Source organism: Panthera onca, chromosome E1 (genome assembly GCF_046562875.1).
Source record: "Panthera onca isolate mPanOnc1 chromosome E1, mPanOnc1 haplotype 2, whole genome shotgun sequence".
Classification (NCBI taxonomy): Eukaryota; Metazoa; Chordata; class Mammalia; order Carnivora; family Felidae; genus Panthera; species Panthera onca.
Genome location: NC_138352.1, coordinates 9,275,702 through 9,554,483, shown reverse-complemented (window position 1 = coordinate 9,554,483; position 278,782 = coordinate 9,275,702). Strand labels below are relative to the sequence as shown.

Here is a 278,782-nt window from a genome sequence, read left to right as displayed (position 1 = left end):
GTGACTGCCAGCCCGGGAGAAGGAACATATATGGAGTGAGTGAAAATCTAAACCCCTGTCTTCCTGTTCCCACCCCCCGCTGGCTAATGGAGCATCTGGTTTCCAGAACCCACTGTTGGGGGGTGAGGTTGAGAGCTGCCTCCTCCTGCCTGTGGGGGGAAGGGAGCCTGGGCCCTCTTGGGACAGCTGTGGTCGAGGAGTTAATACTAACCTGGATCTGCTTTGGGGTCCTCTGTGCCTTTGGGGGCACCAAAGAATGACACCTACCTACCTACCTGGCTGAGACCTTCCTCTGTCCTTCGCTAAGCTGCTTAGGGTAAAGCTGGCACCTCCACCAGCTCAAAGAGGGCCTATTCTGCATTCTCCACAGCAAGGGACCCCAGTCACCGTGACACAGGGCAGGTCCCACTGCGGTGAAGCTGAGGGCGGTGTATACAACTCCGGAAAAAGGGCATCAGGAGCCCCGCTTGGTTCCCTGAGCCTGATGCATCAGAGGGAGAAGCCAGCCTTCTCCATCCATACCCCACTCCACCCTGCGCTGGCCACATGGCCTCTGCACCTGCCCGCTCAGGCTGGGCTCCATGACCCCAGCAGGGTCACAGAGCCCCTGGGACCCCACTCACCGGGCCTTTGTGCATCAGGGCCATCTCGGTGGGCTGGTACACACTGGTCAGCAGCTGCCCATTGTACCCGCTGTATGGGGACACCGGTCTCTTAGCTGCGAAGAAACACAGGAGCCGTTTGGAGGCTGGACTCTCAGGCAGGGCTCCCCAAGGGGAGCACACAGAGGGAAGAGGGGGGTCTCACCTGCCCAGGGATAACATCAAACCCAGGGAGGAAGCCTGGCCGGGGTTGGCCAGCTTGGAGGTAAGGCTGCAGGTGTGGGGGCCCCTCAAGAGCCCAGCATGCCTCTGTCGGGAATCAAGGCAAACAGGATGTTGCCTGCCTTCCCCTCAGGCCTCCCTGCCGTGTGAGGACCACCCCCTCCCCCCACTTCAGCAAAGAAAACTGCTCCTGTCAGCAACCTCCACATCCCCATCCGCCCTGCAGGGCCAGAGGCCAAGAGGGGCACATGGGCCTTCGTTCGGCCGCCTTCCAAGATGGCCAGGCTCCAGCGCTGGCCTCTATCACTGCAGGCCAGCTGCTAGACACTAGGGTAGGCACAGCAGAGACCCCACAGCCTGAGACTCCTCACGTCGTCACAAAGCAGAACTGGATGCTGACCCTCCAGGACCCCACGGCCCAGAGCCCCACCAGGAGGACTGAGTGTACCTCCCGTCCTGTGGCACGCTGGCAAGTTTCCAGAATGATTTTCAGTTCCAGGAATACCTCCCCAGGCCTTGGCCCAGCTGGCATCCCGATCTGTTCTCCCCTGCTGGGGTTCCCAGGGTGTCGGAGGAAAGCTGCTGACCAACCCCTGGGGCCCGAGAGCAGGCTGTGCCTCAAGGAGAGGCGGGCGGCTGTCTGTCTCCTGCAGACTGATGGCCCGCGGCTCTGAGGGACCACAACTATACAGGGCTGGCTTCCTAAGTGCTGGGTCGGCTCCATTGATTTTTCCATTTAGAAAAAAAAAAAAGAAAGAAAAAGAAAAACCCTCACAGCCCCAGAAGTGTTCGCCTTGAGAGGACAAAGGCTGAGTACTGCTGGGGCTTCTGGGCCAGGCAGCAGAGGTGGGCAGGGAAGGTCCTGCCCAAGTGTGCACACAAGCCCCGCCCCCCCCCCCCCCCCCCCCCCCCGCCTCACCAATTCCCCCCTGCCCCATCCCCCTCCCCCGCAAAGCGCTCAATCGGTCCTGCTCTGGTATGTGCACCTGTGCCCAGGGCCACCCCAGTGGGCAGATCAAAGGTCAAGTGCCAGGCAGGACAAGGATCACTCCTTTCCCCCAGATCGAGATTATGGGCGTCTCAGTTTGTAAAGAGGCAGGGAGTTCTAATTCTAGAGCTTTTCCTGCCTCTGGCTCGCACCTCTAGCAGAGACCCCAGAGCTGGTGACTGACAGTCAGGCATTAAAGCCTTAAGCCCCCAAACATCTTAATCAGCCCAGTCTGGGCTTGGGGATCAGGGCTCTGTACCTCCAGTTCCTGGTCATGTCGGGTGAAGGGGCTGTAGCCAGCTGGCTAAGAAATCACGCGAGACCGCACGCCACAGGACACATCAGGAAAGGCGCGGCTCGTGGCACGCAGTAGGTGCTCAGTAACGGCTAGACTAACAAATGCCAGAGAAATACTCTTCCCTTGGGAAACTGGGAACTCAACTGGCCAAGGGTCCCAGAGAATCATCCCCCACCCCACCCCCACTGCCTGCTTCTCCAGCTACTCCCAGAGGGGGCTTGGCACAGGCTGCAGAAACCTCACCCACCCCTGCCTCTTCCAATTCCAGAACCCCCTCAGCCCGACCCCTCCAAGGCTGTATGGCTGGCCGGCACCCCTAGTGCTGGGCTCCAACAGGACAGCCCCATCCCATTAACAAAGAGCCGTGACAGGAGCTTGGGGACAAGCCAGCTGGATAGTGGGTGCTGCTTAGACTGGTATGTGGCACAGAGTTTTTAATAAAATGAACAGAATCTTGGGGTGCCTGGGTGGCTCAAGCAGTTAAGCGTCCGACTCCTGATTTCGGCGCAGGTCATGATCTCACGATTTGTGAGTTCCAGCCCCGCGTCTGGCTCGATGATGTCAGCTTGGAGTCTGCTTGGGTTTCTCTCTCGTTCTCTCTCGGCCCCTCCCCTGCTGGATCTCTCTCTCTCTCTCTCTCAAAATAAATAAACATTAAAAAAAAAAAAGAAGAGGGGCATCTGGGTGGCTCAGTCAGCTGAGCATCCAACTTCAGCTCAGGTCATGATCTCATGGTCCATGAGTTCGAGACCCGCATCAGGCTCTGTGTTGACAGCTCAGAGCCTGGAGGTTGCTTCAGATTCTGTGTCTCCCTCTGTCTCTGCCCCTCCCCTGCTCACACTCTGTCTCTCTCTCCCTCTCTCAAAAATAAAGATTAAAAAAAAAAAAAGAAGAAAATCTTAGCTGGGAAGACTTTTAACAGAAACCAAGACTATGAATGTATACCTAAGAGAAAAACAAGTCCTGGGAGGGTACTAACAATAGTAAAATAATGGCAATACACACAGCTAATAGCTAATACTTCTAGAGTACTTTCCTAGTGCCGAGCACATGCATGAATTTACTCCTCGCAAGAATCCTATTTAACAGGAACCATTATCAGCCCCATTTTGCAAGAGGGGAAACTGAGGCCTGCGGAGGTACACGATCAGTGGTTATCGTTCTAAAGACGGAACAGGAAAGAATGGAGTAGAACTGGGAAGACAGCTGGGTGGTGGAGGGGAGTTTTATCCGTGGTGTTTGAAATTTTAGAGTGAAAATACATTCATGAAAAAAAGTACAGGAAAAAAAAAACTTTTCAAATCTGGAATTCAGGGAGTTTCAGGCAGGAAATTACAGATAAACCCAAGAAACTTCCATTCTGCCCAGGAAAACAGCCCCGTGTCCTGCCACAAGCAGTGCAGAAGGAAAGACGGGCAGGTGGGGAGGGGATTCCTCCACTTACCTGAGGCCGGCTCGTCCATGGAAAAGGCCTTGTTCTCCACAAACATGCTCTGGCCTTTCTGCTCCTTCAGGATGGTCTCGTAGCCTACGCCCCGGGTCGGGTACATGTCCCCCTGGTAGCTTTGCTCTGGGCTGGCCTTGGTCACCTGGGAGACTTCAGGGATGATGTAGAAGAGGACAAAGGCCCAGGCATTGGCGGCAAGAGCAATGGCCAGCGTGGGATCGTCCCAGGTGGGACTGTTGTGCTGCTTGTTGCCGTAAGTGTACATGACAATCCACACCACCCAGATGGCGATGGAGGTAGCCGTGGTGAGCAGCACGAAAACCCCGTGCTTGCGCCAGCGCTTGAAGCGGCCACACAGGGCTGGCCAGGCCCCCGTGAAGGCGCACAGCAGCAACAGCATGACGTAGATGAGCGCCATGACAAAGTCCATGTTGGCGATGGCACACGGGGAGGCCGTGGTCCAGGCAGCGCTGCTGTTGCCCGGAGGGCCGCCCTCGCCACCGCCCCGGACCAGCGTGATAATCAGCCACTCGGTATTGATGATGACCTCCACGAGGGTCAGCAGCACGGCCACGGTGAAGATCACCCAGCCCCGGGGCCCATGGTTCTTCCGGGCCAGGAAGTTGAGGGCAAAGACGTGAGCCACCAGGCAGGAGAAGCAGACGGCGAACAGAACTCCAAAGAGGAACCGGCGAGAGGCACAGGTGGAGAAGTCCGGCTTCACCACGCAGGCAAAGACGAGGCAGAAGAGGCCCAGGGTCCCCAGCAGAAAGAATACCTGGGTCCCCAGGAGGCTCCGCTTCTTGGTGTCCTGCACAAAGGGGAGGCTGGCCACAAGGATGATGGTGAGGACAAAAGTGGTAACAACGCCCGCCCCAGCCACTGCCTCCAAGACAATGCCCCAAGCCCCAGAGCGGTCACACAGGTTGTAGTAGAGGGGGTTGAGGTCCGGGCTGCAGCCGGGTGGCACATGATTCTGGGCCTGGGCCCCTGAGCATAGGAAGAGGGGCAGCCCCAGGCATGTCAGCAAGGCTTTAGGGATGGCCATCCTGGCTCCCAGGCCAGGCTCCAGCTGGGTCCCTAGAGATAGAGCAAGAAAAGGTAAAATCAGTCCTCCAAGCCCGGCCAGATTCGGACGCACGGGTCTCTTGCTTTCCCCTCTCCTGAACCAGGGCAGCCAGTGCAAGCTGATGACGAGACTGTCCCCTGAGCTTCAGAATCCTTCTTGACACAGAACTCCTGGGAGGCCTATCGACTGACCAGAGAGGCAAGTGAGATGAAGCCCATTTGTCATCTCTGTCCCTTGTCATGGAAAAGGAGAAAAGTGTCACTGAATTTTCAGGTTCCCTGTTCCCTTAGCCTATCCAGCATCCGAATATTCCCTGAGCTCTGGTAGCTGGTGTGAGGGTTTGTGAGCAAGTCAAAACCAAGCATACCACCCATTTAGCACTTTGTCTCTGCCCTGAGACTCCCAGAGTTCAACAGGCCCGATGCCGTGCCCCTCAACTCTGCCCCTGTGACGCCCACGTCCATGGCCAATCTGCCACGTACTCATTCACGCAACGCGTACTTAACGAGCACCCGTGACAGGGTGCAGCCTGCGGCCAGAAAAGATGAAGAAGACAGTTCCCTTGGATTCCTCCCTGTCACCTCCCTTTTCTGCCCTTCATCTGCCCACTTTTCAGGCCAGCTCTCCTCTTCCGAATCCAAACTTCTTTGTCTAGCTCAATTGCTGGAGTCAAGGATAAAATAAACGAATTTCTCAGCTAGGGACTTAATGACTTCATGCAAAAATCCTCCTATGAGGCATTAACATTTTAAAAGCAAGAACCAGACAAGGGCAATGCAAGAACTCATCTGTCATGGAAGACTTTAAGGCGCAGTGGCTAGAAGGCAAAAAAGAGATCTTTCATCCATACCAGGAAGGTAACTGATCACTCTACGTACTCCGCATCGGACCAGTCCCAACAGCGGCTCTACCAAGTGCTAAGCAGCAAAGAAAATGAAACCCCCGCTCTCAAGAACAGCTGGATGTTCCCTGTGTGAAGTGGAGGTCAAGAACGTGTCAGGTTCTTGAGAAATGAAACATCCAATCAGTGAGCTGTCCAAAGAGAGACTTTACATTTACCTGGAGAACAGAGAATCTAAATGTTCTAAAGAGCCAAGTTCAAGGGCCTGGGTGGCTCGGTCAGTTAAGCCTCTGACTCTTGATTTCAGCTCGGGTCATGATCTCAAGGTCCGTGGGATCGAGCCCCGCATCAGACTCCACACTGACACCGCTGAGCCTGCTTGGGATTCTCTCTCTCCCTCTCTCTCTCAAAATAAATAAACTTAAAAAAAAAAAAAAAAAAAGCCAAGTTCAAAAATACTATGAAACGTAGGTACTGCACATCATATCACCTGTTATGTTCAAGTAACTAGTTGTAACCCTGCCTCTTCCTCTCTCACTTCTGGGGTCCTATAGAACCCTCCAGAAAGACAGCAACCAAGCTTTCCTGGGCTGATAATGACCGCTAGTGGCTCGTGGGGGAATGGCATGATCCACCCACTTCCTTTCTTCCTCCTTTGGGGGTGGTGATACCTACCCCCATATGTTTTCACCATCCCTGGTTAACCTGATCTCTCATTTATTTATTTATTTATTTATTTATTTATTTATTTTGAGAGAGAGCGAGCAGGTGAGCGAGCAAGCAGTGAAGGGTCAGAGAGAGCGGGAGAGAGAATATCCAAGCCGGCTGTGCACTGTCAGCAGAGTCCGACGTGGGGTTCGATCCCACAAACCATGAGACCATGACCCGAGCCAAAACCAACAGTCAGATGCTTAACCAACTGAGCACCCAGGTGCCCCCCCCCCACCCCGTTACCCAATTTCTAACAGGTGAACAAAAGTCCTGTATCCCAGTCAGTAGAAACGTCGTCTCTCCATAATTGAGAAGTGGAAGAGTATTGTTACTGGATCAGGGAAAATAGAAACTCATGGATAAAGTGAAATTGACATAAGAAAAGCGCATCAATTTTCAAAGTCCTTTAATACATATCCTACAAGCCCCTTGAAAATACCGTCGATATCTCGACCTTCTGAGCTACTTCATTTTTCAGTTAAGCTTGCTATTTCCTTCCCCCAGATACGACCTATCGTTAACTCTTCATAAACTAACATCTTTACTGCGTTCCTAAAAAACTGCATGGTCACAGAGCTCAGTTTCTCTTAACTTGTAGTGCAAAAGCACCGTGCCTTCCCCTGCATCGACATTTAAATAAGCTTTTGTAGGAGACTTTGTGTAATCGTAAATCAATAACGCATAAACCATATTTACAAGTGCCGGAAAGAAAGAGCAGAGGATTCATGGGTAAGGAGGAACATTGAACCACTCCAGGGGATATAATTTGCAGATTACATGCTATGGGTTCCTAAGCATTTAACCCCATCTTGGGCGTTTGGGGCTCACAGCAAAGCAGCCAGAACTTGTGGTCAAGTTGGAGATGTGGAAGTGAGCCCTGAGAAAAGCCACTCCGATTTGGCCCCCAGGTATTTGCACATCTTCAAGCACTTCTCCCCCCTCCACCACCTTGCGCTGGGTCCCCATTTAGAACAGGTGATTATTCTAAATCAGAAAATATTTACTGTGCATCTGAGGGGGGAGGGGCCAGGGGAGGGAAGGGGAACAAAGCCCAAGCTCTGGAAACTACATAGAAGAACAAATACAGTCCCTGACTTGATGGTTTTTAAAATCCAGTATGAGAGATAAGGTATGAGAAAATATGAGCCATAATAAGGTATGAGAAAATAAGTGCCCCACAACAGAATTTGCCTCTGGGGAGAAAAAGGTGCCACAAGACACAGAGGAGGAAGCCTTGCGCTGAAGGGTCAGAAAAGACAGAATGGAGAAGATCTTTCAACAGTGTTTTATTCAGTATTTAATCAACTTCAAGTATGAACTGAGTTTGTAAAGGGAGACTGCAGGTGGCTAGCAACAGACTAGAAATGCTACAGGGAAGGAGTTTGGGGCATTTTTCTGAAGGCAATGAGGAGCCACGAAAGGTTGGTTTTTTGCACCAAGGCGGCATAACCAGGGCTGTGCTTTACAATTTCAACCTGGCAAAAAGCACAGGCAATCGATTTGTTGAGGACACGTTCACCCCTGTTGAAAGATCAAGGCCAAAGGTAACAAGCCATAATGGACAGGTCTGGGAGATCGTTTCCAAAATAACATCTAAGGACTGGGTGGAGGTGAGGGGAAAGGATACCAATTCGCTACAAGTTCATATCTGATAACAGCCATATCATTATAAAAAAAACCCCAAGCCCGGTCCCATTTAGCTCTGCAACCCCTCTGTCACTTATTCTTCTGGGTCCATCTTGCTTTGGAGTACATGCCTTTACCCTGATGGCATCCAGCAGCCTCCTAGCTGCTCAGCACTGCCAGTGTGGGAACTTCCAAAGAAGGAAACAGGAACTTGTGGGACCAAACTGCCCAGGTGCCCTGAAACTTACCAGCCCCAGATGAAACAAACCATTCCCACCCTGATACAATCCATTTCTCTGATTCCCCTGGAAATTCAAGGGTGAGGGTAGACATAGGAATACAGCAACTCAGGCCTAGGGCAGCGATCCCTGGAAGCCAGCAGATTTAGAGCAGGAAGCTCAAAAGAGTTCAGCACTGGTCCTTTGACCTCCAGGAGTGCAGATTCAGCCAGTCAACCCATGCCATCTTTTAGATGGTGGAGAAGGGGGAAGGACTTTTTAGAAATGGGCCCAGCTCTGCCTAGAGACTCTCCCTCCACCAGGTCCCTAAGCCCTGCACTTCCCGGCTGTCTTCTGAGCCTTGATGGTTAAAATTCTGTGTGTACGTCTCCCCTATGAGGCTGGAAGGTTTGGGAGGGCACTGGACAAGACCTGTTTATCTTAGCATCCTTGCAACACCTGGCGCTGTGCCTTGAACACAGGAGGCATTTAAAAAACATTCGCTGAACAGACTCGGTGCCCATTTCTCCCCTGCCTTCTTCATTCTGGAGTCACATCTCCTTGCTTCAAGATTCTCAGTGGAACCAAGGACGGGAGGGGGAGGGAGACTTCTTTCTGCCCCATGAATTTCTCCTACACCACCGCTGCGGCATAGCCCAGTCTCAGATTATTTTCTGGACAAAGGGGCCCTTTTGCTTCACCTCCCTGGAATCAGTCATACAAATATTTTTAATCACCTCTGAAATCGGCCTTTCCCCAGCTGCGCTACTCAGCAGCCCCCAGCTCTGGTCTGAGTCAGCCCAATCCAGTTCCAGAATCCCCTTCCTCCCTCTTTCCCTCTCCAGGGGGAAGCAGAGAGGCCTCCAAGGCACCGGTGGGTTCAGAGGCCCAGCTGGCCCTGACTGGCTTGATCAGAGGCGGTCAGGCCCTCTCACCTTTCTGGAACAACCCCTTCCTCACCCCCTACCATTCACATCAGAATCTGAGAACACCTAGGGCCTGGGAGACCATCCTGAAGAGGGCACCATGGGCTTCTCACTGCCCCTGTCTGAATCTCTTAGGCTCAAGGATACAGAGTAAGATAAAGACACACAGCCAGTGGTTACATTTAAGGATGCCATGACCTTTGATAGCCCCCTCAAAGGCACCTAAGCTCACCCAGGGATACTACAGAACATCCTCCTACCTCCCCCTCCCCATCTGCCAGCACTGAGAAGACCAGCAGGAGAAACACTAGGACCTACCTACAGTGCTCCCACCTCCTTCCCTTCTCCCCACTCCCCTCCCCCCCTTTCTGGAGTCCGGTACTTAGGTACCTAGGCCATATCATCTTACTCAGGTCCAGGGGTCTCCAGGTTGGGGAGGGAGGGGCTTCTGGGAATCTCATCCTTGACTCCACATCAAGTGGGCCTTTGGGCCAAAATTTCCTGAATATTATGAAACGTGGAAGTGTTCAATCCAAGGGTCTGCTCTGGAATGCCACTCTGGAATGTGCCCTACTTCCCAACATTCCCCCCCACCCCACCCCAAACATAGAAAGACACAAGGTGGGGACCTCCAGAAGCACAAAACCCTATTGTGACACATTCTGGTCCCTGTGCTTTAGGATCAAGATCGCGACCTTTGAGATGACTGGCTTCTCCGAGGTGTATAACTGCTGGCGGGTGGATGGAGGGGCGCTACCCAACGCCCCTGCGTCCGCAAAAGGCCCTGGAAAAGCCATGGGGGTGGGGAGTGGAGCAGGGATCTAGAAGCCAAGCTGCCAGAAGTAGAGGCTCTTTGATGGTCTGATTGCAAACTTCCTACAGGAAGATTCGGAGAATTTCCCTCCCCGCTTCCTGGGGTCTACACCGGCGCTCCCCCGGCCTTCGGAACAGAATGAGCAGGGACCCAGCCTCTCTCACCGATTCCCTCCGGCCACAGAAGCCTGCCCTCCCCATCCACGGGCACCGGAGAGGGCGCCGGCCCATAAGTCACTGCTGACGGTGGACTCACGCAGAGAGGCGGCCGGAGTGGAGGGGGCACCGATTGTGGGGTTCGGGACAGCGCCGGGCTTCCCCCCACCCCCGTCCCCCAGCCGGCTCCGGTTTGGAAAGTTTCTGCGACCCAGCGGAGTTGGCGCTGTCCTCCGCCCTCGGGCTTCTGCCCGCACCCACCGCCAGCCAGCCCGACCCAGGCGGCGGAGGGGAGGGCGGAGCGGGAAGGCAGGAGTCCTTACCTGGGACGCACCGCCCGCCCGACTCTGCCACCTCCGGCGCCAAGCCGGGCGCGGGCGGGGGGAGAGGGACTCGGCGTGGGGCGCGGAGCCAGGCGCAGTCCTGGCCTGGGGTGGCGGGGCCCGGGCGGGGGGCTCGGGGCTCGGGGCGCAGGGCCTGCCTCTCCCCGGGACCTGGGCTGAGCTGGCCGCGCTCGGTCTCTCCTTCTAGTGCTGGCCTCTCCCCGCACTCGGCTCCTTTCTCCGGGCGAGGGTGGGCTGGCGCCGGCATCACCGTGACATCACCTCCATTCAAGCGCTTATCGGGCGGCCGCAGCGCTCCAGGTATGTGCAATCCGTTTGCACAGCAACAAAGCCCGTCCGGCCCTCCCCCAGCCGACTCACCTCCAGGCTCCGGCGAGGCGCACTTTCCGGCCGAGGAGGGAGCACCGAGTTTCTGGCGGAGCTGGAGTGAGTGTTGTTGCTGTTTACTGCCACGCCCCCGCCCGCGGGCGCGCGCACTCACGCGCGCTCACTTTCCGGGCTCGCCTCTCCCTCCGGAAAGCGGTTTGGGGGCAGCCCAGCACACCTCGCAGGCGGGCTCTCCCGCCCCGCATGTCCCAGCGCGCACACACGGACAGGAGCGGGGGCCACCTCGGTGCGTCTCACCTAGCCTCCGTCACCTTCGTCCTGGCTCGCCCGAGAGGCACACGCGCCGGGCACAGCGCGCTGCTCACGGCTGGAGCGAGGCGCACACTCAGACACAAAGTCCGTCTTTGTCACGCCTTCTGCGCCCCCTCCCCTCCCCGAGCTTGAACACGTGGACACACCACACACCCACTGTCCGCCTCCTCCACGCGCGGCCCTTCCCCGGCCCCGGGGTCACCAAAGGTGCGTGGGAGGGCCAACCGCAAGCGTCCCTGCTGCGTGGGCCGGGCCCAGGTCCACTCGGGACAGTGAGCAAACGTCGCCCTGGGCCCGACTCCCCTGCGCCTGGATTTCCTGCGATCGCCCCAGACTCAGTCCAACTCTGAGCGCGCGCTCCCCTCCCCGCGTCCCCGTTCCCTGTTCCGACTTGTCCTAATTAGCCTTCACGGTCGTGTTCCCCGAGGTACAGTGTTTAACCCGGCCCCCGCGGTCCCTGAGCTCCGGGACGCATCGGCCCTGACTCCGAGTCCACCCCTCGGGACTTTTCCACGAGTTCAAATACCCTCCGCCCCTCTCCGCGCCCCACCCCCCACTCCCTGCCTCGGGGTGGATCGGCGGGTTGCCACCCTTTCCCCTCCGGCCCCAGGAATCAGCAGAAAGGGAACTACAGAAATGGGGAAGCGAAGCCAGTCTGGGACGTCCCTGGCCCAGTAAACAAGAGGAGATTTTCCGGCCGCCTTCCCCTGGGGCTGCGGGCTCCGCGGGCGCCCAGAGGGGCCTAGTTAGCCGGCACGGAAGGCCCGGAGGGGCCGCGGCGCACCGGGAAGGGAGAGGTTGTTGGGCCTGGCTAGGGCCCAGGGGACGCGGAGGGAGGGCAGGGCGCCGGGTCTCCGGGGTGCTGTTCTCGTGACGCCGAGTTGCCTGGGGGATCGCCAGCAGCGCGCGGTCGGAGCCAGCCGGTGGCGGGGCGGGCGGCGGGGTGTGTTTGCACAGCCTGGAGCGCCCGGGAGGAGGGGTAGCGGGGGGAGGGGAGGCAGCGGGTGTCCGGCGGTGGCCAGGTGGGGGGGGGGGGGGGGGTGGGAGGGCGCGGGGAAAGGTGAGGGGGTACCTCCGGGGCTGTTTGGGTGCCTCAATCTACGACCAGCAGGAGTCAAACTCCATGAATCACCGGGAGCTGCCCGAGCGATAAACCTCAGGCCTGCCCCTCCCCTCGCGCACCGGCTTTTCCGACTCCAGGAGGGAATGTTTGCTTAGCGGCCGGGGCTGGCGGTGGGGCCCTGGTTTTCTAGAACCTGCCTCCGTCCCTGTGCCTTGCCCTCGCTTGCAGGTCTGGGGAGTGTGGTGATCACTGAATTGTTTCCGTTCCTTTTAAATATTAAGAGGAAGAGCGCGTTCGGCTGCAAAGTTGTACCCTACTCCGTGTCTCCCTCCCGTGACTCCACCCCTGCCCCACGTCTCCCCGACCCTCCAGTGTCTGAGGGCGAGCCCAGAGTGACCCAGCAAGTTCTTCTGGCCTCTGACCAGTAGCTTTCATTAACAGGACAGCTAATGCCCAAATCAGTTTGCTGGGAGGGTTGCTCATTAGCATATGTGAAAAGCCAATTCTGAGCGCGAGTCGGGGGGCGGGGTTGGGGAAATGGGCTGGAAGCCGGTGAGCTGTGGATCCAACCCAACATCTCAGTTTGCTTTCAAGCTTCTGGAACTCCTTCCGGGACAGAGGCCTCTCCCAAGAGGCAAGTCTACCCCCACCTCATTCCCTGCCCAGGCAGGGGTAAGGTTGGGGTATGGGGTGCCTGGCCACCCGATGGGAGTTTGGGAAGAGGCCTGCCAGCCTTGAGCAGTGGATAGCCGTGGAAATGTAGCGCAGTTTTCTGAAAGCGGTTTGCTGGGTCCCTTTTCACCCCATCTCACTCTGGAACAGGATCTGCCTTCAAAACAAGGCAAGGCCCTTGGGGCAGATGACCTGGCCCTTTCAGCCTCTAGGATCCCTGGGGCCCCCAGCTTGAGTCCCTTGAGCAGGGCCTAGCTGGATGTGGGGTGGCTAGATGGGAGGTCAAGATCTTGATTACCGCCCCCACCGCCGTCACTGCCCACCCCGTGAGTCACGTGGTCGGGGGTGGGTGCTTCCGGACAGGACCAGCCAGCATTGGCTAGAAGGGAAGTTTTGCTTTCCAAGACTCCAGGTACAGGGTCCCCTGCACCCCACCCCCCATATGCCCTTCACCCAGTTTAATGACCCACAGGCATCTAAGCCTTTATGAACTCCCGGTTTTCACCAAAAAATAACACTTTGGGAAGCCATCCCTGGTGGATACTGCCCGCCCGCTGTTCAAAGAGATCCGGGATTGATGGATTGTGGGGGAGTGTCTAGCTCCCCGCCTCCCCTAATACAGTGCTTGAGTTCGTGCTGGGCCATCAGAACAACTTTTATCCATGGCTGCAATTGTCTGAGGGACTGACAAGGCCTGGGAGTCAGAAGCAGCTTTGCCACCTGCCAGCTGTGTGACCTGGGCAAGTCACCATATCTCTCTGGCACCCTGCCTGCACTTTCCTCTCCATGGGCATGATAACCCCTCCCCCACATCTCTCTGTAACATCCAGATGAAGCCCAATCTAGAATGTTCCTCGCACAGCCTGCCTCTCACAGGTGTCCAGAGGTCAGCTTCTCCTTTCCTGATGCACCCCCTCTGAACCTTAGTCCTGTCAGCTAAAAGGGCCCAAACTCTTCTAGAACCTGCATCTCTGACCTTTCAATTCTGTTTTACGGTTATCAGAATAACCTTATGCTCTGGGCCTTCACCTCTGCTTTTCCTTCTTCCTCCAACATCCTGTCCTTCCTGTGACCAAAATTTTTACAAAATCAACTCTGCCTCAAAGCTCAGCTCCAGGCTCCCTCTGTGAAGCTTTCCTCACCTTCCCCAGAAAGAACCCTGGGCCTTGCCCCTTTACGCACAGCCCATCATGCATCGTTGATGTATCATGACCCTAGTGTACCTTCATCAAGCTTGTTAACCGTTGTCCGCCCCCCCCCTCCACTAGACTGTGCCTTTCACAAGAGGGAGGCATGTCTCACTCATCTGGGGTCCCCAGTGTCTGGCCCAGAGTCTGTCACGTGGTGGTGGCTCCATTGTTTCAAGGTCAGGACAGTAGCAGCAAGAGTTGAGATGCAGCCCCTGGAGGGTGGTTCCCTGCAGACCTTCCCCTCACAGCAGGGGCCTTGCAAACAGTGTGCACCTTCCCTGCCCAGAGCTGGAGGCCTTGGGAAGCAGGCAAGCCCCAGTGCCTTCTGGAAAAGTCCGTCTCCCCGCAACCCCCACCCCGGGGCCAGCAATGCCCTACATTCCATGTCCTGGCTTGGGGCACCAGGTGGCCAGGGGAGGCTAGAGGTCAGCTGTGCTTCCTAGAGAGACCCGCTTGCATGGGTAGCATGAGTCCTGGATGCAGCTTCAGCTGGCGGAATCACTCTCAGCAGTCATTTCCTCCTCCCCGTCCCTGGGGGTTGAGTGCCCTTGGTCTTGTGGCCTGGCCCCAGTGAAGCGAGAACAGTTTCTCATTGAGCTGGGGGTGGGGCTCTTGGATCCCTGACAGGTAGGTACCTGGAATCTTGTGCCAGGCGGCTGGGTGCCCCACAACTGGCTGATAAACAGATTGTGCGTTTGACTTCTCCTTGCTCCCAGGCTCCATATTAACTGGTTACTGCCCAGGCTACTCTGTCTGGCTAAGTCTCCTTTTCTCTTAGGCTAATAGGAATGGTGCTTGAAATAGTAGGTGCCCCCTGGGTTTTTTTGTTTGTTTGTTTGTTTGTTTGTTTGTTTGTTTTTAAGGACCCAGGTACCAAGGTAGCACCTTAAGAAATAGGAAGCCAGGGTCCTGGGAGCAGGCAAGTTAAACACTAATTCACCGCAACTGGCTGCCCATGGATGATCCCTCTGGAATTGTACCCGGAAGTGGGCTTTGGGCAGAGCCTGCTGGAATGTCACCTGACGCCAGGCCCATCCACATTGGCCACAAATCTGCTTCTGCCAACCGCCAACCCCCCCTCCCCCGCCCCCGCCCTGCTGCCTCTGGCCATGGCTCAGTGGCCACTAACCAACTCCCAGTGGAGAAGAGATCTGGATTTTCTGAGTGCCCAGGTCTGGACAGTAGCTGTCAACAGGCAGTAACTCTAGGAACCAGGGTCAAAGCAGAAGGCCCAAGGATTCAGGCCCCTCGGCCCACCAATCCCTTCCGAAACCAAAAAAGAAATGTATACGCAGTGCCCCATCTAGCTCCCTGTTACCTTCAGGAAGGGTCTCCCGCCCCCCACATCTGAGAACATTTCAGGGACAGGATATCCTTCACCTAGTAGCAGCTAAATGGCCCCAAACTGGTGACCTCACTTGCAGCCTTCCTACCACTCCCCAACACTTCCAGTCACCCTGCAAACCCCTGTCCTTTGGGGGACATTCCCTGCCTTCATCCTGGCACTCTGCTGACACCCTCCCTGGTTCCCACTGCCTTGAAGTGAAAGACTAAACTTGCTCGCTCGGCATTCAAGGCCTCTGCAATCTGCACTCAACCCAGACGCCAGCCTCATCCCCTTCCTTTCCCCTATAGGAAATGGCCACTCTGGCCCGAGAGTTCAGCTCCCAAGTCTGGTCAGCTCCGGACTTGCCTTCCTGTGGCTTTACTCAGGCTGCCCCCCATTCTCTGTCCGGGTTGCCCCCTCTGGGTCTCTCTGAACCAGTCCCCGTTCAAAGTCCTGTGCTCCTCGCAGAATGTTTTGCTGGTGACCCCACCCCATGGATCCCCTAGAGCTCCCCATCTAACTTGAATTTGCTAATCTGGCATTGCTTTGCGTTGTTCATTATATCTTCTGCATAAACATCTTGCCTCTCTAACCCCCGATAGGCTTGGTGGGGAATGGCTTCTGATTTCATTCAAAGCTCCAGGATAGTGCTTTATACACACAATTCAAAAAGGCAGTAAATATCAGCAGAATATTGGATTGACTGGCCAGCAACTCAGTGAGGCTGCCTTCTTGAAGAGAGAGGTCAGGCTCAGGGTTTAGCCTTGGCCTTGCAGCTGTTGTGAACCATGTACTCAGATCCCTGCCTCCCTCTGGGCCAGAAATCCAGGCCAGGAAGTTCAGAGAAAAGCTAGGTGGTCTGATATCGCAGTACTCATAATGGCTTGCTCCTGTAGAACACTTTTAAGTGTCTTCTCTATATATTTGATCCTTACAGCTTGATGAGTTCAATAGAGCCGATATCATTACCTCCATTTTACAGATTTAAAGACTGAGGCCAAGCCCTGGATTAAAACCCATTTGTTGGAATGCCACTGGATTGCCTGTCTCCAGGCCATGCTGCAGAGAGCCTTTGTCACCTCTCATACGGCTCTTTCCTCTTCTGCCTTAGTAATGAACGCATCTTACAGGTAGAAGCTCTTTGAAGGAAAGATGGGTGTCTGACCCATCTCTGTTCCCTTGGTGCCTTGCCCATAGTAGGGCTTCAATAAATCTTTGGGAGGGAATGAATAGGTGAAGGATCTGGACAGGCCTGCACAGGAGAAGGACACTGGCCACAGAGCACCTGGCATCGAGTGCACAGCCAGCCTCTTCTCAGCTACCCTTTCTTCTCGGGACAGTCCCTTCGCTTCAGAAGCCAGCCTCATGGCAATGCTGTGCTGAGCAGTTGCCTGGCCTATGGCAGGGCCACGTGTCTCCCTCTCGAGGCCTTTCTTCCTTCTCCAACCCTGTTCTCCGGGTGGCTGCTGGCCCCTACAGTCACTCACATCCCCTCTGCACACAGGGCAGCCTGCCTTCGGAGCCACTCAGCCCTTCACCAGCCCCCGCCAGCCACCAACACAATTCATTCAATGGCATTCAAAAGACCCAGTCGCAGCCCACAAACCCCCGCCGATCCCCCCCCCACCCGCCTGGGATTTGAGGGCACCCTGACTCTCGAACTCAGCCAGGACCCGGAGGTGAGGGAGAAGGCCAGGGTGCCACGGGAGAGTCACACACGCCACACTCACCACGGATGGCGGGCGCTCCAGCCAAGCTGGCTTCTGGGCAGCGTCCAGTCCCCGCTGATCCCCCCGGCGCTGCTGGGGCCTTGACTCTGTCTCCCTTGCCGGAAGCCCCGCTGCGGTGCGGCCGGAGGCTGCCGGGAACCCAGCCCGGCTATTCTGGGAGTGTGATGGGGCTCCGGGCCGCCTGGCAGCAGCTGAAATTTCAGCCCCTTTGGTTTCCACACTGTTCTTCTCCTCCCCTCTGATGATAAGGCAGAGTTCGGTCATTATGCCAAGTTCAGAACCACTGATGATGCATTTGAGGGTCTTAATAGCAGCTGTGGTTGTGCTAAAGTGGGACCTGGCCGTAAACCGCCGTACTCCAGCCCGCTGATGCAACGGCCTGCGTTTTCGCTATCAGTCATCCAGACCGTGGCCCTGCTTGTTCACTTTTACAATCGGCCTCATACCCACCCTGCCGCATTAACCCCTGCTCGGGCTTTCGGACACAGTCCCTCCCGATGAAAGCCAGTCGTGGAATCCCTCCGAGAGCCTGTTTCCTTCCTTTTTTCTTTTCTTTTAAAATCAACACTGCAGGATTTGATTCTGCAATGTAAGCAATAAAGTATGAAGTGTGAGTTTGGGTGACATAAGGTTAGAGTCATAATCAAACCCAGTTACAACAAAGTTAAGCCCCCTGTGATTAACCTGTGTCTCGATAGCCCCTGTAGAAGCCCCCGGAGATGATGGGGCCGGCTTTATTATCCTCGTGTGGAAACTGGAGGCCAGGATAGGAACACAGCCCACCCAAGGTCACGTGGTGAGGGACAGAAGGCTTATGTGTGGCATTTGACCTCCTGTCATGAAACTGTACTTTTAGAACTAGAAAGAGCCGCAGAGTTGTCCAGAGAGCACAGAACTTGCTCACCTGTGACATGGGGTGGTCATCCCTGCCCCGTGGGATTGCTGTAAAGATTATGCTAAACCACACATCCGAGAGAGCCCTTGGCTGGAATGCCCATGATTTGGGACGTTCTGGCCCCAGGCTCATCTCCCTCCACTCCCTGATCGCGTAGGGAGAGAGCATCTTACAAAAACAGTGGTGAGGCTGGTTCTTAGACTTTCTCCAACCTTGTGTTGCACTGTTCGTTTAAAAAGCAGATTTCTGTGGGAATGCAAGCTGGTGCAGCCACTCTGGAAAACAGTATGGAGGTTCCTCAAAAAACTAAAAATAGAACTACCCTACGACCCAGCAACTGCACTACTAGGCGTTTATCCAAGGGATACAGGTGTGCTGTTTCGAAGGGACACATGCACCCCCATGTTTATAGCAGCACTATCAGCAATAGCCAAAGTATGGAAAGAGCTCAAATGTCCATCGATGGATGAACGGATAAAGATGTGGTATATATATACAATGGAGTATTACTCGGCAATCAGAAAGAACGAAATCTTGCCTTTGCAACTATGTGGATGGGACCAGAGGGTATTATGCTAAGCAAAATTAGTCAGAGAAAGACAAATATATGACTTCGCTCATATGAGGACTTTAAGATACAAAACAAATGAACATAAGGGAAGGGAAACAAAAATAATATAAAAACAGGGAGGGGGACAAAACAGAAGAGACTCATAAATATGGAGAACAAACTGAGGGTTATGGGAGGGGTTGTGGGAAGGGGGAGGGGCTAAATGGGTAAGGGACACTAGGGAATCTACTCCTGAAATCATTGTTGCACGATATGCCAACTAATTTGAATGTAAATTTTAAAAAATTAAAATTCAAAAAACATAAAAAAATTAACAAACTTATTAAAAGCAGATTTCTGGGTCCCACTCTGGATATCGAACCTAAGTCTCTAAGCCAAGAAGCCTAAGAGTGGTTGTCCAAGGTGCACACCCCCCAAGTGCACGCTGACCTTAAGAACCAGTGAGGCAAGGTTAAACCAAGAATTGTTCAAGTCAGCTATGAGGAAAGGAAGGTGAAATACAGGCAAAACACAGAAGGCCTGCATGCTCCATGAAGGATCGGGTTCACTGCTGCTGGGGAATGAGGGACTTAGGAGGATGAACTTGGAAGGGGCGGGGGGGGGGGGGGGGGTGATAGGGAAGCACAGATCAGATCCCCAGGGGAAGTGTTCCAGGAAACAAGCACCTTGTGGTTTTCTCTATTCCTCCCCACACCCACCCTTGGCCCTTCCTGTGTTAAAGGCATGATTAAGGGTCAGGAAGTTACTATGGCTGGCGGGGGGGGGGGGGGGGGGGGGGGCGGGGCCTGGGTGGCTCAGTCGATTAAGCATCCGACTCTTGGTTTTGGCTCAGGTCATGATCTTGGGGTTCTTGGGTTTGAGCTGCACTGACAGCATGGAACCTGCTTGGGATTTCTCTCTCCCTCTCTCTGCCCCTCTCCCTCACTCTCTCTCTCTCTCTCTTAATAAATAATAAATAAATAATAAATAAACTTGAAATAAATAATAAATAAACTTAAAAAAAAAAAAGGAAGTTACTATGAGGCTTTGCCTCCTTTGTGTTGCCCTCCTGCCCTTTCCCCTAATATTTTCCAGCCCTGCCTGAAGTCATTCCAATTAGGGTGACGTTCCTCAGTGTTTAAGGCTCATTCCGATTCTCTTTTAACTAGTACTCCAGACGATGGTTGTGCTAATAAAGTTTAAAAGCCACCAAAATACAAATCTATCTTTTTTTTTAGTTTATTTATTTTTGAGAGAAAGAGAGAGACAGAGTGCGAGCAGGGAAGGGGCGGAGAGAGAGGGAGACACAGAATCCAAAGCAGGCTCCAGGCTCTGAGCTGTCAGCACAGAGCCCAACGCGGGGCTCCAACTCATGAACTGCGAGATTGTGGCCTGAGCCGAAGTCGGACACTTAACCAACGGAGCCACCCAGGCGCCCCGCCGATGAGATTCTTAACACGGGCAATTTTTAAAAGGGCACTTTTGGTCCCTGTTAGGACCATCCAACATGCACAGAACGAATGGTGGTCAAGGGATTTAACCGACTGAGCCATCCAGGCGCCCCAAAATGCAAATCTATCTTGAATACAAGCACACATTCACCGGAGGGAAATGTGACGAGAAGGACTGGGGGCCGAGAGGGCATGTGGTCACACAACAGTCTGGTTAAGTGGACGCAACCCTGGGAACTGGGTCTCGATGGAGAGACAGGCAGCGAGAGTGCAGGGCATGGGGTTCCCAGTGGGGGCAGCACTACAGTGAGGAGCTCCTCAGGTCGCTGGACTCTTGTCTGTTGGAAAGTGAGGATCCCGGAGGCGGGAAGGGGGCTCAGTGTGAGCCAGCCCCCACAACAAGCCCTCACAAACCCTTTTTCTGGAGCTGACCCCTCGTAGGTTTCCTCTTCCTGGAGGTCAATGGCAGCGATCATTGAGTCATTTTCTGTTGGTGTCTGGCCTTGCCCCTTCTCACCCGACCTTCTCTTTCTAGAAATGGTCAGGCTCCAGAGAAAAAGCAAATCAGCTGAAGAGCCTTTGGCTGCTCCCATGGGGCATTTGGGGTCACGATGAAGTAGGGGAGGGAAGAACGATTTTCCCTCTATCCTTCTAGGTCCTCTGCCAGGAACTCTGTGACAAAAGACACATTAATAAGAGGGAAACAAACATGTATACATGGGAAATGAGTAACTCCAAGAGGTGGCCTAGAATTCAGGCCTTAAATACTATCTTCAGCTAAAGGCCAAAGAAAGAAAGGCGTTGGGGGAGGCCAGTGGTGGGGAGGTGACCAGGAAAAGTCAAGTAAATAGGAGTTGACGTTTGTTATGCAGATTGTGCAGGTGTCTCTCCCGAGATAAGATTCCCAGGAATTTACAGTCTAGTCTTTCTCTTCCCGGTACAGAGAGGGCGACACCCTTACACATGGAGATTTCCTTTATAAATGTAAATTTTCCCTTACAAAAGGGTGACTCTGACAGTTTCCAGAGCTTCTCCAGGCGTCTGCTGTTTCTCAAAATTATCAGCTCAACATAATCCTTATGCCATAGAGGCGTATTTTGAGGCGGCCCGCTCTGCCACTCTTCAGTGACAGTTTGGGAAGAACCACACCCAGTAAGCTTCTCTGATGTTTTCCAAAGAGCTACACACCTGGCCGGTCATTAGCCACATGCACACCTGGAGGTTCTTTGCATCCAGTTTCCATAGGTGATCTTGCCCTTTCAAAGGTACATTTCAAGTGCCGCTGGCTTTTTCATATTTCTGCCCCTTCTCCCCGTTGCCTCATTTGCCATTCATGGTGTCCTGCTGTCATATGTGGGGTGGGAGCCACAGACGTAGAGAAAAAAGAGGAGTGAGTACTTGTTCTATGGAAGCTGGTGGCTTCTGAGCCTTCGCTGTCCAAGGTCACTTTGATCAGCTCGAATGAAAGCAGCCTGCGTGGTGGACATTGATTCCCGACAGCTTTGTCTTTCTAATACCTTATTGCATTTCAAAAAGAGTTGTCCTGCCTTCCAGGCCATGTCCGAACCCGGGCTGAAAGCAGTGACTCATTCACTGTCCTGGGACCTGCTCTGGCAATGAAGAGTGGTCCAGAAAAGGCCCCTCAAAGGGTGCCCGCCTGCCGCTACCTGGTGTCTCATGCCCTTCCAGCACTCCTCCTTCAGGGACTGAGGGGTTCTCCCAGGGCCAATGCCAGAGCCACAGTCTGACCTGACTGGCTGCCCTCCACCCCCAGCACAACGTGTGTGGCCAGCTGGGGACAGTGCTTCATGGCGGCAATGGTCTGCTGCAGGGGAGGGGGTTGGAGACCTCATAGACTCACCCAGGGTACACATTCAGTCACCCAGTTAAACCATGAGCGCTGTGCGAGGAGTCAAGAGACTGGGTTCAGACTCAACCTAACTTCTGGGTACCTGGCTGTGTAGCTATGGAGACATCTGTCCACCTGTCTCGGGCTGCTTCTCACCCATATGATAACAACAATGTTTACTCTGTGCCAGGGACTGTTATAAGTTATGTTATTAAGTCTTTTGAGCCTCCAACAGTCTCTAATACAGATTACAGTGATGCTACCTGCTTGTAAATGAGGAAGCTCAGAGAGACTGATGTAGTCTGTTCAAGGCCAAGAGCTAGTAAACGATAGTTGACTCCAGAATGTGGCCTCTTAATTCCGACGCATACTGCCACCATTGGGATAGGAAAAAATGTATCGGCTATCCAGTGCTGTGTAACAAATTCCCACGCAGGAATCAAGAAGCCGATGGCGGTGTCTGGCTCAGAGTCTCTCATGAGGCTGCCACCAAAGGGTTGACGGGGCTGCACTCATCAGGAGGCTGGACCGGGCTGGAGGATCCACTTCCATGATGGCGCCCTCACACATTGCTGGTTGTTGGCTGGACGTCTCAGTTCCTCTCCACGTAGACCTCTCTCCACCGGCTGTTTGAGTGGCTTCAGGACATGGTTGTAGGCTTTGCCCAGTGCGGTTACTCTAAAAGAAGGCAAAGCAGAAACTGAACTTAGCCATGGAAGGCACACACGGTCGTTTCCACAGTATCCTATTGGTTACACAGGTTTGCCCTCTTCCGCGTGGAAGAGAAATACACAAAGAAATACATACAAAGTTGGTGGGGCCAGTGGAGCCATCTTGGAGGTTGGCTATCACAGATAGTGGCAGAGAGCAGCTAACAGGGTGGTCGGGAGAATCAAGTCAGAGAATAGATGTAAGCATGCTGTAGGAGTTTGCTAAGGCTATTGTACCACAGACTGGGTGTCTTTAAACAAGAGAAATATATCCTCTCACCGGTCTGGAGGCCAGGGGCCCCAAATCAAGATATCCGCTGGGCCACATTCCCTTTGAAGACTCCAGGGAAGAATCTTTCTTTGTCTTTTCCAGCTCCTGGTGGCAATCTTGGGCTTAGAGTTTCCTCACTCCAATCTCTGTTTTGTTGTCACACGGTCTCTCCCAACATGTCTTTTTTCTTTCTTTCTTTCTTTCTTTCTTTCTTTCTTTCTTTCTTTCTTTTTTGAGAGAGAGCATGTGCGCGGGCTGGGCAGGGGCAGGGAGAGAGGGGGACAGAGGATCTGAAGCAGGCTCTGTGCTGATGGCAGAGAGCCTGATGCGGGGCTCGAACTCACAAACTGTGAGACCATGACTTGAACGAAGTTGGATGCTTAACTGACTGAGCCACCCAGGCACCCTCCCAGTGTGTGTCTTTACATGGCCTCCTTATAAGGAGAGTAGTCATACTGGACTTAGGGCCCACCCTACTCCAGTAGGACCTTATCTTAACGTGATTACATCTGCAAAGACCCTAATTCCAAAGAAGGTCACATTCGCAGGTATGGGAATTGGGACATCAACACCTCTTCAGGCAGGTGAGGGGGTGCGATCCGTCACACAACATGCCCTGTGCCATGTGTCTTACCGTCAGTCCATATTGTCTGCAATCGCAGCAGAAATGGTGATAATGGGAGCTGATGTTCGACCGGCTCTCCTGCTGGAGGCCATTGTCATCGTGATGGCAGCCTTTAGGTCACTTTGAAAGTCCTGGTGTCCTGGCCACTTTCCCAAGCCCAGGCTGCTGTCTCTCACTGGAACTTCCTCATACTTCCCAGTGGATTCTGGATTCTAGCCACCGTATTTGTCTCTATCAGATTCTCTCTTGCACACGTCATGCCCCCGAGGCTGATTCTGTCCCACACCTTTTTCACCTGACTGCCCCAAACATCTGCCCGGCCCACGTCTCCCTCTCTGTTCCTGAAGCCACTGTTGCTCTAACGGCTGTTTCTTGGTGGAGTCCTGGGACCCTGCCAAGAAACACCATTCAGCCCCCTTGTTCCTGGCACCCACTGGCTCCTTGGCCAAGCCAGGCACCCGGCGATGTGTGTCAGGAAAATGGCAGCTAGGAAGTGGTTTCGAGTCCCAGCTCTGCCTCCCGTGAGCTAGGTGACCTCCAGCAAGTCTCTCCTCCTCTTCCCACCACAGCCTCTGAATTTGCCAGGTGCATTCCAGTGAATCCTTACTGGATATTCCCAGCGTGCCAGGCACGGGGTACAAAGGCAACTGAATCACGGTCCCTGCCCCCAAGCATTTATAATTGAATCAGCAAGAATAATGCCAACCAGTCACTGAGATACAGCTTGATAGGAGTTACAGAAGTACACGAGGTGCCATGGGAACAAAGACAAGGGAGGAAGGACTCCAGGCCAGCTAGGAACCGGGGTGGGAGGGCATCCAGGAGAGAAGGAGCAGAGATAGGATTTAAGCTCAGTGCCCGGCTGAGCTGGATGGTCACAAAGGCAAAAGTCACAACAGCAGCTCTCACACCCAGTTTGGCCCAGAGAAATGTTGTTTTAGCCACCGGATGTTTTAAATTTGAATTGATTACTACAATTTAAAAATCAGATTTTAGGGGCGCCCCTGTGGCTCAGTCGGTTAAGTATCTGACTTTGGTTCAGGTCACGATTTCCACAGTTTGTGAGTTCAAGTCCTGCATCAGGCTCTGCGCTGACAGTGCATAGCCTGCTTGGGATTCTCTCTCTTTCTCTCCCTCTCTCTTCCCCTCCACCCCCCAACATAAAATAAAAAAACTTAAAAAAAATTTTTTCAATCAGATTTTACATGAAAATCTGGATTTCCAGCTTCTCTTAGAAAACTGGAAGACGGGGGCGCCTGGGTGGCTCAGTCGGTTAAGCGTCCTGCTTCGGCTCAGGTCATGATCTCATGGTTGCTGAGTTCAAGCCTCGCGTCAGGCTCTGTGCTGACAGCTGGGAGCCTGGAGCCTGCTTCTGAATCTGTGACTCCCCCTCTCTCTGCCCTTCCCCCCACTCACGCTCTGTCTCTGTCTCTCAATAAATACATAAATATTAGAAGGAAAAAAAAGAAAACTGGAAGATGTGGCAGCTCAGGGTCCCCGTTCCTCCACAGCGATCATCAGCAAGAGCACTCATTTGCCCCACTCCCCACCAGCCCCTCTTGCCCCTCACACTCAGCCTCCTTCCCTCGCTGATGCTGCCTGCCTGACCCTTGCCAGCCCTGAAGTTTGTAGTCCCTTTTACAAGACCCGAGGCCGCTGCGGTGTCCCTGCCTTTGTAAAGCATCGCATGCCAACTGGTGATTTAGTCCCAAAGCCACACAAGATTTTGAGGGAAAGCTTTGTGGGCACGCACTGCCAAAAAGTTGAAATCTGAGGATTGTAGGGAGGTAACCCGAACTCTAGGATCAAAAACTTGAGACCCCCGACAAGACATTCCTGCTTCGGTTTGTCTTATGGGAGCCTGCCTTTTCTTTCTTTCTTTCTTTCTTTCTTTCTTTCTTTCTTTCTTCCTTTCTTTCTTTCTTTCTTTCTTTCTTCCTTTCAGTGTTTATTTATTTACAATTTTTTCAATGTTTATTTATCTTTAAGAGACAGAGAGACAGAGCACAAGCAGGGGAGGGGCAGAGAGAGAGAGGGAAACACAGAGTCTGAATCAGGCTCCAGACTCTGAGCTGTCAGCACAGACCCTGAGGTGGGCCTCGAACTCACGAATCGTGAGATCATGACCTGAGCTGAGCTGAAGTCGGACGCTTAACCAGCTGAGTATCCGGATGCCTCTGTCCTACAAAAAGGCAGACCTTTCTGTAAAGAGCTGGGGTGGAGACAGCATGCCTGACGGCGGGGGGCTCCTTCACTTCCTGCCTCCACCCTCCTGCCATCTGCTCTGAGCCTCCCCCGAGCTGGGGCCCACGGGTGGGCATGGTGCATCATCTGAGGAGCCCTGATCAGAAAATTCCTGTTCTTCTTGTCCCCCTCCCCCCGCCCCAGGGAGCACTTCTGTCATCAGTTTTGCACCTGATTCAGGAGCCATCAAAAACAAGGTCAGGAGAGCAGCACATTCTGCACAGAATCTGTGGTCCCATCAGTCCCCTAGGGCTGCCTAACCCCGCAGATGTCTATAGATGACAGGAATGAACACTCACAGCTCAGGAGGCTGGAAGTCCCAAATCAACATGTCAGCAGGGCCACACTCCCTCTGAAGCCTCAAAGGGGACGATCCTTCCCTAACTCTTCCAGCTTCTGGTGGCTCCGGCGTCCCTTGGCTTGTGGCCACATCACTCGAGCCTCTGCCTCTGACTTCTTTCCTGTCTCTTATAAGGACGCTCACCATTGGATGTAGGGCTCACCTTAATCCAAGATGGTCCCATCTCAAGATCTTTATCTTCATTATACCCACAAGCCCTTATCCCAAATAGGGTCATATTCTGAGGGTTTTTTAGGACAAAGAGGGGAGACCAGCCCCCCAACCAACTCTGCTATTGCCGTCCGACAAATAACCCCGACATTTAGTGACTTCAAACAGCAACCACCATTTTCTTCTGTCTTGGTTTCTTTGGGTCAGGAATTCAGGAAGGGCTTGGTTGTGCTGTTCTGGCTTGAATAGCGACGGTGCTGGAACAGTGTGGAGCTGAGGCAGCCGGTGGGGGGTGGGGGTGGGGGGGCAAGCAGGCATCTTTCTCCCTGTGGCCTCAAGGCCTCCCCGTGTGGCCTCCTTATGTGGGCTGGTTTTGCCTTCCTCACAGCATGGCAGCCGTGGGGAGGTCTGACTGCTTCGTGGAGACTGAGGCAGAGAGCTCGCGTTTTGTGATCCAGCTTCCAACATCACCGAGGGTCACATCCACTGCGCTCGTCCCTGGAGGCAGTCACAAAAGCCCCCCCTAGGTTCACACCAGCTCTCCCTTTACAGATGCAGAGCCCTGGCTCTGTCACTCATATTTGTGTGATCTTATGTAGCTTCGTGTTCTAGAACAAAAGGAATAAGGCCTGCCTGCTACTTTCATGGGTGAAACGAGACTCAACGTGCTGGACTGCTTGCTAAGATACTTAAAGTTCTTCACATAAAAGGCATCGGGTGTCTCTTTGAGTTCCTCAGACTGATGCTTCGCAGATATTCATTGATTTTAGTTTTTATTTTTTTAATTTTTTATTTGTTTTACTAACTACTTATTTTTGAGAGAGAGAGAGACAGAGCATGAGTTGGGGAGGGGCAGAGAGAGAGGGAGACACGGAATCCCAAGAGCCCGACGCAGGGCTCGAACTCACAGACCACGAGATCGTGACCTGAGCCCAAGTTGGACGCTCAACCGACTGAGCCACCCAGGTGCCCCATATTCGTTGATTTTGATGTAAAATTTTCCTCCCAATCCCAGCAAGAGCAGCACCACCAAGGAGCACGGAGACTGTGGGGTCAAATCATCAAGGAGGGACTGCGGGCTTGGGAGTGGGGAGGTGCTTGTGCCAAAGGTCACCCACGAATAAGCCTGGGGACGGGGATGAGGGGACGGATCTTTCCGAGTACACCTATCATTAAGGGCTCTGTCAATGAGCCACCTCTAAATTTAGTGGCTTAAAACAATTTATTTTTATCTCTCATGGTTTTGTGGGTCAACAGGGTTCAACTGGCCGGTTCCCCGCTGGTGGTGGAGGTCGTCTCTAAGTCTCTTCTAGTCTCTCAGGCAGCAGCTGGGGCTGTGGTTGTGTGAAGGCCCCACCCGGCTGACAGTCCCAGATGGCAGCTCGGCAGGGCTCCCCTGTGGGGCCTCTCTCGCCAGCCGTAGGGCCCAGGCTTCTCAAGTGGCAATTCGTGATCCCAAGGGCTGGTGGCAATGCCAGGCCTGTCAAGGGCTGGGTGAGGTCTGGCTCAGCGTCTCTTCTGCCATATTCTGACGGTCAAGAGCGTGGCAAAGCAGCCCAGATACGAGGGAAGGGGGGAGGGGGGGGCGCGGCAGCTCCTGAGCTGCCCAGTTTAGATGGGCTGTGGTTGTGACAGCACAGAGGGCCCAGCTTTGACTGGAGTGCAGGGACAGGAAAAGCCCCTCCACTGAAAAGCCACTAGGCGGCCTTCGTCCCCTCTCCTGGTCTCCCAGGTGCTGCTGGTTTGCTCTGGGCAACAGGAATGTGGACCAGGCCCTGGGCACCAAGGTCAGGGCTGTGATATAGAGGCCTATACGTGGCCAGCATCCAGCCTGGCCTCCCTCCCACATCCTGACACAGCTCTGACCAAGCAGGTGGATGGCTTCAGAGGGGCGGTTTCGGATGGTCCGGTGGACAGCTGGGCGGGCCCAGGCCTCGACGTGGGGGCGGGAGGGCCACTGGAAGTGGTACAGGGAGCCGACCAGAGGGTCCTCTCATTGCCTCGGCTCTAGCTCTTTAACAGAGACCTTGTCACCAGCGCTGTCTCAGGCACCGAGGACATGGAGCCTTGCCCTCCGCCAGCCTAGCCTCTCCTGCTTATTCTCTGACCTCGCCCCTCTCCCTGGCTCGGGCAGCTGCTCCTCTCAAACTCCCCCTTAAAGCCAGCACACTCCCTGGCTTTCCAAACCAAGCGCTGCCCACCAGCTTCCCCCTTCCCGCATCCTCTCCCTGCCTCTTGTCCCGTCCTACTAGCGTCCCTGGGGACTCTGGGTGGCACCAGTGTGACTGGGAGCCATCCGCAAAAGTTCGCCTGTGGCGTGTTAATTTCCCAAGACTGCGGCAACCGATCACCACGCACTCGGGGGCTTCAAAGAACAGAAAATGATTCTCTCCCAGCTCAGGAGGCCAGAAGTCCAAGATCGAGGTGTCGGCAGGGTTGAGTTCTTCTGAGGGAGAACCCATTGCATGCCTGTCCCAGCCTCTGCTGGTTGCGGGCAACTCTTGCTTGAGGACGCATCACTCCTATCTCTGCCTCTGTCTTCAAGTGGCCTCCCACCGAAGTCCCCATGTCTCCTTTTTCAGTCCTTATAAGGACTCTGCCATTCGATTCCATGCAGTATGATCTCATCTCAATCCTGACCTTAATTATATCTGTAAAGACCCTATTTCCAAATAAGATCACGTTCGGAGGTTGAGGCGAACGTGAATTTTGGAGAGATACCAGCTAAGTCGGGACACGGCCACATGGCATGTTCACCCAGCAACCCCCAAAGAACCTTCCCACCAGGACACTTGGTTCTGCTGGGCAAGGAGGGCAGGTGCAGGAGAGACAGGCCTCCGGCTGAGATGGTGACTCAGGGGCCAAAGCCCCCCCCCCCCCTTCCTCTAGAAAGTGAAAACGGCGATTATCCCAACCGAATCCGAGGAGATTCCTGAGTCCACCCTTCTCTTCTTGGATGTGTGCTTTCACGTTTTCCTTGTGGCTGTGGCTAAATCTGTGCGCCTTGGGCAAGGCATTGCTCCTGAGTTTCAGTTGCCTGTCCTCTAACAGGGTCATAGGAGCCTCCTCAAAGGGTCGTCTTGAGTATTAAGTAAGGTTTCACTTAGCGGTTCCTAGCACAAGCCTGACCCATGGAAGGTGCCAGTGAGTCCGCCAGCAGCCGAAGCAGCAGGTCCGGCCCTGCCCTTACACGTTAAGTGTTGTGTTCAGTGCTTTACCCGTGTTATCTGAGCTAAACCTCAGGGGCTCCAGGAACCAGGTACTATTTTTATCGCCATTTTATAAAACAAGGAAACTAAAGTTTAGAGAGATTAAGTAACTTGCCCAAGGTCATTCGTGAGTAAGTGGCAGCAGCTCTGAGCCGGAACCCTGTTTTTCCCACTGTAGCCTGACCCTGAGCCCCAGGCGAGGTGGACATATCTGGCTCCTGGGCCCTGCTCCCTCCCCCTTCCCTCCTCCTCCCACAGCTGCCCCTCCCTAGGCTTCCAGCAAGTTCTCTAGACTCACATACCCCTGGAAACACATCACTCCTTGTTCATCTCTGCATCATACCTACCTCGGTGATTTATGGAGCCACAACTATGCTCACTGGGGAGATATCTGTTCATGTTTAACTTAAAAATTGGGCAAAGGTGGGGCGCCCGGGGTGGGGAGTGCTCAGTCGGTTGAATGTCTGACTTCAGCTCAGGTCATGATCTCATGGTTTGTGGATCAGAGCCCAGAGCCCCGCGTCGGGCTCTGTGCTGACAGCTCAGAGCCTGGAGCCTGCTTTGGATTCTGTGTCTCCCTCTCTCTCTCTCTGCCCCTCCCCAGCTCACACTCTGTCTCGCTCCTCTCTCAAAAATAAATAAATGTAATTAAAAAAAATTGGGCAAAGGTGAAGTCATTTACAGGGGATGGGGGTGGAAGTCCGATCAGCAAACATCTGCTTCCCCCCTGCTCACCCCCCCACCCCCCAGCTCCGCCAAATTCCTCCTGTTCTTTTCAGTGGTGGACAGCCAGGCTCCGGGAACCTTGGCTACCCCGATGCAGGTTTAGAGAGTTTAGGAAAGACAGCTAACCCTAAAGGCTGCTCAGACCTGCCCTGGTAAGGGTCTGGTGAATTACAGCTGGGGTCGGCAAATGGCAAACACTCCACAGGCCAGATCTGGCCCGCCGTCTGTTTTTATGAATAAAGTTTTATTGAAGCACAAGTCACGCCCATTTGGTGACATATTTGTGGTCTGCTTTCAACCTACCCTGGCGGAGCTGAGTGGTTGTGATGGAGACCCTGGCCACGAAGTAGAAGACGTGGCCATCTGGCCTTTTGCAGAAGACTCCCAGGCCCTGAATGAGGGAGGTCTTCGGGCCGCTCTCTGTATGAGGTGGTTTCTGTCTGGGCTTCTATTTGGGCTCTTGGAGGAGAGAAGAGATTCTTCTTCTGAGTAAGAGACAGCCCGTTGGAGGAGATGTGTTGGTGTCTCTCCCAACTTGACAGGTGGGGCTTGTTCAGGACAAGAGCGGGGCTGGGGTCTGAGGTAGGGCTGACTCAGGGCCTAGGTCGTTCCTCACCCCCACCCTGAGTCCACCATTGGCCACTGAGCAGCTACAGCCTCAAGCAGAGAACCATTGGTCCCTCGTGTCCCAGGCAGAGGGGGCTGAGAGCCTCTGTAACTTGAGCTCAGCTGTTAAAGTGACCTGGTTTATGCAGCTAGCTGGAGCGACTTGGGCTCCAGGCCATTCCTTCCTCTCTTCCCCTCCCACCACAGTGGCGGTCTCCTTATGTGGTCCCTTTTCCCTGAATATCCTAGGTTCCCCATGGATTATGCACCCCCCACCCCCCCGGCCCCCAGCCACCTTCCCAGACCTGGGAGGGGCTGTGAGCCAGGGAGGGCTTCTCCTGGGTGGGTTCTAAGCACATGGGGAAGTCAGCACCCACACCCACAGGCGAGGAGCTCCAAACATAAATAAACAAGTACAAATGCACACGGCCCCATTCCTCCTCGCTGTCCGGTGAAGGTGTGCCAGGCCCTGGCTGTGCCCTTGGCCACCGAATACAGTTGGCCCAGGCCGGCCTCCGCCTGCTGAGCCACCAGCATGCCCAGCTCCACAAGCTGGCTCTTTAGGAAGACAGTGGCGGCCCCCGGCCCCCCATTCGGGTGGGCTGCTGCCCCAGCGATTGATTTTCTTTTAATGTGCTCTGTGCTGACTCCATTCTGTCCTGCAGCATCCCACTCTCTGGCACCACGGCTCTTGCCTGCAGCCTGGTCTGGCCAGATACCCAGGGAGGAACATATGTCTTGTATCTGGGGTTCAGAGGAAGGAGGGAGGGGCCGACTCACAGCCACTGTGGAGCCACGCCCTCTCTTTCTGCCACCTGCCCTGGAACCCAGATCCCCATCCTGTCTGATCTCAAGGACACCCCCAGATGGAGAGATGCATTATTATGTTAGTGCATTTAATCACTGTGAACATCCACAAACTTTTCTTTTTATCACAAGAGGAATTCATACTTTCAAAAATTTTGAAACAAGACCAGAGTTGTTTAAACACGAAAGACACCCTGATGCCCGCCCCCCTTCTCCACTTAACCCCATTCCATTCCCTAGAGGAGCCAGTTTGGGCAGTAGCTTTCCAGATATTTTCTGTGCTTGCTCATTTGTGTCTGGAAATCATTCCATGAGATGGGCAGGTCAGATAGCGAAGTTGCCAGTTAACAGGCGGCAAAGTGGGGCCGGAGGAAGTCAAATTCTCAGCTGAGGGTCTAGCTGCAAGGCTAGAGACCCTGGGAGCGGAGGGGCAGAAGGACAGTGAGGTCTCCAGTCCCAGGAGAGAGGCCAGTGGGGAGAAGGCATTCCAACTCCTGGCGCTGGTCAGATCCGTGCAACCAGGGACCCCCCTTCCACCTTCTTCATTGCTCTTAGTTTGGTATTGAGTCACCTCGCCCGTTCTAGAATCCAGAGATTTGGGAGGCAGGGAGTGTATCCAGACCCAACAATCACAGAACGAGACAAGATGAATTCCCACTCCACTTGAGAAGAAATGATGTGTGTGCGCGTTCTGGCAAGTTCTCTGACCCTTTAAAAAAACAGGCTTCAAATGGATAAGTGATATCTTGCAGGCTAAGTCAGACCGTTTTGCTGTCAGAGTGAACACGAGTTGGCCTTGGGAGCTAGTGGAGAGCATTCATTTGCCTGTGAATCTTTTTACAAACCCTTACCAACTCCATAGTTAGTAAAAGAAAGCAAATTTGAGTTTGTCATATTCCTCAGGCAAAATACAATCTGTTCTCCCAGGAAGCAAATGAATGGCTGTTTTTGAGTTTCCTATAAAATCAGCATTTCTTCCTCCCTTAGAAGTGACACAAAGTCTGATCTGAGGGTGAAAGTTGTAGCTAGGACAAAGGAAGTTGGGACATCATCAAAAGTCTGTACCAGGGTGTAATAAGAAATACATTTGGTCTTTGTCCTCTGTTCTAGGCACAGCGCTCCTAATGTACCCTTGCAGTTTCCCAGGTGAGAGGAGGGGCTTTAGATCACGCCTGAGTTCGTGTGAAAGAGGGGACTTACTGTGGGGTCCCTACATAGCCTCTGGGTGAGGCTGGATGTGAGTCATTAGCAGGTTACAGCTTCTGGCCCCTTCCACCAATGGCGATGGCGGCTGAAGACCGAGCTCTACAAAAACTCTTGAAATCAAGATCTGATGAGCCTCTGGGCTGGTGCCAGGAGGACAGTGCAAAAGGCTTGAACAGACACTTCACTTCAGAGGACATACAGATGGTGAATAAGCACATGAAAAGATGTTCCGCGTCATTAGCCATTAGGGCAGCGTAAATTAAAAGCATAACAAGATGCCTCTATACATCTAGTATATTGGCTGACATTTTAAAAATTGATATATCAAGCATGGGTGGAGACGTGATGTACCTGAAACTCTCATTCATTGTCGGTGGGAATGCGGAATGGGGAAGTCGCTAGGGAAAATTCAAAAAGACAACCTCCAGGAACACGTCGGTGGTTGCCAGGCAAGGGCCGGGAGTGGGGAGAGGGTCCCACTCCCCAAGGGGAAGCTGGAAAGGGTGTGTGTGTGTGGGGCGGGGGGGTTGTCGGGACAGGGGGGACTGTCCTGCCCTGATTGAGGTGGGCAGCTACACAAATCTAAATGCCACAAAACCAAAAACAGATAAAAGTCGGCTTTATTCTAGGTTAAATAATTTCTTTTTAAAAATATTTTATTTATTTTTGGGGCGCCTGGGTGGCTCAGTCGGTTAAGCGGCCGACTTCAGCTCAGGTCACGATCTCACGGTCCGTGAGTACGAGCCCCGCGTCGGGCTCTGGGCTGATGGCTCAGAGCCCGGAACCTGCTTCCGATTCTGTGTCTCCCTCTCTCTCTGCCCCTCCCCCGTTCATGCTCTGTCTCTCTCTGTCTCAAAAATAAATAAAACGTTAAAAAAATTTTTTTTAATTTATTTTTTGAGAGAGCACAAGCAGGGGAGGGGCAGAGAGAGAGGGGGACAGAGGCTCCGTAGCGGGTTCTGCAGGGACAGCAGGGAGCCTGGATGCGGGGCATGAACCGAGAGATTGTGACCTGAGCTGAAGTCGGGCTTTCAACTGACTGAGCCACCCAGGCGCCCCTATTCTAGGTTGATTTAAAAAATAAAGTAGGAGCAGGGAAGGGGAGACTGAATTAAGAGGGAAATGGTTCTTCTTGTCAATGTTTTCTTCCTTTGAAGGACGGTATCAGTCTTCTACCCACGTGAGGACACCCCCAGATGCACCCGCACCGGCTGCGGGCCAGGGGGAAGGCTTCGCCACAACAGCACCGCGCTGCGTGCCTGGCTCATGGACGTCGCGGTGAAGTCCTCACTCCAGGGTTCTGTCCGCCCAGAAGAAAGCGCAGGTTTTCCTTCACCCAAAATCCATTTTCCCCTACCCCGTCCTCCACGGGGCTGCTGCCTCCGCATCTGTCCGGAGAGGGCACCCCTTTTTGTGTGCAGAGCTATCTTCCATGGGATGTACACTTGCACTTGCTTGGACCCCCTTTAACGTGGCAAAAACGGCACCTCAGGCTGTGAAACTGCAAACTTGGCGGAAAGGCCCAGAGACCCGGGGGCCGTCGGTCGGTTTCAACCCCCAGAAGCCGGTGTCTTAGCAAACAGCCCAGCCGCAAGGTGGAAAGTGCCTGGTTCCTGGAAGGTCTCTGTGGAGTAGAGAGGCACTGACAGAGGAGACTACCCCCTTCAGACCATTAGATGAGAGAGAGAAACTTTTGTTTTGTTTTTAAAAAAATGGTGGTGGTGGGGCGCCCGGGTGGCTTAGTCAAGCATCCGACTTCAGTTCAGGTCATGATCTTATGGTGTGTGGGTTCGAGCCCCGCGTCGGGCTCTGTGCTGACAGCTCGGAGCCTGGAGCCTGCTTCGGATCCTGTGTCTCCTTCTCTCTCTGCCCCTCCCCCACTCATGCTCTGTCTTGCTCTCTCTCAAAAATAAATAAATATAAAAAAAATGTTTTTAAAGATCGTGGTATGGAGGTGCTATCTAGCTAAAGGCTGTGGGTCAAACCTGTTTAGTGGAGAAAGGGAGAGGAAAAATTGGCCTCTAGTTGCCTTCTTCCTTCCTATTCGCCTTTTTCTGGTTGATTATAATTTCCAAAGAAGACAGGTCTGGGATGTTTAAGTGGGAGTGGAGGGCGGAGGGGAGAAGGGGCAGACAGCCACGTGTGGCCTCCTTTCTCTGCTAGGGAGGCTGTCCGGGTCTCCGTGCATCCCTGAGGGCTGCTGAGAGCTGGGCAGAAGCAAGGAGGGCAGGATAGAGTGGGGATAGAAGGAGGGAGAGAGAACAGAACACAAGAAGGAGGGCCTGGAGGCCCACAGTGCAGGACCAACACTACAGTGAATGCAAAATGCTTTTCCTTTTGTTTTGTGCAAGATTCCTGAGAAGTAGACGGCTCCCAGTGGGGCCATCTCAGAGGGCAACTCCGGGCCGCGGGAAGCCTAGCCTGTTCCTACTTCCAGGCTACTGTTCTCTTGGCACTCAGCCCATTTAATCCTCACGACAACCCTCTGAAGTGGATGGCATTCTTGTTCCTGCTTCACAGATGAAGTGACCGAGTGTCGGCCCAATAAGCCACTTCCCCTACGTCACCCAGGCGGGATGCGGCAGACCCAGAATTCGAGGCTGGCCTCTGACATCACAGCTGGAGCCTGAACCAGTAAGCACGGCGGCCTGGCTCATGTTCTAGGTGGAGATGTTCTAGGTAGGGGCGCCTGGGTGGCTCAGTCGGTTAAGCGTCCGACTTCAGCTCAGGTCACGGTCTCGGGGTTCGTGAGTTGAGCCCCACCTCTGTGCTGTCAGTACAGAGCCTGGATCCTCAGTCTCCCTCTCTCTCTGCCTCTCTTTCAAAAATAAACATTTAAAAGAATATCACAGCAGTGACCTGAGTCCCCAGTACTCTCCGGCCACAGGGTGAGGCAGGAAAAGGCTTATGAGGGGGAGGCAGAAAACCTGGATGCAAGTCCGGGCTCAACCACTTGCTGTGTGACTTCTGAGAAATCACTTCACCTCTCTGGGCCTCCATTTCTTCATCAGAAAGAAAGGGACTGTCCTGAGGACTGAGTGCGCAGCATGAATGAAGCAGTCTGTAAAAAGTAACCCTCCACGTGACCGTGAGATGGGATGATAGCTCTCGTCCACCTCCTCCCTCTGTTCTGGAACTTGCTGGCCTCCCGAGTTCTGGGAGCATTCCATTCCATTCCATTCCATTCCATTCCATTCCATTCCAGAGTGGGGCCCACAGAGTGGCAACTGTATTTTCTTTTCCAATAGGTAATATAGTCACAGTTCAAACATTTAAACTTACAGAAAGGTAGATGATGAAAATGTTCACTCCCATGTAACTGATGAAAGCAATTTCTTAGGTACCCATCCAGAGATGTTCTTTAGCACCTACAACCGGACAAGCATATGCATTGTTTTTCTATCCTTTTTTTTTTTTTTTTTTTTTTTTTAGTTTGCTTATTTATTCTGAGAGAGATAGGAGGATGTGCATGGAGGGGCAGAGAGAGAGGGAGAGAGAATCCCAAGCAGGCTCTGCAAGATCAGCACAGAGCCCAGTGCGGGGCTTGAACTCACGAACCATGAGATCATGACCTGAGCCAAAACCAAGAGTCGGATGCTCAACCCACTGAGCCACCCAGGCGCCCCTGCACTGTTTTTCTTTTACGCTTTTTACCAAATGGTAGCATGCCAAGTCATTTGTTCATTCATTCATTCATTCGTTCATTCATTCATTCATTCATTCATTCGTAATTGATCATTGAAACCAGCCATCTGTAGTCTCTTCAGCTCCTGCCTTGCTTTTCTTTAGTTTTCCCACTTTACACCGTAACTGGGACATGTCTCCGGATCCGGACATCAGTGGTTCTAATTCTTTGTTCTGGCTGCTGCATCCTGTCACCTGGGCATACCGTAAGTGTGGAGTCCGTCCCCTGAGGACAGCACCCCGGATCCCTCGTCATTCCCGTAAACCACGCCTCTAGGTCATTTCACAAATGCACGTGCACAACTGGGCGTTACTTTTCTAGAAATGGAATTGCTGGGTCGCAGAATCTGTGCATTCGGCAGGTATTGCCAAATCGCCCTCCATGGAGGTTGTGTGGGTTTATGATATTGCTGGCAAAGCACGAGAACATCCTTCTCCACCTTTGCCAGTTCGGGCCATTGTCAAACCTTTGATCTTTGCCAATCTGCTCAGTGGAAAATGGGGCCTGAGTGTCACTTTCATTTGACTCTTGCATTCTAAGTGAGGTTGAGCATCTTTTTAGTGCCTAGCCGTGGACTAGGTCCTTTCCGCCTTGCCTGCTAGCCCCCCTGCAAGATCCAGGACCAGGTTTGTGTTTCTGTCCCCCAGCTTCTTGCTGAGTCACTCAAGAAGGAAAGGGCAGCAGTCTCGGGTTATTTCTGCTCCGGGAGCCATCCGAGCTGCCAGTCCTGGGAAGACCTTGGTCTCTGGCATTCTCTGTGGGCATCTGGCACCCGTGCACACCGGATCATTGCACCTGTCAAATCCGGGCTCCCTGGTCCTCCTGGGAGAGATGGGGTGCACAGGTGGGGGTCAGGGCAGACAAGTTTACAAACTAGGCATGGAAAGATCTCAGCTAGATTTGGAGAGGGGACATTTGGAAGGAACACATGAGCAAAGTCCTAAGCTGCAAGTGACAGAGTGAGAGGGTCCCGGTCAGGCATAGGGGAGGGAGGATTTTGTTGTTGGGAAAGGCTCTCTGGGCAGGGTGTGCGGTGAGCCATGGTGAAGGAGTTGGGAAAGTTGGGGAAAGATTCTCAGCAGAAACCTCCAAAGGCATCTTGCATGAGATGCACGCACCCCAGGGCTGCTCTGTTCACCAGTTCGGGGCTGGTGCTAATCCCGGCCTGGAGTTGGAAGTAGAGGTACCCCTTGTTGCACGTGGAGGGTTCAGACGACTAGCGAGGGGCGCGGGGAGGCCGGGTACCCTCGCCGGCCCTCTCTGAGAGGTGGCTCAGCGTCCGTGGGGCAGCCCAGGTCACATCGCTGTAATTTAACCTCACTGCCGCCCTATGCATCTGGTAGCTTCTTGCTCCCGGACAGAAGATGCCAGGAGGAGCCAGTGGCTAGATTCCTGGGCCCTGGGGAGTCTGCCGCCGTGATTTCCAGACTCAAACAAAATGCAAATTTGCACTGGAGATTGCTGAGGCAGAGTCATCCTGGAGCCCTTCGAAGCACAGGGCTGCTGTGTAAGTTTATGACCTCCGGGGCATCTGACCCCACAGGAGAGCTGGGCCGTGGCATCTGTGACCTATAGTGGAGCCCGGGGCCTGTCCTAGGCTGCACCACCACCCACAGTCCGGCCTGTCTTCTCTGCTGGAGCGTTCTTCAGCGATGGACCCAGGGAGGGGCCCCCTTGTATCTTGGACCTCATTGCTGGTCCATTCCACCACCCCCCCCCCCCCCCACAAGATGCTGCTCTGTGCCGGAGGGAACATCACCGGACAGTGGGCAAGAGGAGGCTGCCTTCCTGCAGCGAGCTTCTCAGTTGTGGCCACATCACAAAGCAGAGTTTTCAAGAACTATTGCTACAGATACTCTCCTCCCCTCCCCCGGCCCCTCCCCAGCCTCCCTGGGGGAAACGTACAAAAGTTGAGGCTGTCCCCGAGGGCACCAAGAAATGCTTAATTGCTTTCTGAGAGAATTGTCACCTCCTTCTGGTTTCCTCCCCTCTCCAGTACCCCGCTCTTCCCCAATCACCAGAGGCTCTTGCTTAGAGAATTAAGGCTGTGTGCTCCCTGGCCGCGTCCCAAAGTAACCAGCAGCCGTGCGCCAAATAGCAAGCAGCTCGCTTCTCCAAATATATTGCTGCACCACCTTTGCTGAAAAATAAGAAGCCTATGTTTTGGGGAATAGATGTGCATTTTTTCTGGGAGCCAGGCCCTCACTGGCAGCAGACGGATGGCAGCCCAGGCCAGCTGAGTCAGCCAGACTTTGGCGTAAGCAGACGGTGAGTATCAAGGCGGGAACGGGAGCCAGCCAAGGAAAGCAAAATACAGAGAGATAGTTGGAGGCTCTCACCCCAGGTTAGTCAGCACCTTGTGCAACTTGATTCGGGTGAAGGGCCAAGCGGAGGGATGTATGTGCTTTGTAAAGTGTGGGCTGGAAAGCTGTAACGGACCCCCCAACTATATAGCAATCATTCATGTTTTATATAATGGTTTAAATTATATATAATGGCATAATGACTCAAATACCTTGGAAATCTATTTCTTAGTCATGTAACACCCCAAGGCAGGTATTCTTGATGGGCCAATGGCTTTCCTCCACATGGTGATTCAGGGACCCAAGCTCTTTCCATCTGGGTCCCCTGCCATTCCCCAGGGTCTAGATCCAGCTGGCAGAGGAGGGAGGGGAGTATGGGGGGTGGGGTGGGCACACCTGCTTCTTCTGGCCTTGGCTTAGAAGCCGCTGACTTCTCTTCTGCTCACATTCTATTGGTGGGGATGAGTCACATGACCATACCTGGTTGCCAGGGCAGCTGGGAAATGTAGTTTCTGCTCCTTAATGACAAAAGCTATGAAAGCAGAGCAGGGATTTTGATGATGGCTCACTGACCATCTATCTGCCACAGGATGAAATCAAGGCAGTTAGGTCATGTGACTGGGGAGAGAGCAGTTCATTCTGAGTTTGAAGGAACTATCTGGAAGGATAATCTGAGTCTTAAACTAGGGAGTCTGGCTTAGATAATTTGCCAGAAGGGACTTCACCTCACTGTTGCCAAGGACCGCAAGATCCAGCAGCATCAGAACTGGACGGAAATATAGGAGAGAGTTAGCAGAGAAGCGAACTTCTAAGAGACCTGGATAATTAGGCCTAAGACGGGGTGTGTGCTTTTCACCTGCAGTGGGTCTATCTATAAACAGTTTGTGTCCAAACTTTCTGGCCCGCAGAGTGGAGCTGGGGCCTCTGGCAGAGGCTCTGTGGACAAAGATTTGGGTGCCTCGGTGTGGAGGAGGTGCACAGCCAGAGTGCAGGATGGGGTTTTGGGAAAAAATCTGAATGCTGCCTTTTCCTTCTCACCTGGGCTCAACATATACAACCTGTGCAGACACCTGCTCTCCATTGCACAGTAACAAATGACCACAAAACTTACAGGCGTAGCAACATCCACTTATTAGCTCATAATTTTGTAGGTCGGAAGTCTGGGGTGGGCTTGACTGGGTCTCCGCTTAGGGTCTCAAAGCCAAAATCAGGTGTTGGCCAGGCTGAGCTGTTACTGGGGAATAATCTGCTCCCAGGGTCCTTTAGTTTGTGGGTGGAACCAGTTCCCTGGGGTTGCAGCACAAAGAGCCCCACTTTCTTGCTGGCTGTTGGGTGGGGGTCTTTCTCAGTTCCTAGAGGCTGCTCTCCAGTCTTTTCCATGCACAGCCCCCATCTTCAAAGCCGGTGATGGCGCATCAAATCCTTCCCATGCTCGGAAATCTGACTTTCCTTTTGCCACCAGAGAAAATCTGCTTTTAAAGGTCTCATGTGATGAAGTCAGGCCCACCCACATACCTGTCCTGTTTGAAGGTCAGCTGGTGAGTCACCTTAACTCCGCTTCGAATCCCTTTTGCCACATAATGTAATATAACCACAGGAGTGAAACCCAGGGAAGGAGGTCGTGGGGACATCTTAGAATTCTGACCTCCATGGGACCTGAGGCTTTGCATCCGAGACCTAGAGCGGGGTCCTTTGGAGCTAAAGAGACTTTTGTTTTCTGGTCAAAAAGCTGCCCCGCTTGGTCCACCCAGCCTCGGCAGGTGGCAGGTTGACTTACAGGTGCAGGTCTGAGAACAGAGAGGAATGCCCCCCTCTGCCGCCCCTGCAAGTTCCTTTTTCTCAAAGACTTATGGAGACTGGGCCGCCCCTGAGGAGCAGCTCAACACTACACAGAGCACTCTGCACCCGAGAGAAAGGAAGCTGGGGCTGCCATCAGGGTGCTTGCTAATGGCCCTGACTTGCTTCCCAACACCCCTGCCCCTCCGCCCCCCCGCACTCAGGTCTCACGCCCTGAAGAGAGCCCCACAGTTCTCCAGCCCTCCTCACACCCCCTCTCAGAGAAGGGCAGGCCTGGGCACAGTGACTTCAGGACTTGGCAGCTCCCCTGGCATTTCCTGGCCCACTTCCTGGCCACCCAGATGGTGCCCAGCCTGGAGAGGCAGCTCCCGGTTTGTTCCCCACAGATGGTCTGCCATGAGGGAGGGCAGGGGTGAGAGGAGTGGGGAGGTCCTGCCCCCTGGGCCTCTTGCTGCTGCCTCTCAACCCAGCCCCACCCCCTCACTTCCCAGCCCCGCCTCTGGTCCCTCTGATGGCTCCCAGCTTCCCCAAGGGTCTGCCCTTAACACACTCCCAGCACTTTCTGTAACACGTGTCTACATCCTTCTGATGCCTTTTCCTGGGAGCAAAGACAGGTGGGGAGCCTCCTCTCCCCACCCCAACCTGGGGCCTGCTGCCTTCCAGCTATTCAGGAATGGAGGCACCTGCAGCAGAAACCACTGAAAATGTTTTCTTAGCTGAAGGCCCGTCTCCTGGGGCCGTGGAGCAGAAGAGCCCTTTGTGTGGCCCCCTGCTTCCCGCCAGGAACTGGAATCTCCACCCCACCTGACTAGACCCTGGTCTCCCTTCTTGTTGGCAAGTTCTGGGGCCTGGAGGACTTGAAGAAGGCGTCTCTTTTGGTCACCTTAACCCAAAGTTCCATGGAAAACCATCTGCCGGGACTTGCAGCCTTTCCCTTTCCCTGGAACCCCATGTAAGGCAGCAGGAGGCCTGGCAGGGTTCTCTGCAGGCAACAAGGGGTGTGGGGGGTAAAGGGCCCTGGGAGCCCTCTCGATTCCACGGGGCCGAGCAGACTGTGCAGCCTGCTGGACACATCCGCTCCACAAGGGTGCCGAGTGGTGTGCGGGGATGTGATGTCTGCCCTGCTCGGAACTTCAAAGCTGTAGGGAAAGTATCCTCTCGGCCAGATGGTTATCATTCCTGCAGCCAGTGTGCATTCACGGAAGCATGGAGAGTACTGTCCGTACACGTTGCTGAGGAGCTGCTGGGAGCCCCGCAGTCAACCTGACCGGACCAACCGCTTGGCTGGGGCGGGGGGCGGGGCGGGGAGAAGATGGGGTGCGAGGCTGGAAGTCAAGACCCGGAGGGCTGGCTGGTTGAGGAGTCAGGACGTCATCGTGGGGCACTGGGAAGCCACCGGAGAGCTTTGCGCAGGGACAGGGTCGGGACTGCATAGAGAGGGAGGGGTCCGCCTATGGGGAAGGAGGGGACAAGGATGCGGGTCAAGGGACCCGCCTTGGGCCAAGTGCCTCCTTTCCAGAAGCACCAACAATCTACAACTGAGTCCGCCACGAAAACGATGTCAAATCTGATCTGGCACCAAGCAGCTCTGCCAAAGGAGACTTTTGTCTTCAAGCCCCGTCTCCGCACTTTCTCCTCTGGTCGCCTCGGGTCCCCTGTGGCTTCTGCACCGGATGCTGCTCCCTTTTCTCCAGGACACCATCCCCTCTGCATCCTCAAAACCCTGCTTGTTTCCTGCCTCTCCTCCTTCTGCCCAGCCCACCTGACGTTTGCCTCTTCCCTCAGCTTTTCAGGGACCAAGCCCTGCACCAGACGGCCTTCTGGAAGAAAGGAGAGAGGCGGCAAAGTCTAGACGCAGAGCCCCTGGAATGTCCACAGGCCGCATGGAGCGTCCCTGCCCACTGCCCTCTCCTGCAGTGAGCCCCTCCAGAGTCAGAAGGGCCGTGGCTGGTGGCAGCAAGGGACCAGTCCCCTCCCTTTTCCCCCGGGCTCGGCCTCCCCACGCAAATCTTGTGTGACATGAACAGGTGGACTGACTCCATGGTCCCCAGGCTCTGGGACTCAGAAGGTCACTGTCAAGTTGTGAGCATACCCCTCCCGTGTGTGTGTGTGTGTGTGTGTGTGTGTGTGCGCGCGCGCGCGTGCGCGCGGGCAGATATCAGGAAGCAGAACCAAACCCTTGGAAAAATCAACAGCCACACCTGTTGTTCACCCAGAATCTCTCCTTCCTAGGTGTGGCCCATCCCACCTTGAGGTCAGAGAGGACCTGAGGCCGGAGGGGGTGGGGCCACGACCGGCAGGAAGTCCGCGTTCAGGAGTGATTTCTTCTGCCTCTTTCCACAGAACCAAGGAGCCACCTAGACCCACCTGACCAGCACAGCCCAGGGGAGTCGGCCTTAATCCTGGCCTCTCTCGGGCTCAAAAGAATCTCGAGATCACAATAGGTAGGGTTAGATTACTTGGGCAGGCAACTCACTTCACAGATGTAGAAACTGGGGTTTGCAGAGGCCCCAGGGCTCTGGGGCCAGAACAGGATACACACTGGCAGCCAGGTCCCCTGACCCCTAGGTCGCCTGGCCTCCCAGGATGTCTGACCCCCACTCTCCAGGTCACCTGACCTCTCAGGCTGCAGCCCTTCCCCTGCAGTGAGGTTCTCCCTACATGGAAAATCCCTTCTAGTGTGTAACATAAAATAATTGTGGGGCGTCCCAGTTGGGGGTGGGGCACGGGCCCTGAAAGAATCCCCCCCAAGGCAGAACAAAAGACATAGGAGTTTATCGAATACACTGCAAGGGAGCGGCGGGCAGGACAGAGGAGAGACTGTCTGCCACAAGGCAGTAGTGAGGGGCTACAGTTATGGGGCGGAGGGAGGAAGGATGGGGACACGTGGAATCTTCCCTTTTTTGGTAACCTTAGGAACTGCGACTGGCTGTCAGCCCATCGGTCGGTTAGGGCCAATGACTTAACTAGCCTGTTAACGTCAGCTCCGTGGTGGATGTGAACCCTTTTACCTCGCTTAAGTTTCCAATGCTCGAGCCTAAAAGTGGCCTCTGCAATAGTCAAGGAGTCACTCTTGAGGACAGGGACGGGGATCAAGGGGTCACCTTAGAATGCTGCCATCCGCAGGGCCTGAGGCTCCCATCCGCCCCCACCTGGCCTCACCGCCAGGCCAGCTCCCGGGAGGAAGTAGCCCTCCTCCACCATCGGCCGCCCCTGTCAATCCATGAGATGTTCCAGAATCCCCAGTACATTGATTAGAACGGTGGCAGAGCGGGGGCGGGGAGGGGGGTGGTGGACAGAGCCGCAGGCAGACCACTCTCGCCTCCCAGGGGCAACTGGCACGAACCCAGGAGTTTCAGGCTGTGGTTTCAGCTCTCATCCCAGGAGTTCGCAGAGGCCTGCAGGATGCCAGAGGGGAGACAGCCCGGAACGAGCCCGTTCTTAGTGTAGGTGCCTCCCAGCCAGGACATGCCACTGTCTTTTTGCATTTCTTTCTTTTTTTCAATGTTTATTTATTTTTGAGAGATAGAGAGCATCCGTGTCTCCTTCTCTCTGCCCCTTGCCTGTTCATGCTCTGTCTCTCTCTGTCTCTCAAAAATGAATAAACGTTAAAAAAAAAATTTTTTTTTTAATGAAAACAAGAAGACCGGAAGGAAGAGGTTGTGCACAAAACCTGCGGGTTCTTGTCCAACTTCTGAGACCTACTGTATCTGTGACTAAGCCGTCACCTAACCTTTCCGATTTCTGGTTTGCTTGCCTGAAAAACTGGGATGGTACTCACAGGCTGTTGGTGACAGACTGACTATACAGATGGACAATGGCCAGACCATCCATAAAAATAGAACTGTGTGACCCACAATCTGCAGCAAGCAGCTCCAGAATCCAATCGTGACTTGCAAGAACCGGCCCAGGAAGCCAGCCTGTTAGCCGTGAGTCAGGCGTGCAGGAAATCAGACCACTATCTCTAGGGACTGATCCCAGAAGCCAAACAATCACCCCATATCAATCGCCCCCAAATGGCCTGGGTGTGATGGATGGGTGACAGCTTCCCGAATTCTTGTCGGGAAAAACCAAATCTGCACCTAATCCCTCAACCACACAAGATGCTCTGTACCTAGTGAAGCCCCTGCAGGTTCCCTGGACGCTGACCACCCATCAAGGCACATCTGGGGTCTTCTATTTATTCCACTATGAGCTTTCCCATCTCCTGTCCCCCTTGAGTTCCTGTCAAACATGGGCGATGGTGGCTGACTTCTTGTAGCAAGCTCTGAAGCGATAGCCTTTGCTTGTTCCCCTGTGGGGTGGCTTTCATTTACTCCCATACTGGGGTCAAAGAAGTTAGAGGAGGGGCGCCTGGGTGGCTCGGTCGGTTAAACATCCATCCGACAGGGCATGATCTCACGGTTCCTGAGTTCGAACCCTGCATTGGGCTCTGTACCTGCATGGGATTTTCTCTCTCTCCCCCCCCACCTCTCCTCTTAAAATAAACACTTAAAAAGAAGAAGAAGAAGAAGAAGAAGAAGAAGAAGAAGAAGAAGAAGAAGTAGTTAGGGGATATGGGAGTTGGTTAATTGCCCAGAACTCTAGAAGTGCAAGGTGGAAAGATTCTAGGTAGAAAGGTTTCCGGCTAGGACCAGAGGAGGTATTCGGAGAAGGGTAATGGTGCGAGCCTCTTGACCTCAGCCATCTGAACCTGCTCCAGGCCATTGATCTGAGCTCTGAGGTGGGCAGTATTTGGGGCAGCCTCCTCTAGGCCTGTTCTCCTCACGTGCAGCCACGTAAGCACCATAAGGACGGTCCCCAGTGCAAAAAGAGGAAGCAAGAAATAAGAGGGGTGAGGCCCGGCTACCAAGGGCCACCAGGGTACGTGGCTTTCTGTGCCCATCCCCCAGCTATCCCTTCCCTTCAGAGTACCTCTGGGGACGTTTCAGCGTCTGAGTGCCTGCACCCAGGCTAAGCCCCCACAGGCACAGCATGATCAGTAGGGCAGGGAGAGCTGAAGACCCCAGTTCATGCGGTGGTGGATACGCGCCTGTGATGGAGGGATTACGTCAGGGATTATGACAGGGGATTATGTCATAACACAGGAGGAACGGGTCCTTTTCTCTCTCTGTGTACAGCTCCTTCCACAACCTTCTCTCTCCCCAGCAGTGCTCCAGGGGCCACAGAGCGGGTGAGCCTTCCCCCGTCTCTGTCCCCAGGTCTCCTCCAAACTCAGCAGGCCCCGCAGGAGCGTCTCTCTCTTCCCCTCCATCCTGGCCTCTCACCCTCTCTCATCTAGATTATGTCGCTGGCCTAAAGGGCCTCCAGCTTCCTGAGTCAATCCACTCTCCGTAGGCCCCCCCCCCCCCCACCAGACAGATCTTCCTACAGCACAGTCCTAACAAGCCCCTTCAGAAGCTCAGCCGGCCATACAGAGAGGCCTTTCCAACTTTACACCCAACTACTCACTGTTTTCACCTGACTCCGGGAGCTAGACAAAGGAGCATGTGCCTCATGTGTGCTTGGATGTGTAGACTGCCCCTCACACCTGCCTTCTGGATCTGGGCTCGGGGCCCCCTCCAGCATCTCCCGAAGCCTTGCCCAGTGGTTCGAGGTACAGAACCCAGTGATAAACAGGCCCGATCCGAGCTCTGCCTCCCCCACTGACTAGTTGTGTGTTCTTTGGGCAAACTGCTTGACCTCTTTGACCCTCAGTGTGCCCATCTATAAAATGGACATCATAATTCCTGCCTCGTAGTGTTACCATGAGGATTCTACAAGACGGTGCCTGCGAAACACTAAGCCTGGAGCCTGGAATGTGGGAAATGCTCAGAAGATGCTACGTGTTGTACAAGGTGCTGCAAGTAATACCCTGAGGTTGGAAATGACTTTCCCAAGGTCATGCAGGCCACTGGTGTCAGAGAAGGGCCAGCTGTCTTCATTGTTTGTAGAGAGGGCACTCTGGGGAAGGAATTTGGGTTAGTTGCCTCCATGTGAGTTTGTGGCACCGAAAATTCTAGAAAGGTGGTGCCCCCTGGTCAGGAGAACCAAGACAGACAAAAACCAGTAACGACTGGCATGTCTTGGTGGCAGACAATCCCTGGATCTTTCTGGAAGGGCCTGTCGCTCGCTCTGGCGAACCGAGAGCCCATCCCTCTGCCGGGTGGGGAAGGGCCAGCGGCAGGTGCAGGTGCCCCAGGCGAGTGTCAGTGGTCAGTTCTAGGACAAGTTGGGGGCCCTCTGGGATCTGGCTGAGTGGCTCCATTCATGGGGGAAGATGACAGGGTTACCCTCTGTCATCTTGGGTGACAGATGATCCTGGGGCTGGGACCCTGAGATCTGCCAAATTCCCCATGGGTCCCAGGAAGGTGCAGACACCCCACTGGGAAACTAACAAATGAACCAACAAAACATGGTCCCCATGACCAATCATCCCAGAGGTCCAGAGATTTGGAAGACCAGATCCCCTTGGTGCACACGCGGAGTCTGGATACTTGGGAATCAGCATCCCTATCCCCGCCCCCCCCCAACCGTATTCCCTCCTTGACTTCACTCTCCCTCTGGGTGGGGAGCCCTTGGAGGCACTCTTCTGCCCCAGCCCCGGCCTCATGAAGTCTGCGGGTCTGCCGAATGCAGCGCCAGCACGGTGCTCATGGCCATCTTGCCACCTGCAGTCAGCCGGGTGGGCGCTCGGACCAGCAGGGACACCTTGGCACAGATACACAGTTCCTGCATCCCCAGGCCCCAGGGCCACTTCAGCAGGTTGTCGAAGGAGCCCTCCCAGCAGCCCTGCCCATCGATCCCAGCCTTGTTCCCCAACAATCCTCCCACGTCCCTGGGAGACTGGGTGACTCTGTCCTCCCACAGAAAAAGAGCAACGCCCTCCCCACCGGGGCCTCGAACGCCCTCCATGAGACCACAGCCTCCCATTCCAAACCAACTCACACATCCCTGCCCCCTTCAACTAGAGGACCCTCTCCCCTTCCACTCTCCCATCCCCACAGCACCCACTCACCCACCCCCAGCCTCCGAGAGGTGCTGAGGGAATCAGGGGCTGCAGTTCCCCCGGGGCATCTTGGCATTCCTAGCCCTGCCTGCTAAATATACATCTAGGCAAGTCCCGGAAGGAAACACCACAGACCAGTTAACTCTTTCACCTCCAGCAGCCACGAGAGGGCAGAGATGGGGTGGTGCCCAAGGAGCCTCTGCCCAGCTTAGCTGGAGGGCAGGAGAACGTCCCCTCACAGCAGCCAGAGGGATGGGATCTTAGAGCCAGGCTCCAGGGGGACCTATAGGAAGGAGACCACCCGTGCCTTCACCGCCCCCTCATGCTCCTGCCCAGAAGGTGATAAAGGAGGGCGGGGATGGGGGGTTCCTTTGCTCAAATCTCATGGTGGCTTGGGGCTAAGTCAGGCCCTAACCCACTCAGCTCTCCTTTTACAGAGAAGATGAGGGAGTGCATGGCAGGAAGCCCACCTTCTCCCCGGCACAGGGGCTAGGGGGTCCCCCTTCCAGGCTACTTGAACAGAGAGGTGTGAAGGCCTGGGAGTGGCCCCAGACAGGAGGCAGTGGGAGTCCCGTGGAAGGCTGGCCCTGGATCAGCCTCCACCTTCCCTTCTTCCCTAAATGGTGGGCAAACACCCCAGCATGGCACCCTCAGCCTAGGTCTGCCTTTCCACCTGCCCCCGAGCCTCACCAGGCCGTCCTAGCTAGGAATGGGGGGCTGCAGGCTGGCGAGCTCAGTGGGGTGGGGACTAAGGTGGGCCGGCCATAGACTCTCCCTTCTGCTTTGTGGCCAGAGGAGGAGCTCTGGAGCAGCTCTAGGGAAGGTTCCAGCCATGGATGGAACCACCCCGGGTCCCACCTCTGCTCATGACTCATGGCGGGGTTTGGCAGTCTCCCTCCCTCCTCACCTCCCCGGCCCCTTTCCCTCCATCCTTGTCATGTGGGGCCACTGCCAAGGCTCAAACTCCCTTGGATGTCCAAGTGGCTGCCACCAGCCAGGACCCACTGGCCAGGGGGTGGGTCCAGGTGGAACTGGACTAGGGTGGGGTGGGTGGGACCCCAGGGGCACTGATCAAGGCCCTGGGGCTCTGAACTCAGGCAAACTCTCCCTGCCCCACCCCCCTCCCCCCAGCGGAGAAGGCAGTTCTGCTGAATCTGAGGCCAGCGGGAGGGGCTGGCTGGACCCTGCCATGGAGGGTGGAGGGAGGAGGCCAATGAAAGGGCCCTTCACACAGTGCCACGCACAGGAAGCCATCCCAGCCTCCAGAATGATCTGAGAAAACTACAGTGACCCGTGGGCTGCCTGGACTAACCAACCCCAGCGTGGCAGCTGGCGTGGCTTCAGGGTGGAAGAGAGTGACAAGAGGAACAGCTGGTCCCTCCCACCCCACCACTCCTTGCTGGCTCTGGGCCCCAAGGCAGGCGCGCTTTCCTTGCAGTATCTTGGCTCTTCCTCTAAATCTGATTTCAAGCCCTGCCTGAGGGTTTCCATCCAGCCGGTCCTGCAGCGCCCCCTGCTGTCTGAGTCCGTAGCGACAGGCAAATGTTCCTCCCCGGAACTCTAGCTTCACCATTGACAACGGAGGCAGGCATGGGGAAAGCCCCCACCCCCAAGACTCCCGTGTCCCAGACCATCCCTTGTTCCTGCCGGCACGTCTACAACCTGGCCGACCAAAGGGCTCAAGGCTTAATTCAGTAAGTCTTGCTCTCTGGGGGGGCCCCTCCCCAGCCTGGTTGCGGAAAACAACAGGTCCTCCAAGAAGCCTCTCTCCTTGTTCCCAATCCCCACCCCGGGAGGACGGGGACAGCCGTGCTCCCCATTTACCCAACCAGCGGGTCTCCTTTTTTGGATGGAAAGGCAAAGGGGAAAGGGCAGTGGAACCCTTCAAGGGGAAAGCTCCAGGGTGCCGGAAATGAATCCGCAGAGGCAGCGCAGGGGCTGGGGGAGCGAGCGTGCCCGGGGAGTCCCGGGTGCTGACACCCACGTGGGAGAACCCGGCGAGCGAGTGCAGGTAGCAGGGAATGGTGGGCTATGCTGGAAAGCTGTGCAAGCATCTGAGCCCTGGAGACAGGACAGGAAGCTCTGTTGGCCACAGAAGCAACAACGGGGACCCAGGAAACCTGGGCCACAGCACATGTGCTCTCCTGCCTGAGAACCAGGGAAAAGGGTGGGGGGCAGCGTCTCAATCAAGAGTAGGAATCTAAGGAGAGCTTTTCTGAACTAAAAGGTACTCTCAGGGGCGCCTGGGTGGCTCAGTCGGTTGGGCGGCCGACTTTGGCTCAGGTCATGATCTCACGGTTTGTGGGTTCAAGCCCCGCGTCGGGCTCTGGGCTGACGGCTCGGAGCCTGGAACCCGCTTTGGATTCTGTGTCTCCCTCTCTCTCTGCCCCTCCCCTGCTCACGCTGTGTCTCTTTCTCTCAAAAATAAATAAACATTAAAAAATGTGTGGAATTGAAACAATCTACAGCTGACTCCGGGAGACGAAGGTATTTCTGCGGATGGGTTGGCGAAGAAGAGAAAGGGGGGCACCTCGCCACTGCTAGGAGCCGGTGAGAGTTGATAATCAAGATGCACAAAGGAAGCTGCGTAACAATACTTCCATTTACATTTCGGCGAAGGGCTCTTGGTTTTGTTAAAGGTTACAAACGTGGTTAAAAGGGACTGTTGTCTAATACATCTTATTCGGAAAATATGACAGTGGGTCCCAAATCCGGTAAGTCCAGGACCAAGAAGTTATGTGATGCAAAGCATCCCCGACGCTGCCCTTCTCCTAATCTGCTGCACCCGGGAGGAGCAGGAACAGGACCAGGAATCCGCAGCCGCTCTCGTTACCAGCCGAGGGCCCTGAGCCACATCCTTTAACCTCCCCGTGCTCCCGCTTCCTCAGTCTGTTAAGACGGTTACCACTCAGGGGCCATTCGGAAAAACTGATGTTGCCCCCCTCCCCGTGGGTACACCTGGGGTCGTGTGAGTATTAACACCCTGGGGGGGGGCGCCTGGGTGGCTCAGTCGGTTCAGCGTCCAACTTCGGCTCAGGTCATAATCTCACAGTCCGCACCCAGGAGGCGCTTGCGGGGGAGCCCTCGGTGCCCTATGCGCACCCAGGGGCAGCCCGGGCCGTGCTGTGCCAGCAGTGGTGGAGCTTGTGGGTCCCCACTCATCTCTCTGAAGGACCACTCATCTCTTGTGGGACCAGAGGTGTCAGAATTCAGAGGGACCAGAGGGACCAGAATTCAGAACTTTTCAGAACAGAGAAAGATCATGCGTGGCCTGTCCTCTGCGTTGGGTGTAACCACACCCCCAGAGAGTCTGCAGGGAACCCCGGCATCAACACCCCATCACCCTGCGTCAGGTCAGGTCAGGTCAGGTTTTGCCACCAAATGTGTCTGGGGCGCCTGGGGGGCTCGGCTGGTGGAGCGTCCAACTTCGGCTCAGGTCATGATCTCGCGGTTCGTGAGTTCGAGCCCCACGTTGGGCTCTGTGTTGACAGCTCAGAGCCTGGAGCCTGCTTCAGATTCTGTGACTCCCTCTCTCTCTGCCCCTGCCCCGTGTGTGCTCTCTCTCTCAAAAGTAGATAAATAAACTTAAAAAAATAGAATTACGGATAAAGTTTAGAATTAGGGATAAAAGCTGAAGAGCCTGCCTTTTTCCCCTTTGGGTGTGGCTGAGAGTCCCCTCCTGGACACTTGTTCTGGGGAGAAGAGGAAAGAGGGAAAGTTGAGCATTTATTCTGCACTGATGGCATGCATTTCTGGCTCTTTCGCCTCGGCCACGCCACTAAGGGGTTGAGTGCAGGCGGGCCCCAGCCTGGACCTCCCATTCGGGGGAAAGGTCAGCTCAGCCAGACTGACTAGAAAGCAGAAAGCAGCCGCTAATGTGTTTACCCAAAGCCTGGAGCAGGTGGGAGGTGCATCTGCTAATCTCTCCCAGCTGCCTTTCCCAGAGCCCAGGAGAGGCTGGGAGGGGCGGGCAGAGCCCCAGGGACCCAATCCGCTGGGCCATCTCCTCCCTCCCCATAATGGAGAAAGAGGCCTTCCTCCGAGTGGAATGGGTTAGATCCTCCCTTCCCATCCTCCTGCCCCTGGGCTGAGAGGGCACTTCCTTTCTCATCACCAACAATGAAAACCCTAGGCTATTCTGGGCCCCTGAACCTATTCTGGCTCCAGGGCAGGGAGTTAAGTGGAATCCAACCAGGATGCTTGAAACTCAAGGGGTTCTGTCGCCCCAGGGCTGGGACATCTAATCTGCTTTAAGATCATCCCCTTTCCCAAGCAAAACGTTTGGTTCCCCCAGCCAGAATATGCTGGAATCCTGCAGATAACTTCCTTCCACCCTGGCCACTGGAAGCCAGAGAAGTGATTGACTCGGGGAGGGAGATATAGGCTCTGGGGGAGAGGGGTGGGGGTGGTGGTGGCTGGAAACCATTCATACCTGTCTGTCCATCCGTCCGTCCATCCATCCATCCATCCATCCATCCATCCATCTTGCCTTTCATTCACTCATCCAATCAATGTCAATCTAGCCTTCATAACGTGCCAGGTGAAATGTCCCTTACAAAGGAATGCCAAGGCAGCTGACACTATCAGCCTGTGCCTGGCAGAGCCCTCTCCTTGTCCCAAGAAGTGGGAGTTGCTGGTGAAGCTAATGGGAAAGCTGGAAAAATTGTACCCCCTGCACCCGGGGAGCTGCCCTCACAGGAAGGAGCCTTTCCCCGACCCCTAGTTGCAAAGTAGGGTGTCACAGTTTTGTGCACACACCACAAAGGCAGCAGTATATCTGGCCCTGAGCCACACCCGAGCACCCTGGCTGGGCCCCTTCTCTACAATTCTGCCCCTTTGGGAATTCCCGGGGGCTTTAGCACAGGTTCCACCACCATGCCCTCTGGCTGTGACCCCAGGATGCAGGGCAGGTGGGCATCATGGATGACCTCTCGGATGGTGGCCCGGAAAGTCTTGCTGACAAAGCAGTAGAGGCTGAAGTTGACTGCTGTGTTGAGCATGGCCGCCATGTTGGCCACATCCAAGGCCAGGTGGACCCTCCAGTCCCGGTGGACAGGGGCCACATACAGGTGGTAGAGCATGACAAAGATCCGGGGTGCCCAAAGGAGGGTGAAGAGCGTGGTGACGCCCAGGAGGATAGCTGTACCCTTGCCCACCCGGGGCCGCAGCCCACTCTGGCTCCTCCTCCGCAGCCGGCAGATGATGGCCGAGTTGGTGACCAGGAAAACGCCACAAGGGATGAAGTAGACGATGAGACAGTGAGCCCACTTGAGGGCCTCATCCATCATGCTGGGGGGGTCCGCGTCCCTCCACACATCCAGCCACCAGTAGAAGGGGATGCCGGTCAGCAGGGCAGCACCGAGGACAGCGACAATGGCTTGGCGGGTCCGGCCTGGGGATGAGGTGGCCCGGTGGTGCAGGGGATGGCACAGGGCGCTGTACCGGTCGACCGTGAGCAGGACAGCAATCCAGACAGAGGCATGGTTGGCAGCAAACTCCAGGATGTTGGCCGTGCGCACCACAGCCCGGGGCACCTCCCGGGCCAGCACAGCGCCCTGCAGGAGGAAACCCACGAACACGATGACCACCTGGGTGACGATATCCGAGACTGTGAGCGCCAGAAGGTAGTAGTAGGAGGGCTTCCTGGTCCTGGCGGCCAGCCGGGCCAAGGCCACTGTGGTCAGGAGGTTGACTGATGGCGACAGAGGTCACAGGGGGCAGAGGACAGAGGTGTTAGAAGGGCTACTAAGACCATGTTTCCAAGGTGTTATTATCTCCCTCTCCACCTGCCTGCTTGCCCAGACTTCCTTTTTCCTCTTTCCGGGTCCTTCTTAAAACTCACTTTAGGGCACCTGGGTGGCTCAGTCGGTTAAGTGTCTGACTCTTGATCTTGGCTCGGGTCATGATCTCATGGTTCATGAGTTTGAGCCCCACATCGGGCTGTGTGCTGACAGCAGAGTCTGCCTGGGATTCTCTCTCTCTCTCCCTCTCTCTTTCTGTCCCTCCTGTGCTTGTGCTCTAGGTCTCTCTCAAAATACATAAACTAAAAACAAAACAAAGTAAAACCTCACTTTATCAGAGAGGCTAACCAGATCAGTCCTGCCCTATCCATCCATACACCACGGCCCATTGACTTCACCCCAGGGCAAGGCCTCTGCCTTCCACACGGGCAGGGGTGGGTAATTCCCCAAGGTGGAGACCTCCTGTTCTTTCTTACATCCACTTCCCTACCTGCCCCCCGCTTTGCTGCTCTCAGAAGCGGTGGAAGGCACGGGAAGCTTTTGACTGAGTTGAGGGCAGTCCTACATGAACTTAGTCATCCTACAGCAGTGCCCACTCCTGGGTACAGAAAAGACTGTCCCTTCTGGTGAAACCTTGGCTTTAGCCATTAAGCACCCCAAATCCTGGCCCTTCATTTTTTAGTCCCCACTGTGCTTTGCTCCCCAACGAGCCAAATCACCATATAGAGTCAAAGGGTATCCTGAGAGTCCATGATCCTGGGTCTCAGGGGTCCACACAGAGGTTGGGTACTCATCGAAGGAGGAGCCCCATTTCTGCCCACCCCCAACTTCCAGACCCCAGCTTCCCACTCACCAGGCAGCCCCAGGCCCAGCAGGATGCTGTAGTAGATGACAGGGATGACACCAGCCACACATGGGGACCTCTCCGGGATTTCTGGCCAATGGCCTTCCAACTCCTGGCTTGGCCCACTGCCATTGGCTGGGGGCCCCAGGGTGGCTTGAGGCTGGCCAGCTAGGGAGGGTGGAAGGATGAAGTTAGAGCCTTAGATTTCTCTCTGCAGCCTGACCCCGACCCTGAGATCTTTATTCACCCCTACTCTGTGCAGACGCCCCCAGCTAGGCCCAGCCAAATGGCAATCCCAATTGCCAGGCCCATCCCACCCCACCCCTTGGTGGCCTGGCTCCCCCATTAGAGGGAAGAAGTCCTCTATGGCGTTTCTTGCTCCCATGGATGCTGTTTCTCGATTGCATGTCTCAAGGTGCATTTTCTGCCTGGAAGGCAGGGCCCAGGAACAGGCTGTGCGGCACAGAAGGGTGGGGGTGGGGCACCTTTTGAAAATACACGTTCCAGGGCCTTGCTCCTGGGGGTCTGAGCCAGGGGGTCGGGAGTGGGGCTCAGGCAGCTATAATTCTAGTGAGCACCCTGGGTGATTCTCATTGACGGTGACTCAACAGCCACACCCCTCCCACCACCAAGGAGTGACATTACTGGAAGGAGCAGCCCCCATCATAGGCTGGCACTATTGGAGCTGGGGCGGCCCTAGTTTCCAGATAGGGAAACTGAGTCCAGAGGAGTAAGGTGACCACATAGTCTGGTCCTTGCTCCCCTCAGCCCACACTGTAGGTCTTTAGGTTTCATGGTCCAGCTTTTGATTTCCTATGGAGGCACCCCTCCAGTGGTTCCCCCCCCCCACAACCCCCGCCTCCCCTCCCACTACCCCTCCCCTGCAGCTAAACCTAGTTTCCCCGCCTACCACACTCAGCGCGTTTTGGATCAGCTTCAAGCTTCTAGATTCCTCACCTGTTCTTCACCTGCCGGCCACTGTCCTCTCCCTTCCTGGCCTGTTCTGGATACTTTACCTGCCTCTCGCCCCTCAAGCGTCATGCTCCTGGGTCCTGAGTCCTATGTCACCTCCTGGATTTTGGCGGGGGGATCCCCGCAGCTTCCGGCATCACCAGCTTTCCAAGGGGTGGTTTGTCCCACGATTCTTCCTGCGGCACTGAGACCTAGCTGGTCAATACAGAGAGGTCGGTGGTGGGAGGAGGGAGGAGGAGGAAGGAAAGGGTGGGGCTGAGGCTCTGGGGGCGGGGGGAGGGAATGAGTCTATACAGTGGATGCCTCTGAGAGCAAACTGGGAACCCCCAGGGTTCAGGCAGGGAAGGGGTCAGGCTGGGAGGGAGGCCTTGAGGAGGGGGCTGGATTGGGGCTCTAGATAGGCTGCCTCATGGTCCATGGCACTCTGGGGCCGGGGGAGGGGGGCGGTGAGGATTTCAGGGCAGAAGGAAGGATTCCATCTTCAGGGCTGGGGGGACCGCTACAGGGCAGGAAGGGGTGAGGCCACCATGGGCAGGGCCCAGATCTAGAAAGGGGCCTTATGGGCCCCGTTTGAAGGGGTCAGTCCAGCAGCGACAGCAGGCAGTGGGACCAGGAAGAGGCTGTCTGGGGGCCACTGGCCTGGAAGGATGGCAGGAAGCCGTGTGCAGTGATGACAGTGGCCACTCAGGGAAACCCAGACCCAGTGGCCCCCACAAGCTGTTGTTTTTCCAGCCTCGGTGAAACAGATCATCCCGCCCCACCCCCGCCCCAGGAATATCAGTCACTGGCAAACAAACACCAGCAGGTGCAGCGAGCGCTCTGGAGAGGCTGGAATCTGTGCCCACGGGCTCCCCCCCGCCACCCCCTTCGGGTAGTGACCAGTGCAGCCCCGGGTGGGCACCAGGGACAAACGTGTGCATTGACAGAGAGGAGAGCTGAGGCCAAGCCTGGAATCACTTCCCCTGCCCGCCTCTGGGAATGCAGCGGTGCTGGCTTCTGGGCTTCCTAAGTTAGCTCCCACATCTGGGGCTGAGAGGCCACCTGGACCCTTGTCCCCACTTCTACCTTCACATCCACTCTGGGCTATCACAGGGGACTTGCTGCCCCCTGGTGGCCGTGTCCTGACCCTGCAGGCCTCCAGAGAGTCCACTGGCTTCCGCCAGGATCTCTGGGGGGCAAAGCAGGACCAGAGCATGTGCCGCCCACTCAGGTCCCGAGGCCTTGTCCCAGCCCCTAGCTCCAGAGAATGCCAGAAGCACAGATAGTTCCCTAAGCCACCACCTCCCTGCCCCACGAGGCTATGGGTGAACAAGGAGCTGCTTACAGTCAAGTTGAAAAGACCAAAGACCAACATGTGTGAGGGCCTTTCATTTATTTTTTTTAATGTTTGTTTATTTTTGAGAAAGAGACAGAGCGCAAGTAGGGGAGGAGCAGAGAGAGAGAGAGGGAGATACAGAATCCAGAGCAGGCTCCAGGCTCTGAGCTGTCAGCACGGAGCCTGAAGCGGGGCTCGAACTCACGAACCGCGAGACCATGACCTGAGCTGAAGTCGGCCGCTCAACTGACTGAGCCCCCCCCACCGGGCGCCCCTGAGCACTTACTCTTGTTCCTACACTTTTCACCCTCATGGCAGCCCCACAGGCTAACTCTGGTGACCTCTGTTTGACACAAGAGGGGCCCGAGGCTCAGAGAAGTTAGGCAACTAGGCTAGGACCACAGAGCCACAAGGTGGCCGGTGGAATTTGAACTCAGGTTTGTTCCTCCCCCAGAGCTGTTCACCTGTCACTCCCTCACCGAGAAGAAATGGCGCTGGGGCAGCAAGAGGCCACTGTGAGCTCAGACTTTGTGGAGAGGGGGATGTGGTTCAGACAGAGCACTCAGACAGGGAAGGGCATTGCAGTTCAGGGGAACGGCAAGGTAGCACGTGCTGGGGGCAGGAAAACAATCTGCCACCATGACGGGAGCGCCTGGCTTCCGGGAAGCTTTCAGGAGCTTTAGGGAAAGATTCCTTCTTGTTTATTATTAGTGTGCCCCTCTGAGTACACGGTGGGGGTGGGGGTGGTTCTGGAACCTATACTCATGATCCCCTGCTCCCCAGTCTAAGTGTTTAAAGGCATCCTGGCTCCGGAAGGGAGATGTTATAGATGGAAAGGAGTCTGCCCTGTAGGTAGAGTTGGGTCTGGGGGCTCATCGCTCCGGGGTTGGGTATTACCCCCATCCAGTGTCTGATCACCCACTCTGCAGATTCAGAAAAATCATCCTGCCCCAAGCTTGCAAGAATTTTCAGTTGCTTTTACAGCCCTAGAGATTCCTTACCCAACAGGTATCATTTCTGTCTGAAACAGCTTCCCAGAAAAGACATCATAGGGTCATGGGAGGAAAAATCAAGCAGAAAAGTGGCATTGGCATCCTGGCTGACCGTGAGATCTCAGACAAGTCACTTAGGTTATAAACACTTTTTGTCTCAGGCAGGAAGTAGCACTTGTCTGGGAATTGTTGTAGCCCGTGAGCTCATCAGACTTGCTCTCAAGACATTAAGGAGTTTCCAGATTCACAGAAACCCCGTGGAAAGAAAGTGGAGTGTCTCAGATCCTCTCTCTCGATGGCTGTGTAGGGCAAATGCTCTCCTTTCTCTCTCCTGCTCCCAGATCTCACACGCTACGCACATGCGTGCATGTGTATGCACACACACCACACATACACACGCATGCACACGGCCCAGCAAGTGTCAGACTAAGAAACTGAGGACAGAGAATGGCTGTTTCTGGAAAGTCAGCTCCTTCCTTCCTTCCTTCCTTCCTTCCTTCCTTCCTTCCTTTCTTTCTTTCCTTCTTCCTTCCTTCCTTTAAAAATTTTTAAATGTTTATTTATTTTCTGAGAGAGACAGAGACAGAGTGTGAGCGGGAGGGAGGGGCAGAGAGAGAGGGAGACACAGAATCCCAAGCAGGCCCCAGGCTCCGAGCTGTCAGCACAGAACCTGACGTTGGGGCTTGAACCCATGAACTATGCAATCATGACCTGAGCTGAACTCAGACGCTTAATTGACTGAGCCACCCAGGTGCCCCTGGAAAGCCAGTTCTAAATCATTCAAGGAGGTTTAGGGGCAATGAAGTCAGTAATTGTAGGAGGTGGGGCCTCTCAGAGGTGGGGGCGGGTCGGAGGTGACTTTTCTGAGTGTTCTTGGTAATCTGGGGCCTCGCGATCCCTGTACCCTTGAAATGGCATCCGTCTAACTCTGGGAGATAAATCTTAGCTTGGGGGTGTGCGTGACAATCACCCAGCATGCTTAGAAAATACAGGTGTCCTGGCTTCTAAGTAGAGCATGGGAGATTCCCATGAACATGGGCTATGCTTCCAGAAAGACAGATGCAGCCTGGGTGAGTCTGGAGTTAAGAAACGTGTTTATGGAAAGCTGGTTTTCTGAGTAGTGGGTTCTCTTGCCCTCATCTCCTTATCGCCAATAACATTCCTGCCGAAAAGCATTGCCCGTGGAAGCAGGGATGCTCTCAGAGGCCCCGAACCCCATCACACTGAGGATCTGTCTTGCTGGGCCGGGCCGGGGAGGTGGTACAGTCCATGGGAAGGGCAGGCAGGCAGCCAAGGGTTGGTGGATCTGGATGAGGGGAGCCAGGCGTGAAGGTCAGGGCAGCCGGGAGGGGTTTCCGCTGGGCTGGATGGTTCCATCTCTGCCAACCCGGATGAGGCAGGTGCCAGACCCAATTCTTGCTCTCTCTGCGGCGCTGGAGAGGGGGTGGGGCTGTAGGAGTCTCTGTGCTGTGCCAGCCGGGAGCAGAAATCAATGCACGGAGCTGGTGCCTGGGATCCAGACCGCGAGCGAGGGCAGGCTCCACCCCCAGTCAAGGACTCAGCCTTGGGGGAAACTGAGCTGGATCTATTTGGAGCCCCCCCACTTCAGCTCATCAACCCTGAAGGAGTCCCTCCCCGGAAGAGCTGGGCCGGGCCCCACCCCGTTCCCGGAAAGGTGAGGCCTCCACAGGACACACGGACACACCCAAAGCCCTTGAGTTCTAGGCCCCACCCTCCGCTCCCTGTTCCTTTGGATTTAGAAGAGCACTCCTGTGCACCAACCCACCCAGCTCTCTGCCTCAGTTTCTCCTACACACTTGTCTGCCGTGTGTCTCCTTGGAACTCTGGGAAGGGAAAAATTACATTTGGAAGTTAGACAGAAGCAGGTAAAAGAAGCCTTCCAAGAGATGAGCCTAGAGACCGAGGCACTCAGGAAAGGTGAATTAAAGGAAGTGACAGGGCAGACAGGTGGCCACCTCAGCATCTCCAGTCCCTATGCTCAGCTTTGTGCCAGTTGGGCCGGGGGTGGGCTGTCTGCTGAGGGCCAGCCCTGCTCTGGACAGAGGGCCTCCCGTGCAGTGGTGCCCAGCCCAGGGTGCTTCTGCTGTGCCCAGCCCTGCCACCTTAGCTCACCTTGATCCTGGAGGATGATGGTCCCAGTCCCCAGGGGGCCTCTTGAAAGGCCCATCACCCTTCCCAGAGCATGCAGGGAACAGGCTTCGACAAGGAACACGAAAGTGATACGAGTTACCCCACAGGCCCCTATTCGAGACCCTTGCTCTCCTCCCTGAAGACCTAGCCCACCCCAAAATGGAAGAGGGGGAGGGATGGGGGCCCAAGCAGCTCTTCCCTCTTCTCTTCCGGGGCCTTCTTTGCAGCCCGCTCACCATGGCACTTTAGCCAAGATGCTGCCAAGCGCATTCTGGGCCAGGACGGAGACTGTGCCTGGGGATTGGGGGAGGGGACTGGGACCCTCTGGGCCAGCAGCTGCCAGAGGTCCTGGAGCCCCTTGCCTGCCCTTTGGAGAGCCTAAAACCTCCCAGGAGAGAAAGGACCAGCTCCGCTGGGTGGTAGAAGATGTGGGGGAGGGTGCCGGATCTGTCCCCCTCGGGGGCCCGCAGGCAGCACAATAGCCCCAGGCCGCCGCTCTCTGGCTTAAGTGGTTGCCTGGGCAACAGCTGGGGCCAGTTTCCACCAATCCGAAGCAGAGGCTGGGTGGGGGGAGGGAAGCTGGCCCGGAAGGGGGGTGCCATCCCCTTGTGCTGAATCCTATATAAGGAGGAGGGATGTGAGCACAGTGGTCTGGGCTTCGAGGTCCCTCCAGCGAGCTCAGGGGCGGGGCACAAAGATGCTTCGGCTGGGCTATACCAAGCCCGGGTCCTGGGCCAGCTTCTGGGCCATCCTGACCTTGGTGGGTCTGGCCACTCGAGCAGGTGAGTGGGCAGTGGGTGGGGTGAGGGTGGAGGGCAGGGAAGAGAGGCAGGACTGCTGGGCCCTAGCGGCACGAGGCCGGGAGGGGGCGGTGTCCAGCAGGCCAGGGCGATTTGATCACCGCAGACTCCGTGGAGGAGGCCGGCCTCAGAGGGAAAAATGGCAGGGCGGGCAGGCAGGGGTCTTAACGGCCAAGAAGACCTTTCCACCATCCGTTTTCCCCCAGACAAGTGGGCCCAGGCAGCGGCCGAGTGTAATGCCATCAGCATTCGGGGCCTTCATAGTGACAGCTTGGGGAGGTGGGGTTGGGAAATTAACAGCCCACCCACCTCTCACCCTCCCCTTCTCCCTCTGTTCCCCTTTCTCTGACACACAGATGCTCTGCTGTCGTGTGAGCCTTCTCTGCCATAGTCCGCATGGGCCATGGACCTGTGTGTGTGTGTGTGTGTGTGTGTGTGTGTGTGTTGGGGCAGGTGCTCATCTGCTGCTCTCAGGCACCCACCTTGTCTCCCTCTGAGTCTCCTCACACTGTTCTCTGCTTGGGGAAGCTGCTGGCTGCATTTTCTATCACTGGGTTTTCTGTAACTGAGTGCATGTCCCCATCTGACCCTCACGGCATCCCCAGAAACATGGCAGAAGGGCTGGATGGGACCGTGAGAGTCCCTTTCCAGCTGCAGCTCAACCTCTGTATTTTCTCTGGTCCCCCACAAGCCACCTCCTGCAAGTGGACTTCAGTCTCAGAGGTCAGCACCCAAGAGGGTAGCTTGGCCTGGAAAGAGCTTTTCCTCCTGCCCACAGCCTCCTCCCATGCTGCCCCTCCTGCTCAGTGCTCTGCCCACACCCCCCCCCCCCCACCCAACCCTCCCTCTGTTCCCAGCACCCTGAGCCCATCCTTCTCAAGGGCCTTTGCAGGGCTGGCTCCTTCTTGTCACTTCCTCAGGGAGCCATCCCTGATTTCTGCACCTCAAGTAGCCTTACCCTGACTCCTGTCACTTCTCTCATGTATCAAGAGTCCCAGACTACAGTGCTTATTTGTGTACGGAATGCCTGTCTAATCATCTGGTTTGTGCTTTTATCAGGAGGTGAGAGGGGTGGGGACCCAGTGGTTCCTCAACCCTTGCCTGGGGGTCTGGCATCCTGGAGATCAGTTCTGAGCATTTTTGTCCCCCACTGGTTCATGATCTCTCCCCGCGGGGAATCAACCACCCCCCTTGCAAGAGCATCATCTCAGGGTCTGCTCAGGGTCAGGTTCACAATCTTCCTCACCTAGGATGTGCCTGTGTGTGCATACACGCGTCCACAAGCTCCGTGGGCACAAACGGGCAGGCGCACGGCCTCCCCAGGCCTGCCTGCCCTCTGCCCACACCCAAGCACACACGTCTCCAGCTGGTCCCTCTGCGTCCCTAGATCGCACCCCGGGGCCCAGGTGCCTTCTCAGCCGCGCCGTGTTCCTTCCCGCTGCAGCTCAGAGAGCCGATGTTGGCGGGGAATCCACGGGCACCTCCATCAACCACTCCCAGCTGCTGCTCCAACGCCTGCAAGAGCTTCTGCGGCAGGGCAATGCCAGCGATGTGGTCCTGCGGGTGCAGGCTGCGGGCACCGACGAGGTCCGGGTCTTCCACGCCCACCGCTTGCTGCTGGGCTTGCACAGTGAGCTGTTCCGGGAGCTGCTGAGTAACCAGAGTGAGGCGGTGCTTCAGGAGCCCCGGGACTGTGCTGCCGTCTTTGACAAGTTCATCAGGTGCGGAAGGGTTAGGGGGGAGACTTCACCCCTTTCCAAGGCCCTGGCTTCTCGGCCCCTTAGCGGACACGATGTCCACCCGTCCCCCGGAGGTCATGGGGATGACAGTGCAGCCACCCCATGCATCCCTTCTCCCTCTGCCCTCTTGCAAAATGCAGCGTGACCCCCCCTGCCCTTGGCTGCAAGCTCTGTGCGTTTTGATGTCAATTACCAATGCTGGCAGAGCTGTTTCCAAACCTGGCCTTGGGAACTTTTAAAAACTGCAGATTCCCGGACCCGGCTCTGGATCACCGGCTTCAGGTCTGGGGTTGGGCCCAGCTATCATTTTTGTTTGTTTGTTTTAGAGCCTCCATGTGGTTTTTGTGTCTGGTCAGGGTTTGAAGTTCAGGGCCAGGGAGAGTAAGCCAGCTCTCTCTCCTATCTCCTGCTCCCTTCCGGTGCACTGCACAAGGGCGCCATTCACACTAGAGTCAGAGAAAGTAACCCCGTTTTAATAGTTTAGACAAGACGGCTGCAGAATTCCAGGAAATAGGAAGAGGGGTAACACAGAAGGGCAAAAGCCCCCCCCCCCCCGACCCGCCCCCAATCCCATACAGCGCCTCTGCGGACCTCTGATTGGCTAGAATTCAGTCACATGGCCACGCCCGCTGGAAGGGAGGCTGAGGAACCATCTTTTATTCCCAGAGGCAAACATGTGAGACTAAAATGCAGCGGAAAGAAGAGACAGCTGTGGGCAGTTGTCACCACAGCCCCGCAGAGCGCGTGCCAGTGGGGACCTGGCAGAAAGGGTGGCCAGGGGGATGGGAGCAGACAGCGACAGGGAGTGAGTGAGCCAGCCGGAAGACAGGAAAGATGCAGTGAGAAAGAGGAGCTTGCAAGCAAAGGGGGAGGGTAGAGGGAATTAACCCTTGTTGACGGCCTTCCCTGCAACCAGCGCCCCCCTACCCCCCGCGCCTTGTTCCTTCTCCCCACAGCTGTCACAGCGGCCCTGTTACCTGCTTTCCCAGCTGATCAGCATAAGGTTCAGGGAAGTTGAATGATTTGCCCACTTGCTAGTAGGATATGGATCTGCACCCGGCTTGTAAACCCCACAAGGGCAGGAGCCTCGTCTGTCTTGCGGCCTAGAGCGGGGGGCACCTGATAGATGCTCAGTAACGACATGCTGTTTCCATGTCCCCAGAGAAGCGTAAAGAAGAGGGGTGAAGCAGGATGGGCGAGGAGGGTCCTTGAGAGGAAGACAGGAAGCCTCAGGGTCCACTGCTCGCTTGCACCTTGCCCACACCCAGGGCCGGGTCCCCTGCGCGCGTGGGGCAGAGCCGGCCCTGCCCTGCCCGTGCCGCATCTCTACGCCTCTCCCGCAGGTACCTCTACTGCGGCGAGCTGACCGTGCTGCTGGCCCAGGCCATCCCCCTGCACAGGCTGGCCACCAAGTACGGCGTGGCGTCCCTGCAGCGCGGCGTGGCCGACTACATGCGCGCGCACCTGGCGGGCGGCGCGGGCCCGGCGGTGGGCTGGTACCACTACGCGGTGAGCACCGGGGACGAGGCCCTGCGCCAAAGCTGCCTGCAGTTCCTGGCCTGGAACCTGTCGGCCGTGGCGGGGAGCGCAGAGTGGGGCGCCGTGAGCCCCGAGCTGCTGGGGCAGCTCCTGCCACGCTCGGACCTGGTGCTGCAGGACGAGCTGGAGCTGTTCCACGCGCTGGAGACGTGGCTGGGCCGCGCCCGGCCGCCCCCCGCCGTGGCCGAGCGCGCGCTGCGAGCCATCCGCTACCCCATGATCCCGCCCGCGCAACTGTTCCAGCTGCAGGCGCGCTCGGCCGCCCTGGCGCGCCACGGCGACGCGGTGGCCGACCTCCTGCTGCAGGCCTACCAGTTCCACGCCGCCTCGCCGCTGCACTTCGCCAAGTTCTTCGACGTCAACGGCAGCGCCTTCCTGCCCCGCAACTACCTCGCGCCCGCCTGGGGCGCCCCGTGGGTCATCAACAACCCGGCCCGCGACGACCGCAGCACCAGCTTCCAGACGCAGCTGGGCCCGAGCGGCCACGACGCCGGCCGCCGGGTCACGTGGAACGTGCTCTTCTCGCCACGCTGGCTGCCGGTCAGCCTGCGGCCCGTCTACGCGGACGCCGCGGGCACCGCGCTGCCGGCCGCGCGTCCAGAGGACGGCCGGCCGCGCCTGGTGGTCACGCCGGCCAGCAGCGGCGGTGACGCGGCGGGTGTGAGCTTCCAGAAGACCGTGCTGGTGGGGGCGCGCCAGCACGGCCGCCTGCTGGTGCGCCACGCCTACAGTTTCCACCAGAGCAGCGAGGAGGCCGGTGACTTCTTGGCGCACGCAGACCTGCAGCGGCGCAACTCCGAGTACCTGGTGGAGAACGCTCTGCACCTGCACCTCATCGTCAAGCCGGTCTACCACACCCTCATCCGGACCCCCAAGTAGCCAAGCGGGCCGGGGGGTGGGGGGGGGTTGGGGGGACGCCTCTGGAGCGGGAAATAGAGGCCTGGCGTTGATGGCCTTCGGCATGTGGGAGGCGTGCCACGAATGGAGGTGCCTCCATTGGTCCCCTGGGCGGCCAGGTGCTGGTGGCCTTGGAGCTGGGGTGGCGTCCAGGGGAGGGGTGGTAGACCAGATGCTTGGTTTCAGGAGCTGATTTCACAGCTGCCTCGAAGGCAGTGCTCTTGGTTGAATAAACCAATGCTCAGCGAGCCGAGGGGATGATTGAAGTACCCAGCCCCCCGGGTAAAAACAGCCCAAGGATGGTCCCACAGGTGCAGGGTTCCCCCACCTTTCATTAGGTTTTCTCGAAGGTCCCCACCCCCACACGGAACAGGGCAGGTAAGGGCAACCAAATGGGCCAGCCTGGGAAATCTGGGGGCCTCCGGGACCCCTTGCTGGACTTTTTTTCAAGAGACTTAGCTGGGCAATTTCTGAGCCCTGACTTCCAGACGGTGCCCCCCTCCCCTCAATTTAGCTAATTAGGCTTTGTATGGTCCTGTCCACCAAAAGACTCTGATCTTTCATGGGACCGACCCTGAGCAGGTGTGAAGGCTGGTGGGAGGGGGCATGAATGGACCTTGCTAGCCCCACCCTTCCTGGGGAGGGTCTAGAGAAAAACTCCTTTCTCCCAGGTATTTGTAGGTTGATGCAGTGGAACCGGCCAGGTGGAGATGGGTGTTGGGGAGGGAGGGAGGAAGGGAGTCGGATTGCCTCTTTATCAGTCACGAGCACCCCACATTCTAGACAAGGTCTAGATTCCAAAATAACCATCATGACCCAAATGGGATTTTATTATTATACTGCCAAGTAACAAAACCAGATATCCTCCTCTGCCCCAACCATAGTATGTGAAGTGACTGAAGTGACCTCCCCAACCATCCAGGATGGCCTTGCCCCAGACTTGAGCCCAGGGGCCCTGTCCCACTAACAGCTCCCTTCACCTCACCACCCTTCCACATCCAAGGCCGAGTCTGGCCGCACGTTTCTACAGGGTTTTGGCAACGGGGTTCTATTCAGGGCAGGGAGGCCAGGAAGTCCTGTCATCCTGGCCATGCTTCCTGGGCTCACCTCCCTTCCCCAGTGGCACCGAAAGCATGGAGGTGTTGGGCAGGCACCCTCATGATTCCTGGGCCTCAGGAGCCCCAGCCTTCTGAGATCCTGAGCTCCTGTTCGCAGGTCACCCCCATCCGCCCAGCCTCCACCTCCTATTTTCTGCTACACCCCATCCAGCCTTGGGGGCAGGAGGGCAGGTTCCAGTCCCCTCAGGTATGCCGGAAGCGTACGTCTTTGCCATGGGTGCTTGCGCCATGAGGCAGGCGGGGCCCACGGGCAGCCCGTCGGGAAATACCAGCTGGGTTGGAGGGAACAGCGAGGGGTGAGGAGTCCCCAGGGCCTGCAACAGAGAAAGGGCCGGGAGCAGGGGGTTAGGAATTCCTCCCACCCCCTCTCTGGTCATCCAGCGGCCTTGAACTCCTCAGGGGCACAAGCCCAAGAGACCAGTCCCATAGACGTTCTGTGAGAGCCCGGTTTCCAACCGTGGACAGCCATAGGTACAGGGAAATCAACACGCCTCCTTCCTGGGCTGGCCAAGGCTCCCTTTCCCCATTCCGTCCCTCGCTGGTACTGACCCGTGCTCTGGCTTGGAGGGAGTTTGACCTTGGCCAAAGGCAGCGTGACCTTTCCCAGATGCCGAATACCAGGTGCTGGGTGTCCACACACGGGCACCCTGTGGTCCGAGATGCTCTCTGTGGGACGGGGCCCCAGGAGGTGTGTCTTGGGGCGGGAGAGCTGCGGTGGTTGGAGAACAGTGAGGTGAGTCGGGGCCGTATGGTGTATGCCCCCATGCCAGCCCGGGGGACAGAGGCATGGAGGGTGGCGCAGGGCTGGAGGTGCCTGGGGCCTCTGGAGGAGTCCAGGCTCTCATCTACAATGAAGGGGCGCAGACACCCCATGCCCTGTCTTTTGCCTCACCCCTTGCCCCGTGACCTCAAAGGACCGGGACCTCCGTTTCCTCTTCTTGGCCTCCAGGGACTCCTCCCGTCTCTTGCTCGGGCTTTTCTTTTGGCCACGCATCCAGGGCCCGGGGCCGTCGCCGACAGGCCCGACTGCCTGGGATGGGGCCTCGCCTGTGCTGCTAGACAGGTTGTCCTCACTGGCAGCGTGCTGCAGCGTGGGGCTGGGTGGCCGCTTGCAGGCCAGAGGGCCCCGGGGCTGCGAATCGGCCTCACTCAGCGAGGGCAGAGACAGGCTGCTGCACTCCATCGCAGGTGCCAGCAGGTGGCGCCCCTCGGCGCCCAAAGCCCGCGAGCGCCGCCTGGCCGCCTTCACTGAGATGCACTTGGTGCCCGTCAGGATCTCCTTCTTCTCTGCAGCGGGAAAGGAGCACCCAACCTGGGGTCAGGATCACATATTCCTCCCCCTCCCTCACCTCCAACGCCCCTCCTCTGCCGAGACAGGAAATGAGTAGAGCCGGAAGGCCAGCTCTCCCACTTGCTTGCTGTTTAAGAAACCGGGGGGGGGGGGGGGGGGGGGGGGGGCAAGTTTCCAAGCCTTACTTTCATCTGTAAAGTGGGGATGGTGACATTAACCCCATAGGGTCGTTGTGAGGATTAACTGAGAAGATGGGCTTAGCCTGCAGCCAGAGGGTAGGGATTCCATCTATATTTGCTATTATAGTTATTATCGCGGGAGGGGGCCGGGGGGGGGGGGGGGGGGGGACATGATCCTAAGTGCCATGTACTCCCCGTTCTAACTTCTGATTGTGCTGTCAGCTCTCTGTGTGTCCTTGAGCCGGTGGATAATCATCTCTGGGCATTGGTGCCTCTCTTTACAGAATGGGTAGCACCAAAGTTTCAATGGTGCCAGGCTCAGGCTGGCAGGGGGCACACCTTTGTAGGACAAGGGGATCTCTGATAGGTTCTCACTGCTGTCGGGGGAAGAGTTGATCCGGCTGCTCAGGCTGACCGGGCCATCCTCAGGGGGCACCTGCAGGTGAAGTGATTGAGAAGAGAAAGGCATTAAGATGCCCCACTCAGCAGAGACAGTGCGGCCTCGGTGGGGGGCGGGGGGGGGGCAGTGATGGCCATTTTGGAAAGGCTCCATCCCAACCACTGGCGGTCTACCCTGTGCTCCCGCCCCCCAGCAGAGGATCCCGGGGCCAGTGGTGCTCAGTGCTCACCTCCTGGGTCACCAGGCCGCCGATCTGGATGGGGGGTGGGGTGGGCACAGAGGAGCTCTTCACGTGCCAGGCCCGGGGACTGGCTTTGAACACGCGGTTGGCTTCACTGAGGTTGGCAGAGGCGGATGAGTGGCTCTTGGCCAGGCTGGTCCCATTGAGGTCCCACCCCCAACCCGAGGGGAGAGAGAACCCAGGAGTTCGGGCTCCAGATGGGTGCCTCCCCCTCCCTTTCGTTCCTGCTCCTTCTCCCCCAATTAGCTCTAGTCTGGGTTGGCATCCCTGGGCTACGGCTCAGCAGGTGGTGGCTCAGGCTGGCAGGACGCTCTGGACGTGGTCTCTGGCCTCACCTCTCCGTGCTGAGGGGCGGGAGGATGCTGTTCTGCGGGCGCTGGACCTCAGAGCTCAGCGTCTTCACACTCTCCGGGTCAGACTCCGGAGTCAGCGCGGTTCCTGCTGGGGCAATTCTGGGCAAGGAGCTGTCCTGGGGAGGGAAGGTGGAGGCGGGGGAGGGCAGTCGGAAGACTTGGTCCTGGACCAGGTGACAGCACAGGGTGACAAGGGCACACAAGGTGACCAAGAGTTTGGGGAGAGCAGTGGGTTCGTGTTCTGGCTCACGAGGGATAAACGGTGGTCTTCTGGTCACTTCCAGGGGCACTACCTGATGGCCTGGTCTCTTGGGAGGGCGTCTGGGGCCACTTGTGATACCTCAGATAGCCAGCCCTGACCCTCACACCCTGGGTAGGGACAAGTGCTAGAGAAGAATGCCCCGGGACGGGGGCCTGACTCAGGCTGGGCAAGGCTGGGGTTGGGGTAAGAAGGAAGGGGAGTGAACTCCCTGGGGTCCCCGCCAGCCTGGTCCCATTGGCACCCCAGCTACCTGCGGGCACTGCCTTGGGCACTGCCTTGGGCACGAGCCCCTCCGCCAGCACCTGTGCTCGCGCGCATGCGCAGGCCTGCCCACGCGCCCACCTGCAGGGCCCGAGAGGCCACCCGGTCCATGATGGTGGCCCGCTCCAGGCTGCCCTCCTCCAGCTCCCGCAGGTACACTTCATATAGGTCCTCCAGGCGTTGCGGGACGGCCAGGTTGTAGTCTGCCGGGGGGAGGAGCGGGGCTCAGCGCGTGCCCTCGGGCCCTCCGCGCGTCCGGGGCGTGGGGGGTGGGGGTGGGGACCTGGGTGGCTCGGGCGCGCGGAGCCTACCGTCGATGATCTGCCGCTGGCCTTGGATGATCTCGTCGCAGAGGCTGCGGTGCTGCTCCAGGCGGCGCACGGCCTCGCGGCGGTGGCGGAGCGCGCCGTCCCGGAGCAGCGCGTGCGACTGCATCTCCGTGTTCTCCACCTCCAGCTCGTGCACGCGGCACAGCAGGCTGAGCACCTCGCGCTGCTCCTCGGAGCCGATGCGCCGCGGCAGCGTCTCCTCCAGGCGCCGGCCCCGCGCCCGCAGCTCGCGGCAGCGCTGCTCCAGCGCCAGCTAGGGGCGGGGGGAGGGGGGGGGTTGGCGCCAGGCGGCCGGGCCCGCGAGCCGCCGCTGCCCCCACGCTGAGCCCGTCGGCGCCCCTCCAAACCCCGAGCTCCCCCCTGGGCCGAAGCTCCATTCTGAGGCCAACCCTCGAAGCCGCGTCTTGGGCCTGGCGACCAGGGGCTGGTCCTAAATGGCCCCTCCGCGCCCACGTCCTTGCCACCCTGACCGCGGCCTGCGCCTGGGGCCAGCCCCATGGATATCTGCCCCAACCCCGGCCCGTCCGATGCCCTCGGGGCTCATGGCACCGTGAAGCCCCTGGTTAGGGTGTGCGCCAGAACAGAAGGAAAAGATCTGTTATCTGGAAAACCCTAATCAAAACGGGACGACCACTTCTTGAGTCTCGGGTATGCGAAAGGCATTGATTGCGTCTTTCCAATAACCCCACTAAGACTGCAGCGTGACTACTCCCCTTTTACAGAGGAGTAAGTGAGGCACAAAAAAGGAATTCAGCGCGGTCACAGAGGGGCAAGAGCTCCCCGGTCTCCCTCTTCCCCCACCCCCTGCCCCGCCCCCTCTCCCTCTTCCCCCACCCCCCTGCCCCGCCCCCAGCCCCAGACACCTTCTGCTTCCGCAGCTTCTTCTGCTCGCCCACCAGGGCAGCAATGCTCTCCCGGGCCGAGGCCACTTCCGGGGGCTCCAGGGTGTCTGGCTGGTCGTCGCCCGTGTCTGAGTCCTTCTCGCTGTCGTCCTTGGTGTAGGATTCCTTCCGCTGCTCCTCCCGCCATTTGAGCGCCCTGCGTGACTTCTCGTGCTCCCAGCTGCCGCAGCCGCCACCCCCGGAAACGGGGGAGTCAGACCACGGGAGGGCGTGGGGGGACAGCCCGCAGCCGCAGCCCCCTCTGTCCCAGGCCCCGGCGGGGACCTGGACGGCGCCCGGGCAGGCGGTGCTCACCCGGCAATGGTGAGCAGGTGGCGGGAGGTGTCGATCTGGACCTCCATGGCGTGGTTCTCCAGCTCCAGCAGCTGCCTCCGAACGTCCATCTGCTCCTGGAAGGCGCTGATGAGCTGCTCCCGCAACTGTCCCATCTCGGCCTGCTCGCCCTGCTCACTGTGAAGTTGGACCTCGGCTGCCCAGAGGATGGGATGGGGGGGGGGGGGGGGTGCAGAGGAAGTGAGCGGAGGAGGCAGGGTCAGGTGGGGAAGTCTGGGCCTGGGTCGCCACCCCCCCCCCCATCCCTTTCTTCCCAAACCATTTCCTGTCCCACCACCTCCTCCCAAAACACCTCCTAGATGGCTGCCTCCTCCCTCACCCCACCCCCACATCGAGGCTTCAGGCTGTGACCCAAAGGTGATTCTCAGCTCCTCTGTGTGAACCGGGCTTCCGCTCGTCCTTCCAGAACCTTCATGTCAACTATAAAAAGGTGCCCCTTAGACACTTTACTGCCATCTGTTGGACAGCCATCAGAGCCAACACACAAATCTACAGAGGATGGTGCTCCGTCCCGTGATGCTGGGCGCCGCCTCACAGACCTACGCTGTAGCCCCAGAGTGGTGCCCCCCGCAGCTAAATGCTCACACATCTGTCACTTGTGTGATCTCACCCAGTCTTAATTACTGTCAAGTCTCTGAAACGGAGATGAGGATTCCACCTGACAGTTGCAGGACGGAAGGCTCAGAGCAGTTGAGTGAGTAGCCCAAGGCGCCCAGCCAGAAAATGCCCGAGTCTGAATTTGAACCCAGCACCGCCTGACCCCCGCCCCCTCCCCTCCCCGAGGGCTGCCTGAGCTGGGCTCCCAGCACACACCTTGGATGTGGCGGATGTCACCCCGCTCCGGCCGGCCCCGGGCCTGGCCCCGCCCACCCTGCTCATCGATCTTGCACTTGAGCCTCTGGATCTCGCCCCGCAGGTCCGCGATGATGCTGGTGTACTGGGCGATGTGGTAGGAGACGTTGAGCAGATTCTGTTTCACCTGCAGAAAGCGCGGAACAGGGCAGAGCGGGTACAGTCACCCCAGACACTGGGGCCTGCCTGCAGGGTCTTCCTTTCTCTTCTTTCCCTAGTCTTCCTGGATGATGATAATGGCCCCAACCTTGCTTCCAGCCCCCCAACCTATCCCACCCCCTGCCTCTGCCAGACCCATGCTCCTAAAATGCTGCTTCTGCTCATTCACCTTCACTGGCTCCCTACTGCTCCAGAGAAATGCTCTGGCTCCTTCACTGGGGCCCTCCGCTATCTCGATTTTTTTTTTTTAAAGCACTGTTCCATGAATGTTCTGCTCTGGTTGAGGAACCGTCCTACTGTCCCCACCACTACCACAGACACCGTTTCCTTCCTGCCCTTGACACCTCTCCTCTTACTGCTGCTGGCCCTTCTGGACTGTCCTCCTCATCCTTCAGAGTCCCACTCTCAGTCCCCAAAGTGCCCCACCCAGTTCTGCCAGCTCACCCCCACCTCCCTGTTCCCTAGTGGCCTCAGCAGGTACTGTTGTCTTAGTAATATTCTGAATTATCAGTGAGCTTTTTCAAGGACATGCCTCCTCCTCCCATTAAGTTCCTTGAGGATTGGAATAAAACCGAAAGCCCCTGGACAGTAGCTGACAAAGTGCGGGGTCGGGGGAGCGTTCGCTAAGTTCTAGCTCTCAGGCGGTGAACATTCCCACCCTTCCGCCCACGCGGGTAGAGAGAGACTTCCAGGACGCCTGGGGGGGGCTCAGTCGGTTGAGCGTCTGACTCTTGATTTCGGCTCAGGTCATGATCTCGTGGTTCATGATTTCGAGCCCTGAATCAGGCTCTGCGCTGACAGCTCAGAGTCTCAGGTTCTCTTTCCCTCTCTCTCTGCCCCTCCCCCCACTCGCGCTCTCTCAAAATAAGTAAAGTTTATACATGTTAAAAAAAGACACTTCCTATAGCAGGTGGTGGGGATTCTAATGCATTTGCCTGAGGGTGACTCCGAAACCAGGCAGGGCCACTTCTAGTCTCAGTGCCCAGCTGGGGAGTCACTTAACTTCCTTCAGCCTCATTTCCCTAAACCACGAGATGGGAGCATAGTAAATCTGGCCTCACTTGAGCAACAAATGAGGTGACGTGTGAAAGCTGCCTCTGCTGGCCTGTTAGGTTACGGGCTTTGAAAATGTAAACGTCTGAACGGGCATCTGAAGACGAAAATGGAGATGGAAGGGGATAGGGGCAGGGGGCACATGACCTTGAACAAGGAGAAGGGGGCCCTCGGGAGCGGTGCGCTTTCCAGCAGGCACGCAGGTGTTGAGGGTGTGGGGAAGGGCGTGGGGTGACATTGGACTAGGGAAGGAGGCCAGTGCCACGGTGGCTGGTGCCAGAGAATGGGGTGGGGTGGCAGGAATCCCTCCAGGCAGGGCCCTCACCCTGGTCTTGATGTTCTTGGCCCGGCCAGCGTAGGTCAGGGTGTTCCGGGACTCCTCAAAGGCGCTGCTCGCGGGACTGATGTGGGCGATCATCACAGTGCGGCTGTTCCCGCCCAGGGAATCCTGGATGGCAGGGAGGGCGGGCTGCTGTCAGCCGGGGAGCACCTCCCTGGGACCCTGCTCCCGCCGGGCTGTCCACGATGCCCTCCACGAGGTGTGCTCTCCTTCGCTCTGTCACATGCACACTCACAGATGCTCGCACTCACCCACAGGTGCTATGTTGGGCCTCACATGGTCTCCCCTGGGTCCAGATGTTTCCCGCCCCCCTGCTGTCTCTCCTCCCCACTTCCAGATTCTTCTCCACATTCCCATTTGCAGATTTCAAGTATCTGATCCAGGTCAGGGCCTCCCGGCTTTCCCTTTCCCTCCCCTCATGAGGAAAGGCAGCGAGAAGTGCCCCCCCCTTCCCATCACCTCTGGCCTTTCAAGGGGCCCCCCGGCCCCCCATTTCTGACTGCTGATGGCACTGTTGTTTCAGCTGGAGTGCGAGACGGGGGATGGGGACCCCTGTATGAAGGCTGAATGTGGCCTGTGGCCACCCCCTCCCTTGCTCTGTGTGAACAGCCCTGGGGAGGGGCGGGGGGAGCAGGGAGAAAGCTGAGGCTCAATTGTGTCACCATCCCCACCTCCCGGTGGCCTGTGGGCACAGTAATGGGGGCGGGCTGACATGGGGCTTGGCTAACGCCGCCGCAGTTGCGATATTAGGCCACAGACTCTGTCTGGGTCCTCCTTCCAGCCTGTATTATCCTGGGCCCTTCGGAAGGTTACTTAACCCCTCTGTGCCTCAGTTTCCTCATCTGCAAATGGAAATAGTATTTCCCCAATGACGAGGTTGCTTCAAGAAGAAAGAAGCCAGTGGAATGAAGCACCGAACACGGCCCAGCCAGGGGTGGGCCCCCAAATAGCAGACACCTGAACCCCCCAACCCAGGCAGCTCTTGGCTCCCTCAGGCCTGCAGCCCCGTGCGGGGGCGGGGGGGGTGTCCAGTGCATGGCTTTTCCCTCCCCGTTGCCCACTCTTTGGTTAGGGTCACCAGGGAAAATACACGACAGACACCTGGTTAAATCTGAATTTCAGATAAACGATGAACGATTTTTTTTTTTTAGTACAAGTATATCCCAAACGCTGCATGGGATGTACTTCTTTCTACTAACACAAATTTCATCGTTTGTCTGAAATTCCAGTGTCGCTGGGCGTCTTGTATTTTTAGTTGCTGAATCGGGCAGCCCTGCTCTGGGGGCCCAGTGCCCAGGCCGGGCCGCAGCTGGTACCTTCAGGAGCCGCGTGAGCTTGCTGTCGCGGTAGTTGATGTACTTGTTACTGTTCTTGTCGCTCAGCGCGTTGATGCAGTTGCCCAGGGCCAGCAGGGAGCGGTTGATGTGGGCCCCCTCCTTCATGCGCTGCCCACGGTTCTGTGTCTGGGGTGGGGGGCGGTGAGCAAGTGGGCAGAACCGGGGCCCTTGTAGGGCAGGGGGAGGGGCTTCACCTGCGCCCTGGGTGGTCTTGGGCCACAAGCCCCTCCCCCCCACCCCCACCAGGGGCCTGGAATGTGGCGGTGCCCCAGAGCCTGGTCTCTTCAGGGTTCAAGAAGGTGAGAGAACAGGAAGGCCTCAGGGGAGAGTGACAGACTGGAGGCTTCAGGGGAGGGCCGAGAGCCTGGCTCTTTGTCCTCCCCCAAAGACTGGCCCCATGTCACCAAGGAAGACGTGGAGGGAGGCTGACAGCTGGCAAGACCACAGGCACGTGGCTCTAGAGGGCGCCCTGGGCTTCGGGAGTGGGGTGGGGGTGGGGGTAGGAGGAGGTGTGTGTGTGTGTGGGGGGGTCATCCCCCTCCTGTCCCTGGGCCTGCAGGGACACTGTCAATGTTGAAGAAGCCCTGCTCAAAGCTGCCCGGCCCCCCAAAGCTGGCGCACCTCCTCTCCCTGGCTGCTCCCCTCCCCTGGGTCCCTCCAGGAAGCCCTCAGGCCTTCCTGGCAGAGAGGGGTGTGTTTCTTGAACCGCCACCCCCCCCCCCCCCCCCCCGCCCGTTTCAACCCAATTCCACAAGTTCAAACATGAAACCCTCTGAATTCTCCCCGGCCCGATATCCTGTCCCTTGCATCTGCTAGCAGTGACATCACCTGGCCTCATCACTTGGGTGACCGTGAAACCTCCCGGTTTGCCTGAAGGAGGGGGGCCTGGCCTACCTACTGGGTACTGGGTGCTGTCGGGCTGAGGCCACAGTGCCAGGCTGGCAGGGTGAGGATGGGTGTTCTGAGAAAGGGTAATGGACCCTCCTCTCTCCCCAGCATGGTCGGCAGGGCCCCCTGAGTCCGGGGATGTGTGTCTCCCCTGCCCCAGCTCCTTATGTGGACTCGCTCGTTCCCAGCGCCCCTCCTCCTGGGCAGCTGGTCTCCTTGCCTGGGGAAACCCTCCTCATCCCAGGATCTTTCCCACAAATAGCCAGGATACCCCACCCCCACCCCTTCCCCTCATGCACCTCTGTGACATTCCTCAGTCCCTTACGGAGGGGGAGCCCTCATGCCTACCCTCCCTAGATGGCTTCCCCAACCTGATCTCCTGGGAAGCCAGGAGCTCAGCATCCCTGCCCTCCCCCCAGGTCCCCCCAAACATTCTCCCCAGTCCTGGGGGAGCTGACCTCACCTGGGAGGCACGCTCAGAGCCAGCCAGGTCAATCATGAACAGGCGGCCCTGCCGCACCTCCTGCAGGACATTTTTGACCCGGCTGCGCTGGCGCACGGCCACCTGGAGCACGGCATGGGAGCGGGAGGACGTCTGGTTGGCCGCCGTGGGCTCCTGGGTCCTCTGCCGGTTCCCCTTCATCAGCAGCTGCATGATCTGCGTGGAGAGGTGGGAAGGACGCCACTCCTGGGGATCTGGGAAGGACGTCCTTCCTCTTAGAGGTTGCAAAGGGGCCCAGGGTGGGGATGCGAAGGGGCCCAGGGCGGGTGGGCGGGCTGGGAGGCTGCTTATCTGGTTAGTCCCCAGGGGCAGCGCAGCCAGGAAAGGCATGAAGTCAGGGGCAAGCGCCCCCTGCTTGCGCAGTCATACAGGATTCTCTGCGTCTGTCCTGACCCTGGCCCCAGCTGAGCCGGTGGAGCCCTGGCTGCAGTCCCCCGTCCCCTCCTGCCCACATGGGTGAATGTCCCTCTCCACTGCCCCAAGGGTTGCACGAGACTCGCCTCTTTGGCATTGATGGTGGAGACCTCAGTGATTCCAGCCACCTGGATCACCCCTTTGGAGTCCTCCCTCAGCTCTAGGTACCCCAGGGCGGGGTTCAGCAGGTCCCGGATCATCTCATTGTAGATCTGATGTGTGTGTTTGGGGGGGAGAGGGGTGTTAATGGAGACCAATGGCAGGTGGTCCAGGCAAGGACCAGGTTCCCCATCCCTCCTGAGCAAGAAAGGGAGAGGAGCTCGCACATTCTTAGCCCCAGCCTGGGAGCCCCAGGCTCCTTTCAGGGAAACTGGTTAAGGAGAAAGACCCCTGGGGCGCCTGGGTGGCTCAGTCAGTTGAGCATCTGACTCCTGATTTCGGCTCAGTTCATGATCTCCCGGCTCTGAGTTGGAGCCCCGCATCAGGCTCTGCACTGAGTGTGGAGCCTGCTTGGGATTCTCTCTTTCTCTCTCTCTCCCTCTCTGCCCCTCCCCTGCTTATGCTCACTCTCTCTCTCTCAAAATAAATAAATATATATTTTTTTTAATAAAGGAGAAAGACCCCTTCCTTTCTATGGGGTGGGGATAAGGGAACTTCAGCGTCCACAGGGAAACATCCGGCTGCCAGAACCTCGGATAGAGAAACCCTCAGAAACAAGTGGGATCCCCTGTGCAGGTGGGCTGGGCACCGGGCAGAAGATGGGGACCTGACCGATGGCCAGCCCTGCCTGTTGCTAGGCAACCCTTATGCTACTTCTCCCTGCAACCTCCCCTCCCCCCCCAAGTGCATCTTGCTGGCTGAGTCAACACCATGCCCCTGGAGCAGTGGCTGGGAGCAACCACTGCCCTTCCTGAGCTGTCACCCAGGAGATTATCAGCTCCTGGAGGGAGCCAGGGTGGCCCGGAGCCAGGTGGAGTGCAGCCCACTGGCTCTTCTGGCCTCTGCACGCTCCCACCACTGCTGTCCCATCGGTGCCTGGCAGTCGCACTCCCGCGGGGTGGGCACGGGAGGGGCCGTGGCCAGGTAACCCGGGCCAGTGGGCTCAAGCCTGTCCAGGTACTCGGGTCTTACCTGTACCCACGCACACAGGGTTCCTGGAGGTGGCCTGGCAGGGCAGATACCGCTTTAAGGCAGGGGCCCTTGCTGATGGCGAGGTGCTGAGGTGTGGCATCGTCTGGGAGGGTGGCTGAGGTCTTTGCTCAGGGACAAGGCTACTTCGGATTGTGGCAAAAGGGGCAGGGCTTGGCTTTAAAGCTCTAGGATCCTGAGTTTGACTCCCTGCTCCCTCACTTACCGTGTGATGTTGGCCTGGTTGTGTAACCTCTCTGAACCTCGGGGTTTTGGCAAAATGGGGCCAACGGAATGCGTGTGGCTGCCCTACGGGCCTCTCGCTGAAGCTGGGGTCAGGGGAGGGCTCACCTCCAGGTAGGACATGGACACCTCATATTCCATGTCATTGCTGGTCTCCTCAATGGCACGGAAGAGGTCATTGAGGGTCCGAACGTAGATGCCAGGCTCACGGTCCGTGCCCAGCATAGTGTAGGTTTTCCCACAGCCTGGGGCAGAACAAGGTGGTGGTTAAGCTGGTTGGGGGCCGGAAGCACGGCTCAGCCGGACCAGGGCTCTCCCTGCCACACCTGAGTCTGTCCCCAAGGCCGGACCCCGCAAATGGCCAGGGAGGTGGGGGGGGGGGGGGCGAGGAGGATGGCATTCTCGGCGGGGGATGGGGCCTCTGCGGCCAGAGGGCCCTGCGGGCATTTGGATCAAGCCACATCCTTGACTCCTGCTTCAGCTGAGGCCAGGGGGTCAGAAGGGGCATACGGTCCTGTCCCAGGGTCTCGCCTCACCTGTGGGGCCATAAGCAAAGACAGTGGCGTTGTAGCCTGAGATGACGCCTTCGATGAGGCTCTTGGTGGTGGCCTGATACACCATCTCCTGCAGGGAAGAGGAGATTGTCAGGGGCCTGGTGTACAGGCAGGACAGAGCACACACACCCACAGGCATGTCCTGGCCCGGGGCAGGAGCAGGTTCTGTTTCTGGGGCTCTCAGCCTGAGAAGTAGGGGCGGGGAGTGGGGGGTGGGTGTCTCTGCTTTCACCAGCCTGAAACAGAGCTCGGGACACCTGAGACACCTGCCCCCACTGCTGGCTCCTGGCCCCCCGCCCCAAGGACGCATTACATCTGCTCCTGGGAGCATCCCCCAGATGGACAAGAAGAGGGGTATCTGGGAGGGTGTCGGCTTCCTCGAGACTCTCCTCCCGGCGCCAGATGGGCTCCAAGCACCTTCCTCCAGCTCCTGGGGGCGGGGCCAGCCTGGGGGTGTGCCGTGTGGGTGCCTGCAGAGGGTGGCGTCCGTGCACTGACTCAGGTCTGTCTATGCGTTGAGGCTGGGCACAAGCCACGAAGGCGCACACACATTTGCACGCACGGGGACGCGGTACCATGGAGGCCAGGGAGCAAGTGGTGGAGGGAGGGCTGAGGGTCCACGGCCGGGTTGCCTGAGGGCTCCCTCCCGGGTGGGGCAAAGGTTGGAGAGGGGCTCCTGCATGTCCCTAGGCTCAGGCCCTCCCTCACCTGGGTGGCGGTGAAGTCAAAGGCCACGTCAAACAGGTAGGACTTCTCCCGGGAACGGTGTGCTCGAAGGATATCATCGGGGTCCTCCATTGGGTCCATGAGAACCACCATCTGCAAAGGTCCCCGAGGGGGCTCTGGCAGTCACCCGGGAGCCCCAGGCCCACACCAGTGGCAACACTGACCTCAGCTCTCCTGGCCCAGCACACGGGCTGAGCAGTGGGAGGGGTCCTGCTGGAGGTCTTGGAGCTGCGCAGCCCCAGGCTCCTGAGCCCCAGGCTCAGCCCCTCGGGTGTCCGATCTGGGCCCTGGGCTCTGGATGCCCAAAGGGGAAGCCTCCCTAACAACTGACAATGTGTCAAAGGAGCTGATGGCGTCATGGTGCCCCAAGCCAGCCAGGCCCCAGACCTGGGTGCCCCAGGCCCCTCTACCAGAGAAGTAGGACCAGTAACAATGGCTTGCATTTGCTGTACATTTATTCTGGGTCAGGACCTACTTTATACCCTTTAGGTGCAGGGACTTGCTTAAATCCCCACTCCAAGGCCAGGCGGTAAGGCCCATAATTATTCCCACTCTACAGATGAGGAAACCGAGGCCCAGAGGAGTAACTTGTCCAAGCTCAGCTACCAGAAGCAGGAGGGGGAACCCTGGACTCAAAACCCGGGATCTGGGTTCAAAGCCTGCAGCCCCTTCGCTGCCTCTGCGTGGTACCTGAGACCCTGCCTGCCTCACCCCTCTGCGCCCTGCCCCCAGCCAGTGGGGAGACCCAGGGGTGGAGCACAGGGCCGCTGGCTGCTGGGTGACAGGGGTGAGGGAAGTGGGCTAGGCTTGGGGACTGCGCACTTGTGTCAGAGAGGGGGGTGTGGGGTGACTTATCAGTGGTGCCTGCAGCCTTGACCCTGAGCTGGAGGTGGATGGAGGGACCCAGGGTTGGAGGCGAGGACGAAGGTCCAGGTTGGCCATTCCGGGCTCCCTCCCTGCAGGGTAGGGGCATCTGTGCTCTGTGTGTGGGGGAAGGTGGGGTGGCTGGGGGATACACAAGGGACCTCACCAGGTTCTTCCTCTGCTCCAAGGGTGATCAAGGGGCCCATTTTCCAGAACAATCTCCAAGCCCACTCCGCACCCAGCTCCACTCTGCCCCTCCCTCGGCCCAAGTGTCCTGGGTGTGCTAAGCCTGGTCCCGGACTCTGAGGACAGGTGCAGAGGAAGAAAACTGGGTCTTGGCCAGAGGCTCTTGGCCTAGGGTAGGAGCGGGAAGAGACAGTTCCCAGACTCACAGAAATGCCAGAAGACATTCAAAGATGCGTGGGAGGGCTGGAGTCGGGGGTGGATTTAGGACGAGGCAGGGCAAGGTCTGGATGCCCATCCTACGTCTTGTTAGCAGCATGGCCTTGTGTGAACACTTTAACCCGCCTGGGCCTCGGTCACCTCCTCCACCAGATGGGACAGGTATATCACCCGCCTGCAGGACTGTGAAGAGCCCAGGCGATATGTGTGTGGCGGGTATGGGCACAGCACCAGACATAGACTAAGTGCTCAAGGGTCTTCATTCAAGGGGATGTGAGGAGGGACAGCGTGGGTGACGCAGGTAATGGGCCACCCCACCCTCACCATGGAGGGGGCCACCAGGGTGCCACCGACTCTGCGCCTGCCTGAGTCCCCCCAGGAGCGGAGCCTCCAGATCAGGTCCCTGTCCCCCGCCCCGGCCGCTCCATCGAGGTGCCCCCTGCAAGGCGACTCTGTGTCGGGGAGCGCCTCGGCTTGGGAGGGGCATCCAGGGGAAAACGAGTCTCAGCTGCGCTCCAGGGCCGGACTGTGGTTATAGCCAGCATGACGGTCCCACGGCAACTTTTACTTGCAGGGGGAGGGCAGGTGGTAATGAGGGACGGCGTGGGCGCCTTTACACCCAGCCCCTCCTCCCGGTACGTAGTAACAGCGGCTCACCTCCACTGAGCCCTCTCCCATGAATTCGTAATTATTGTTCCCAGATGGGGACATTGAGGCCCAAAGTCGCGTAGCTAAGGAACGGTGGGGCCCTGGTGGTCTGTGCTCCTGGGCACCTTTGTGAACCTGCTCTGACACACGCCATCTGCTCGTCCGGGGGCCGTGCCGGGTGGGATGTGGCAGTGGGAGGGCTTCTCCCCACCAGTGAGGCCCCAGCACCCCCACTGCGCACATCAGCCCTACCTAACCAGACTCTGGAGATGAGATGCTCACCGAGGAGGTAAACTGAGGCCTAACACAGGACAAGGCACTGAGGAGGACTGGCTGTCCTAGGACCATCCCAGGTTGTACAGTGACTGCATTCCCTTCCTGGGTCAGCAGGAGAGCCAGGGCCACCGCCAGCCCTGAAAAGGGCTGGAGAACAGACAAGGTGGGGGGTGGGGGGCGGGGAGGGGGGAGGGCGGTCACTCTGAGGGACAAAGGGAGCTGAGGGCAAGGCAGCAGGAGCACGCCCTGGAGCCCAGCCCAGCTCAGCTCCATGGATTTGGGAGATCCACAGTGGGTCCCTCTGGGTGCACCCCCTTTGAACACCAGGATTTAGGAGGCCCAGTCCTGGGAAGGCCACAGCCTGGGACTCCTGCCACACTCCTGTCAGCACTTAGGTGTATGATGCTTCACCGCCTGGACCCCTGCGGTAGGTACACACCTGTGCTCACTGCGTGCAGACTGGCCTAAGACCCTTGGGGTCCCAGCAGGGCCCTCTCCTGGGAGTCTCACGGAAGAGAGAGAACAGGGAAGATAGCGCAGGTCCCCCGGAGGAGGCCGGGCTGCAGGAGTCTCACCCGGAAGTCTCATCCAACCAGGTAATTTCAGGTAAGCCAGTGGGGGGTGGGGGGCAGGGACAGAGGCTGGAACAGCTCCAGACAGGCTGGGCGGGGGCTTAGTGCGGGGTAGGAATGGGGTCGCTGACTTGGCCCCCTCATAGCTTGCCAAAGCCGAGGTGGGCACAGCAAGCTGAGTGCGGGGTGCCTGGGCCTGCGCTGTTACTGGGGTGCCCACCTGTCCCCAGCCACCCCCTCGGGGCTTCGGCCCGAATGCCCTATCAGCCTCCTCCAGGATCCAGTTCCTGTGTGAGGCCCTAAAGCCAGCAGCATGAGCCCTGATCAAGTTGCAGATCCAAATGAAGATAAAGCTGCCTCTGAGCCCCCTGGCACGGGTCCCAGGGGGATGCGACAGGAACCTGAAGGAGGTCTCCCCCCTCGGGCGCCAGCCCTCCTGCTGATGCGGGCAGGGCCGGCTGCCTGAGGGGCGCCTCCCCCCCCCCCCCGCCCCCGCAGTGGGCTGCACGCACCGAGGCTCATCGCCCACCCATCACCTTCAAACAATCTCCGGGCACCACAAGTTCACGGCACCCTGGACATTTGGTTCCTTTGATATCCAGGCTCCTGAATCAGTACATTGTCAGCACAGCTGCCGTGACCCCTCTTAAAGAGGCCTTTGTCTGGGTCTCCATCTGCCCGGGCCCCGGCCCACGCCCCACGCTCCCGAGCATCGCCCCCTATCCCTCTCCACTCTGGCACACAATGGAGCCCTTGTGCCCCTCGGCCAGGTGAGCTGAGCCATGGGGAGGGCTGGGGACGGGCCCTCGTGACTGCCGCCCCAGAGAGCAGCACGGGGAGTGCAGGTCAAGGGAAGCTTCTATGTACCAGGCAGTAAACTGGGGAGAGAGAAAGTGACATGTGGTTTCCCCATGTCTGACTTTACAGGAGGCAGTCGGAGGGAGCACAAGGAGGGGCACTGATCCAGCCTTACCACTACCGGAAGGCTTCCTGGAAGAGGTGGTACCACAATCGAGTTTTAAAGGACGAGCAGGCGGGGCGCCTGAGTGGCTCAGTCTGTTAAGCGTCAGGCTCTCGGTTTTAGCTCAGGTCATGATTTCCTGGTTCGTGAGTTCCAGCCCCAAGTTGGGCTCTGCGCTGACAGGGCGGAGCCTGCTTGGGATTCTCTCTCTCTGCCCCTCCCCCGTTCACTCTCTCTGTCTCTCTCAAAATAAATCAATAAACTTAAAAAAAAGAGAGAAGGGACGAGTAGGAGTTGGCAGAGAGATGGGAGGTGAGGCGAACATTCTAGAGAAAAGCGTGAACAAGGCTATGTGGGGTGAGAGGCGAGCTGTGGGTAGTGGTTCTCAGCTCAAAAGTCCTGGGGGTGGGGGGTTCTTGTGAGAACTGCAGGGTTGGGAAGAGAGCTCAAGAATTTCCCTCCTGTCTTCACCTCCTGGAATCTCCAGAGCACAGGCCCGAGATGGCCACAAGGCGAGCCATCTGGCCCCCTCCGTGAGCACATGCTGTCTGTCCCCGGCTGTGAGAGGCCCCTGTGCGGCCTCCAACGTGCCCCCTAAATGTCATCCTGGTCGGCATCCAGCATCCGCCCAAGGAATGTTTGCTGAATAAAGCTGCCTTTCCGAGGACCCCCGTGTGTTCCAGGCTCAGTGCCGAGCGCCTTGCACACATTTTCTCAGACACTCCCGTGATCCTTTTGTTGTAACAAGGAATCAGATAGGTGAGGTGCCAAAGCTGCACCTGACAAGGACAGAGCTGGTTTGACGGAGAGCTGCTGGGTCCCAGAATCCAGGGACCCAACCACCAGGCCGCCTAGCGCTGCCTCCCCAGGGAATGGGCCGGCCAGAAGCAGCCTGGCTGAGCGAATGCCCGCCTCGTACGGGTTGAACTGTGTCCTCCCCAAATTCAAATGCTGAAGTCCTAACTCCCCCGAGACTCCGATTGTGGCTTTATTTGGAAATAGGCTCATTGCAGATGTCATTGGTTCAGATGAGGTCCCTCTGGAGTAGGGTGGGCCCGTGTCCTGAAAAGGGGAGGTTTGGACACAGACACACATGGAAACAGATGACGTGAAGAGACACAGGGACAAGACGGCCATCTGCAAGCCGGGGAGAGAGGCCTGGACGGATCCCTCCCTCGGGGCCTCAGAAGGAGTCAACCCCTTGGACTTCTGGCCTCCAGGGCTGTGGAAAGATCCATTTCTGTGGTTAAATTCTCCCGGTCTGGGGAACTTCATTACAGCAGCCTTGCGAACCATAGACCAGCCAACCGGGCTCACCTGGTGCAGGCGGGGGGGTGGAGGGGGTGGGGGGGGGTGGTGCAGGTTTCTGGAACCCACTTGGGACCTCGGCCAACCCCTCCCGCGGCCCCAAAGTGGCGGGCTTGGCACGGGCACTCCCCTTCATAATCCCCGGGTCATAAATGTTCACACCTACGGCACGCTGGGCACCTGCCTCTGGGAGGCGTCAACGGGGACATTGATCATACAGTGCACATGGGGGCCTCCCAATGCTGGGGGGAGGCAGGAGGCCAAGCCAGGAGTGGGGGAAGTGGCCTGGGGGAAGTTCCCCCACTAACTCATCAGAGGCCCCCACTGCCTCCCTCCCAGACCTGCTCTTAAGTCAGTGCAGATTTTGACCTTTCCATTGTCCCAGACTGTGAGCCCAGAAACCCAAGATCCATGGGGATGTAGGGGGCCTCAGGCTGGGCGGAGCGTTGTCTAATCTGTAAACTATGTCCCATGAAGAACCAGGCTCCTCCCCAGCATCTCCTAGGTGAGAAATACCTCGAACAAAGCATAACAGAAATTCCTCCTGCTACAAACCACTAAGCTGCTCAGATCAGCTTTGCAGTTTTATTTTTTATTTTATTACTATTATTATTTTTTTTGAGAGAGAGAGAGAAGTGGGGCTTACCCGAAGTGGGGCTCAAGTTTACTTAATGCGGGACTCGAACTCACGAACCCTGAAATCATGTCCTGAGCCGAAGTCAGATGCTTAACCGACTGAGCCCCCCAGGCGCCCAGCTTTGCAGCTTTAACTGGCTCCTTTCTGGCCTTTAAATGGCGCACCCCAGACCAGAGCTCCCCAGTCTCGGCACTATTGACACTCTCGGCTGGATCGCGATGACAGGAACTGTCCTGTGCCCTGCAGGCTGCTTAGCAGTATCACTGGCCATTAGATGCCAGTAACATGATCTTTTCCCGGTTGTGACATTGCCAGATTGTCCCCTGGAGGGCAAAATCGCCCCCAGTTGAAAACCTCTGACCTAGACCATTCCTTCTCAAGCCTCCAAGGCTGGCAATGAAGATCTCCAAGGGAAGGGGTGCCACAAATCGGGTTTAGGGGCGACCCTGCTGTGTGACGTTGAGGAAGCTACATCACCTCTCTGGGCCTCAAGTTCCTCCTAGTTGGAAGTCGGGGAGGGCCAACAGGGCCATCGCCTTGAAAGAGGAAACCATACCAATAACTGCCAGCCTCTTCGGGAAGGCCCAGGAGAGAAGCAGAATCTGGGAAGGCCCCCAGATCCTGGCGTGCAGCCCCTTTATTCTCGGGGCACAAACAACGCAGAGCAAAACAGAAGCCTGATGCCAGGCGGGTATCACCCCTGTCAGGCTGTTTCTGGATTTGTGTTTGCTTTTCCTTTAAGAAGGAGGATTTGTTGCTGGTCATATTTCTAGTAGTAAATGTACCATCTTGTGAGGGCCCAAGAAGGGAGACTTTGCTCCCAAGAAGGGTGTCCCCTTCAGGCTAGACAGAAAAGACCGGAAAGGAGCCTGCGGAGCTCAGAAATCCACCAAGGCTCAGCTGGCTGCTTAGGCCAGGCCGCCACCTGCCTACGGGCCTCTGGGGGCCCTGAGGGCAAGGATGAAGGGAACCATGACCCACAGGGCGCAGATAGGGCTGCACCTCTCACGGGTCTGCGAACACCCTCAGCAGAGTCCCTCAGGGGCCGTGCGGGAGGTGGACTCCCAGGCACGCCCCCGGTTCGCTGAAGCAGCCTCTCTGGGGAAATGGGGCCCACGTCTCTGCCTTTTGAACTAGCACACCTGCCTGGCACCCACACGGCCGCTAAGTGTGGGCACCCTTACGTGAGGGCAGCCTTGTCCCCATTCGCCAAGAGGTGGGAAACAACCCAAACGCCCATCAACTGATGAGGGGCCAACAAAACGTGCCGCATCTATCCCATGGACGAGGACTCGGCCACAGAAACGAAGGAGGTGCCGACGCCTGCTGCCGTGGGGACCACCCTTGAAAACACGATGCTCAGCGACAGAAGCCAGACGCGAAGGACCACAGAGTACAAGATTCCATGTATACGAAATGTCCAGAACAGGCGGATCCATAGAGACGGAAAGTAGATTGCTGGTTGGCTGGGGCAGGGAGGGGGTGGAAAGATGGGCGGGGAGATGGCTTGGCACGGGGTGGGGTGGGGGGGTTGGGGAACCCTCAGACCCCCTCCCAGTCACCCCCCACCAGGCTCAGCTCTTTGGGGCAACGGGGCCGAGAAGCATCTGGAAGGTGTGTGTGTAGGGAAGTGGGCGGAAGGCCAGCTGCCCCCACAGCACTCGGTGGCCCTTGGCACCTGTCACCCTGTACTTTCTCCTGCACAGCAGCTGTGTGTGTGGCCGGGGCTCTCCCTTACTCCATCTCCTACAAGAATCTCAACAGCTCTGAGGCGGGGTGGGGCAGGTTCTTAATTCCCTGTCTTCTGATGAGGACCGAGGCCCCCGCCAGGACCTGAGGGCCCCGGGCGTGGCCCCTCAGATGGGACCCCAGGAGCACCGGGGTGACATGGGGCTTGGAGCAGATAAAGGCTAATTATGGGATTACACATATTGTCAGGTGACTTAAATCCTGTAGGTAAACAGCCTGGAAGTGCTGGGAGGAGGGTCAGCGGGCTTCGGGCTTGGTTGGGGGTGGGGAGTGGGAGGGAGGAGGTGGAGCTTCTGCCCCTCCACCCCCCCCCCCGCCCCCTGCAGCCTCTCAGCCTGCACCTGCTCTCCGTCTGTGTTCATCCATAGCATCCCCGAGGGGTCTGGTGTCAGGGTCCAGTCCCACCCCCATGCTGCTAGGAGACCAAGCTCCTCCAAAAAGCCTTCCAGGAACACATATGTGGGGAGGTGACCATCTGGGGACCCCTGGGCTGAGACTCTGTCTGGCACCGGAGGAAGGGATGCAGGAAGTGGGCCAGGTGTCACCTCTAGGCTGGAAACCATCCTGCATTTCAGCCCTTACACAGACTGACATGTGTTAAACCCCTACTGTGTGCCAGGCGCTGGGGAAGCCCCGTGCGTCCATCAGCCCACAAAATCCTTCAGAGAAGGTGTTATGATTTGGGTCCTGGATTAAAAAGGGGGCCTTAAGACCACAAGCCTGCCAGGGTACCCAGACCGTCCCCTTTACAAATCTACACCCTCAGCCTAGCTTCCCCAGAATCCGGGCACACGGCCTCTGATCCCCAAGGACACTTTGCCTGTGGGAGGGTCCCCTTTGCAGATTCTTGTTGCTACAACTTCCCACGTCTCCAGGAGGACAATGCCTAGCTCTAAGGGAGGCTGTCCTCGGACCCCTCACAGTGGCCCAAGCCCATGGGTGACGGAGTTCTCGGACCACCTCTCCCAACTCAGGACCTCCCTGCCGCACGGCCTCCCTGCTGAGGCTCAGGAGGCTGGGCCCTCAACAGTGACCTCTGGGCTCCCCACCCCCAAGCCTGTGACCGCACCGGCAGGGGAAAAGCCGCCCACCCGACACAGAGAAAAGGCAGAGCCCGGAACCCCAGGCCAGAGGAAGCTGAGCTGGGGAGCCCTTCTGTGGGGCCAGGCCACACAGGTCATGACGGCCACAAGCAGGGGAGCGACGGAAAGCAGTGGGTACAGGGAGACTCTGCATCCCAACTACACATCTGCTTTCGAGGAGGCAGGACACTGGGAGGCCGCCTGGACCCGCATGCATCTTTGCTCCCCACCATGGTGGCCTGGGGGCGCTCCCAAAGTCACCCCACTGGCCCGCCAGGCTTCAGAACTCAGGAGGAATGGACAGCGCTAAACCCACCCGCTGGCCCATCAATGAAGCCACTGGAGCTGCGTCCCCAAGCCTCCCTCGGGGCCTGGCAGACAGACCGTGGGGGTCACTGGACAGGGACAAAGGTCTGGAGATGGGAGACAGGTCAGAGTAGGAGGCAAGGGAAGAGGGCTGTCCGTTTTGTCTCTTGGACCCCGTGGCTTCACCTCCTACTTGCGAGGGCCTTCTCTGTCAGCGGAGGGATGGCTGGGTTTTAGGATGTCGCCGGCCTGCCGATTGCTGTGGCTACACCCAAACCGCAGGCCAGGCGAGCCACCTTTGAACCCAGTGCGGGTAGAAGGAACTCGAGGCCAGAGGCCCAGCGCTCTCCCTGCAGGACCCAGTGTCTATGTGGACAGCCCCGAGCCCACGCCACTCAGACGACCCTCCCTACATCTGTAAGCTGACAAAGGGGCAGCCCTGTTAGGATGGCCCAGGCCCAGAACCTTCTCAGAGACGCGGTTTGGCCAGATCGGGCCGGACCCTCCCTCTCCACTTGCAGGGACAGAAAGGAGCCAGTGTTTGCCGTGTGTGGGCACACAATGGGCTGTTCCCTAGACCAGAGCCTTTCCATCAGCAACAGTTAATATCTGTCAGCCTCCACTCCGGCCAGGAGCCAGGAGCGGCAGAGAAAGAGAGCCATCATTGTCCCAGCCCCGAGGACCTGATATTCTTGGGGACAAGTTGGACAAACAGGGAGTGGCCCCTGCCTGGAAGGAGGCTTCTGGCTCATCAGGATGGCCCCTCTCACTCGGCCGGTCTGATAGCTCTGGGGAATTGTCAGTCGCTGATCGATGATGTTAGCTTACAGCTATTAAGCCCCTACTGTGTGCCCCTACCAGGCACCTGGGAAGCACTGAGCGTACTTGAACCCACAACGACCCTCTAGAGAGGACATCATGGTTGCTGCCCCCCACTTACAGATGAGACAACTGAGGCTTCTAGAAGCAACCTGCCTGAGGCCACACAGTCGGCAAACGGCAGAGCCTACTCAGCATGACTGTTGGGTGTATTCATCCTACTCCCGCGGGGCCTCCCCAGACGGATGGGGTCCTTCCAGTCACCCCTTGCTGTGCCCATCAGAGCTGAAGGAAGAGGCTGGAGCGGGTGCCTGTCCCCAGGGGAGCCCAGAGGCCCTACGGTCTGCCTCCAGCTCACTTCTCATGGCCCTCGGGCTTCCCGAGCCCTCCCCTGCCTCCCCAAACAGACATCCTAGGCCATGGTCTAAGAGAGTGTGGTCTGGCCCCTGCCACATCCTCTGCCTCACCTCACACCTCTCAGCCCTCTCTCTCCTGCTTGAGCCACACGGGCTTCTCCTGCTACCCAAGGGCATCACAATCCCTCCCACCACAGGGCCTTTGCACAGGCAAGGCCCTCTGATTGAAATGTCTCCCTTCATGCACAACCTAAGTCCCCTTCTCCACCTCAAGCACCGTCTCCTACAGGAGCCCTCCCCGACCCCTGTGCTGGGTCAAGTCCCCCTCACAGCACTATGCATTTCCTTGAAGCCCCTGTTGGGGTTAATTCTTTGATTTTGTCTCCCTGTACCAGACTGCAAAGTAAAGGAGCGAGGGCAAGGTTTCCAGCTCTGAGCACTGCCCCCATGTGTTGTGGGTACATGATAAATATTTACTGCCTCCTGTGCAGACGACGTGGGGCCTGCCCCGCTCACCTCATCACAATAACATGAGGACCAGGAGAACAAGCAGGCATCCAAGGACTTAGCAAAACATGAACCAGAGGTAGGCTTTAGCCCTAGACCATGTAAACATGTGCTCTGTGGGTGGCAGGCATGTCGAGGTGGGGAAGTCACGTCATGGGCACATGGAAAAGTGTGTGAAAATTTTATGGCCGGACTGAGGAGTTCAGGGCCCATCCAGGCTAGGGAAGCTTTCAGCTGCATTTGGGTCAATCTGAAAAGGCTTCTTGGAAGAAGAACCCTGGTTTGCTTGACGATGTCATCCAGGAACAACTGAGAGTTCAGTGGATGGGGGAAGGATGATGCCTCAAGCCACGCGGACCCTTCCTCCCCCGCCTCCCCTCCGGTGAGCAGGTACCTGTCCCGCCAGGTATCAGCAGACCCCTGCCCTGCCCTGCCCTGCCCTGCAGCTCCTGGCCACAGCCCCGGGTACCTGCTCATCCACTTTATGGGCGATGAGGGTGGCTCCTTCCTCCAGCTCTGCCACGCTGATGGGCCGGACCCGGAGCGCCACCTAGGAGGGAAGGCCAGACCCCTGAGATTAGATGGAGGGAGCTGGCTGGACAGACAGAAAGATGAGAGGACCCCAGGATTCCCCTGGGCGAGCCCCCTGGGTTCTCCTCTGTGTAGGCATCCCAGGCCTCCTTGGTCTTAAGGAAAACTCGGGGGTTCAAGGCCACCACCTGCGAGGAGGGGAGAAGGACCACAGCATGCAGGTTGCATCTGAGTCTGCGAATTTCCCCGGGGAGCCCGGGGCCTCAGGGAGAGCCCCAGGGGAGACAGCAGTCTGCTTCTCCAGCCTGCATCAGTCCCACGCCCAAATTAGGCACCTGCAGCTCCCCAAGGCTTTGAACTTGGAGCCTCGGCACTGGAGCAGCCCGTCTGTGCGTCTGTGAATGATGCACCGCAGCTAAAGGCGCGGGGCTGGCTGGTGGGCAGGTTGGGGCTGGGCCCAGGGAACTTCACCGTGACATCCCGACAACCGAGGCCACATTCCCACTGAGCACAGCGCCGTGAGAGTGAGAGAGCACAGGGCACCGAGAGAGCACAGCCAGGGAGAGACGATGGGTCTTCATCCTGTGCATGGGTCTCCCCCAAAGTACAAGGGGGTGCATTTCTTCTGACCAAGGGGAAATGCCTGCTGAATGCGTACATATTGCTAATAAGACCCTCCGAGGGACCTCTGCTGTCTGTCAGATCATCTCTACCGGCCCCCTCAGCCTCTGTGGGGAGGGGGGAAGCAGGAGGCTCTCCATTGCTGCCCTGGGGGCACGTCACCCGTGTGGGCCAAGGCAGCCATTTTCAAAGAGACACATTCTAAACCGCCAGAGAGAATATTCCAGAGCCTGGGGCTTTCTTGGGGCTGGGGTCCAGCTCCTCTTTGGAGCCACAAGCTCACTCTGCAGAGGCGTGGTGTCTGGGGGTGACATTATCCTCCGGTTCCATAACCACCCACCTGCTGGCGACGAAAGTCTCCCTTCCCAGGCCTCAGAAGTTAGGGGATGGGGAGAGAGGTGGGAGGGGCGGTGGCCTTGGGGTCACTGAGCCTCCCCCTCATCGTGTCAACACGGCATCGTTGATAACCAGGGGTCTGTCTTCAGTCCCTACCTGACCCCTAGATGCCTGCTCTTCATCTGCCCCAGACCCCAGGGCTCAGGGAAGAGGGCTGGCTGCTTCCCGCACTTCTAGGAAATACTGGACGGTATCTGTGTGGCAAGCCAGTGACCAGCCACTCTCAACCCCGTGCCAGCTCCTCGGGTATGTGGGGGCTCTTTGTCTACCTGTGACTCCCAATCCCTTTAAACTCCCAAACCCACGAGGCTAGGGGACAGCTCTGGTTCCCGAGGAAACCCCCACTTTCCCTTCTCTGGGCAGCTGGATTCAAGACCTGACTTTTCTAGATCAGAGAGCAGTGTTGCCCCAGAGACATAGGCACAAGCTTTGGGGATGGGGTGGGTCCCCTGGCAGGACGGTGTAAAGGGAGAGTGGGGTTGAAGCCAGGCTGACTTTTCAGGCCCCGGCGGGATGGCCACGGTGCCTTCCTTCTGCCGTCCAGGACTTGGGGAAAGTTGCCCTGGACAGTCCCATCCCTTGTCCTCAGTGTCCTCTTAGTGGTGGTGAGGGTACAGGTGGTGACGCCGAGTCAGGGTCTGGGTGTCGGGGGCGAGGAGGAGGAGGGCGTCGGGGTCTCACCATGAGTTGCTGGTCCTTGGAGTCCCTGCTGTCCTTCATGCTTGCGGCGGGTGGAGGGGCTCAGGCCGCGACAGCGGGCATGGCCGAGCCGCACCCCCACCGCCGCCGGGTCCCTCGCAGGCTCCCTGCGCCGCTGCCGCTGCCTGACAACCCGAAACCAACAACGCGCCCGCGGCCAAGGGCGCTGACCGGGAGGCGGGGCAAGGGGAGGGCCTCTGCGCCCCCGCCCCTTCCGCGCTGCTGGCGAGAGCTGGCCGCCTCCGCCGGGGAGGCGCCCGAGCCTGCGCCGCTTTCCGCGGGGACTGCCCGCCCGTGCGTCCCTCCAGCCCCTGCAGGGCGGCCCTGCGTCCTCCCGGCGCCGCCGCGTCCGTTTGGTAGCCCCTCGGCTCCTCCTGCGGCCCGCGGCTCGCGCTCAGGGCCCCTCTCCCGCCGCCTCCAGGGGGCGCCCGGCGGGCTCCCGCTGGCAGCCGCGCACATCCGTGGCCTGCCTGCCTCTGCCGCCGGTGTCTGTCTGGGCGTCTCGGGGCGGCGGCTGGCTGCCTGGTGTTTCCAAGGGCACAGCGTGCGTCGTGGCTGCGGCTGGGGTCTCTGGCGCCTTGTCCTCACCCGCTGTCCAAAGGCAGAGGGGGTGCAGAGTTGTCTCTCCGCCCGGGCTGCCCGCCCAAGTGGTGCAGGGGAGCACCTGTATACGACTCGGGATGTTTCACATTAGAGCCCGCCTCCGTGTACCCCACTAGCAACCAAGGCCTTGGGGGCAAACCAGAATCCAGGTCAAGACAGTCGCGTCTGTGTGCCCCTCTGACTCCCGGCCCGCGGAAAGAGCTGCAATGCTGGCCAAGAAAGCGTAAGGGGGACGCTGCTGTCTCCACTGTTGGTGAACAATTTACACGCCGGGAGGAGCACCGCCAATAGACTCCTGGCCTCGGGAGGCCCTAGGCAAACAGGGCTCTGGTCCCAGGTCTGCATCCAACTTGCTGAACCACCTGGAGCCAGTGTTTCCCGTCCGGGCTCTGGGCCTTACTCTCCTGATGGTGATGGTGGAGCGCCCGCCTCCGGGTCCTGGTGGTCCATCTTCCCTGTCTCCTTCCCTGTCTCCTCCCCCTAGTGAAGCAGAGGCGGGCGGCCCACCCCCTGCAAGGACAGGGGTGAGGGAAGCACACTGGGGATCTCTTCCCATGGAAGGAGCTGGGTGAGGAAGAGCCGCTCATACCCCCGGGGCTGTCCCAGACAGCCTGGCGCACATCCAGGGGCAGAGCATGATGCCAGCCTGTGCCCTGGGACTGGCTTCCCCGGCTGCCCCCGAGGGGCTTGTGCCAGGTGTAGTTATTAATAAACAGCGGCAGGAAGCCACCCGTGGCCTTGGATTCGCTACAGAGACAAACGGAGTGAAGCCTCGTGGAAACCAAACACTCCTGCGGGGGGGCAGGGGGGAGGCTCCCAAGGTTTAGTTCTGTTCGGTCCAGGCTGCCTCCCCGAGGCTTTTGCGCACCAAGGCTGGCTGGTTTGCAAATGAGAATCAGGTTAAGTTTGAAGGTGCGTTAAGTTTCCCATAGAAAACACCCTCCCAGCTTGTGTATCAGACGCTGAATCTGATCTATTGGGATCAGCCACAGGAGACCCCCCTTCCCCCGCCCCGGTCGTTTGTCTTATAGCTGGTTTTCTTTTTCTTTTCTGTTCCTCCACGTGCATAAATCCCAGCCAGGATGGCCCATGGGGCTCAAGATAAGAGAAGCTTCTGAGCAGGAGGCCTTAGAAACTCATCCCAAAGTCGTCTCTGTTCTCAAACTGAGGCCTCTGCTCACCTTCCGTGTTCCTGTCAAGGACACTGCTAAGCCATCATTCACTCCCCCTTCCCCCTCATCCTCTCTGTTCAAACCCTGGGGCTTTGACCTCTGCAAGTGTCTCTCCTCTTCGCCCGCAGCCCTGGCTCCAGCTTTTACGTCTTCTCACCTGGGCGACACATGGCCTCTCGCTGTGCCCGCTGCCCACGGTTCCCCCCCCCCACCCCCCGCTTTCAGGGGGTGCAGCTCTAACGCATAAGCAAATGCAGGTTCCTCTCTCTCCACACCTCCTCCCGCCTCCTGCCCGGCTTCATCTCCCAGGTCCCCGACACGGACTCGGGTGCCTACCTACGCTGGCTGCTTGTTTGCTCCCAAAGGCACGCTGGTGCTGGGTCCTACTCTCAGGCCTTGGCACACTCAGGTCCCTCTGCCCGCTGCACCCTTCCCAGCTTCGGCCAAATTTCCCTTCCTCCTGCGTATCAGATCCCTCCTCTCCTCTATAAAACTCTGACGTGTGCCCTTAAAGACCCATCAGAGTAAGCTCCAGGAGGGCAGGGACCAGGCATCCGGTGAGCGCTCAATTCACACCCTGCACACATTAGTACCGCCCCAGAAATTGATCGCACCCTCCGCCCCCCCCCCCCCCCCCCACTGCCCACAGGCTGGGACCTCACCATGTCCCATCTGGATGGCCACAGCAGCCTGTCTGGCCTCTCTGCCTTCCAATCCACCTCCGCCGTGAAAAGCCAGGTCAGCATCGTTACCCCACTTGAGATCCTGCCATGGCTCCCCACTGTCTTCCACACAGAGCGCACCCCTGAGCCCGGAGTCCCAGCCTTCCCTGCCTCATCTTTGGCCCGTCCCCTCATCTCACCCCTGCTCTGGCCGTGCTCCACCACGGGCAGCATTCTGGATGGGCCGCCCCCTTCGGTTGTCCCTGGCTTCGTTCCGGCCTGCCTGTCCTGGGGGTCTATCCTCCGCTTGTCTGGCTAGCACACACAGATAGATAGATGGCTTCTTCAAAACTCATCTTACGTGTCCTTTCCCCCTTTTCTGGCTTTTCTGAGCTCTTGAGATCTTCATTCACATACTTGGAGCTTCCAGCGCGCAAAACCTCCCTTTTAAAAAGCCCCGCTGCTGGGGCGCCTGGCTGGCTCAGTCGGTTAAGCGTCCGACTTCGGCTCAGGTCATGACCTCGCGGTTCGTGGGTTCGAGCCCCGCGTCGGGCTCTGTGCTGACAGCTCAGAGCCTGGAGCCTGCCTCGGATTCTGTGTCTCCCTCTCTCTCTCAAAAATAAACACTAAAAAATTTAAAAAATAAATAGAATAAAAAGGCCACTGCTGCTCTCCTGAGTGTTGATGTCATCAGTGACCATTGTTTCCATGATTTCCATGCTAATTTCTATCAGAGATAGGTGACATTCTCCACCTCTCTCCAAACCCGTCTGCAGTTGGAATCCACTGGTTTCCATAGGCCCCGAGCGCTTTCTGAAGCCCTGTGACACTCTAGGGCCCGTGGGACCGAAGTCTGCCCCTGCTTGTGAGGGGATGTGGCTACTTACAGCTTGGGGGGGGGGGGGCGGTGCGTGGAAATGAATGAGCCACTAGGAAACAGGACATCCACAGAGGATTTTCCTCTTCAGAAGCCCTTCCCGCTAGGACCCCTCTCCGAGCCCCCTGTACTTCCCGTAAGATGTCACTTTGTGCAACTGTCATTCTGTGTGCATTTGTCAGCTCTTGTCTCTCCCATTAGCGTGCAAGCTCCAGGAACGCAGAGTCCGTGTCCGGCTTGCACGCTGCTCCGTGGTCAGTGGCTGGCACGGGGCTGAGCTCAGGGCAAGTGCCTGAGCTGAGTGCACACTTCAGAGCCCAGCCCGCTCCGCCTTCCCGGAAGCACCATAAAACACGGCCTCTGTCCACTGTTCCGTTTCCATCCCGCAGGCCCTTAGCACTCAGAGGTGCTGGCTCCTGGGTCTCTGGCTCCCAGAGCTAAAGGGGTGGTGGTCTGGCCCTGGGGCCTCTAACAAAGGGCCAGGGGGCCGACAGCACCCCACAGTAGTCAGAAGAGAATGTGGGACAGTGACCCCCCTAGGCTGTTGTAGCCACAGGCTGAAGTTTCATCAGCAAGTGGCCAATGAAGTGATCAGTCAAGTCAGCTGGACAGAACAGAACCGGGGGAACGACACTCTCCTGCAGGTGTGCACTGACAGGGGGGACCTGTCCTGTGGTCCCCGGGGTCCAGCCACTGCTTCCGCCACTTTCGGACCCTGCTCAGATGTATTCCCGCACCCAGGCCCCGCTATCCACATTTCACATTCCGCGCCCACGGCGGGGTCGGTTTCTGCAGCAGCTTCTGGTTTTCCAGTGATGCTTCGTGGTTTTGTTTTGCTCCACTTGGAAGAGACTGAACAACAGAGGAGGCTGGTTTACGAGGAGGTGAAGGTCATGGCTGAAAGGCCGGGCAGTGCTGGGCATCACATCCACGGGACTCTCGCTGCCCTTTGCCCACAGCGATGTCGGGAGCCCTCCTCCCCTCTGCCACGCCCACTCCCCATCCCTGCCTGGGGGCGCTCTCTGTACCCACAGCAGGTCCCAGCAGGACCTTTGCAAGCCCACGTCAAAGGCCCAAATCCTACTAGAGCAAAAGAATGTTCTCCCTTGGAGCGGATGGTCCTAGCCATTCATCAAGAGGTCCGTCGGTGTGCCCGGGGTTGATGCAACAGGGAGCTGTGACTTTCTCCTGGGGCATTTCATTTGTATAGGTTTTTTTTTTTTCTCAAACTCGGCACTATTGACATTTGGGCCGGACCGCTCTTTGTCGTGAGGCCTGTCCTGTGCACTGTAGGATGTTGGGAAGCATGCCTGGCGTCTACCCTCTGGATGCCAGGAGCGCCCCCAACCACTCACGTCAATCCAAAATGTGCCCAGACATTGCCCAATGTCTCATTGGGGGCAAAATCTCCCCCAGCTGAAACCACTGCTCTACGGGCAGCTCCGGGGCTCCCCGTGTCCTCACACAGAGAGGCACCTATCACAGGACTGTACAGAACGAGGCATGTGATGTGTGGGCACCCTCTGCTCAGAGGCCAGTGCTGGGCAAGGAGCAGAATCATGGCCGGCTCACCCCACTTCCTGGGACTCAGGCATCCCTCCCTCTCTCTCCGTCTCATGTGGCACATCAGTGACTTGGGGATCGAGGATGGGGACAGCACTCCCTCTGGGGCTCTTGTGCAGGTCAAGCACCAATAAATACGTCCCTCGATGATTATTTTATCAAAGTCTAGCCACAGTGGTAACTTCATGTTTTTCCTTTAGTCACAAAGGATAGCTGGCCCCTCCCCAATAAGATTCTTTTCCTTTCTTTTTTCTTAATTTTCTTTTTTTTTTTTTTTTTGAGAGAGAGAGACAGAGCACAAATCAGGGGAGGACAGAGAGAGAGAGAGAGAGAGAGAGAGAGAGAGAGAGAGACACAGAATCCGAAGCAGGCTCCAGGCTCTGAGCGGTCAGCACAGAGCCCAACGTGGGGCTCGAACCCACAAACCATGAGATCATGCCCTGAGCCGAAGTCGGACGCCTAACCGACTGAGCCACCCAGGCGCCCTCCCCGCCCCGGTAAGATTCTTAACGCAGGCAATTTTTAAAAGGGGACTTTGGGTCCCTGTTAAGACCATCCAACACGCACAGAAGGAACGGTGGTCGAGGGACTTCACAGGTGCCCTCCTGCCTACAGACGTTTCCGGCAATGGTCCCTAAAGGTTCCAGAGCACTGCCTTTCCTGGAGCCCCCAGTGGGTCCTGCAAGTGCCTGGCTTACCATCGATGGCTGTGCAGGGTGGGGACTGAGCCGTCCGGATTCCTGTCCCTGCTCTGCCCTGTGCTAGCTCTGTGACCCGGGCAAGTCCCCACGCTTGCCCCGGAATCAGACTGTTCCTCTGCAGAGTAAGGGTCGTCAGAGTGCAGACCCTTCTAGGGATTTTATAAAAAGAATTGGACGAGGTTAACACGGAAAGCGCTGGGCACAGGGTATTCAATAAGCACTGTTATAGCACCATTATCGTTAATTTAATCTAAGAATTAAGCCAGTAGAACGTTCACAGGCGTACAGGAAGGAGCAAACTCATTCGTCCATCTGCCCTCAGAGTTGGGGGGGGGGGCGGTGCTCAGAGACATTTTAGAAGTGGACAGACCGCCTTTCCGAGCTGTGTGTGGAGGGGAGGGTCAGGAAGGGAGGAGAAGCCCCTCTCCCCGCCCACAGGTCTTTCTGAGGCTGAGGCCAGCCCGTCGGAGGCTCTGTAAGCTTTGAGGGAAAATAATTGCCGGGAAAAACCCCGGGGAAGCAGAACCCACGGGAAGAGGCAGGGCCAGGCTGAAAGGCAGTGTGGAGCCCCTCGGGGTGTGCTTGGGCGGCTGAGAGGACGGGTACCCAGCTCGGGCACGAGCCCTGCCCCTTCCTTCCTTCCAAGAGGTCCCCTGGGACTGGGCTCAGTGAGTAGTGGGGGCCAGCACTTGGTGGGGCGTCGGGTCGGGTCAGGACCCCTCTGCTCCCCCAGCCCTCCCTCCCTCCCTCCTGAGCTCAGCACCCACGTGCAAAGCCAGGGCGGTGCCAGGGGATGGGAGACGGAGGTGCGGCGCGAGAGGGGCCGCGGGCAAGGCTGGCCTGCCCCTTCTAGGTCGGAGCCTGGGCACCGTCGCCTTCTTCCTCACCAAGGTCCTCTCCTTCCACCTCTTCATCTGCCTCCAGACCCGGCTGTTTCTGCCAAAGAAAGACAGTGCAGAACCGCTTGTGGGGCCAGGCCCACCCTGCACCCTGGGAAGTTGATCCCCTGAGGCCCAAACCAGCCAACTGGTGGAGGCCCAGGAGACTGTGCTCCTGGCTCTGTGGCCTTGAGGGCCTAGTGGGTGCTCAGAGCGAGCCAGCGAGCGTGGATGGCGGGCACGGCCTCGGGCATCTCGCAGGCTGGGGTCCAAGTCCTGCTTTGGTCGCTTTGCTGCCTGGGTGACCTCGGGCTAACGCTCCTCCTGAGTCTCCTTGGTCCCCTCGCCTGTGAAGTGGACACGATTCCTCTCAGGGCTGTGGCCCAGGTTAGAGATACAGGTGTAAGGGCTCAGCACTGCTTTCTCAGCTCTGACCCCAGAGGTTCTGGCCAACTGCAGAAAACTAAGGCTAAGCGGGTTGTTCTGTGCACCTTACTCCCTTCTGAGGCCCAGCTTCTCCGCCTGGAGTGTTCAAGCAGCGGGAAGGAGTGCTTTTCGGGACTTGCAGCCCCAGGCCGGGTGTCTGTCAGGCGCACTGCGCTGTGGGAGGTGGCTACTACCAGCACTGCCTTCTGGAGGGCAAGGGTGGGGGGGGGGTTGGGAAGCTGGGACTCCAGTCCCGTCTCTGCCATAAGTGGAGGGAGGTCTCTGCCCCACCTTGCCACACCGACGATAGTGTGAGAACAAGGCCCCTCCTATCCAGGTGCTTCCAAATGCAACACGAGGGGCAAATGTCACAGCCTGTGGCCGGCTCCAGTGGGGGGAGGCAGAGGGGGAAGAGGTCTTGGGATGGAACCAGTCACCCCGTCCGCGTGCTCGCCCATCTTCCGCCAGCCTATCTGCGAGGTTGGCACCCAGGAGGCCAGCGGGCCTGGCTTTGTGGGCAGGTGCCCTGCACTTACGTTTTCATTCCGCCCCAGCCCACACCCTTGAATCGTGTTGACGCCCTTGCTCCCAGGGTAGGTCCCGGCTCGCACTCCCCTGCTGTGGTGTTCTTCGCCACCCTTGGCCTCTCATCTGGAGGCCCCTGAAGGCCATGACCCACGCCAACAATGCCTTCTTCTTCCTCTATCCCTGGGTACAGAAGAGGGCCCGGAAGGTGACCGGGAACCCCCTTTATAGCTCAACCTCCTTCTTTTCCAGATGCAAATGAAGGAGCCATGAAGTGAAGCGACCGACCGGCCCAGGCGATACCCCTAGAAAGTGCTCTAGAGCCAGAGAGCACGGATGGGTGAGTTCCGCACAAATCATGGGGTCAGCAGCTGGCCTCTGTGCCTCGGACCTCCCAGCCCACCGCCCCCTCCCAGGGCCTCGGGGCTCACTCTGAGCTGCCAGCTCACGCAGCCCCGGGTCTTTGTGGCAGTGGCCACGCGTGTGTCCCGGTGCCAGCCGTGTTGGCGGAGAGGAGGGCCACAAGAAGCGTGGAGCCGGGCTCCTGCCCTCAAGCAGCCTACAGTCCACGTGGAGACTCAGGATTTCTCAGGAGCAAGGGAGTAATTGCTCCCATTGGCCAGATGGACAGGTTAAGGTCCACCTGCTGAGGCCACTTGCCCAAGGTCACCCAGGAGGGCAGCGAGCAGGCAGAACCCAGGCGCCAGGGCTCCCACCCGGGCCACCCGAGCCCCCGTTCGGGACCCTACAGGCTTTGTCTTCTTCATGGCTTCCGTCTCTTTCTTCTTCAGCTCCGAGTAGATGATGTTGAAGAACTCATCCTCGGCCTTGGTGACCAGCTCCTCCAGGTGGAAGGTAGGCTCCTCCTCTCTCAGGGAGTCATCCCTGCCCTCCACCTTGCCTTTCTCCTTCAGCCGCATCTCCCGGTGCCTCGCCTCCAGAATCTTCTCCCGCCGGGTCTCCCGCTCAAATATCTGGGGTACACGGGGACAGGGAGGCCCGTGGGGAGAGGGTGGCAGCCGGTGGCCGGCTCCCAGCACGGGGCCGGGTTTACCTCTCTTGCTTCACTCACAGCACAAGGCAGGGGTCTGTTCTCAGCGCCAACGGCAAGAAAGGAGGGCTGGACATCGAGATCGGGAGGCAGGAGCAGAGCCACCATGTCACCCAGTCCTGAGAGGTCCCCAGAACGGAGAAGACGTGGAACAGAACAGCCACACAGCCGTGCACCGTGGGGCCCTGGGTCAGGGGAGCACCCGCTCGGTGGTGGGCCCACAACCTTGGGCAGAGCCGGGGGGCTCGCCCAGGGCCTCGGCACCGGGGGGTTCAGTGCCACGGTGTGCCCACAGTGCTGGGGGGGGGGGGGGCGTCATGATGGCTCTCAGCCTCCCAGCTCCCTTAGCCTCCTGCCCCAGGGTGGCCACCTTCCCTCTGTCTTCTCTTCTGGCATCTGCTAAGCCTTCATCTGCCACAAATGTGACCTCTGGGACCAAACAAACTGACCTAGTCAAACTGCTTGGGCAGCGGGAAAGCCGAAGCCTGCGGAGGTGACAGGACTTGCCCAGGGCGGCTTGGCTCCCGAGTGGCGAAGCCAGGGCCGAGTCAGACACTCCTGATGCCACTTACGAGCTCATTTCAGGACCCCACGTCACCTCCCCAAAGGCCCATGCGTTTCTCTCTCTCTGCCTGGCCTGCTCTGCCACGGGGCCGGGGTCAGCGCCGGGCACTTACCAAAGAAGCCGTGTTCTTCTCGTTCTTCTGGAGGGTGCACAGCCCATTCGAGACCTCCAGCAGCGTGGTCGTCCCCAGCTGGGAGCCGCAGGCGATGAAGCATCCGTTGTCCTGCACCCGGAGGCAGAAGAGGGCCTCGTCGCACACCTGTCGGAGGGGCCAGGCAGATGCGGTTGGGTTGGAGAGAGGAGCCAAGCAGCTTGTCTTGAGTCCCCGGCCCCTGGGGAGAGGGGCGCTTGGCCCGGCTCCGTGTTCGAATACCCTCGGGGACTCCCCTGACTCACAAGACGAAGTTCAGAAGTTCACCCTCTGAGATCGGCGTCAAGACCCTTTGCCCCACTCCGGCCTCACCTTCCACCACACCTGACCCCACCCACCACGCCTCACCCCTTCAGTCCAGCCCACGTCCATCCTGCAGCTTCCCAAATGCCACGCCCTTCCATGGCCCACACTAGCGGGGCTCGGGTGTAGCTATGCCGATGTGACCTGAGCTTAGGCTGGAAGGGTCAGCTGCCAGGAGCCCATGCCGGGGCTGCCGAAGGAATAGGTCTGGTGGGAGGAGAGGCCAGGCTTTCCGCTTTTCTTTTCTTTCTAAGTTTCCCCCAGGTAATTCTGCTGGGCCACCAGGACCCAAGGGCCTGGATGCATGGGGAGTGGGATACACGTGACCTTGAGGCTGAGGGCAGGGTCACACTGCTTGAACACGAAGTCCCAGATGTCCAGGGTCCCGTCCATTCTGGTGGTGAAGAAAACCGCTGGCCTCACTGGGCTCCAGGCGCCATCGGTGAGGTAAGCCATGTGGTACCTGTGGGGAGCCGGGTGCCAGAGGTCAAGGCCCACTGTGGTCGGGAGGCACAGAGAGGCTGCTGAGCCGCCGCTCTGCTCATCCAGGCCCCCTGGGCTCTAGGGTCTCGTCGCTGGGCAGGAAGTTCTTCCTTGTGTCTGACTTCTAGCCATGCCAGCCTCGCCCACCAGCCGTGGGCAGTATGCACTTTATTAAAAAAAAAAAAACCAACTTTAATGTTTATTTACTTTTGAAAGAGAGTGAGAGGGGGGAGGGGGAGTGAGACACAGAATCGGAAGCAGGCCCCAGGCTGTCAGCACACAGCCCGACACGGGGCTTGAACTCACGAACCACAAGGTCATGACCTGAGCTGGAGTCGGATGCTCAACCGACTGAGCCACCCAGGCGCCCTGATAGTATGTACTTTAAAGGCTCTGGTCCTTCCCAGGGGCTGAGCCACTAGAGTTTCTCTACAGCTAACTCCAGGGGACAGGCACATGTTGCTGGATCTGGGCCCAGTCTCCCAGCAATCGGACTCACCGAAAGGAGTCAGAGGAAGAATATGCCCAGAGAAGTTCCTAATATCGATATTAGAAGAACGTTATACTTTCTACTCGGTGGGGGATCTAGATTTTCGAAGACTTCTGTGGTAAGGAATGAAATTGGACCCTTATCTTATACCATATACGAAAGTCAACTTGAAATGGATGAAAGACTTAAACATAAGACCCGAAACATAAAATTCCTGGAAATTTTATGGGAAAAGCTCCCTGACCTTGGTTTTGGTGGCCATTTTGTAGACGTAATGCCAGAAACACAAGTGAAAAAGCAAAAATGAGTAAGTGGGGTACATTGACATCAAAAGCTTCTGCACAGCAAAGTCAAAAACTGAAAAAGCAAAAAAAATAAAAAAAAGAAGATAAAAGAAAAAGCAACCCATGGGATGGGAGAAAATACTTGCAAATCATATGTGTGATGAAGGGTTAATATCCAAAATATACAAAGTATATAAGGAATTCATTCCAAAAAACTCAATAGTGAGAAAACAAATAACCTGATTAAAAAATGGGTGATCGACTCCCTCTCTTTCTCTGTCCCTCCCTGGTTCACACTGTCTCTTTCTCAAAAATAAAGAAAGATTAAAAAATTTTTAAAGGGGCGCCTGGGTGGCTCAGTCGGTTAAGTGACCGACTTCAGCTCAGGTCATGATCTCACAGTTCGTGAGTTCGAGCACCGCGTCGGGCTCTGTGCTGACAGCTCAGAACCTGGAGCCTGCTTTGGATTCTGTGTCTCCCTCTGTCTCTGCCCCTCTCCTGTTCATGCTCTGTCGCTCTCTGTCTCAAAAATAAATAAAAAACATTAAAAAAATTAAAAAAAAATTTTTTTTTTTTAAATCTGTGCTGACAGTTCAGAGCCCGGAGCCTGTTTTGGATTCTGTGTCTCCTTCTCTCTCTCTCTGACCCTCCCTGGTTCACACTGTCACTCTCTCAAAAATAAATAGGCATTAAAATTTTTTCTAAAAATGGGCAATAGACTTGAACAGGTGTTTCTCCAAAGAAAACCTACCAATGACTAACAGGTACATGAAAAAGTGCTCAACATCACTCATCGTCAGGGAAACGCAAATCAAGAACCCAAGGAGATAGCTCCTTACACCTGTTAGAGTGGCTATTCTTTTTTTTATGTTTATTTTATTTTTGAGAGAGAGAAAGAGAGTGCAAGAGGGGGTAAAGAAGACAGAGGGAGACAGAGAATCTGAAGCAGGCTCTGACAGCAGAGAGCCAGACACGGGGCTTGAACTCACGAACCATTGAGATCATGACCCGAGCCAAAGTAGGAGGCTCAACCAACTGAGCCACCCAGGTGCCCCTAGAACGGCTATTCTTAAAAAGACAAAAGATAATAAATGTTGGCGAGAATGTGGAGAAAAGCGAGCCATTGTGCACTGTTGGTGGGATTGTAAGCTGGTGCAGCCACTGTGGGAAACAGTAAGGAGGATCCTCAAAGAATTAAAACTAGAAAAAACTACCATCTGGTCCAGTCATGCCATTTCTGGGTCTTTATCCAGAGGAACTAAAACCAGAATCTCAAAGAGGTATCTGCACCCTCATGCGCACTGCAGCGTTATTGACGACAGCCAAGATATGGAAACAACCTAAACGTCCGTCAGCAGATGAGCAAATAAAGCAAATGGGGTATATATTCAATGAAATATTATTCAGCCTTTAAAAAGGAAATCCTTTCATTTGCAACAACGTGGATGGACCAGGAGGACATTCTGCTAAGCGAAGTAAGCCAGACACAGAAAGCCTGCATGATCTCACGTATATGCAGAATCTAAAAAAAAAGTCAAACTCACAGCAGCAGAGACTGGAACAGTGGTTGCCAGGGGCTGGGGCGGGGGCAAGGGGGGGAAACGGGAAGGTGATGGTCGAAGGGTACAAACTTTCATTTATGCAACATAGGTCAGTTCTGGAGATCTAGCATGCAACATAGTGCCTCTAGCTAACGATACTAGACCAAATTGTAAAATTTGCTAAGAGAGTAGATCTCAAGTGAAGTGACCCCTGCCCCCCCCCCCCACCACAAGAATAATTACAATCAAGGAGGTAGGAGAGAGGTGATGGACATGTTTATGGCTTTGATGGTGGTGATGGTTTCACAGGTGTAACTTAGCCCCAAACTCACAGAGCTGTAGGCATTAAGGATGTACAGCCTTTTCTGGGTCAATGACACCTCAACAAAAGGGTTAAATATGTATGTGTGTGCATATATATATATATATATATATATATATATTTTTTTTTTTTTTTAATAAATCTTCCCGGGAGATCTTGATGCAACCAGATTGGGGAGCCACTAGAATAGAACATGCTCATTAGGGTCCACAGTGACACCAGCACTGCAGAGTCTGTGACAGCGTGAGCTAGAAAGGAACCCCAGATTGACACACAGGAAGGCTGAGAGGGTACCAGTCCCCCCACCTGATGCCTCTGCTCCGGTCTCTTAGCTCTGCCTGCCTTGCAGCATCTCTGTGCATATGGCACTCCCTGGCTCACCCAGGGGCAGTGAGACCACCCTGAGGGGCTCAATCTCATGGCCCCCCCTTGGCCTCTCCTCTGGGCAGACTGGGAAAGCCCACAAGCTTCTTTGATCCAACTACAGCGCTCACAGCTGTGTCCCTCTCTGCTCCTATGTGCCCAGCCTTGCATGAGGGGAGACCCACCAAGCTGCCCTGATGAGGTGCCCAGATTCTCAGTCCAAGCTTCCTGGGTTCAAACCCCACCTCAACTCCTTACCAGCCGGGAGAACAGAAGCAAGTGGCTTTGCCTCCCCATGGCTCTGTCCCCTAACACACACAATGAGGGACAAGAGGAGTAATGCTACCTACTTGTAGGGTGGGCTTGAGGGTCATGAAAACACCCAAGGCTGTTATTATGACTAACACAGGCTGTTTGAAGCACATCCCTTTATGAAGTGGCTGAATTAGGCTCAGGTGTGCATGGAGGGGTGTTCTGGGTGGACACGTAGAGGCTCAGGGCACTCCTGGGCTGGCTCCCTCTGTCCCTCCCACCCTCCTACATTCCCCTCCAGCCCCAACCTCCCTCTTACTTGGTCCACATGATGGACGACTCCCGGCTGTCTTCTGACCAGATGCGGGCGGTCCAGTCGCCAACAGTCAGGAAGTTCTTAGGGTAGAATGGATTTCTCTGGAGGGCATAGATGGGGCCGTGGTGGCCTGAGAAGGTGCACACGATCTTCTCAGCTGACGTTTTGGCCTTGCGGTTGCAGGAGATGACAATGCCCTGCTCGGTGCCCACCATGAACTTGGTTGGCTGTGGAAGGGGTGACACAGGAGTGAAAGGTTCCATGAAACGTCAACTCAGGGTTTATTGCCATGGTTAGCAGCCTTCTGGAGTCAGATTGGATGCGTCTAAAGGTACTGGAAGGGACCTTCGTGTAAGCTTATGCTCAGGCTGTTGCCCAGCCCCTCCTAAGGAGCTGGCCTTGCCCTTCCTGACTTCATCAGACCCCATCCTCTGTTAGAACCTGCTCAAGGGCGCCATGTTTAATGAAGCCCTCTCGACTCCTCCAGACCTTGGAGAAACTCATCAGCAGCTACGTGATACACACCTCTTCAGGTAGTATCATTGTGTCCACTAGGCATTTTGCCATAAAGATCCCGAATGTCTGTTTATGGAAAACGTGAATGATTGAATGAATAATGTAAAACAGGAGTCTAAAAACTCCCCTCCCCCAGCCTTCAGTTACTTCCTGAGAAACTGGGCTATACTGCATACCCATATTCATCCCACCTTTATTCACAGCAGCTAAGAGGTAAAAAGCAACTTGAGTGTCCCAACCCAAGTGACATGGATGGATTGACAAAATGTGGTCTATACCTACAGTGGAATAAAAAGGAAGGAGATTCACGTCTTTAAAAAGGAAGAACATTCGGACACACACAACAATGTGGGTGAACCTTGAGAACATGATGCTCAATGAAATAAACCAGTCACGGAAGGATGAATACCAGAAGAGTAGAGATGGAAAGTAGAGGGGCCGGGAGAGGAGAAATGGAATGTGAAGAGACACAGCTCGAAAGGCCCAGAAAAGCGAGCAATGACGTAAAACGCAAGGCTCCTGCAAGCCAGTGATGGAGAGAAGTACCCAGATCCAGATGGCCTGCCATGTCTCCACCCTTGGACTTCTTGGTGGGGTTGGAATGGTGAGCCTGGACCTTGAGTCAGAGCCCTGGGTTTGAGCCCCAGTTGCACCGTGTCCTAGAGCGTATGACTTACCACACTAAGGCTCATTTGTTTGTCTGGAAAGGAGGGACAATAACATTATGGTACAAGATGGTCGTGGGCGATTACGCAAGCTCATCACTGGAGGGAGTTACAAGTGTCCAGCACACAGAGTGTGCTCAGTGACAGGCATGGGAGAGCTGGGGGACTACTGGTGGTATTGTCATTACATCAGGCACTTGCTCTAGAAGTCCCTGATTTCAGGACAGAATGCTTTTCTGCATCCTCCCCACACTGACTCTCATGCCCAGGGTTGGGGGTCAGTTAAATTGTCTTCCACCTGACTTCCCCAGCATTCCTTCCCCAGCCTTGGGTGAGGGCTCCCAGGGCAGGGGTGAGGCCAGAGCATCTCCAGCTCCCAAGAGCCTGGGAATGATGTCACATGACCTGAAAACAAACAAGAGATGATCCCAAGGGGGAGCCAGACCTGGGCTTCGGTGACACATAAGCCAGGAACAAGCCCAAGCCAAGAGTCATCTGGGAAAGTTGTTTTCTTGCTTTGGTGGGAATCCTCATTTGCTGCTTCTAGAAGCTTCCATCCTTTGACACTTTCATGTTACTGCTCAACTTTGATCTTTCTTTACCATTCCTTCCCATTGCTAGATGCTCTAATTGTGCCTGTGCTCTGGTTTTCCAAGGAGCCTCCTCTGACCTCATTTCCCTCTCCAATACCTCTTCCTTCCCCTCAGACTGTGAAGCGACCCACACTAGGCAGGGGCAGGGCCTGGGCTCTCCATGTTGGTCCTGGGCGGGGCTCTTCCTACAGAATGGGGCCCTTCTGGAATCCTGTCCTCTGCCTTCTGTTCAGCACAGCTGCTACCCAAGCAGTGACTTTGTGTGAATGAGGATTGGCTTCCTTCCTCGAGAAGCTCTGCTGCCCCCTGCTGGAAAGTTCCTGGAAAGACCACACACAAGCCCGACGACCACAGGAGGGAGGGCGCTCCATGCCGCTGTTGGGTGCACGTGGTAGACGCTGGCTCCACCCGGCTCTGGCTGCCCCAGCATTGGAAGTCGGGGAAGGGAGAGCCGGGAACACTCACCAAAGTAGACTCGAACTCCAGGGAGATAGCCCCCAAGGCATTCTCCAACTGCTCCTTTCTGGCAATGTCCAGGATCACCACCTCGGTGGGCTCGCTCATCTTTCGGATATCCCACCACATGACCTAATGGGAGGGCGGGGCAACTTTGAGACCGGAAGTCCCTTGATTCTCCTAGCTTTTGCCTTCCCTACCTTCCTGGGGCCAATCACTGGGGCCAAAGGGGTGTGTGTTAGAGATGACCAGCGATCCTTAGGACAAACACACTTGGAGAACCATTGCTCTGGCCCCACAGTCCCAAACCTGGCCGCTCATCAGGGTCATGGGCAAGCTTCATAAAATCCAGATGCTGGGGCCTCACCCCAGACCTACTGCCTCAAAATTGCCAGACGTGGGCTCTGGAATCTGAAATCTTTTTTTTTTTTTTTTTAATTTATTTATTTTGAAAGAGGGAGAGAGTGGGGGAGTGGGGGAGGGGCACAGAGAGAGGGAGAGAGAATCTCAAGCAGGTTCTGCATTGTCATAGTGGAGTCAGATGCAGGGGCTCGACCCCATGAACCGTGAGATCGTGACCTGAGCCGAAATTAAGAGTCAGATGCTTAACAGACAGCCACCCAGGTGCCCCCTGGAATCTGAATTCTTAAAGCCTCCCACAATATGGTAATATATAGAAACATTATAAATGCCCATATGCTTTGATCAAGAAGTCCCACTGTACATTGGAGATGTATCTTCACATGTGTGCAAAAACTTAGATACAAACACACTCTGCTACACAATCATGACATTAAAATCCACTGAAATAAATTTTGGCATACCTAATGCAGTTCCTAACAGGCACGAGGCAGTGCTTTGTGAAATATGACATCACCTTCAAGATACACTAAATGAAAAACGTCAAGTGCAGACCAATGCACGAGGTGTACAGAAAGAGTGAGGAAGACAGATGTATTTGCTCCTGTCTCCAGCGGCGGTCCCTGAAGGCGGCCGTGAGAAACAGATGAAGGTGGGTGCCTACAGGGAGGGGGGCCGGGAGGTTTGTGGGCAGAGGTGGGAGGAAGGTGTTTCCCCGTCTGCCCTTTTTGCCTTCTGGACTTTGTTCCATGTGCATGTATTACCTACTCTCTAATTTAAAAATAAAATGCAAAAGGAAACGCTCCCCCAGGGGCTTCTGGAGGGGACCTGGGGAAGTATCACTGCTCCCCACACTGTGGCCGGCTGGCTACCTGCCCGTCTGTGGATGCTGAGAAGCACTCAGTGCCCGTCTTCGACTGTAGCCAGATGCTGCCATACACGGGGTCTCGATGGCTGAACTCAACAGTGGACAGCTCCGCCACCAGGCTGCCCTTCCGGGTGTCCCAACAGGCTGTCAGGGAGGAGAGTGAGGGCAAGGTGAACGGAAGCCCAGGCTTCTTCCTCCACGCAGGAAGCAGGGGATGGAGGGATGCTGCTTCTCTTGGTTTCGCAGGTATGTAGTTTTTTTTTTGTTTTTTGTTTTTTTCAGAAGGAGGGCTCGGTCCTAACCTGCCTGAGTTTCCTCCCAACCCCTGAAGTTCCCACACAATCTCTATGGAAAGACTCCCAGAGTGCAAGCTTCACTCATTCCATTGAGTTCCTACCATGTGTTGAGCACCACACTACCTCGGGAAGCCACTGGAAATAAGACCATCCCTGTCCCTGAGAGGCAGGAAGGGGGACCTGCTGTGATTTTCCTGGTGGGGAACACGTGGGGGTGGTCAGGGAGAGCTTCTTGGAAGAAGTGAGAAGGATCACAGACTGAGGAGGAGCCTGGGATGGCAGTTGGGGGGGGGGCGGCCAGAAAGAAGAGTGCCTCCACCCCCAAAGAAATGTTCCTGAAAGTAAAAAGTAAAAGGTAAAAACACTGCAGCAAATCTCTTCTGCTACATAAACTCCCTTTTACCCTCTGCACTTTGGCTGCCCTGGATGGGAACGCAGATCACAGACCCTTTATTCAGATCCGTTACAAGGACTTCACCTCTTCTGCTTTACCAAGAAAGCCTTGAAGCTTCTCTCGTTTTTGTCCTGACAGATTTTTTTATTTGGGGGCGGGGAGAGAGAGAGAGAGAGAGCAGGTGAGGAGCAGACAGAGATGGGGAGAAAGAATCCCAAGCAGGCTCTGCCCTGTCAGTGCAGAGCCCGATGCAGGGCTCAAACTCACAACTGTGAGATCATGACCTGAGCCAAAATCAAGAGTTGGATGCTTAACCAACTGAGCGACCCAGGCGCCCCGGAGAAGCTAGTTTTGTAAGAGAGCAGCAAAATAACTCAATCCATAAGTTTTGATTTATGGACTCCAAGTCCGAGACCTTTGCCCCTGGACAGGACTGGCCCAGACATGAGCTTTCTTGGCCAAGTTTGCTCGGCTAGGGACAGAGCAGCGCTTGGGGGTGGGCCCCCTGGCAGCCCCTCTCGAAGGTGGCACAGCCCCGGAGCCCCGGCTGCTCTGAGCTGGCACGAAGAACCCTGAAAGGGGTTATGAATAATGAGCGAGGCAAGCCTCCTGAATAAATCATGGCACAGTGGCTCGGCTCCAGTCTTCTAGAGCCCTGGCACCCAGGTAATTTGGCAGGGAGATGTGTGGGAGCCCATGTCTATTCCCAGGGGGGAGGTGGCAGGTCTGAGAGGGGGGTCAGAGGCCTCAGAAGAGTGTCTAAGAAGTTTCCCAGCCATCCAGCTCCTACTCTGGGAGGAAAGGGTAAATAAAACATGTGAGGGTAAGATGGGAAGGGGCTCTTTTCATGCCCAAGGTCAAGTCAGGCCTGGGATGAAGTTAGGCTGAGTGTCCACTGCTTGGGGGCCAATGTGGCAGGCAGGCAGGCAGACAGGGCCCATGGGGGCAGTTTCCTTCCAAGCTCCCTAGGGATCCAAATCCCAGTTTTCTAGGTATTCCATCAGCAAAATCAGCCGAGCAAGGACCTCTGAAAATCTTCTCCATAAAAGCAATGAGAAAACGGGCAACAAAGTGAGTCAACTTTTTCAGGACAACTTAGTCAAAGGCTTGCAGCCATCCAGAGAATGCTTGTTCAGGAGAACCAGCTGAACATCGGTAAGGACACTGAGTTTTGTGGCTTTTTAACTTGCCCTAGTTAAGACCCCATACTCTCTGAGTCCACGGTAGCCTTGAAAAATAACATCTGCCTTCCTGGTGAAAACCGGCTGCCTCACAGCAGCAGGAGGGGTAATCCGGCTGAAGTTCATTCACAGTCTTCCAACCAAAGATCGGTGACTATATGAACTGTCCGGTGGGTCCCTGGATGACCATGTCCCTCCCCACCCCCTGCAAGTTATCTGTATTTAACCTGACTTAGAGCTTGCTCCGTGGGAAAAAAAGAGGCAACTGTTGAAAATAATAATTATAAGCAATTGATTAACTTTGCAGTTTCCTGAAGTGGTAGCTAACAGCAAACTATCCAAAAGGCTTAAAAAGGCAAGCCCGGAGGGGAACCTGGGTGGCTGGTTGGTTGAGCGTCTGACTCTTAGCTTCAGCTCAGGTCATGATCTCACGGTTCGTGGGTTTGAGCCCTGTGTCAAGCTCCGTACTGGCAATGTGGAGCCTGCTTGGGATTCTCCCTCTCTCTCTGCCCCTCCCCTGTACTCACTCTCTCTCTTTCAAAATAAATAAGTAAACTAAAAAAAAAAAAAAAAAAAAAAAGGACAGGCTTGGAGAACAAGGTGTCCATTGGGATGTCCACTGGGGCTTTGAAAAGCTCCACCATTTGCCTGGAGATCTGGAAGGCCACATGCCCGGGTAGGGCTGTGTGAATGCCCAGAGCTGTGCACTCGCTCAGGAAAGAACTGAGGAGGCCCTAAGCTGTTGCCTCTGCTGACCCTGAGGCTTTGTGCAGAGGTGCAGGTGGGGCCAGCAGCTGCCCCGCGGAGTGTCGCAGCCATGCTCAAACAAGCACACAGAGGCTCTCGGCAAACACTGGTTGCCTGCAGGTGCTTGAGGAAATCTCTGTCCCACCATTAAGCTAACCAAGCAGAGAGCATGGCAGGCACACATGATAGAATGCAGACGTCACAGAATTAGATCAGACAATTCACTGAAGAAACAAACAGCAGCAAATAGCAACGAACACAAAGCTTACAGTGGTACAAGTACCTGATTTCCAAAACTGTCACTTTATATTGTGTAAAGAGAGAAATTTTCAACAAAAAAGTTACAAGATATATAACAAAATGAGAAAGTGTGGCCTATACACAGGAAAAAAGGCAATAAATGGAGACTGTCCCCAAGGGAGCCCAGCTGTTGGACTTACTAGACAAAGACTTTAAATCATTGTGTTTTTTTTTTTTTAAATTCTTTTCTTATTACATCAGGATCTCTTTATTTTTTAAAAATTTTTTTAATGTTTATTTTTGAGAGAGACAAAGACAGAGCATGAGTGGGGGAGGGGCAGAGAGAGAGGGAGACACAGAATTGGAAGCAGGCTCCAGGCTCTGAACTGTCAGCACAGAGCCCGATGCGGGGCTTGAAATCACAAACTGCGAGATCATGACCTAAGCCGAAGTCGGACCCTTAAACGACTGAGCCACCCAGGTGTCCCTTGACCTGTAGTTTTCTTAAAACTTGTTATTCTGAACTGGTCTTAGACTTACTTGAACTATTACAATTGGAGACACTGCTGAGCTATCAGCAAAGCCTGACTACCCAGATGTCTGGAGTTCATCCTCTGTGGGAAGTCCCCACCTCACTCTGTGCTCCCTGGGAAGCCTGGCCAGGTACTTGGGCCCTGGCAGACAGCAGCGGGGGGCTGGGCTTGCTCCCGGTTAAGCACCTGGGTCCCTCCTTACCCAGCTGCCCATTGTAGCAGCCTCCCAGAAGCACGTGGGAATCTTTGGGGTTGTACTCCAAGGTGACAAGAGGTGACGATGGCTTCAGGACGATTTCAGGCTTGTTGGGATTTTCTATAAAACAAACAAACAAATTGATCTCGCCAAGTCTGGAAAGAAAAGAACGGAGTCAAACAGTTTAACCCTTCCTGAGATGGGCGATGGTAGGGGGATGTCTGGAAGTCCCTCCTGTGTTTCTCCAGGCTGCAACCTCTAGGTCCTGGGGGCCAGAATCTGGCACTCTTGGCCCTAGGGGCTCTTTTAGTGGTTTTATTTTTGGTAATCAGCAGCGTGTGTGTGTGCGTGTGCACGCACACACATTTTGGAGATTCGGTAGGAAACCGGGTTTTGACCCCAAGGTTTTTCCATAAATCCAACTCTCCCTGACTTCTCCAAACCAATTTCTTTGTCTGTATAGTGGGGCTAATGAAGGAGTCCACCCCCCCTTGCCCCCCAGGGCTGTTCAAAAGCATAATGTGCTCAGTTCTGAGCTTGGCACTCACACCTACTAATAACAGCTAACGTTTATTTTCACAATGGCCACAGTGACGGGATGTCCTACAGTGTATCGTCCACCATCGCTGGCCACCTGACAAGGCTCGTGCCCTTAGAGTGAGTGCTTCTGTCAACAACGGTCCCTGCTCCCATTGCCCCTACTGGCCATGAATTAAGGACCAATGCCAGGAAAGTGGGACAGAGGTGAGTCTCCTTCTCAGTCCGCTGGGGACTCTATCTGAGTCTGTGGAGTCTAGGACTGGGATTCCATGGGGTTTGGTCTTGAATGCCCTGATCAAGGATCTGGAAATGAAGGGAGTTTCCTGCTTCTGATATGGCTCTGGTTTGGCTGCTCCTGAACCCAGACAAGGAAGGGATGGGCAGCTTCCTGGGGTCCCTGGTCCCTCCCTAGAAGGGACCTGACCTGTGAGAGTCCCCTGCCTGTGGCTTCTACCTTCCACTCTTGTGCTTTGCTGGCCTCTGCCCTGCCCCCTCAGTTTTCCTGGACCCCCGGACCCTTCCACTTCTCACCCAGGTCCCAGATGTACGATTCATGGCTCATGCCCTCAGGCGCACGTTGAAAATTCAAGCAAGAATATGCCACTGCCAACTTTCTGTTGCCATCAGGGTGCCAGGAGAGGTGCGTGGCTGACCGCTTGATTACCTGGGGATCCCTTTACAGGAGAGGGCAGAACACTGGCATGGAAGGCTCCCCACACCTCTTATTTACTCAGTTATATCTCTAAAAAATTCAAACGTATTTAAGCAATCGCATTCACTCGGAGAAATTGATTTTTAAGAACAAAGTTTAGAAGAGCCCTTAATCCAAACCTGGATCTCACCACCCATAAATAGAAGGTAATAATAAAAACTAAACCAGTGGGAACAAAATATCAAATTCCAGTCTGTTATTTCCACTTGCTGAAAGTTTTGAGCCTGAGGCCTGATTTCCCATTGCTATTACAACGAAAGGGGAAGAGGAGAATCCAGCAATCCTCCTCCTTGGTATTTGCCCAAAAGAGTTGAAAACTTTTGTCTAACAAAACATTTCAGGTGAATGTTTCCAGCAGCTTTGTTCATAGCTGCCCAGACTTGGAACCAACCAAGACATCTTTCAGGAGGTGGATGGATAGATAAGCTGTGGTCCATCCAGACACGGGAATATTATTCAGCATTAAAAAGAAACAAGCTATCAAGCCATGAAAAGACACAGTGGAAACATAATGCACGTCACTAAGTGAAGGCGACCAGTCGGTAAAAGGCCACATACTGTATGATTCCAACTATGTGACTTTCTGGAAAAGGCAAAACCATGGAGACAGTAAAAAGATCAAGCGTTAGCCAAGGGCTTGGGGGAAGGGAGGGATGACTAAAAGGAACGTGGGATTTTAGGGCAGTGAAACTATTCTATATGATACAAAACCCACTGAGTGGGGCGCCTGAGTGGCTCAGTCGGTTAAACATTCGACTTTGGCTCAGGTCATGATCTCACGGTTCGTGGGTTCAAGCCCCGCGTCGGCTCTGGGTTGACAGCACGGAGCCTGCTTCAGATTCTATGTCTCCCTCTCTCTCTCTGTCCCTCCCCGGCTGTGCTCTGTTTCTCTCTCTGTCTCAAAAATAAACAAATATTGAAAAAATTTAAAAAACACCCCACAGAGTATGCAACACAAAGAGTGAGCCCTAATGGAAACAATGGACTTTGGGGTGCCACAGGTTGACTGTTGTGTCCCCCAGATTCATATGTTGAAACCTAATGTCCAATGTGATGGTGTTAGGGGGGTGGCTGTGGGAAGTGATTAGTCCTCAATAAAGGGGCTCCAGAGAGCCCTCTCACCCCTTCCGCCATGTGAGTTCCGGCAGTGAAAAAATGGCCGCCTATAAACCAGGAAGTTGGTCTTCACCAGACACAGAACCCAACCACCTTGATCTGGGACTTCCAGCCTCCAGAACTGTGAGGAGTAAGCTTCTGTTGATTATAAACTACCCAAGTTATGGTACTAAGTACCAGAATGCTGGTTCCTGACGATGACAAAGGCCCCACCCTGGGGCAGGGTTTTGTTGATGGTCAGGAAGGCTGTGTGGGCTCGGGGCGGAGGGGGCGTGTGGGAACTCTCGTACTTTCTGATCAGTTTCGCTGTGGGCCTGAAACTGCTCTGAAACATCAACTCTTCAAAAAAAGAGGGGAGGAAGGAGAATGAGCAAGAAGTAAAAAAGAATTAAGCACTTAATGGCCCAAACTGAGACTTTGCCCACGAAGTAATCAGAAGGGATGAAGGAAAGTGGAAAGCAAGATACCCTTCTTGCCCTGTGATTTCTCCACTTCACTCCTCCCCAGGAGCACGGTTAGAAGGCTGGGATCCAGGAGACCTTAGTTCCATCCCTGGTTGGGTCACCCCTTCCCCCTCCCGTGTGCCCTGGGCACCCGCCCCTCCCTGAAGTCAGTCCCCTCATCTGTCAAACATACAGGTTGAATGGGATAATTTCTTTTTTCTTTTTTAAGTGTTTTTTTATTTATTTTGAGAGAGAACATGCACACACGCAGGGGAGGGGCAGAGAGAGGGGGAGAGAGAATCCCAAGTAGGCTCCAGGCTCAGCACAGAGCCCAACGTTGGGCCAGATCTCACCACCATCAGATCATGACCTGAGCTGAAATCAAGAGTCAGACCCTTAACCAACCGAGCCACCCAGGCACCCCTGTGAGACGATTTCTAATCTATCATCCTGCTAAGGTATCCACATGTGAGGTCAGACCCCAGTAGGGCTGGGGCAGCAGGGAGGACAGCCCTCACCCCTCCCCCCTGGCCCCTCTCCCAGAAGTGCTTGCTCCTACTCTGCACACCACAACTCAGCCCTGGATCACAAAAGGGTCCTTCCTAGTTGTGCTGGGACTGGGTCAAGTACTTCCCAGGACCCTCAGTGAGCCATGGTAGCAAAAGGAATCCCCCCCGAGTTGGCATTTGAGACTAGTCCCTTCCAAAATCACAGGTATATAAACGTATTTTAAACAAAAAAAAATAGTGCTATGCTACACGCTGTTCTGCATCTTGCTTGTTTTGCTTCACAAAGTAAATCTTGGAAACACTCCCCAGCAGGCTGCCTCCTTCATCCTGACATGTGGGTGCTATCCCCCGGGTAGGCGTGCCAGAATTGCTCGAAGCACTCCCCTACCAATGGGCTTAGCTTGGTTCCAGCCTCTGGCTAGAGTGCCTTCTGCTGCAGTGAGCGTCCACACACACGGTGACTTCACACACGTGTATCTGTGGGATCAAGTCCTGTTGTCAAGCTTCTGTCCTTGGAGGTCATCACCAGGTACACTCCCACGAGTGTGGGATGAGGGTCCTGTGGGCCCACAGTGCTGCTGGGTCACTGATGGTCCATACTTTGGACTCATTGTGCCCTGCGTGACTCAACCCGGCTTGCACACGGCTTTGCAAATTCGCTTAGTCTTTCCCTGGACTCTGTCCTCTCTTTCCATCAACCAGACCTGCCCCCAGGGTGGGGACCAGTTGGTTGCTGGGTGCTCTGTTGCTCTGCTCCCTACAAAGCTCAGAGCACAGAGGGCATTGCACCCACGGCATGGAGTGATCGGCAAAGAGTGACCTTGGGAAGCACCCAGCCACAGGGGTGGCAGAGAGCATCCCGACACCTGCCTAGCTAGGGAGGTACCTTAAAACATTGATGGTTTTAGCTGAAGGGGCCTCATCTGTCACCTCCACCGCATCCTCGTCATCAAAATACTCCTGGTAGATGTCAATGGCATTATTCTGCTTGATGCAGTGCTCCATGATCTGAGGAGAAAACATGAGGAGTTCTTAGCAGGAAAGAGAGGTACCTGCAGCCTGACCAGGCTGAGATGGCAAGAAATATCTAACGGTCTTTCCCAGCCTTCCAGCCCGTTGCATTTTCAGTGGGGGCAGCATTGCTTCCAAGGGAAAATTCGTCTTGGAGGGTGAAATATTACTTTTCATGCATAAAGCACAGATATACATACAGTACATAAAGAAATATGCCGATGGGATTAAAATTTCATGGGGGAGGCAATTAGGAAAAACATGAAAAGACTCGTTGGGGGACAACAATGAAAAAAAGGTGAAGAAACACGCCTCCAGTCGCACAGAACTGGTAATCGCTCCATATACAGCACCAATCTTCTGCTTCCGCCACCCAGAAGGCCCTCTCCATTTTTCCAAATGTCCACCAAGGAAAAACCTCAAGCTCAGGTGTCTCCTCTTCCAGGAAGCCTTCCCTGATCCCTTCAGCGGGAAATTGGATCTCCCTCTTTACGGAGCAAAATGGCAAGAGTCATCCCTCATAGCATGTCTTTCTACGTTACACGGTGATATCTCTGTATTTGTCTCTGACCTCCAATGGATTATGATAAACTCTTTGGGGCAGGATGCATGTGAATTTTATTTTTTGCCATCTCTCCTGTGCCTGGCAGAGACTACAGGCTCAGTCCAAATGTGCCGAATGAATGAATGATCCCTGCCGGCACGCAGCTCCTCGGTGGGGTTCTTTGGAGTCCTTCTTGCTCAAGGGGAGCACCTGTCAGACTCCTCCTCAAGCCTGTTCAGCCCTGGTACCTTCCCATCTTCCCCTTTGGTCTGTTGTGGACTGGTCTGCCTGCTCCCAGACAGAAGGTTCCTTAAGGTACCTAGTGATGTTCGTCCGCATAGTGGCAGGAGCGGAGCCCGGGGCCAGGCAGGTGGGGCACCGCAGTGATGGAAGCCTTACCGAGCCAAGCTGCGTGATGGTGTTGATGTAGTTCTCGTCCTTCTCCACCTTCTTCCGGAACCGGATCGTCTGCTCCAGCTCCAGGGGGTTCACATCCTTGGGCCAGCCCCCCTCCACGTGGTTAATCCCCCGGGTCTCCATCTCAAACCGCTCTGTGTTGACCTACACAAAGCCCCAGGTGAGAAGATATCTGCCTGCCCCGGGTGTAAACATTAGGCCATGTCCGCAAACCAGGATCCTGGGGCTGCCTGCCTGTGGGCCCTGAGCACACAGGGAGGGATCATAATAAATGTTAAAAAAAATTTAAAAAAATAAAATAAAAGATTGTGGTAAAAGACATACAATATAAAACCTCCCATTTTAACCATTTAAAATTTTTTTAATGTTTATTTTTTTTTTGAGACAAAGAGAGACAGAGCATGAGCAGAGGAGGGGCAGAGAGAGAGGGAGACACAGAATCCGAAACAGGCTCCAGGCTCTGAGCTGTCAGCACAGAGCCTGACGTGGGGCTTGAACTCACGAGCTGTGAGATCATGACCTGAGCCGAAGTCGGATGCTTAACTGACTGAGCCACCCAGGTGCCCCCCCCCCCATTTTAACCATTTAAAAATGTACGATTCTGTGGCATGAAGGACAATTCATATTGTTAGGCGACCACCAACACTGTCTAGTTCCAGAACGTTTTCATCACCCTAAGTGGAGCCCCCAAAGCCATTAAACAGTCACCCCCCTCCTCTTTTCCTTTCTAAGCCAGCGCTCACAAAAGGTCTAAGTCGTCCCAGGATGGAGATGTGTCAAGAGACCCCAGCACGTGTGGCCTTCGCGGTGGCCATCCTGTTGAGTCAGCCACGCTGTGGACAAAATCGCCCCGGTCCCCGTGACAGCAATTAGCCCTGGGAGAGCAAGAGACTCAGTGTGTTTGAACCGTGCGTTATTGGAACCTCCCACAACGTGTTTTGGCCGAATCAAGTGTGATTTTCACCCGGATGATCTGGGACATGACTAAGTGGGTTCTTCTCTCCTGCAAACTAGTTTTGTCTCCGCAGTGCCTGGCATAGTCCAAGGCGGATCGCGGGCTCTAGACAGGCAGGGAGCTCCGACTGCAGTGTGACGCCCAGTTCTCTCATCACATCATCAGCCCCTCTGACCAGAACTTTCCATGGCACCCTTTCCTTTCCACCAGTTGGGCAGGCGCCTGCCGATCTGAATCCTTGCCCCCTCAGGATACCTCTCCCAGCTGTACCACATGCCTAAGACGACTTAGAGGTGAGACCAGAGCCCATGGGAGAGAGAACATCTTGATTCCCATTCACCTGGCCCAGGGAGTGGCTGGTGCTGGGTCTTTTCCCGCCCCAGGCACCGTGGTGGGTCGTGGGGGCGTTTCTGTCCTCATACTTCCAGCATCCGCCCTGGGCCATTCTAACTGGCTTCCAGTCACCCAGATGGAGCCACCCAGTCCCACTGACCACCCTGGCTGGTCATCCTGCCAGACCCCACCTTCGCTGGCCCAGGCCCCGGGGCCAGGGACCCACCTCGTGTTCTGACATGCTGGTGGAGCACTGGATGCCCGTGTCCACGGGGTTCCGCTCCACGAACTGCTCTGCCAGCTCAGGGTTGGGCGGGATGTTGATGTTCAGCTCGGCCTGGCGGTCGGAGAAGTTGCATTGCTTCCCGAACTCGCTTCGCTTCTTGACATACACGTACACGATCTCCATGGTCCCGGCTGCTGCAGGGGCAGAGGAAGGGTGTGAGGGAAGGGGCCCCACCTGGCTGCTTCCCTGTCCCCCCGGGCCTCACCGGGGGCGGCTTCCAGGTTCCTAGTCTGGTTGGGGGGGAAGGGTCCTAGGAGATTTGTTCAGAAGCTGCGTCTGCACTTCTAAAAAATCATTTATTGGGGCGCTCGGGTGGCTCATTCAGTTGAGCATCCAACTCTTGATTTGAGCTCAGGTCATGATCTCACAGTTTCATGAGTTCAAGCCCCGCATTGGGCTCCGTGCCGACAGTGCGGAGACTGCTTAGGATTTTCTCTCTCTCCTTTTCTCTCTGCCCCTACTGGGTGCACTCTCTCTCTAAATAAATAAACTTAAAAAATCATTTACGGAAGGGCGCCTGGGTGGCACAGTCGGTTAAGCATCCGACTCTTGATCTCTGCCCAGGTCATGATCTCACGGTTCATGAGTTCAAGCCCCGCATGGGGCCGTGTGCTGATGGTATGGAGGCTGCTTGGGATCCTGTCTCTCCTCTCTGACCCGCCTTGCTTGTGCTCTCTCTCTCTCTCATAATACACAAATAAACTTAAATAATAAAAGATCATTTATTGAGTACTGAGTACCTGCTAAGCATTACCGTGTTCAGTTCTTGCAACTGCCCTTTGAGGTAGACAATAAAATCACCATTCTACCTTTCAGGAATCTCATACTTAGTGATACCCTGGGTGTCTTGCCCAGGACCACGTACGTAGCTAGTAAGCGGTTCAGCTGCTCTGCCTGACTCCAAAGCTCTTACTCACCAAATGATGCAGTTTTTACCAAGCTAACATGTTTACTGGGAGGCAGGGAGAAACACTGATGGTGATTATGTTGAACTAAATCTCCGGCCACGCCCTGGATCTGACCCTACAGCACACAGATAGGAGAGCCCCAGGCCTCTCTGGAAACTCTCCCACCCAACCACCCGATTGTCCAAAAGGCCACCCACCCCTTCCCAGAGTTCTAGGTTACTGGGTGCTACCCTTCACCGCTCCTTCACCGCTCGAAGGGGGGCCCTTCCGGAGACTCCCCTCTACATCACTCTGACCGCGATGGGGCTGGGAGTCTGCCTGAGAAGGGGAGAGACTGCCAGACCACTTCCTCCACAGGCAGAACAGTGGGCCTTTGAAAGACTGGTTGGGCAGGGCACAGTGTGGAACTGGAAAGCAGACTGGGCTGGGCATTGACTTCAAGTTCTGGCCCTGCCACTTGCCAGCTGCTTGACCATGGCTAGGCCACTCTCTCTGCCCCTCTCTGGCTTGTGCTCCCTCTCTCTCAAAATAAATAAACTTAAGAAAAAACTAATTACATAGACTTCTCTTTAAAAATTTTTTTTTGATGTTTATTTGTGTGTGTGTGTGTGTGTGTGTGAGAGAGAGAGAGAGAGAGAGAGAGAGAGAAAGACAGAGTGAGAGAGCCAGGGAGGGGCAGAGAGAGAGAGGGAGACTGAATCCGAACCAGGCTCCAGGCTCTGAGCTGTCAGCACAGGGCCCGACGTGGGGCTCAAACCCACGAACCGCGAGATCATGACCTGAGCTAAATTCAGATGCTTAACCGACTGAGCCACCCAGGCGCCCTGAATTACATAGACTTTTCTAGGAATGCATAGGTTTTTTGAATGCCAGACTTCATGCTTTACATTTGTTCTCATAGTTTCCCTTACTTCACCTACTCATTTGGCAAACATTCACTCAAAGCTGAATAATCAAGAAAGCGTGGTACTGGCATCAGAATAGACATATGTATTGACTGAATGGCATTGAGAGTTTAGAAATAGACTTTGATACTTATGGCCAACTGACTTTTGAAAAAGGCACTAAGGCACCTTATCAGAGAAATGACGGTCTCTTCAACAAATGGTGCTGGGCCAACTGGATGTTCCCATGCGAAAGAATGACCGTGGACCCCCTACCTCACGCCACACACACAAATTAACGCAAAATGGATCTCAGGCACCAGCGTAAGAGCGAAAACTAAGGAGAGAAACGTAGAGGGAAATCTCCGTGACGCTGGTTCTTTAGACGTGGCATCAGATTCTTTAGACATGGCATCAGAAGTATGGTCCATAAAAGCAAAAACAATGATAAATTGGACTTCTTCTGAATTAAAAGCTCTGCACCTCAAAAGATAATATCAAGAAAATGAAAAGACAAGCCACAGACTTGGAGAAAATATCGGCATATTGGGTCTGATAAAGGACTTGCATCCAGGATACACAGAGACTTGTGGGGTCCCGGGAGCCGTGGACTTCAGATTGGAGGTTCCCTCACTGCATGCTCCCCACAACCCCCCCCCAAACTCACAATTCTCATTCTACATATGAAGAAACCGATACCTGGAGAGTTCAAACACCTTGTCAAAGGTGGTGGGTCTTAAGTTGAGGCAGAGTGGGGGCCCAGACACGTCTGGCTCTACGGCAGAGTGATTCTTAGCCTTGGCTACACAGAAACTCCCACAAGGCTTTACAAAATCACAACCCTCAGGTTAAACTGCAGACAAACGAAATCAGAATCTCTCGGCAGTAGGTGTTAAACTCCCGGGTGAATCCTAGCGTACAGCCAGGGTTGAGGAGCACCGATTTAAAGTGAGGGTTCTTAATTTCTCAGCCAGCATGCCCCAAACCTGGGATGTTCATTCAAACTATGGAGGTTCCCAGGCCCCTCTTGCAAATGTGGACTGTATGTCTGGGGCGGGGCCTGGCAATTTGTGCTTTTCACAATCTGGGTGAATATTACGACCAGACGTGTGTCTAAGCTGCCTCCTCTTACCTCCAAGGCTGCAAGGTGCCAGACCAGTGGGCCCTGGCTACTGGCACCTGAGATGCAAGGCCAAGAGCTATTGTGATAGCCCAGAAGCACTTGCCTGGAGTGGCCTTGGGCCTTGGAGCCGCTGGGGTAGGAGTGAGGGAGTGAGGGTTATCCTAGGTCCCTTTGCATCCACGTATGATGTTCCTCGAAGGCAGCGTCATCCCAGCCTGCTTCCAGCCCCAGAACAGCTCAACCTGAGTCAGACTCACAGGAAACAGGATCTCCCGCTCTTTCTCCTGGTCTGGAGACTCTCTTGTAACCCGGGAAAGGTAGAGGCCATGGCTCGGACAGCAGAGGATGGGAACAGAAACACAAGTGGCAGAAGTTGCCCCAGTGTGTCCATTCTACACGGGCAAGGGTAGGGCCTTGTGAAGACGACGGTCAGTTCTCGCCTTCACCAGCACCCTGCGGAGGGGCCACAGCGCTACTCCTGGGCCCCCACAGTGACGATGGGCTGCCTGTCTCTCCCTCTGGTAAAAGACACTTGCTGCAAAAGCCAGTTCTCTGGGGACACAAGGAGGCTTAAGAACGTGAGGAAACTCCAGGGGCGCAAAAATAGCCTCTTTAGCCCAGATCATATGTGAAACAGCTTCGCTTTCCTCCTTGGTGCCTCCCAAGGCCAAGCCAGGGGCGAGAACAGAGGCATTGTTTTCTATCTGGTGGCAGACAGAGGGGACATTTAAAGGCTGGCCCGGTGACGGGACGACAGCTCATTCAGGGACCCAGAGTGAGCTCTTTCTCCCAAGCCGGCAGGGCCCGAAGATGAATAGCGAGGTCAGAGCAGGGGTCTCAGGAGGTCTCTCCCCGCCCTGGTGAGACAGAGGCCGCTGGCTGCAGAGCTGTCTGCCTGTAGGGGGGGGGATGGCAGGGGGGGCTTCCAAGGGAGGTAGGGGCAGTACTGCGGCTCTTTGGGAGTTTGGGGAGGGGCGTCCCCCACCCGTGGGAACCTAGAGACCCAGGGGCAAGCGGGACTCTGCAGCGAGTCTCAAACATAAGAACACGTCTGGCTGGGGACGTGCTGGCGTGAACATCAGAACTGCAACCGTCTCCCGCGTGCCAGGACGGTCAGACTGGGACCTCCAGCAGTTACAAAAACTCCTCTCGCGTAATGATAAGGCGCACCGTGATTCCTGGAAAGAACTTCCCTCGACTTAAGAGAAAGTGTGTTTTCCAAGCTTGGGTGGGGCTGAGGGAGCCGCGGGGCGGAGGGGCTCCGTTTGGGAGCTTAGTGTAGAGGCAAGAGGAAGGTGGCTGGCCTTCCCTCCGCGCTGGACTCCACGCGATATAGACGCGAGAACATTTTCCCCTTCCTTGTGGTCCCTGGGGCAGCCCTTAGTCTTTGTGCCTGGGACTGATGGCCTCTATGTGGCCTCTATGTGGCCTCTATGTGGCCTCTATGTGCCCCTGGCTGGGCAGAGGAACACAGGTGGAGAGATTCCTTCCCTCTTTCTTATGTCCTTGTGCACCTTCTGGAATACGGGGTCCTTCAAATGAGACAGACCTCGCTAGGAATCCACCCCGCCCTCCCTCACCAGGGCATCCCACCAGGGCAATGCTAGGCACACTGGGGTCCACCTGGGGTGAGCTCCAGGTGGAGGGGGAGGACAGGCAGAGGTGGGAGGAGGTCCCCAGAACCGAAGGGTGCTGTGTTGGTGGTAACCTGCTCTCCCCACTACAACACTGCCTCCTTGAGGGCAGACTGTGGTCTTTTCATCCACCGTCATCCCCAGTGCCTGGTGCAAGAAGGAGCCCAACACTCCCACTGTGAGCATGCTGAGGGCCAGCAGGGTCCCAGGGCTCTCTCCTAGAACTCTCTCTCCCCTCCTCTTCCTTTTCTGATTGGAAAAACAAAGCAGAGCTAGGGGTGAGAGGGGGAATCACAGGGTCTGAACGCCCGAGAATGCACTTCTGTGGTTCAAGAGAGTGTGATCAACTTCGAACGCGTTGCAGGAAGGTGAAACTAAGCGTGTGACCTTGAACGTGGTATCCCAGTGGGCATAAGGAGCGCCTGGGTGGCCCAGTCCTTTAAAAGCCTCCGACTCTTGATTTCGGCTCAGGTCGTGATCTCACGGTTTGTGGACTCGAACCCTGCATCCAGCTCTGTGCTGACAGCACGGGGCCTGCTTGGGATTCTGTCTCCCTCTCTCTCTCTGCCCCTCCCCTGCTCGTTTTCTCTCTCTCAAAATAAAAATAAACTAAAAAAAAAAAAAAAAATGCCCCCCTCAGGTTGAGGAGTAAATAAAATCATGCATTTTTGGGGGACCTGCTGCCTAGTCTGTGCTCAGTAATTTTGAAGTCCCTTCCCTCCTTTCTTATGAGAAAGCCCACCTCCCTCCAGTTCAGCCCAGACTCTACTTTCCTGCCAGCCAGCTGTGAACCCTTTAGAGGTCTCCCTCCCTCCAAGAGACCAGGGGATCAGGGCCAGACCGACTGGGAGCAGGGGGTGTAGGAGGCAAGGTGACCAGAACCTGCGTGGTCCGGTGAGTCGCGAGGACTGAGGGCAGCCGGGACGAATGGGCGCGGACACCTGGCCCCCCACCCTCCGGCAGAGCTGTCCCAGGAGGCTGCCCCCACGGAGAGTTTCTGGCACTGTCGCTGATTATTACCCTCGGGGGCTCCCTGCTTCACTCTCCTCTCCTCCTCAGCCTCGGCCTCCTCCCGGCCCGCGCCCTTACCCTCGTCCTCTCGCTCGCGTCGCCGCCTGGCCGCAAGGAAAGCACCTGAGCCCCCGCCACCGGGCTTCTCCAACTGCTCCGAGGCACGGCGTTTACCCGTTGCCTAGCAACCCCCCGGCTGGGCCTGGACGTGGGGGCGGAGGGCTCCCCAGAGCACGTGACTGCCCATCCCGCTGCGTCGGAAGCACTCCCTCTTGTGGAAGTCTCCAGAGTCGGGAGAAAAATTAACCAAGCCAATCAAACACTGGCAAGAGTAGACATTTGTGTCATCTCTGCGAAGGTGCTTACCCAAGTCTACAAAAAACGCACCGGGCAAGATCCCGAGACGATGCAAACTATTGTAGACAGCGCCTCGGAAGTCATGCGCCCTGGATGGTGATGCCGGGCTCTGCTACTTATTTCCCTGTCGCCTGGCAGGTGGTCCTCCTGTCCCTTCCGTCGGGTCCCTCAACCACTCACTGGGAATTAAAACCCCCCAGTCGCCCCTGTGCTACCCTATCCCGGGCACCTCGTGCAATAACCAAACCCCGGAAAGTGGGGCGGGGTGTTTCCACAGCTTAGCTGCTGGTTGTAAACAGGCAGTAAGTGTTCACGGAATGCATGAATGAATACGATGAAGTTTCTCCTGGGGTTAAGGCAATGAAGCAAGATAATGTAAACAGGGAGCGGGGTATGGGTGGGTGGGGGGGGCTAGCTCACGTGGGTTTGAATCCCAGCTGGGCCATTTACTGATCGTATGACCTTGGGAGAGTTACTTTCTAAGACTCAACCTTCTTTAAAAAAAAATTTTTTTATGTTTGTTTATTTTTGAAAGAGAGAGAGAGAGGGTGCACGAGCGGGGGAGGGGGGGGGACAGGGGAGGTAACAGCAGACAGCCCGTGTGGGGGTCAAACTCAAGAACTGTGAGATTGTGACCTGAGCTGAAGTTGGACGCTCAACCAACTGAGCCACCCAGGCGCCCCGAGACTCAACGTGGGGCGGACAGTGACAGAATTAGGAGACACAACTGAGACAGCACAGCAGGGTGCCCATGGCTGTGCTGATGGCAGTCAGCCCCCCAACACAGGTCAGCTCTGGACTTCCCATCTCCGGGAATCAGGCTAACCAAGTTTAGGGATGGGTGCTGGAGATCTGGACAGGGGTAGACAGGGGATGTGTCAGCCCCCAAAGTGGGATTTGGGGTTGGAACTGGTCTTGACAAACGGTGATAAGTCGCAGGGGAAGGCGTGGGCAGAGCATTCCAGATTGGGGGGAGGGCATGGTGTATGCAAGGGAGGGGCATTTGTGATGGAAGAAAGACACTTGGGGGAGGTTGCCGCATCATCGTGGCAGGAGTTGACAGTCCCTGTAGGGGAGAAAATCAGAAAGGAATTTGCAAGGGCCAGCTGGGGCCAGTTTGTGGGGTGTCCTGAGAGGAAGGCTGAGGCATCTGGACAGCTCCCCGTGGGTTTTTGGAGCTGTCAGATTACAGGAAGAAAGCAAATGTCCCCGACTCTGGCTCCCCAACTTCTCCATAGTGTGTCTTCGCCACTAGTCACCTGCCTTTAACTGGGCAGGTGCAACAGAATTCCCAGCACGATGGCACTTTGCCCAAACATACTAACAAGCCCCACAGTGACGGCTGCCACCAACCCCCCCTCCCCTCCCCCCGGCCCTTGCTCCCACCAGCGTCTCTAAGCAAAGGGTTTCCTCGGGGTGGGCGCTCTGAGGGTGTTGTTGGCGGCTGGGTGCAGGAGCGTCTGAAAGCCCCACCGAACTGGCTTTGTGTGCTCGGAGGCAAATGAGACCCAGACAAAGCGTCCAGAAGAAACAGATCGGCTCCACAATGGAGCACTGGCTGGTTGGGGCTGGAAACATAGGCATCCTCCTCCCCCTCCCCCCCCCACCCCCAGCCCTGGAAAGAGGAGACCCTCTGTGCGCACATTATTCCCTGGGTGGGGAAGTGGGAGCAGCGTGCCTGCAGCCACCTTTCTCTTGGGATCGCAGTGATTTATTACAGGTTCCCTCCCCCCATCCTTCCCTGCACCCAGAAGGCCTCCAGTGCTTCCAACAGCCTTGGGCACCTCTGTTCTCTGGCAGAACAGCCGTCACCCCTTGGCAGGTCTGTCTCAGCCGCGCCGGCCGGGAAAGCCAGCATGAGGTCGTATCATTAGGAGTTTGCACAGGGATCCCGTTAAAAACAATTTTCAATTCTCTCTGATCTCTGCCCAATCACAGGGCAAGGGACTACTGGAATCCTTGGCTGAAGGCACCCCCCCCCCCGCCCCGTGTCTCCTTCCTCCAGGCCGGTCCGCGATCCATTGCACTGCCGTCTACCCCCACCTGTTCTTTTTCCGATTTTTTTCTATCATGGTAAAATACGCAGAACACAAAATGTATCACCTTAACCATATTTAAGAGTGCAGTTCAGCAGCATTAAGTGCACTTACAACGCTGGGCCACCGACCATCTCCAGAACTTTTTCATCTTGTATAACTGCAACTCTGTAGCCATGAAACCCTAACTCCCCATTTCCCCCTCCCCCACCTCCTGCCACTCAACAGTCCTACCTTCCGTCCCTATGATTGTGACTACTCTCAGCACCTCATAGAAGTGGAATCACACGTTGTCTTTTTGTGATTGGCTTATTTCATTCAGCATAATGTCTTCAAGGTTCAGCCAGGTTGTAGCCGGTGTCAGAATTCTCTTCCTTTTGGGGTGCTTGGGTGGCTCAGTCAGTTAGGCATCTGACTTTGGCTCAGGTCATGATCTTGGTTTGAGATCGAACCCCGCATCGGGCTGACAGTGCACAGCCTGCTTGGAATTCTCTCTTTCTCTCTCTCTGCCTCTCCCTCACTCGTGCTCTCTCTCAAAATAAATACATAAACTTAAAAAAAAAAAAAGAATTTTCGGGGTGCCTGGGCGGCTCAGTCGGTAAGCATCCGACTTCAACTCAGGTCATGATCTCAGGTTCGGGAGTTCGAGCCCCGCGTCGGGCTCTGTGCTGACAGCTCAGAGCCTGGAGCCTGCTTCGGATTCTATGTCTCCCTCTCTCTCTCTCTCTGCTCCTCCCTCGCTCACACTCTGTCTCTCTCTCAAAAATAAATAAACATTGGGGCGCCTGGGTGGCTCAGGCGGTTAAGCGTCTGACTTCGGCTCAGGTCATGATCTCACAGTCCATGAGTTCGAGCCCCGCGTCGGGCTCTGTGCTGACAGCTCAGAGCCTGGAGCCTGTTTCGGATTCTGTGTCTCCCTCTCTCTCTGCCCCTCCCCTATTCATGCTCTGTCTCTCTCTGTCTCAAAAATAAATAAACGTTAAAAAAAAAAAAATTAAAAAAAAAAATAAATAAAATAAATAAATAAACATTAAAAAAAATTTTTTTAGGGGCGCCTGGGTGGCTCAGTCGGTTGAGCGTCCGACTTCGGCTCAGGTCATGATCTCGCGGTCCGTGAGTTCAAGCCCCGCGTCGGGCTCTGTGCTGACAGCTCAGAGCCTGGAGCCTGTTTCAGATTCTGTGTCTCCCTCTCTCTGACCCTCCCCTGTTCATGCTCTGTCTCTCTCTGTCTCAAAAATAAATAAACATTAAAAAAATTTTTTTAAAGAATTTTCTTCCTTTTTAAAGACTGAATAATATTCCACTGCATGTATACATTGCATTTTGTTTATATCCACAGATGGACACTAGGATTGGTTCCGTTTTTTACTACTCTGAATAATGGTGTTGTGAACGTGGATACACAAAAGTGTGCTTTGGGGTGCCTGACTGGCTCAGTCGGTGGAGCTTGTGACGCTTGGTCTCGGGGTTGTGAGTTTGAGCCCCACGTGAGGTGTAGAGATTACTTAAAAATAAAATCTTAATGCCCCTCTCCTGCTCGTGCTCTGTCTCTCAAAGATAAATAAATATTAAAAAATAAAATAAAATCTTAAAAAGAAACGGTGCTTTCAAATCTTTGGGAAGGAGAATTGCTGGATTCTATGGCAATTTTATCTGCTTGATAGAATTTATTAATTTTTTCAAGAGCCACCATACTGCTTTCTACAACAGCTGTGCCATTTTGCATTCCCATTGATAGAGCACAAGGGTTCCGGTTTCGCCACGTCCTTTCCAACAGTTATTCTTTCCTGTCTCTTGATAGTCGCCATCTTAATGGATGGGAGGCAGGACTTTACCATAGCTTTGCTTTGCATTTCCCCAGCGATTAGTGATGGGGAACATGTTTTCATGTGCTTCTTGGCTGTTTGTGTGTCTTCTTTGGAGAAATGTCTACACAAGTCCTTTGTCCAGTTTTGAATCAGGTTTTATTTTGTTATTGTAGGAGCTCTTTATATATTCTGGATATTAATCCCTTATCAGGTACACTATTTGCAAATATTTTCCCCCATTTTATGGGTTGTCTTTTTGCTCTGTTGATAGTGTCTTCTGATGCCTCCAATTAAAACTTTTTCATGAATTAGGGGCACCTGGGTGGCTCAGTCGCTTAAATGTCTGACTTCAGCTCAGGTCATGATGTTACGGTTTGTGACTTCAACCCCCCATCCGGGTCTGTGCTGACAGCTCAGAGCCTGGAGCCTGCTTCAGGTTCTGTGTCTCCCTCTTCTCTCTGCCCCTCCCCTGCTTGCACTCTCTCTCTCAAAAATAAATGAACATTACAAAAAAAATTAAATTTTTTTTTTTCATGAATCCAACTTGTCTATTTTTTCTTTCATTGTCTGTGCCTTTAGGGTCATGCTTCAGAAATCACTGCCAAATCTGACGTTGTGAAGTTTTTACCTTATGCTTTCTTCTAAGAATTTTATAGCTTTAGGTCTTATTTTGAGGTCTTTGATCCATTTTTAGCTAATTTTTGCTGTATTTGCTTTTTGGCTAAGAGACCAACCTAATTCTTTTCCACGTAGATATCCAGTTTTTTCTTTTTAAGTTTATTTATTTTGAAAGAGAGAGAGAGAACAGAGGAAGGGACAGAGAGAGAGAGAGAGAGAGAGAGAGAGAGAGAATCCCAAATAGGCTGTGTGCCCTCAGTGCACAGAGCCCAATGTGGGGCTTGATCTGGTAAACTGTGAGATCATGACCTGAGCCGAAATCAAGAGTTGGTTGCTCAACCAACTGAACGACCCAGGTGACCTGGATATCCAGTTTTCCCAGCACCTTTTGTTGAAGATTGTCCTTTGCCCCACTGAATTACCTTGACCTTGACCTTATTGAAAATCATTTGACCATACATGTGAGAGTTTATTTCTGGACTCTGTTTTTACTCTGTTGGTCTCTATGTCTGACATCATGCTAGCATTATTCTCTTTTAATTATTGTGGTTTTGCAGTAAGTTTTGAAATCAGAAGTGTGAGTCCTTCAGCTGTGTTCTTCTTTTTCAAGATCTTTTGCCTATTTGGGGCTTGAGGAGATTCCATATGGATTTTTAGGATGGGTTTTTCTATTTCTGCAAAAAAAAAAAATGTCATTTTTCAATAGGGGTTTTGTTGAGTCTGTAGATCACTTTGGGTAGTATTGACGTCTCAACAATATTGTTTTCCAATCTGTGAACATGGCATGTCTTTCCATTTATTTATTTCTTTAATTTTTTTTGGCAATGTTTTATTGATTTCATTATACAAGACTTTCATTTCTTTGGCTAATTCTTAAGGGCTTTTGGGGGGGATACTATTGTAAACATAATTATTTTTTAAATTTCCTTTTCAGATTGTCCACTGTCAGTTTTGACTTACAGAAAAGTTGTAAAGATGGTACAAAGAGTTCCCATACACCCCTGCTATGGTTGGAATGGTTATGTCCTCCCTGAATCTATATGTTGACGTCCTAATGCTCAGTGTGATGGTATTCAGAGGTGAGGCCTCTGGGAAGTGATTAGTCATGAGGAAGGTGGAACTGTTGTAAATGGGATTCCTGCCCTTATAAAAGAGACCCCACGGAACTCCCTAGCCCTTTCTACATGTGAGAACAGAGAAGAGGCACCACCTATGAGTCAGGAAGCCTTGTCTATTTGTAAACTCTATGAAGTCAAGGCCACAATTGCCTTAGAGACTTCTGTAGTCCCAGGATTTAGAGAAGGTGATGTGCTTAGGCCAGGGGCGAGCAACCTGCAAACTACTTTAAGAGAGAGTAAATATTTTAAGCTGCAGGTTAAGGAGAAAAATCAAAGACATTTCGTAGATACTTATACGACAAGAGAAAAACATCCCCATTGTTGGTTAGCGAAATTCAAAATATTATGCTGAGTATACTTTTTTTGGTAGGACAGGACTGTTGATGAGAACGAAATTCTCTGGAGGGGGGAACAACACCTTGCTTCACTGAGACTCAGGATTAGTATTCTCTACTGTCAAAATCAGTTCCAAGTATTTGATTTTTAAAAAAACCATTAAAAAATACAAAAACTGCGCTCACAGGCCATACATGGCAACAGGTCAGACTAAGCTCACGGGAGGTAGTTTGCTGGCTCCTGTGATAAGCAATCCAATGCATTTTTGAAGGAGGGAAATTGAAATTTGAAAGGGAGAAGAAAGGAAAGTAAATTCTCCTGACCTGGGTACATCTGTGAGGGGGCACACGAGGCCTCTTGAATGCTGACAGCTCCACCAACACTGTAGAGCCCAGAGGCAGTGATATTGCCCCCAGTTCTTTGAAACACGAGACCCCGAAACGTTAGAGGGGGTGAAAGCACGGCACAGCACAGTTCAAGGCTCCTGGAGAGGAGTCAGCTTTGGAGAAAGGACCACCCGGTCGCCGCTCCACACGGGGGAGTTGGCCCTGAACGACAGACTCAAACGCACACCTGTTCCCAGCAGAGGCTCCCCTTACAGAGGGCCGGATGTTCATTACTTCCTGTCGGGGAGCAGGTTCCTGGGTCTGGGGTCAGTGCTGTTCAGAGGTGTTTAGAAACGCCAAAGGCTGCGCTGGTGGGCCAGGCAGGCAGAACACGGGCGTGCTGGGCACCGAGGCCCTCTCACCCCACCCCTTTCCCTTGGTGAGAGATTGGTGCAGGCCAAGGCAGGAATGCGGGGGTGAGCGGGTGACACACGTGGGGACCCAAACCACCTTCAGCTGTGCATCCCCACGTGACCTCCTTCCCACTTCACGCAGGGCCTGCCTGCAGCGCGGGTCTCTCTGCAGCTCCCAGAGACGACGAAAGCCCCCAAAGTGAATCTCATCTGAGCATTGAACTGCAGTTACCTTTAAAGAAAAAATCAGATGGGGGGCGGGGGCGCCTGGGTGGCTCAGTCGGTTGAGCGTCTGACTCTTGATTTCAGCTCAGGTCAGGATCTCAAGGTCTGTGGGATCGAGCCCCGCATTGGGCTCTGCGCGGGCAGCACAGAGGCTACTTGGGATCCTCTGTCTCCCCCTTTCTCTGCCCCTCCCGAGCTCGCTCTTGTGTGCTTCTCTCTCTCTCAAAACTAAAGAAACATTTAAAAGAAATCAGATTGGTTTCTCCACTGCTTCAAGCCTTTTCCCCGGTGCTCTTGGTTTCCTGAGACGAGGGAGAAAGGTGACTCTACACGGGGTGGGGGAAACATTCCTATTTGAGAAACGCCCTAGTCCTGATGCTCAGTTTTGAGGGACGCAGAGTTCTGAGTCTGGCATGTTCTGTGGTACACAGCCCTCTGTATCACACCTCAAGTGCGCCCAAAGGATGCATAATCTACTCCCTTCAGGAAGTTCCTTGCAAGGCAGTCACTTCTGGGAGCCTAGCTGCTGAACACAAGAGTCAACAGCGGCACAGGGCCACGGGCAGAGAGCTGGAGCCTGCCCTATGAAGGGTACAGAGCATCTCGGTGCCCCAGCCCAGAGGGATCGTGAAGTTTAACTAACAATTCACATAACTATCTGGGACAGTCCTCAGTATACTGCAGGTGCTCAATAAATGCCACTACTTATTACTAGCAACATTAAGAGCACTGACCTTCAGGGGGAACTTGGGAGAAAGACTGGGGCGGGGGAAACAAGGCCTGTCCTTGGTCCTGAAGAGTAGCCGGAGGCCACACGAGAGGTCCTGTGACATTCCTTCAATAGTCCTGTCTTGGGGCGCCTGGGTGGCTCAGCCGGTTGAGTGTCCGACCTCGGCTCAGGTCATGATCTCACAGTTCGCGAGTTCGAGCCCCGCGTCGGGCCCTGTGCTGACAGCTCAGAGCCTGGAGCCTGCTTCGCATTCTGCGTCTCCCTCTCTCTCTGCCCCTCCCCCACTCATGCTCTGTCTCTCAAAAATAAACATTAAAAACAAGTTAAAAAATAACGTTCAAGAAAAAAATCATCCCGTCTTTCAATCCTTGCACCGAAGTCACTGAAATCTGCCGAGAAGCCCTCCCCACCAAAACCCAGCTGGAAGGGAGCGCTCGGTGCCCGTCACTCCCGCAGCGGAGGCAGTTAGACGGAGTGCACGCTTTAGTACAAGTGGTTTATTTCTCCCCAGGTGAGGGCGCACATGTACCAAGCAGAAGTGCGCCCACCTGGCTCCTTCGGGAACCACCCGAAGGATTCTAGTTTAGTTTACATGCATTAAAAACAACTCTACAGTTGCCAACCACAAAATGTTAAGAAGCAACATCCTGACACCGCGGAGTTCCTATCTGCGTGCGACGTGGCCCCACACAGATATATTTACGGTACACGGGATGTCGAGGTTAACGCAGGTAAGACAGGAGTCCTGGATGCCCCGTGGCTCTGTTCTGTCCTGGGGCCGGGGCTGGGCGTGGACAGCCACGGTGCTGAGTGTTTTGATGGCAAAGTGGCTCTCCCCAAAAGGAAATGGAGCCCTGGTTCTAAGCCACGCCTCCCCACGCCCCTGGCTTCGGGTGGGCAAGGCTGTGGGGGTTCCATGTCTCGCACTCTGAGTTGACAGGAGATTAGAAGCACCAGAGACCCTAACCCTGGATCCTCAGCAGGCAGGACGGTGGGTCATTATTTCCTCCTGGCCAACGAGCTCCTTCTCAGCGAGCAGGTACATCCCAGGACAACGGGATGGGTCCGGGGTTGGGGGGATTAAAGAGGCCTGTCTCAGGTCAAGACACAGTCGTCTCGTTTTGCTAAAACCTTTTACCGCAAACTTGCTCAAAGACAAAAGGGAGGGGCAAATTCACATGGGCATTCCCCGGAACAGGGGACTCTGGTCAGCTGTCCCTCTTTGCTTCCTTCCTGTTTTAAAGGGCCTCCTCTCCGACTGGGATGAACCCACATCCCCATTGAGCAGCAGCTTGGGACAGCGTGTCTCACTGATCTTGTACTTTGTTTCAAAACCCTCCCTCCCTGCAGATGCTTAAAGACCTGGCCGATGCCAGACAAATCTGCAGCCGGGGGTAAGGAGTGAGCCCCAAGTCTACTGTAAAAACTGGATGTGCTGTGAGTTTCAATTCTTTGGATAATCAAAGTATTCAAAACACTGGGAGGAAAAAAAAGTTAAAGTCGCTTTCAAAGTGTCTGTTAATACCTGAGACTGTCCCTACCTGCGGCGAACGAACTCACAGCATTGATTCTGGAATGGAAGAGAGGCGGGGAAGGGTGCAAAGGATGAGCAGAGAGTGGCTGCTGTTACCCACACTGCCCCCGGCTCTCACCTACCAGGAGCCTACGAGGGACGAAGCTGTGGTCCCCCAGCCCTGGGACCACCCACCACACAGCCTCTCCAACACCTTCCCTCTGTGGTCCAGGGAGAGTCCGTCTGGTGGCTCCGGGGCACTGATTTGGACAGTGTCTCGTCTCATCAGGGACATCACCTCCCTTAAAGGCATCTCCTGATCAGCTCTTCCGCTTTTATCCCCGGGAAAATGCCGCCCATCAGTGGGCAGCCGAGAGGAGAGAGGGACTCAGGGAGGGTGGTCACCCGGGCTTCCGGCCATGTTAGCAAGAGGCACGGTCCTGGCAATGAGAACCATACAGCTCTCAGGTGGTGACGCCCGACCCTCCTTACTGCCGCTCCCCAACTGGCGAGGGTAGGATGTGGGGGTGAGCAGAACGAGGCTCCCCGCTTCGGTGTGGCTAAGCACCTGCGGGCGTTTCCGGTGTGGACAGGAGGGCAGAGGGGGGAGAGGCTGGCCCGAGTCACGGGTCTTCTGTCCGCCTGGGCCTTTGGTCAGGAATCTCAGCCAAGCCCGGGCTGACTCTCCCTGCTTCTCTGCAGCCCCAGGAGCCTGCCAATCCCGTGGTCCTGCGTCCAGTCTCCAGACGCCTTTGGTTTCTATTGAAGAAATGCGTGCGTTGGCATTAATTAAAAACCAAAACAGATCAAGGAGGCAGGAACCTCTGCGGAACGCGTGTTAGGCTGGAAACTCATTCCCGTAGTGCCTCAGGTGCTCATCCGCCACGGACAGGTAGGTGGCCCTCATGCTGGGAGAATACTGTGGGAGAGAGGGGGAGGGGACGAGTCAGAACAGGGTCACCTGTTACAGTGAAATCAGACCGTACTAGCAAAGGGGCCGGGGCTTCTCAGGGAGCGGGGGCCGGGCCAGTCTTTATCACAGGCATCGTGGGGACTGGACCAGAGTGGCTTGGGCAGGCTTCACTGCTAGCCATGCTTCCGGTCCCGGGGCCATCAGGACGTCTGGCTTCCAGCATGAGATGTGAGATGCACACACAGACCAGCCACCCTCCCTCTGCTATGGCTGCCACGTCCACTCCAGGCCACACCACCGCCACTGGGGACAGCGTCGGGGTGCACCAAGGCACTGGGGAACCTGCCTCCTGACTAGCTGAGGGCACAGGCCCAGAGACTGAGAGACCCAGGTTCAAATCCCAGTTATGCATTTTACTCATCCCGTGACCTTGGCTGAGGCTTTCCAACCTCTGCGAGCCTCAGTTTCCACATCTGCAATCAGGGATCTAGGAGCACCAGGCGGTAACCGTGCAAGAACGAGATGCTACGAAACAGGCAAGACACCTCACACAGCGCATCTCACACACTTGGCCCAACGTTACAAACACCTGGGAGCCTAACAGTTCCTGATGCTCGGGCCACGCCCACCAGTTTTGTTTTGTTTTGTTTTTGAGGTAAAACCCACATAACAAAATTAACCACCTTCAAGTGCCACCAGCACTTTTTTTTAAAGTTTATTTAGTGTTGAGAGAGAGAGAGAGAGAGAGAAAGAGTGAGAGAGACCACAAGTGGGGGAGGAGCAGAAAGAGAGAGGGAGACACAGAATCGGAGGCAGGCTCCAGGCTCTGAGCTGTCAGCACGGAGCCCGACGCGGGGCTCAAACCTACAGACTGTGAGATCACGACCTGAGCCGAAGTCGGACGCTTAACCCACTGAGTCACCCAGGGGCCCCGCCATCAGCATGTTTTCAAAAAGCTCTTCCAAAGGCAGCCAAGTCGGAGAAGCACTGACCTAACCCTAACACAAAGTGTGCTCAACGGACGTCCGTTGGCGACTGCTCGGGGAGCACAGGCCTCCAGCTGGGGGGGGCGGCGGGGATGGGTGCTGGGGCTCTTTAACCCAGCGGTTCTTAACCATTTCGCAACGTCTAAGACATTTCTGGTCATCACACCTGGGGGGTAGGGAGAGTGGGCAGAGGCCAGGGATGCAGGTAAACATCCTACAGCGCCCAGGACAGCCGCCCCCCCACAGAAGGACCCAGCCCGTCAGTAGAGTGGGGGAGGAAGCCTGCTTCAGACTGTGGGGGCTTCTCCAACCTGCAGCCCCAGCTTTCCCTGGGAACCCATTAGAAACGCAGATTTCCCGAATCAGAAACGGGCTGGGCCCAGGATCAGGGCGCCTGGGTGGCTCAGGAGGTTAGGTGTCTGACTTTGGCTTGGGTCATGATCTCACGGTTCCTGAGTTCGAACCCTGTGTCGGGTTCTCTGCTGTCGGCGCAGAGCCTGCTTTGGATCCTCTGTCCCCCTCTCTCTTCCCCGCTCCCCTGCTCTCTCTCTCTCAAAAATAAACACTAAAAACAAAAACAAAACAAAAAACAGGCTGGGCCCAGGACCCTGTGTTGCAACATGTCCCCCGGGAGATTCTGATGCACACTCGAGTCTGAGCATCTCCCCCTCGAAGCACTGTTTCCCGAACTTCCTTGATGATAAGGATCACCTGGCTGCTCGATGCACTTAGAACTTCCCAGGTGCCTTCCCTGGACAGTCTGCGTCAGTGAGTCTGGACTGAAGTCCTGGGATCGGTATTTGTCACAATTGCCTGGATCATTTGTGTCCGTCAAATCTAGGACATGGTGCCTGAGAGGGAAGCAGGGATTCCCGGAAGGTGGAGCCTGGGGAAAGGCACATTTCCAGCCAACGGAACAGGCTGTACCTTCGGCCTGTCTTGCTTGCTATCACCCCGGGCAGTGAAATCCCCATCTGTCCCAGAGCTGGAGCTGGCAGAGGGAGGGGTGCATCTATACGTCAAACTCGCCATTAGCCGAGTGCTGATGAATATTTAGAGCAGGCACAGGGGGAGGGCAGGGAGTGGCAGGTGCGAGGTCTATGGGGGTGCACGTCCACACACGCTGGGGGTTCCTAGGTCGGCAGCATCTGTAGATGCCTCCTCGTGCCTCTTGCCACTTGCACGGCAGGAGGTGGGGGTCGAGCTGGGTGGGCTGGGTAGCCAACTCGGCCAAAGCTCCAAGAGGCCCTAAGCAGGTCTTAATTCTAGGAAGGAAGGTGAATTCTGTCCTTGAGCCTTGCAAATAAAGTCAGCCCTTGATTATCTCTGCTAATGGCAGGGAGAGTGGCCCGGATCTTTCAAAACAGAAGGTAATCCCCAAATCATTTTTATTTGGCATCACAGCGCACGGACTAATTCCTCATTCCCAGCAGCAGATCGCCCCTAATTATGTTTCGCTGAGATTACAATTAAGATCAATCTGCATTCCTGGGTCTACAGCAGCTGGTAGGAGGAAAAGGAACCCAGGAGGCTTCTGGGTAGAGAAAGCCAGGTTGAGATTTAAATGGTGCCTACTCTGAATGCTGGCTTCCACTAGCCCGCGGTCCCTCCCTGAGGACCCCAGCGAGAGCAAGGCCTGCGTCTAGGGCTGTGTGTAAAAGGACGGCAGGTGAGGTGCTCTGGGCAAAAATAGCAAGGTGGGGCCGGGCGGGGCGGGGTTTGTCAATGTCCCAAAAGTGGACATTTGGGGCCGGATCATTCTCTGTTGGGCTGAGCAGCATCCCTGGCCTTTGCCCACTAGGTGGCGGTAGCACCTGCTCCCCTCCCCCACCACCCCCAAGTTGTGACAACCCCAAATGCCTCCTGACAGGCCAGATGTCCCCTGGGGGCAGAACTGCCCCAGGGTGAGCCGCTCAAAGCTATGGTTCAAGTGCCACCTGCTGCACAGGACTCCCTCGGATCCCACACAGCAGCAGGGACAGGTCCCACCTCCAGGTCCCAAAGCACTTATTACAAGAGCCGCGTTTTTGAGCCCTTCCCGCTGCAGATTATGCACTTCCTGAAGACCCGGCTGGGTCCCCACCTCTCCCCCACTGCCCCCCCCCCCCCCCCGAACAGCACTGTGGTTTCCCCCGCAAGCACCACCTGTGTTTGGGGCTGACTCGCTGGATATGCGTGTGTGTGAGCACCAGGGCCCGGGCGTGTGTCATTGGCCCCGTGTCCTTGGGTCCCCAGCAGCAGCCGCTCTAGTTTACCGGCTGGATGGCCCCTTCCAAACCCCCTGAATTAAAATGCCTTGTCCAGGGGCGCCTGGGTGGCTCCGTCAGTTGAGCATCCGACCTCGGCTCGGGTCATGATCTCACGGTTTGTGAGTTCGAGCCCCGGGTCGGGCTCTCTGCTGTCAGCGCGGAGCCTGCTTGGGGGATCGTCTGTCCCCCACTCTGTCTGCCCCTCCTCCGCCTTGCACACGCTTTCTCTCTCTCTCTCTCTCAAAAATTAAACATTAAAATAAGTAAATGCCCTCTCCAGCCAAGTGGAGGCAAGGGGCACTTTAACGGACACCGGGCTCAAGAACTGTGCTGCAACCCCACCCATCACAGACTTCCGGCCTTGCTTTCCACTCGCCACCCCGCCCCCCCATCTCTTACAGATGCCGCAGCTTGTGGAGAAGGTGGCGGCGGGAGGGAGCGGGCGGGACGGTGGAGAGTAGGGGTGGAGTGAGCGGTGCCCTCTTAGAGCATCTACGCACCACACAGACACGCGTTTACAGTGACTGAGTCCTCCAAAGCCCGCCACCACCGTGGGGTGTGTGCTATTATGCCCATTCTACGGGTGGGGAAACTGAGGCACATAGAGGCGAAGTGCCTGTCTAAGGTCACAGAGGTCAGAAGCAGTGAGCTGGTGTGAACCCGGGCATCTGGCACAGGAGTCTGTGTCCTTGGATTCCACGGTCTACTGGCTCTACTCGAAGCGATCTATCTGTCTCAGCCAGGATTCCTGCGGCCCCCACACTTCTCTGGGAGAGGACAGAGCCTTTTCTTTCCAACATGCACCCCCTCGCGCCACAGGCTCCTTTCCCGATGCTGAGTCTCGGTCCCCTGGCTGGAAGCGGGCGTGGGCCAGAGGCACAGGCCCCACTCAGGTACCAGCTGAGCGGGGTTAAGGAAGGCTGGTGTCCCAGACATGGCACCGCGGGGCTCCATCCCGCAGCCCACGGTGAAAGGCTAAACACCATCGGAGAGCAAAACAATTTCCTTGGAGCAGAAAGGGACGCTCTCTCTTACTTACATTATTTCGTTCAGCAAACTTATCACTGCAAATTATTTCTCTGTCCCTTTGAGATGCATATAAACCTTTTTAAGGGCTAAACCAGGCTCTTGCCAGCTTTGCAATCCAGGAATGTTTTCTTAAGAGCCCGACGCGGGGCTCGAACTCACAAAAACCAGGCTCTTGCCAGCTTTGCAATCCAGGAATGTTTTCTTAAGGGCCTGGGAGCCACCTCTTTGGAAGGTAACCATCAAGGACTGCCCCCATCTCCGTGGCAATGAGCGACGCTGAGGGCCACCCTAACTGGCATCCATTCGGGATGGACTAGTGTGACAGAGGCGCTGTGCGGTCCTCTTGCCTGGGGACAAGCGTGCACGGGGGTGAGGCTGTCTGGCTACATGGGGGTGAGCTTTCCGTCTTTGCAATGTCTTTAGCAGATTGCCAGCGATGTGCTTGGCAGTCCGGGTTTAATGCTTACTTAGTAACAAAACTGTTTCACTTTTTCTACCTTCGGGGAGGGGATTCACCAGGTTGAGGGGAGGTCTTATCTGTCATCACTTCCCCAACAAGGGCCTAGCTCTGACTTTGCCCGGGAGCCCAGGTTACCGTGGGAGGAGGGGAGCCTCTTCCGATGAGCGGAACGTTCTCGTAGCGTGGGTTACCGCCGAAGAGCATGGCCTGGTTCCTGCGGGCAGAGAGGACAGCTCAGGACGGGGAGGCGTGGGGGTGGGGGTGGGGGCGCTCGGATTTCTCCATGAGGGGCCCACGGGTGCGCATGTGCAAGCACGGGGTGGAAATGGACCTGGGGGAACTGTGGGCAGGAATATAAGGGAAAGAGCCCTCAGAGAGGCCCAGGGGAGAAGCCGCGGGTGGGGCACCAGGGGCCAGGAGCAGCGTGGCCCAGAGAAAGGCAGCTTCTGGGCCCTGCGATCTGCCCTGAGGGCAAGGCTTGGCATCTACAGGGATGCACATGTACTGGGGTGGCTAGATGGCCCCCGGGGGCCTTCCCACCAGGCACCCTCTGGCTGCAGCCGGGAGACCACGGCTGGCCTTGGATGCCTTCCTCCCAACCCGGTTCTCTGGTACCCAAATGTGCTCCAGATCTAGCTCCCCTAGGGCTGGGGCGGGGGGAGGGGTGGCGGTGCTGCCCCAGCCGCGATGTGTCGAGACATGTACAGGGGGAGGCCCGGGGAGCCCTGCCGTACATGTATTCCGAGACTGGGGCGTTGGAGATGGTCTGCGCTGGGGGCTGCAGGCTGGTCTGGCTGCCCAGGCCGCTGCTGTAGCTGCAGAAGCTTCGAAGCTGCCCCCGAGGGGGGTTGTGAGCGGCGATGCGTCGGGCCTGGGGGTTGAAAGGGTCGTCACCGTCGATGTCATCATAGTCTCTGTCCCTAGAACGACATACAGGACACGGCCGGCCGTGAGGGCCTGGACTCGGAGGCAGCGGTGTCCCGGCCGGCTTCCCAGGCTTTGCTCCCAGGACCCTCTCTCGCCACACGCGTGTGTCTCCCTCAGGTTCCTGAAACACATGGTCTTCAGGCCTGCCTCACATAGATCACTCCGCCTGTTCCCAGCTTCACATCCACCTCCTCCAGGCAGCCCGCCATGCTGACCCCGTCACACTGACCCTCCCTGCCCTGCTTCCTTTTGTCCGATCTGCCCACAGGCACTGAAACACCTCATCTCTATCTGCTTCGTGAAAATGTAGGTGCCCCACTACCGGGGCTATAATCTACCCTTCTGGGTATTTTGGAAGCGCCCCTCCAGCATCCAGAGCCCTCATGATCTCGCGTCACAAAGCCCTTCAGAGGAAGAGAGGACGAGGAAGGGGCGCCAGGTGGGGGTATGACACTGTCACCATGCTCTCGGCTCCGCTCCTGCCCCGGGCCCTTGGAACCTCCTTTTGGGGGTCTGTCTGGACTCTCAGGGAAGCTTCTGCAGAAATCCAGCCAGCCTGTTGGGGCTGAGTGCCTGGAGCCCCTGCGGCCATCGTTCGGCCCAGGTTATCGGCTCTGGGCGCAGTCACAGAGCAGAGCCTCCTGTGTGCTCCCCCAGGAAGCCCCCTGGCAGCCCACCTGGTGGTAAAGTGCTTCCAGGCCCGCGGCCCCGCGCAGATCATGGTGGAAAAGGCCAGGGCGGCCAGGAGGGAGAAGAGGCCGAGGTACAGCAAGCCCTCGATGCCGTCGTAGCAGATGCCAGCAAGGGCGTCCAGGTAGTCCTGGAGGAGGAGGAGGGACACGTTGCTGGAAGGCGGGTGAGGGCACGCCTGGGGTCTGAGCTCACTTCTGGTGGCCCCTCTCCCCAAGCCTCGGCCGGGGATCGTCTCTATCCCGAGCGCTTTTTGTACAGCCATTAAGGGTCCACACTCTGGAGCCCGACAGAAGGGCTTTTGGGGTTCACTCCATAAGCGTCTGCTGACCGCCTACTGTGTGCTAGGCACGCGAGGGTCGGGGTCGGCTCCGAGCAAGACAGACACGGCTGCAGGGTGGGAGAGCCAGAAGACAGGAGACATTTATGCTAAGACCAGCATGGCCAGAAGGAGTGGATTGTGCCTTGAGCAGATGGGGGAAGGGGGCACGGGTGACATGTTCGGGAAAGAGGAAAAAGGGCCAGAAGGAGACGGGATGGGGGGGGGGGGGCGCCAGTTCCCACTAGGCCTTGCAGGCAAGTGAGGAGTTTGCTTTTTATCAGTAGGTGACGAGATGCGAGAGAAGGGATGCGACCCAACTGGCTTTTACAAAGACCACTGTGGTTGCTGTGTGTGAAAGGTCACAGAAGGTCAGGGGGCGAGAAAAGGCTGGAGACCAGTTAGGAGGCCAGGGCCGTCACCCAGGGGAGCAGGGCGGTGCTTGGGTCGTGGCAGAAGCGGGGAGGGAGAGAGAAGTGGACGGGTGCAAACGCATACTTGAGAGTCTAGATGCCAGGATTTGCTGAGGGATTGGATGTGGGTGGTGCAGAGGGAGAGAGGGTACGTGCCAACGTCCAAACCCAAGCCCTTGACCTAATAGCCTGGAACCTTCAGTGAGCCACTTTACAAATACACACGCATATAGGGGCGCCTGGGGGGTCAGTCGGTTAAGCGTCTGACTTCGGCTCAGGTCATGATCTCACAGTTCGTGGGTTCCGGTCCCATGTCGCGCTCTGTGCTGACGGCTCGGAGCCTGGAGCCCGCTTCGGATTCTGTGTCTCCCTCTCTCTCTGCGCCTCCCTGCTTGCACTCTGCACTCTGTCCCTCTGGCTCTCTCAAAAGTACATAAACATTTAAAAAAAAGATATCCATATATAAATATCTGTCCGCACATGCAGTTTCCTTTTCTACAAAACTGCCCACGAAATAACACGTATTTGACAATATTTTTTTTTTTTTTTTTTTTGAGACAGAGAGAGACAGAGCATGAACGGGGGAGGGTCAGAGAGAGGGAGACACAGAATCCGAAACAGGCTCCAGGCTCTGAGCCGTCAGCACAGAGCCCGACGCGGGGCTCGAACTCACGGACCGCGAGATCGTGACCTGAGCCGAAGTCGGCCGCTTAACCGACTGAGCCACCCAGGCGCCCCCGTATTTGACAATATTAACTGTGACAACTGAATGGCTTATGGGTACAGACTGTACGGAACAAGGGTGCGCAGAATCAACGGCTCACTACATGGAGCTGTGATCGTTATAGGACTCTCCGTGCTAAATCCATATGGAATGTGAGAAGTGTCCACACACCCTGGCTTAGTGCTTGGGGGGAGGGGAGCTCACCCCTCCCCCCCCCGCCCCAGAGTGTTCCCTGCATTCGGGGCTGTGTGATATGCCAAGTTCTTGGAGAGGCAACCCTGGAAATGAGCAAGGAATGTTCACTTGCAGCCGGGGAGATGGACGGTTGACCAGATGGCCGGGGAGTCTGGCTGATGGAGAGAGGCTGCTCCCTGGGAGAACATGGCTGGCGGGGGTGCCCCCGTCCTGCTTGCCACCCAGGCCCACCCGCCCCCGCCCCCGGCACCTTGTGCAGCCCTCGGCAATCCAGCATGGCTGTCAGCTGGTGAAGGCCGGACTCCGACGAGTTCAACAGGAGCTGGATTCCGAGCAGGTCTTTCTGAAGCAGGAAGAGGCAAACACACGGACAGGCAGAGAGACAGAGAATGAGCGGTGGGGGAGGGCTTGTGGATAAAACCTCAGAGAGCAGCGGCATGTGCAAAGAGGCCTTTAGAGCCAGAGGGAGGAGGGGGACTAGACCCCTGGGGAGGGGAGCGCTCTCCACAGCCTGGCTCTGCAAAGCCATGGGGTCCAGGAGGGGTGAGGTAGAGCGGGGCGGAAGGGAGAAGGGTTCTTGGGGTCCAGCTGGGGCTCCCCCTGTTCCGGCACGGATCCCAGGGGAGGCAGCCGCCTTACCTCCGCCGTGGGGAAGAGGGGCACGGCAAACTGTAGCAGACCGGCCACCTGGATCTGCATGGTGGTGAGCGAGCGCTGGAAGATGGTCAGTGCCTGGCCAGGAGAGACCGCAGCCCTGCCGTGAGACTCCCCTTCCCAGGCGCTGTTCCCCGGCAGTCCTGCCCCCTGGCGTCCCTGATTCCGGCCCTTCCCCTCATCCCTCAGGTTTCGCGGGAGCAGCACGGTCCCCTGGCTTCCTGCTACTCAACGTGTGGTCCTCGGATAAGCGGCATCGGCCTCGCAATGAAGCCAAAAGCACACAGCCACCTACACCTTACTGGTCGGTGTTGGGGCTTGGGGTCAAGGGGGGGCGGTAGGCAGGGCGAGGACGGGGCAGGGTGGGCATACCTGCTGGAAGGGGCTGCTTACGCTCTGACTGCAATATAGGTAGTAACGGGTCACCTCTGCAAGGCAAAGGCGTCGGCATCAGGCAGGAGCTCACAGGTGACCGGACCGTCATCCATCCTCAGTGGCCAAGCCAATCCCCAAACTCCCAAAGGAGGGCGCTTCTATGAAATGGCCCAGAGGTCCAGCTGGACCTGAGGTTGGGGGGTGGGGAAGGGTAGGGGACTACAGGGCCGAAAGGTACGGTTCGCCGTAGGCCTGGTCTGAGTATTTAGAGCCTCTCTTGACAACACAGGGCCCGAGGGGGGGGTTACCTGTGCGGATGTGGTCCTCTGTGATGTTCAGGATGAAGGTGTCGGGAGCTGAGCAGAAGTCACTGGTGCCCTGAGCCAGAGAGAGACGGGAGGGTGGAGGAAAGTCACGACACCGGGGTCCCGGCTGGAGTCAGGCACCCTCGGCCCCAGCCGCTCGGACCCCTCTGCTCAGTCCCGGGTGGAAAGCAACAGGCAGGAGCCAACTTCCCTGGGCCTGAATCCTGGCTCTGCCCCTTCCTAGCTCGGTAAGTCTGGACAAGGGACTTATTCTTTCTGTGTCTCAGCTGCCTCGTCAATAACACGGAGAGAAAAGCGCTATCCACCTTAAGAATTAATCTATGTAAAACACCCCGGGTGTTTAATGACCCTGGCTTGGTCATTAAGCATCTGACTTTGGCCCGGGTCACGACGTCCCAGTTCATGAGTTCGAGCCCCGCTTCGGGTGAGCCCCACTTCTCTCTCCCTCCCTCTTGCTCTCTCTGCCCCTCATCCACTTGCACCCTCTCTCTCAAAAAATTAAAATCGATCGGGGCGCCTGGGTGGCTCAGTCGGTTGAGTGTCCGACTTCAGCTCAGGTCACGATCTCACGGTCCGTGAGTTCGAGCCCCGCGTCGGGGTCTGGGCTGATGGCCCAGAGCCTGGAGCCTGCTTCCGATTCTGTGTCTCCCTCTCTTTCTGCTCCTCCCCCGTTCATGCTCTGTCTCTTTCTGTCTCAAAAATAAATAAACGTTAAAAAAAAAATTTTTAATAAAATAAAAAAAAAAAAAATTAAAATCGATCAATCAATCCAACACCCAGAAAAGTGACTGGCGGACAGCCAGCACTTGGCATTGTTACTGCTCTTTATTTCTCAGTGCCTGGGATGGACCCGAGGGGTCCGTGAACCTGCAAGACGTGTGATGGGGAGTTCCTGCACCACGGCCATTGCTGACCTCTGTTGTAGTTTTGTCTTGCTGTTACTAAGCCCCACATGCTTTTGGGGTGTCAATCTATGAAGCGTCCCCCGCACTCTCTTCCTAAAGGATTCTGTTGGCATCGGATCCATCTCTGAGCCTTTGGGTGCGGGTTCTGCTCAGGATAAGATGTGAAGGGGGGGGACGGAGAGTTAGACTACGGGGCTCCAGGCTCTGCCACTGACGAACCCGATGGCCTGGGCCCCCCAGCATGGCCCGGAGAGGTGACCGCTAAGGGCCCACGGACTGTATGGGGCAGGCCGGGGGCCCTGGGAGAGGGAGCAGCCAGGATGGCATCCTCTGAGCCAGGCCTTTCCCAGGTCCAGCCTGGGGGTACGGTGGAGCATTGGGTAAAGGAGGCCTCAGAGTAAGCTCTGGTCCTCCAACCTGTTCCTAGGGGCTCCCCTGCTCCAGCGGACCCATCCCCACAGCCCCCGCACTGCTGGTGCCCTGCCCTCCTTCAGGAGCAGCTCCAAGCTGGGGCTTCGTTCATTCATTCACAGAGTCGATAACTACTTATAAAGCACCTATCAGATGCCCTGTGCTGTTAACACTAGGCATGAGTATAGTGGCCAACTGCATCGTGGTATTTACAGGCTTTGGGTAGGGTTGGGGAATAAGATGCCCCTTTACATTTTTTTTTCTTAATGTTTATTCATTTTTGAGAGAGACAGAGCGCAAGCAGGGGAAAGAGAGAGAGACGGAGACACGGGATCGGAAGCAGGCTCCAGACTCTGAGCTGTCAGCAGAGAGCCCGATGCCGGGCTCGAACCCACGAACCGTAAGATCATGACGTGAGCCGAAGTCAGACGTTCAACTGACTAAGCCCCCTAGGCGCCCCTAGATGCCCCTTTAGATATGGAGCTTCCACAGGGACACATCTGTACATGCCCACGTGCTCATGTGCCCACACAGCCACGTGCTCAGGACCCTGGGAGAATTACTCTATATGCAGATCACTAATACGTATCAATCAGACTGATTTGTTACTACCCATCAGAGCCACAACACCAGCAGGCCAGGGGGCACCCCTACCCGGTCACTGGAGTGGCAAAGAGGGAGGAGCCAGACCTGAGTGGGGGATGGGAGGCCTTGGGAAAGATAGAGTGAGGTTGCCATCTTGGCCTGGGTCACCTCTGCCCCGTGCAAAAATATGGGATCCAAAGGGGGACAGGAGGCCCCCTCCCAGCCCACTCAGGCCTGCCTGCTCTTCAGACCCGAGTGAGGATTCAACTTTCCTGTCCAAGGAGACAAAGGCCCACACGTGCGTTATTCACACAGTGGGGATGGGGTGGGGGGAGGCAGGGGGCACTGGGCACGGGTGGGGACTGAGCACCAGAGAAGCCCAGTGTCCAGCCCCGTTGAGGCAGCTCTGGAGAGCACAGGTGACGGTCTGAAGGAGTCCCCCGGTGCCCCTCGCCTGATGACACAAATGCACAGCAAAGCAACGGCGGCTACTGCTTACTGAACATTTCCTGTATGCCCCCCCCCCCGCCCCGGGGGTTAACCAGCCCTTCTCCTCCTCTGGATCAAGTGCTATCCCTTCTCCCCATTCCACACTCGAGGAAGCTGAGGTCTGGGGAGCTTCAGTAACTTTCCCAGGGGTCCTGTTGGGAAGGGGTGAGGGGGGGCCGGCCTCCCCCGGGGTGGCGGGATTTGCAGGGAGTGTTCTGCTCAGCTGCCCACTGGCGTCACCCAAAGCCCAGAGCTCAGTTCCCCCAAATTCTACTCTGAGCAGGTTCTCGGGGGGTGGGGGTGGGGGTGGGCAGAGCTCCTTCCTGAGGGAGGTCCTCTCTCGGGGACAGGGAAGGGACGGGGAGGGAGGAGCTCGGCGGGGTCTGTCCTCGGCCCCACTGGCTCAGAGAAAGGCGGCTTCCCGGGGCAGGGCAGCGGGACCACACAAAGGCTCCCACAACAGCCTGCCTCCCGCGCATCACCCTGCTTCCCATTACCATGCAGCAGGGCCCACAGCCCGCTCAAAGGCGCATTCAGCTCCCTCACAGCACTCCCTCACACAGGCCTGACTCAACAATTGGGGAAATGGCCTTTCTCGCCAGAACTGGCAGCCCAGGGCGCCCAGCTGGGGGATTAAACCGCCTCTGGTCTCCCCGAACACTGAAGCCCAGTGCCAGGGAGAAGCCCCCGCTGGGAGGGAGCTGTCCCCCAAAGGGCAGCTCATGGCGGCAAGATGGAAGCTTCCGCTGCTTCCAGAAGGCAGAGGCTGCCCAAGGGGCAGGATGGGCCCCCGGAAAGCCTGCCTTCTGCAGTCTCCCTGTGCTTACAGTTGTCCCTGGAGGAGAGGCTGTCGGCCAGGCAGCTGTGCATGTGGCTCGGGCCAACAGCCACTCCCCTGGACTATGTACCCGCTCAGCTCCTGAGGACATCAGAATGCTCTGGAGCAGGACCTGGGCCCTCCTATCCTGCCCTTGCCTGCATCTGGAGGGGACCCGGCCCTCGGGACATAGGCTCCCATCTGCTTTTTCTCTCTCATGCCCAAAGTGGACACTGCATGGTGGGGGCAGGGAACAAAACAGGAGACACGCACCTCCTCTCCCTTCCGGACAAGCTCTGCCAGAAGTTGCTATGAGCTAAGCAGCACCAGGGGCCATTCATACTGTGGGCATCACGGCGGCGAAATGCCCAAAGCCAGAACGACTAGCCGGCCCCCAAGTCCCTGGGCAAGGCGTGAGTTTGGGGAGAGGGCTTCCAGAAGGTGCCCTTGACCATTCTTTTATCCCCAGGTAGCTAGGGCAGTACAGACGCACGTCAGGGTCTTAGTTTGTGGCCCCTGAATCAGGCAGGGATTCCCAGAAATCCCCCCGTCAATCCTGCCTGCCCCCCCAACTCTCACGCTTACACACACACACACACACACACACACACACACACACACACAGCAATGCACCTCCATGGCATCCGTTCACACGAGGTCACAGTGATCTGCCTACAAGTCTTTCTTCTGCAGGCTGAGACCATGTCAAGAGCAAACATCATGTCCTCCTGGTCTCTGCATCCCTGGGCACCTGGCACGAGATGCCACAGAGCCAGAAAGTCGGTGAATGAATGATTCATGTGCACAGCTTAAATTGAGCGTTAGGTGTTTAAAGACCAAACATACCTACATAGGAAGCTTCCCCTACCTTGTGTGTTTCTTTTTAGACATTTTCAGGCACCACATCCAGAAACATACACCATTGTGTTTTAGGCTGTGTGTGCGAGTTCAAGGCAACGGGCCGGAAGGCAAGCTAAATGCCACATTCCACATTCCCGATGCCCAGGGAAGCTGGCCAAGCAGTGTGCTTCTGAGGCCGGAGGCTTCTCCAGCCTGAGGTTGAGATCCTGCCCATCCCCACCAGACCCGGTTAGTTCTTCACACCCAGAGAGGTCGCCTGGCCATCCCAGCTTGGCCTTACTAGCAGTGGCTGGGATGCTGGAGTGGGCCAGTGGGGCGGGAAAGGGATCAGGCATCTTATCTTGGTTCTGCCCCTAAATACCTCATGACCTTGCGTGAGCCTCTTCCTTTCTCTGGGCCTCCGTCCCCCCGGGAAGGGCAAGGGGGCCGGTGAGGACGATCCAAGCTCACTCAGTTCAGGGATTCTAGGTCAGGGACAGAGACCAGAAGCTGGCCCTGCCCTGGGGGCTCTGGGCACGACACATCGACATGCCACCAGACAGACAGTCCTGGTCGGACCACCCACCTCCCCCCAACCCCAAACTCACCACTGCTGCAGCTGTGTCGGCTGCCAAGGACGTCCAGCTGAGGAGCAGAGCCAGCACCCCGCAGCACAGCATCCTGGGAGAGGCACAGGCACAGGCTGGCAGGCGGGAACACTGAGGGCTGTCACCCCACCAACCTCCAGTGCCCTTCCTCCTCACCACCATCCTGTCGGCCCTGAAACTCTTGCAGTGGCCTCTAATACCAGCCTGCTGACTGCTGGGAGAGAGGCATGGAGGCCGGAGCCCTGGGCCGAACAGGGGACCCCTAAGCCCCCCCGACCCCCGACAAATTGCCCCTGGCCAGCAGCAGAGTACGAGCCGTGAGGACACAAGCTACGAGGAGGTGTTGGTTAGAGACGGCAGAGGCTCTAAGGCTTGGGCCACATTCCTTCAGCTGTTCAGCAGACAGACCCAGGGACGGAGGGGGCCCAGGGAGGAAAGCCCAGTCCTCACTCCGTGTCCAGATGGTAAGTCAGTGGCTGCTGTCTCCCTCGACTGGGGGCTGAGGAGGGGTCGGAAGGTGGCTTCAGGTTCTTGCCCCCCACCACACCCTCCGAGGCCGGCCAGGCCCCCATCTCTCTCAGACGGTGGCACCGTCACCCCCGATGCTTGCCCGGCTCTCTGGCCCACAGACGGGGATACTCACGAGGCCAAGAGACCCCTGGAGCGCCTGGCCAGTCCCAGGCAGGCGACGAGGCAGATGAGCAGGTCCAAGATGAAGAGGAGGAGGTAGGAAAGCCATCTGGGTGGACAGGTTGGGACGGTCAGGGGGAGGTACCACCCCACCAGGGTCACCCCACCTGGTGCCTAATGGAGAAGCCTGCACGGCAACCCTGAGGCCCCCCCTGACAAATTGCCTCGGGCCAGCAGCAGAGCACGAGGCTGTGCCCCCTACCCTGGATAGGAAGCACCAGTGTGTGCAGAAGATGGGCTCTTCAGGGGCTCCCGGGGCTGCACCCCACAATTCTCCCTGGACAAAGGGGCCACCCTCCCCCGCCCAGGCCGAGGGTCTAAACCAGCACTGACCGCTAGAACTTTCTGCAGTGATGGACACGTTCAATCTCTGCACTGCCCACTGTATCTGCCCCTGCCCACGCGTGCCTCCGGGGAACTCGAGATATGGTTTGGGCAGCGGAGGAGACTCATTTCTAACCTTAGCTGCTTTTGATTAAATTATATCCCAGCGAGAGGCCCCTCGCTGGACAAGGCAGGTCGCCATGGTCTCCCTGCAGCCCCCCAGCAGGCACATCTTTGGACCCCGGTTCCTGCTGCTTCGAGAACTCTCACCAGTGTCAGATCACAGCTAACATTTATGTACACAGATCTAAGAAAGCCGCTAAGATGCCGCTTCTGTGATGAGGGCTCAGCCTGGCTTCCCATCGTCCCGGCGGCCTGGGATGCACCACTTAGCACAGTTAGGTTCATGTAAGCAATATTTGTGCCATACCCTGGGTTTAGTGCCAGGGGTGCCTGAGGCAGGGGGCTCATTTCTAGACCGCCAGGGAGCTTAGCAGGGGGCAAGGGAGCCCCAGGCTGGGTCATCTCAGGGCACCCCTCACTCCTCAGGCCTTTTGCTCCCACCCAGGGCTGCACTGATGGGGACACGCAGTCACACACTATTTGGGAGACCCTGACAAGCTGCCTCCCTCCTTTAAGACTCAGTTTCCAAACCTTTACTGCTGGAACCTTCGTCTCTCAGGGCTGGATGAAAAATTAAATGCTCACTAGGGGCGCCTGGGGGGCTCAGTCGGTTGAGCGTCCAACTTTGGCTCAGGTCATGATCTCACGGTTCGTGGGTTCAAGCCCCGCCTCGGGCTCTGTGCTGATGGCTCAGAGCCTGGAGCCTGTTTCAGATTCTGTGTCTCCCTCTCTCTCTGCCCCTCCCCTGCTCACACTGTCTCTCTCTCTCTCTCAAAAATAAATAAAACATTAAAAAAAATTTAAATGCTCACTAAATGCAAAGGTTAATAAGGCATGTCATCGAGGGATTTCAAAGTCCCCACTTTCCTGCTTCTCCAAAGCATGGGCTGAGGAATCCAGAGCGTCTAAAGTCCAAAGGCACTGATCCAATCCTAAGCAGAGCCCCCTAGTTCCTTTCGCTTCCAAACAGGATCCCAAGGGGGTCCTTACAACCGAGCGCCAGCCTCACCTAGCAGCTGAGGGACAGACAGGAGGGGCTTCTCCAAGCCCCCGCAGCGGGAACGCTTTTGATCATGATTATTTCTCTCGATGCAACAGGCAGATAAACTCATGGACCCCCTCCTCTCCAGCAATGATTTGCTGCTTCACCAGCACCGTCAGGAGGCTGAGAACCCGTGTGAAGCGTAGGTGGGAAGTGGCTTCCAGAGGGAGGAGAGAGCATGTTGAGGCCACCAGGCAGCCAAGGGCGCTTCTTCCCGCCTCTGGGAGTGGAGGCTGAGTGCCGAGAAAGGGGGCTAAGCAAGACCCCTGACTCTCTGCACAGAGACGTACAGCAGCCTCGGGTCTCCCAGGACTGGAGCTGGGGTTTTGGAGCAAGTGCAGGGCCCTCCCTCCACCGATGAGCCAGTTTCCTGAGAGTCAGGACAGGAAGGAATCTCAGGAACGTCACATGTGAGGACCCCATTCTGCAGATTGGAAAGCAGACAGAGGCCCGCGGGAGGAGAGCCTGGCCCAGGAATTCTGGACTCTCCACATCTGTGAGTCTCCCCGCAAGAGACATGGCCAGGCACCTCTCAACATCCTGGTTTCATGTTTCAGTCCTAAAGGTTTCTTATTACCTCTCTCCCTGCTCTGCACATCAGCGGAAATCAGGTTAGGATTGCTTCTGTCACCCTCCATGATCGTGTTTCAATGTGTTTTCTCTGTATCCGCACCTCGTGTTGTAAGGAATTCCTGGAAATAGCTCTGTGGGGCGGATGTGTTTTCCCAGAGGGGCCCAGCGGTGATCCGGGATGTGTTTCTAACCAAGAACTTGGCTCTGGAAGGAGCTACCCAGGCCTTTACTCCCAGAGCTCTCCCGGACCCGGCCTCCGCCGATGCCTTGGTCACACCCCTTATAAGCCTCTCGAAGAGGCTTGGCTTTTTATGGTCTCCAATACTTGGCCAGGCCGTGGCTACAAGTGCTAAAAAATATTTGCTTAGCTGGATGGCTGTGCTTTAGAACCATCTGGAAAGAGAAGATGGGGAGTCTGTTCAGAGGAGAAAGCTGGTTAGGTCGAGGAATACATCCTCTGTTCCAGGGAAGTTGAGGCAAGGGAAGAAATGGGCAAAGAGCAGGTGAAGGAAGGGAAAGAACACGATGGTTTCCAGGAGCCATGCACAGGTGCTAACCTTGGACTAGGCCTTTTCCACCTCAGCCTGAGCAAGGGGGCTGGGGATCGGGGGTCAGAGGGGACCCTTCGGTCACCCACACTGAAACAGGTGATAAGCTTCATCATGATCTTTCCTCCCTTTTTAATGAAATCGTCTTAAAAAGAAGCCCCTTTCGATACGTAAACTCTGACTTATTTCATCTTTGTCGTTACCGAATGCCCACACGAGGCCCTTGGTTGTACAAGGTCCTGTTCCATATCCACTCACAGAGAATGGCAGGGTCAAAGTGGACACCGGCTTTCCACCTGCCCCCGAGCCCCCCTGACCAAGGTTCCAAACGTTCGGACAATGAATGGCCCTCAGGTCACGGGACTAATCGGATGCCACTGTTTTAGGTCACGGGTCACAGCCAAGTCCTTAAGAGTCGGGAAGTTTCTGTGGCTTGGGAGAATGGCAGTTTTGGATGTGAGGAAAAACAAAATTGGTGGGAAGCTGGATCCGTGATATCCTGGGGATGCAGGGGCTGGATGGGCTGCAGGGATGAGTGGGGAGCGCCAGCGGGGGCTGGGGACTTCATGCGTTTCCGTTGACAAGGTCTGGCTTTATCCTACCCCAGGGGAAGGGAGAGCCCTGGACTGGAGGTCCCGCCAGAAGCATATCCTCTGTGTTCTTGTTAGTCCGGGGTGGGACTTTCTCATAAAGGAGAAATGAATCCAGAAAACCAGTGTAAATTGTGCAACGGGGCGGCGGGTAAAGGCTCTGACCTAATGCCTTGAGGGGGAACCAACACATTTGGGGGCGGGGGTGGATCCCAAGAGCTGCTGTTTGCTCTTCAGGACTCATTTATTCATTTCGACCCAGGGGCTCCCTCCGTGCAAGGTGCTGGGCCCTGGCGGCACGGCGAGGCGCACTTTGTGAGTGGAAGACTCAGGCGGGGAGCTACCCAACGCCAAGACTGCCGCCTCCTTCCTTGGCTCTCCCCAGAGTGACCTTCACTAGATGCTGCACGTAGAGGGAGGCAGCCGGTCCCTGGTCAGCTGGCCTGTGTCCAGTGCCTTAACTCGGGATGGGGTCTGGGAGGCAGGGGAGACACAGACGGACGCCCCAAGGTTAGATGATGTAGGTATGAGTTTGTACAGCTGGGTGTGGCCAAGGTGGGGTGCTGCCCCTCAGCCCCCCATCCCTCGGGCTCTGCATTAGTGAAGCTAGGGCATCTCTGCCTTTGCTAAGAAGTTGCCATGAGGGGGGGCGCCTGGGTGGCTCAGTTGCTTAGGCGGCCGACTTCGGCTCAAGTCAATGATCTCACAGTTCGTGAGTTCGAGCGCTGCGTCAGGCTCTGTGCTCTGACAGCTCAGAGCCCGGAGCCTGCTTCGGATTCTGTGTCTCCCCCTCTCTCTACCCCTCCCCTGCTCACGCTCTGTATCTCTCTGTCTCTCAATAATAAATGAACGTTAAAAAAGTTTTTTTTTAAAAAAGAGAAGTTGCCATGAGGGGAAGCTCTATGCAGGCGGATAGGCCACCGTCTCCCTGACCCCCTGCACCCCTGTGGCTGAGTCTGCAGGTGTAGGGAAGCCTGCTCTGGAAACCCTGGCCGGCGAGGAACCTATAAAGCCCTTACGTCTTACCCAGCACCAGCCATGGAGAATGCTGGTCCCGAAGGAGTCCCTGGAGGCCAGGCCCAGCCTCCAGCGCTGGATCCTGGCACTTCACGGCCCCTTTGCCCCTTTCTGGGCCTCTGGGCCTGCCCACATAAGGAGGCTGCTTTACATGACCACCACTCAGCACCAACACCCCTCCGATTTCAGGCATGGCTTCTTGAGGCCTTTGGGTGGGGAGTCCCTGCCTGGCCCCCAAATGCAGACTGGGCTGAAGGAAGACGCACGGCCCCCGCTGCCCCCCCCTCTGGCCCCTCACCTGTAGTACTCCACGTAGCCGGTCTCGTCGGCCAGCTCGGTCAGCTCTGCGGTGACCTCCCTCCACGCCGGCAGCCCCGACAGCTGGACAATGATGTTGCCCGCCATCTGCTGCATGAACTTCAGCGTCTGGATATAATCACCCCGGGCAGCCAAGATCTCACTGAGCCGAGCTAGGTGCTGCTCTAGGTCTGCCTCCATCTTCTGGGTGGTTCCGGATACCTGGGGAGGGGCCGGGGTTGTTAAGTCTGGCCTCCTCGGGTGGGAGGAAGCTGGAGAGGTAACAACTATCCTGACACGAGCAGGAGGGCAGAGGCCCCGATCCCCCCCACCCCCCCAGCCAGCCCTCCATCTGCCGGGGGAGGGGAGGCCCAACCTGGCCTTAACCAGGCCCCGGGCTCCCAGATGGGGAAACAAACAGGAGAACCTGTTTTGCTTCCTTGCAGATTCTCTTAAATCTTTGAACATCTTGGAGGATCAATTCTTCTTTTTTTAGACTGAGGAATAGAATATCTCACTGAAAAATTCCTCTGTTGCTACCTGACTTCTTGTTCCTACAGTCGGATCTCTGAACGCCTCACAAGAGGAAGGCTTTGTCGTGGGACCCAGCAACAGCTCCCCGGGTGTCCCGGGCCCGCATGAAGGCAGAACACAATAGCACTTTGAAATGACACAGACGGACCGATCCTGCCTCCGAAGAGCCTGGCCAAGTGACAGGGGGAAATCGGGGCCCGCTCTGAGGGCTCACACACCCGCCCCTGCTGCGGCCGTCCAGCCAGGTGGACGGACAGGTTCCCTCTCTCGGCTGGGCCGCGAGGGCCCGGAGCTGAGTGGACCCTGCAGGAACAGCTTTCTTTCCAAAGGCACAGAGGGAAAGGCGATGGCACTGACTGTCCTTGGCTTTCAAACAAGAAGCACAAATAGGTCTGGCTCAAACAGCCCAGACTCAGGGTTCCCGCTGGACCCAGGGACGCAGCCTGGGGACCCCGAGCTCGCCCCCGCAAGCCTGCTCTGAGCCCGCGTGCCAGTGTCAGGGGGAAAACTCTCTCGTGGAAACTGGCTGGCCAAACCAACAAGCAGAACCGGCTGGAGGGCAGAGTGTGTGCTAATCCTCCTGGGGCCGCCTCAGCTCCCCCAGGTCTGGAAGGAAGATAAAATGCCAGCAGAGGGGGCAGAAGCTTCCCAGAGGACAGGCCCATTAGGTAACACTCCTGGCCACCAGCGGTGGGGCAACTTTGTGGCTTTTCACATCTGCGCTGCTCCATGAGCTTCGGGTTCCAGAAAAGAGAATGGCCCTCTTTGTTCCCCTTTGTTTTGTTTTTCAACGTCAGCGGCTTGTTCCATTTTCCGGCTTGCTCTCCGTTCTTACAAGTTGGGTAAGGACTAAGAGGTACCAGACGGCAGAGGTAGTCTAGATTGGGCAGTTTATAGCTTCACACGGAAGAAAAAAAAGACATACAAGCAGACTCTCTAACTATCACCCTAATAAACTTTCCGTTTCAATTCAGTAAGATCCGCGTGTAAGTGTTTTGTCCAAAAGGCACTATTACTAAGTGCCAAGATTAGGATGTGTTTTATATTCCTACATGATAGAAAACCGGCTTTAGAGCAAAGGGCTGCTAAAAATGATCTGTAAACTTTTTCTGTAAGATGATTTTTTTTCTCCTTCCATAGCTCCGTAGCTTTAACTTCTTGATTTCTTAAATCTCTTCTTGGCAAAAGACAAAAGCCGGGAAAACATCTGCCAGGCCCCTCGCTTCCCTCCTGATGTCCTCCCGAAGATAACAACAATAAAAAAATTAAAACCACAACGTTGATCTGCTTACAGCCCTGCTCCCTCCCCATTCCCCACTCCATTCCATTCCTCCTCCATCCCCCGGCCTCAGAGGGTGACACGAGAGCTCCCAAGGGACAGGGACCAGGGACGTCTCAGAGTTGGGACAGAGTTCTCCCCCACCTCGGTGACAAGCTCTGTGAACAACAGGGGACAGATGGCTCAGCTCCCGGGGCTGGGCTGGGGTTGGGGCAAGCAAGCAGGTATACCCCAAGATGACAGAACAGTCGTCCCTGGCCCAAGCACCGGCTGGGTGATCAGATGCAAATTCTCAGCCTTGTGCCAGGCCTGCAAAATCAGAAACTCTGGGGAAGGGCCCAGCACTCTGTGTTTATCAGGCACTCAAGTTTGAAAACCTCCAGAGGGGAGGAAGCTTCTCTGCTTAATGAGATTTTCTAGAAGGGCAGCCGCATCAGGGGGCAGAGGGGTACAGCCTCTGCAGGTGGCCACGAGCCACCCCCCCCCCCCCCCCCCCGTCTCAGATCCTGAAGGGAGGGGCTAAGACCAGAACACCTGGGTGCAGGTTCTGGTTCCAAACACACTAGCTTCAAACCCTGTGCCCCGGATTCCTCACCCAGCGGCTGCCATGGGCTTGCTGGGGCTCTAAGGAGACAGCCCAGAGCGGCCACACTGGCCACTGGAACGGGTGGCTTAAGTCTGAATCGGCCAGGCTCACGGGGCCCTTATTTTAAGCTGAGACTCTGAGGGGTCAGAGGTGTGCCTGGTCCCCTGGGTGAGTCGCTGTAGCTCAGGCTCCCTTCACTGGAGGAGAGAAGGTAGATGAGGGGCACTGGACGAGAGAGAGGAAACCCCTGACCGGCACTCCCAAATGACCCTTTCTGACCACCCCCCAAATCAAAATGTGCGGCTGACCCAGAACCCTGCCAGGCCTGCCTGAGCCTTGAGCTGCGGCCCCCACCCACTGGGGTCCTCAGAGTGGAAGGGTGCAGGGGTGGGACTTCTGATCCAGGAAAGCCCTGAAGGGTTCATCTTGCTCTGGCCCAGTTCTGGCTGCCTGACCTGTCCTTGGAGTCCTGCCCTCCCTACTCCCACTCACCAAAGCCTCCTCTCTCCTTCACAGTGATTACAGGAACATATATAATTACAGTAATTATAATAATGGCACTCATTATCATAGTCACCCCATCTGGGGGGACTTTGTAGATTACCGGGCACTTTCATCAACATTATCTTATTGAACACCATTTCCCTGATGTAGGCCTTCACCCCTTGGATCTGGGGAGCCCTCCAAAAGCTGCTGCTTCCCTTGCAACCCTTGGGACCCAGTATGTGGGGTGCCTACCTTGAGGCCCAAACCAGCCTCACAGGCCCTGGCAAGGGCCCAGAGCCCTGCCTTTCCACAGGGCCCCCCGTGGGCTCACCCAGAGGAGGCAGGAGGTGGTCCTGCGCAGGATAGAGGCAGCTCCCAGCTGGCTGGACCATCACAAAACCCTGGGGCTCCTGACCTCAACTTTTAGACATGGTGCATAGAAGAGGGGCTGACGTCCAGAGACACACAGAACCCTTCCCTTTGGGAACATGGGGGAGTTTGGAGACGTGGGGCTCACTGTGGAATGTCTAAATCTGGCCTGGAGACTCAGCCCTCGGGGCAGATGGGCCAGCCTAGGGGCTTGTTCCCAGTTCCTTTCGTGTGTATATTCTCACCTTACAGGACAGGAAGAACTCAACCTTTCCCATCAGGATGGCCCTGGGATTCTCGATCTCAGTCCCCGGCGGGGGGAGACAGGGGCCATTCCTTATGATGGGCACTGGTCAACTAGTGCAGGTCATTTCTCTGGGGCTTCCCCGGGCAAGGGACTCTCCTTTTGGGGCTGGGTTCCTCCTCTAGGGGGAACTGGTGCTGTGGGTGGAGACAGAGGGGGAGGCAGAGCCTAGAGGCAGTAACCATGGAGGCCCTTTCCCGCTAGGGTAGAGGTGGGGTGGGGGGCCCAGAAAGTGAGGACCCCTCCCATGCCCCTGGGCTGGCCAAGCTGTGTGCGGCCTCAAGGCTGCCCTCAGCCCCACATCCCAGCTGCCCACCCTCGCCCCACAGAGCTGCCTCTGCCCCATGTCTGGACGACTCAGTCTTCCAGGGATGGGTTCTGGTGGATGCAAGGGGTAGATGGACAGGCACTGCAGGACAGGTGGGTCCTGGTCTGGCGTATGACCCTCAGCTCCCCAGAAGGGCTCTCTCTGAGGCCAGAGCCACGCCAGCAGCCTTCCTGGGTGCTGTCTCTTTAAGGGGCACCACCCACCCCCTGCCAAGGGCTGCTGAGGGATTAAGGTCTTAGAGGAGCTTAGGGAGAAGGAGCGGGCAATGAGGTCGAACCCTCTTCCAGAATTGGGTCCCAGGGCAATGTCCAAATGCTCTGGCTGGGGCTGGACTTTGTGGCTGAGGCTGCCCAAAGACACGACCTGGCTGTTGGCTGAGGTCACCCCTCTGCAGGGGACATGGTCCAGAGGGGACTGGGAGCAGTGGGGATGTCCAGGGACTGGCTTCCCTGAAAACTGTCCTTTGGTTTTCTACCGGAGCCTGGCTCCTAGGGGCACGGGGGCTCCCTGGAAACCGGCCCAAACACCTACCTGCTGCTTACAGCAGAGGTGACAAGCACTTGGAGGCCAGGGGGCCAAGGCCAGTGTTTGAGAAAACCCTGATCCTGTGGCTCGGCCTCTCACTCAGGCCAGGGGCGCAGCAGAATGGCTGTGGCCCTAAAATTCCAACCCCTCCTCTGGCAGCCCACCCCATCCTCCACCCTGAGCCCCAGCTGGACGCCAGAGCCCGGAGGACACCTCGTCTTCCCACCCCTCGGGGTGCTTCACTTGGTTTTGAAGCGTTTCACACCTTGACATCTTCTGGACCTCGCGGTGCCCCGTACGGAGCATTTGAACTGAACATCAAACACCATGGGGCTGATTGTCCACGTTCAGGCTCCCCTTGGACAAACGGGGAAGTGGTCAGCCCTCCGGAAGTGAAGAGGATTGGAGTCCACGGCCATCTCCGTGTCCTCCCAGGACCCGGTCAGCCTTTCTCCTTTTGTCCTCACCACCCCTCCCTGCCCGAAGAGCAGAAGTTGCCTGTTTACTCCCAGCAGAACCAAATGCAGCCCCAAGGGGTGTCCGCTCCACCCCCCCACCCCCAACCCCCGAGCCAAGCTGGCCGGGCCGTGACTGGGGCCCTTGTTCTGAGCACGCTGACCTCACGGGCTGCGCCCAGCCCGGCCAGTGCTGCCCGTGAGCCTTACCAGTGCATCTATCCCCGAGAAGGTGTGGTTCGCGTTGTCCAGGGAGTAGATCAGCTGGTACACCCCGTCATTGGTCTCGCTGTTTCCATAGAAACCAACGCCCACCGCGGCACTAGAGGCGAGACCCCAAGCAGAGTCAGAGGTGACACCCAGAAGAGAAAGTTTTTTGTTTTGTTTTTTCAAGCACAGTATTTTTAAGAGCGGTTTTTGAGTCACAGCAAAGTCGAGCAGAGGTACAGAGATTTCCCACATCCCCCGTGCCATCGAGAACACCTGCACGGACACGTCATTATCACCCAGCGTCCACGGCTTACCCTAGGGACCACTCTGGGTCTGGAACGTTCTGTGGGTTTGGACAAACGTATGACACGTATCCACCGTGACGGTATCCTACGGACCGGTTTCGCTGCCCTAAAAATCTGTGCTCCACCTATCCCGCCCTCCCTCCCCGGCCACCCTGATCTTTTCGCTGTCTCCACAGCTTTGCCTTTCCCGGAATGTCATATGGTTGGAATCAAACAGGCTGCATCCGCTTCAGACTGGCTCCTTTCACGCAGTGCTATGCTTTTAAGGTTTCTCCACGTCTTTTCATGGCTTGATAGCTCATTTCTTTTTAGTGCTGACTGACAGTCCAGTGTCTGGGTTTACCCATTCACCTACGCAAGGGTACCTTGGCTGCATCCAAGTTTTGGTGATTACGAACACAGCTGCTGTGAACAGCCGCTCCTTTTTGAGTAAGGAGCTCTTTCCTCCCCAGGGAGGGAGGGGAGGGAGTTCCGGCAGGTGAGGGAGGTGGGGGTGAAGGTTCACGGCCACCTTGCCCCTGGCCTGGCTGACCAGCTCTACAGTACATTTCCTTTAGGCAGAGAATACTACTGCTGTCTTCAATCTGGCAGCTCCAAAGCGGGGAAGGTTGCTGGCCTGGCCCTAGGGATTCTGCTGCTCCCCAGGTGACTGTCATAGGGAGGCTCGGGGGACCCCTGAGGTCTCTCCTGAAACCTCCAGGAGCTGGGCCTCCCTCCCACCATCCTCTACCCTTTTCCCCTGCTTCCCCACAGCACCCATGGGGCCGCCTGCCATACTGAAACCTTCCAGCTGGTAGAAAGTTCCTTCTGACATGGAGCTGCGGCCCACATCCTCACGACGTGCACCCGCTGGTTCTCGACCGTCCTGGGGGGCGGCCCGGAAAAAGCCTCCAATTCTGCAAGACGCCCCTCGGGCATCAGAATGTGGCTCCGTGTCGTGTCACCTCTTCCCTCCTGCTCTCCAGGTCAGACACGTGCCCTCCAGACCCCGGCCCACATCATCACTGTCCACCAGGTTCAACCCCTCCAACCGGTCACCGGCGCTCCTAACCACGGCCTGTGGGTGAGGCACCCACGGCCAGGTGTCCGCTCGGTTCCGAGCACCCGGGGGGCTAAGCCCCGGCAGCCCCCCTCTCCCCACTGCCGACCCCGCGGCCTACGACCCCCCCCACCGGATCAAGCCTGCTCTCCCCTCCTGCCTGTAGTGCCGCTCTGATTTTCGTTTTGTTTCAAGCAAAAGCAGAACTTTCAATCTGTCCTTGTGAAACCGCATCTAGTTGGTTTTGATCCAACATTCCAGCCGGGACACATCATCTCACATCTCGCCTACATCATGTGCCGGACTTCGTCCGACCTGAGCCACTGGGGGTTCACTGTGCAGCCTCCGAGATCTCACCCAGAACAAACACTACCTCTGGGGGGGCGGGAGATGAATGCACATGGGCATGCACTTACGTGTTTTCTTTTCTCCTTAAAGAGGAAGGATCTAGGGAGACTTCACAGAAACCTCCTCCCGGGGCGGGCTCAGCCACGAGCTCAGTATTTCTCGGAAAGTGGCTCGTGGACCACAGGACAGAATCACCTGGAGCGCCTGTTAGAAGTGCAGGTAAGGGGCACCCACCCTGCGCCCACCGTGTCAGTGTGCTCTGAGCACGTGCATTTATTTGACAGCGAAGTCCCTACCGCTTCCTCTGAGTCACACACAAACACACACACACACACACACACACACACACACACACACACACACACGCTGGCCACGGTTTGCTGTCCCGCTGTGTGTTCTGTTCATTCAACCGCATGTTCAACCAGCTTTCATTCCAGTTCACTGCACTTAGGGGCGCCTGGGGGGCTCAGTCGGTTCAGCGTCCGACTTCGGCTCAGGTCACGATCTTACGGTTCGTAAGTTCAAGCCCCCGCATCGGGCTCTGTGCTGATGGCTCAGAGCCTGGAGCCTGCTTCCGATTCTGTGTCTCCCTCTCTCTGCCCCTCCCCTTGGGCTCTGTCTGTATCTCTCAAAAAATAAATAAACATTAAAAAAAAATTTTTTTTTTAATTTTTATTATGCTCGGAAAACACCTTTTGTTTGCCCCTTGCGTTTCTAACTTTCTCCTTTAGTCACCTGCGTCATGATCTAGTGTTTTCTGGGGATTTGGCCTGAAGCCAACACCTTTCCATCTCTTGCTGTTTTGGGGATTGGAGGTATTCTACTTCTCTGCCTTCTCCTAGTCCGGATTTATCGGAGCTGGCCCAGGAGGGCACCTGGTCTTCAAGACCAGAAATGGCCCTGGCTGTTCAACGAGGGCCTCCCAGCTCCCGCTGGGTGTCATGGGTCCTGCCTGGGCCACGTAGACCATTCTGCTCGAGGAAAGAGACAGAATAAATGCAGTGATGGCCCTGCCTATTTTTCCCAGCTATAAAATTACTGTCTCCCAAACAGAAAAACACAAGGAGCTCTCCTCATACCCCTCTTGATGTTTTGGGAACCTGCTGCTGGTACTTTCTTCTATGGATTGAATCTCCTCTCTTCTCCAGGATCCTTACTGTCAGAGCTCAACACAACATCTCCCCCCAATCCCCCCAACCTCACCTTGTACCCCGCTACTCCCGCTTTTTCTACTCCCCACCCCCCCTGACTCTACCCCTCCGTTCCTTCCAATCTGAGCACAACCCCAGTGAAGGTGACTGTCAGCCACTCTACTTACCGCTGTTCCCCAAGATCCCCGTAGCACCCCCACCCCAGCCCCGTCATCTGCTCTCTCTGCTCTAGCCTCACTGGCTTCTTCCAGTTCCTTAAATGTCCTGTGCTCCCTCCTGCCACAGGGCCTTTGCACGCACTCCTCTTCCTTCTGGCTGGAAGTACCTCCTCCTACCTTGCCCCCCACTTTTGCCTGGTCACCCTATGGATCTTGGCGTCCATCATCCAGCAATGCCCGACTCGAGTCGGCCATCCAACTTGACGCTTGTTCCTTTCCTCCGAACTTACTTCTCAGTTCGTAATTTAGTTTGTAATTGTAAACAAGTGTGTAATTCTCTGCCTCTCCCAGTGGACCAGGAGCCACAGAAGGCAGAATTAGAGCCTGTGCTCACCGCCGGCTCGCTCTTGCCTGGTGCAAATAGCATGTAGAATTTTGAAGGATGAGTCACGTCACATTTCTGTTCTGAGTTTTCCTTAAACAGCTGGTAATTATTGCTTATTGGGATTGACCCTCGTAAAGTCATTCTCACTGTTCCAAAGTATTCTTCTGTCATTTGTAGAGGTTTTTTTGTTTTTTTTTTACTCTGAGTTCCCAGAGAGGGCTCGCTGTGTGGTAAGCACTACAGTTTCCTTCACTGTCTCCTGCCCCCCTCCAGCAGGCGGCCTTTATTCTGGTTACTTTGTGGGAGCTCCTCTCTGCTGGGCGTCAGACTCGTCTTTGAACTCCTGACTCAGGCAGTTTATGATTTAGGACCCGGCTGCACGTTCCCTGCTCTCCCCCCCACCCCCCCACCAGCCCTAGTGCTCAGAATGTTGGGATCATTGCTACCCTGCTTCCAGTTCCTTCCTTCCTTGGCTTGGAGGACCCTTACGCTGCAGGCGGGACGGGACGTGACCATGTTCTAATGGAGAAGAGACCACAGTAGAGAAGTGAGGCTAATGGCCCAGGATCACTGCGTCCCGCCCGCCTCTCATCCTGCCGCTGAGGCAGACAGCTAAGTCCCACTGTGGTTTTTGGATACAACGGACACTTGGCAATGAGGGTCTCTACGCCTTGAGGGTGACCACCCCCAGGAGCATCTCAGGGTGGATCCGAGGCTTTTGGAAAAACCTCTGTAGATACGAAAACAAGAAACATACAAGCAACTCCCGAAAACAGACCCAGCGTGTGTGTGGACACTGCCCGGGGGGTGCGGGCTCTGGCACGGAGTTGGAAACCCTCATGCGCCGTCTGAAGGCACTAAGAGCTATTGATCTCTTGAGAAGATGGAATTGATGGAGACTGCAGCCAAATTTTCTCTGAGCTCGCAGACCAGCCGGGAGGGTACTGCGATGCAAACAGCAGACACCCCCTCCGTCCGGGAATGCCGTCTGGCAAACTGCTCCAGGAGCTGCCGATGGCGGCAGGCACGTGCCCGGCCAGGCCGCACAGGACTGCACCAGGACAGAGGCGCACTAGGCAGACCCCCATCACCACCCCACGAATCCAATTCCCTCTGCTTCGCAAGAAACGCCTTCACCCTGTGAAGGGTTCTGCCATCAAGGTACCCGGAACTCGGTCGGGAGGATGTGGCCAGACAGCGGACGAACCCCTTGGGGTTTGGTGAGGGGCTGGTGGTGGAGGGAGAGGGTACATGGTCTGCAAGGCAGCACCCAGTGCACACAGGGACACTCACCAGCAGACGAGGCCGGCCACCACCGCCGTCCAGGTGACACAGCAGGAGTTGCGCCGCTTGGTCTGTATGGCCTCGTCCCGCCTGCAGCAGCATGCACAGACCACGTACGCCGCGAGGAAGATGAGGTTCAGGCCCAGGCAGACGGCGGCCACCAGCCCCAGGAACATCAGTGACTATAGGGGAGATGCCTGGGGTCAGCACTTGGTCCCAGGGCAGGTCCGGAAGGCGCCCTGCCCCAGGGCCCTGAGCTCCCACTCGGGCTGTGAGTGTAGGAGCCGTGACTGCACGTGGTCGGTCACCCATCCTCTCCTCTGCCCTTCCTCCCTCCTCCCACAGTTGAGGGTCTCGCCCTGTCCACACGGGGCCTGGCACCGGGGTTGGGCGGGGGGGTGCGGGGGCGGATGTGAGGGAGAAGGAGCTGGGCTGAGGTTGGTGGCTTATGCACCTGCATGGAGATAGGGACCAAGCCCTGCCTGATGAGCAGCCCTGAGATGTCCAAGAGACAAGGCAGGAACCGCCAGCTGGCAGTGGGGGCTGCGGGTGCTGAGCTGCGTGGCTGGGGGACAGACAAGGAGGGGGACATCCCCGGGGGTCCGAGGGCCGTGGTCTCCTGGAGGACACAGGGCTTGGGCAGGATGTCTCAGAAGCCAAGCGGAACCTGGGCCAGGGCCAGGAAGGGACGTCTGGTATATCTGCTTCCTCTGAGCCTTGTTCTAGATGCTGGGGTCCCTCCAGAGAAACCAGAAGCCAGGGCTGTGCTGGAGGGGGAGGAGAGAGGTCAGAACATGCACCCAGGGGGTCCCTTTCACTAAATCCGTAAAGGGATAGATGTCCGCCAGGTGCCAAGGGCAGCAGGAAAGCCCAAGATTCTGAAGCCCGTCTCAGGCCAGCCGAGCTCCTTGGGGTCCTGCAAAGAGAGCTGCCGTCTGTCAGGCGGCCCGGAGGCACTCCCCTCCTTGCCCTCCAGTCTCTTGCTTCAGCCAGATGGACACCAGATGGCCCCAGGATTGGTGGCCGCCAGCCAGGGCCAGACCTGGCTGTAAGTCAGGCTCCTGAGCTGACAGCCTCACCCTGCTCCCCACGTGCCCCCGGGGCGGGGGGGAGGGGGGTTCCTGGTCTGGAGTCCCCTGCCCTCTAGTCCGGGCTGGGACTGTTGGGCTGGGAGCCCAGGACCTCCTGGTCTAAGGTGGGAGACCAGACTTGAGCAGGGCCATGTACCCATAGGAGACAACCCTGAAACACAGAGGCTGGGCTCTGCTGTCCTCAGGCTGGGGGCCATTTTCGGCGGGGCGAGGGGGGAGGGGAGCGGGGGCTCAGAGAAGTGAGGCACCTGCTGGGTCCGCCCTGTCTTTCTCTGCTTGGCTGCTTGGCCCTGTGAGGTCTTGGGGACCCTGATTCCACCTGCTCAGCCCGTCGCCTGCACCTGCAGGCTTCTGAGCCTAGGGACAAACGGCCAGCGTGGTGGGGACAGTCCAGAAGTGGGCAGGGGCAATGGCTCATTTGGGAATGGGGATGGTGGAGGGCGTAGTGTGGTTTCACCTCCACCTGGGAAAAATACATCACTGCTGTTGCAGGAACTCGCCTCTCGGCTCGCCTCCCTCCCTCAGCAGCGTGGACGGTAAGCCCACCTGCAGGCAGCTGGGAAGGCCCAGTGGGTCTGAACACATCACCCCTGCAGAAGGGTCCCTGCAGTCCTCAAGGTGTGGCCGGGCACTGCCTGTCCTGTGACTGATCCGGGAGGCCCCCACCCAGGTGAGACAGTAGAAAGGAGCGGCCCCCTTCCTGCCCCCAGCCCATTTGTCCTCACTAGAGGGTCCTGCAGCCCCGGGCCAAGGTGAAGGGGGCCAAGGAAGACTGGATGTTAGGGGCTCACTACTCAAAGTGAAGTTCACTGACCCGCTCAACATGGGCCTCTCTTAGAATGCAGAATCTTGTTAGAAATGCAGGGTCTCAAGCCTCGTTCTGCACCCTAGTGAGTCAGAACAGCATCTAGGGATGGTCCCAGGAGATCTGTATCCCGCTCAAGTCTGGGAGCACTGATGAGCGCCGACAGACTTTTCTCAAACCTCTTCCAGCAGCTTAACGTTTGCTTCAAACATGCTTGCTTAGCGGAGCCCCGCTATTCAGGGCCTCTTCTCACTGAGGAGTGGACCGAAAAGCCACGCTTTGTCCTGGCCACCCTCTTGCAGGCCCCCGAGGCCCCTCTGCTAAAACCCAGGGATCCCCTGACCAATCTGCAAACCACTGCACAATGAGCATACGCCCACAACCCAGCAATTCCGCTCCAGGATATTTGCTTTACAGAAAGGAGGGCCTGTGTCCCCACAGGATACGGACATGAGCGTTCACCGCAGTGGTAACAGCCCAAGGGCGGAAACAATGCAAACGTCCACCAACAAGAAAACAGATACATGTGCGATGTGCTATAGTCATACACTGGAATACTACGCGGCCATGGGAAGAAAGCTGCAGCTACACACACGGCCGAACGGCGATCTCACGGGCACAGTGGTGGGGGAGACAGGCCAGGCAAAACGGCAGACATAAAGTTCAACGTCGAAGAAACCCACCTATGCTTTTATTATTATTATTATTTTTTTAGAGAGAGAAAAAGGGCATGTGCCTGTGTGTGAGCAAGCAGGGAAACGGCAGAGGGAGAGAGAGGGAAGGGCGGGGGCTGGGAGAAGGAGAGGGAGAATCTCAAGCAGGCTCCACACTCAGCCCGGGGCTCGGTCCCGCGACCCTGGGGTCATGACCTGAGCCAGAATCAAGAGTCAGATGCTCAACCAACTGAGCCACCCAGGCGCCCTAGAGAAGCGTACCTATCTATAGTGACAGGTGGGAACAGTAATTCCCTTTGGGAGGGTATGGACTGGGAAGGAGTGTGAGGGAGCCCTGGGGAGGTGGGAATATTCTCTCAGGATGGTATCACACACACGTATTGAGGTGCACACTTAAGAGTGTGCACTTTCCTTTAAGTTGTTCCTAACGGGGGAAAAAAAAAAGCAACCTGAACCCCGACAGACCTTTTGTATACCTCAGAGAGCGGTTCACATCCAGTCCTCCTCCCAGTTACCCTTGACTTCTAGCTGGCCTCCTGGCCGGCCCCCTTCCCAACCTCTCCCTACACAGGCAAAGCCACCACTCTGCCATGCGTCCCCACCCAGCAAGGGAGGACCTCTAAGCGGTAGTCTAGACATGGGCTGGTGCCATGTCAGTCTCCGCAAACCACAGCCAGCTGCTGCCCTTAGTCTGTGTGCTGGCTCCCCTAGGTCATGCTCTCAGAGCCCCCTGCCCCCTGTGAGCCAAGTTCCGGGAGCAGCGCCTCCCAAGCTGGGCAGCTGCCTCAAGTGGGTTCCCGGTGATGCAGCCCAGCCTGGGGAGAGGCCAGGCCTGGGAAACCCAAATGCAGGGGGGCCCTTTGGTTAGCAGTTCACCTCCAGACGTCTCTCTGGGTGCTGGGGGGATAGGGTGCGACGGCGGGGAGGGCAGGGAAGGAAAGGAGGAAGTTGGGGAAGGGGGAAGAGGAGGAAGGAGGAGCTGGAGGAAGGAGCGGAAGCCTAACCAGCAGAACCCCACAGCCGCCTGGGTGTCACCTGCCACCCTGGGAGAGACAATTATGTTCCTGCCCCTAATTAACACTGCAAGTCCCTATGTGCGGTGGCAGTGGGGGTGGGGGAGAGCAAACCTCCCTTCCAAAGGGACCTGGGAGCTCTGCTCACAAGTCCCCTGCTCTCACAGAGCCTGGAAAGTAGTTTCCCACATCAGTCCCACCTGCACAGTGCCCGGCAGCTCCCACCTCCCCACTCTGCCCAACACCAGCCCACAGCAGCTCCACATCAGGGCTCGGGGCTCCCGCCTCTCCCCCCATCAAAGTGACTTCAATTAGTTCTGGTTTGTCACTCTGTGATGAGAAACCCAGAGCACGAACCCAGGACCCAAGGTGGGGCGGCACTGACTGATCTGTACTCTGGGAAAGCGGACCACGAGGGGCTTCTGCACGAGGCAGGGGAAGGGGCGACAGCCTGGGTCCCCCTCACCCCAAGAGGTCAGGAGACAGCTAGAAAGTGAGCGAGCCCCGGGGGCGGAGGGTGAGGCCAGAGGGAGGGGAGCTGCAGCACTGGAGGGAAGGGTTAAGCCCCCCCACCACCAGCAGGGGAGGGGGGCGCAGCGTGATCGTCCCATGACCATGACTCAGTGTTCAGACTGAATGAATGGGGCTTCCTCATTCCAACTTTGGCTCCCCGGCTCCCAGCCGGGCCTTTCCTCCTGAGAGCTGCCCCCAAGGAAGGGGGTGGGGGGAGCCCTGTAGTTCTGGGTCCGGCCCCCACGCTGTCCCCACCCCTGGCCTGAGGTCACACACTTGGGACTCTCTGGGGAGCCTAGGAACTGAAGCACCATCCAAAACTAACACGTGGAAATCCACGTCTAAATGCAAAACGTTGCAAACCTCTCCGTCTAAATGCAAAAAGTTGAAAACCTCTCCTCCACCTCACCATGCACATCTGGAAAGGACACCCGGTCTACAGAAGCAGGGAAAGGAAAGGTGGAACAGGAAGCACACGTGTGGCTCTTGCACGTTGACCGTGGCCACCGCGAACATTTGCACGGCATCTGGAACTTTACTAAGACAATTCATCTGGTCTCCCTGCACTGGGGGGGTGGGGGTGGGGTGGTGAAGGCACAGCTGAAGGAAGGAACCCAAGTTTCTTGTTCTGGAAAAGAGACACAGCCGGATGCAGTGCTCTGTCGCCCGAGAGAAGTATTGCCCTTGGACACATTACTGAGCCCCCAGCCCATCTAATGATTTGTATCACTGGGTCCCACTACGTCCCTCTATGTACTAAGTGTGTCTCATGCAACGTCTCATTCGGTACTTGCAGATGAGGGAAGGGAGGCTCAGAGACGGACAGACACCTGCTATGAAACATGGTAAGTGATAAAACTGGGATTCCAACCCAGACAGCTGGATGGCAGAGCCCCAGCCCCACCTACTCAGCTGCGGTAGCCTGACACCCAGAAGCCCTGGCGGCCTTGGCAATCACGTGACCCCACGCCCAGCACAGCCCTGGCCCCAATCTAGTTTGTGGAGCACTCCGATGACTGACAGCAGAAGGTGCCCGATTCGTGGTGTTAACTGACCTGGCACTTGGGAGGAAAGGGACTTCCAGGAGAGACCCATGGTCAGACAACTGAGGAACTCAGCCAAGTATGAGCCACCTAAAATAACACCCCAAACCACACTTCCCATCCTGGCCCCTCACACCCACATCGCACTCGGTGCCCTCAGGAGAAGGGCCAGGAGGGCCGCTCATCACTGGGAGTCATTTGATGCCCAGTTCGGTGTGCCAGGGTCTAAACCCTGGGACAAGAGGGGCAGGGGGCTGTGAGTGGGTCCCGCTGGCTCAGCGGCCACCTGCCCATGGGACTCGGTGGGGTCGGGGAGGTTCAGGCCCTGCCAGCCACAGATGCTGGCTGGACAGGCGCTGTCTATGGGGTCGTAGTGGGGGAGGGGGAGGGAGAGTACCCTACCCCTGCCCCCAGGGCTTCTTGTCCCAGCCAGTTTAGATTTCTTTCCGTGAAGAGAATAAAATTATGGTTGGAGACCCTGGGTGCAGGATCTGGGAGCAGGATTTGGGACACAGCAACGAACACACACACACACACACACACACACACACACCCAACAACACAGCTGTCTCAGAAATCATATCCGCCTCTTTTCATGCATTCATTGGGAGCGGAAGATTCCCTGGAGCTATCCCCAGGCGGCCACATTCTCAGGGAAGGCTGACTTCCACAGGCTGGGCTCCGGGAGAGGGAGGGGCAAACACATATTAGGAGGGAGCCTGGCTAACCCGCCCAACTGTCTTAGCAGGAAGGGGTCCTGATAGCCTCCTCTTTCTGGAAGGGCAGGCCCCAGGTGCCCGGGGCCTGAGGGCGACAGGGACACTAGGGGTTATTATTAGACTCCCGTCACCACCGGGGCACTGCACACCCTGCCAGATCAGGATCCCCGGGGCCCTGCAGGAGAAAGGCCTGGTGGGGGAACAGGCGAACAGCTGACTCCAGGCTCAGCCTCCCGCTCAGCCTCTCTAGACCCAGCAGAGGCCCCGCTCTGCCCCGACCTGCCCCACACTGGCAGATCACGCCTGAGAACCTGACACTCTGCAGGCAAAGGCCACCAGGGGTCAAAGTCCCAAGACGGGTCCCGTCCTGGGCTTTTCAGCCGGAATCTTTGACCCAACAGTGAATTGACTCAGCTGGGCCACGGGAGGCCGGGGCGGCCTTGGCCAGACCCAGAAGGCTGGGAGAAATGTGCAGCTCCGCCAGGGCCTGGAGGTCTGGGGAGCCCCTCCCCCTAGGGCAGTACAGAAACGGCAGAGGGGAGGGCCGGCCGAGCGGAGAAAGGGCAGAATGAGAGGATGAGGGGAGTGGCCGGCCACGAAGCCAAGACCCCAGAAATCCAGGGCCTTGGGGGTAAATCACCCCCAGCTGCCCACTCAGCCGCCTCCCCCAGCCCTGCAAACGTCCAAGAGGGGCCCAGGCAGAGGTGTCGGCAGCGACTCCCGCCCCGCAGGCAGGGCTGGGGAGGGAGGGGCGCTGCGGAGCTGAGCTCGGGGAGACCAGTTTCTGCCCAAACTTCTCCCAGGCCACACACACCCGGAAAGAGAGCGCCCGTCTTGGAACCGCAGACGGAAGAAAAGCCCGAGGCGCCTCTGGCATCCCCGGAGCTCGCTCAGGAGCTGCCGGGGTACCGCCACAAATACCCGCTCCCCCGCGCTCGGCCCCTTCCCCCGCGCGCAGCCGCCGCGCCCTTCCTCCCCGTATCCCATCCCGGGCATAACTCCCATCTTTCCAGTTTCCCCGGCCCACGAGGTTCCCAGACGGGAAGGCCGTGGCCAAGCGTCCCGGGGGAGAAAGGGAGAGGGGTGACGAGGCTGCGGGGGGAGACTGGGGGCGGGTCGGAGAGGCGTATGGAGCGCGGCGGGCCGGGAGGGGGAAGGGGTGCCGCGGGGGCTTGGGGCGCCGGCCGTGACCCGGGTCCCGGCGGCGCGAACTCACCTCCCGGTAACTCTCATCTCGGGGGTTGAATGTGCTGTCCACCGGCTGCAGGCGCAGGCCCAGGTGCGGGACGCTGTGCAGCCACGCCACCCACCAGGGCGCGACGTACTCCACGCGCGCGGCCAGCATGGCTCGACCCGAGTGCGCCCGCCTGCTGCGGCCGCCGCTACCCGGCCCGGGACGCCCCGCCCCGGCCCCGCCCCGGCCCCGCCCCAGTGCAGGCCCCGCCCCGCCTAGCTCTTCCCGGGCTCGACCCTCGCCCTGGGCGCGCCCTCGGGCTGCAGGGGGTCGGCCCTGCAGTCAGCAGCCTTTTCCTTCTGTGGATTCTGTCCTGGCCCCGAGGGCCAAAGAGGTGGAAGGAGAAGTGAAAACATCACCCAAGCACTCCTGTTGATTTTTTAAATTTATTTATTTGGAGGGGGGCGGGGGGAGACAGAGAGGGGGAGAGAGAGAATCCCAAGCAGGCTCCAAGCTGCTAGCACACACTCTACAATCATGACCTGAACTGAAATCAAGAGTCCCACGCTCAACCGACAGAGCCACCCGGGCGCCCCGCTCCTGTTTCTTTTTATTTATTTATTTATTATTATTATTTTTTTAAACTTTTTTTTTTAACATTTATTTATTTTTGAGACAGAGAGAGACAGAGCATGAACAGGGGAGGGTCAGAGAGAGGGAGACACAGAATCGGAAACAGGCTCCAGGCTCCGAGCTGTCAGCACAGAGCCCGACGCGGGGCTGGAACCCAGGGACCGCAGATCATGACCTGAGCCGAAGTGGGCCGCTTAACCGACTGAGCCACCCAGGCGCCCCACCGCTCCTGTTTCTTAACAGCAGTCTCCAGGTCCCTGGGTTCTCATCACTTATTATCAAACCAGGATGTGCAGCGTCAGGGAGTACTGCGAGCAGTGCGTCCCGGCCCGAGAGTCAAGACAGCCATTCCTAGAGCTTCCAGAGGAGAGTTAAGTAAGCTGACAGACTGGGGCCTCGGGTAACAACAGTCTGCCCCTGGGTCACTAGTTCTAAATTCACTCCCCGTCATTTATGGAGCATCGGTTTCGTAAACCACGCGGACTGAGATGTGGCTCTGTCCTGGGAGCCCCCAGCCATCTGCCCAAACAACTGACTTGATGCGGCTTTGGAAACACTGGGGCCTGGGAAGAGCAGCTTGATTCTTTGGGGCAGGCGGAAGGAGGTCCTGGAGGAAGGGATCCTCGAGCTGACCAGGAGGGAGGGAAGGGCTGGACATCTGGGGGGGGAGAGGGGGCGGGAGGACACAAGACCGTCAACAGCATGTATTTACTGAGCACCTACTATGTGCCATGCACCACAGGCACTGAACAGGGCCGATGGAAACCCTTGGCCGAGGGCACTGCACTCCAGGGTGTGGCTGCTAATGGCGCACACAGAAATCTGCAGACCGCCGTCTTAGAGGGGGCTGCGGGGGAAAGCAAAGGGGAGCAGAGTCAGCAGACACAGACGGGGTTGGTGGTAGTCGGAGATCCGGTGAAGCCTCTCGTGGTCGCCTGGCCCTGAGAATGCTGAGCACTCACAGAGGGCCAGGTGTGAGAAGGTCGGTTCTGGAACTGCAAACAGTGTGGTGTGACCGCAGGACGCCAGGGGCGGGGGAGGAGAGGTGAGGCTTGAGGCGAGGATGAGGTCAGGGTGGAGGGCCGCCGGGGTTTCAGTGGGAGTGGAGGAGTTACGGACGGGTTGGGCTGGGACACGGTCTTGTGGGTGGTCGTAAGGGGGCCAGAGACAGGGGTGAAGAAGGGGACTCGAGAGACTCCTGAGTTTCTGGCTGGGGAGCTGGGTGCCCTGAAAGCATGGCTGCTAGAGGTTGGTGGACCACCGACGTCCCTGCCATGACCCCTATCAAAGGGCCAGGGGCCAGAGAGGGCTTGCGGATCTGTAGTCAGGGGATGGTCCCCGGAGCCTGGCTGTGGCCATCTCATCTACGCATGCCCAAAGAGAACGCGCCCAGGGGGCCACAGGAGGCCGCGGACCACGCCTTTCTCATAGGGGTTTTCATGAATTTAACAAACTTTGAGCCCCTTCTCTGTTCTAGCGGATACGGTGATGGATGAAACACCCGTGTTCCTCTCTGCATGGGGTCTCAAGTTTACTAGGGGAGGAGAGGTGGCCTTCACCCCACTCAGTGATCATTGCTCTCAAGAGTCTGGTGTTGGGAAGGGGGGACTTGTTAACTTGGGGTGTCCTGGGGGAGGGTTCTGAGCCAATATCCGGTGTAAGGGTGTGGAAGGGGACAATCCCAGAGTCCTCTGAGGGGGGTGGGTGGCAAGGAGAGACTAGGGAACTGCAGGGACAGAGAACAGATCAGGGCTGATTGCCGCACCAGGGCGGGAGAGTGGGTAAGAGGGAACGTTTCTAGGTGATGGAAATATGGATTGCAGTGATGGTTATGCCACTATAAACGTTTGTCAAAATTCATAGACTTGCACACTAAAAAAGTGAATTTCACTGTAAATTACACCTCAATAAGCTTTACTTTAAAATAAATACCTTTAGGGGCACCTGGGTGGCTCAGTCGGTTGAGCATCCGACTTCAGCTCAGGTCATGATCTCACAGTCCATGAGCTCGAGCCCCGCGTCGGGCTCTGTGCTGGCAGCTCAGAGCCTGGAGCCTGCTTCAGATTCTGTTTCTCTGTTTCTCCCTCTCTCTGCCCCTCCCCCGTTCATGCTCTGTCTCTGTCTCAAAAATAAACATTAAAAAAATAATAATAAATACCTTTATTTAAAAAAAAAAAAAAAGATGGGGAGAGATACGCAAGGGCCATTTCACACATGGATTCTGGTCTCTGACGTGGCCACAGCTGCTTGCAGAGGAAAATGTACTTGGAGCGATTTCCCAGGGCCCAGGGCAGGTGCAGACAAGAGGATGTGGCCTTGGAACTCACTCCTCCCGGTGCCACGTGCATGGTTGCCCTCCCATTCCTCTCGGCCAATAGCACAGAAGGCTCTAGCTGCTGACCCTGCCTCCGGAACACCTTGGAGGCTTGAGGATTTGGCATTTCTCCAGAAGATCAGATCACAGCAGCGAACTCTTAGTGCTTTAGGGGAGAAGCCAGAGACCTCAAGTGGGAGGGGTCTGCCTTCTGGGAGGTGGCCCCTCCTACTTTGGGGGAATTGACCTTGAACCCGGTACAGGACCGTCGTGCCAGAGCAGAGGCTTGGGCCCCAGAGAGGGAGGGGGCGGGGCAAGGGGCGGGCCTGCACACACCTGACAGACCACAAAAGCTCCGCCCTCAGGGCCATCCCTGCAGCCACTTGGGTGCAGCGTGGAACACCCAAACCTGCTGGGCCAGTCTGCACCCAGCTAGACAGTGATCAACTGCCATCGTTCTAGCTGCTTCTCCAGGGGCCTGCTGACCTAGGCAGGCCAGCCTGTGAAGCAAAACAGCAGAAGAGGAACAGGAACTCTTCATGGAGTTGACGTGAGAACAGCCCCCGCGCCCATTCCAAACCGGCAGCCGTGGCCCGCACCTGGCCGTTCACCTGCTGTGCAACACGAATGGGCTCACCCGAGCCTACAAGCTGACCTCAGCGACGCAGCGGGTGACCCTGGCCACCCGAGGGCTTGGAACACACCTAGGCCTCAAACCAGCCGAATAATCATCTCTGCAGTTGGCCTCGGCCATCATGGCGAGTTTAGAAAAAGTGCCCCAAATGGCTGAGGCAAAAGCCAGCGCAGAGATCCACGGCAGGAAAGGGTGTCTCCTCTAGACTCCGAGGCCAGACAAATGCCCACGGGGCTTGTCTCCTAGGAGCTGGGGCTGGTCTCTGGACAATGTGCTGGGACAAAAGGAGCCCAAGTGGCAAGCCCGCCCTCTTCCTGGGAATCTCGAACCCCCGAAGAATGGAGAAGACTGGAAGCCACGGAAGGTGCTCCATTCTGGGTTGGTCAATGATCACCGAGCGCCTGTGGACCCCTCCTGGAAGAAACCTGTGCCGCTCATGACTAGACTCAATAACTCCCTTATGGCTTTAGAATTTCTATAGGGAAAAGGAAAAAAAAATCAACTAATGAATTCAGGCACTTAGCTGCTTGGGAATGGATTTGATCTTGTCAACCAGCTCGAGACACTAGGCACTGGAGACCGCTCATTTGCTGTAGCGTGTCGCCACCTTGTGGCCTATCCTGATATGGCCCTCATTCATCTCAAAATGGCCAGGTGCCAGATAGGGTTCCAAAACCTTTTACTATTCGCTCCTTTCCCCTTACAATAAACCCCGGAAGGGTCAATAGTTATTTGCCTTAACGATATGGAAACTCAGGCAACGCTGGGAAAGGCGGTCTAGCAAACCCCACCCAGCCCTGCATGGGCCTTGCACACGGGAGCCCACACAACTTGTACCAGGGACCTCGTGTGGAGGCACTTTGCTGGTCGGCCTCAATGTTTTTTCTGCTTGAAATATGTGCATCCTACAGCACCTGCCCAACCCCACTGTCCTGAGAGGGGAGGGGATCCTCGGAGGCTCACTGCCCTGCAGCGGCACAGGGAGACACCTGCTGACCACGGGACACCGCCACCGCCTGTCAAAGCCATCTTCCGGTCTCTTCTCTGAAAGCACGGTCCTATCCCTGCTGGACTTGTCCACGGTGACTGTGAGATCAAGGTGCAGTGAGCAGACAGGTTTGCAGTTCCCCGGGACTGGTTACCAGCACACGGTGCTCAGTGAGGTGATTTCTCAAGATCACGCTAATTGGCAAGTGGTAGAACTTGGGATTTAATCCCCAAGGAGCCTAGGCTGGCTGGGGCCTGCACTGCTCACGCTGGGAATACCCTTACGGGCCTGAGCAGTGGGCCCCATTCACACCCCCCCACCCCTGTGAACTCGACGTGCACCCCACTGCCGTAAGGCCCAGGGTCAGATCTCTGCGGCAGGAACCCCGGCTCCTCCCCCCTAACCATCAACTGGGTTTATCAGACTGTCTTTCAGTCCCAGGATCTTGTTTCCTGTTCCCTCTTCCCTGGAAAGCTTGGCCCATTTCGTAGACTAACATTCCTCTGTTCGCGGCAACGATCTCATTACACCCCGCAACGTTCTTCCCTTCCGCTCTTTACCCTGAGCGGGAGCACTTAGGAAACAAGTGTTTCAGTCTGATGAAAAGCCTCATGCCTACCCTGCGTCGAGGGAGACCTTCCACAGCACGCAGTGGATCTGAACGCAGCCCTGCTGGGAAGATGGGCGGGCTCCGCACTTCTAAGACGGGCCAATCAACTCCACCTTGTAACTACCATTTTCGTTATCAGGAAGCTCACTTTACCTAAATGACTTCTAAATCCCACGAGGGCACGCTGGCTTACTTCCACAAATATCTGGCTCTTCCGTCTATTTCCATCTATTTATTTTCAAACTTAGGCTAAAAAGAGGATGGTTCTATTCATCCACTGGGATCACGACCAAAGATGAGGGACACCAAGTAGGTAGCAACCGGGACCCCCCCGCCTGTTCCCACCAAGCCGTGACCAAGTAACATTTCCCTTCCTGCCCTCAAAGACAAAGGACGTTTTAGGAATTTTTAAAACTTTAATACAGTTCCAATCAGTGTGCCGGGTTCATTTCAGCTCCTTTACTGCCAAACCTAGGAGAAAAGAGATACAGAAGTGAGCCACCCAAAACATACACTGTATTTTGAGTTACTCTTGCTTGTCTGGATTTTGTACTTAAAACTAAAGAGGGTTAACAAAACTCAGAAATTAAGCATACTGAGGTGGTTTTGCTTAAAATAATAGTGTTTGACGACGATGGTAATAATAATAATAATAATAATAATAGTAATAGTAATAATAAACAAAACACACTCCTCTTCTCACAGCCTCCATGAACAAGTCTCAAGAGGTGCTTACAAAGCCAGGCCCTATCGGTTAACTTCTCACGGTCAAGAGGCAGACTCTGGGAGCACTGTGCTCCGGGCCGTGTCCCCCATGGCCCTCGGTCCTCCCACCATCAGGAAGGGCCCCGTCCAACCTATGCTCACAGCCTATAGCATTTAGTTTCCCGACCTGCACCGCTGGTACAGTAAAGTAGCCACCTTGCAGGGCTGTGGGGAGAACGGACGAGTGCCCCACACTGCATTAGCAAAGCACGAACGGGAACGAAACAAACTGCCCTCTGGCCAAGGAAACGATTCCTGGTATGGGATGGACGCTGGGGACCACGACTATTCACTCCTTGCACGACCAACAGCAAAAGCAGATACTTAGGACAAGCCACACGTGCACCTTCCTAAATCTGGGGACAACTCAAGGAACAAGATGGAGACACGTGCACCTTCCACATTTCTGATTCCAAACTCACTCACCTGGGGGCAGGGACTGCTTCAGTTTCTCTGCCTTCTCTTTGTCTGTGATGACCAAAGTGTAAAGGTACCTGCTGCATCGGACTTTAAACTTCACATTATCCTTATTTTTCTTGATCTTGACGGCTACCAAACAGACCAGAATGAGCAATTAAAAACTGTGTCACAGAAAAGAGATGTCAGGCAGCGCACCTGCTTTGTATTTATGCAGAAAGGGGCACTCTGGACTGCAACCACGGACAGGGCTGTGCTCTCCTCCCTGTACCGTGCCTCTGCTGAAAGAGAAAACAAGAGGTCCTCTAAGACTTCAGTATTTAGTAAGTTGTCAGAAACCTGTATTTCCCGGCGCCTGGGTGGCTCAGCCGGTTAAGCGTCCCAGCTCTTGACTCTGACTCTCATGATCTCAGGTTCACGAGATTGAACCCTGTGGGCTCTGCACTAAGCGGGGAGGCTGCTTGGGATTCTGTCCCTCCCTCTTGTACCCAGGAGCGCTCTCTCTTTCTCTCTCAAAACAAAAACCACTACATTTCCCTTCAGTTCCCTTCCAGAGAGGACATCCCCTGGGCCAATGGGAACGGCTTGCTTCAGGATCCCATCACCTACACAGTGAGTTATATGCTAAAGCTTTTCTTAAATTCATGAAACTCCTTTTCCGGCCTCTTTCCTACTGCCAAATTCTCTCCCAGGACCACAGCACAGACAACAGAGTCCCAGGTGTAACTCAAACTCAGCGCTGCAAGGTCAAAGTTTTGTGGTCTGTGGATGGTGTGGTCTGCTCTGGAGGCCACTCGCTTCCCCGTATGTTACGGCCATTTCACGTGCCCATCAAAACTCCCCACCGTAACTTTAGAAACAGCCCAGACTCTCCCCAGAATTCATTATTATCGTATCAGCGGATGATCAGTATCAATCAAGAATCCGCTGGCTGGGGAATGCACAGGGCTCTGGCGTCTCAGCCCCGTACCTGACCTGACACAAGCACTCAGCCCCCGCAGAAGCAGCGCAAGATTAACTCGGACTCACAACCCATAACTCCGTCTCTGCCAGTAACTGCCGGAGAAGACAGACATGGCACAGGAAGAAGCCCTTCAGCCCGCCCAAGGCAGGGGCCGCCTCAGCTTATGTTTTAGTAAATCCAGAAAACTGGGTATTCATTCAAACCAACCTATTTTGCTACCTTAATGTTCCCGTTAAAGCGAAGGCACCGCACTGCCCCTAGCAGCTGCTGTTATGTCTACACATCAGGCTCAACGTTTGCGGGGAAGACCCGTGGATCTCTTAAAGAAGAGACGTTTACTCATTATCAGAGCGTGCGGTAGTTCCGTTCTGGGCACGGTCCTGCACCCCGAAGGACCAAGAGCAGAAACAGGAGACTTTATGCCAGTGTCCAAGGCAACAGCATTCAAAACAACCAGAGGAGACACCGAATGCCCACTGACGGACGAAGAAACCAAACGGGGCACGTCCGTACGACGAGTATTCAGCCTTAAAAAGGCAATTCTGACAAACGCGACGACGTGGATGAGCCACGAAGACCCTACGCTACACGAAGCAAGCCAGTCACAAGAGGACAAGCACCACTCCACGAAGCAGGCAGAATGGTGGCTGCCGGCGACTGGAGGGAGAGGACGGGGAGTTACTGTTTCAGGAGCGTAGTTTCAGTCTTACAAGATCAAGAGTTCTGAAGATGAAGCGAGCACATTCTCTGGGCCAACGAACTGCACACTTAAAAGCAGGCTTTATGGGAGCGCCTGGCTGGCTCGTTCGGTTGAGTGTCTGACTCTTGATTTGGGCTCAGGCCATGATCTCACGGTTCTTGACATCAAGCCCTGCATCAGGCTCTGCACAGACAGCTCAGAGCCTGCTTGGGATCGTCTCTCTCTGCCCCGCCCCCACTCGTGCGTAAGCTTGCTCTCCAAGTAACTAAATAACCTTTAGAAAGTAAAAATAAGCTTTATATTACACATATTTATAAATTCAGTTTTTAAAAAATTTACTGAACCGACACTGAACACCCTATTATGTCTGCAGGGGAGCAACCCTGACCTCACAGGCCACAGGAAAACCACGCTCCCAAATTAAAACGCAAACCAATCTGACAGATTTGGGGCCGTTTCTTCAACATACTGAGGTCTCTAAAGGACCCTCTGATGTGATCCTTGCACCAATCCCATGGGACAGATGCTATTGTCCCATCTTCAACTGAAGGAAAGGGGGGTGCTGTGTCTACTCTGCTGAGGACGGCCACTTACCGACAGAGCTGGGATGTGACTCAGGCAGGCAGTGTGACCACCCCTGGTCCGAACGAAACTGTCAAGACAACCTCTCTAAGCACGACAGTACACAACACAACACGCGGTCACCTGCGGTCCCCAGAACCACCGGACAGACATCCCTACCAGATGCTACTTGTTCCCACAGACGGCCACCATCTCAAGAAGTACCAGAGGTGCAAAGGCAACAAGGACACAGATGGGACCCCCCTCCCCCAACCCTGTGAGCCCACGTGCACTTTCATCCCTCCAAGGACAGAGCACCAGACAGGACAACCAGGTCCTGAACCACGTCAATAGGTCAGGACGCCAGGCCATGTTCAGGGCATCTCATGTTCTCTTAATGACACGTCTGAGTGGAAAAGGAAGCTTTAAGGAGTATTTGATGTAGCAGGAAGAGGACGACTCTGGGCTAACAAACAAACAAACCCCCCCAAAAATAAAAAACCCCAAGGGGGCTCCTGAGCGGCCACCAAAGGCTCAAGTCATGATCCCAGGGTCATGAGATCGAGCCCCGAGTTGGGCTCTGTGCTCAGCGTGGAGCCTGCTTAAGATTCTCTCTCTCCTTCGCTCGCTCTAAATATAAAGCACCCTCCCTCCAAGGTACGAACTCAACATCTACCCGGCGTTAAGCACAAGCCCCCAAACCTCCCGCGGCGACAACAAAGCGAGAACGGAACTCCCTCCCACGCGTGGTGCGAACGCCGAGAACTGGGCACCGGGGCCGCGACCTCACCAATCCGAAGCTTGCTGTTGTAGCTTTCGGACGCACCGCTTCCTTTCCCTGATTTACACGCCGGGAAACCAAGTCCGACGATTTCGTGCGGTTCCCTGGGCGCGGGGCCAGGACCCTGACCGCCGCGGGCCCCCAGCCCAAAGTGCCGCGCTGGAGTCAGGGTCCGGAGACCCGCCTTTCCCGACCTCCACCCAGCAAGGCTTCTGCTCGGAACGCACACCTTGTTCTGAACTAAGCACGGCTCTGAAAGCTTTCACCATCAGGCAGAGCAGGGAACGCGCTGCCCAACGAGGTCTTCCTTCCGGGAAGCACGCCAGAACCGCCGCTCCCCGGCGGCCGGGCACTCGCGGGAACAGCCTCCCCGGGGACACGCCGGGGGACGGCGCTCGGGGTAGGGGCCGCCCCGCGCGCCCGCCCGCCACCGCTCGCTCCTCGCGCCCGGTCAGGGAGACCACTTACACTTGGCATCCTTTCGCCTGGCCGTGAGCAGAAAATCCTTGATTTCTTCAATCTTGCGAGGCTGCAACACAAACGGGCAATGAGCTGCACAGACACGCTTTTTCTGGCTATGACTTAACCATCGCCACCAGTCCCTGGCGGGGATCGGAGACCCCTGCTCAGGCGCCCCCGCCCGCCCTCCCGCCCCGGGGGCCCCGCCGCCTCCCCGGGAAGGTCCCGGCAGGGGCCGTACTCACCATGGTTACGAGGGGCGCAGGCGAGCGCGCGGCAGGCAGCTGCGGAGAAGACAAGCGTTAGCGTCAACGGGGCGCGGGGAGGCGCGACGACCCCCCGCTCCTCTCCCCCACCCCCACCCCGAAATGCCGACCCCGTCGCACTCCATCCTCCTCCCCCGCACCCTCGATCCACACCCGGGTTCCTCAGCTCTCCCCCGGTCGTGGATTACCCCGGATTACCCGCCAGAGCCCCACTTACCGCCCAAGAGACACTCGCGGCGAGCGGCAAGAAGGGAGGACGGAAAAGAGTGAGACTTCCGTTTCCTGGCAGTTAAACCCTCCCCCGAAGGAAACTGGGTACGGTGTCTGCAAAGGGTCAAGAATTACTTAGGCGTTTGTCCTTCCCGTTGCAGCATCTCTGCCCCCTTCTGGCCCATATTAATAGTGCAGATCGAGGAATAAAGTGGGCCGTCTCCCTCCTCCCTTCACTCTCTTTACCTTCCCCATCCCCAGTCCCCCACCCAGGCTTTGTTAGGCTTTCTTTCAGATCCGGTTGAAAGACCGAACACTTATTATCTACTACTTTCATTCGATCTGTGCGTTGGGCATCTACTCAGAGATTTTCCTGTTTAAATAAAGGGATCCTCTTAATGTGCATTTTAGAACTTTCTAGGGGTTTCTCACATTTCTGTCTGATCGCCTTGTCTGTGGACGTCTAATCCGTCATGCTGCTTCCAATTCCTTTAAGAACTGGTGTGCAATAAGGGTAAATTAATACTTCCAGTAGCTGACATTGATGGAGCATAACATGGGGCATCCCCTGTGCTAAGCCTCTGATCCCCAGGCGCACGTGTGACAGGTGGCTCTCGTCGTTACCCCAGTTTTTCCCACGGGGCGAATGAAGGTTTGTCCTTTTGGAGAGAGGTGAAGCCAGGACTCGAACCCACGGTGGTCAGATCCTAAGCCCAGACTCCTGGCCGCTGCTTTCGGAGGCGGTGCCCCTGAAACGGGCGGGCAGCTCTGGGCAGGCAGCGTTTCCTTTGCCCCTTTGGTTCCTCCCAGCCTCCAGCCCATGCCTGACCTCGTTTTCTCCGCAGGCCTTTACCCTCAGCTCTCACACAACGTCTTTTCAGGCAGGCTATGGGAAGCCTGAGGGTATCGATTTTATTTTTATCCTCCGCTTGTCGTCTATTTTCAACCTCTCTACAAATGTCTACATTTGATTATATTTTGTTTCCCCCCAATTTAACAACCGCACGACAGGATGTGATTGCAGCGTGCTCGTTATTATAGAGCAACCCACCTGAAGCGAAGGAGTACTTCGCCGTGAACTGTACTTTGAACTTACTCTCCTCCATCCGTCCGACCGTCCCTCCCTCCCTGCCTTCTGTTAGACAAGCCCAGCTTGAGCATCTTCCCAGGGAACACAGGGAAGGATAAACCGACAGTCCTTGCCCCAGGGAAATCACAAAGGGCTCCAACTGTGCTAGGGAGCATTTCAAAAGAAGCCAAACTATGTGTATACAGAGGCATCTGGGTATTAATAGTAGGACACCTTAATTGGCAGGAGCCTCATTTTAGATGGTCTGAAGTTTGGGGTCCAGCCTGGGAATCATGGGAGCCTCAGCTCTGACCTGAGAAAAACACCCCCGAATGCCTCAGCCTGACTTTGCCAGCCCTCCTCCATCCCAGGCTGGTGACTTTCTGGTCTTTTGTCCCCCAGCGATCAGCCGCAAGCAACCGGTTTTTCAGCCCAACCAACTGCCCGGCAGGACTCTTCACCTCTGACCCCTGTCACTTGTCACTGGCACAGCAGACACACTCCTGATAGACTGTGTGACAGCGTTAACCTTTCGAGACATTTACACCGTCTTTTCTTTGAAGACCAGAGTGGGGCTCGGCGTCATTTGATAAGTCTCAAGATTCAGTATATACGTGCATGGTGGGTGGCCCCTGCTGACCTCACAGGGGTCTCCGACTGTGAGCGTCACCTCCCGCGGGGTCCGCCCTGGGCCCCTTGTGGAGTTTCCCATGTTGTGTGGGTGTCGGCACCACCAGGGAGGATTCTGTCACCCGAGACCACTCACTAAATGGAGTGCGAATGAAGGAAGGGAGGGAGGGAGGAATTAATTAGGACAAAGCAGCGCTCGGCGCATAGTAGGTCCACAAGATATTTCTTGCGTGAATGCCTGGTGTTTCTCTCCACTACAGGACCTACGGGACAGGGGACAGGGGACAGGGGAGGGGCTGCACCTCCCTTTGGGCGGAGATCCCAGAGAGACAGGTGCTCGCCCTCGTGAACCGTATAATAAGAGAACATAGAGGTGTAGTTACAAAGCACGAAGGCAGATTGGCTCAAGTACCCAAAGTTCCCTCCAGCTCCCCAAGGGGCACAACTAGGAAAATAAACAGCAGCTCCTGGAAGGTGAGGCCAGGAGCCTAGGGGCACGTTCGTCATGCTTCACGGGCAGATGACCCCAGATGGTCGTGGGACAGCAAAGTCTGCATCTCTGAGTGGGGGGCCGGTGCCGCACTTGACAGAATCCTCCCTGGTGGTGCTGAGACCCACGCAGCACAGGCTCTGCAGGAGATAAAGACCCCCAGACGTGAGAGCTAGGCTTCCGTGGTCCGGCGTAGCTTGGTTTCTGGAAATAGTTCAGTGTGGCAGGTACCGTCTGGGGGTGGGGGTGGGGGTGGGGAGAAGAGGTTGGAGGGGGTGCTGGGGGGAGGCAAGCCCTCCGGTGGTCTCATTTCAGTCTCCCCTGCACCCTTGGGGAGCCAGACAGCCTTCCGTCCTCTCCCTCTGGAAAGCCACACCTTGGGCTCCAGATACTTTCAGACCTGCAGGGAATGGGTGATCTGGACCCACTGGGAGGGGCAGGAAGTCAGTGTGTCAGCAGGGGAAGGCTGGTGGGGTTCACGTCCAGAGAACCAAGGGTGATGCCAAGTGGTGAGATGGCCAACCAGGCTTCCACTCGGGCCTTTGCGGGGCCCCCTCCAGTGGGGGAGCTCATGGTCTACATGAGGGGGGCAGGGGTAGAGGAGTGGCACCCCAAGCTGCTCTGTGGGTCTGCCTGGCACCCTGGGGTTGCCCACCGTAGGCATCAGGGCACAATGGCCTGTGGCCAGTTCCAGACTTGCCTCCTTCACTTACTTGCTTCAAATGCGATGTGTGGGGGGTCACCTAACTCTCTCTTTCCTCATGGGGCTGCTGCGAAGCTTCCTGGGATAACTGAAATGACAGCTGAATTCCTGTTATCCCCACTCGCTCCAGGAGGTCTGGAAGCCACCCCCTGCCCGTGGGTGTAGTGTCACAACCGCCAGTGGGCGTGCCAAGGCCATGACTGGAAATGGAACATGAGGGAACAGCCCCTTGCCGCCTTCTGAAATCCGGGCTCCCAGGACGGGTATGAAGGGACAAGTGTGGTATTTGTCCCTGAAGGCACAGGTGCTTCCGGATGTGCTATCTCATTTAAGTCTCCGAGAGGCCTGTGCGCGTGGCTTGCACCTTTGGCCTTCAAGCCACCTTGGAAGGAAGTTGTTTATTAAACGCTGCAGGGGGCGCCCAGGGGTGCAGTCGGTTAAGCATCCGACTCTTGGTTTTCAGCTCAGGTCATGATCTCAGGGTTCGTGGGTTCGAGTCCTGCATCAGGCTCTGCCCTGACAGTGCGGATTCCCTCTCTCTCCCTCTCTCTCTCTCTCTTTCTCTCTCTCTCTCCCCGCCTCTCCTTCTCCCTCTCCTTGCTCCTTCCTCGCTCATGCTGTCTCTGTCTCTCTCAAAAGAAAAATAAATAAATTTTAAAAATTAAAAATAAGATAAACCCTGCGTGTTTTCAGGAGGGGAGAGTCTGCCGTGTTTCTGGCTGAACGGGGTTCCCTGGGAAAAGGATGGGAGGGAGGGAAAGAGTCCAGGGCCAGTGTTGGAGCCGGTGCTTTTTGGGGGGACCCAGGATGGTGAGACTAAAGGAATATGGGTGACTCCCCTCCTCCAGTCTGCCCTCCCCAGCTGGAGAGAACCTCAGGGCCCCTGAGTTAGAAGCCACAAAGCATGACTGGTCAGGCTGGAATGGGGTTTCTCCAACTGGGCACTACCGACCTCCGACCTTTGGGACTGGGGTAGGAGCTTCCAGGGCAGGAGTCGCTCTGAACGTTGTAGGATGATTAGCAGCCCCCCGCCCCTTACCCACCAGATGCCAGACCCTCAGCAGCCCTGGTGTGGGGGAGGGTGGGGTGGGAGAAAAGCCCCCGTCCCCCAACTGCACCTGCAAGGGCCTGTAAGAGGGCGAACAACCACCTGCCCAGAGATCTCGTTGATGGAGTAAATGGACTCCAGCCGTTTTTAGAGAGGCCGCCGTTAACCAGGCACCGCGTTGGGCGCTTTCTCTGTCCCAGCAACACCTTTCAGGACAAGTCTGTGCCGCTCGAGTTTTGTGCCAGCGCCCCCACCCCGCACAGCTGTGACAACACAGACACAGATCCTTTCAATCTCTGTCCCCATCTCAAGGAACTCCCAGACTAGCAGGGGAGTCAGTGACGCATCAGGGCTGTGTGTACAGTAAGTAGTGCCTCTCACTGTGGGACCAGATGGGGACCGCAGGGGACTAGTCCAGGCTGGGGAGGCCGGGTGGGCCCAAGGAAAATCCTCCAGGAGGAAGTAACCATGATGCCCGATTCACAAGGGAGAAAACCCACCCAGCACCCTGGGAGCAGCCTGCCAGAATGTGCAAACCCTCAAGGCAAATGTGTTCCAGGGGGACTGGAAGGAAAAAGCAGTCAGACTGGGTGGCAGCAATCTGAGAGGTCTTCCTGGAGGAGACACTGTGACATAGGATGGGAAGAAAACTGTTTCTGGAGAATGACAATCTCAGGGCAGAGCCCGTGTCTGGCTGGGAGACGTTGAGCCTCAGTGGCATCTCTGAGCCTGTCTCTATCAAACAGGGATATTATTTGCTCCTTCCAAGGCTTCTGGGCCACTGTGCCAATTGTGCGTAGGCTGTGCAACCGTCTTGCGGTTGCCCTGCTTATGAGAAACCAGAAGATACAACGAACGAGGAGCGGAAAACGCTTAGCCCAGCAGCTGGCCCTGTAACTGTTAATTGAATGCGAGTCCAGGGCGGGAATTGTGGGTGGATATGCACAGCCACAACCTGGAGAAGAGCTGGTCAGCCCGAGTGGCGGGGTCCTCCCTCCCCAGCACTGGGGGGGGGGGGCAGGCAGAGGGCACCTGCCTGGGCTTCTCCGGTGGGAGCACCAGCCGCTGACACCTCCTCACCGCCCCTGCCTCCCTCCACCGGCCCCTCTCAGTCCGTGAACTGCTTCCACGGTGTCCAATCTGCTACCGTAAAAAGGATGGATTGGACGTCGTCCACCAGTGAGGAAAATAATATCGGGCGGAGGGGAATCCATCTAGAGTGTAAAAGACAAGCACCGCTCCTATATATCAACGTGTGCAGGGGTGAGGGGACGTTGGAGTGAGAAAGAGAAAGGGCGCAGTCCCTTCAAAGTAAGGGACAGGGGCCAGCCTATCAGCTTGTCTATATCTTGCATTATGCAGCGGGAGAGAGAAAATCGATAGAGCTGTCAGCAGTTCAGCGTGCTCACGCTGCAGACGTCCCCATCTCAGAATGCTCCAGACGGATGCTCCAAATTAAAAACCAGGGGAGGGGGAGAGGGGGCTGAAGGGGTGGGAGATAAACACCCCGGCAGACCAGAGGGAAGGAAGGGATGCGACTGAGGATCTGGGAAAATGAAAGTCCATAAATCCTGAGGCCCAGGGAGCATCCTGGGTGAGAGTGACAGCAGACCCTTCCCTCGGCAGTGGGGTCCTGGGTCTGGGGTCCCCTCTGCCAGGTGGGAGTCCCCGGGGAGGGATCGCGGGCAGGCCTCTTGGATTAGAGGTGTTAATGGAGACAGGGATGGGGGGAGGGGGGTGGGGGAGGCAGAATGACCCCGATGATACCCTCGTAACCTGGGGTGTGTGCGCATGGGGGTCCTGTGCGTTGGGGGTGGCATTGCAGGAGCTGCAGGGGCAGGGGCAGGGGGCAGCTCTTTGCTCCTTAACTGCTCCCTCCCAAGAAGCTCTGGCTTCCTCTTAGCACCCCCCGCCTGTGTCCACCTCCCTTCTCTGTCCCTGCTTCAGCCCATCCTTCTAGCCCCTGGATGGCAAGCCTGTGGGGGAGCCGGAGGATGTCCCCACGTCCTTCCCGGAGCTGGCCAGCTGCTGTGGAGGCTCCTGGAAGGACATGAGCTAGTGGGCCAAGCACCCACCGCCTTTGCGTGTCCCCGGCCACCCACCGCACATCCTCCCCACCCCCCCCACCCCCCCCCAGGACCCACCTTTCCAGGGAGGGCTGACAGAAAAGAAAGCCAGAGCCAGCCCCCAGTGGGGGGAGGGTGCTGGCTCTGGGAAAGAACCACTCGCTTCCCACCACTGCTGTCCCCCCAACCCCCAACCTCGGCCTCACCCTCCAATCCTTCCATCTTGCATCCTTCTAGGTCCTGACAGGGAACAGGCACAGCAAGAATGGGCGATTGGAGGATAATTTTAGTAAAAGAACGGGTTTAGAAGGTGTGGGCAGGTGCAGGGAACCGGGAGGGAGCCAGGAGGGAGGGGGCTGTGCGGAGGGAGGGGCTGCATGACTGACAGGCTCAGCCCTCCAGCTGAAGCTTCAGCCACAGCAACCTCTCAGGGAGAGCTGGAGACAGTCTCTTGAGCTCAGCGTCTGTCCTCCCCCTGGCCCTCCTTGCCTCCCTGTCTCCAGTCTCCCACCAGGGCACCCCAACAGGTCCATGGTGGTCTCCCTTGGGGCACGGAGCAGGGTGGAGGTGTGGACTCAGAGACAGTGGAAGATACTCCCCCCGCTACTCCTTCCCACAGAGGACCCCGCTCCACCCTGGGGTGGCCTTATGACCTCATGTGGTCTTGTCACTGTCTGTCTCTTTTGTGGTCGCAAGGCAGAGGTCCCCCAGGGCTCAGATGGCTCTCTTCTATCCTGTTCACCATCCAAACAGCCCCTACATTCCCTGACCCCCCAAAGCCAGGCCAGGTCTCCAGGATAATGTGCCTGTCGACCGGCGCAGACAGGCTCCGGCTGGCGATCATCCTGTGCATGTGAGCCCGCCCGCCCGCATCTTGCACGCGCGTGCACCAGCACGCACACACAGCCATGCAAGTCGCCTGCGCTTCCAGAGAGACAGGCCCGAAGCTTCATGGTGTTACATCACCCAGGACAAGTACTACCAATTAAACTGGTGACCGCGTTTCCAAAAGCAATTACGGGAGCTGCAATGCCTCCCAAGATTACAGAGAACGCTCAAGGCTGCAGCGCGGCTGGAAGCAGGGGCTCCAGGGGCCTGCGGGCAGCTTGTGTCTGAGCACCAGCTGCATGTGTGCAGGTGCCTGCCTTTGAGCACGTGAGAGTCCCCCAGAGGGAGCTAGAGTTGGGGGAAGGGGACGCGAGGACTGCTGCAGGCCAGCAGCCCCACAGTTGGGGTGGGAACTGGATCACTATTCCCGTCTCCTTCCTGGATCCTTCTCTGCCGTGTGTGAGCTGGGAAAACCAATCTGTACAAACCTATACTCGATCCCAAGGTCCCAAGGGCTCGGGGAATTGGCATGCCTGAGGACTGGCAGGGGTCCCCGTGGTGAGAGACCTTTGCCACGGTCATCTCCCCAGAGGCTCCCTGCAGCCACACCACTTCCTGTGGCCTGAATTACAGCATTTTTAGAGGAGGAAGGATAGAGGCAGAAGGGGCCCCGACTAACCTCCTGCCTGGCTGAGACTCCAGGAAGGGGGCTTCCCACAGGGGGCGTGGCTGCTGTTCACAGTCTATACCTTCTGTGATGACTGCTTCCTCTCTTCTCCCCCCACCTCACCTGGTGCTTACCCGCGGAGGGGACATGGCTGTTCCTTCCTTCTGTCACTACTCCCCTTAGATGTAGCCTGTGGCCTCTGGAAAGAGGCAGCCTCAGGGGCTGAGAGACGGGAGGCAACAGAAGGTGGGGTGGAGGTGGAGGGCAGGCTGGATGCTGGCTGGTCATGCCCCGGCCCCTGGCCACTTCTTTCCTACCTTCCTGTTTAGAATTTCTCGGCCCCTGCCCGATAGGCTGATCTATTAATGGAGCAAGACAGGTGCAGTTGGTTTGTTCATCACAGCGGTTGAAGTCTTCAGCCCAGACCTCCAAGGAAAGGGTTGGAATGGCCACAGTCTGTGGTCGATGTGGTCCAACCCTTGGATTTAGTCTCCTAAGAGCAGAGGCCTGGGTGGGATTGGAAGAGCCTCAGCGTGTGTGTGGTTGACTAGAGTCACATCAGACCTGGAGAAGAAGCCTGGTGGGAGAGCTGTGAGGAACCCTCACCGTGGCTTCAGTAGACCAGGTGACAAATGTTACCTCTGTGTTGACTGCCCACTGTGTGTCAGGTGCCATCCCAGCTGGTCCATGAAGATCATCTCCTGGAATCCTTACAACAGTGCTCAGTGAGGCAGGATTCCAACCTCCCTTTTACTGATGAAGCACAGAGAGGTTAGGCTACTTGCCCAAGGTCACATAGTTGGTAATTAGAGAGCCAGAGGTTGCCTCATTTCTTGGGCATGGGATGTTCTCTCGTTGAAAGCCTTTTGCCTCCCTGTCCAGGGACCACCTGGGCCACAGGTGGCTGAAGACAGGCCAAAACTGTGAGACAATTCATTTAACCTGCAAATATTTACCGAGCACCTTGTCTGCACTGGGACTGGGGGTCTAGAGAGGCACAGACGTGTTTTTTGTCCTCACGGTCCTAGCCCCCCAGCCTGGGAGATGGCCTCTCTGCCCTTTGCCCTTCTCAGAGCAAGCCCTGCAGCTCCTGCTGAGGAGGTGAGGGTGGCTGTGCCCTGCTCCCCATGACCGCATGACTGTGCCCGTGGCCTCAGATGATTGGGCTAAACTGGGACACTTCTGGCTTTGGGACCGGAACCTAGAGGCTCTAGTTGGTGATGGATTGATCTGGGATTTCGTGCAAATGAGTCTGCAAAGGGCACTTCTTTGGGGGGAAGCCGTGCATATGTGTGTGAGCAGAAGTCAGAGGCGGGGTGGCCCCAGAGGGAAGAGCGGCTGTTGGGTGCTAGTGCCCATAAGAGCAGCAGAACTTTCTTCCCTGGGGTACTGTGAGGTCCCCTCCCCACGTTTCCATTTTTGGCAACTGAATGATCCTTAAAAAAAATTTCTTTTAAATGTTTATTTTTGAGAAAGCGAGAGAGACAGAGTGTGAGTGGGGGAGGGGCAGAGAGCGAGGGAGACACAGAATCCGAAGCAGGCGCCAGGCTCCGAGCTGTCAGCACAGAGCCCCACACAGGGCTCGAACTCACGAACCTCAAGATCGTGACCTGAACTGAAGTCGACCGCTTACCTGACTGAGCCACTCCAGAGCCCCGGAAACTGAATGATCTTTAAGGTAGAGGTCCTGGTGGGGACATATGATGCCTTTACTGCAGGAACAGAGAAGAGAGAACTGGCCGCCTTCCTGGGGGCCTCAGCAAGTGCCTGGGATCTCAGCAGACAAAGAAGAGAGTCAGGAAGCTTCCTGGGGAGAGGAGGAGACCCCAGCAGAGGGGACAGGGCATGCAAAGATGGGGAGGGACTCAAGACAAGCCCAGCGACTTTCTGACAGGGGTATGCTGGCAAATGTTTAAAACCTGGCTTTCTAACGATGACAACAGAACTCTTAATTTGTAGCATTTGCCGATTCCTGTGGTGTAAATACTCCCGCCGTGGCCAGTTTTGAGCTGTCTGTGTGATGTCGACGTCTCAATATACAGCAAGCTGCTTTCACAAGCTGGTTCCAGCAGGGGCCATGTCAGGTCCTGTGCCATTGCCTAAATGCAGGGGACATGTGGGAGGACAGGAGAGGTGGATGGATACACAGTCAGGAAGGGTTCTGAATGCCACATTCGGGAGTCTGAACTTCCGGATGAAGTGGCAGAAGCCCAGGCCCTGATTGGGTGACCATGGGTGTGTGTGAATCAGCAGCTATATGGGGTGCCTCTCTTTAAACTGGTCCCCCGAATAACCCCAGGGAGTCTGAGCCCGGTATGAGGCCTGGGAAGGGGTACACAGAATGTGAGGTGCATTATTTTCTAATAAAGAGGAGCTCTAAGTCACCCCCAGCCGGCAGCACCTTGGGGCCATCCCTCATCTTAATGAGCCCATCCAAATCTCGTTTGCTAATGAGGAATTTAATGGTCACAGACTGACAGGCGAGACAGAGAGGGGAGACGGGAAGGTCATTACGAAAATGAGTGTGTAGCTAAGTGCCTCCCCACTGCCTTCCCACCTGCCCACCCGGAGTGCTGGTCCAGAGTGGGGGAGTTGTGGCTTGACCTCACCTCCAAACCGGGTTCCTGGCTGGGCCTGTGGTCAGCACCTTGGACAGGGGCCAGCTTTGCTCTATGCTACCGCCTTCTGGAACACCCTTCATGCTCCTTTGCTTCCCCTGTTTTCCCGAGACTCAGATGGGAGGTCACCTCCCCCTGGAAACCTTTCACGCAGTTCCGTGTGGGTCAGGGCCCACGGTGTCCGCATGGCAACCTTTGCCCATTCTCCTAGCACCTATGTCAAGATGCTAAAATGCTACATTTTCTTGGTTGCTTTCCCTGCTGGTTTGTAAGCAACCTGAATGCAAGGGTGTGCGTTATCCTCTCCATATCCTGAATATTGACCACATGCCCGGCACTGTGCAAGCCGTGCGGAGAGAGCTTCTTGACGGATGAACGAATGGATGGAACAATGAATACAGGAGTAGATAGAGGAGCAAGGGAAAGAATGCATGAATAATGCGTTTGATGAATTGATCAATGGATACAGAATCGTGGCCAGGCTTTTGAAAGGGTGGGGAAGGATTTGGATGCAAACGAAATACCCCATCCCTTAAGTTACATACGCAAGACAGAGACATTAGAACAGAGATTTCCAGAGATCCCCACATCCACATCCCCTTCTTCCATCATATAGGCCTATCCAGAATAAAAACAACACATTCCACCACTCTTTGTAGTTATCTGTGGCCATGTGACTACCTCGTAGCCAATGGGGTATGTGGAGAAGTGGTGTAAAGGGAGGAGCCATGCTTTTTCCCTGCCTCTCTCCTTCTGTTCCTCCTTCCTGTTGGTTGAACTATGGAGGTGATGGCTGGAGCTGGGGCAGCCTTCTTAGACTCGGGAGCCAGCCAGCTTGGAGCAACATGTCAGAAGAAGGGCGAGTCTTTTGAAGACTGTGCAGAACAGAGCTTCTAGACCAGCCCTGGGCTGCTAACCTCCAGATTGCAATGGGAAAGAGAAATTAACTTCCAACCCTTTTTCCTGTTATTTTAGGTTTCAACGATCGACTGAATCTAATCCTAAGTAATATGTGCACCACTGTGAAAAAGATATTCCAACATAAAGATAAAGAGCAAACCAGCACAACACAGACCACGGAAGCTAGCACTGAGCATGAATCCAGGGTGACATCTAAGTCTAGACCTTGAAGGAGGATGGAGGCATGTGAGGAATAGTATGGCATGGTAATTGTTAGAATGGTGACCGGGCTCCTGAATCCTGGGCTCCTCCCCTCCTCCAGCCTGGAGGACCTGCTTGCGTCACGACCCTGTGCTCAGCATCCTGGGAAGAAGGAAAGTAGCTGGCCAAGGCCAGCTGGGTCAAGGCAGTCAAGAATCCTTGCCAGGGCTTGGGACATGGAGAAGACCAGAGACCAGTAAGTCTAACTCTGGTCTGGAGCAAAGAGCACTGGACAGGGAGTCAGATTGTGTCAGATCGCTGGTTGTTTTCTCCACTTCCTCTCCCATGTGGGAAGGCTCTCAGTTGGTCACAGCTGGCTGCTGGGTTGTTTGTGGGGCAGTCCTTCAGGCTGGGACTGGAGGGGGGGGGTGGCCTGTAGATGTGAGGCTGGCTCAGGACGGGACATGGTCCCATGGCCTGGTTCTGGGAATTGTCTCCTGGCTCTGCTGGGGGGTGTGGTGTGGATGGCAGAATTCTAAAATGACTCTATTGACCTGCACCGTTGTATAATCCTCTTTCCTAGAGTGTGGCTAGGACCTAGAACTTGCTTCTAACCCATAGAATATGGCAAAGGTGAAGGTATTTTGCAGATGTAATTAAGGTCTCTAAACAGCTAACTTTAGGTTTATGAAAACGGAGATTATCCTGGGTGGAACTGACCTAATCAGATGACTGAAAATCAGAGGCTTTCTTTCTTGCTACTTTTGAGGAAGCAAGCTGACAGGCTTCTACAGCTGTAAGGAAATGAATTGTGCCAAGAACCCCATGTGTCTGAATAGAGGACTCAGCCTCAGAGGGGACCCCAGTCCCAGCCAACACCTCGAGTGCAGCCTGGTGAGCCCCCAAGCCAAACCATGATCAGACTGCTGACCCACGGAAACTGTGAGATAATGCCTGTGTGTTGTTCTAAGCCACTAAATTTGTGGTAATTTTGTAAAACAACCATAAAAAATTCATACAGAGGGTCAGATACGCCTGGATGGACCCTGCTTTGCTTCAGCTCCGTGGCCCGCCTCTCCCAAGCTGGGAGACGAGGCTGGAATCACTGCTCATGGCGACGTGACAATGAGAGAGAAAATTAAAATCCAAGAAGGAGCGATTCACAAACCGTAATCTCGGCAAACAGTGCCACTTAGAGTTCCCGTTATTGATCTCCTCCACGGATATTCTCCAATCTCGTAATTACAGAAGGACTTTTTCAATTTGGGCTGAATAGTCTCCCTTCCCCCCCACGCCCCTCCTTGCTGTCTTTAAACTCCCCGTAAAACGCAGTAGATTGTATGCACAGTAGATTGTATGTGGAGTCTAAATAAACGGTGCTAATCGCTGTAATTGAAATCCGATCCCAGCAGCGGGAAGGCTGCTCGGAGTGGCCGGTTCTTCTTATCTCCCTGGAGCAGGGAGAAAATCCTGCCTTTGGCTCACTGCCAGCTCTGGGACATTTGCTTCCAGGGCTGACCCCCTGCGAATTCCCGGGTGCCCTGTGGTTGCTGGGAGATGCAGACCAGTGCTGGGACCCCCTGAGCTAAGCTAAGCTTCTTTATCTCCTTGCAGCCATCCAGGCACAATCCTGAGAGCTCACACTAGGTCCCTTATTCCCAGCTCCTGCTGGCCACTGGACAGATCTCCCTGTCCTCACCCATGTGTTCTCAATGAGGAGTGGCTGGCTCTGTCCCCTTCCTCCAGGAGCACTGGGCAAGGACTGTAGACATTCTGGGCATCCCGATTTAGGAGGAGGGTTTCTTTCTACTTGCGTGTAGTAGAACCAGGATAGAACCAGGGATGGTGCTAAGCAGCAAGCATACAGGGCGCAGGACAGCTCCCATCACGAGGGATCTGGCTCAAATTGTCAGTAGGTAGTGTGGGGGTTGAGACACCCTCAAGTCCTTTTCGAACTCCTCTCTTTTTGTGGAACAGAAAGGAGATCAGTAACCGGAGGTAAGAGATTTGGAGCCAACAGGAGTGGGTGGTCACACGCACACCCTTTTTCAAGACTTGGTTCAGACATCACCTCCTCTGGAATCTTCCCTGTGCCATACGCTGTGTGCTGTGTCCCTCCAGTGTGTGTGTGTGTGTGTGTGTGTGTGTGTGTGTGTGTATGTATATATGTGTGTATATATATATGTGTGTGTATATATGTATATACATATACATATATATATATGTATGTATGGTTTCCACACCATTCATCATCCCCTACAAAATCTAATTGTTCAGGAAATACTAATACATGATGACAAAGGTTCAGACACTGGTGACCTTTGGAGAAGGTAGTGACAGAAACGTCAAGAGGGGGCTTCTGGGCTCCTGTGGGTTCATAGAGCTGTCTCTTTGGTGAAAACATGTCATGCTCTGCACTTAGGATCTGTGCATCTTATGCGTGTACTTTGTAATTCAATAAAAAGAGTAGAAAAATCTGGTTTCTGTTCAGTCTGGCCCACCCTGCCCTCGATGTTAACCTCATCCAGGGAGAGACTGTCTTACTTATCTCTCTGTCTTCTGTATCTTTCATCTGGAATCTTTAATTCCTCTGAGACAGCTCCTTCCTTTGCAAGGGGGTGATAGTAATGATATTTGCTGCATATAGTTGTAAAATATTTTTTCTTTAAAAAAAAATTTTTAATGTTGGGTGCCTGGGTGGCTTAGTTGGTTGAGCGTCCGACTTTGGCTCAGGTTATGATCTTGCAGTTCGTGGGTTCGAGCCCCACTTCGGGCTCTGTGCTGACTGCTCGGAGCCTGGAGCCTGCTTCGGATTCTGTGTCTTTCTCTCTGCCCCTCCCCTGCTCACATTCTGTCCCTCTCTCTCTCTCAAAAATGAATCAATGTAAAAAAAAATCTTTTTTTAAAATTTTTAATGTTTATTTTTGAGAGAAAGAGGGAGACACAGAATCCGAAGCAGGCTCCAGGCTCTGAGCCGTCAGCACAGAGCCCGACGCGGAGCTCGAACTCATGAACCATGAGATCGTGACCTGAGCCGAAGTTGGTGCTTAGGAGCCACCCAGATGCCCCTAAAGTATTTTTTCATATTAAATTAAATAATGCCTATAAAGTGTTTACTTAGCACTGTGCCTGGCACATAACTTGTGCTATTAGCTACTTAGTTAAGGTTTGTTGAATGACTAAATAATCTAACTGGAAGCATTCACACACCTAAGCACACCCCCACCCTGGCTGCCCCAAGCTCTGGTTCCCCAGGCCACCGCCATCCTCCCTTGGTCCCTGTGTGGGCCGACCTGGGTCTCCCTCCACTTCCTCAGGGAGGAGCCCTCTGGCACGGCTTCCAGACCCGGTCCCTCAGTCCAGAGCCCCCCCACTACCTGCCGGCTAAGAGCATGTTAAGGAGAGATTGTCCCATGGATGTAATTACTGCCACCAGGCACCAGGGAGACATTTACTGCTCACTAAAAAATATTTTTCCCTAGCAAGCCCATTAAACGCCGGCATTTAACCAGGAACCACAAATCTCAGCCCCAGGGAGACCCTGCCATTCTGTAACCTGGGAACACGGGGAGCCCCTGGCTTTACGGTTTTTTGCTTTTCATTGCTCTTTTCTCCAGTTTTCAGCAGGAAAAGATGACTTCCAGGCTGACTGACTGACCCTCTGTAGCTCCCGAGAGGCCTAAGAATCTCCGGCTTCTAGAACGTCTAACTGGCTGTTGCAGGGACCTCAGGGTTTCTTTCCTTCGTGCATATGACCAGCTCTCGAGGTGCTCACCAGCTTGGGCGCGGTGGTACAAAGGTGAAAAACTCAGTTCTAACAGATGCTGAAGTACGCGATCCACTCACCGCCCCCCCCTTCGGAAGGGAGGACTCACAGGGGCTCCCCTCTTCTCTTTGATTGGGCTCTCCATGACTCAGAAGACTTGGCCGTGACTTTCAGGACCCCGGCTCAACATTCAAGCCCAAAGCAACTGTGCAGGTGAGACCCAAGGAGGGTCTCTGCTGGGGAGGTAGGCCTTGGTGACACCGCTTAGGAGGAGGGACACATTCCACACAGTGATGGAGGCAGAAAGGGTTTGGAAGAGGATGACCAGACCAAAGGCCTGTAGAGGAGCAGTTGGGCCTGAGTGAGGGGCCCATTGCTCTAGGCGTCTTCAGCATCCGCCATTTTCTTGTCTCTTCCTTTCCCCATGTCCTTTCCACAGACCCTCACTGTGGCCTCGGATGGTTTCCTTGATGGGGTGACCACACATCCTCATTTGCCCAGGGCAGCTCTGTTTCATGTCTAGTGTTCTGGCTTAATAACTAGTAGCTCTTCTTCCACTCTAAGAAATGTTCTGAGGGTGCCTGAGTGGCCCGGTTGGTGAAACGTCTGACTCTTGATTTTGGCTTGGGTCACGATCTCATGGTTTGTGGGTTTGAAACCCCACCTTGGGGTCTGCGATGATATCGCAGAATCTGCTTGGGATTCTTACTCTCCCTCCCTCTCTCTCTCTCTCTCTGCTCCTCCCCACTGCAATAAATAAATAAATAAATAAATAAATAAATAAATGAAATATTCTGGCTTAGACCTTAAGTACCATGAGGAGGGGGCCACCAGGATACCTGGGGGCCGCATGGACACGAGACAAGGCTGCAGAAGCCACAAGGGAGGGTGTGGTCTGCGTGCTGTGGGGGTCCCAGAGCTGCTCTTTCCCTGTCCTTCACCAAGTAAGTGCAGAAATCAAGGGGAAGCATTTAGAAACTTCCATAGCAATTGACAAGGTAATTTTATGTCTGTGGATCTAATAGTAACAAAAATCAGGCCTCTTTTCGTGTTATTTAAATGTCATTTTGCTAACAATTCATGTTTATAGTATTTGTACAGAGTAGGACTGGCACAGCCACTTTGGAAAACAGTTTGGCAGTTCCTAAGAAAGTGAAACATATGACCTCTTTGTTTAAAGCTCCCATATGATGCTATATATATATATATATATATATATATATATATATATACACACACATATATATCTCCAAGGGAACTGAAAATATGCATTGCACATGATGTTCATTGCAGCATTATCCACAAGAGCCAAAAAAGGGAAGCAACCTAAATGTCCATCAGCTGAAGAACGGATACACAAAATGTGGTCTGTTCATACCACAGAATATTCTCCACCACACAAAGGAAGAAACACTGATACCAGCTACAGCATGGATGAAGCTTGAAAATATTGTGCTACGTGAAAGAAGTCAGACCCAAAAAGTGTATGATTCCAGTTTGGTAAAAAGTCTAGAATCAACAAATGTCTAGAGACAGAAAATAGGTTAGTGGGTACTGGGGGCTGGGGGTGGGGAGGCGACTGCATAATGAGGGCAGGGTTTCTTTTGGGCTGACGAAAACACTCTGGAATTAGGCAGTGGTGATGGTTGCACACCCTTGTGAATATACTAAAAACCACTGAAATGCACACCTTGAAAGAGCAAACTTCATGGTGAATTACATCTTAAAATATTGTGTTTTAAATCACCGACCCACCACTGGTTGGCAACTGAAAAACTGGTTCTTCACTGCCTGTAGCTGAGAGGCACTGGGCTAGTTCACGTTCAGATGAGACAACTGAGTTCCAGCCAAGCGGAGGAGAGACCCTGATTCATTCCAGTGGGAGTAATGGCGGGCGTCCGGGTCCCCGACTTCCAGCGGTGAGCCCAGCATTGCGGTCATCAGCCAGTGTCTGCTCTGCTCTGCCATGGGCAGTTCTCATGGCTCAGCTCATGAGCAATGGGGCACAGGGTATCCTGGCCTCTACACCTGCCCTCAAACACCTCAGGACAAAGCTCTGTAAGAAAAGGCTTTTTTTGGGGTGGGGGGGAGGGTGGGAGCGGACTGGCTTTCCTGGCCTTGTCTCTCCTGCCTCTTCAGCTGGGAGTTGGCCACCCCAGAGACCGTCTTCCCTCCGTCATGCAGAAGGCAAGCCAGGCTGCCTGCAGAAGCAGAGACCGGGGGCTTGTCTCTTTGCCCCGAGGGGGCTCCCACAGCACTGCTGAATCCAGAGGAGGCTGCAGCCACGAGAAGGTGAGGGCAGCGCCCACAGTCAAGGCTGCCTGCCTGCCCTCCACCTGGTCTGCTGGTCCCTGAGCAGAACGGAAGCATCTGGAGCCAGGGTGAATGATGGCAATAAATGACGGTTGTTGGAGTTACAGGTGTCCGCTCCAGGCTCGGCTCTGTGCTAAGGGCTTTACAAACGCTGTCATAATGACCCCAAGCCTCTGGGTGGCTGCTACTGTCTCTAGCCCAGTCTTTGAGGGAAGCCGAGTGGCTTGTGCGAGTCCCACAGCCACGTTGTGGCAGATGCAGGGCTATCGGCCATGTGTCTGCACACTGTGCTCTCTCCTGTGCCCGCACGCAGAGTGGACAGCGGGCAGCTGATGGAGGGGGGCAAGTCTGCAGAGGGGATCAGGCAGGAAGAGCCCCCTGAATATGTATGGTGGGCTCCCATGCCCGCGGAGGGTCACCCACATTTTCCCTGTCACGGCCGCGCCTGGGCAGATCTGTGGGAGGGGAGCTGGAGCTGGTGCTGAACAACCCCAGGACCCAACTGGGAGGGAGGCAGGGGGATGGACCAGATGACCCTACAGTTCCTCCAGACTCATGAGTCTGCTTTGTGTGGCTGGCACAAAGGAGGTTCTGGGGGCATCTGTGGCTTCTAGGCATTCTCTCCTAACTTCCATGCTTAGGCTCTGGCTACCGGTCGTGTGTTGGGTGGGACCTAGGGTCTTGGTCCAAATATGGGGACAGGGAGCACACAGGAGACCCAGTCCTTCTTGGGTTTCCCGGGAATCATGGCCGCCTGTTGGGGCCCTACATAGAAACTATTCCAGGGGCGCCTGGGTGGCTCAGTCGGTTAAGCGTCCGCCTTCGGCTCAGGTCATGATCTCGCGGTTCGTGAGTTTGAGCCCCGCGTCGGGCTCAGTGCTGAGAGCTCAGAGCCTGGAGCCTGCTTCGGATTCTGTGTCTCCCTCTCTCCCTCTGCCCCTCCCCTGCTCGCACTCTCTCTCTTTCTCTCTCTCAAAAATAAATAAGCATTAAAAAAAAATCAAAAAAGAAAAGGAAATATTCCAAACAAGAGCAAGTTGAGGTCTCCAGGGGCGTGAGGAGCAGTTACACCAGGGAAGCTTCTGGAAGAGTGCTTGGGGGCAGGGTCCGGAAGAGAAGGGAGAGAAGCCAGCAGGAGGAGAGGGGGTGGGGGAGGGCATTTCAGGACACCCCGCCATCATTTAACTTTTATTCCGTGGCTCAGAACATCACTCACTCCGAATGCAGATCATAAAAATTACAATTGATGTTTCAATTAGTTATAATTTACAGAGCGATTACATTTAATTTCTCTTTTATTGTATTTTAATGGCTTCAAATTTCTTGTTGATGAGATTCAACCTCATGCTCTGAAGGCATGGCCGGAGGCTGGGGAGGGGGCTCCCTTCTTCAGGGGGCAGGTGGGCTAGCGATGGCTCCAGGACACCTTGCTGTCTTGGGTCCCCTTCACAGAGCCTCACATCAGACTTCACGGTCCGCGGGGGGGTTGGGGCGTGGGCGGGAGGAGGCTTGGGGCCCTCGCCCTGCGGGCATCTGTCGAAATTATCCCCCTAATGGACAGGGAGTATTTGCATCTTTCTAAGTAAGGATCTGGGGGAAGGAGGCGAGGGGAGGGGCGGGGCGCCAGAGACCCTCTCTGGGCTGTGGCAGAATCAACGAGCTGTGCCCCTTCTCCAGGCTGCCAGAACCAGAGGCCACCTGCGGAGGGGCTCGGCGGCGGAGCCTGAAGCACAGAAGAGAGAAGCCGGCAGAACACGTTTGTATTCCTTGGTGCCGAGCTCGGTCGGCCCAGTGCTTAATAACTCTCAGATCCACGGTGTCTGTTTTCTGGCCCCGAGCTCCTGAGCAATTCCAGAAGCAGCTGCCCTCAGAAGCAGTTCTTTTTGAAGCTCCTTGTTATTAGGAAGAAGCTCCCCGAAGCCCTACCCTGGAGGCATGATGGCTGGAGGGGGTGGCGATGGGCAGCTTGGCTGCAGGGGAAGGACCCACGATGGATGTGCTCTTCTGAAACTGTGGCCTCCCAGTTCTTGCTTTGTGCCTGAGGGACTGACTCCACGCTGGGCCCCGACCCTGCTTTGTCATCGCTGGCCTTGGTGTGCGGTGAGCCCGCGGGGCTTGGTAATTGGAGGTGGCCCAGGGGTGCGGGGGCTTTTCTGCCACTTGGTGACGGTATACAATGCCACCGGCTTTGAAGGGGCTTCAAAGCGTTTCCCAGGAAGGGTCCCAAGTCACCTGAGAAGCAGCCTGGACTCTGCCAAGTCTGTGAGCAGAGAGAGAGGACAGAACCTCAGCTTCCAGGGCGGGAGAAGGGTCGGCATCGCAGAGCCCTGGGAATGGGGACCAGGAGCAGATCAGAGGTCCTGAATGAGGCGGTGGAACAGCCTGTTTTGGAGAAGCTGGCGGGTGGTTCCCAGTTGCTGTCCAGGCTTGGCTGGGAGGGTGAGGCTGGGCTCCCTAGAGATGCGCCTCTGCCCCCTTGCAGGTGGGGCAGGGGTGGGGTTGGGGGAGGGGCTGTTGGAGAAGCCGAGACATACCCCCCCTCCCCATGCCTTGGGGCTGTCCTGCCCCTGCCCCAGTCCCTGCCCACCCCCCCACCGCCCCTGCTGGGGCAGAGCCTGGCCCGCTGGCGAGAGGAAGGCCACAGCCCCAGTGGCAGAGAGATTGCCAACCAGCAGGCGGAGTCTCCAGAAACCTTATCAAGGCAAGAAAGATGCTTCGAGGAAAATGGAAATTTCAGGCTGGAGAAGAACAAGCCAGAAGGCGACTGACCCCACTCTCCAACTTCCAAACAATGAAATAGACGAGGAGGGTGCAGACCCCCTAGGGCTTTTGCGTCCCGCTGACCCTGTCCTAATTTTAGGCCAGAGAAACAGCAGCTACGCCTCCAACGCCTCACCCACTACCCAGAAGCGTTTAGCTTTCTGACAATTCCAGTGTTCTCAGCAAGGGCTATAGCAAGTGCTCCGGGTTTTCCTAATTAATTAGATTAAAAAAAAAAAGAAATAGATCATTTATCAAGAGGTCATCTCTTGATTCAGAAATCCCTTAAACTATCTGAACGTGGGCAGGGTGTTTAGCCTCCCTGGGCCTCAGTTTACTCATTGTGGTGGTGGGGGGGGCGGGGGTACTAAACTAGACAAGCCTGAGGACCATTCGGTCTCCACCACACCACACATGTGCATGCCTGGGGTTCATGGCAGAAGGGGGGGGGGGTCACAATCAGTGGGCGGGGCTTCAGGACCACTCTTTCCAAATAAGGTCACACTCTGGGTTCCAGGTGAGCATGAGTTTTTACGGGTGTAGGGACCAGGGCAGGCCACCCCAAGATGAGCCCCTTTGATAAGAAGCAATCAAAACCTGGCCGAGTCAGGACAATCTCTTTACCTTCCCCTCAACGGCCGAAAAAGAACTTAGAGGATCTGCTCCAGGGACAGAGCTGTCACCATAGATAACTTCATTGGGATACGAACAGGGAGGCTAGTCAGGGAGGAACCCAGCAAGGCCTGTTGGATCCCAGCCCTCTCTGTCCCATTGTTCCCGACGGGCCCCCGCAAACATTTGTGCGCCAAACGTTTACTGGTTTTCATCTTCCTGTGGATCGCATTCCTTCCGTTTGAAGCCTCAGGCCCCGACCCCCTCCTCCTTCGTTCAGGGTGACATATGTACCTCATTGTGCCTGACTGTCTTTGGAATTTCTGTGTCTGTGTGGATTCTCCGCACGTATGCTATTAAATTTGATTTTCTCCTGTTAATCTGTCTCGTGTCAACTTGATTCTCAGTCTGGCTAGAAGGACCTTGAAGGGGACAGGACAGGCTTGCTCCCCGACAGGGGATGCTTTTCGATTCACCGCACCTCCATAGGGTCGGCGTGCCTCTTCTTGGTCACTCCCCTGCCTTCATTTGGGGATCACCTGCTCCACTTGCCCATATTGCCCAGTGCTAGCATCCTTGCCTATCTGGCCACATGGGCAGACGTGTGACCCCTGGGTAATTGCACCTGTCTCCCAGGCCGTGGGAAGGGCTCCCAGGGCTGGGGATTTGAGCATCGCCCCCAGACATATTCCTCAGGGTATCTTCAGTGGGAGACGGAGAGAGAGCGCTTCGGGACCCTGAGCTAGGATCCATGCCCGCCTGGGGAGGCCCTGTGGCCATCTCCCTCCACCCCCCTGCCTTGGCCAGTGACAAAAAGAAGCAGAAACTGGAGATAGGGAGGGGATGGTTGGGGTTAAGAAAGACGGAGTGAGAGAGGGGGGAATAGCCTGATGCCATCCTTCCAGAATCCAGCCAGCCCACTCCCAACTCCACTATTTATTTCCCTGCCCGGCTATGGGGGCCACGGCCCCCCCTTCTCTGCTCCAGTGAGTTTGAATTGCATTTCTGTCACTTGCCACAGAGCCCTGACTAGTGAACAGCATATGAAGTAACGCGTGGCCATCAGTGGTGGATTCAAGGAGGGCTGCGTGAACAGCCTTCGGTGACGTTATCAGAAGGGATTCCTGCTTTGGGCAGGGGGTTGCCCTGGATTAATGGTTTCAATAAGCACTTATTAGGCACCTCCTGTGTGCTAGGTACTGGGGATGCATAGATGAAAGAGAATGGTGAAGTTGCCTAGCGTTTATGTAAAGTAGGTCAGTTAGAGGATGCGGGGTGGTGGGGGGGAGGCTTAGGTAGCTAGCAGGTGGCGGAGTGGGAGCCCTCTGCAGCTCAGGGGGTGGCTCCCTATGCTGGGCACACAGCAGGTGCTCGGGAAGCATTTGTTGGATAAATGAGTTTAGATTATCGTGTGGTTCACCTGCTTGTGCCTACCAGTTATTCACACTGTGTGCATCTTCCCCTTCCTTTGCATACCCTGCAGCGAGCGCATGCGTGCATACGTGCGAACGCGCGCGCGCACACGCACATATATACACACACACACACACACACACACACACACACACACACACACACAGTCAGCTGCCTGGTATGGCCCTGGGCACCTGGGAGTGCTGAATAAGCATCTGTGGTCCACATGATGGAGCGGCTGGCAGATGAGTGAGTGGTAGAAAGCTGCCTCCATCCATCTTGCTGTCTGCGACCCTCCCCGAGACAGCAGTAGGGGGCGGGGCCCCTGCATGGCTCCTGGAATCTGGCCTGTACTCAGCTCCTATGATTCACTTTGCGGATTCTCCATGACGTGTTCCGTCCAAGGTCTCTCTCTCCTTGCCACCCAGGATGCTTCCGGGCCGTCTTTAGCAAGGCACACATGGTAATTCTTTTCTTCCTTTCTTTCCTTTTTTACACACAACACACATGGTCTTTTCAACAGTGGTTCTTGACTCCCAGGCTGCCCGGGGGTCTTGGAGGCACTTCATGGGGATGGAGAGGGAAATTGCAGAGGAAAGCATGGGATGGGGGTCTCCGTGATTCTAGATACTTCTAAAGTCCCTGCACCTGGAGGGTGATTCTGTGCTGCAGATCCTCCACAGAACCACTAGATGGCGGTGTTTCTTAATGGATGGAGGGTGGGAGCCCGGAGCAGGGATGCTGCAGAGGGAAGTTCTAGACTGTCTTAGGGGATGTGTGTCTGAGCCGTGCCCATTTTAGAGATGTGCATGGTGAGTACAGGGAACACAGCCAAGGCATAAATAAGGGTTTCTCTGGATACCACGCAGGGAGTCAAGGGACCCGAGCGTTCTGACTCCCGCTCTCCTGGTTCAGCCTCTTTGTTTAGCACCTTCCTCTGTGGGGGCATCTGGGAAGGAAGCAGGAGAGAGAAGGGAGCCAGCCAGGCTGAGGAAGCTCCATCTCACACCGAATTAAGTGCAGGCTGTGTCTCGTTTATCTTGGGGTTCCGTCCTTCCAGGCCCCCCATGTCCTTCAGACCTGGCACCACGCCAGGTGCCTGATGGAGGTCGTGAAGACTGAGGGAGAGAGGGGCAGGCAGAGGGTGGCCACGGACGGGAGGTGGGCTCCTCAGCGAAATGGGCAGACCTAAGAATTGTAGAACCCGAGGCAAGAATTGGCTCCTGAGTCCCCAGTACAGCAGCGATGACTCAACACCAGTCAGATGGTGATCATCACCTCCACTGGAAGGGATCGGGACGTCTTGAGGCAGACCCCAACAGATGCTTATGTGGTTTGACCAGAGATAAGTAAGCTCTCTGTTGCCTGCAGTATGTTCCCTTTGAGCCTAAAATTCTATTATTAGAGACTGATTTATTTAGGTCAGGCTATGACTCCCCCCTGCCACCCCCAGGAGTTTTACATAGTTTCTTGCATGTAATAGACCATTCAGTAAATATTTGTCAACTGAGCCTCCATTAAAATGAAAACACCCTGAGGAGGGATAAACCATTTTTTGTTTGCTAACACTTCACTGTGAATTAGTTTATCACACTAACTAGTGCCCTAACAAGTTTTCCAAGAGGAAGAGACACAACATGAATATCTATCTATCTATCTATCTATCTATCTATCTATCTATCATCTATCTATCTATATTTTTTTTCTGAGGAGGTACTTCAGGAGAAAAGGAGGTTTGGAATTTGGACAAACCCCTGGGGCAGATGTGATTTGGCTAAGAGGGTGGGCCAGGGCGTTCCAGGTCAGGACAATGACATTGGGGGTATCTGCTACCGGCCAATATAGTCGTACCCTCCCTCCATTGAGAACTCCCGAACCATTGAGAACTGTCCTCAGCAAAACATCCCAGCCCCTCACCAAGGTTACAAAGGTCCAACTCATTATTCAAATTTATCTTAGATGTCACTTCCTCTGGGAAGCCTTCCAGGACCCATCCAATGTAGACGAGGTTTTCCTTCTCCATGGTGCTGTACTCTCCTAACCCTTACATCACAGGATTATATGAGATGTTAACAAGAAACAGTACATGTTCAGAGGTAGAGAAAAATCCTTTTTTATAGGAGGCCTAGAGTAAAAAGTTACTGTTGTCTGCCTGTCTCTGGCAGACCTTGTCTGCCTGTCAGGGTCTGGTCAGGAAAATAGAAACCATGTTAATTATTCTAGCAAGGAGCATGTAACATGGAGACTTGGCTAACCACGTATTAGAAAAGAGAAAGAACGGGGCGCCTGAGTGGCTTGGTCGGTTAGGCATCCGACTTTGGCTCAGGTCATGATCTCGCGGTCCGAGGGTTCGAGCCCCGCGTCGGGCTCTGTGCCGACAGCTCAGAGCCTGGAGCCTGTTTCGGATTCTGTGTCTCCCTCTCTCTGTGACCCTCCCCCGTTCATGCTCTGTCTCTCTCTGTCTCAAAAATAAACAAACGTTAAAAAAAAATTAAAAAAAAGAAAAGAGAAAGAATGATGAAGTGGCAAGGGTGTAGTAACTGCGGAGAGAGGCCCTCACTTCTAGGGCTGGCAGCAGAAAGAGGGGAGAGTGGGGTTATGTGACCCCAGAAGCTTAAAGAAGAAGCTGCATGGAGCCAGGCTCAGACCTCTACGGAGGGGCACTGGCTGACAGATGCTGTCTTGTCTGAAGGAGTGTGATGGGGCTATGATGATGTTTGCAAATGGCAGGGGTTCATTCTTTTTCATGGCTGAGTAGTATTCCAGCGTGCACGTAGACCCCATCCTCTTTATCCGTTCGTCCATCGATGGGCACTTAGGTTGCTTCGGCATCCTTGCTGTTGTGCATGCGGCCGCAGTGAACCTGGGGGTGCGTGCGGATCAGTGTTTTATTTTTGATTTGCCTTCTGCACCTGTTTTGCTCCGTTGCAGCCAGCTCTTTTTCATCCTTCTTGTTCCAGTAAACAAGTCCCCTTTTTGGAGGTGCCTTTGATCCCACTTGAAGGTCCCTGTGGTGTTGCCCTCTGTCTCATCATCCCTGAGTTTCTTCACGCTCTTTTGACGTGCTTTGATTCCTGTATCCATACGCTGGCTTGTTTGCCGTCTGTCTCCCAGGTCAGAACATCATCTCTAGGAGGACAAGGCTTGCCTGGCTTGCCCACTTGCCCCTGTCTCCATGAGGGATGGACGGCAGGGGAGCGGACAGGGGCCAGGTGGCCCCGTGACACTCAGCCTGACCTCGGGGGAAGGGAAAGGGGTTGAAATTTCCGAGCACTGCCAAGGGTCAGTGGTCTGATCTTTGTATAGAAAGACGGTGGGGGGTGAGGGGAAGCCTGCATTGGGTGTTTGAGAAACCCAGCTGCTCTGTCACATCACACAGGAAGGCCTGAGGGAGGGGAGTGGAAAGGTGCTAAATAAAGCCAAAATCTCATTGTCTCTGATCTTCTGATTACCAGGTACTTAGATTGCAAGTTACACAGTCAGCAGTGATGAGCTATAATTGCAGACGTTTTCCATGGTTATTTTTTCCCCTGGAAAATAAAGTGATACCTGTAATTTCCCCAAAGATGTGCTCCAATCTTCCTGAGACTCTGTCCCAAAACAGAGGCTGAGCGGCCTTCATTACCCCCTAGACACGGGGTCCCCTTTCCCCTTCTTGGAGAACCGGTGGGCTGGCTAGGGGTTTCTGACTCTGCGTGCTGGTCTAGATCCTGGCACCAACTTGCTGGATCATTCTGGACCTCAGTTTTCCCATCTGGGAAGTGGAGGCTGTGCTGGGGGCTTGGGGAGGCAGGCGGGGTGGGGTCTGAATCCCAGTAGAGCACAAGAACCTTAAGGAAGGAGCTCAGGAGCCAAGATCAGTAAACAAGGTGGAGAATCCAGGCGCGTAGGAGTCAGAATTAGCCACAAGGAGCCGGTGACTGTGTGGCGATCTTTAGCCCGCAGGCAGGGGCTGCCCACACCAGCCTAGGACATGGCTAGAAAGAGGTCACAGTGTCACCTTTCCCTTCCCCTCCCCCATGCCCAGAGTTCCAGGATTATTGCTAACTTCAGGGGCGGCTCAACCTCTGCCAGCTTTGTCCTGCCCATTTGCTGGACCCCTTGCTCTGGTTCTAGGACTTGAGATCTAAAATTTGGAGCTTGGAAACTGCTTGGTTCCACTGCCTCTGGTTGAGGGGGTCGGTGGGGAGAATTCCTGACCTCGCTGCCCAGGGGAGTCTGTTCCTGATTCCCCCCCCCGGGGTTGTAGCCCTGGCTGGACTTTCTGGGGGACCTTGTGACCTGTCCATGGTGCTGCGCTTAGGGGCTCACACTCTGGGCTTCCCGGGGGGCTGGACTGGGGCCCAGGAAACTTGCTTAGTGTCATTTGAACAGGAAGATGTGCTCCAAGCTTTCCAGCTCCAAACAGCAGATTTTTCAAAGCGCTTTTGGAGCCCGGCCTATTTGCAGGCTCGGGGACAGACAGCCTGTGCTGGCTTCCGGGCTCAGAAAGACGGACAGGTGCAGGTAAGTGGGGCTTTCTGCTCTGCACGGCTTCTCTTGTCCAGCTATCCTGAGTTCTCTGCTCCAGCTCCCCTGAAGCTTTGCTCGGTCTCCCCATGGATCGCTCCCCTGCTCTGTACCTGTGGGGGCCCACGGCCCACCGGAGGTTTCCTTGGGCTCGTAACACAGGGAAACGATATAAAGAGGCTCCCTCTTGTACCACCCTCTCTCTCTCTTTCTTTACCGAGACCTTCAAGGGAAAGACAAACTTTCCACCTGGGCAGAAGTGATGAGTCATTCCTCAAAGGTCTGTAGGAAGATTCATCTAGTGAGCCGGCAGTCTGGTACCTGACCCACATCCGCATGCCCCACCTCTGATCAGGGCCAGCCAGGAGACAGTCCCCGCAGGCTTCCTCTGGTTCGCCTGCGGTGCCTCAAGCAAGGGCACACATATGCATTTCTGCCCCAGGGCTGTTCTGCTGTGGAGGATGCCTGCAGAGCTCTGCAGGCTCTTGCTTCCTGCTGGGGAGTGCAGGGGAAACGCTGGGACAGTGGGGCAAAACTCCCGCCCCTAGTGTTACCCGGGGCACAATCCCAGGAGGTAATCTACACTCCTCTCCGGAGGTCCTGGAAGAAACCAGGTCTGCTCATCTCAATAGCCTGCCTTGTGTTGGCTTTAGTCTGCCCCTGTCTCTTCCTCTCCTTTCTTTCCTTCCTGCTCCCTGGGGCCATCTCCCAAATAAAATATCTGCGCGCATGCCCTCGTCTCGGGCTCTGCTTTTGGGAGGACCAGGCCAAGACACCTACCTTTTGGAGGATCCCCGACAATAGAGAGGAGTTAAGGTTTGGAGGCCCCAGGTCAGTTCTCAGTCTGGGCTGGGATACTGCCAGGAGGCAATGCAGCGGGTAAGAGATGGGAAGGTGCATGATGACCTTACCTGACTCGGCCAGTTTAGGTTGACAGTGACCCGAGCCTCTGGACCTGGGCTCAGGGGGGTCAGGGGGTGGGCCCATAGCCTGGCCACTTGTGGTTGTACAGACAAGAGCTCTGGAGGAAAGGAGCATTCTGGCCTGGGCAAGCAAGGGAACGTTCTGAAGTCCTGTCCCTGTGACGCAGTCACGGAAGTTCTATAACATTTCCCCCAGCTCCAGCTGGGACCCTGAGCCAGGATGGTGTCCTTCGCTCCCACTTTCTTCTTTTGGCTTGAACTTTCCTTTTGTTTTTTCAGTCTGATTTGATCCATTACTTTGACCAGTGCATGAATTTCCTAGGCCGTAACAAAGAACCACAAACTGGGTGGCTTAAACCACCAAAAATGCACCATCTCATGGTTCTGGGGGCTGAGAGTCTGAAATCAAGGTGTCAGCTGGCCATGCTCCCTCTAAACCTGTGGGAGGGATCCTTCCTTGACTCTTCTATTTTCTGGTTTTCTCCCGCATTCCTTGGCCTTCTTTCATTTGTAGATATATCACTCCAGTCTCTACCTGGCCATTTTATACCTGTGTGTTCATTTACGTCCAAATTTCTCTCTCGTTTAGGGAACTAGGTCATGTTGGATTAAGGCTCACCCTGATGACCTCATCTTAACTTGATTACATCTGCAAAGACCCTATTTCCAAGTAAGGTCACTTTCACAGATACTGGGGATTAGGACTGCAATGTATCTTTTGGGGGGACACAATTCAACCTCTAATATTCTATTGCATTGGTACCTGGGCTGGGCTGGGCTGGCTGAGCCACAAGGGTGTTGTCCATCATCAGTATGGGGAGGACCCAGGGGCAGACAGGGCTTCAATGACAAGTCATATGGAGATCTAGCTTCTTCCCTGGGCAGGTGACGCCTCACGTAGCAATAGATGTCCTGGCCTTTGGGATGGCCTCCAGCTATTCTGGGAAGGATATCCCATTTGTCCCCCTTTTAACATTCTTAGAAATAGGGTCACCAACCATCCTGGTTTGCCTGGGATTTTCCTGGTTTGGGCATGGAAAGATCTCATCCTGGAACCTCTTTGGTCCTAGCAAACCAGTCCTCTTGGCCATCCTGCTTGGAGAAACCAGGGGCCACTGGCTGGGAAGTGACAGGGTATGTATCTGGTCAATGCAGATGACATCCTAGTCACTGTGGAATGTGTGCCCAGAGGCCAGCGAGGCTGTCATGGTGGCATACAGGGCGGGGGGGGGGGGGAGGGGTCGGAGGCAGGGACACCAGCCCAGAATGTGAGGCAGGTGAGACAGCAGAGTTTTATTTAAGTTATCTCTACACCCAGCATGGGGCTCAAACACACTGCCCGAGATCAAGAGTCACACCTTCTGCTGACTGAGTCAGCCAGGCGCCCTGACAGCCGGGTGTTGAATCTGAGCTGGGTTTGTCTCAAGGTGTCTCATCCATTTTAGGAAGGACCTTGTGCCATTTAGGCCAGAGATGTGGTTTAGGTTTGGGTTGTTGGACAGAAGTTCCCAGGGAGACCTGGGGAACCGCATGAGGTGGGACGAGACCCCACTTCTTTCCTTAGGGGCCCGATTTATGCATTCGTTCAAGAAATATTTGTGGAGCATCTAGTATGTTCCAGAAGCAATTGTAGTCCTTTGAGATATATCAGTGGACAAAAGAGGTTGCAGTGGCTGCCCTCATGGGGCGTACCGTTTCCTGGGGAGTGGAACGTACCTAGCAATCATAATAACTTAGTAACTTTCGTGGCAGGTTAGGAGGCCCACGAGAGCCAACTAAGAAACCAAGAGAGATGGGAAGACTGGGGAGGAGTGGGCTGCAGATTAAATAAGCGATCAGAGGAGGACCCGGGAAGGGGAGACGTGGGCAGGAGGAGGTGAGTTGTGGCTTGCCGTGCGAGCTCTGGGGGATGGCCCCATCCTTCGTTTTTATGGGCAAATGATACGTCCGGCTCCTGCCCTGCTCACTCAGGCCCCTGGGAAAGGAAGGGCCAGGACCAGGTCCCTCAGGCCCAGGTCCTTTCCCTGCAGGGAGGTAACTGGTCTTCTGTCCAGGATGTCACTGCATACGTCTTGGTGTGAGACCTCAGAAGCATGCAAGGTCATTCAAAGGGCCCCAGACTGGGTTCTTGGGGCCTCTTGGAAGCCACCCTTCCCCTCAGCACATGTGGCTTTGCCTTCATTCTCAGGCATGGTGCCCCTTCCCCCCATCGTCCCCGGTGAGGACATTCTCATAATGGGGTGATTTCATGCAAACACATTAAAAAAGCCGCAGTGCACTAAGGAAGCTGCCATAATCCTTTTGTGCAATATCTCTGTTCACTGCATTAATGATCCTCTCCAGATTACCCATTTCCTAACAAACCATTAACACAGAAAGGAGGTGGGGAGGGGAAGAGGGAAGGAAGGAGGAGGGGGCTGAGGCTTCTCCAACGTGGGGAGGAGGCAAGGGCTGGGGGGCTGGCATCTCTCCTGGGGACGAGGGCCCTCATGAGGCAAGGAGGGATTCTCCCGGTTCTACCGTTTCTGGGGAGACATCCAGGCTCTGAACCTGGCCTCCTGGCTAGGGCAGCTCCGATCCTGGGCCGGTGCCCTAAGGGGAATGAATGAAGCAGGTCTGGATTTGCTCAGCGTCATCCAGGGTGTGAGCAGGTGGGGGCAGGGCTGGGATTTGGACCCAAGTGTCTTTATTTATTTTTTTTAACATTTTTTGAATTTATTTTTGAGACAGAGAGAGACAGAGCATGAACGGGGGAGGGTCAGAGAGAGGGAGACACAGAATCTGAAACAGGCTCCAGGCTCTGAGCTGTCAGCACAGAGCCCGACGCGGGGCTCGAACTCACGGACCGCGAGATCATGACCTGAGCCGAAGTCGGACGCTCAACTGACTGAGCCACCCAGGCGCCCCCAAGTGTCTTGAAATGTGCAGAGCCCGCTGGGTCACCAAAGCCTCCTTCTATGGACAACCCCTTTGGGGGTGAAGTATGTGTTGCACCTGCTTTCTGGAAGATTGCTGATGGCCTCCCTGTCACCCAGACCTGGACAGGGTTGGATCGATGACGTCAGAGCCATCCTCACAAAGGATGCTTCCTGCTTCCTGCATGCCCTCTGCTCCTGTCCTCCCTGCCCCTGGAAGACCCCTGCACCCTCACGACTGTGCTGTGCCCCCCAGAAAGTGGCCCCGCGCCAGGGCGCTGTGCCGACAGGGGCCTCTGCCCCATAGGTACTGACTCCAGGCCTTTCTGGGAACTGCCTCCAGCCCTCATTTCCACGGCAAGCCTCACTTTGGCCGTTCTCATGAACCAGGGAAAGAAGTAACCCTCTCCAATAGGAAAGTGTAATAAGATCTATGGGATTTAATAAGATCGTCCAAGCCTTGGCACCTACTGCAGTTTTCTGGTGACACCGCGTTCTTTGGGGAGGTAAATTTCCTTCTCTTTAATCCACTGTATCTTAAGCAGGTGACCCACTCCGTGTTATTACAAGCAGGTTATTATTACCATAAATCCTTCTGCTTCTACTTCTTCCATCTACATTAAATATAGTCTCTGTTATGGCGCCTAAATTAGCTTTCATACGAGGAAATTTCTGTATAATTTAAAGGAACAGGAGTGAGGTTGGGGGAGCACAGGGCAAAAGGGAAGGGAACAAAGGTTCCTCACCCCAGATAGGGATGGGGGCTGGGCTGGCTTCCTCCTGATGTGCTCGAAGCCCTGGAAAATTCGAGCATCGCTGGGTCCTTTGATCCATTCATTGGCGTATTTGGAAAATACCTGTGAGGCCTGGGTGGTGCTTGGCCACAGGGATGAAAAACACCGGAGATGCTGTCTCATTCCAACTATATGGCATTCCGGAGAAGACGAGAAGGTGAAGACGGTAAAAAGATCAGTGGTTGCCATGGGCTTGGGGGAGAGAGAGAAGGGTGAATGGGTGAAGCATAGAGGATTTTAGGGCGGTGAAATTATTCTGTATGAGACAGTAATGATGGACACACGTCACTATACATTTGTCACAAAGCGTCAACCCTAATGTAACCTATGGACGTTGGCTAATATTGACGTATCAGCATTGCTTCATCATTCGTAACAAGTGCCACACTAACACAAAACATAAATAATAAGGGAGACATGGAGGTGGCTGTAAAGGTTTGGGAACTTTCTGTACGTTCCGATCAATGTTTCTGCAAACTGCTTAAAAAAAAAAAAAGGAAGTCTATTAGTTTTTCAAAAATGATGGTGAGAACGTGGGAGTCTTCAATAGTATCCCAGCCTGGTGGGGGCAGCGTTCCCACCCGTCGGTTTTCTCTCAAGAATTTATGGGAACACTCTGTTCTAGGCTCTAGGGGGTCAGCAATAAATATGCCACAGGCTCTGTGCTCCTGAAGCTCACATTCAGAGGACAGGAGTTTGGCAACAAGCAAGTAACCAAATAAGCAAATAAGATGTGTTCAGACAGTGGTATGTTCTATGGAGAAAATGAAAAGGTCACGTACAGAATGCTGTTCAGGTCAGAAGCTGGAACAGTGTCTATGCTGGATGGTCGTTGTTTGCTCCCCCAAATTCTCTCTCCACCCTTTTCCGGGGGGCCGACCTGAAGCAGACTCCGACTGAGTTCTCCCTTGGGGAGCACCAGCAGGGCTGGGGACGGGGGATGACGCTGGGTTTATTCCCTGGCTTCCACCCTGGCAGGTGAACACGTTCTGGAAACAGCTCCTTCTCCTTGCCCCCGCGCTTCAGCTCCAGGCATCCCATCAGACCTGGCGGTCTTCCTACACCCTGGAAAGAGCGCTCCTATTGAACTGGCCTCCAAACCCCGGGTTGACTGTGCCATCTGCCATCTCCTTTATGTGAGGACTCTGACTGATAGAACCTCTCTTAGGAACACAGTCACGCAAAGGTCTGGGGCAGAACTCCGGAAACAGGGAACCACACGAGGCCCTAAGGGTATGAGCTGGCCGCGTGTGAGAAGCCAGAAGAAAGGAAAGCTGGTCAGACCAAAGCAAGGTGAGCTGAAGAGCTGAGCTATGCAAAGTGGGGCCCGTGTCTGGTCATGGCCTCATCTTGTAGGGTCAGGTGGGCCAGGCAAAGATTGTGGTTTTCCATTTGTTCCTTAACTTGTGATTTAAAAAAAAATTTTTTTTAATCTTTATTTATTTTTGAGAGAGACAGAGAGACAGCGTGTGAGCAGAGGAGGAGCAGAGACAGAGGGAGACACAGAATCTGAAGCAGGATCCAGGCTCTGAGTTGTCAGCACAGCGCCTGACGCGGGGCTCAGACTCACGAACCGTGAGATCATGACCTGAGCCGAAGTCAGACCCTCAACCGACTGAGCCACCCAGGCGCCCCACTTGTGATTGTTTTTTAAAAGAAATTTCAAAGGTAAAATTTACATAAAGGGAAATGCACAGATCTTAAATGTACAGTTTGATGAGTTTTGACAAACGAAAATGCTGGTGTGTCTGAAGCCCTTTCTAATCAGAATATAAAAATTCCCTGGTGCCTCCTTTCATTTAACCTCAACCTCTACAGAGGTGATCACAGCTCTGACTTCTTTCACCATTGATTAGTTTTGTCCGTTCTTGAACTTTATATAAATGGGATCCTACTGTAAGTACTCCTTTGTGTCTGTCTCCTCTATGCATCATCGGAAACACTCATGCATACTTTGCAGGCTTTAGCAGCTCGATCCTTTACACTGCTGTGTAGTACTCCACGGCACCAATATACTGTGCTGTTCTATTCATCTCTTGCTAATGGACGTTTGGGTCGTTTCCTCTTTGTGGCTATTAAAATGCTGCTATGCATTTTCTTGTACAAGTATTTTGTATGTCGTCATTTGTCCTGGGCAAATCCCGGGAGCTAAAGTGATGACCCATATGATAGGTAAATGCCTAATAGTTTTCTTTTCTTTTCTTTCTTTCTTTCTTTCTTTCTTTCTTTCTTTCTCTTTCTTTCTTTCTTTCTTTCTTTCTTTCTTTCTTTCTTTCTTTCTTTCATGTTTATTTATTTTTGAGAAAGAGAGTGCGAGTGGGGAAGGGGCAGAGAGAGAGAGAGACAGAGGATCTGAAGCAGGCTCCAGGCTGACAGCAGAGAGCAGGATGTGGGGCTAGAACAAATGACCCTTGAGATCATGCTTTGGGATAAAGTCAGACGCTTAACCGAGTGAATTACACAGGTAAATAGTTAATAGTTTCTTAAAGTGATCAGACAGCTTTATAAAACTCCACCGCCGCTGTGTGAGAGTCCTTTTTGCTCCACATTCTTGTCAACACTGGTTATCACCCTTTTGATTTTAGCCATCCCGGTGAATGTGTAGTAATATCTCACTGTGGTCTTAATCTGCATTTCTCTGATGACTCATGACATTGATAATCTTCTATGCTTATTTTGCCATTCTTATATCCTCTTTTGTAAAGTATCTATTCAAAGCTTTTGCCCATATTTTTATTGTGTTGTTTGTCTTTTTTTGATTGTATTGTTCTTTGTATATTCTGGACAGAAGTCTTTTGATATATATATATGTGCAATTATATTATATCTAATTATATATATTATAATTATTATATAATTATATATTATTATAATTATTATATAATTATATATTATTATAATTATTATATAATTATATATAATTACTATAATTATATATATGTGCAAATATTTTCTTTCAGTCTGTATTTTTTCCTTTCATTTTCTTTTTTTAAACTGAAGTATAATTAACACAGTGTTATATTAGTTTCAGGTGTACAATAAAGTGATTCAACAATTCTATACATTACTCAGTGCTCATCATGGTAAGTGTGCTCTTAATCCCCATCACTTCTTTCACCCATCCCCCCACCCACCTCCCCTCTAGTAAGTATCAGTTTGTTCTCTATATTTAAGAGTCTGCTTTTTGTTTGTTTGTTTGTCTCTTTTTTTCCCTTTGTTTTGTTTCTTTAATTTCACATATGAATGAAATCATATAGTATTTGTCTTTCTCTGATGGACTTATTCCACTTGGCATTATACTCTCTTGTTTCAAATGGGACAATCTCATTCTTTTTTTATGATTGAGTAGTATTCCATCGGATATAAACACCACTTCTTTTCTTTTTTAAAAAATTTTAAAAATGCTTGATTATTTTTGAAGGAGAGACAGAGCATGAACGGGTAAGGAGCAGAGAGAGAGGGGGACACAGAATCTGAAACAGGCTCCAGGCTCTGAGCAGTCAGCACAGAGCCCAATGCGGGGCTCAAACTCACGGACCTCAAGATCATGACCTGAACCAAAGTTGGATGCTTAACCAACTGAGCCACCCAGGTGTCCCACTTCTTCTTCTTCTTTTTTCTTTTTTAAAAAATGTTTATTTTATTTTTGAGAGAGAGAGAGAGAGAGAGAGAGAGAGAGAGACAGCATGAGCAGGGGAGGGGCAGAGAGAGGGAGGGAGACACAGAATCCGAAACAGGCTACAGGCTCTGAGCAGTCAGCACAGAGCCTGATATGGGGCTTGAACTCAGCAACAGCGAGATCATGACGTGAGCTGAAGTCAGATGTTCGACTGACTGAGCCACCGGGGCGCCCCTATACCACTTCTTCTTTATCCATTCATCCATGGATGGACACTTGGGCTGCTTCTATAACTTGGCTATTGTAAATAATGCTGCTATAAACATAGGGGTGTGTATATCTTTTTGAGTTAATGCTTTCATTTTCTCTGGGCGCATACCCAGTAATGGAATTACTAGATCATACAGTGATTCTATTTCAAAGTATTTTGGGGAACCTCCATGCTGTGTTCCACAGTGGCTGCACCAGTTTGTAAGCCCACCAACAGTGCACAAGAGTTCTGTTTTTCTTTGCGTCCTCTCCAACACCTGTTGTTTCCTGTCTTCAATTCTAGCCATGCTGACAGATTTTGATTGCGTTCCTTGATGTTGAGTCTCTTCATTTCCTTTTTTTCTTGTTCTTTTCCTTTATTTATTTATTTATTTATTTATTTATTTATATTTAATTTTATTTTTTTTTAATTTTTTTTAACGTTTATTTACTTTTGAGACAGAGAGAGACAGAGCATGAACAGGGGAGGGGCAGAGAGAGAGGGAGACACAGAATCTGAAACAGGCTCCAGGCTCTGAGCTGTCAGCACAGAGCCCGACGCGGGGCTCAAACTCACGGACCGTGAGATCATGACCTGAGCCGAAGTCGGACGCCCAACCGACCAAGCCACCCAGGCGCCCCTATTTATTTATATTTTAGAGAGAGAGAGCGAGCATGAGTGGAGGAGAGGGGCAGAGGGAGAGAAGAGAGAGAAAGAGAATCTTAAGCCCAACACAGGGCTCCATCCCACGACCCTAGGATCATGACCCGAGCTGAAATCAAGAGTCAGATGCTCAACCGACTGAACCACCCAGGTGCCCCTCATTTTCTTTTTAAAATTGATATGTAATTGACATATAACATTGTATTAGTTTTAGGTGTACAGCAATAATTTGATACATACGTATATTGTGAAATGACCCCCACAAAAAGTTTAGTTAACACTCATCATCACATGTAGTTACAGTTTTTTTTCTTGTGATGAGTGTTTTTCCATTTCCTTAATGGTGTCTTTTGGTGAGCAATATGTATTTTTTTATTTTGTTAAAGTTAATTTGATTATAAAAAAAAGCAGTTAGTGCTTTTGTGTCTTTTGCCTATCATAAGTTCACAGAAGATTTTCCCTAAAGATTCATAGTTTTTACCTTTCATGTTTAGGTCAATAAGCCTTTTCAAATAATTTTTGTGTAGGGTGTGAGGTAAGGGTCATGGTGCTTTTTTTTTTTTTTTAAATATATAGATACCCAGCTATTTCAGCATGTATGTTGGAAATATCTTTTTCCCACTGAATTTCCTTGATGCCTATCAAAAATCAATTGACTATGTATGTGTGAGTCTATTCCTTCCTGGACTCTTTATTCTATTTCATTGATTTATTTGTCTGCCCTTATACTAATAACATACTGTCTTGTAGCTTTATAGCAGGTCTTAAAATCAGGTAATATGAGTCTTTCAACTTTCTCCCTTTAAAAAAATTGTTTTGGCTAGTCTAGTTCCTTTGCATTTTCATTTAAATTTTAGACTCACCTTGTCGTTTTCTACAGAAAAGCCTTCTGGGATTTTGATAGGGATTCTTTTGAATCTATAGACCTTTTTTTTTTTAATTTTTTTTAACGTTTATTTATTTTTGAGACAGGGAGAGACAGCATGAACGGGGGAGGGTCAGAGAGAGAGGGAGACACAGAATCTGAAACAGGCTACAGGCTCTGAGCTGTCAGCACAGAGCCTGACGCAGGGCTCGAACTCATGCACCACGAGATCATGACCTGAGCCGAAGTCAGATGCCCAACCGACTGAGCCACCCAGGCGCCCCGAATCTATAGACCATTTTGAGAGGTAACATCTTAAAAATACAGAGTCTTTAAATCCACAAATATGGTATATTACTCCATTTATTTAGGTGTTTTTAATTTTTTTCATCAGTGTTTTGTAGTTTTGAATATAAAGGTCTCAGGAAAAAATCCAACTGGATTTAGTCCTAAGTATTTTACACATTTGGATGTCATTGTTAATGGGATTTGTTATTTCATTTTCTATTTTTTTTGAACTATATAAAAAAATAAATCTTTGGTATATTGGCTTATTTTCTGCAACTTTGCAAAATTAACTGTTTAATTCTATTATTTTTTAGTAGATTATTATTTTTTTAAATGTAAACCACCATGTCAAGTGTGAAAAGCGTTTTTTTCTTCTTTTCCAAGAAGTATATATTTTATTTATTTATTTTTCTTGCCATATTGCTCTGGCTAGAATTTCCAGAACAACATTAAGTCAAAGTGGTGAGAGCAGAAGTCTTTTTGTCTTTCCCAATCTTAGGGGCAAAGTATTCAGTATTTCACCATTAAATATCATAGTAGCTGTAGCTTTGTTGTACATGCCTTTTATCTGATTGAAGTATTTATCCTTCAATTCTTAGTTTGCTGAGGATTCTAAGTCAGGAGTGGGTTTTGGATTTCTGAATCTTTTGAGATCTTGTGCATTCTCTCCTTTGATTCATTAATACACTGAGTTATAATGCTTGATATTGAAATGTTGAATGAATACTACATTCCTGGGATAAACTCTACTTGGTTGAGTTTATACATTTATATACATAAAAAGTGTTATACATTTTTATATATTGCTATATATAATTTGCTAACATTTATTAAGAGGTTTACATTTTTTTTAAACTATGTTCATAAGGTATATTGATCTGTAATTTTCCTTCTCATACTGTCTTTGACAGGTTTGGGGTGCAGGGTTATGCTCATTTCATAAAAAGAGTTAACAAATGTTCCCTTATTTTCTATATTCTAGAATTTTATGTAAGAGTGGTATTATTCTTTTTTTATGTTCTTGATACCTTTACTGGTGAAGTTATCTGGGTTTATAATTTTCTTTGCTGGAAGATTGTTTTTTAGTAGGATTTTTATTTCCCTTTCTTTCTTTCTTTCTTTCTTTCTTTCTTTCTTTCTTTCTTTTGAGAGAGAACAAGAGTGCACATGGGGGAGGGGCAGAGAGGAAGAGAGGGAGAGAATCCCAAGCAGGTTCTATGGGGCTTGACTCAGGAACCATGAGATCATGACCTGAGCCAAAATCAAAGGTCAGATGCTTAATTGACTTAGCCACCCAGATGCCCCAGGATTTTTATTTCTTAACTAGGTATATAACTATTTTTATTTCTATTTCTTCTTGCGTTAGTTTGATAATTTGTGTTTTTCAAAGACTTCGTCCTTCTCAAATAGGTTAAATTTTTTTTTTGCATAATGTTGTTTACGGTTTTTTTAAATTATATTTTGAGTTTTTGTAGGATCTATCCTCTCTTTTACTCATTATTCTGGTAAATCGTATTTTCTCTTTTTTTTCTTGATCAACTTTGGTTGGGGTTTATCAATTATATCAGTCTTTTAGAAGAAGCAGATTTTGAACCTTGTTAAATGTTTCCATTTCATAGATTCCTGCTATTACATTATATATTTTATTATCTTTTTTACTTCCTTTCTTCTGCTTACTTTGGTTTTAATTTCCTTTTCTTTTTCTAGCTTCCTAAAGTAGACTCTTAGATACTTGATTTTAAACCTGTCTTCTTCTAATAAAGGCATTTAAAGGTATAAATCTCCCTAGAAGCACTGTTTTAGTGGCATCCCACAGATTTTTAAAAGTGAGCTTATTGAAGTATAAATTGTACAAAATGAAATTCACCAATTTTAAGTGTACAATTTACTGAGTTTTGACTGATGTAATTACCCATGTGACTACCACCACATCCAAAATATAAAACATTCCCAGCACCCACCCCCCCGCCAAAAGTTCCCTGTATCTCTTTTAGCCAATCTTCTTCCCCTTCCTGCAGCTACCAGCGATGTGCTTTCTGTCACATCATTTTGCCTTTTCTAGAATTCCAGGTAAATTATACAGCATATAGTTGTCTTAATCCATCTGGGCTGTTTAAACAGCATATCACAGCCTGGGTGTCTGATTAACAATAGCAATTTATTTCTTATAGTTCTGGAGGCTGGGAAATCCAGGATGAAGGTGCTGGCAGGTGTGGTGTCTGGTGGGGACCCTTCTGAGTTCACGGCCAGCCATCTTCTCACTGTGTCCTCACAGGGCAGAAGGGGCGAGGGAGCTCTCCGGAGACTCTCACAAAGGCACTAATCCCCTTCATGAGGGCTCCACTCTCACAACCTAATCACCTCCTGGAGGCCCCACCAGATTCGGCAAGAACCACTGATCTAAGCCATCTACAGATTCCTGATGCTTACATTGTTATGTGAGGTAATACATGTTTGTTGTCTTAAGCTACTTGGTTTGGGGATAATTTTTTTTTTTTACACAGCAGTATATAACTATATTGATATATATATTCATAGGTAGGTAGATAGTGCTTAAAGTTAAGGATTTAACAAAGTTAGATTTCTTTACTGTGCAACTTCTCAAAAGCATTTAATATAATACCACACAGCGTGAATATCCAAGAGGGTGACGTAATATTTACGCTTTCCAAAATTGATTTGACTGCAGATCCCCTAGGCTCTCTGTACCCCCTTGCTTCCCCCTACTTTTACTCTTTGCAGAACGTCTCTGGCAACTAGTTTGTAGGAAACATACCAGTTTTTCTTTCCTCCTTTTGGAGAGGAGGAAGAGGAGGAGGGGGGAAGGAGGAGAAGGGGAAGGAGGGAGAGGTGAAGAGAGGGGAGGAAAGGGAAGAGGGGAGAGGAAGAGGAGGGGGATATTTGTCTCTTCAGGTCTCAGTTTCCTAGTCTGCAAAAAGAAAGAGTTGGATTTAATAACCTCAGGACTCTATCTGTGCTTTAACATGTTAACTGTCCTCCTCCCCTAAGGCCCCCTCCCCCACCTGCTCTCTCCCCAGCCAGTTAGGGCCAATGGGGAGAAAACTGGGAGCCAGGTTAATCAAGGTGGCTAGAAGTCTTAGATATGCTAATGCTTTATGTTAATGACTGATGAGAGCAGGTAATTGGAGATGGCCGAAAGGTGCTGTGCTGTGAAGGAATTTCAGTTCTTAGAGAAAATACTGCATTCAAAGAGCTTAAGAATGATTAATGGAGGTTCTGGAATCACCAAGAGCAACCAGTAGAAACTGTTCGGAACAAAAACTGTTCAGGGGGAGTAACCTTGAGGAGAGTGTGGGCCCAGGCTGGGGACATTTTGTAGACCTGTTGAGTGCCCAAGAGGAAAGATGAGGAGACATGTGGCCTGGGACAGCCGTGGGCGGTGGCCCAGAAGGTGAGCCCGGATGTGGCTGAGGTCTTGGACGGAGGACTTGGACGTGGTCGGGGCCAGAGGGGCTGCGAGGGGTCTGAAAAGGTGGACCTGTGTGTGTACCTGTCCCCCTCATTTGCATATGGTCATGTATGGTGTCTACCTGCCCCCCTCATTTGCATATGGTCACGTCTGGTGTCTACGCGGTGGCCGGGGGATCTTATTCTCCTGGAAAAGACCCAGCAGGGAGAGACACCATCAGCAAATCACCACGTCTGGAAGGGCACTGTTTTCAGAGCTTGATTGACTGATCCCTTGGGTGTTGTTGAAGGGAAGTGACCCAGGTTGAAAAGAAAATGGGCGTGAAGCTGTTTCCTTTACAGGGGAGAAAGCCAGGGTGTCCCACCTGTCTTCCTCTTTATGAGGACAGTTTGGGGAAGGGCTGGATCCAGGCACTTCTCCGGGGTATGCTCGTCTCCTGTAGGAGTCTTGAACCCTGGTTGCAAGGCCAAATGCTCGGGTCACTAGCCTTGTCTCTTCCTGTGGAGACCAACACGGTTGCAATTCCGGGCACTGCCACTGGGCATTTATAATCCTGTCTGGGGTGGATGAGGGATGGGGAAAGCATGTCTGCCCAGGGAGCCTCTGCTGAACCAGATGCTGCTGATCGAAGCAGCCTCCCTTCCTCTCCATCTCCTCCAGGGCCAGCCCCAGGCACACCCCACTTCCCCACCCTTCTTGCCAGGCCAATCTGGCCAGCAGGTAACCCTCCTTCCCCCACCCCTGCTCCGGGCACATCGGGCCATCTGGCTCCAGTGTGATGGATGAGGGGGCTGCCCATGTCCTGTCCCTGCTTCTACCTCATCCCACCCTCACTTTCCACGTGCGGTGGAAAGTCGCTGGCTGTATGTGTCCCATGGGAGCCCGGAGTCACAATACCAAGTGTGCATGGGGAAAAGGATAGGTGAGGAACTGGGGTGTGCCCAGCCCATTCTGGGGACCTGTTCTGGCCTGCTCTGGACTCCAGGAAACAGGTTTCCCATCGTCCTTGCTAGCAGGCAGAACTTTCCTTAAGAGAAACTCATGCCCCTTAGTCTGGTTCCTTCTAATCCAGGACACCTTCGAGATCTTCTCATTCGGTTGCCTCCAGACTTCACAAAATAATCTGCAGTCTTTTACTCAAATGAAACCTAACCCGGAAGCCCAGTAGTTGAAACGGATGGAAATAGAGTTGTCTGCCTACCCGTATTAAAATAGAGAGACCTGGGGCGCCTGGGTGGCTCGGTCGGTTAGGCGGCCGACTTCGGCTCAGGTCATGATCTCGCGGTCCGTGAGTTCGAGCCCCGCGTCGGGCTCTGTGCTGACCGCTCGGAGCCTGCAGCCTGTTTCGGATTCTGTGTCTCCCTCTCTCTCTGCCCCTCCCCTGTTCATGCTCTGTCTCTCTCTGTCTCAAAAATAAATAAACGTTGAAAAAAAACTTAAAATAAAATAGAGAGACCTGTTTCTCAACCTGCCCTTGACCCTCTCCTTTCCCAGGTGGCCTACAGAGGTTGTGATGGCCCCCTAGAGGCCAGTTCAAAACCTGGTGAGGCAGGAAGTGGGTTATGCGGAGTTACTGTTTATTGGGTCTGGAGTCCTAGTTTTGCAAGATGCAAAGCGTTCTGGTGATGGGCGGTGGCCACGGCTGCTCAGTATGAACATACCTAATACCACCGGCCTGTGCGCTTAAAAATGCGTAAGGCGGTAAGCTTTATGTTAGGTGTATTTTACCAGAATAAAAACAAAGACAGAACACCATCTCAGGGAGGCAGCCCCATTTGCAGATGGGAAACTGAGGCCGAGAGGGGAATGACCCAGTCAAGTTTATGGGCTGCCCCCTGGGGCAGGTTAGAACTCTGGTCTTTGGCTGCCCCAGTCCTGCCTCTTTCCACTGAATCCCTCTCAGCTCAGGCCCCTACGTGGGTGGGGGTCCCGAGAACAGCTAGCTCAGTGCGGGGAGCAGAGGGGAGGCCGTGAGTGAGCAGGAGGGCGTCGGAGGCCCCGAAAAGCAGCGTGAGGTGGAGGAGGGGCCTCTTTTTGAACTTCTTGTCAGGAGGGCTCTGGAAACCTCACTCATTTTGGGTGGGTTGCCGCATTTTCACCAAATGAGTTTTTTAATTGCTTGATTTACTTATCTCGTCTCGGATCTGCTGATCTACTCCGCTGCCATTTAATTGCTTGAAAAGTTGAGCAGTTTTTCATGTTTTAAGGAGTGCTGAATTGTATAATTAAAACACTAACAGTGTAAATCAACAGTGCAGAAGAAAGACAGCAGAGAATTAAGCAAGTCTGTTGGCATAATAATAAAATCAAACGGGCATGAAGAGGGCCCATAGCTGTGAAGATGCTGAATACTGATGGCACCTGGACCTGGGGTGGGAGCCGGGGCTCCAGGGACCCTGACACGCCCCCTGCTCCTTCTGGGGAGAGAGGGGAGGTCGCTGCCCATGGAAGTCTCTGTGGCTGAGGCGCAGGGGCAGGGGCACAGCCTCTGATAGGGAATGGCTTTTAATCAGTGTGGCCTTGGGTGGGAGGCTGTGGGTGCTGGAGGCTGGGGCCCTGGCGGTGGGCCGGGCGGGCGGGCTGCAGGGCAAAGTGGGAGAGGCAGAAGTGGGGGCGCCCGCCTGCAGGATCTCCCCTCCTTCCTGACCTTGGCCTTGGCTGGTTGGCATGAGCTCAAGAGGATGGGCCGCACGTGTGCTGGAAGCGCGTCATGTCTGCCCTCCCTCTCTCCCTCTTTTCCTCCCTCCTGCCCTCCCTCCTCACCTCCTTCCCTCCCTCCTTCCTGTCCTCCCTCCCTCCCTCCTCACCAAAGTACTCATGTCCGCTGTAAGACAAACAATATAGAAAAATGTAATGCAGAACTTGAAAGCCCACCCTTGGCTTCTCCTGAAGGCCCTCCTACCTCTTCCTTCCCCTTCTGCAGGGTAGACTGAGCTGGGACGGGGGCGGAGGGGCAGGAGGGGGGCGGTGAGGTGTGGAAGTAAAGGCTCATGCCCGGATCCCGGTGGAACTCATCTGGACCTGCCCAGAAACTCTCAGGCTTAAAAAGGGTCAGCTTTTCCTAAAGAGCATAAAGTGGAACCCTGGTCCAGGGATGAGCTCTGAGCTCTCTCTCTTTCTATATATGTGTGTGTGTGTGTGTGTGTGTGTGTTTGAATATATATAAATATATATAATATATATAATATAAATATATAAATATGAATATATATATAAATATATAATATATATATAATATATATATTTAACTGCAGGACTTCTGCAAACCTTGAACTTGCTGATATGCCTGTCTTCTTGCATTCTGTGCACTCTGTTGACCATGAGTCCTGTACGTTCAAGCTTTATGGATTCACAGCTCATGGTGTGTGGGTTCCAGGGATGACACTTTGGGAAATGTGGGTTCTGGTGAAAAAGCACTTTCCTTCACTTGTGGAGCTGTGGTCACATCCCAGGCTGAGTACTGACGGACCAGCTGTGTGACCTTGAGTACATCCCATAACCTCTCTGGGCTCTGGGGCCCCTGTCTGTCAAATGAGACTAGGCTGCTTTCTCTCAGGCTGGATGAGAGTGAGTGGGGCCAGGATGAGCCTGGCAGAGGCATTCTCTCTCGGCGATTCCCAGGTGGAGGGGTCTGCCCACCCCCACCCCCCCATTTCCTACACTGCCGGACACGATGGCTCTTAATGATCCAGGTGGGTCCTGGAACCCATGGGGCTGAAAAGGAACCAAATGCAGAAAACTAAGCAGGCGGCTGCAGCAAGCTGGAGACAGCTGGGAGCAGGCTGGGTTCGAGATGGCGAGGAAGAAAACTGATCTGGGAAAATGTGGCCACTGGCAGGGCAGAGATGGGGGTGAGGCGGGGGAGGCATCGCCTGGGCACAAACAGTAAGGGTGTGCCAAAACCTCAGTAATTCACGATAAATAATATTTTAATGTAACATTTTTTAAAAGAGCCAAAATCAGTGCAAAAAACAATCTACCACCAGCAAAGTATCAAACTTCAAATCAAGGAGTGATCTGAGCCTGCACTTACATAATGCATTTCTCTGGCCTTCACCCTGATCCTGGCCCTAAGAGCTAACCCTTCTTTGCACCTGCCGAGTGTCCCCCAAGGGGCCTGATCTGGGTCCAGGCTCCCAGAAGCCAAGCAGGGCCAAGCTCCTTGCCTGAGATTCGAACACGTGTGGTGGGTGCTGTGTGGACAGTGGTGGATGTGGGCCCCAGGCTGGGGCTTTCCTGGTGGGGTCACTACCATTTAGCAGGGGGCTGGCGCCCCATGGTGGGGGCAGCCCTAGGCTTGGGAACCTCCCTGCCCTGCACAGAGTCCAGGCTGGTGAGCTCATATGCGTCACCCCCTTCTTGTTGCCTATCGTCAGCTCATCTCTAGGAAGCCCTTCCGCTGGCCATGACCTCAGTCTCCTTGAAGTCTCCAGGGCACCGAGCCCCTCTTTCAAGGTACTGATAAGGTGATCATTGTCTTCCCCATCTGGAGCTTGAAGTTCCTGAAGGCAGAGACTATGTAAGAATCGCCCATTTCCCCCGTCCCGTGCCCTGTGCGTCCGTGAACCGAGCTGGGGAGTGAGGCGTGTGGCCAGGGTCAGGCTGCTCCCTCCTCAAAGCCAGACACGTCCTTGTGAGGCCACGTTGCTGGGCACGCCTTCCGGGGTGGCCCTGGGACAGCCGGGACTGGGTTCTGTCCCTAGGTGGGGAGGGGTCTGATGGAACTGAGAGCCTCTGTCTGCCACCCCAGGAACACCAACCACCACGGACGCCTACTTTACAGGCACTGTCCCGTTTCACCTCTACGACAACCTGGCAGGATGACGTCAATGTTCCCATTATACAGATGGGTAGGCTGTTGCTTACACCGGTGAAACCCGTGAAGTTTGCAAAGCTAGTACACGGTGGGGGCAGGACTTGACCCCAGCTTGGCTCACAAGCCTAACCTCTAAGATCTGTTGCTTCAGGATAGGTGGAGATGGGGACCCTCTTCACGCCTGGGTGGGCGCTTTTCCAGGCTGGGGGACCCTTGAGTAAGAGATTCGGGGGAGTCTGATGACATTCTTCCAGCTCACGGAGGAGGGGAAGAGGAGAGGATTTCTCCCTGGAATCCCTGCACTCGTCCGTCTTCTTTTCCTCTGGGGGGTCCTCCCTCCATCTCCTCCTCCCCTCACTGGGTGGGCTGGCCCGGGGTTGTTCTCATTAATATAATTGCCTCCAGACCTGTCCCAGCCTTAGCCCACCTATATTGATAAGTCTTAGGTTGCAGACTTCTTATCTGATATTTATAACACACCTCACCTTCATGATGGATGGTTCGCATGTCAGGATCAATATGGCCTTCGTAACATTTACATATTGATATTGTTAATAAACGATAAGTCACCCAGGCAGCCCTGCTCTCCTGGGTTTTCAATGTGTTCCGTGCAGATGGCGACCTGCGTCCTCTGTCTCTTGTACTAGTCCAGATGGCTGGTATCGATCTGCTTGGTCAGGAGGGGACAAGTTGCGGAGCACAGAGCATACGGGGACAGAGAGTCTAGAAATCACACTAGTGTCTTTTGCATAACTGCCCCGCCCTCTGTTCTCACAGTCTGGCTCCTTCTTACTCTCTGGAGTGGAGGAGGACCCTTCCTGTGTTGGGGACCTCTGTGGACAGTGGTGACCAGGCTGGTGGATGGCTTTCTTCTTATGTCTTCTTATCCACCCGGCTTCTCCATGCCCACTGCCCTCACCACTCAGGGCCTCAGCAGAGTGTGCCTGGGCACTGACCAGCCTCTTAACTGGCCTTCCAGCCATCCCTACCCCCTGTCACACTCCCTCTGCTAGGACACTTTGCTTCCTGTCTTCCTGCGGAATGCCTGTCTGGAAGAATCACCATGAAATGCTTTCTGACTTTTCAGGTGACCATTGACTGCTCTGGCTGTCAGTACTCTCTCCTCCATTCTGTTGTCCACTCGGCAAATATTTGCCAAGTGCTTACCATGTGCCAGAGCATAGGCTAGCTTCCTGCGTCTAGGGCAGAAGGACGCCGTCCATCAAAGAGTTGCATGAAGGCTTGCAAAACTAAATGGAAGTTAGTCCCACAAGGGAGAGACACCACTTGCTGTCAGTGGGGCTGCGTAGGGAGGAGTTGGTGTGGTCAGAGAGAGCACAGAAGGCTTCTTAAAAGTGGGTGCTGGAAGCAGGTGAGTGGGAGAGCATCTCAGGGTGAGGGAGCCATCGGTACAAAGGCCCTGTGGTAGGAGGGAGCGTGGAGAGTTTGGGAAGCTGAAAGAAGCCAGTGTGTCTGAAACGCAGCACTCAGAGCAGGGGGTGGGAGTAGACTGAGGCCGATTGGGTGAGGTGGGCAGGGGTGAGACCTCGTGGGGCCTGTTATAGGTGGTGTTGGGGCATGGTTCTTTCTCCTAAGAGCCCTAGGAAACCAGCAGAAAGTTTTCAGCAGAGGCAGCATGATTTGATTTGTGTTTCGAAAAGCTCGTTCTTGTTGTGCACACAATAGGGAGGGGACAAGGCTGGTGGTGGGAGGGCCATTAGGGGGCCATTGCTATGGTCCAGGCAGGGGGTAGTGGGAGGGGGGTGGCAGTGGTGATGGAAAGCAATGGACCGGTTTGAATGGTATTTAGGAAGCAAAGCCATCAGGACTCAGTGACATTTGGGACGTGGGGGATGGGGGAGGAGGCAGGGTGACCAGTTGAAGACTCGTGACCCTGGACAGAGCCACTCAGCATCTGGGAAGAGTAGTAGGTCGAGTTGATGGTGGGGGGTGGGTGTGGCAGAAGCCTGGACTTGGACGGATTAAGGTGAGGGTCTTTGAAGCACCCAGGAGGCAATGTTGCAGGTACAGGCGGGGACTCAGAAGAGAGACTTTGCCTGGGGATGGAGACGGTATAAGGACAGGGGTGGCAGAGGGGAGAGCCCTGGAAAGAAAGAAGACAGGGAAGAAAGAGCGCCAGGACCAGCCTCCCGCGTGCTGCCCGCAGTTCTGTACTCCCTCTAGTCCTCCTTCAGGCACACCGGAGGGGCTGCTGCAGAAGGAGGTTCTGAGCAAATGAGCATCCGGTCCAGGGTTTCTGTCTGGTTCGCCCGCCAGCGGTACCGAAGGCAGGCCCGTGTTTCGGCTTGGCACCTGCCCTTCTTTGCAGTAACCCTAAGAGCACCGCTGATAGTGGTTCCCCTTCTCCGTGGCAGGCACTCAGTGGGCCCCTCGAGGCTCATCATTCAGATAAGGAAAAGGCCTGGGAGCCATTAAGTGACATGGCCAAGGTTTCCGCTTACCTACGGTTGTGTAACAAACCACTCCAAAGCGTCGTGTCTGAAAACAACTAGCATTTATTTCATTCCTGACTCTGTGCTTTGGCGGGGACTTGGTGGGGACAGGGGGGACTCCGTGAGCATCGGTTTGGGCGATTCCATGGGGCTGGAAGACCCCCTTTTGAGATGATTCATTCACATGGCTGGCAAATTGGGTCTGGTCGTTGGCCAGTATCATCAACTAAAACGCCTTCCCTTGAACAGAAAGTAGGCAGAGCGCGGCCTTCTCCTAGGGGAGACGTCTTGGCATCCCAGCCTCTGTTTCTAATTTGTCCCTCCCGAGGGCCATCCTGGATGACCCCCCGCTCTGCTCTCCGCATTCCATCTTGTCCCGAGAGTAGCTTGGACTGGCCTGGTTGTGCACTGCTTGGTACCGGTTGTCCTATTTCCCTCCAGGCGAGGGACTGCATTCTCTATGATGTCATCCCTTTGGATACTTACCTGGACAGTAGTTACTTATTTTGCTCTCTGTATCCTCCCCAGTACCAGAAAAGATTTGAAGCAGGCAAAGTGAGTGCATACAATATAAGACCGGTGTAAATAAAAAGTTTGAAGGAAAGAAGGAAGGATGCAGGATGGAGGGAAAATAGACCCAAAAGACACGTCCTGTGGGAGAGACGTTGAACCGGATTTGCTTCAAAGTTTTCCAGTGATCAGAGCATAAGAGCTGCATGGTTGTGTACTTGTTCACAGTCCAGAAGATGAAAAGGGCTGGGAGTTGGGAGTTATAACTGAACTGGAGGAGAAAACATTTGATCCAGAACGGAGACACTATTGCAAATAAGGCTGCTTTAGACATCCCTCTAAGCCAATTCTTGGGGACAATTTTGTCTCCAAGGGGAAGACTGGTAATGCCTGGAGACATTTGGTTATCACAGCTGGGGAGGAAGAGGGCTTGCATCCAGAGAGTAGAGGCCAGGGATGTTGTAAATGTCCTCCAGTGAATGCACAGGACCGCCCCCAAACAAGGGTTGACACGACCCAAAATATCAGTGGTGCCCGGTTGAGAAACTCTGGTCCAGCCCTTTCACTGGGCTGGAGACAAAATGCTGCCTTAAGGGCAAATCATTTTGTCCCTTTTGTAACTAAGCCTTCTTGGAAAAGACTCAAAACTCCTGGCCTGAGATTCTCCCTTCTCTGGCAAATACTGCTTTAGATTCCTCGAGTCTTAGAATGGAAAAGCTAGATCATGGAGGCCAGCCCCCCCACTGGTCACCATGTTTATGCTGCCCCCGGCCGGTGTCCCGCTCTTGGTGGAGTTTCTGGAGGGTTCAGGAGCAACCTGGGCCATGTGCCCTGCCTTTAATGGCTCACAACCCGACAGCAGAGACCTCCCCCAGGGCGGCTTGGATTCTCTGCAGAGTCCCGAGACCAGCTCCGAAGGAGCCAAGAACTCAGAGCAGGAAGAGGAGACCAGGAGTCTGATGGACAGGGAGCCTTTGCAGAGGGGACCGCTGTTCCCCACACTCTTTCCCAGCCCCAGGGTTTGGCACAGACTTTCTCTACTCCCAGGAATGTCTCTCTCTTCTCTGAAAGCTGGTGTGATTTAGAGGAAGGAAACTGGGCTTCATGGAGAGGCCTGGGTTCCATGTTCTGGAGCGACACATCACACACACGTGTCACTTTTCCACCCTGCACCACAGGGGGCGCTCTTCCCCATGCGCTGACGAATGGAAATAGCCTACTGGGTGTTACCTTTCTCTCCCATTCTGTCGGGGGTAGGGGGGTCTTAAAACACAGCCCTAGGGGTGTCTGAGTGGCTCAGTCAGTTAAGCATCTGACTCTTGGTTTCAACTCAGGCCATGAGCTCACGGTTTCGTGGGTTCCAGCCCCGCGTTGGGCTCTGTGCTGGGGGCGTGGAGCCTGCTTGGGACTCTTTCTCCCCCCCGCCCCCCGCCCCCACGTCCCCCACTGGCACTGTCTCAGTCTTTCTCAAAATAAATAAATAAACTTGAAAAAAAACCCCACAGACCTAGATTATTTGGCAGCTTTTCGCATCAAAAGGTGGGGGCTATGTCTCCTCCCCTTGCATCTGGGCTCCGTCACTATTTGACCTACAGATTGCTATAGAAATGATGCCACATCAGTTCCTGGGCCTTGTCATTGAGAAGAGGGCGGCTTCAACTTCCTGCCTCATGGGACAGTCACTCGGAGACCTCAGCCATCATGCCGTGAGGAAGCCAAGAAGATCCGCACAGAGAGGCCAGTGTGGCGCTCAGGCCTACAGCCCCTGCTGAGGTTGCGGGCTGTGGCGGTAACAGTCAGCAGCCCAAAGCGAGCGAGCGAGCTTTCAGAAGGTTCCAGCCCCTGCTGTCAAGTCCCTCCACCTGCGAGCCACCCTGGCCCCTGCCGCGTGGAACCAGAATGAGGCGACTTCCCGAGTCCCGCCCAAGGTGCAGACTCAGGAGCCAAAGAAGTGGCTGTTGTTGTTCGAAGCCTCTCAAATGTGGGGTGGTTTGTCACGAAGCAACAGAATCCCAAAACGTGCCCTTCATGCTCTTTCCTTCTAGTCATTCAACAAACATTTTTTAGCGCCCGACATGTGTCAGCCGTAATTCTAGGCGCTACAAATAGAACAGTGAGAAAATGAACGAGAATCCTTACCCTCTTGGAGCATCTGTTCTAGCAAAGGAGACAGACAACAAGAAGAAGAAAAATCAAATGGTGGCCGAGAGAGACGAAGCCGGGAAGGGAAGAGGGAGAGTCAGGCATCAGGGAGGACCTCAGCACGTAGGCGGTATTGCGTGAAGTCTTGAAGGAAATGAGAGAATCAGCCATGGGGGGGTCCCTGGGCAGAGGGAACCATGTGTGCAAAGGCCCCGCACGGTGATGAGTCTGGAGTGTGTGAGGAATACCCAGCACAGATGGAGTATGTGCAGGACAATTGCAGAGCGTGGGACCAGGGTGGTGGCAGTCACATCGTGTAGGCCTGTGGATGGCAGCCAGGACTTTCTACTCTTGTGGGAGGTTTTGAGCGGAGGAGTTAACTCAGTTGAATGAGACCACTGTGGCTCAAAGATGAAATCAGCAAGATCATTCAAGAGGCCCGCTGCACCAACCCAGGTGTGAGATGCTAAACCAGGGGTCTTCGGCCAGGATAGTAGCGATGGGGGTGATGGACACTGGTCAGAATCTTGATATATTTTGAAGGCACAGCTGCCAGGATTTGCTGAAGGATTGGCCATGAGTGGGATGGCCAGAGAGGAGTCAAAGATGTCTCCAAGGGTTTGGCCCGAGCAAATGGAAAGATGGGTTCACTGTTTACGGCAATGCAAAATGGTAGGAAAGGAGGTGGAAAGAAGTTTGTGTGCGAAGGGAGACTTTTCAGAAACTCCATCTGGGACAAGTTCAGTTTGAGATCCTGATACAGCCTCCGTGATGACCCCAATGTCCCCCTTCTTGGACCCATCCTTGTATAGTCCCCACCTCCCCCTCCCCCCACCATATTGTGCCAGGGTAGCTCTGCGTGACCCATACAATATGGCGGAGGTGATCCCGTGCCACCTCAGGGATTAGGTTGTAAAAGACTGTACCTCCTGTGTGTCGCAATCTCTGCCTCTCTTTCTCTCTCGGACCACTTGTTCAGGGGAAGGCCAGCTGCCACATCATGGCCGCCCAATGGAGAGGCCCAAGGGGTAAGAAACTGAAGCCTCCAGTCGGCAGCCATGGGAGTGACCTTGGAAATGGATCCTCCAGCCAACTTGCAGCCTCATGAGGGGCTCATGAGCCAGGGTCACCCAGCCAAGCCGCTCCTGGACTCTTAACCCTCAGAAGCTGTGTGGGATCATAAATGTTGGATGTTGTATGCTGCTGAGTTTTGGGGTCATTTGTAGATGATCAGTACCGATCTGTATTAAACACCCAAGCAGAAATGTCAAGTAGGCAGCTGGTCTCCAAGTCTGGAATTCAGGGAGGCAGTTCAGGTCGGGATATAAATTGGGGGGCTGATATACAAGTGACACTAAAAGCCACCCAGAGCAGATTCTTCCTTCTGAGGAAGCTTTTCCAGCTTCTCCACTTCGGTGCCGGGTCAGATGGTGGTCTGGCCTTTGCTGTGACGCTGTACCGTGAGGACTTGGCTTTGTGCCCGATCCCTCATTAGGTTCTGAAACAACTTTGTTTTCTCTGAATCTGCTTCCGAGTCTGGCATAAACCGTAGGTACTCAATAAATGTTCTCGGAAAGCACAAACACGTGCTGGGCCTTGGAAGGAGAAGCAGACTCTGTAAGTATTCTGGTGGAAATCCCTTTCGGGGTAATGTCCACCTGCCGGCTTTGGCCTCTCAGAGCCTCTGGGGCCACTCCCTGCCTTGGAAAGCCCCGTTGCCCTCATGTGCAGCCAGAAAAATCCAGCATTAGTATTCTTCGGGAGCCCTCAATCAAGGACGCTTACCTCTTACGGAGTATGTGGGGGGTGGATCATTCCAGATCGTGTGTTTTGAATGGTTTCTTACAGTGTCCCCTTGGGATTAAGCCCAGCCACCTTTTTGATGGTCAGTTTGTTAACAGTCCTTTCCTGGCTGCCTTCCCTTCCCTGGATCACCTCCCCGTGCTCCCGCGGGGTCCCCTGTACTTCTAAATCCTTCTCCCAGGACCACGCTCCCACTGTGACCGTGGAGAAGCAGAATTGGGATAGCTGGAGAAGCGAAGCCTTCCCAAGCCAGGAAATGGCCCTGAGGCACAGGGCTGGGCAGTACACACAGGGTTCTGGAGGAGCCAGGTCCCCAAGAGTATGACCTTGACCGATCAGCAGAGAAGACAGGGAGCTTTCCAATGCTGGCCCCGGTTTTGGAGTGTTGCTGAGCCACAGCAGGTGGGGTGACCTCTGCCCGTGACCTGGAGCTCTGACCAGGCAGGGTCTCCTTCTTCCTTGAAAAGGGAGAGTGGTCCAGGGTGACGCCGGCTGCCCCAGCTCGCAGCCTGCCTCTGGCTCCACTGGAGGCACAGGAAGCTGTCTGCGCGGGGAGATGCTCTCCGGCCTGGATGGCTTTGTGGACATGCTGGCAGTCAGTGCTCCCCTCCCAGCGGCTTAAGGGGAGCAGTGGCATTGGGGTAAGACAGCGGAGGCCTCCTCATGGTGGCCGATGGCTGGTTCTTAGGGCGCCCGCTTTCCACCCAGCCTCCCCTCTGCCCGGAACCTCTTCAGCTCGGGGCTTCTAATTCTCCCACTTGGCTCTCGGTTCCTTTCATCACCTCCCCGTGTCCTGAGGGCTGTAGCCTTGGGCTGGCCCGGCCTGGGGGCCCAGAGCAGCCTCGCAAACAGATTCATTCACCTGGGTGAGCACCCACCGTGTGCTTTCCTGCACACAAATTCACCAAAGCCTCCTAACAAGGCCAAGGGAGTGTCAGTCCCCGGGTTCACCCTCTTCCTCTCTCCTCTGCCCTGATCCTGGGAGCCACATCTATGCGGACCGCAGACACTAGGCTCTCTTGACTCAGGCTGCTGGTTGGGGGCTGCAGAGGGCAGCAGCTGTAAGGGCAGGGGAAACAGAGGGTGGGGGAGCTCCCTGACACCCCCCCTTCCCCTCCCTGGCCACAGCTGCCTCTTCCATCAGAGGCTCCGTTCCTGTGCTTTCTCCACGGCAGGGTGACATCTCTGATTTCCTCCGGGCCGCTCACACCTGCTACAGCTCCGGGAGTTTCACCGCCCCTGTGGTGTCCTGTCCTTGTCCCCATCTACGTAAAAGGTCATCTCCAGGGCCAGCCACGTTACAGGCGCCCTGTGCAGCCCCCTGTGGGTTAAACGCTCCCCTGTCGTCATCTTGACATTCTTAATACTTTTCGAACAAGGGGCCTGCGTTTTCATGTTGTGCCGGACCCACAAACGGCCTCTCCTGGTGCCTCAGTCCAGCTTTCCAGGTGGGGTCATCCGCTTCCTGCCAGGTCCACTTTAGCTCAGGCAGATGGCATTTGAAAGAAGTCCAATAACTGGCCACATGCGACTCAGGGACAGGGCTGGGATTCGAACCCAGGACCCCCGTCTGCGCAGCCCATGCTCTTAGCGGTCTGAGGAGTCCAGCGCAGTGGAAAGCGGCAGCATTTTGCATACACACTGATTGCTTCTCCTTTGATGGGAAAGTGACGAGGCTTCCCGGGGCCTCTATTTCTCTGCTCATGATTCTGGGTTTTTTCCTGATTGTCTCGGCCCCCGCCTGGTTCAGAGCCTCCCGGCTGCGCTGAATCACTAATGCGGCTGCCCTGACCTCCTGGTGATGGAGGGGCCGCCTCCCCCTGGGCTCCCGAACTGGGTTCCTTCCCAGCCCCGGCCCGTCACCTCCCTCCCGGGCTGCGGCCGAGAGGCTGTGTGGTCCTGACATGATAGATGAGGAACAGAAATTTGGAAGGGGCTCAGTGCTCTTGCCGGCTGCCTCTAATTTTATTTTGAAGGGAAGGAGAAAGAAAGGGGGCACCAGCAGATGGGAGACATTTCCCCTGATGGGGCTGAGCGGTGAATCAAGATAAATGGAGGCTCTTTTCAAATATTTGTTCAGACCACCAGACTCTGTTCTCCAGGCAGACAAATCTGTGCCTGGGGATGCTGGGGGCAAGGTGCAGGAACCCTCGCTGCCTCTGCTGATCAGATGCTGGGGGTCTGGAAGGAGGGTTTCACATCTCTGTCTTTGGTCCTGGCCTTTCTGGCTAATATGGTCCTTTTGGAGCCCATTGGACTTTGGGAGGTAAAAGGGAGGGACACTGGGGCTCCTGGGCGGCTCAGTTGGTTAAGCGTCCGACCCTTCATTTCAGCTCAGGTCATGACCTCACGGTTTGCGGGATCAAGCCCTGCGTCGGCCTCTGCACTGAGAGCTCAGAAGCTGCTTGGGATGCTCTCTCTCCTTCTCTCTCTGCCCCTCCCCCACTCTTTCTCGCTCTCAAAATAAATAAATAAACTTTGAAAAAATGAGGAGGGACGCCCGACTCTGTAATCTGACAAGTCATGTTCATTCGCTCATTCAGTTTTTGCTGTCCTGCAGGTACAATCCTGGATCAAACCAGAAGGCTCCTGCCTTTCCGGGAGTAAGCTTGCACATTGCTTAACCACTTCCCGGCTGGGTGACCTTGAACATGCTCCCCAGCCTCTCAGGGCTTCCTTGAATTCCTAGAGACACGCAGAAAATCACACCAATTTTCAGCGTCGATGTGAGCCTCAGAGTTTGTGCAGATAAAGCGCCTCGCCTGAGATCTGCTGCACGATTCAGACCCTAAATATATTAACTGCTACTGTTACTTGACCTGTGCCTGTAGGAGCAACAGGGCTGAAGGATGGGGAGGGTGTGAGGGAATGACCCTGTGTGTAAATGCCCGGTGATGAGGGGGTGCGGGAGGGGGGCCCCCGAGGCCCCCCACCCCAGGAAACACAGCTCCGAGAAAGTCCCCTCCCCCTGCCCGAGTCTCAGCAGTCCTGTGTTCCTGCAGGTTTGCAGCCCCAGGGGGGACCCGGCTCTCCTTTGTCCCTCTTTATTTAAAGTCGGAGGGGTGTATGAATCAACGAAAATAATTCACGAGGATCATTAGCGACTCCAAGGCGGCATCTTCTACCGGCAGCTTTAAATTAAAAACAGTGCAAAACTGCGGTTTTTTAAAACACATCAACTCTCTTTCCTCCCCCCTGCCTGCTGTAATCGAAGGCTGCTGGGATCTAATGAAACGAAATTAGCATCTCCAGTCCCCCTCTGGCTACTGGTTACAGGAAGACCTCTTAGAGGTGGAGAGTGGAGGGGAGGTGTGGGCATGGAGAGGAAGCGCCTTCCTTCTCTCCCAGCCCCTGGTCCCCTGCCACCCACCTGCCGCCCACCTGCCTGCCCTTCCTGAGCCCCCGAGCCTCAGGGCACGCAGTGGCCCCGCTGCAGAGGGACCTGTGAGGAGCAAAGTGTTCTCTTGGCCTGTTTTCCCTTCGGGCATCTGCAGAGACGGGCCCAGCCGGGCGGCCCCTACCAGGGTTCCTGTGACAGTGACACAACAATGGGGGGGATGTCTCCATCCAAGCCCCTTGCTTACTGTCCCACCCCTCCCCTCCCCTCCTCCCCGGCACCTCTAACCTGGTGTCCCCATCATATCCCTAAACATTCAGCCAGCTGGACAGGGAACCCAGAGACTTTGCCAACGTGGCCGTCCTCTTTCCCCCAGAGGCTGGATAGGTCCTTCCGCCCCTCGGTCTCAGGCGCCTGGGCTGGACCGAGATGCTGCAACGTTTGGGGGGGAGCCGCTCTTTCTCGTTGGGGGATTGCCTTGTGCCTTGCAGTGTGCTTTGTTCCTTCCTGTCCACTCGATCCAGTGCCCCCCAGTCAATGCAAGAAGGAAGAATGCCCAACGGGTTTCCTGTGCCTCATGGGTAGGGTGCCTCCCTCACGGAGACACACTGCCCCCCGCCCCTGCCCCCGCCAGCCTCTCTGCTTAACTCTGGCTTTTCTAATGGACCCTTTCCTTCGAAACCCTCGCTAATTCCCAGGGCTGTGATTCTCTGTTGCGTTGTCACTGCCAGGGTGTGTCTGCACTGGTGGTGGCCTGGGGGGGAGGGGGGACAGGAGATTACCCTCCCTGGCAAAGTCCCAACTCCTTAGCATGGCACCCACTGGGAGAGCTGCTGTGATGCCTGAGCCCTTCACTCTGCTCCCCTAGGCCGAGCCACACGCCAGCTTCACGGTCCCTGGCTCACGGAGGCCACGCTCTGGTGCCCCTTGACCTGTCAGGTCCCGCTGTGGTGATGGCCATCATCGTCTTGAGCATAGCTTGGGCCTTTGGCCGGGGCCTGGTGTTGTCCCCTTTCACAGGCAAAGCTGAGATTCCCAGGGAGGTTATGGTCAGGCAGCGAGTGGGTCGTTCTTCCCAGCCTTGGGTCTTTGCTCTGGAACCTTCTTAAAGCTACTCATTCATTCGTTCATTCCTTTGTTCATTCATTCATTCATTCATTCATTTGTAGATCTGTGCTCTGAGGTTCTTCCCAGTCTGCCAGGGGCTTTCTCCACAGGAGGAGGAGCGTCCTGGCAGGTGCAGCTGGAGGGGAAGGAGGTTTAACTCTCAACTTCCGTCAATGGGGAAGGAGTAAGTGGGCTGAATGCCTTCGTTCCTGGCCCTTCAGCAGGACAGTTGTGAGGCAAAGGGGCCCCTGGCGGGATTGAGTCCAAGTGTCCACGGTGGGAGCAAGCCCAAGGACACACCATTCATTGTCTCTTTCCACATCCCACTCCCCCTGGCCCCCTACTCCTGCCTCCTGGGTGCACGGTGGTCCTCAGCCCAGACTCTGCTTCCAAGAGGACCCAGACTGGGGCCAATGCCTATACCCGGTCTGGGATGCGGAGAAAGAGAATCGGTGCCTGCTGCAGGCGACGAGTTGGAGCACTGTGTCCCCTGACACCCACTTCACCGTCACCGCCACCGCCACCCCCAGCGGACGGAGCGCACAACGCCTACAGGAGCCGGGCCATGGGTGAGGACAGAGCAGGAGACCAGCTCCACGGCCCTCCAGGCTCTCCAGTCCAGACCAGCTTCCTGCAGAGTGGGAAAGGAGAGCAGGCCCTCCCTGGGTGCAGCGTGACAACACCGGGAGCTGGGTAGGGGGTGGGGACACTGCAGAGACTCTCTGAGTTGGCTGGCCTTGCCGAGCACCAGCTCTGGGGTCACCGCTCTGAACAGGAGCAGCTGGTAGCACAGGGTATGTTTCCCTGGGTGGGCCGGACCCCTGGGGGCTTGAGCAGGGTGGGGGCCACTCCCCCTGCTGGACTGACTAACCGGACAACTTATCTACCTGTGTGTTTCCTACTCAGCCTCCTACACTGTTCTGCAGGTGATAAGTGCACACACACAGCATGCGTCGAAAATGACCCCCAAGCCCCCACATCAAACCCAGAAAACACCCCTGATGGACGGGTCCAGGCTGCTCGGCGGCTGCCCCCTTCCCCTCTCTGGACCAGCACGGCTGAGTGCCCTGCCGTCCTTGGGGTGGTTGATGGATGGGGAGGAGATGCAGGGAGAATGAGAGCCAATCTTGGGGTGGGGACCCCCCTCCTTGTCCCAGACAATGCCCTGAATTGTTAAGGTCTTCATCCCTGGCCCACCAGCTTTCGGCTCAGCCCCCTTCCCTGAACACACAGCCACCTCCTGCCCTCCCTGCCCTGACTCCTCCTCCCCCCACCCCCCCCACCCCAGTCCAGACCCGCCTGGAGGCCTGGGTGGCAACCATATGTTTAGGATGCTTGATTGCTGCAGTTGTGAGCCAGAAGGGCTGTTTGGGAAAGGGTACTCAGTCAAAGCTGTGTTTATATACACAGGGGCCGGCGTCTTTTTATTATGCATAATTATACGCTTCTTAATGCACAGGCTTTCCAGCCGTGTTTCCTTCCCCCGGTGAAGCCGCAGCTGGGCGGGTGTGTCAGGGCGGGTGGGGGCCCGGAGACGGCTGCCCTCCTCTCCTCGGCTCGGGGAGCTGTGAGCCCCGAGCTCGGCGGGTCCGTCTGATAGATGGCTGCTTGCTCGCTCTAACTGAGAACTAATTCTTCCGAGGGGATCTGGGGAGATGAGCCGCAGCAGTGCCGACGTGGAAATGTTGCAGAGCGTGAGGTGAAGCCTCCTCTCTCTCCCTCTTTGTCTTTGAGCCGCAGCCTCGGATTTGCACTCCTCACCTCCTCCTGAGAGGAAAACGTTAGCTCTTTCACGCACAGCGGTTTCAAGAGCCCGCCCTTTGCAATTCTCTTCTAAACTTCACAAACTTGACTCCAAAGGCTGACATAGTCATTTATTAGACCCCGAATGTTACAGTGCAGGTGAGGCTTCTGATGCTGAGAAGGATGATGACGGTGATGGCAGCTTTCTGTTCGTCTAGTGTAACAGTGATGCCCTGGGTTCGAATCCAGACTCCACCATGTACACCGCATATCAGCCGTGTGACCTTGGGCTTGCCATTGAACCTCTCTGAGCCCTGGTCTCCTCGTTGGTGAAATGGGGAGGATAGTAGTTCCTACACCGTGTCCGGCACCTGGCACGGTGCCTGGCACATAGGAAAGGCTTTGTAAATGATGATTTGGGCTTCATCCACTCTGCTCAGACACAGTGGACAGTCACCAAATGGCTATTGCAACAAGGAACGAACAGGCAGTGGCTTTGGAATCGGGGTGTCTTTGTTGATCAACCGTAGGCAGTTGTTGGATCTCTGAGCTTCCTCAGCTCTAAAGTGGTGCATTACCAGATTTGCCCCCATGCCTGTGAAGTGTGGGTTCACCCAGAGACCTGGAGATAAAGCACAGAAAATGTCGAGCGCGGTGCCTGGTGTCAGTGTGTGTATGCCCAATGTCACTGGGGGCTGCTATTTCATGAGTAGCAGTTTGCTATCTCAAAGTGCTTTTAAGGGCGCCTGGGTGGCCCAGTCGGTTAAGCATCATGATCTTAACGGCTCAGGTCATGATCTCACTGCTCATGGGTTTGAGCCCCGTGTCGGGCTCTGTGCTGACAGCTCAGAGCCTGGAGCTTGCTTCGGATTCTGTCTCCATCTCTCGGCCCTTCCCCTGCTCATGCTCTGTCTCTCTGTCTCTCTCTCTCAAATATTAAAAAAAAAAAAAGTGCTTTTAAGGGCGCTCTGGGTGGCTCAGTCGGTTAAGCATCAGACTTCGGCTCAGGTCATGATCTCGCAGTTCACGAGGTCGAGCCCCACGTCGGGCTCTGTGCTGACAGCTCAGAACCTGGAGCCTGCTTTGGATTGTGTCTCCCTCTCTCTCTGCCTCTCCCCTGCTTGTGCTCTGTCTCTGTCTCTCTCTCTCTCAAAAGTAAATAAAAAACATTAAAAAGTGTTTTTATTTCCATTATCCCAGCCAATAGAACAAAGCTACCCGTGCCCTGGGAAGGCCTATTTCCTTCCCCTAGTTCACAAATAAGAAAGTCAAGTCTCAGAAAGGTCGGGTGATTTGCCTGAGCTTGTGCAGAGGGCTGCCACACCCCGCGACCCGTTTAGTAAACAATTTGTTGCTTTAATCCCCATGCTAGGTGTTTAATTCTGTGAGAACGCCCCCAAACTTTCAAGTGCACGACAACAGGCTGGAGCTCTGGCACGTTACGCAAATCCTCCCTCTTCCCCCCTTCCTCAAAGCCTGCCTCCACCAGGAAGCCCCCGTGGGATGAAGTTATCAGCCCAGTCCCCGAGAGCCCTTTTTTTCCTGGGCTTCCCCCGCATCGGGCGCTTGGGCAGACGGAGGAAACACTGAGACTGCCAGGTCGACACTGAGATCGAGTTCACCCTGGGAGAAGCGGACAGACCCCTGTGTTGCATCCGGACACTTTCCCACAAGCCTGCTTGGGACAAAGGGTTTGGGAGCATGGCCAGGTGTATACATGTGTATAGGGGACATGTTCTGTGTTAACGGTTTTATCCTAGGACACATACTGACCCTGTCAGAACAGCCTCGATGTCCTATGTTCAGCTTCCCCCCGCAAACGTTACAAAAGTTATGCAGTGAGAGCTATTTTCCAAACTTACCTGGGCATCCTGTATTTTTATTTGCTAAGTCTGGCAGCTGCAGGTCGGAGGCGGCACGGGCAGGGGGCTTCAGGCCCTCCCAGCTTTACTGCGTAATGTCAGGGACAAGCCTTTCTTCTGGTCTCACCACCTCCCTGCACCAAGGTGCGGGGGAGGGGGACGCGGGGGGAACGGGACTGGTTGGGCTCAGGAGCCAGGGAGAAGCACCTAGGGCTGTAGCCTGGATGAGCCGGCAAATTGGCAGTAAAAGAACCGTCCTTGGTAATAGAGAGATTTACCATCTGAAGGGCAGCCCCTCCCCGCCTTGAGGAGGCGATTAGTTCCGAAGCACTTTTCTGTGGATTTGTTGCAGGGACATCGGAGGCCCCGTCACTTCTCTTCCCTTTCCACCCTAGAGATTTAGAGTCAGGAGGTGATCTTCCCTCTTGCTTCCATTACTTTAGCACCTGAGTTACGAGCCATTATCCCTGGAAAGGCTCTTCACTCGACCCCAGGCAACAAAATCCAAGGAGCTGTGAAAGCGGCTTCCTTGTGGTCTGGGCGGCAGTGCCTGTCCCTGGACCCGTGGGGGGCACCTGGCTTCCCTTTCCATTTAGCTTCTTTATAGGCTGGTTCTGCCACGGGGAACCTAATGACCTTGGTTGAGGCCTCAACCTCTCTGGAATGTATTCTCCTGCTGTGTAAAACAAGGTGGTTGAGCAGATGCTTTCTGAAGCCTCTACAAAGCTGTGATTTCTTTAGGCCAACTGGGATCCCGTACCCGCCACGGCCCCCACCCCACATGAACAGAGTCAAGAGGTCGTGGCCCAGCCCGAAGGGCCACCTGCCGCCCTCTGCTCACCTTCCACACCTCGGCCCCACCTCACCGTGCAGAGCCGGCCCCTCACAAGAGGCAAAGTTAATCGAAGACAGGAAAGGACAGACATGGATTGAGATTCTCCCATTCAATGAACAAAAGTGCCTTAGGAATTGATTCCCGCCGCCCCCTCCTGTTTACTGTGGTTCGTCCCCCCTCTGGTGCAGGGAGGAGAGGCTTTGCATCAAGATTAGATGCTCCAGAGTTAAGACTGCAATTTGCCCAACACGTTCGTCATTGGGGGAGCCCAAGCACCGCTCACGGTAGCTTGAGTCCCTTGTCCTTTCTCTGCTTTGGTTTTCTTCCCTTTCTCCTGCCGACACAGAGGGTCTGGGAGAGAGACGAATTCTTCCCAGGTTGTAGGTTGGGTGCTCTGCCAAGGTCTTGGGGAAAAGGGCCAACCTTCAGGCCCGCTCCCCCGAGACTGCTGATGCTTCTGTGTCTCCAGAGGGGCGCTTTCTGGACCAAGGATGTGGGCATCCAGGTGGCCAGGAAGGTCAAGCAGTGCCTCCCAAGGGGCGGGGGGGGGGGGCGGGGGAAGGCGGCCAGTGTGGGGGAAGGGAGAGCAGGCAACTCTGATAAGGATGAAACAAAATGAATGTATCTTCAAAGTTTCCCCCAGGCCCCAGCAGGATTCTGCAAAACTGTAATCCTATTTTGTAAATAGATGGAATTGCCTTTTTTTTTTTTTTTAACCCATCGGAGATGCAAAGCCAGCTGCTGTCTCTCGCTCTCTTTGTCTCTCTCAAGACAACTGACAAATGAGAAGGTAAACTGCCTATTTGTCTCAACGCCCAGATGCAGTAAGGGAAGTGCAGGAGACATGGGTCCTGGAGGCCTGTACTGTCTCTGAAGCTTGGAGCAGTCGATGTCCAGTGTCCGGCCGTCAGCTCACTCAGTTCAGAAATAGACTGACCGATGGGGACAGTATGAAGCAGACGGGGGAACTGGTGACTCCCCTGAATCCTTCCTGAGTCTTTCTTTCCTTTTCTAAACAGGGGTCTGGCTGGGTGTCCTCGGGAAGAGGCCGGGACCACCCCCCACCACTGCATTTAAAGGTCACAGGAAATGTCAGCACAGAGCCCCTGGAAGCAGAGCTTTATGAAACCCTGTCAAAGGGACTGGCATTATCGCAGGTCCGTGGGGCCACCGAAGGATTGTAAGCTGGGTATGGCACGATCAACTGTGCATCTTAGAGGAGCCAATCCAATGAGTGGAACTGAAGACAATCCCGAATTTGAAGTCCTGGAGGCCAGGTGAAGAAGTGTCGAGGCCAAGCAAATCATCTGGTGAATTTTACGATATTTAAATGACACCTCGATTAAACAACAGCCAACATCAACAACAACAAACATCTTAAAAAAAAAAATGTTGATTTATTTTTATTTTGAGAGAGAGAGAGAGAGACAGAGAGAGCCCAAGCAGGGGAGGGGCAGTGAGAGAGGGAGAGAGAGAGTCCCCAGCAGGCTCAGCACTGTCCCTGTCAGTCCAGAGCCCAGGGTGGGGCTTGATCTCATGAACCGTGAGATCATGACCTGAGCTGAAATCAAGAGCTGGGCGCTCAACCAACCGGGCCGCCCCGATGCCCCAACAACTTTTTTTTTTAAGGTAACTAGAAAGGAACAGCCAGAGGGGTGAAAACAGGAGCACAGAGCCTGGAAGCAGGAAAGGAGGGGGTATTAGAGTTCTCCAGAGAAACTGAACCAACAGGAGAGTCATCTGTGTAAGAGGAGATTTACGGGAATTGGCTCATGTGGTTATGGAGAATGAGAGGTCCCAAGATTCACCACCTGCAAGCCGGAGAAGCCAGGAAAGCCGGTGGTATAGTTCAGTCCTGGTCCAGGAGCTCCAAAGTCCAAGGGCAGGAGGGGGTGGACATCCCTTCTCCCCCTTTTTGTTCCACTTGGCCCTCGACACACTGGATGGTGCCTGCCCACGCTGGTGAGGGCGCATCTCTTCACCCAATCAGCTGAATCAAATGCTCAGTCTCTTCCAGAAACACCCTGACAGACACACCTAGAAGTGATGCTTCGCCAGCTCCCCGAGCATCCCTTGGCCCGGTCAAGTTGACACATGAAATTAACCATCACAGAGAGAATATCGAAAGAGCTGACAGCATCCACCCCACTTAAGCGAAGCTGAACAAGGTCGGAAGGGCTGAAATTGTTCCATGACACTCGTCAACAAGGCGGCCACGTCCATCCTCGGGAAAAGCAGGTCCAACATCAAGGTGGGAGCTGGACCTGGGGCGCCAAGGTTAGGGGTAAGCGGGGTCTTCTGGTGTATATTCTTAAGGCATCCTCGACCTTTGCATCCTCCTGCCCTTCAGAGTTGGAGTTCAGGAGAGCAGAAGTGAATTACTGGGACCTAATATTTTACCAATTATTGGGGACACCAGCTGGCTGGAGTTGGGGACCCTTGGGACTAATAGTGAAGGATGGTAGTAGGTACCAAACTGCTATTTTAAAAAACCAACAGAACCCGTAGAATAACAATCGTCATCCCGCCTATGTGGCCAGGCAGAGCTGGTGACGGGCAGCCGCTGCTCAGGTGGCTTAGCTGGGCAGAGATGGGCCATCACCCAGCACGAGTGCGACAGTATTCGCTACCCCTGAGCCTCTTCCCTACCCCTCTCCACTCTGCGAAGCTCCCGGGTCTTTTCTGAGCTTCTTCAGCGGCCTGAATATGGGGTGCAGGTGTATGGCAGGAATGAAGAGGTTGCTGGGAAGCCAGTGTTAAGGACCCACTGGGAGCCGGCGGCCTGTGGGGGTCGCTCCAGGACGGGAGCACGCCCATGGCCCCTGGAGAGCTGGGGGGCAAGGCTCACCAGCTCCAGGCTTTTCCCAGGGCACCCCGGGGGCACCCCGGGGCTCAGGAGGGGCCTGAGGGGGAGGGGCGGCCCGACTCCCCCAAATCCCGTTCACCCGCCAGTCCACCAGATGGTCCATTTGCTGAGTTTACTTGTCGCCTTCAACTCTTCAGTTTTTGCGGCCTGGTTTTCATTCTGTCTTCATAATGGCATTTTAAGGGATTGACCTGCCACCCAGGACAGGTTCTTGAGGTGGTCGGGCCCAGAGGCTCGCTTGGGCTATTTCATGTAATGGGGTTTAAGGACAAACGAGGCAATATGAAGGCAGAAACCTCCGGGGCCCCGGAGCAGCCAGCTTGTCAGACACACGGAAAACACAGAAGAGAAATATAGCCTGTGTCACAGAGACTGGGATGGGTGGGAGGTGGGGGTCCCGGATCGTGGCAGCTCTGGGAGCCAGGTGTCCTCACCACCCAGTAGCTGGGGTGTTCCTGGTCCCTATTAAAGAGGGGCGTGCACATCTACAGCAGCTTGACAAGATGCACATAGGAGCAGGGACCCTCTCTCATTCTTACTGTGGCCCCAGTGCCCCCCACGGCAGATCTGGCTCTCTCTCCCATCAGGCAACCTCTCCTGCCCCGCCTTGCAACCCCCCATGAGCCCAGCCAGCTGGACTTCCTCACCAGCCTAGGACTCGGGGGCAAGCTGTGTCATTTAGTCTTTTGCAAGGAGGGAGGGGACGAAGGGTGGTGACCAGCCGTGGGCTGAGACTCATGTCTGGTGGCATGGCCTTGGGGAGCTGTGCCCGGTCTTTCCAGGGCCTTGTGCCTGCTGTCAGCTCCTCTGCTCTGTCCCTTCTCCTTCCTCCTACCCTGGTTTTCCCCTTCCCTTGCCTTTCTCTCCCTTCCGCCTCCACACTGACACAGAAAGGGGAGAGGAGGCCCCTCCTACAGGAAGCATGGAGAGCTGATAGGGAGCGGCTGTAGGATTAAGGGGGGGCTTGCATACACTCAGTTCATCCTTGTTTATTAGGGACCCGCTTTTTGCCAGGCACCCCACTAAGTGCTTTATGAACCCCGTGTGAGAGGCAGTTATTTCCCCCATTTTACGGATACGAAAATGCGGCACAGGGTGGCCATGTGACTTATCCAAAAGCACACAGCTGATAGATGGAGGAGTCTGATCTGAATCCATATTTGTCTGACCCAAAGTTCCCAATGAAAAGCCACTGCTTTATTCTCTGACTGGGACGCCCGATTACTTCTACCCTTCCTCATGGTGGGTCCAGAATAGGAGACGTCAATCACTGACATCTCACTTAGAGCGTGTAGGGGAATGTATACCCTCTCCCTCCCCAGATGGACTGTCCTCTGATCGGGGCTGCGGCTGGGATCCTTTGGGGGTGGAATCAGCCCCTCTTTTTTTTTTTTAATTTAATTTAATTTATTTATTTTGAGGGAGATAGCACCCACAAGCAGGGAGAGGCAGAGGAAGAAGGAGAGAGATTCCCAAGCAGGCTCTGCACCGTGTGCACAGAGCCCAGTGCAGGGCTCGAACTCACAAAGTGAGGTCATGACCTGAGCCGAAATCAAGAGTCAGACACTTGACCGATTGAGCCACCGAAGCACGCCTAGAATCAGCCCCTCTTGCCTGACTTCCCCCATCTTGCCTCTCTCAGCCTTGCCCTGTTTACACTTCAGACTTATCCTCCTGAACATGTAACAGGCTGCTTTCCCTCTGAGTCCTCCTCTTGCTTTCCAAGGTGAGTTCAGATTCAGATCTTCAGGGCAACTTGCCCACATTCTTCTGCGAAGCCTCCTTGCAGTCCAGGAAGGGGACAGGCAGGGGCAGCCATGGCCCCTTCCCCTTCCTGCCAAGCCCAAGCCCCTAGAGTTGACTGGGTACATCCAGGATGCTGGGCTTCTCTGGAAAAACACCAGGAGTATATCCCACCCCCCGTCCCAGAACCGTGGCCCTGGGCGTGTCTGTCTTCAGTGGCACTGCTGGTGTTCAGTTATTCTCTTGGGAAGAGGGGATGGCCCTCCCCGAGGAGCTGGCACCCGCTGAGCCCCAATGCCCGCCCCACTAGTCACCAGGTAATGGGAGATCATTCCCGGTGGAAGGAAGCGGTGTGGGCCTTCTGTGCACTGGAGTTGTTGCACATAAATGCAGCAAGAGAAAATGTAGGACAACAGCCCTTCTGGCTCACTGCTCATGCCATTGAAAACAGCACCAGCCAGAAAATACTTGCTAATGGCCTTCTCCCAATCTCCTTCTAGATAATGATAAATAATGTGTACTTTTAGTTTGGAATTGAATTTCATCTCTGCATTTCTGGTGTGTTTCAGGTGTTTTTTTTCCCCTTCTCCCTTGGGGTCTGAAAACTAGACATTTGTGCATTTATGGTGTGCATTTATTCCCTGCCAGAAATTGACATATAGACTCATTAATTCTTCCACACTTGTTCTCACCCCCAGACGCTCACCTGGCTGGGCCAGGAGGGGAGCTGCGTCCCAGGGCGCTCTTCTGCAGGAATCCTGCGGACCAGGGGACTGTCCCCTGTCAGTGATCGCTGGTTTCTATACTCAAGTGTGCCCCTGGGCTCCACGCCCAGAGTTTCTGATTCAGTAGGTATGGGCTAGGACCCGGAAGTTGCATCTCTAACAAGTTTCCAGGTGATACTGATGCTGTGGTCCCGGGGACCACACTTTGAGAACCACTAGCCTAAATCCTTGCTACTCGAAGTACGGTCCTGGGACCAGCAGTTTCAGCATCACTTGAGAGCTTCTTAGAGATGCAGACACTTGGGCCCCAACCCAGCTATAACCGAAGTTTGCATTTTAGCAAATCCCAGGTGATCTGTGTATTGCAGTTTGAGAAGCACTGGCCTGGGTGGTTACTCAAGATTCCTTTCAGCCCAGTGGCCTTGATCTTGACTGTGTATTAGAATCTCCCAAGGAGCTTTCAAAACATCCCTAAGCCCACGCTGTGCCCCAGACCAATGAAGCCAACGTCTCTGCAGGTGGGGCTCAGGCCTCCCAAGTGATTTCAGTGCACGGCCACATCTGAGAACCACTCTTCTTGGTTCATCTTGAAGGAGCCTGGAACAGCCATTTTTCTCTCCTCCTGGCCACTCATCCATGCCCACTTTTCTGGCCCAGGGTCGTCCACCTTTCCAGCGTGCTTCTGTGGGTTACTGTAGTGCCTCCTTTTCTCTCATTTCATTGTAACCAGCTGGGTGGAGAGTAGGAGAAGCAGCAGAAGCATCCAGAATTGTCCGAGCCAGTCTCTGTTTACCCCAGGGGTGGAATTAGAGCAGCGCCCACGAGGGCTCACTTTCCATTGCTTCTGAAATTCCACTAAAGTTCTTTCGAGTTAAATATGGAGTCTCAAATATGGAGCCAACCCGCTATCCCTTTCCCCTGCCGGGTCCGTGGCAGACATCACGAATCAATCAGAACACTCTTCCCCGGTGAGCCCAGAGGGGGCTCAGAAGACTTTTCTCTACAGCGCTCCAGCAGCCACGACTGGCCAGACTTGGCATGACGATGGCAGCCATCGACCTCTCCAGGGTTGACTGAGAACAGGTTTCCAGGCGGGAGGGAGGGCGGGAGGATGGGACACCGCCCAGAAGGCAGTTCTGGGGTCTCCAGCTTCAACACTGCCTGCGGCTGGGGCCGGTGCTGGGTGTGACCATTTGGGGAAGGGTCTTTCCTCTTCTTCTTCTTCTTCTTCTTTTTTTTTTTTAATTTTTTTTAACGTTTATTTATTTTTGAGACAGAGAGAGACAGAGCATGAACGGGGGAGGGTCAGAGAGAGGGAGACACAGAATCTGAAACAGGCTCCAGGCTCTGAGCGGTCAGCACAGGGCCCGATGCGGGCCTCGAACTCACGGACCATGAGATCATGACCTGAGCAGAAGTCAGACGCTTAACCGACTGAGCCACCCAGGTGCCCCGGGTCTTTCCTCTTCTATTACATATTCTACTTCAGCCAGGTCTTAGCTTTGGCCAGCATGGTGGACCCTCTGTGCAAGAGTCTGGGGTCCTGGGTAGAGGGCAGCACTGGGGTCCCCTACAGATGATAGTGGGAGATGCAAGGCAGACGGGGGGCTCTTCTGCTCGGCGTGGGGTGCCGGTGGGCAGCTCCAGGTGGGCCAGAGGATGATGAGTGGGTCTCTCTACCATTGCCCATCTCAGCTTCTCCCCAGACTGGATTCGAGGCAAGGTGGATGGAGCTCTGGAGCATGCTGTCCGGACCGGCAGGGGCCTGCTCTGGAGAGGGGAGATTGATCAACAGGTAGAGTGTGGCACCTGAGCAGGTGGGCAAAAGGGAAGAGATCTGACCTCTAGGGGGGGAGAGAAAGAAGAAAGTACAAGACTGAGGAAGAAGAGGGTTCTCCTTAAGGCCCGTGCATGCATGCATGCATTCATTCATTCATTCATGAACACCACACTTCTCACTGGACACCTATTCCCAAAGGGGCTGGGATCTGGTTAATCCCTTCCTGCGTGAATGAGTCCGCTCTCTGGGGGCAAGAGAGGAGCGGCTTCCAGGCCATCCCGGCAGCACAGAGCTCGGGGGCAGAGGATGTGTCATCAACTCAACACACTTGGGCTGCTTCCGCAGACGCCTGGATGCACCCTGCCGGAATAAAGGAAACTGAGGAACGCTGAGCTTCCTGCCTTCGGTTGGCCTGGAGAAGCAGAGGCGACCTTCAGCGCAGCCTGTGACTGAGACAACAGGGACCCTCTTGCTTTTGGCTCAGCCAAGAACCTGGTCTTCAGAAAAGGGACGAAGACCCAGATCCTGGCCCCCAGCCAGGATTTGAAAGCAGCCAGTGTGACAATGACACTGGCCTCGTCCCTATGGAAGGTGGCCAATGGGGCGTGTGTCCAGGCGGCAGAGGGTCCGAGGATGGGAAGCCGATGCAGTGATGCAGTGTGGAGCGTCCTCCGGAGAGACAGAGGATGGTCCCCTCAGAGGCGGTCCCCTTAGTGAGGGGGTCCCCTCAGAGGCAGGGGGCTGGACCCACTGGCCTGCAGAGCCCCGGCCCACCCGGACAGCCCAGCCCATCGGTGTCCTGGGGCCCCCTGCGGGCCAGCAAGACCCCCTTCTCTGATTTCCCAGCACCAGCCTGGCGGGAGGCTTTGCTGCTTTCCGGTGACCTTGACTCGTCCCCCTCCCCACGTGGACCGAGAAGCCTCTGCACTGCTCAGTCATCGCTGCCACTCCAGAGCCAGCCTTTCAAATGACCTGCTTCATCCCTGGCTGCAGTCGGAGGCCGAGAAGCGATGCGCTCCATTTCCACCTTTCATGACGGTGCCCCCACCCCTGCACCCATCCCTCAATGTCCCAGGGAGCTGTAGGCACCCCTTCCTCCCCCTCCTGCAGCCCTGCCTGCACTTGCCTGGCTGCCCGCAGAACCCAGGCTGCCTGGATGGATTGACTCGTTGGAAAGAGGTGTTTTTTTTTTTTAATTTTTTAATATTTTATTTATTTTTGAGAGAGAGAGAGAGAGAGAGAGAGACAGAGTGCCAGTGGGGGAAGGGCAGAGAGAGAGAGAGAGAGAGAGAGAGAATCCGAAGCAGGCTCCAGGCTCCAAGCTGACAGCACAGAGCCCGACGTGGGGCCCGAACTCATGAACCGTGAGATCGTGACCTGAGCTGAAGTCGATGCTTAACCGACTGAGTCCCCCAGGTGCCACGAGAGTATTTATTTTAAGAGGCATTTCACCTCGGGTTTTGATGTGCTTGGCTTATCGCCCATAAATATCAACTAACAGAAAAAGGGCGGCCTCTGGGGAGGAGTGGATGTTTTGGATGGAAACCAAGAGCCGACATGATCCCGGGGTGGGGGACACGAGGGGATAGTTCCCATAATTGGCCTCCGCAGCGTGATCTGGAAGCATCCTGAACTCCTAGTTTGCCTCCACTGAGCCGGTCCTGGGCTGAAACACGTGCTGCACATAGTCTGTGCCCTGGAGGCTCTGGGTGTAGCTGTGCGGGCAGCGACATAAAACCCTGCCAGGGAACAAGGGTCAGATGAAAGTGTGCAGCGGGGGTGGGGCTGAGGACTGGGGTTTGCAGGGGGCTTCACGGAGAGGCGACTTTAGGAAAGGTCTGGTCGAGTGAGTCGAAGACAGGAAGGGCGTTCTAGGAGGGGAACAGCGTGGGCAAAGCTGTGGAGGCCTGCCGGGGCGGGAGGGGGGCTTGCGAGGGGGGTTGAGGGGGTGAGGAGCTGAGCAGGGGGAAAAGGGGACGTGCTTGTGCCTCAGCTGGGGAGCGCCTCCTCCGTGCAAGGAGGCAGCCTCTCGCGGCAGTCTTGGAATTTGAAAGCAGCCAGTGTGACACAGACACTTGTCTGTTCTTTCTTTAAAAAAGTCTTTTTTAAATGTTTCTCTTTGAGAGAGAGAGGCAGAGAGAGAGGGAGACACAGGATCCGAAGCAGGCTCCAGGCTCAGAGCTGTCAGCACAGAGCCCAACGCGGGTCGCGGGGCTCGAACTCACGAGCCGTGAGATCATGACCTGAGCTGAAGTCGGAAGCTCAACTGACTGAAGCCCCCAGGCTGTTCTTTCTCATCGCAGGGTGCTGCCCTTGACCTCTGGCGTGGTTTAGGGAAAAGCGTCTGTTTCTCTGTTCTTTCCTTCCTTGCGGACAGAAATTTCCCCTGGAGCTTGGAGGTAAGGGAGGGTCGGGATAAGGTGATCCAGTCTGCAGGGGAAGGGAGACCCTTCCCAGGGAGAGTCTCCATCCAGGAGGCTCCTCTCCCACCCCCCCACCCCCACCCCCGATGTGGAACCTGGGTGCTCCCAGAAAGGCCGGTCGGTGCTGCACAGTGTAGTGACTATGAGTCCCCTCGAAGGGACTATGGACACAGGGTATGAGTGTGGATGAGTGATGCCGTGTGTGTATGTGAGTGTGTGTGTCTCTGTGTGTCAGAGCATGTGTAATAGTTCGTGGCCTCGAGCCCCGCATCGGGTGAGCGGGAGCCCTGCTCCGGGCTCTGCCCTCTCTCTCCCCTTCTCTCTGCACTTTGTGGGATTCTCTCTCTGCCCCTTGCTCACTTGCACTTCCTCTCTCTCTCTCTCTCTCTCTCTCTCAAAGAAACAGATGAATGAATGAATGAATGAATGAATGAATGAATACACAACAGCCTGTGTGTGTGTCAGCGTGTGTATCTGCGTGGGTAGAGGGTGAATCTGGAGACCCCCCGCTCCAGGGTCAAGGATCCTCCTGAGCTCCACCCCTGAGGGCCAGGGCCAGCCACCAGCTGCAGCCAGCTTCACGCTGGTCCTTCCACATATTTAAAGCTGAACTGCCAGTCCCGTGCGTCAGCAAGGCCTCCCTGGCGGGAATGCCACCCTGACCGTCAGCCCTCTTGGGGTTTCTCCTCCTCTTTGCCCCAGGCTCCTCTTCTACCAGCCTCCAAATCCCTGAGCTTTAATGCCTTCCCCAACCCTCCAGAGGTAGACCCACACCCAGACCTTGACACGGGTCACCGTTAATGGACTTCGCTCTTCCTGAATCCCTGGGGAATGGCATGTGACCCCTGCTGACCCATCACAGGACCCCATCCCCTCTGCCAAAGCAGGCCGGACAGCAGGGCCTCCCTTGGGTTCTGAGCGAAGGGAAGGTCTCTTGCTCAGATGCTACGGTGGGAAGTTGCGGATGTGGGGTGTCCGGTGGCCGTCCTCCCTGCCGCGTGAGAGACAGCCTGGCTGTGACCGAGATGAGCAAGTACGGAAGTCGGCGGGAAGGGGTGAGTGGGTGAGGAGACAGAGCCGGGCTGGGACGAAGATATAGAGGCAGACGGGGTGAGCAGATCGGTCCCAAAGCCCTGGTTCCTACGGTCTCTCTTTTCCTTCTGGAGCTACCCCAGAATCCACCCAGTGACAAGACCCGGTAAACTCCCCTTTTGCTGGAGTTGGGGCTAGTTGAGTTCAATTTCTGTTGGCCTTCACAGGCCATGTCCCAGCCCATCCACGTGTCCCCACTCTCGTCAGCAGTGGCGGCTGGGTCATACATTCCTGGTATTTTCCCCTCTCTCCTCCTTCTGATTAGAGCCAAAGGTCTGTTTGTCAAGCATCTCTTTTCTTCTCCCCTTCCCAAGGCTACTGGCTGATATGGCACATGGCCCTTGCCTTTTCCCCTGCTGCAGAAATACAGTAGCACACGTAGAGAAGTTTCTAGATGCCTAGGCATGACAAAGGTTGAGAAGCCCGAGGTGAAGACATGACTCAAGTTATCTTGGTCACCCTGACCTTTAGGGTCAAGGGCGCAGGATGGAGCGAGACAGGTGGAGTGTGGCATTCTGGACGTCTGGACTCAGCTTCTCCTGGTGGTAAAAGTTCTCCTTCATGCACGCCACCTGCCTCCTTTCACCCCTACATTTATACCTGGTAGGCGTCAGCCAGTTTACTATCCGTATTACTTTTTCAAAATGGAAATATCTGGGATTTCCACCCGCCCCCCCCCACCCTTTATAAAAGTAATTCATAGTCATGACAATATAGTAAAATAAAACCAAGGTATCCAAGTAGAAAATTCCCTGACTGTGGTGACGTCAAATCAGCCCAAGCTGTAACGAACCGATTGCCAGGCAGCCTTCTCTGGTCCTTCATGGGTTCTGCTTCCCACACGCATCTTTCCAGTAACTGTGTGCTCATCTCCCTGCTCAGCCCCTCCTGTACGCGTGGCCTCTTTTGTCCCCAGACCACGTTCTGGAATGACACAGTCTTGGCAAGGAGAGGGCGGCCCATCCAACCTTCTGCCCAAGTTGGCCACAGCAACTGACATATGGTGAGTTACTGATGCATGCACGTTGCCGAGACGGGCAGCTCACTACCTTCTGGGGCAGTCCTTCCACTGTGGGGCAGCTCTAATTGCTGGAAGTTTCTTCCCTTTGTTTAGCTGAAATCTGGCACCAAGATGCCCTTGGTTGAAGGCCTGCCCTCTGGAGCGCTGCAAAGTCAATCTGTTTTTCTTCCACATGACAGCTTTCACACAGTTGAAGACAGTTAGCACGTCCCTCGTGGATTCTTTCTTTCTCTGGTAAAACACCCTGATTTCTGAGAAGCACATGAGAGGTGGGACAGCTTGAGAGCCCTCAGTGACCTGGTTTTCATGCCCTCCAATTCCCCTGCTAGAGTCTCGTACCCAGCCAGAACAAAATTCTCCAGAGGGGCTTGACCCCAGTAAGCAGCCAAGGGGACACAGTGATCTCACGCTGCAAAGTTGACACTGTGTGTGTATCAGAACCGCCGGCAGATTCCTGGGCTCATCCCCTGAGATTCTGGATCAGTAAGTTCGGGATAAGGCCCAGAAATAACTTTTAAGAAGATCTGCATAGCCAATTCTGTTGACAAGCCATTTTTCTGTAGAACAGAGGTGCGTAGGTGAGGTGGGCTGGGCGTGACGCTGGGAAGCCAGTGTGTTCATCAGGACTCATCTGTGTACAAGAGATAGGAACCCAACATAACCAGCCTATGCATTGGTCCAGGAGCCGCAAGGGATTCTGGGACAGCAAAAGCCTGGCCCTTGGGAATGGGACTGAGGACTAGAAGCTCTGGGTCTTTCTGCCTCTTCTGCTTGGCTTCCTTCTTGAGAAATCTTTCTGTGTGGGGATGAACATGGCCACAAGTGTCCAAATTCATGTTCTCCCAGCTCCTCGGTCTCAGTGGGAAAGGCATTCCATGCCCCCCTCTCCCATTAGGGAAGTACTTTTTTTAAAAAAATGTTCATGTTCATACCTTTTTGAGAGGGGGGAGGGGCAGAGAGAGAGGGAGACACAGAATCTGAAGCAGGCTCCAGGCTCTGAGCTGTCAGCACAGAGCCCGATGAGGGGCCCGATCCCATGGACCATGAGATCATGACCTGAGCCACAGTCAGACACTTAACTGACTGAGCCACCCAGGTGCCCCTCGGGAAGGATTTTTATTGGTCTGACTTGAATCTCCATTAAGCGATCACGGCACAGAGATGGGCTATGATGACTGGGTCACGGACCTGCCCCAGCCGTGCTCCGGAGAAGGCTCGGGACACCAGATGAAGGAGAGCAAGTTCTTGGGGAAGGAAGCTGGCCAAGTGTCTACCACTGCCAACCTGCACAAGGACCGCCTAGGGTTTTCTTAGGAAAAGAAGGGAGGCACCATCCAAAATTCTAGAAATAACAGGATCTTTTAAGGACCTTGTTATGAGCACCTACTGAAATGAAAATAGGAAGAAATATTAGGGCTTACAAACTGCACTGATATTTTTGGTTACAAACATTAGTCCAGCCATTCACGAACCTTGATTGGCCCTGCAGACACTGGTGGGTCCCCTCAGTCTTGGACTGGTGTCTCCTTGTTTCGCTGGCCTGAACCTTCCTCAACTAGACTGAAGGCTGGGACACGGACATGCAGCTTCTCTGTTTCTTCTCTTGTCTGGTGTCTGGAGGTGGTTTGTGGCTTCCCTATTAAATAGGTGGCACGTACCACATTTCGTCTCTTTGCGTCTGCCTACTTTCTCTAGTTTGTGTCCCTCCGATGCAGAGTCTGTATCTAGAGTATTTCCGATATCGTAGCATGAACTCAACGCGGAGCCTCAGGGTGGCTGCAGAAATGGCTAGCTGACCCAGAAAAATGCGCACCGCCTTGGCGTAGAACCCTTGCTAGGAAACAGCTGTCCGGCCAGGCACCGCCTTTCCCAGCACCCCTTGCATCTGCATACATCTTGCATGGCTGGTTCTCACCAACCGAGTATGAGTGGAAGTGCTCGCCTGTTGCTTCTGGGCCACGGTGGCCGGTTAAACATTGCATGTAAGATTGCCACGCTTGCTTTCTTGTTTCTTTTGCTAGCTGGATGCAGAGACTCCAACGGAGACCTCCAGGATGTCCTAGGGACAGCGGAGACTCAAGATGGAAGGAACCTAGGTCCCCAAGTCACCGCCTGTAGGAGACTCTCTCAAGAGTGCTAGTTGACCAACGATGTCCACATTCAACTTCGTGTTAGCGTAAAATAAGTCTTTATTGTGTTAAGGCACTAAGATTTGGGGGCCAACTGCTAACATTAATTACTCGGATTACAGTACTAGGCTCCATAAGAGCTGGGGGGCTATGGCTGGGTCTGGAATGGACTGTCCCATGGCCGACCACTCTCCTTTCCTACATTGGTTAGTCTGCCCACTCATTCATTTGCTCCTCCTTTCCTCCAGCCAGGCACAAAGGCAGGGTGCTGTGAGTGAGCAGATGGGGGGGGGGGGGGCGCGCGCACAGCTCTGTGCTGGGCTTTCTCACTTGGCTCGTGTGTCCCCAGGCTACCGCTCCCCAGCGCGGGTGTGGCTGCCACACCTCTCAGGGCACCTTTCCCAGTTTAAGGTTGGACACCATGTAGGCTGTGGTGTCAAAAATCGGAAACCACACCGATCATTTTAGCAGAGAGAATTTACTCGAAGGACCTGGTTAAGTGCGTGTTGAAGAATGCAAAAGTTCTTTGACACCAAGGGACGGCAGCTATAGGGAGCAGCCGTCACCCCTAGTGCTGGGGGAACAAGGCAAGAGTTAGAATTTAGGAGCTTGGGGGGGGGGGTGCCTGGGTGGCTCAGTGGGTTAAGCGTCCGACTTCGACTCCGGTCATGATCTTAAGGTTCCAGGAAGGTTCCAGGGTTCGAGCCCCGAGTCGGGCTCTGTGCTGACAGCTCGGAGCCTGGAGCCTGCTCCAGATTCCGTTTCCACTCTCTCTGCCCCTCCCCCACTCACTCAAAAATAAACGTTACAATTTAGGAGCCCGCCTAGAGAGGGCACAAGCCCAGAGGCTGGCTCCCGTAGTGCAGAGGAGGGACTGGAACCCACCACTGAACGGGGTCACCTCCCCTGCCAGGGTGACCTTGAGAGGAGCCCGGAGCAAAGCGGGAAAAAAAATAGAGCCGGTTCCCTCCTCCCAGCCTGGGCGGGAGGGCGGGGAGGGGAAAGTGGGGGGAGGGGAAAGTGGGGGGAGGGGAAAGGGGGAGTCTCTCGAGCGCCCCCTGCCGGCAGGAGCTAACAGGGCGCAGCGGGCCAAGCAGAAATGGTTCTTGGAGTCCCAGCCCCGCGTTTCACAACCTAGAGTGACTCTGGGGTTTGGAGCTAAGTGGCAACAGCTGAAGAACCAGCACAGACTGTTTTTAGCTTGATTCTTCCGACCCGGTCGTTGTGCTGAACTGACCTCTCCGGGGTGTAGCACCCTCGGACCCGGCCCTTGCCCAGTGCCTCCCAGCCAGTCTTAGAGCCGACATCCTGGCAACGCAGCTGTCCTGGGCTCCGGGTCCTAGAGAGACCCCTGGAGACGGGCTCTAGAGAGAGTGCATGCGGTCTGCACTGCAGACCCGGCAGGAGGCCATTTGCACCACGACCCCCTCAAGGGCAGGTGTGGTTGGTGCGCAAGTGAGATGGGCTGTGTGGGTCCCCGCCCAGAGGGCTGAGCTCCCCCAAGACAGCTCCCAGGAAGGCGGCCGTGGCCTCTCAGCCACGTGGCTAAGATTGACAATGCGGGACACCAACGCTTGCACTTATTGCCGTGTGACCTTGAGAGAGCAGATTTTAAAAAATGTTTACTTATTTTTGAGAAAGAGAGTCAGAGCGCGAGCAGGGGAGGGGTAGAGAGAAGGAGAGAGAGAAAGAGAGAGAGAGAGAGAGAGACAGAATCTGAAGTAGGCTCCGGGCTGTCAGCTCAGAGCCCGATGTAGGGCTCCAACCCACAGACCACGAGATCATGACCTGAGATGAAGTCGGATGCTTAACCCACTGAGCCACCCAGGTGCCCCAGCTTCTCCAAGTCTTGATTTCTTTCCCTGTACAATCCCCTCAGAGGGTGGTCATGCGGATCAGGGGTAATGTACATAAAGCACAGTGCCTGGCACACGCTAGACACATGGTAAGTGGCAGGAACGGAGATGATCTGTAAGAATGGGGGTTGGGGAAGTCTGCCTTTGTCCTTGAGGCTTGTGGGGTGGCCTCACTCTATGGGGGGACGAAGTGTCCCAGGGAGCAGAAGTAGGGGCAGAGAGGGGGCATACGGGTGCCTGAGGCTCCTGGCCACCCCTCCTCCCCTCACCCCCCCACCTCCCCAGTCCAAGGGAGGCCTTGGATGCCCAGGGAAAGGAAACTGCCCTGCCCAGAGAGCCTGCCTTCCAGCCTGCGGTGGCCCAGAGGAGGAGTGTGCAAATACCTAAACCATGTGCATAATTTCTAGATTCCACTGCAGTGGAAGTTTGGATCAGAGCGAGTGGGTGTAAAGAATGTCAAGCAAGATTCGATTACAATTTTTATTTTGGAAAAACCTTCATCAAAATATGTATATCTAATTAGGACAATTACAGCACAGGAACAAAAAACTGATTAAAAATCAGACACTCCATAAATTACAAGTGTTTTCCTCCAGCTGGGGCACATCTCCGGCTGCTGAGCTGCAAGTCCAATCAATGGGAGCCAACGCGCTGGGAGCCCGAGGGGGGAGGTGATGACTCCCAGGACAGGACTGGAGGGGGTGGCTGTTGAGAGGAGGCTGGGGTGGGGTGGGGGGAAACTCCCGTGACCACTTGACCGTCACCCTGGGGCGTGGAGGCAGCTGGGGCTGCTCTGGGACAGGAAGAGCTGCTCACGGGTAGAGGAGCTGGGGTCTGGTGAAGTGTGGCTGTGCCTGAATGGGGGGCACATGTGCGAGTGGGTGCACCTGCATGCATGCATGTACATCACTGAACCTGAGCAGCAGATCATGTATGTGCTTGCATGTATGATGGCATGCAAACAGCTGTGCAAACATCTGTATCGCGGCCAGAAGATGCAACTGTCTGGGCAGAAGTAAAAGGCACAGCAGCATCTGGGGTGTTGCGCCAGAGGCAGGCGTTGCACAGAGAGAGAGAGAGAGAGAGAGAGAGAGAGAGAGAGCAGGCGGGCGACTTGTCATATGTGCCCGGGTGCCGCCAGCTCAGGGATGAGCCCAGCATGTCACCGGCAGGCAGAGCTGCGCTGTTAAGATATCATAAGACGAGGCCATCCGCCAAGGATGTCCACACCCCAGTCCCTGGAACCTGTGACGATGTCACCCTACGTGCCTTAAGGATCTTTGCAGATGTGATTAAGCTAAGGATCTTGAGATGAGGACATGGGGGGGGGGGCAGCGTCATCACAAGGGTCCTTAAAAGTGGAAGAAGTGGGGAGTTGGAGAAGGACATGTGATAGCAGAGGAATGGTCAGAGCTATTCTGTGTCACTGGCTGTAAAGATGGAGGAAAGGGACCAAGAGCCAGGGGATGAGTGTGGCTTCTAGAGCCTGGAGAAAGCAAGGAAAACATTCTTTCCTTAGAGCCTCTGGGAGGAACACAACCCTGCTGACATCTTGATTTTAGCCCAGTGAGATCCATGTTAGACTTGTAACCCACGGAACTGTAAGTCAATAAATCTGTGCTGTGTTAAGCCATTACATGTTTCTTTAAAGTAGGCTTCACTTCACGCTCAGTGCGGAGCCCAACGCAGGGCTTGAACTCATGGCCACGAGATCAAGATCGGAGCTGAGATCGATCAAGGGTCCGACGCAGCAACAGAAAACTAATGCGGAAGGTAATGTTATTTTGCCATTTTACAGGTGAAGACATTGGAGCTCAGAGACATCAGTGATTTACTGAGGCTCATCCAGCCAGCACTGGCAGATGCACAATTTCAGGCAGGTCTGACCCCAGAGCCCAAGCTAGCCTCTCCCTTCTGTCCACCGAACGGCACGGTCTCTCTCAGAGCGGTTGAGAGGGCCAGACTCCTCATTTCCAGGCAAACTTAGAGACGCCCCTTTGCTGCCAGCTCAGACAAGATGGAATCGAGTGGCCATCTGGGAAGAGAACATTGAAAAGCCTGGACACGTTCCACTTAAAGCCTTGGTTGAAGGCGGCTTGTATATCTTCCCTCCGAGGAGAGGAAGGGGTTTATGTCTGAGCCCGAAGCCAGCTTTGACACACGGCGCTGTCTGTCTCTCCGGCCAATCCCCCTTGAACCTGCCTTAGCCCCTCCGCTCCCTTCCTCCCCGCTCAACCCAAATCTCCGTGAGTCTGTGCTCTTGGAGATGGTGATTTAGCAGTTTCATGGCCTTCAGAAGCTCAGGGGATAGATTACCGTGGGCCCAGAACCTCCCATCCCTGGGCAGAAGGGTGGCAGTGGGGTGGGTGGAGAAGCCACTGGCCCCTGACACCCACTCCCTTGCTCTGCACCCACCAGTGAGCCAGACCATGCCAAGAATCCTAGAGCACCATCCAAGATGGCCCAGGGAGGAGGGGGAATGCAGACAAGAGATACTGGCTTAGGAGCCAGACCAGCTGGGCTCCATTGCTGATTCTCTTGGGAGGTTTGCTTGACTCAATTCTCCTGTGGGCCTTGGTTTCCATGTCCATAACCTGGGCTACTTGGAGAACATTCCAGAGATGCCCTCTAGCTTAGACCTGCTGACGTTGATGGCTAGGCCTCTCTTCCCAACACGTGATAATCCAGCATCCAGGAGCGCATGCCTGGCCCTTCCCTGCTTGCAAATTCTCAAGGAGGGTGACTATGGCGTGTGGACAGTAGGGGGCTTGAACTGAGTGTCCAGGCTGTGTCCTGGCCTCCGGGGGATGGTGTGGGGACAGTGAGGTCTGCTTTGCAGGAAGCTGTCCTGAATGACCAGTGTGAGAGCCACCCTTAAAAGACAGCAACCCACTTTGTGAGCCCTTCCTCAACCCAGAAGCATGCTGTCTCCCAGGCCGGCCCTCCTGGGCTTTCTCCTCTGGCCCCAGGGAGAGGGTTTTGTGTGGTGAGGGAGATGCTTGACTGGATCTACTCTAACAGAATCAATAGACTTGTGTCAAGCAAGACTCTGATGGGCTGGCTGGAATCACATGACCATCTCTGAACCCATCACTCCAACCAGGAGAATGCAATGTCGTGGTAGTTCAACCGCATGATCACATGTGTGATGTCATGTGATCACATCTGCAACCAGGTGGAGGGATCACTCAGGCTACCGTGTTTGAAGCCCCCCAGAATCTCATGTAGTGCATGATAAGTTCCCCTAAGGAGCCCCGTGATGAAGCAGCATGTTAGGCAGACAAAAATGTTTCCCTGAACGCCCACCGTGTTCCAGGCATTGTGTGGAAGGGTCGCTTGGGACATCTATTCCAGATGACTTCGGGAGTGTCACGCCTTACACTCCTTACCTGGGGCAGGTGAAGGCATCCCTGCCTCACACCTTGCTTTCAAGGGACTCCGTTTGGAAGGAAGGTCTGTGCTTGGTGCTCTGAGGCTTCCTCCACAAGACAAGGGGGAGACTGGGGTGGTTCTGAGATGCTCCCTCAATGGGCATCTCATTCACTCTGTGCCTTAGTGGGCATTCTGGGGCACCTTGGCACTCGGGCACCTTGATTCCAGGATACCCCAGTGTGTGAATGTGTGTGCGTGTGTGAGTGTGTATGTGTGTGTGTTGTGAGGGTGGTGGGTGTCGGGGGTTTGGGACTCTCAGTCTTAACAGACAAGGGAGAGGTAGGGTAAGAGGGAGGTCTTGGGGACCACTGCCGTGTGTTTCTGGGCCCCTGTCCTCGGCCGCCTGTGGCTCCCTGATTATTACTCTGGGCCCAGACAGAGGCAGCTGTGTGGTGGTGGGAGAAGCTGACAGACGGTGACAGGTGACACCGGCTGTTGGGTCTTCCTTCTGTGAAAGGCAGCTCTGCTGTCTTCGCCGTCTCTGGTGCCCTGGACAGTCTCCCAATGCCCCTCCTGCACCTCCCTCTCCAGTGCCCCGCCAGCCCCCACTGGGGGCCCTGAGGGACAGAGGGGCAGTGTCTGGGGTGAAAGGTCTTGGGCTGGTCGCTTGCCTGTTTGCTCCCAGGTCCACTTCACATGCTTCCCCTGCTCTGCCCAGAAGCAACATGGCTCCCGGCTGGTTCCGGCCACGCTACAGGCTGAATGCTCACGTCTCTCCAGATCCATCTGTTGAAACCTACCCCCCCAGTGTGGTGGTATTAGAAGGTGGGGCCTTTGGGAGGTGATCAGGCCACGAGGGTGGAACCTTCCTGAATGGGGTTCGTGTCCTTACAAAGAGACCCTAGAGAAGGCTTCGTTCGTCCCACCACGTGAGCACGGAGAGGAGATAGCCGTCTGTGAACCAGGACGTGGGCCTCCACCAGACACTGAACCTGCCAGCACCTTGACCTTGGCCTCCAGCCTCCAGGACTGTGAGGACTAGATGTCTGTGGTCTAAACCCCCGTCTCTGGAATTTTCGTGAGAGCAGCCTGGACAGATGAAGGCAGCAGGTGAGGCCCTGGCAGGGAGAGAGGAGGGCAGGAAGAAGGAGGCGCGTGGTGTTTCCTATTCTCCTCTGCAGTCCCGCTCCTGTGAGACAAGCGCACTGGCCAGCACGAGGGGCCCCCCGCTCCTCCTGTGGCTCCCGCCCAGGATGGCAGCAGCTTCGTGCTGGGCTAGTCCTGACCCGCCTCACCATCCCCTGTCTGGTTTCTCAGTTCGTCCTTCACCCATGTGACCAAGTCCCTAGGCTTCCTTCTTGGACCCGATGCCGCCACCATCTGGTTGGGCCTCAGACAAACCTGGACTCGAATTCTCCTTCTGTCAACAACACGCTGTGTGAACTTGGGTTAGTTGCTGTTCCTCTCTGGACTTTACTTTTCCTGTCTGCAAGAGGGAGAGGAGGACTCCAGACAGCAGCCCCTGATGAACCCTGGACCCTCTGCCGGGGTAGGGGGGTGGGATCCAGGACTTTTCTAGGTGTTCTTCTGGGGCTCCTTAGACCCACTCACTCCCCGATATCACCCCTGTGATCCTCTAAAGCCGTCTCCACCTCATCTGGGAGGGTGTGGGAGATGTGCTTGGCCTTAAGTCCTAAAGCCCACTTTCCCCGTATATGCAGGGCTCAGACTAGGAGGGAGTAGTCAGAGCCACGAACATGTGCCGGAAAGATCTCTTCTCCAGCGGTGGAGGAATGTGAGGGGAGAGCATACGATCATGAGATCTGGGGGGGAGACCCCAGGGACCCCTTCCCCAGGAGGCAGCCTCTCACCTGTGCTGGGCATAGAGGGCTGACACTGGGGGCAGGGGAAGCCGAGTGGAGCAGGGAGCGGGAGAGAGGGAGGAGATCAGAGCAGAGCCGAGGCCTTGTTTTAGGTTTGAAATGCCCAAGCTGTTAATTTGAGAATAATCAATGCTAATTTGCACATATCTGGCCGCTCTGGTGGGTTATCTATTTCCCGTCAAGATGGCCCAACGTCTCCTCCAGATCTTCAAGCCTGGTGCGGCCCACCCAGTCTCCCCCTGCCGCTCCGAGGTGCCGTGGGGCCGGCTCAACCGGGGAGACAGTGGTCAGCCCCCACCCCACCTCCCGGCCCAGCCCCAGCTGCCGGTGGGCTGGAGGGAGCCCAGGGGACTGGAGGGGAGGAGAGGGCTAGGGGGCTGGCCAACGCCTGGTGGGAGAATTAAGCAGAAGTGCAAATTACCCAAACCCATGATTAACATTTCTTCCAAATCTGCATGAATATTAAAACGCAACCCACCCTGGTCCCCACACAATGAATTCTGCATGAATCTTAAGATAAATCGTTTGGATAACTTAGCGGCAGCTGTACTCCCCTGTCGCCAGCTGCCTCCCAAAATCATTTCAAGCCGGGTAAGAGGAGAGAAGAGGGGAGCATGGGGGAGAGCCGGGAGGGGGCACGAGAGGTGCTAGTCAGTGTGGGTCCTTCTGCTCAGGCACCAGGGCCAAGCGGGGCGTTGGGCTGCATGTGAGGAGTGGGGTTTGCAAAGCCTGGGCTTCGGCCGGTTTTCTGGAGCCACCGCGGGAGCTTGCTGAGGACCCCTTTCTTGCGTTCCCAGGAAGAACCTTCAGGGCCTCCTGAGCTGCCTGCTCCCTCCTTCCCCTTCTCCTAAGAAGCAAACCAGCCCTGTTTGCCCTCAGCTTGTGCCCCATCCTTCTGGAGGGCCATGGTTCTCAACTGGGATATCTTTGCCCCCCAAGGGAAATTTGGCAAAGTCTGGAGATATTTTTGATTATCATCATGGAAGAAGATGCTACGGGCATCTGGTGGGTGGAGGCCACGGATGGTGCCAACCATTCTACAATGCACAGGACAGCCCCTCTCCTCCAATGACCAAGATTGTCACTGGTGCCGACACTGGCAACTCACCCTGGTGCCAACTTCACCTTGGAGGCATCTGGTTTTCCTCCGAACCTACCCCTGGGCTAAAAATGAGTTACCAGGGGCCCTGGGGGAGAGGTGGGAGTCCTGCTTTGACTTTTGGAGCCTGGCAACATTGCCATCGTGACTGTCATTGTACCAGGCAGGGTCTCAGTGGGAAGCAGATGGCACCAGCTAGGGGTTCCAGAGAAGGCAGTCTAATGAAGAGACCATTCGTATACATACAGACTTTGTGAGCAGAGCTGAGGGAGCCAGCACAGGATGACGTAGGATCCAGGGATCCACACCAGTGGGGAGGCCTTACCACCTGGAGATGAGGGAAAGGAGTGTTTCTGGTGGAGCCTGCAGAGCCTAGAGCCGTGGAAAGAGGAGGGGTGCTCCAGGACAGCAGCAGGCAGGGAGGGAGTGAGCGGAATAAATACCCCAACCTTTCTCTCTCTTGCCCTCAGCCTTGAGCCAGTGTCTTCAATTGGCCAAACCCAACTAGAAGGGAGGGACAAAAGCACCTGGTCAATCAGCCTGTAGAGGTTGGAGGGAAGGAGAAAGAATGGCTTTCATGGAATGGCAGCGGTGGGGAGGGGGAGGTGGGAGGAGACGAACAAAGAGAAGCCAGCACAATGCTCATTACCAGCACCAAGGGAAGCCACCCAGACGCTCAGCACATACAACAGTCGGTCAAAGAAGCCCCACGGAATGACCCACATCGTAGACATGAGTAGATCGGTACAAAATGCCTTTTGGAAAAGCCTAGACTATTTTCCAATGGTAGAGCTGGGGTTAAAATGTTTAGGATTCGCTGGGGAGGGAATCTCAGAAAGAGCTTCAGTAAGCCAATGGCATGCTGGGATTCGATTTACAAAAATGCAATTTAAGCGCAAATTTGCAGCCCACCCATCGTATAAAGGGAATAGTCAGAGGAAGAGAACTCCACCCTGGTGTGCCCTGAGAGGGACTGGTTCTTTGGGGGAGGACGAGTTGGCGTCTATAGGACTTGCTCAAGACCGGGGGTGGGGGTGATGGACACAGGACCCAGGAACATTCGGGCTTTTGGCCTGACAATCGGTGGACGGTTGTGGCTCCTCCGGATACAGGAACGACCGGGACGAGGGCTGGGAATCAGGTTCTAGTGGACTCCAAAGCCCTGCTCTGGGGAGACGGCCACGTCTGGGGACTGTGGGGAGCATCTGGAGGTGGCAGCCCATTCCCTTCCCTTCCCTGTTCCCATGGTGCCCTGCACACAACCTCTCCTCCCCGGCTGCAGGGAGGCTGGTGGTGTTTGCAGAGCGGCCGTGGAACCCGAGGAAGGGGTTTGGCTTGGAGAGTGTGAATGGCCTCCCAGAGGTAAGCAGACCAGAGGGGCTGCTGCCTCCTGTTTCCTGTTTTAGGCAACAGCCTAACAAGAAGTAGACAAACAGGAGTGCTTTTCAGCTCAGCGGGGCGATGGGGGGAGCGAATTAAAATCCCATTACAAAAACACTGCAGAGGCTGCTGGCAGCCTTGTTGATGATCGTTTACACCAATGTGCACACACTGAAACCTTCCTTGCTGTGACCCAGGCCACACAGGCAGCCGTGGAAAGAATTCTGGAGTCGAGTCAACGTGGCTCCGCCACCTGCTGCCTTCGGGCTGGCGACCTTGGGTGAGTGGCTGAGACTCCTGTGGCCTCAACTTAAGCTCTCCTGTGCTGGAAGCCTTCTGTTTGCCCTCCAGACCACTCCCCACTTTCCCTCCCCCTCCCCCCACCTCTTCTCTGCCTGGCCCGGGAGGTGGCCTCTGGCTTGCTGGCTTGTGGCACTACCGGGAGCTCCAAAGGTGGCCAGAGCAGGTAGGACTTGGGCTCCCCAGCTCTTTCCCTGCCAGGGTGTGGCTTGGCTTTAACTACCACCGTCACTTTCTCCATGGTCACCTCCATTCCCAAGTTCTCCTTTGTGTCCTCAGCGCTGGGCATGCAATGGCTTCCCTCCCTTCTGGGCCCTGGTGTCCACTCACCCTATTCCCTGGGCCCCTCAGCCTTGCTTCACCTCTGCAATGGTCCCTTCATTTGACTCTTTTCCATCAGTATTTTAGGGAGTGCCAGGACCCTGACTGTCCACCCACTGCATGGGGCTGGCGTTGGTGGTGAGGCCACAACTCTTGGAAGGTGTTAAATGCAGGGCAGGGGAGCCCACAGGGAGCACTCAGGGAGCGTGGTTAGGACTAGATCGTCTGGGGTTTTGTCCCGGTTCTACCACCCAGTAAATAGCCATGGAACTTCAGACAACTTGTGATCCTTTTTATGCAGCTTCAGTTTTATTCCATAAAATGATGATGTTGATGATGGTAATGATGTCACATATGTCACGGGGTCATTTTGAGGATCAAATAAGTAAATTCATGTGAAGTTTTAAAATGGCACATCGCAAGCTGCCAGAAACATTAGCTATTTCTTCTTACGGTGATATATTCTCCCGAAACACATCTTCTTCCAGGTCACACAAAAGGCCTAGTCGGCCATCAACCTCCATCTGTCTTCGAATAATGTGATGGTGAAACAGTTTCTTCTGTGGTTCCGAAGGACCTTGAGGCCATCTCTGTCCCAGGGGAGGCCCATGTGCCCAACTCCCATCCTCAACCACCACTTCTGAGAGCTCTGGTGAGGTCTTGGGAATCCAGTCATGGATATCCCTGGTCCCCAGTAAGACTTTGGTTTGCTGAAGGTTTGTTTTACTCATGAATGTGTATCAAGGGCCTAACATAAGCCAGGCACTATGTTGAGCCTTGGGGACGCTGTGTTAAACTTACAAGGACTCTCTTTCTGCATTGGGCTATTCAGTTAGGATCATAAATGACCCCTGAGCCACAATGGACCAAGTTTAGAATAGCCACGTAGGAGTGGCGAGTGTCAGTGGCTCTAAGATTCTTGGCTACTTGGATGGGTTTGGGAGGGACTTCTATAACCACCTATGTTCTAAAGATGTCACATGTCACACCCATATCATTTTGTTGGATTTGCTTTAGAAAAGAGGGCTTGGCATGATTCTGGCCAAAGGCCTCCCTTTTCTACAAAGAAAGTCCACGAATTTCAACTCCCACCATGACCATCACCACCATCATCATGGTCACAACAACAGAAAACTGCTTTTCTTATTTTGGCCACCTTTTTTCCAGAACAGAACATGGCACAACAGAGTCCTTGGCAGCCTTCTCTCTGAGGTTCTTCATTTTTCGGTCAAGAGATAGGTTCTCCTCCAGTCCCCAGGAGAAGAGTAAGGGGCAAGGTGTGCTCCAGACAAAAATCTTAAAGTGAGGCATTCAGAAAAGAGGTCAGACTGGTTCAGTGAGTGGTTAAATTCTTCTTGAGTTCATAAGGCCTGGAACTTCTGTCACTTTTCATCCTTAACTCCCTCACCCTCCCTTCCTCACCTGTGCTCCCTACCCTGCATTGGGTATGGGCTTGGAGTCTGGGGCACCTGCTCCATCCTAGCTGTGTAACCCCAGGTAAGTGGTTAAGGATAAGACTATCAACCTCATAAAATTATTATGAGAATCTGATGTCACTAAACCACTTGGTCTAGTATCTGGTACATAGTAAATGCTCATTGGACGCCTGTCATCCATCTGTCTATTGTCTATCTTTACTGTCTAGGTATCATCTTCATGATTAAAGCATCTTTTTTTTTGGTTCAGATTATCTATAGGTGTGTGACAAACAACCCCAAACTTAGTGATATAAAACAATTATCATTTATTCTTCCTATCTCTCATGATTTTGGGGTTAGCCAGTCAGTTCTCACTTGGGTTCTTTCATGTGGTTTCAGTCAGAAGGTGGTTGGAGTCATCTTAAAGACCTCCTCACTCTCTCATGTCTGCTGATTGATGCAGACTATTGGCTGAGACCTTAGCTGGAGCTGTCTGTTGGGACACCTGTATGTGACCTCTCCATGTGGCCTGGGTTTCCTCACAACATTGCGGCTGGGTTCCAAAAGCAAGCATCCCAAGAAACAGGTAACCACATGGAAGCTCTGCTGCCTTTTTTTTTTGATGTAGCCTTGAAAGTCACAAAGCATCATTCTTGCCATACTCTATGGATTGAGGGAGACACTTAGGTCTGCTTAGGTTCAAGGGAAAGGGACCCTTCATCTTGATGGGGGAGAGACCAAATCACATTGCAGGAAGACTATGTAGGAGGAGATATTATTGCAGCCATTTCTGGAATATAATCTTCCACAGTTTGATCTCTTCATTAGACCTTGATGTTTTCTTGTCCTCTGGTATTCACCCTCTTAGAGGGTTAGACAATACCCTCTCTGTGCCCTTTGGGAAATCTACTGCATTAGAGACAGCAGTGTCCTAGGAGCCCAGATCTTTGGTTTCTTGAACCCACTCTGTGTGGTGCTTCTGAACCAGTCTGGAGCTACTCACTGCCCCTTCTCCATTTCCTTACCTTCAGTACTACAGAGACTCAGAGGCAGAAGAGGGTATTTTATACCTGAGTTTTCCACTCTGATTAGCTCAACACTTCTCCACCCAAAAGAAGAAAGTCAAATCATTTTATGGGATTTGGGGCTGGGATATCCACAGCCACGACCCTCCAAACACCAGCTCTTCTGGTTCAAGAACTCATTCCCAATAACTTCATCTCTGGCTCACCATCGTTCCAGAAGCCCAGAGTCTCCCAAACTTACCTTTTCTTCTATCCTCACTGTATTGTCTCTTGCTACATAACATATTACAATAACACTTAGTGACTAGAAATAACATATACATATATTATTATCTCACAGCTCATGGGTCAGGAATCCTGGTGTAGCTCAGCTGGGCCCTAGGCTCAGGAGCTCTCACAAGGCTGCATTCAAAACTGTTATCTGGGGCTGCGGTCTCATCTGAAGTCTTGGCTGGGGAAAGAGTCATTTCCAGGCTCACTCATGATAGTCAGCAGATCTCAGGCCTTTACTGTGTCTTGGCCAGAGGCCTCCCTCAGTTCTTTGCCTTGTAGACCTCTCCATAGGACAACTCATGATCTGACAGTTTCCCTTATTATAATGAAAAAGTGAGCAAACAAGAAGAGAATGAGAGCAAGGTGGAAGTCACAGTATTTTACCACCGAATCTTTGAAGTGCCATCTCTGTCGTATCCCATTTTTTAGACACAGGCCACTGAGTGCAACTCTCATTTAAGGTGAGGATTTTACACAGGGCATGAATACTAGGAGATGGGAATCATTGAGAGCCACTTTAGAAATTGCCTATCACAGACACCATGGCCATGGGATTTGGGGGAGGCAGATGTGAGATTCTGCTTTGCTGATAATAAAAGAGGACATGAACTTTCATAGCAGCATTATTCAGAATAATCAAAAAGTGTAAACAGCCCATATGTCCATCACTGGATGAATGGATAGAAAGATGTGGTATATCCATACAATGGATATGAAAAGAGATGAAGTACTGATAGGTACTAGAACATGAATGAACTTTGAAAATATACCAAGTGAAAGAAGCCAATCACAAAAGACCACATATTGTACGATTCCATTTACATGAAATGTTCAGAATAGGCAAAATGTGTAGAGACAGAAAGTATATTAGTGGTTGCCAGGGGCTGGGGGAGCTGGGGGTGCCAGGGGGGTATAGTGGGTTGAATGGTGGCCCTAAAAAGATATGTCCGTATTCTAAACCCAGAGCCTGTGAATACGACCTTATTAGGAAGAAGGGGTCTTTGCAGATGTAATTAAGGATCTCGAGATCATCCTAGATTTTGGACAAGACGTAAATTCAGTGACATGTGTCCTTATAAGAGAAAGGCAGAGGGAGATCCCAAACCCAGACATCTGGAGGAGATCACACGAAGATGGGGGCAGAGACTGAAGTGACGTGGCCACCAGCCAAGGAACACCTGGAACCTCCAGAAGGTGAAAGTGTCAAGGGAAGATCCCCATGTAAAGCTTTTGTACAGAACGCGGCCCTTGCATCTCCTTGGTTTTAGACTCTGGATTCCACAACTGGGAAAGAATAAATTCCTGTCATTTTAATCCACTAAGTGTGTGGTAATTTGTTACCGCAGCTCCAGAAAACGAGTTCAGAGGGTACTGGCTAAGGGGTACAAGGTTTCTTTTTAGGATAATGAAAATATTCTAGAATTGACTGGGGTGATAGTACACAACCCTGTGCATGAACTAAAAACCATTGAGTTGTTCACTTTGTTTTTATTTATTTATTAAAAATTTTTCTTTAAATGTTTATTTATTTTTGAGAAGGAGAGAGAGACAGAGTGCAAGCTGGGGAGGGGCAGAGAGAGAGGGAGACACAGAATCCGAAGCAGGCTCCAGGCTCTGAGCTGTCAGCACAGAGCCCGACGCGGGCTTGAACCCACAGACTGCGAGATCATGACCTGAGCTGAAGGCCGACACTTAACTGAGCCACCTAGGAACCCCAGTTATTCATTTTAAATGGGTGAACTGTATGGTATGTGAATTATATCTCAACAAAATCATTAAAAGTAAAGTAGTTGGGGAGATTTTCCCCTCTTGCAGCAAGCCAGGGACAGAGGCAGACCAGAAGAGGGACAGTTTTGCTTCAGCCTGGGCTATTCCATAACGCCAAGCTGCTCCCCCAGGTAACATTTTTATCCACTGGCCCTTGGCATCTGGGCCCTACGTTCCAGGTCATAGTGGTGCCATGGGGAGGCAATGTGTTCAGGAGATAGTCACACCTTCCCTGCTCCCTCTTTCTCATTCATGTCACCATTCCCTCCTGTTCATGTTTAACTTTCTCTTCTCACCTCTCAGTTTTCACTCTATGCTGCCCACCCCCCAACGCCACCACCCCGTTTTGTGCTTCACCCCCTCTTCCCCTTCCAAATTGTAAAGCTCCAGGGTGGAATCCATTTCCAATCCCTCAGATGTCAGGGGAATTGAAAGCATGGCAAATATTTCCGAGATCTAAATTACACCGACCCCGGAAGGCAGAACTTGCAGTATAATCCAGGTTATGAATTGTAAATCAGACGCCATGCAAAGTACTTGCAAAAATTCAATAAAGCTTTTGCTCCCAGCACAGCAAAGCCCGGCCTAAGGAGGCAGGAGGAGGCAGCTGGGGAGAGAAGGAAGGAAAGGGAGACATGTGATGGGGAGGGAGGGCAGACAGTGGGCGGGGCTGGTCTTAGCACTGCTTGGTCAAGGATCTCATGGCCAGCAGTTGCCCCTGCTCCTGTTAGTAGGAGTCAAGAGGTCTCCATGGCCTTTGGCTAACACGTCCTCCAAGATTTAATTCAGTCTTGCAAATAAGAATACTATCTTTGCCAGGCAGTCTAACCTACAGAGGCCATGAAAGCCAAGGGGGCTTCTAGACCACTCATTTGGCATCAACTCTCAGGCTGCCTGTTTATACAAGTTGTTACCCGGGTGTCTTGCAGGTCCAGAGCGGGTGACAGTCACTGATATGTATGTAGTAGGGGATGCCCTGCCTGATATTAAATTCGTTTTCATCTCCGTGTTAGTGAGAAAGAAGTCAGAGAACTCGCTGTGGATCCACTGCTGTAGAAGGGAATGCAGTGTCACCCATGCCCAGCCCAGAGTCTTATTTAGAAGCAAGGTTGAGGAGCAATGGCCCCACTTCATGGCTGGAAGTGGGTGGCCCAAAGGCTTTTATGTTTTAAGGACTGGCGATTGCAAGAGAAAGGAGTGGGGGAGAAACAGCACAGCTACTCACTTCTCCCCTGGCTGCCAGAGCTGGAGATACGCAGAGGTACAGTAGTAGTTCTGCCAGCCCGAGCTGGGGGATTCCTGGGAGGTCGTATTTTGTACAGTGATGTCTCTGGAGCACAAGGTCAATAGCGCCGTTCATTCAAGAACTGAAGGGAAACAAGAAGTGCATGGAGATGGTGCCTCACCGCTTACACCTGGCTTCACGGGTGTCCCAGTACATCTGCACAGATGACCCACTGATTCATTTCACATCCACCTGCTGGGCACTGTGCTGGCTTCCAGGAATATGAGGGGTAAAATGAGGTCCTTCCTTGAGCAGATCTGATGGTGATAGATTGAATCCTTTCTCCCCGGCTCCCAGATGCTCAGAAGACCCAGGTAGCAGGCACCAGCCTCAGGGACAGAGCAGGTGCTGCCCTTGGTCACAGCAGAGCTATGGGGCTGGTATAAAGAAGACTTGAACTACTGGTGTTGGGAGGAGTGTTGCCAACACAGGGCTTTAGGAGGCCTGAATGTTCCCAGCCTATTAATAGTCATGACGAGAAGGATGTGGAAAGCCTTCTCCTCAGGTGCTCAGGGCTCCGCTAGGCAATTAAAATGCAGCATTGCACATGACTCTAATGAGGACACCATTCATATTGGGGGCAGCCCTAGCTCTGGGCTGCATCCTGGAAGACCAGCCTCATCAGGGAGGCCTGGCCAGAAAGAGTTCAGCACAGCCTTTTTTCTATAAAAAAACATCTGTGTCTGTCTATCTGTCTGTCTCTGTCTCTGTCTCTCCCTCCTTGCTTCCTCTCACCCCCTGTACACCCTTGAAGAATATGGAGAATATGCAGTGTAGGTGTGAAACTGAGCCTGTTCAAAACCCCAAGGCCTATGTGGCTCAGCTCTACTATCTGCGGACCTTTGGCAGGTGTCCTCCCCAGCACACACACTCCACGATCCCCACATCCTGATATTCATGTGCTTGTATAAATCCACACCGCCACCACCCCTCGAGTGGGCTTCTACCCAACAGAATAGAGCAAAGGTAAAGGAACGTCGCTTCTGTGATCAGGCTTTATAAGCCTGCTATTTGTGTTGTTAGCACATTCCATTGCCTTCTGGCTTCCGTGCTTTGATGAAGGAAACTGGCTTGTTGGAAAGGCTCACCTGGCAAGGAACTGACCTCCAGCCAATAGCCAGCTCGCAGCTGAGACCTCAGTTCAACAACCCTCGAGGAACTGAATCCTGCCGGCAGCCATGTGAGCTTGGACTTGGATCTTTCCCCACTCAAGCCTTCAGATGAGACCCCAGTTCTGGCCAACTCCTTGATGGCAGCCCTGAATAGAGGCCCAGATGAGCCAGGCATGGACTCTTGACACACAGAAACTGTGAGATAGTAACTGTGGCTTTTAAGCTGCTAAGTTTTGGGGATGAATTGTTACCCAGCAGTAGATAACTCATACAGCAAATGATTTAACTTTTCAGGGTTTTGTTTCTCATTTGGAAACCAGTTCTGATCCTATGATCTCACAGGGTTGCTGAGAGGATTAACTGATTGGGTGCATGTAAGGTATGTTTTACAGTGCTGAGCACCCAGAAAACAGGGAAGAGCCGCTTCATTATTAATTTACGTCATCCTAAATAACAATGGCTATTTTGGATCACTGTGTTTAGAACCCCTGAGCTGCCTTGTCCAGGAGAATACCAACGAGATCAGATATAGTGCTTCAGTAACAGTGTCTGCTTGCATTTATACAGAGTTCTCCAGTTTACAAAGCTCACTAACATTGCACTCACTTGACAGGTGAAGTAGGAAGCCGGGCCTTTCCAAAAAAAATTATTTGGCGTATATTTTCAGAAGGGACAGATCCCATTTTCCTACTTTTGGGCATCCTCACTGGCTTTCTGTCCTGCTTAGATCTTAGGCAACCACTTTTTTTTTTAAATAATTGAGGAAAAATTCTCAATGGTTAAAAGTAACCATTTTAAAGTGTATCATTCAGTGGCATTAAGTACATTCCCAATGTTGGACAGTCAGTACCTTTATCTAGCTCCAAAACATTAAAAAAATGTTTATTTATTTTGGGAGAGAGAGAGAGAGATAGAATACATGTGAGCAGGGGAGGGACAGAGAGAGGGAGAAAAAATCTCAAGTAGGCTCAGCACTGTCAGCATGGAGCTCAATGTGGGGCTTGATCCCACAAACTGTGAGATCATGACCTGAGCCAAAATCAAGAGTTGGACACTCAATGAACTGAGCCACCCAGCAGCCCCTAGTTCTGCATCTTTCTATGACATCTGCTCACCTGACCTGAGTTCTAACCACTGAAGACCCACCTACTGGCCATCAGATACCTTGCCCTGTCTGACCTCTGATCTGCCTCTCCCCGTGTCCCTTCTCCCATCACTGAACTGCCCACCAGGGCCTATCTTACTTTAGCATCTCCTCTTGGACCTGTCACCTTACCAGACCCTCCCAAGTGTGCTGCTTCCTTCCATGAAGGCCTCTCCAGATCACATCTCCTCTGGCTTCTCTTGGGCTCCAACAGTGTCTGCTGCATTTAGTCCCAGCCGGAAGCTACCCAAGAAATGTGTCAGCAAAGCTGCAGCTTCTGTGTTACACCAACAACAGCTGATCCAATTTTTCTTAATTAGTACATTTAATTATTAGTAACATTTTTCTTAAGTAGAATTAATTACCCCATCACCAGCTCTGGCCAACTATGTCTTCTCACCATAGCTTCTTATTGATATTCTACTGAGGCCATATTCTCCCCCTCCCTCTGAGGGAATGGGAGCTTTTGGCAAAGGCTCCTGGGAATGAAGTCCCCACTTTGTGCACCTGTTGAGGATGCCAGCCAAGATGTTAAATCAAGCCAGAAATTGTGGGTGGGTGTGGCTGAGACCCAGGTGGAGAGAGAGGGATAGCTGCCCAAAGTGATTAGCACCTTTATTCCTCTGGGCTGAGTCTAACCCCTGGAAAGTTCCTTTTTGCATGTGGTTGGGAAGTTCCAGAACAAGTATTCAGCCAAGGGTGGTGGTGAGGAAGCAGACAGTGAAGGCTATCTGCTTTTCTCAGCTACCAGCTTCAAGGTGGCCAAGGAAGAAGGGCTCAGCCCAGCTAGCATGTCTGGATTTTTCCAGGAGTTCCCACTTTTGGATTCAGACCAGCTGCAGTCCAGCTGCAGTCCAGGAACAAGAATAAGAGTAGCTATTGAGAAACCTTATCAACCTGCACTTGCTTCCAAGTGTACATTGAAGGGGGCTCAAGAAATACTGGAGCTAGCTAGTCAGGGCAACTGTTTAAACCAGAGTTCTCAAAAGTTCCATAGAGCCTGAGTCCTAGCAGATGCTCTGGGAAGAAACAAAGGGGTAGATTCACAGCCACCAAACTTTGGGAAGTATTGCATTCCACACACACCTCTTCTAGTTATGTCACACATCCTGGACTGGGTGAACATTCCAGTGTTCTCATCTTGTCCCACCACCCAAGAATTCTTGACCCTGGGCAGGTCACTTACTCTCTGCATCTTGGTTTACCCAGCTGTAACACAGGGGTAACAACAGCACCAACGTGAGGCTGAAATGTGTTAGTACATGTATGGTGCTGGGTGCATTGGGCTGTAGTCTCCATGGATGACGATTATTGTATCACTACCACCATCATCACCATCCTCATCATCATCACCACCATCATTATCACCACAACCATTATCACTGTCATCGAAATGATAAAGGATTTGACAAACTTTAAATCTAAATAATCTCTTTAATTTTGATTAGCTCAGAGCTTCTCAAACATATTCAACAACAAAAATTTTTCAGAGCTGCAGAAGGCCAGTTCCTCGGGACATACTTTTAGAAATGCTGGTCTAAATACCCTAAGGCTGTGTTTTCCTCAAAGGTGTCTGGAGATACCCTGTAATTTATGGGTAGGTGTACTCCAGGGCTTGGCCACCTGACCCCTCTTTCCAGTCAGTTCTTCAGCAGTTGGGTCACAACGGGCCAAGATGCTCCTTAGGAGTTTTGTGCTACTTTCCCAGGGTTCTCTAGCCCTAACTTTGTGCCAGTGTCACCTTGATAAACCACTTCCCACAGTCAGGGCTCAAGTCTCCATGGTGGATAGTGGTGTCCATTGTTCTGATAGTTTCAACATGTTAGTCTCCAGACATTTTATCTACTTCTCCATGTTGATATGGAGATCCACTGAAGGCCAGGGATCATATCCTTGAGTCTATGTCCAGGGATGAGCAAACAATGGGTGCATAATCCATGGGGCAACTGAACAGGGCGGAAGCTGAGAGAACACCACCCAGCTCCAATTCTGGCTGGAACAGGGCCGCCATCTGCAGCAAAGTCCAGGGTGGAGCGGAAGGGGCCCTAAATTTGGAGTCTGAAAACCAAGGTTCAAATTCTAGTTTGCTGGAAGCAGGGCCTTGGATGAGTTGCTTAAACATCTTGATCCCATCTGGAAAATGGGAATGCCTATATCCTTCAAGACCTTCTCACATGGTTGTGTTGAAGATCAGAGCAGACACTATATGGGAAAGCACCTTGTCTGGGGGAAAACGTCATGACGTGACGCTTTGGCATTGCCCTTGTGCCCCTCCTCCCACCCCCTGCCATCACCCCAACTGGGACAGGCATCGTGAGCAGGACCGAAGCCTGAGCAGTCACAACAATGTCGGGAATGAGCATTATTATGTGCTGTGACAATATTTGATGAATTCATATGTGCCTAGGGGAGCAGACTAAGTAGGTGAATAAAGTGAGAATATTCTCTGTGACAATCAATATTCCTTCAATTGAACCATCTCTGCAGATCTGACATTTTGATTTTTCTTTTTTGGACACATTAACTGGATTTATGCTTCCATACAGTGGAAACAGTAGGGAGAAGAGGTGGAGGCAGCCTTAGCAGGACAGGTGCTTCCGGGGAACCTGGGTAGGCTGATGGGAGTGGGTCTATTTGTAGACACCCCAGATGGGAGCTGATGCCCCTCTGCTCTGCCCACCTGGCTGCTGCAGTGCTGGAAGGCCCAGTGGCCTGTGGTTCTTTCAGCTCTAGCACGAGGGCTGGGAAAGGAGCCAGCTCAGGCTCAGGAGCCCTCCTGCCATGGTGCTTTGGCCCATGCTACCAGAAGGGACCAGATCAGCTCAAGGCAGCAGGAAGGGCCAGATGACTTCTCCAGGGCCTCTCCGGGGTCCAGGTGAAGCACACAGGCTCTGATCACTGCCTGGGTTCAGCTGGTGGCTCTGTCATTTGCCAAAAAATGGTGGTAAGTGCATGACCTTTGCATGACCTTAGGCCAAGTTCATAACACCTTTTGTCTCAGTGCATCCGTTTGCAAAATGGAGCTGATAATAAAGCTAACTTGTGTTGAGTGCCGTTAGGTGCCAGGCATTCTTTTCAGAGCTCTACATGGATTGATGTACTTAATCCTGACAATAACCCAGCGGGATGAGTATGATAATAGTCCCATTTGCAGGTGAAGAAATGTAGAGACACAGCTATACATTTTAAGCAGGTGAGGGTTCGAAACTCAGCTCTGTCACCTAATGGCTGTGTAAGTCAAGACTGTTCATGGAAAAAAGTACAACTCGAAGGAGTTTCAGCAAAAACTGGGTGGCAATATTGACTTTGGTGGTTGGAAGGGATACTGAGGTTGCTCAAGGAATCCTAGAGAGGAAAGGCTCTAGAATCTTCCAGAGTATTCTAGAAGCCCCTAAAGTCTCCAGCATGTTTGGGGTTGGAAGGCCTTCTGTCCCATCTGTAATTTTGTCCTCTGTCATCACCTGTCATTGTGTACCTCTGCTTTCCTTTCCAGGTTACTTTATTTTTTATTTTTTTAACATTTATTCATTTTTCAGAGACAGAGACAGAGCTCGAACAGGAGAGGGACAGAGAGAGAGAGAGAGAGAGAGGGAGACACAGAATCCAAAGTAGGCTCCAGCCTCTGAGCTGTCAGCACAGAGCCCCACGCAGAGCTCGAACCCACAAACTGTGAGATCATGACCTGAGCCAAAGTCGGTTGCTTAACCGACTGAACCACCCTGGCGCCCCTTTTCCAGGTTACTTTGTAAGGCAAGATAGCACAGAGCTTGGAGCAATGACTCAGGAATCTGCCAGTGTTTGCACCTGATGGCCACTTACTAGCAACATGACTTGGGGCAAGGCCTTTAGCATCTCTGAACTTCTCCTCATCCATGAAGTGGAATGACGATAGAACCTTCCTTGTACATTTATTAAATTCTCCTCATTACATAGAAAGCATGTGGAACAGTGCCCAGCATGTGGCGGGTGCTTAGTCCAGTTGGGAATCAGGGTTCCTCTTCTAGATTCTTTTCCTCCTCATGGCCCGCAGCCTTAGCTCGACCAGATCATCTGAGATCATCTTCCTTTCTGAGCCTGTGAACCAGTCCATCCCCAGGAAGGATTCTGACTGTCCAATCCTGATATCAGCTGCTATGATCAGGCAGAGTGAGGTACTAAGATTGTCTAGATCTGGTTAGAGTACTTGTCCCTGTAAGGAAATTTGGAATGAGCCCAAAAGGTCACCGGGTGTCGCAGATGAAAAACCAGGCAGTTCAGAGCACACCCTTGCAGGCCATTGGATTCTAGCCTTTTGGTGTCTTTGAGCTGTTTTATGGCTCTGTAAGTTGTAGATAACTGATAGCAAAGCAAAATAACTCTTGTCTATAGACATGCAAATAAATTCTGTCCAGTGGTTCAATTGATTTCCCTCTTCTTTAAGGAACGCGTCCGTTGCAGCCTTTGTAAATTCACATCCACTTTCCTTTCCTGTGTATAAATTTATGCCTTTTAGACTTCTCCTTTGGATTAGCTGTAATATCCGCCTGGTTCCGTCACTAATATTAAACCAAATAAAATCTTTAACACGTGTTCAAGTACGAGAGTCACGATCTTGCCTTTCAGGGAAAGCTATCCTTTAACAGTTAGTCCGACGATAGGAAAGGTCACTAAGCAGACCGCAAAATAATTACCGTGGTCCGGTCTCCTAGCGGTGTGACCTTCATCCAGGCCTTAGTTTTCTCGTCTGTAAGATGGGAAACACTACATACTCCAGGCCATGCTGTGAGAATTTCCAAGAAAGGTATGGAAAGCATCCGGCCCACGTCTGGGCACATAGGAGATGTGCAGTGACCGGGAGCTGTTGCAGGCATGGAGTTGGGGTTATTGCTGGTGTTACAGATGGCCCTGGTCATGCATCAACAACAGTCAGGTGGCATCACAGGCATGGAATGTAGGGAGAGGGACAAGAGGCACCATGAGTTCTCTAAGGCTTGTTGTGGCTGCAACCAGAGAGGAGAGGAGGAGGGGAGACTTCTCTGAGTGAAGCCACACATGACCGGTGCACTGAGAGCCCCCGTAAATGTTAGCAGGCACATCCCACCCAAAGTGCAGTCAGCATGGGGGACAGCTGTGGACTTGGCATCCAGTACTTGGGGAAGTACATTGATGCGGAGACGAGATTTGGACTTGTCAGTACGTAGAAGGGGTGGTCAGGGCGGTGCCAGAGAGAGGCGGGAACGCAGGCATGTCTGCTTGTGT

The 278,782-nt window shown here is 54.8% G+C and overlaps 7 protein-coding genes and 1 long non-coding RNA gene across 19 annotated transcripts in view; 2 read left to right on the top strand and 6 right to left on the bottom strand.

The window, feature by feature from the left end:
• GPRC5C (G protein-coupled receptor class C group 5 member C) overlaps positions 1–11,031 on the bottom strand; it is a 16,896-nt gene extending 5,865 nt beyond the window's left edge. For 2 of the 6 annotated variants that reach the window (XM_060645505.3, XM_060645497.3), the window contains exons 1-3: positions 10,241–10,543; positions 3,555–4,637; positions 624–718 (exon numbers count right to left, since the gene is read on the bottom strand). In XM_060645505.3, coding sequence (XP_060501488.2) covers positions 624–718; positions 3,555–4,637; positions 10,241–10,508 — 1,446 coding nt within the window. In that variant the 5' untranslated portion in view covers positions 10,509–10,543. Of the gene's footprint in view, positions 1–623; positions 719–3,554; positions 4,638–10,017; positions 10,142–10,240; positions 10,544–10,621 lie in introns of those variants that run through there. The other 4 variants (XM_060645507.3, XM_078438201.2, XM_060645504.3 and 1 more) reach the window with 4 other exon arrangements.
• Positions 11,032–49,906: 38,875 nt separating this feature from the next.
• Positions 49,907–55,063, bottom strand: GPR142 (G protein-coupled receptor 142). Of its 2 annotated transcripts, none has more exons than XM_060645511.3 (3): positions 54,917–55,063; positions 53,910–54,068; positions 49,907–53,007 (listed from the first exon to the last, which is right to left on the bottom strand). In XM_060645511.3, the coding sequence occupies exons 1-3, from the start codon at positions 54,939–54,941 to the stop codon at positions 52,136–52,138; spliced, it is 1,056 nt and encodes a 351-aa protein (XP_060501494.1). In that variant the 5' UTR covers positions 54,942–55,063; the 3' UTR covers positions 49,907–52,135. The 2 variants fall into 2 exon arrangements, with proteins under 2 accessions (XP_060501494.1, XP_060501495.1); XM_060645512.3 differs by having other exon boundaries at positions 49,907–52,870.
• Positions 55,064–59,940: 4,877 nt separating this feature from the next.
• On the top strand, positions 59,941–64,553 carry BTBD17 (BTB domain containing 17). Its single transcript, XM_060645510.3, has 3 exons — positions 59,941–60,112; positions 61,575–61,851; positions 63,213–64,553. Exons 1-3 carry the CDS (start codon positions 60,028–60,030, stop codon positions 64,285–64,287), a joined length of 1,437 nt encoding a protein of 478 aa, XP_060501493.3. The 5' UTR covers positions 59,941–60,027; the 3' UTR covers positions 64,288–64,553.
• Positions 64,554–65,108: 555 nt separating this feature from the next.
• On the bottom strand, positions 65,109–91,256 carry KIF19 (kinesin family member 19). 3 transcript variants are annotated; one of them, XM_078438217.2, is made up of 20 exons: positions 90,887–91,256; positions 89,127–89,207; positions 78,153–78,263; positions 77,427–77,514; positions 76,999–77,135; positions 75,606–75,731; positions 75,067–75,261; positions 73,695–73,841; positions 72,364–72,486; positions 70,788–70,953; positions 69,936–70,110; positions 69,603–69,801; positions 68,722–68,992; positions 68,492–68,613; positions 67,870–68,003; positions 67,523–67,628; positions 67,269–67,329; positions 66,316–66,710; positions 65,973–66,132; positions 65,109–65,737 (listed from the first exon to the last, which is right to left on the bottom strand). In XM_078438217.2, the coding sequence occupies exons 1-20, from the start codon at positions 90,923–90,925 to the stop codon at positions 65,607–65,609; spliced, it is 2,967 nt and encodes a 988-aa protein (XP_078294343.2). In that variant the 5' UTR covers positions 90,926–91,256; the 3' UTR covers positions 65,109–65,606. The 3 variants fall into 3 exon arrangements, with proteins under 3 accessions (XP_078294343.2, XP_078294342.2, XP_078294344.2); XM_078438216.2 differs by having other exon boundaries at positions 67,233–67,329; positions 90,887–91,255; XM_078438218.2 differs by lacking the exon at positions 75,606–75,731 and having other exon boundaries at positions 67,233–67,329.
• Positions 91,257–96,705: 5,449 nt separating this feature from the next.
• Positions 96,706–124,106, bottom strand: DNAI2 (dynein axonemal intermediate chain 2). 4 transcript variants are annotated; one of them, XM_060645515.2, is made up of 13 exons: positions 123,982–124,106; positions 118,284–118,477; positions 116,752–116,913; positions 115,684–115,805; positions 112,549–112,691; positions 111,484–111,597; positions 107,895–108,034; positions 106,672–106,794; positions 104,436–104,659; positions 100,709–100,844; positions 100,040–100,186; positions 99,384–99,481; positions 96,706–97,418 (listed from the first exon to the last, which is right to left on the bottom strand). In XM_060645515.2, exons 2-13 carry the CDS (start codon positions 118,464–118,466, stop codon positions 97,193–97,195), a joined length of 1,818 nt encoding a protein of 605 aa, XP_060501498.1. In that variant the 5' UTR covers positions 118,467–118,477; positions 123,982–124,106; the 3' UTR covers positions 96,706–97,192. The 4 variants fall into 4 exon arrangements, with proteins under 4 accessions (XP_060501498.1, XP_060501499.1, XP_060501501.1 ...); XM_060645516.2 differs by lacking the exon at positions 123,982–124,106 and adding an exon at positions 123,913–123,981; XM_060645518.3 differs by lacking the exon at positions 99,384–99,481 and adding an exon at positions 99,061–99,285 and having other exon boundaries at positions 97,239–97,418; positions 123,982–124,105.
• An 8,246-nt stretch (positions 124,107–132,352) lies between these two features.
• TTYH2 (tweety family member 2) lies at positions 132,353–170,495 on the bottom strand. Its single transcript, XM_060645520.3, has 14 exons — positions 170,323–170,495; positions 163,258–163,430; positions 158,579–158,690; positions 153,504–153,724; positions 148,942–149,037; positions 148,299–148,371; positions 143,626–143,695; positions 143,315–143,370; positions 142,928–143,020; positions 142,539–142,631; positions 140,625–140,767; positions 139,755–139,940; positions 139,156–139,234; positions 132,353–134,302 (listed from the first exon to the last, which is right to left on the bottom strand). Exons 1-14 carry the CDS (start codon positions 170,449–170,451, stop codon positions 134,222–134,224), a joined length of 1,605 nt encoding a protein of 534 aa, XP_060501503.1. The 5' UTR covers positions 170,452–170,495; the 3' UTR covers positions 132,353–134,221.
• A 5,360-nt stretch (positions 170,496–175,855) lies between these two features.
• Positions 175,856–180,684, bottom strand: RPL38 (ribosomal protein L38). Its single transcript, XM_060645521.3, has 5 exons — positions 180,590–180,684; positions 180,352–180,390; positions 180,116–180,176; positions 176,651–176,773; positions 175,856–175,930 (listed from the first exon to the last, which is right to left on the bottom strand). Exons 2-5 carry the CDS (start codon positions 180,352–180,354, stop codon positions 175,905–175,907), a joined length of 213 nt encoding a protein of 70 aa, XP_060501504.1. The 5' UTR covers positions 180,355–180,390; positions 180,590–180,684; the 3' UTR covers positions 175,856–175,904.
• Positions 180,685–236,253: 55,569 nt separating this feature from the next.
• Positions 236,254–237,972, top strand: LOC132688614 (uncharacterized). The gene is made up of 2 exons (XR_009614619.3): positions 236,254–236,564; positions 237,153–237,972. It is a non-coding gene; the product is annotated as an uncharacterized LOC132688614 (long non-coding RNA).
• Positions 237,973–278,782: the final 40,810 nt, after the last annotated feature.

Coding starts and splice junctions, on each gene's coding strand:
- GPR142 (XM_060645511.3), bottom strand. CDS start 54,941: ATGACGCTTGAGGGGCGAGAGGCAG. Junction 54,069..54,916: donor GCTTGAGGGGCGAGAGGCAG/GTAAAGTATCCA, acceptor CACCCTCCCTAG/CTGGCCAGCCTCAAGCCACC. Junction 53,008..53,909: donor GCTGGGCCTGGGGCTGCCTG/GTGAGTGGGAAG, acceptor TGTCGCCATCAG/TCAACCTCCTGACCACAGTG.
- BTBD17 (XM_060645510.3), top strand. CDS start 60,028: ATGCTTCGGCTGGGCTATACCAAGCCCGGGTCCTGGGCCAGCTTCTGG. Junction 60,113..61,574: donor GGGTCTGGCCACTCGAGCAG/GTGAGTGGGCAG, acceptor TTCCCGCTGCAG/CTCAGAGAGCCGATGTTGGC. Junction 61,852..63,212: donor GTCTTTGACAAGTTCATCAG/GTGCGGAAGGGT, acceptor CCTCTCCCGCAG/GTACCTCTACTGCGGCGAGC.
- KIF19 (XM_078438216.2), bottom strand. CDS start 90,925: ATGAAGGACAGCAGGGACTCCAAGGACCAGCAACTCATG. Junction 77,136..77,426: donor CTTTGCTTATGGCCCCACAG/GTGAGGCGAGAC, acceptor GTTCTGCCCCAG/GCTGTGGGAAAACCTACACT. Junction 72,487..73,694: donor AGCTCACGCGGCTCCTGAAG/GTACCAGCTGCG, acceptor CCTGCCATCCAG/GATTCCCTGGGCGGGAACAG.
- DNAI2 (XM_060645515.2), bottom strand. CDS start 118,466: ATGGAGATCGTGTACGTGTATGTCAAGAAGCGAAGCGAGTTCGGGAAG. Junction 112,692..115,683: donor AAAACCATCAATGTTTTAAG/GTACCTCCCTAG, acceptor TCTCCTGTAAAG/GGATCCCCAGGTAATCAAGC. Junction 108,035..111,483: donor CTGCTACAATGGGCAGCTGG/GTAAGGAGGGAC, acceptor CCTCCCTGACAG/CCTGTTGGGACACCCGGAAG.
- TTYH2 (XM_060645520.3), bottom strand. CDS start 170,451: ATGCTGGCCGCGCGCGTGGAGTACGTCGCGCCCTGGTGGGTGGCGTGG. Junction 158,691..163,257: donor GTGGCCGGCCTCGTCTGCTG/GTGAGTGTCCCT, acceptor TCTCGCCTCTAG/TGCCGCGGTGGGCGTTGGTT. Junction 134,303..139,155: donor GAGGCTCCCCTCCTCCCACG/GTAACCTGGGCT, acceptor TCTCTCCCACAG/TATTCTCCCAGCATGAGGGC.
- RPL38 (XM_060645521.3), bottom strand. Junction 176,774..180,115: donor CAGGCGAAAGGATGCCAAGT/GTAAGTGGTCTC, acceptor TCTGTTTGGTAG/CCGTCAAGATCAAGAAAAAT. Junction 175,931..176,650: donor GAAGCAGTCCCTGCCCCCAG/GTGAGTGAGTTT, acceptor CTTTTCTCCTAG/GTTTGGCAGTAAAGGAGCTG.